This window comes from Equus caballus, chromosome 2, assembly GCF_041296265.1.
Source record: "Equus caballus isolate H_3958 breed thoroughbred chromosome 2, TB-T2T, whole genome shotgun sequence".
Lineage (NCBI taxonomy): Eukaryota > Metazoa > Chordata > Mammalia > Perissodactyla > Equidae > Equus > Equus caballus.
Window position 1 is genome coordinate 31822142 of NC_091685.1, and position 281104 is coordinate 32103245.

The following is a 281104-nucleotide window of genomic DNA, read 5'->3' on the forward strand; positions in this document are numbered from 1 at the left end:
GGCACCATATGGCTCAGTGGGGGCCCTGCAAAAGGCCCCTGGACCTTTGCACGAGTGGGAAGGAGCCCAATAATTACCAAGGTCAAATTTTCTCCTGCCTGGTAGGACAGGGGCTCACTGGGTTTAAATTCTTTCAAAGGACGTAAAGATGTGTCCCTTTCTTGCCCCTGTGCTGTGGGCGGAGGCTGTGTCGTGCTGGGCGCGTGTGAAGCGCAGTTCCCCTCTCTCCGGGCCTCACGAGGTTGGGCCTGGCTCAGGAGTGGAGGCAGCTCCAGGCCACGTCTGTTAGTGGCGGTGGGCGGTCCCCTGCCTCCTGCGTGGGGGGCGGGGAGGAAGGGGGACCAAGTCAGGGCTGAGCCTGGGGGCCTGAGACAGACCCTGAGGCAGCCCTCGGGTTGTGCTCTCTGTGCTGAACGTTCCTCTTGTTCTTCCTGAACCTTCAGTGAAACCTTTTCAAGAGTGACCGTCCGGTGCGTGGCCTGGGCTTTGGGGAATTAAGGGTCTGCTTCCAGAGGGTGAAGAGGCTGCTCGGGCCTGTGTGTGGGGACGGGGCAGCATGGTCTTAGGACTTGAGCCTCTAAAGCGAGGCTGCTGGGGTCAGTCCGGGCTCCACCACTTATTGGTTCTTGCGTAGATTACTTAATCTCTCCTTGCCTCAGTCTTCTCATCTCTAAAATGGAAATAACACTAATACTGCTTCCTTCGTGCGGTTGTGAGGATTAAATGAGGCCATGTACTTAACACATGTAGCATGCTTTCTCTCTCTCTTTTTTTTTTGGATGAGAGGATGGATGAATGGATGGCTCAGTGGATGGATGGATACGTTAATGAATGAACAAATGAATAAAAAGACAGATGATAAATGAAAGGATCAAGGAATGAATGAATAAGTTAATGGATGGGAAAATTAATGGATAGATGGATGGATGGCCCAATGGAGAGTTTAATGGATGCATGGATGGATGGATGGATGGATAAATTAAGGGATGAGTGGATGAGTGGACGTTTGCCACACTCCACGCTAAGCACTTTACATACATCATCTTATTTTAGCCACACAGAAATCCCATGGAAGAAGGAACATTTCTATTTTACAGACAAGGTGTTGAGCTTCAGAGGTAGGAAAAATCACTTCTCCAAGATTATACAACTAGAAAATGCTGGAGTAGGATTCAAACTTAGGTCTGCCTGACTCCAGGCGGTGTCTCCACACGCAGGAGTTTAATGCGCACAGCTGCTGTGGCTCTTTGCGGCAGCTAAAGGAGAACTGGAGTGCATAGGAAGAATCATGGGTTGAAAGGGACGTGACGGCTGGGGCACAAAAAGATGGGGGGCACAGGCGACATGACACTGCCCAGGCCCTTCCCCCAGAGATCTTGGTGGCAGCAGGGGACCCCAGAAGGGGGATCAAAGGAGACCCTCTTTTTGAGGAGGTTGGGGGTGCTGTGAGCATCAGAATGCTGGCTGTTAATGGGAATATAACCCACTGTGGTAAGCAGAATGATGGCCCCCCAGAGATGTGCACGTCCTAATTTCAGAATCTGTGAATGTGTGAGAGTACATGGCAAAGGGGAATTAAGGTCACAGATGGAATTCAGTTGCTAATCAGCTGCCCTTTGAAATAGGGAGATTATGTGAGTGGCCCAATGTAATCAATAAGGTCTTTAAAAGTAGAAGACAGAAGAACAGAGTTAGATGTGGAAGGACAGTTGGAGAGAGACAGCATAGCCGGCTTTGAGGATGGAGGGGCTGTGAGCCAGGTGCTGGCGGCCTTAGGAGCTGGACCAGGCAGCGGAGCAGACCCCCCCGAGAGTCTGCAGACAGAGCAGAGTCCCCCGGACGCCTTGGTTGTAGCCCAGGGGCCCTGCGTTGGACACGAACCCGCACCCTGGTAAGGTAGTAAATGTGTGTAGCTCAGGGTGCTCAATGTCTGGTGCTTTGTTATGGCAGCAACCGGACACTTAGACACCGCAAGTCATGGGAGAGGAGCCTGGGATCCGGGGGTCCAGCAACCCACTCGAGGTTGCACAGCCAGCAGCTCTGACAGCCGGCCTTATTGCTCAGGCGGCTGTGGACGAGGGGTTCGCCTGCCCCGCCCCGCCCGTCCAAGGGCATCTGTGGACTTCTCCCTCCCTCTTCTGAGGGTCCAGCCATCACCTGCTCTTCACGAACGCAGAGATCCTGAGATCTAGAAGGGCAGAGTCCTTAGCGGTGTGATTTTTGTTTCAAACATCCAAATCCGATCCTTAAAACAGTTAAAAGCAGAATTACTCTGGAGGAGTAGAGTTGGGAGGTGAAGCCCGGCCCACAGACCCGCCCTTGACCTCCTGAAGGTCTCCTGGGCACTGCCTTGGGCCCCGGGGCTTCGAGGAGCAGCTTTCTGGGGACACCTTCATTGCTTCACGTTTACCTTACTCCTTAACTTACATGAAAACGTCAGCTGACGCTCATGAACTCACTTGGAGAGCTGGTTGGTAAACACTCGCACACGCTGCACACCACTGGTGGTAGCCGTCTCTGGCTGGTTGTGAGCATTCAGTGATGAGATGTGTGTGCTGGCAGTGCTGTGGGGTGGCGGTCTTCAGCAGCTGCCCCCTCCCCAGGCATCCCCCAGGAAGCTCCCAATCTAGAGGCAAAAGAGCACGCTGGCCAGGTAACTACAACCTCAAGAAAAATTTCCTAGTCCCCCATCTCAACCGTGCTGGCTGCTCCTGAGTTCTTTTTGTTTTCGTTTTTGTTTTGAGGAAGATTGGCCCTGAGCTAACATCTATTGCCAATCTGCCCCCCTTTTGTTGTTCCTCTCCAAAGCCCCAGTGCATAGTTGGGTATCCTAGTTGCAAGTTTTTCTAGTTCTTCTATGTGGGATGCCGCCACAGAATGGCTTGATGAGCGGTGTGTAGGTCCACACCCAGGATCTGAACCAGCGAACCCCAGGCCGCTGAAGCGGAGCACTCGAACTTAACCACTACACTATCGGGCCGGGCCCCCTGAGTTCTTACTATAGAGAAATTCTGGGGCCAACAGCTTGGACCTGAGACATAGTGTTATGAATAAGGCAGGAGTAGGGCGTTTGGAAGGGGTCTCTAGGGCAGCTGATAACAGGTTAACCTTCAGTGCAACCTTCTCTGCTTCCTGCCCCGTCACTGTGTCTCTGGCTCCACGCACACTGGCCTGGACCTCAGCAAGGGGGCGAGCAGGGGCGGCGAATCACGGCTCACCATGCCCCCCAGCCCCAGGATGCTTCCTCTCTGGAGCTCCGCTCTGGGCTGTTACCGGCCCCGGCCTCCAGGGGGCAGCGTGGCTCCATGGACGGAAGGCTGCGCTCAACTTCCGTCCATCCCCGTGCCTTCCAGTGACAGGCGGTGGCAGGGCTGCTCCTGGGGGCAGTAAGGGAGTGACACCTGTGAGCCCCTGCTGTGTGCCAGGCTCTCTGGTGCCGGTTAACTAGTTGACCCTCACGAAGGTCTTGCAAGGTCGAGTCGGTCACACGCTCCCTGCTTGCGTCTCAGGCCATCAGGTACACCTCCCACTGCCGTCCTCATTGCATCCTCCTCAGCCTCCCCCTAACCTGGGGGTCCCTACCCCTCATGCCTTGGATGTTTTAGCTCCTGGCTTCCTGTCACGCCCTCCAACCACTCCAGCATGATCCTTGACGCTTTCCATAACCACACAGGAGGGTGCTCCCAGCACCTGGCCCTTGGGCTCCTCCACCTCGTCTCATGCTGTCCACCCTACCTCCTGTGGTCATTCTCTTGGCCATGACAACAGCAACCCCTCCATCATCTTAATTTTCAGCACCCCAATTTCCAACCACTACCTCCTACCTCTTAGGCCACTTCCTCCAGAATCCTCATTCGGACACCTGCCCTCCCACCCCAGCAGTAGTGCGTTGGTCCTACCCTTTACGTAGTTGTCACCCGTCACACCGCCTGCACTCCGCACCCAGCTCTGCACCCAGGATCTGTTGCTGTCGTCACTCTTGCATTCACTCTCATCAACGTCGTTCCTCTCTGGCTTTATCGTACTCCCCTGGCCGAACCTCAGACTCCCAAAATTATGTCTCTGCCCCTGACTACTCCCCTAACTCCAGACTCACATGTCCAACTGCCCACTTGAGGTTTCAGGGGCATCTCTAATATATGTCCAAAACGGAGCTTGCAGTCTCCCTGACACCCGCTCCTCCTGCAGTCGGCCCACGTCAGTCTGTGGCAGCTCTGTCTTTCCTGGTGCTGAGCCCAGACTCCTGGATCCCCACCTTCTCTCACATGCAGTCCGCCAGCAAACCTCTTGGCTTTGCCTTCACACCACGTCCAGAATCCAGTCCCTTCCCACCACCTCTGCTCCTGCCCCTGCTCCAAGCCACCATCCCCTCCCTCCAGGTTATTACACGGATGTCCTACTGTCTCCCACTTCCACCCTTGCCCCTGTGATGGTTAGTTTTACTGTCAATGGGACTAGGATATAATCCCAGTTATTCACACTCTCAAGAGGTGTTGCCCTGAAGGTATTTTGTGGATGTGGTTGACTCTAAGTAAAGGAGCTTTCCATCCATAATCTGGGTGGGTCTCATCCCATCGGCGAAAGGCCTTGAGAGCAAAACTAAGGTTTTCCTGAGGAAGAAGAAATTCCCTCTCTGGGCTGGACGCGGCCTCAGCGCCTGTCGGGAGTTTCCAGCCCGCCCGCCCGCACTGCAGATTTTGGCTTTGCCAGCCAAATCGCCTAAGCCAATTCCTTGAAATAAATCCCTTAATATGTCTCCTAGTGGTTCTGTTTCTCCGGAGAACCCTGGCTGGTACACCTCCCACCATCACTCAGCAGAGGAGTCAGAGCGATCCTTTTAAAAGTCACATCACGGCACCTGTATTCTCAGTCACTCCGCTGGCTTTCATCTCGTTCAGAGACGAGTTTGAGTCTTTATCACGGCCGAGAGTTTGAGTCTTTATCACGGCCGACAGAGGACCCAGCTCTTCCCACTCTCCTCCCCGTTCTCTCTGCTCCAGCCACCCCTGCTTTCCTGCTGCTCCTTCAACATGCCAGGCGTCCCCCGGCCTTTGCCCCTGCCGTCCCCTCTCCCTGGAAAGTTCTTCCTCTCGCCGGCCGCTCTCTCCCTCCCTCACCCCTTCAGTCAGTTCTGCACTCAGTCTCCTCAGTGAGGTCTTCCCTGACCGCCCTATTTTTGTAAATTGAGGGATAACACAGATACAGTAAAGTGTGTAAAGCACATGAATCTTTACATTGGATTTTTAAAAAATGGCTGTACCTGTAACCGCCACCTGGATCAAGAAGTAGAAAGCTCCCAGCTGCCACGGGGTTCCCCTCTCCACTCCTCGGAAGCACCTCCCCTGCTGAATTCTGTCCGCATTGATTGGTTTGGCTGTTCTTGATCCGTTTACAGTGGGATCTTAGATTATGTGCTCTTCTGTGTCCACTACTCTATTTTAAAACTGCAGCCCCCTTTGAGAACTCCCCAAACTCTTTTCCCCCCAATTTTTTCATGGCTTCATCCCCACCTAACGTATTATTTCTGTTCAACAGCTTAAGTGCCTGTCTGCCCCCCACCGGAACGTGAGCTCCATGTGGACAAGTGTTTCTGTCTGTTTTGGTCATTGCTGTATTCCCAGCACCTGCGAGCTGACCATCACAGGTGGGCAGTCAATAAATATTTGTTCAGTAAATAATAAATCTCCACTTTCTAGCTGATGACCTTGAGGCTCAGAGAGGTGAAGCATGATTTCCCTGTGTCACGCAGCGTTAGTGGCAGAGACAGGATTTGAACCGTCATCTGCCTGAACCCAAAGACCGTGCTCTTGACCCGCTGCGTTAGTGTCTCCATGTTTGAGAGTGTGTCCACCTGTGGAAGGAATGTGAATGGGCACGAGGGTATAGATTCATTCAGAAATATTCTCAAAGTGCCTACTGTGTGCCAGGCACTCATGGCAGCAGCACCGGAGACATGTTAATTAGCAAAGCAGACACATCTGTCTGTTTGTCTGCATGTGCACATGCGTGCCGGCTACAGTGGGAAAATACATGCATGTCTGTGTCTGCATGCTCGTCCACATGTGTATTTGCAGGTGTGTGTCTTCTGTTGTGTATGTGAGTGTAACTCTGTGCCCAAGTGTGTAGGGATGCGAGGCAGCAGAATCTTGGAGCAGACCACCTGGGTTCTAATTCTGGCTCCTGTCCTTCCTAGCTATGTAACTGAGTAAGTTTCTTCAAAATGCCAAACCTCAGTTTTGTTATCTGTAAAATGGGGATAGTGCCAATTGTACTTTCGGGCAGTGCTACTCCAAATGCAGACAGGACTGGTGCCTGTCCTAGAACTGTATGTTTCTGGTCTGTGACAAGATAGGTATAGAAATTTTAGAAACTTTTGTGGCATCATGATGTTGCCATGACATTCAAGTGTGAGCTCAGGGGACTGGTGTCATGTAACAGCGTACGGACAAGTCTGGGTGTTGATTCACAGTCAGACCAGATATTGGATCTGCAAAAGGCTGGAAATTAAAAACAAACCCAGTCTTTCACTACAGATAGTTCGAGAAGTGCGGGTCTAGAGGATTAAGCAGGATGATACATGCAGAGCACTCAGAACCACACCTGACAGGAGAGAGGCATTTGGAGAATGTTCTCTGTTGTCAGGATACGGGGTGAGTGCTTGTATATGTAACTTGATCAGCATGTGGGGTGTGTGTATGCATGAATGTTTGGATGTTTGGGAGTTTATGGCTTTGTGTGTGAATGTGTGTCTATGTGTAGCTGCTGGCAGAAATGAGCACGTATAAATGCGTGGGTGCCCCTGGGTGAGAGGGGTCTTTCTGCATGTGGAGTGTGTAGGGGTGGGCGCTGGGGCAAAGGGATTGGGGCAGGCTCCAGCGAGTTAAGTGGCGGGACCCTCCACCACCAGGGAGGAGGAGGGGCCGGAGCAGCAGCTGAAGTAGTGACAGCATCTCTAGTTTCACCATTGTGCCATCTGGGGGCAGCAGGGGAGGAGGTGCCCACAGTGGGCAGGGGGCTGGTGGCCCCAGGCCTCCTCATGCTGAGCCATCAGGGTTTCTGGGGGAGGGCTGGTCCAGGCAGACACTTTGGTCTGAAGGAATTGGTGGGAGGGTGGGGGGTGGACCATTTCTACAGTCCCACCTGGGGCAGGGCGGGGAGGGGCTCCACAGCCGTGAAGCCAAACCCAGTGAGAGATGATGGGGAACCCCGCCCCCCCGATTCTCTTTTTCTCCTTGATGACATCTTTTGTGGCACTGACAACTCTGTCCCTGTGAAATGACTGAGCCTGTGGATGCCCATATAGAGCCAGGGGTCGGGGCAAAGAGAGGTCTCGGCTGTCCCATGGGTGAGAAAGAAGAGAGAGAAGAAGGTGGAGAGGAAGAAGTGAGGGTTTGGTGAGCGACCTGCGGGGCAGGGACACCTGGGTCAGCGTCCCTGAGCTGGGAGCAGACCCCATGAGATTGTGCTGGATCTTAGAATGGGCAGGAGGGTCTACCAGGAGCCCAGTGTGGGCGGGCACTGGGGCAGGTGATCTAGACTGCTCAGGGGAACTGGGCTAGGACAGACAGAAGCTGTTTTGGGCGATGGGTCAGAGGCCCCAGGCACTCCAAGGAAGGCCTTGAGTTTGCGTGCTGGCCTCTAACTGCTGTGCACCTGGGGCTGGGGTGTGACCCGACTGGCCTCACTGTGGGCTCTCAGAATCTCCTCCGCCCAGCACCCATGAGCAGCTCACAGGAGCTGGCAGCCCTGCCGCTTGGTGTACAAACTGGTATAAGGGGTCATTTGTGATTTTTAATATGGTAGTGATGTTTGCTTCTGAATTACTTACATAGTAATTCACAAAATCTGTTATATCAATGTGGACTTCATACCTTTGTATCTGTTGTCCTCTCTGCCTGGAATACTTTACCCATCCTTAGTTTCCAGGAAAGCTCCCAGTCATACTTGAGAACCCCACTCAGGACCCATAGGGGCTCCCACTCAGGGTTAATCGCACACCCTTCTCAGAAGCTGTGGACATGTGGATTGTTGCACACGTCGCCCTGAGTTGCAATGACCTGAGTACCTGCTGGTCTCCCCTACTGACTGAGGCCTTCTGTGAGCTCAGGTAGGTTTCTGACTGCCACCTTCCCAGTCCCAGCCTCGGGTCTGGCGCTCCAAGGGGCCCAATTCATACGCGGTGAAGTGGTCCAAATGCCCTGGTGAGCTCTCCAGGGCGGGATGCACATGTGAGTGGTTTCTGTCTCCCCATGGTGTCTAACGCAGCACCTTTCATGGAACAAGAATTCAGGGAGTACTTTTGAATGAATGAATAAATGAATGAATAAGTGAGTGAGTGAGTGAATCAACAGACAGCCTCCTGGATCCCATGCCCCTCTGACTTCTCCCCGCTCATGTTTCCAGGCCCAATTTCATCCTCAGCCCCGCTCTACCTCTAACAACCACAGTGTTACCCAAGTGCCATCAACTTCTCCAGGTGTGCTCACTGGTCCCACGAGATGCTCCCTCCCAAGTGGGAAACCCTGCAAAGGATAATACCTTCTTACAGATCCACCTTGCACTTGTAGCATATTTAAGGCTCTGCGGTATCCTAAAGAAATGTGATCAACTGGCCTAAGCCCAGAATTTCCCTAATGTGTTTGACCATGGCACCCTCCCGAAATGCTTTATTTATTTATTTTCTAGCAGAACATCATTTATTTGGCAGACATTTAATGAGAGTCTGCTGTGGGCCAGGCTTGCGCTGGTTGGTGGAGAACACACAGTGTATGGCAGACATGGGCTCAGCAAGATACTAGGAGCCAAGGTTCGTGAGTGCTAAGCACTTTCCATCTCATTTCATCCTCACCTACACTCTAGGAGTTATATATTGTTGCCTCATTTTAAAGACACATGAACATGAGGCTGAGAGCAATTATGTGACCCCTCCAAGGACACATAGCTAACAAATGGCAGAGCTGGGACTCAAACCTGAGGGTTACTGAGAGCAGAGGTCAAACTCTTAAACACGAATGAGTGTTCTTAGAACACTTAGGAGTTACTGCTCGAGTTCAGCACCTCACCCCAGCCCCAACCCAGATCCCAGCCCTAGTCCCAGCTCCATCCTTAGCCAGGAAAACTCCTAGTCATACTTCAGAACCCTACTGAGGACGACTAGGAGCCCCCATTTGTTCCCTGGGGAAACTCAGCAAAAAAAAAAAAAAATACTGTGAGTCCAAGTGATAATTTTTACAATTCACATTTATTTTGGAAAAAAAAGGTTCTGCTAAAAATACTCCTACAAAGGCATTGGAGTAACAGGGTCAGGGGTGCTCATGGACACAGCTGGTAAGATTTCCTTGGTCACAGCAGTGGGGCTCCGGAGGAGCCAGGTCTGACCCACGGCCAGTTGGAACCCCAGCCATGTCACTCCTCAACCCCCAACATTGTCAGGAAAACCCACGTTTCTGACCAGAGGCGTGGTTCTGTGAAACCCCACCAGAACCCCCGGCCCCTGGTTGAGAGCTCTGGTCTGTGGGGTCCAGGCTGAGTGAACACCTGGTGGGGGGCAGTCCAGGCTCCAACTGCACATGGCTCTGACGGCAGGTCCTGGAGGCCATGGTCAGAGAGGGTGTCCAAATGCCCGGAGCGGAGTGCGTCCTGGGGACCTGGGATTTGACTGGCAAAGGGCCTGTCAGTGGAGAGGGGCTGAGTGAGGACCACCGGTAGCAGCATAGCATAGTGATTCCGAGGGCAGAAGCTGGGGTCAGAGACTGGCCAACCGTGTGGCCTGGGAACGCCACCAGGTCGCGTCTCTGAGTTTCCTGGTCTGTGGAGTGGGAATAATTGTGCCTGTCTCGCTGAAGTGCGTGAGGGTTAAGCTAGACACGGTGTATAAAAGTTAAGCATGACACCTGGCACATTGTTGGCACTCAAGACATAGCAGCTATGATTAGGATTTGGGGCTAGGCATGACCAAGCAGAAATTGCTCTTCTCTGCAGTCCAAGAGGCTGATTGTGAGGGAGTGTCCATGCCAGACCTACCCCAGGCCAGCCTCAGGGGCTTGACTTTGTGCCCCCTGCCCACCAGAGTCCCCCTCCATGGAAGAGAAAGCAGCCAGACTTCTCTGAGCAATCCAGAGGCACCTCCCCGGGCTGGCCTCCCAGATCCCCAAGGCAGTGGCCTCAACTGGAAAGGGTAATGGGATCCTTGCAATGGGAGGGGCTGTGTGGCCATGGACTCTGTGTCCCGAGTGTCAGAGAGAAGGCACCTGGCTCTGAGGTTTGCAGCAAGACCCTGGGTTGCCCGGTGTTAAGACTTGGGCCCTGAACAGGAAGGTGGTGTGCCTGGGGGAGATTCCGTGGAGAATCCCTGGCCTGACAGCTCCCTCTCTGGGGGGCTCCACCCCAGAAGAGCCCCTCCCCACACCGAGCCAGCGGGGCCCCTACTTGGCTCCTGAGCTGAGCTGCCTGGCCACCAGCCAGTGGGCGCCGTGGCCTCCAGAAGGCATTGCTTAGCATCCAGCACCGCCCCCCCATCCGCCCCCGGCCACCGGGACAGCCAGGTGTCTCCCAGTCTACCAGGGAGACAAAGTCAGCGTCACACTCAAAAGGAGGGGCTTGGCCCTTGCCAAGGTCCATCTCTGACCCAGATTCAAAGGAGGGAGCTGTTAGGATTTGTTAGCTGTCTCCCTTGCCATCTCTCTCCTTGTTCTCTCTTTGTGCTTTTTCACTGCGAGGGCCATCAGGTTGGGGACCAGAGATGAACAACAGGACTTGATGTCTCAAGAATTAGCAGCATAGACTCATAGGGTGATGGAATCTTAAAAACATGAGAATCTTAGAATGCTGGGGTTTTGCAATCTTAGAATCCTGGAATCTTTTCCCATGGAATGTTAGGATTCTGGACCCTTGTAGCCTCAGCATGGCCCCCAGAGTGTACGTGGTCCTGGCTCTGACCTCCTCCCACCCCCCTCCCATCGTCCCCCTCGAGCAGGGGCTGTCAGACCCTGAGTAGGGACAAGGCCCTTCACTCCCTCTCCTTCCCCCGGGAAAGCCGAGTCTCAGCCTGGGCAGCAGGGGCTGGAGGGGTGCAGATGGAGCTGCAGGTCCAGCCGGGAGCCCCACCCTGCCTTTGGCTGGCCCACTTGGCCAGGTGTTGAGTGAGCAGGCCTGGATAGTAACCTGGGGGTCTTTGGGGTCCCCATAGGGTGGCCCCGGGTGGGCTGCGGGACCCCTCTGAAGGGTTAAGCTCCTGCTGCTTCTTGCTGTATCAGCTTTCCTGAGGCGGGCTGCATGCTGGAAAGCTAAACTCAGACAGACTCTGGGTCTCGGGTCTTTTTAATTTTCCTGAAAGCTTAGCTCAGTCTGAACACATTCTTGAGGGTCAGCCACCACCCCCCCGCCCCCTTCATGGGTCCTAATCCGTGTCTGAGTTTGGGCATCTTATCTGACGATGTCCTGCTTTTCCCTAATCCCTGTCTACACCAGACCCTCCCTCAGCAGCCAGCAGGGCACAGGGCGTCGTGGGCGTGTGGAGAGAGGATTTCAGTGTCTGGAGGAATCTCCTGGAGGAGCTTGTTAACTGGAGGCTCCTGGGCTCGACCTCTGGGATTCTGAGTTAGGGGGTTGGAGTGGAGTCTGGAAACCTGCAAGTGGCATTGTCATAGCCCAGAAGATTCTGATACAGGTGGGTGATGGCAAAAATTTTGAGAAATCCTGGGAGGTGGGAAGGAGGGAGCACGAAATGCAGATGACCTGGGATCCTCTAGGATTCATCTGCTTCCCTACGTGTCAAGTTGGGGTGATAACACCGGTAAGGTCCCCACATGGGGCCTGGCGTAAGCTAAGTGCTCAGTGACTAGTGAAGCCCTGTGGCGTCAACCTCCTAGACCAGCCTCCGACGGGATGTCCCTGAGCCTTCCTGGGTCACAGAACAAAGGCCGAGTCATTTTCTGGGACCAGCACTCTGACCTTGGGTTCCCTGAAGGGGAAGCTGGCCAGCTTTGAGGCCGGTCCCTGTGGCAGGAACCATTTCCCGGGAGGCTGGGTCAAGGCCGGCAGGTGGCGTGCGCATGCGCAGTGTGGCTTCCTAGCTTTCCTCTGGGTCTTCCCCGCACGACCCACGATTGAGAAGGGAGGACCGCAGACCCTTCCAACCTGTCTGGGCGGTCCTTCCAGGGCCAGGGTGACCCAGGTAGAGACGGGCTTCCTGAGCAGTTCGCATGTCACGCGCCCCACCCCCAGCCCCTGCTCACCCCAGCCCTCCGCTCCGTGCCTCCGGGCTCTGCCACGTCCGCCTGCCCGCCTCCCGTGCCGTTACCGCCACTCGCATCTACTCTGGTCTGGTCGTGAGTGGAGGCTCTCAGAGAGGCCTGGAGGGCCCGGTGGTGGAGGGGGGCATCAGCGGAGCGCAGCCGAATTAAGAATCCGGTAGCACAGACTCCAACCCTGCTGTTCCAAGCCGCTGAAATGACTCTTTGGATTATCTGCGTCAGCGAGTGAGGAGGGAAAAGAAAGCAGCAGGGCCTGGCTTCTCCCGGAATAAAGGAGAGCTCTCCAGGGGTCTTCCTCCCTGAGGAGAGAGGGAGCATCATGCCCCCACCTGATGGCTGAACTGCCTCCCCCTTCTAGAACCCGATGTTCCCTCTGCCACTCTTCTGCTCAAGAACCTGCTGTGGCTGGATGATGCATACATCCCAACTGCCTCAACCTCTCCTTAAATCAAGCCCCACCTCCCACCACTCCTCTGGCCCATCCAGACCTGACTCCTCACTGTTGGACCATTCCTGCCTGTGCATCTTTGGTGACACTGTACCTCCCACGTGGAATGACCTGTCTCTCAACTTCCGTCATTTTTAAGACGGCCTCCTCCGTGATGCCCTCCCTGACAATCCTGGCCCATTTGAGCTCTCCCTTCTCTGACTAGCCAGCATCAGACACCAAGTGCTTCATGTCATCCACTTCAGTGTGACGGCGTGGGCACCAGAAGCACGTGAACACAGCCCTGCTCTGCCTGCTCCTGGCTGTGTCATCCTGAACAAGCCACTTCCCCTCCCTGAGCCTCAGTTTCCCCCTTCTCACCGGAGTGTATAAAGTGTTTTGCATGCCTGGCTCACCTAGTCCAAGGCTCTCATTTTACCCAGTGCAGACTGAGGCTCAGGGAGGGGAAATGGCTTGCCCAGATCCATGGCTCAAGTCAGTGATGGGGCAAGGCTGCTGCTGTGGTGGCAGGATGTATTTTCCTTAGCGTCACGCGGCGTCCTGTCCTTTGACTGTGTTTACATTACTTTCCCTGGCAGGAGTCTTCCAGCCGTTGTTACCGTCTTGGAACTACAGGGGCCCAGCAGACAGGCAGGAGTGGCCGAGGGCCCAGCACAGGGTGGGGGGTGGCCAGGGCCTGGGTCTTTCTTGTGCTTCAGCCAGGTGTGAGGAAGAGCTGGACAGGGGTGGGATCCCCCAGTCTTTTGGAGATGAGCCCCTGACTCACCCGAGAGGGGTACTAGGCTAGTGACGGCGCACAAGGGGGCGGCAGAGAGCTGAGCGGTAGCAGCAGCATGGGGACCAACCAGAAAGATGGGGCAAGTCTAGCAGATGCCATCTGAGCAGGAGGCACCTCTGGCTAGTAAACAGCCACTGCCCTGAGTCCCTGAGTGTCCCTGACAGCCGCTGCCACCCTAGCCCCGACTCTGAGGGCTCTTGGTCTATCCCTAAGGCTGTCATCTATTCTGATGGGTCTGCCCACGTCTTGCCAGCTGATGGATATTTTGAATATCATCCCCTGGGAAGAGGCTGGCTGACCATCAACAATAACCCATTTGGGGGGCTTCTGGGGCAGCAGGGGCGGGGGTGATGGCTCGGCTGTTAGCCAGCCTGGCCCTGTGCAGATCTGCTTGTCACACCCTCTCAGAGCAGCTGGCCCCCATTTCCACGGTGCCCTGGCCCACGTTTACAAGGCAGCTTTCCTTCCTTAAGTATCAACTGTGTGCAGAGCAGCCAGAAACTCCTCACATGCTGGGCAGGTGGGGGCTGGCACTGGGGGAGGGTGAGCCAGGAAGGGATTAGTAACCAGGCAGCAGGTGGCTCAGAGCTGTGTGCCTGGGCGAGTGGGCAGCGTCAGTGGAAGGCGCTTGGCAGCATGGCCTGCCACTCCCAGCCTAGAAGCAAGCAAGAGGTGGTGGGGGAGCTGCCCCAGCCACGGGGGGAGGTGAGCATCGCCCCGCAGTCCCGGACGGTCACAGTGACGTCTGTCTGTTTCCCTGAAGTGGAGACATGGAGGGTCGGGCTAGAACCCTCACCCTGAGAAGCAGGCACGTGATAGCCCAGGACCACCGAGGACTCGGACCCTGGAGGGAGGATGGGCAGACGTGCTGGCGAGCAGGCACCAGCCCAGCGGCTTAGGACAGGAAGCCATCTGACAGGAAGCACCAAGTGCCAGCCCCCTGTTGGCCCCCAGAGCAGTGGGGGTTGGGCTGGGGAGACAGAGTTAATCTAAAGAGCATCAGGGCAGCTCCCTCCAGAAGGTGACCTTGTGTGCCGGGACAGCTGCCACTCGTACTGGGCATCTTTAGGGCACAAAGGGCAGCCGGCTGGGCCATGGCTGGCCAGCTTGTGGGAAACCAGCCAGTGCCTTGCCTGTGGCTCGTTCTGCTGTTCCCCCCGGGGGCCCACGCCCCCATCTAATCCTTTCCTTCCCCTTGCATCTCGGGCTCTGGAGAACAGGTGAGTGACAGATGACAGGCTGGTCCATGCTGGATGCTCGCTCTGACCGCGGGCCTTTGGCTGGCCACCTGTGGCCTGAATCTTTCCCATTGGTCAGTGTCCCCTGGACAAAGGGAGAGGTCCCGAGCTGTGGTGTCCCTGGCCCCTCCCTAGCCTCCTCCCTCCACACAAAGAATTCTCACAGTATGTGAGTAGGAGCCCATTTGCTCAGAGAAGGTTAGGGTTGACCAGGATAAGGTGGTCATACCTGTGGCTTCAGGGGTCCGTGGATACTCCGAGACCCTCACACTGCCACTATCACAGCTCACCTAATGCCTGGAGGCCTCTCTCCTGGCCAAGGAGAGCTGAGGGCACCCATCTGCTCCCCGCTCCTGATGCATCCTGCAGAGGCTCACCCTGATTTGCAGGGCATCTGAGTTTGGAGCCACTTTCAACTCACTTCTTTTGTTGCCTGTGCTTTTGACAAACCAGAGCCAGAAAGGCCACATGGACCGGTGATGTCCTTCATGTGTTTTCTCAGCCCTGGGCCTTCTCGAACCCTGAGGAAGGAAGGGTCCCTTAGAAGAGCATCAAGGGTCACTTGACAGGTCCCCAGGGTGCCAGGGCCTCTCTTGGAACTTACAGAGAACAGGGATCATTTTATAACTAAAGCATTTATTTCCATTCAATTCACTAACCGGTTGTTCTGCTCAGGTGCCTGCATTTGCTCACAGGAGAGTCTGTGGGCAGACCCCTTGGCCGATGGTTTTCCCAAGGCCACGACCTTCAGACCTGGGCAAAGTTCTGGTGGAGGGAAGGAGGTGGGAGAGAAATCACACAGTTTCTCCCCAGGGGAGCAAAGCAGCATGCCTGCACGTGTCTGAGGGTGACGCTCTGGTCGGCTGGGTATCACAGTGAATGATCTGGGTCCTGGCCTCTGATGCAGCCTGGTTTAGGCTCCCAGAGCTGAAACTGGGTTCTGGCCATCTGAGGGCACTCAGGAACCTTGGAGGGGCCTATCTGCCTGGAAAGTACTGGACAGACTGGGGCAGAAGGAGAGTGGAGATGTGGGCAAAGACTTCTGGTTCTGCAGCCTCAGAGCCCGCTCGCTTCTCAATCTGTCGCTTTCAGAGAGTCCCGGGGTGGGATGCTCTCCCACCTTGGCCCCCCACCCTCTGCCCCAATCTCGCTCAGTCTCGGAAAGGCCCAGATGGCCCCGTGGCAGTTGGCTTTGGTGAGGCCTGGCAGCAGGTGGGAACTCTACTCGGGGGGGAGGAGGAAAGGGTGTCAATGAAAACCATATAAAAAATCCAGAAATGTGCATATAAAATCTCGCCCTTGGTGTATTGCCTAAGTCAGTAAGCAGAAAGCCCTTCTTCCTGGAGAAGGATCAAGTCCTCAAAAGGGAGGAAAATGTCCAAGTGTCACTTCATTGTCATAAAAAAACCAGCACACACCCCCCCCAAACCAAATCCGCCCCTGACCAAACGCCCCCGAGTCCACCAATCGCTGTAAACAAACCCAGACGCAGGAGCAATCCTCAGTGGCAGTCGTAGCTGACGGCAGTCACTGCAGTCCTCCAGGTGGGGGCTGGCGGGGTGGGCACCCAGCGGGCCGGGGTGGGCGTGGAGCCGCAGACCTGGGGGCGGCCATCCTCAGGAAGGTGACCTTTCTCCCTGACCCAGGAGGACAAAAGCCCCTTTTCAGCCCCATGTGCCGACGGGAGAAACAAGTCTCTTTCATTGGAGTTTCTGAAATATTCTCCAAAGACTGAAAAATTCTTCTGTTTGCCCAGTGGCAGTGGGAACGGGCTTTCCCGGAGTGGTTGTCGGGGTGGCTGCCTGTCCATCGCCTGCCCGTCCGCCCGTCCGCCCGGCTCGTGGCTGTTGAGCCGGGTCTGGAAGAACAGCCTGGGGACAGGAGAGAAGGGTGGCCCGTGTCGCTCCCCTTCACATTTGTTTTCCTGAAAGTGTTTCTAGGCTCTGGCCAGGTCACCTTCCCAGAGGGAGTTGGAGAGAAACTGCTTTTGGTCTCCGATTGGACAAATCGCATGGATCTCCCAAGCCCTTTTTTTCCCCAGGAACAATGATCGCTTTCCTTATTAGAATCCTCTTTAAAAAATATTCCTTGTATTTCCCGCCCCCTCCCAGGATCTATTTTCTTTTGTCCCCATTCCCTTTTTTCCATCATCTGAGTTGCACGTGCTCGTGGTGACGTCTCACGGCCGGGGCGCTGCGTGGTTCTCCCTGTGGTCCGCGGCCTCCCTGCAGGGGCTGGCCTCGCGGTGGACGGAGAGCCAGGGGGCGGGGCGTGGGCGGAGGGGGCGGGGCCTGGAGGAAGAGGTGAGCCGAGGCGGGTGAACGTCAAACCTCCACGGACTGGATCTGGTTCATCTGTGCCCGCATCACCTGGATACTGTTCAGGATTTTTTTCTGGTGGCCGGCCAAGGTGACCCCAACCCGGAGAATGTCCCTTTGGGAGAGAAGCACGTGTGTTAGAGAACTGTGGATAGAGGGGACTGGGGCCAGGCAGAGAGCTGCCTGGGTTTCTGTGGCGGGGGGTTTCCTGCTGGAGAGAGCAAGGGAGGGATGAGGGGCCCCAGTGGCGGCTGGAGCGAGTGACTGAGGTGGAAGGAGCACGTGCCTGGGAGTCCCAGCGCCCAGGTGCACCTGTGTCCTCTGCTACCAAGAAGGAGAGGGAACTCACACTGGCTAAGTACCCACTCGCTCCCTGTCTCCTTTGATCTTCCTACCCACCCGCAGTTCACAGAAGGAAAAACGGGGGCTGAGGGAGGTTCTGTGATTTGCCCAAGGTCACACAGCCAGTAGGTGGCAGGCAGACCTGGGTGTCGATCCAAATGTGACTCCAAAGCTGGCCATCTCACCCCGTGGTCTGCCACATCCCTGCTGGGACCCCGTCACTTCCTCACCCTCCAGAGCCCCTGCCTGGTGCAGTGGGCGGGGAGGGGTGCTAATGGCCGTGGAGGCGGCCGGGCACTTACTCCATCACCATCTGCGACACGACGTCGAAGGAGGTGAAGCCTGCGTTGGCGAAACTCTCCTTGTACTGCCCCATCTTGATGGCCTCCAGCCACTCGGCCACCGTGTTAAAGCTGGTGTAGTCGGGGATCGTGCGGTCCAGCAGTGGCAGGTTGATTCTGGGGGTGGGGTGGGCAACAGAGACAGTCAGGGCACGTGCTGGCATGGGGTGAGGGTAAGCGTGGGCACGGGCACACCTGCGGGCTGCGTGTGTACCTGCATGTGTGTATCCATCTGTGTGAACACAGGTGAGTGTGTGTGTACGTGATTATTTCTGTGTGAGTGCAGGTGTGAGTTTGAACCCATGTAAGTGTACACATGTCTGTGTGTGAATATGAGAGAGTGAGCATGTGTGTGGGACACAAGCTGGGGTGACCCGGGAGGTCTAGGGAGCCTCTGCGGGGCCGTGGAGAGGCTGGCCCCCATGGTGAGGCGGCCACTTCTCCATGCCTCCTGGCTTCAGCAGGGGGCAGTTCAGCTGGGCCAACTGTGCAAATGATTTGCTGTTCCCTCCTCCGTGCCGTTCTCCATCCTTCTCTACCCGGGTTGTGCTACAGGAAGCTGATCCTGTGGACTGCCTCTCAACATCCAGACAAAGCTGGTGGCACTAACGGGAATGACTTCCTGGCTGGCAAGGAGTGAAATGACCCTCATGAGGCTAAAAGCTCAGAGTGAGTTTATCCGGACAGTCAGGAGCAGCTGACGCAGGGTCGTGGTGAGGAGCGACAGGAGAGGCGAACACTGTTGGCCACAAGAACTTGGCAGGTGGAGGACTTGGGTCCAAAGAGTCTCTGGACACAGCCAGCCCCGGACCCTGAGGATAGCTAGCTGGGTGCGCCCCAGAAACCTGTGTGATGGAGGGTCCCTAAGAGTAAGAATATGCAGGGGCAGGAGTGGAGCCCGTGACAGCTGCCCAGACAAGGCGGTGGTGGCTGCAGGCCTATGGGAGCGCGCCCTGGGGGCGCTGGGAGAGGGGAAGCATTAGGATCACTGGAGCTAATGTGAGTTCAGCGGAGCCAGTCTCTGAGGCAGGGACAGTGACCCGAGTGTGGGGCACGTGTGTGTGTGTGGTGAGTATGTTCTGCCGGATGTGTAATGTGTGTGTGCTCACATGCCGATGGGTATGTGTAGGTGTGACAGCCTGAGAATGGATGTGAGTCCATGTGTGCGAGATTGTGTGTGCGTGAGCATAAGCAGGAGCATCTGTGCCTAACTGCGTGTTCACGTACGTGTGCAGGACTGTGTTTGTGTGTGCCTGCATTTGCGTGGCTGTGTTGAGGAGGATGCAGATGCACATCAGAGGGTCCAGCTTTGAGTGTGAGGGTAGCTAGGGAGGAAACAGTGACGAGTAAATCTCGTCACCAGCCGAGATTCTGGTAATTTCTCTTAAACAGTGTCCTCTCTGAGCACGCTTTAGAAGGCGCCTCCTCTGCCACCTATCATGAGCTTCCTTCTCCCCCAGTGGACAGTGTGTGTGCTGCACTCCTCTGCGCCCCCAGGCAGGGCAGACAGTCCGCAAACACCAGTGCTGTCCCTCCCGGATCCCAAGGTGTGGCTGAGAGTGTCTGCTTGGAGCAGGGGGAGCCATGGTGGGAGGGTATTCAGAGAGGGGAAGGGCCGGCTGGGGGGCTGGGGCGGAGCCAGCTGGGGAGGAGGGCCCGGGGCGGGATGGGGCCCTACCCAGAGGAGAGAGGCGCCACGGCTTTGAGGCTGTTGGGGTTGCGGATCGTCTTGTCCAGCGTGTTGACGATCTGGCCGAACTTGGGCCTGTGGTTGCGGTCCTTCTGCCAGCAGTCCAGCATGAGCTGGTGCAGGGCGCTGGGGCAGTCCATGGGCGGCGGCAGCCGATAGTCCTGCTCTATGGCGTTGATGACCTGGGGACCACACAGGGTGCGGTAGGGTTGGGTGGGTGGGGAAGAGCATCTGCCCTCTGGCCTGGCCCATCTTGCTCCCAGTGCGTTGCAGGACAGACCTATTTGGTTGCCATGGCAACTGCCTCCACCTCCCTGAGGCAGCCCCAGGGATGGGCCTTACCTGGGTTCCGACCATCTCTGGCCTCAGTCTGACCTGGCAGCTGGGTGCCTGCCCTCCTCTCACAATCTTGGGAAATCCAGCACCTTGAGGGAGCCTCTGCCTCAGGGCCCACCCGGCTGACCCTCCTGTGGGTAACTCCACCAGCTCTTCCCTCCCTCCCATCTCTGGGCCGCTTCCTGGCTTTGATGGGCCTGAGGACTCCTCTCTCTGGCCCTTGACCGTAGGGTGACCACCCTCTTGATTTCAGTGCTATTTCCTGCTCCAGGTGAGAGAGACCTCCCCTGTGAGGCCCCACAGCACGGCCTCGTACTCTCTTCCCACCGGCCCAGCCTAGCTCCTCTGCCAGGGAAAGGAGCTCAAACACGTCTCTCCAATCTGCCCTGCCACCGGGGCCAGACTCATCTTCTCCAGCTTGAGTGTGGGTCACGCTCCCTGCTCAAGAAGCTTCCTCAAGTCCTCTCTGTTCTGTATTGTTGCAAATCAAAAGTCCTTGGGTTGACTTTTAGTCACCCCATTATTGACCCTCACCAACTCTCCTCTCCACTGCCCCCAAATGTGGCCCCTCATCATCCCACCTCTGGGCCTTTGCACAGGCTGTTCTTTCCACTTGGATGCCCTCACATCTCCATGGCCCACTCCTGTTTGCATCCCACTTGTCCGGTGAAGACTTCCTGGCTGATCTTACCCACACTGCCCCTGCTTCAGCACCTACAGGCTTGACACTGGCCTTCTCCAATTTAGCAACCGATCATGAAAGTTCCTGATAACTACATCTCGTTCCAAGAATGATGGTCTTGTCCTGCAATTAGGTGGTAGACACCTGAGGGGCAAATATGGCCTCATTCAGGGTTGGCCACAACGTGAATGCATCCTGAAGACTTGCTGACCCTCTGGAGAGTCCAGGGTCCCATGCAGACATCTGAATCAGCCACTACCCAGCTGGGAGCTGCCCCAGCCCAGAATCTCAGAGACCCTGGGAGATGGGCAGAAGGCCAGGAACCCTGGATCTTCCCCTCCCATCTCACTGGCCAGAGAGGCTCGGCCTACCCCCTTGGAGACTTACGTCCTGGTTGGTCATGTCCCAGTAGGGCCGCTCCCCGTAGGACATCACCTCCCACATGACGATACCATAGCTCCACACGTCGCTGGCCGAGGTGAACTTTCGGTACTGGATGGCTTCTGGGGCCGTCCAGCGGATGGGGATCTTCCCGCCCTGTGGAACAGAACGAGGAAGCTTGATGGTGGGAGGCTGACCCATCTGACCTCTCCTCTCAATACTTCCGACCCTCTGCCCTGTGCTGTACCATCTCACCGAGTGCCTTATTGTTCCCCAAACTCACTGTGCTGCTTCAGACCCCTGGGCATTTGCACATGCTCTTCCCTCTGCATGAAGAGCCTTTTCCCACTCTGCCATCTGGAAACCTCCTTCTCCTCCTTTAAGTCCCTCTGAAAATCTTTCCTTATGTTCCAAAGAGTTGCCCACTCTCCTAATTCTACAACTGTGCTCCACATCTCTCCATCAAGGAGGCACTTCCCACACAGCAGTACTCAAGTGATTTGCCTACTTGCCCGGCTCTTCTTGTACTATCTTTGAGCCCTTTGAGGGCAGAGACTGTGTCTTATTCCTTTCTGTTTAAAACTCTTCAACATCCCGAACTGCTTTCAGGAGAGAGTCCTGAGCTTGGGCATTCCAGGGTCTCCAAGCTCTGACCACGCCCACCTCTCCAGCATCATTGCTCACCACCTTCCCCCTGACAGCCTGTCTTCCAGACACCCCTTGCCATGAGAACATGGCGTCTGACCAACTTTTACGGGCCCTTCATCACCACCTCTAGCGAGCCTTCCACTTCTCCCCAGGCTGGTGTCCTGACTCACAGGCCTGTCACCCCATGTGTCCCCCACCAGCCCGTGAGCTCCAAGACGGCAGAAACCGCGGTTCCCGTCTCTATGTCTCCAGGCCCGGCACAGGCCTGGCATTGCAGGGAGAGATGGCTCTCTATGCCCTCTTCCCTGGCACCGTGACTCCACTCTTCCCTGCCTGCATCTTACCAGGGCGCTGGTGTAGGTGGGGTCCGAGGTATCGTCCTCCAGAAAGCGTGAGAGCCCAAAGTCAGACACCTTGCAGACCAGGTTGCTGTTGACGAGGATGTTGCGGGCGGCCAGGTCGCGGTGCACGTAGTTCATGTCCGCCAGGTACTTCATGCCGGCCGCGATGCCCCGGAGCATGCCCACCAGCTGGATGACTGTGAACTGCCCGTCGTTTTGCTTTGGGAGGAGTGGAGAAAACACAGAGCAGATGGGAAGTCATGAATCCGAGCTCCGGGTCATCCTCACAGCGAGGAAGCAGAGCAGGACGCTGCCACCCTGGCCTGGGCTCCCGTGGGAAGGACTCAGACGCTGGGGGGCCTCAGAGAGGCCCGGGGAGGTGGGTTTCGGGGTGGTGGGGAGAACACGGTCTTTGGAGCAGACACTGCTGGTCTGACTCTGCTCTGCCCCTCGCTGGCTGTGCAACCTTGGAGAAGTGAACTAACCCCCTGAGTCAGCTCGTCTGTGTGTTGAATCGGGGTAGGTAACACCCACCTCCCGGGGCGGTCTGAGTTAACCAGGAAGGGGCAGGGCAGGCGCCTGGCACATACTAGGTGCTTAATTGGTGACTGGTCTGGTTGCGTGCTTCTGTGCTCTCTGTCTAGCTGGTGGACTGATCTCCTGGGGGTGCCTGGAAACTCTCCTCTGTTGGCCTTGTGCTCTGAACTCCTCCCTCCGGCCTAGACAGCTTTGGAGAGTTCCAGTACCTGGTGAAAACTCCAGACTAGGGGTCAAGAGATCTGGTTCCAGTCCTGGCTCTCCACTTGACCCTCTAGGTAACCCTGGGCAAACTCAACCTCTCTTTGAGCCTCAATTTCCTCTTGTATAGAGGAGAAGTCTGGTTAAGAGTGTAGATGGCAACAGGTTTCAGCTTATACGCCAACTTTAATCAGTGGTTGTGGTTTCCTGGATTAAGAAGGATTCTGAGATTGCTTCTAGGTTTGTTGGGAGAGAGTACTGGGGTTGATTAGCAATGCCTGCCATGATCAGGGAATGGGATGCGGTGGCATGTAAGCCACTCCTGACCCAGATCTTCTCCAAGATCCCTTCAGGCTCTGTCAGGATGAAGCTGTGTCCACCACTCCTTTTCCTGCCCCACCCCTGGGCCCCTGGAGCTCATAGCTTCCCCTACCCTGAGGAAGGAGTCCAGGGAGCCGTTCTCCATGAACTCGGTGATGATCATCACAGGCGTGCTCTTGGTGACAACACCCTCCAGGTGGATGACGTTGGGGTGGTCGAACTGGCCCATGATGGAGGCCTCACTCAGGAAGTCCCGGCGTTGCTTCTCGGTATAGCCCGACTTGAGTGTCTTGATGGCCACAAAGATCTCCCTCTTGCCTGGCAGTTTCAGGTGGCCACTGCAGACCTCGCCAAACTCCCCTGGGGCAGACACACCGAGAGGGGCAGGATGTCACTTGCCAGGTGGAAGTGCCACCTCCCCGTTCCCTGTAACCCCTACTCCTGGGCCTGCAGGAACTTTTTCTCCTCAGTGGTCAACTCATCCTCTCAGACACAGAACCCCTTTGTAGAACGTGGGGGCCCCCAAAAAGTCCCAGCCACCTTCGGGAGTAAGAGTGAATTCTCCATGGCTGTCCCGTGGTATTTGGCTGGGCGTGGGGTGAGGATATAGAGGGACCTGGGGAGATGGAGACAGGGACCTGGGACGAATGGGAAAGACAAACCACTAGAGGAGCCCAGAGAACCGGGTTCCAGACCTAGCTCATTCTCCGACACGATGTGCAAGCTTCTTCCCAGCCCCGTGCCTCAGTTTCCTCATTTGTGGATGAGCTCGTTTTACTGGATGACCTTTGAGGGCCTTTTGACTTTGGGCATTCTGAGCCTTCAGGCCTTGGAGGGTCCTCTGAAGCTCCTGCCCCCCCATCCCACCCTTTGCCCCAGGAGCAAACAACGAGGTGGTCTCCCCTCCCCGTGGCTGAGGCCATGATACCTGGAGGACACCACCGACCTACCTGCTCCGATCACCTGCTCAATTTTGACGCAGGAGATGTCAATTTCCTTGGCAAACTCCCGCACGGCCTCGTTGGGGTCCTCGTAGGTGAAAGGGTCGATGTAGATCTTCATGCCTGGGGTCACTGGGGGACAAGACCACGCTCGTCACATGCACAGACTCAAGATGTGGACCAACGGAAAGGTGAGAGCCAGTCCCTCCAGGGAGGGACATACACTCCCGTGTGGCCCCCGTAGGAACTGGGCAATGCCCTGCAGGTCACATGACCTCTCTGGGCCTTGGTGGGCAGCTAGACACTGAGCTGAATAGAAGGGTGAGGGGAACAGAGAGCTCAGCAAGGACAGCAGATAGGTTCTAGCTCTTGTTCCAACTCTAATTGATTAGTAATGGCTTCCTGGAGCAGCTAAAAGACTGTCATGATTGATAAGCAATGTCTGTTGTGGGTGTGGCCGTAAAAGGATAGGTTTGCCACTCAGTGATGGAGAATGGTGGTGGTTGAGGCGGGGAGGTTGGAAAGTAAAGGAAGAGAAAGTTAAGATGGAAGAGAGAGAACTGGAACGAAGATACAGAAAGAGCAGGTAACAGGCCCTGTTCCTGGCTTTCTGATAAGAGGATCTCCCTGTCTTTCAAGGCCTAACTCAAGCCTCCTCTCCCCTCAGGAGACTTCCTGGCTGCTTCGCCAGGGCCCGAGTACCCGCGGCTCCTGGGCCACATCCCCGGTCCCCTACTAGCCAAGTCTGGATCTCAAATTCCCTGGCGATCGGCATGAGGCTGGACATGGGGCTATTAATTTGATTCCGATATGATGTGGATTTTTATTTTTTGATGCAGAAAGAGAAGGAGGTAACGTGGACGTCAAAGACCCACTTCTGGCCCCAGCACTGAGTCAGCGGAACGCTCTGAAGGAAGGGGAAGATGATCCATCCCACATCCCCCTCCCAGATAACTGGTCTTCTGCCCCCAGACCCTCTGGCCCTCTCCCAGTCCAGGCCTCCCTCGAGCTTCCCCAGCTGCCTGCCCACACTCTCCCGCTGCTCTGGGCGCTGTCACTCAGAGGCAGCAAGTCTAGGAGTTGGGAGCTGGAGTCCCTGGGCCAAGGAAGGCTTGGCTGGTTGGTGAGTGAGGCCATCAACTCTGCTCAGCGGCCCTGACCTTGGATATGTTAATTGACCACTTTCTGTTTCAGACATTCCGGAATCTAGGAGTTGGCCCCTCCACATAGCAGTTGGCAAACCGGCCCACTGCTTGTTTTGTCAATAAAGTTTTATTGGAACACAGCCACACACAGTCCTTTGCCTGTGGCTGCTTTCCCGCTACAGCAACTGAATTGAGTAGTCACGATAGCGACCATATGGCCTGCAAAGTCTAAAATATTCGCTATCTGACCCTTTAAAGGAAAGCTGCTCTAACACCTTAGCTTTATCTTGGACTATCTGTGTGGTGTCTGTCTAGCTCTTTCGGTCAGGGTTTCGTAATTTGGGTCTGCGAACCACTCAGCAGGCCCAGGAAACCTCCTGAAATGGAATGCATTTATTATTATTGCCTTTATAAATGAGAAAAGTAATTCATCCTCCTTATAAATAGTCTAGAAATTATGGAAATAAATATTGTTGAAAGTAAAAGTTCTCCAACATCTATCCCTGAGTATAGATTTTTCTGTCTATATAGAGTATAGTTTTTTTTTTTTGGAGGAAGATTAGCCCTGAGCTAACTGCCGACAATCCTCCTCTTTTTGCTGAGGAAGACTGGCCCTGAGCTAACATCCGTGCCCATCTTCCTCTACTTTATATGTGGGATGCCTACCAAAGCATGGCCTGTCAAGCGGTCTCACGTCCGCACCCGGGGTCCGAACCAGCGAACCCCGGGCCGCCGAAGCGGAACGTGCAAACTTAACTGCTGTGCCACCGGGCCAGCCCCTCTGTCTTATAATTTTACATACACACCTGTGCATATTTGTGTTTCTCTGGCCACAGGAGCCAAAATTTGTCGCAGACTCAGAGGAGCCTGAGACCCGAGGAGCCACATGTTGGATGGTGGGAGCCTGGGAGGAGGGCGTGGGTGCGGGTCTTTTCTGCCTCCCTCCTCCCCTGGCAGGCTGCGTAAAGCTCCTCACACAGTAGACACTCAGTGTCTGTAGAGCTGAGCAGAAGCCGGACGATAGAGAGACTAAGAGTAATAGCAGCTGCCACCCACTTGGCCCTTTGTGCCTGACACCGTGCTAGGCTCTGTGTATGCATTATCTCATCTCCTCTGCTTGACAGCTCCTGGAGGAAGGGATCATTCTCATTGCATGCATGTGGAAACTGTGGCTCAGAGAGGCTAAGTAATCTGCCCAAGGCCACACAGCTAGCAAATGGCACAGCCAGGGTTTGAACCCAGGTCTGTCAGACTTGAGCCAAGGGCCGGTACTCTTGATCCCCATGCTCACTGCCTCCTGGATGAAATCCAGCCAGATCTGGTCCATGCTGCCTCCTCCTCCTGGCGTATTCAGCCCTGACTCCTCCTTCCCCAAGTCAGCCCTCCTTGGAGCGGGGCCCTCAGCTCCCTGGACTGCTCCCTCGCTTGCTGAGAGTCAGTGCTTGGCCTGTGGTTCTGGGCAGCTGACTTTCAGCTTCTCTCCCCGCAGCACGGGGGGGAGCCCTTTCTGCCGGGCTGTTGGGGAGGGAGGACGGGGGCGGGCCAGCTCCGGGAGCTAAGGAGAAGGCGTGCGGGAGCTCAAAGGCTGCTTGGGTGCTGCCAACCGATCAGGTGCCGTCCCCAAGCCTCGGCCAGGAGTGCTGGCCGGGCCGGCTCTCTGTCGCTTACAGGACACAGGCAAGGCCTTCACCTGGCATTCCAGGCTCTCTGTGCCGGCCCCACTCACGGCTCCCTGCTCCTGTACGTGCCAGCAGAAAGGGGCCAGACACACCTCATGAGTTTTTGCCTCTGTGCTTTGCATGTAGTTCCCTCCACCCAGAACAGCCTTCTCATCCTCTTTGTGTCCACATCAAATGCCCCCTCCTCCAGGAAGCCTGCCTGGATCCCTCCAGTACAGGCCCATGTTCTTTCCTCAGGCTCCCGCAGCCCCGTCACCACACTCCCTCCTATGGGCCTGACGTCTCTCTGGCTTTTCTGCCTTATATCAGGGCTCCTGGATATGCATGCCCACAGCCTCCTGCCACCCCTTTCTGGAACACTCTGCTGCCTGTGAGGGCTTCCTTTACCCTCTCTCCCCCACGGAGAAGTGTCTATCTCGTGCACGCTGCATCCCAGGGCCTGGCTCACAGCAGGTGCTCAATAATTGCTTATCGAAAGAATAATCATCACTCATTGAAGGGCCCTCTTTTTCTCCCTCCACCTGTTTGGGGTCAGGAATGCCTTTGAGAATTTGACAAAAACTACAAATCTGCTCTTTGAAAAAGTATTCACACATGTGCACACCCTCCCATACTCGGCATATAATTATGGAGTGTTCACAGGGCCTCGCAGCTCCAGGGGTCTGTGAACCCAGGGCATGGACTCTCGCTCTAGAATGTTTCCTCTGCCGTCATAGGTGAAGGTGGCATGCAGTCGATGCTTAATAACCGCTTATTGAATGTATGGCTCTGAGCGAAGCCGTCTCTGCTTCTGTGACCCTTCGGTTTCACTTTGCCATTAATAACACTATTGGCTCACAATTCAGTGTGGATTCAGAGTATCAGGTACCAAGAACCAGGCTCTGTTCTAGGCACTTCTTATAGGTACCGACCCAATTAATTCTCCTAGCAACCCTACCAGGGAAATGCTATTATTAGGCTGAATCTTATGAAGCTATCGATGTTTGACTGCTTCTGACCTACAAAAATGGCAGTTCATTTGGTCCATCCTAATATTATCCCCATTTTTTGGAGGAGGACGCTGTGCCATAAGAAAGGTTAAGTGACCTGCCCAAGAGGACACGGACACAGCTAATATGTGGCAGAAGTGGGTTTGAATGCAGGTTGTCTGGCTGTAGAGTCTACACTTGGAACCACCAGGCTACCAGTTTCTTCCAGGGGCTTCTCCAACCTGTCTCCTGGAACAGAAGGTGAGCGCCTCGTGGCCTGAGCCTTGCACAGGGTCTGGCTCCCAGGAGGGGCCTTTGTGGAGTGAAGTCGAATGGGGACCTCTGCAGGCTGTTTTCAGAAAATACTGGGCTGGCGTTTGGATGATTTATGGCGGTCGGGGCCACCAGCAGCCGTCCTGAACCCAAATGGGGAAATTCAAGATGAGCACGGAGGAACCAGGCATTCAGAGAGCTGGGTTTGAATTCTGGATCTGCCAGTAATAAGGATCACAAATAAGCTGATTTATGAGTTTGAATTCAGGATCAACCGCTGGATTGCTCCAGCTGTGTGCCCTTGGGTAAGTGACTTAACCTCTCTGTGCCTCACTTTTTTCATCTACAACCTGGAGATAATAAAGAGTACCTACCTTCTAAGGGGACTGCAAAGATTAAGTGAGAATCTTTTTAAAGGGCTTAGCACAGTAGCTGGCAAATAGAAAGCACCGAATAATTATTACCTGTTAACAAAGAGTTGGCTATTATTAAATATTATTATTAGAAAGCACTTTAATATCCATTAATTCATTTAATCCTCACAGCTCTGTGGAAGAAGTATCATTCTGTACTTCCCACGTAAAGATGGCAAGGCTCAGAGAGGTTCAAGGACTTCCCCAAGGTCACCTAGCACGCCAGGGGCGGAGTAGGGATGAGAAACCACGTGGGTCCCTCCGGCTCCACATCCAGCCACCAGAGACCTTGGTGCTCACGCCAAGCACCTGCTAAACGATGGAAAGCACGAGCCCAGGAGGGAGGCTTCGAGCCGACCATACATCACTGCCTCCGCTTCCTCCTCTGTCCTGGCCACAGAGGGCGGCCGGTGCACGCGGGGTCCCGGGGCTGGCAGGGCTTTGCAGAAACCAAGTCCTGCCCAGATGCAAGGAGTGGGAGCTGGAGCTAGAGAGTGTGTTGATCTGTGAACAAGTCCTGGGGTCTATTTTTAAAATAAGTCCCTGCTGTCACCTGTTCCCTTGTTACTGACTCACGCTCCAAATAGCGCCGCTCCCAAACGGCTCCAGGTGACAGAGCGTGCGAGCCTGTCTCATTCCAGGTCAGCGGGGTGTAGACGGCACGGCCTGGCTAAGCGTGTGCTCTGGAGCCAGACACCCTGGGTTCGTACCCCCGGCTCCTGCCCTGAGCAGCTGTGTGACCTCCCTGTGCCTCAGTTTCCTAATACGCAAAGTGGGAAATTATACAAATTAAATGAATAAACACACGTAAAGCATTAAAACAATTCTTGGCGCATAGAACACACTCAGTGTGTTTAGCTGCGTCTACGATCGTGATTTTATTACTTGGGGAGTGTGGGGGGGTGACGGAATTTATGACTTTTCTTTTTACAGGTGATTTTTATTGCTGTGTAGTTCGATTTGTTTTCTTGTGATCCTTCCACTGCTTTGATGTTTAGAAAGCCCTTTTCCATCCTCAGATCAGTTAAATAGTAACTAAACGATCTGGAGATGTTAGTGGTTTAATTATTTTTACATTTATATCTTAAAATGATTTTTAAACCCAAAGTCTCACCCAGAAGCTGCAGAACTCCCGGACTGCTCTTTCCTCAGACCCCACAACCGGCCCTATAGATCCAGTGGCTCTCCTTTCAGAATATGTCAGAATCCCACCACCCCCACCACCCCCACACGGCCGCCCTGGCCCAGCCTCTGTCATCTTGTCCCTGGATTCTTCCCACAGCCGCCTCCCGGGTCTCCTGGCTTCTGTCCTTGCCAGCACACCCAGCCCCTTGCATCCCTTCTCCACACAGCAGCCAGAGAAGTCCTGTCAACAGCGACTCAGAGCACGTCAGACCCTTCTAGAGCTCCCCGCTTGACTCAGAGTAAAAACCAAGGCCCCACAGTGGTTGACAAGATCTGCAAGCTGTGGCCCCCTCAGACCTCCCCCTCCTGCTCCCTCGCTTGGCTCCAGTCACACGGGCCTCCTGGCTCTTCCTGAAACCTGCCAGGCACACTCCAGCCCCAGGGCCTTTGCACTGCCTGTTCCCCCTGCCTGGGATGCTCTTCCCTCAGGTATCTCTACATAAGTTCACTCTCAGCTCCTTTGTGTCTTCAAACAAAACCCTCTCAATGAGGCCAACCCCAATGCCCCTATTTAAAGATGGAAGCCTGATCCCCACAACTCTCAACCCAGTACCTGTTCTACTTTGCCTTTTTCCGTAGCACCTTCATCTTCTACTATATCATACGTTACCCGTTTATTCCATGTATTTTTTAATTTCCTGTCCCCCCCACTAGGATATGAGTCCCCCAAGGCCAGGGGTATTTGGTCTGCTTAGTTGTGTGTCCCCAGCACCTAAAACATACAGAGTAAGCCACAACGCATATGTGACAAGTGAAGGGGCACACTGACGGCCCCCTGACGGGGTGGCCATCTGAGGAGCCCCAGGAGACTCTACTGAGTACAGTTGGAGAACCGCATCAGACCTGTTTGGGACTGCTGTTTGCTGAGTGAGCTGAAGTGAGGACTAAGGTCCTCCCCGCGACTGGTGGTTCTGCCAGGGTCGAGGGACCTGTGCTCTGCTCTTCTCTCCGTGGGGCCCCACCTGCACATGGGCCCCCAGCCCTGGCCTGAGGTAGGATGGTACAGCAGGGGAAATGGAGGCACTAGGTGGGGGGAAGTGGCTGCCCGAGAGGTCACTGGGGAGGGACTGAAGGGGGCATCTCGCCTCCTTTCTCTCCGGTCCTGGGCCAGAGCCTGGGGTCCTCGTCATTCAGCTCATGTGTTTGTTCTGCTAATAAGCATCTAGCGGCTCCTGTGCGCTGGGCAGCAAGCTGTGGGGGAGGCGGTGGTGAGGGGTGGACACCAGACAGTGTCAGCGCTCCAGGCGCACCCACTGCCACGGGGGAGGGACAGCAGCCAGGTTGGGGGGCTGTGCCAGCATAGACGAGTGAAGTGGGCTGGGGCTGGGGAAGGCGTCCCAGGGGTGTTTGTATATGATGAGGCCTGAGAGAGAGGAAGAGTCACACAGGTAAAGGGAAGGGGGAAGTGCTCCCAGTAGAGGGAACAGCATGTGCAAAGGCCCAGAGGTGAGCGCAAGCTTGGCCGTTCAGGGGACGGCGTGACTTTCAGTCTGGCTGCTGCAGTAAAGTAAAGTAAAGTGACAGCAGGCTGGAGAGGCTGCTGGGGAGCTGACAGTGAAAGGCCCAGGGCGCTGGTCCCGCTGGGGTGTACATACTGTGGCCGCTGGTGTAGTGCTGCAGCTTGTCCGTGTATTCCGAGTCAGCACGCTCAAACCCCCGTCTTCTGGAACAAGAGCAAAGGGCTGGAGCCACCTGGAGATGCCCGGGGAGCTGGGAGCCACAGTAGGTGATAGGGAGAGGGTGGGCAGGCCCTCGAAATCACACCCCTGCTAGAGGGCTCCCTGTCTGCCCCTCACCTAGCAGCCTCACCCTTCCTGGCCCACCCATCCCTTCCCGCCTCTCCCACTTCAATCCAGGCTCACTATTTCCCCTGTCCCCTCTCCAGCCACGCCCCCGTCAAAGAGCAAAGTCATCTCCCCTGGCCATGGCCCCCGGCCCCAGAAACCCCAGGGGCTTCGGGCCATCTGACCTTACGAGCCAGTCTGTTCTAAAGTGGGGAACTCTCTAAGGAAGAAGACAGCCTCTCTCTGCATTATGCCCAGCAGAAGCCAGGGGACTGGTCCCGCTCCCGCCTTGGCACGTGCTGTGCGAGCCTCCTGGGGTGCCCCTTCCCCCTCCCCCGCCTGTCTCTGTCCTCTCCGTCTTTCCAGCCGCCTCAGCCAGGGGGCCTGACCCGAGGTCCTCAGCCTCCCATCAGACACTCTGCCTGTGGCCCTATTCATGAATGGCCTCCACTAGTGCAGACAGTGGGGCGAGCTGCACTCCCTCACTGTCATCCCCTGGCGCCCAGCATCCTGCTGTCCTTCCTGCCCACCGTTCTGAGACCTTCCTTCATGCCGGAGTGTTAGTGTCTCAACGGGCCACCTCTTTGAATAGTTTCAAGGGCAACGCCTAACCCCCGGGGATGGACGCTGATGGTGGCCGTTTAGGCAGTGGGAGGCTGCTTGAGGGTGTCCAGGCCTCCCCGAGCCTCTCCCTGCCCCGGGTAGTGATGGGAATGCCTCCTCTGTTCACAGACACTGCTCAGGAATGGCTGCATGGATGGACGGCCCTCTTGGACAGCCAGCCTGGACGGGGCTGGGGAACACCCACCCACCCACCTGTTACACACGATGGCGATGACAACCACGGCAATGAGGAAGACCAGGCCAGCCGCCGAGGAGCCAATGATGAGTGGCAGCTTCTCCTGGATGCTCGTCTGGTACTCAGCTGGGGAGAGAGCACAGCACAGCGTTCTCAGGCCCGTCATCTCCATCGTCAGGCATCAGAACCCACACTCTAATGATGCTGCTCCTCCAAGATGATTAGAGCAGGGAGGGTGCTTAGAGATCAGGTGGTCCCGGACCAGGAGACGCAGCATACGGGCTGCAACCTCCCATGCTCTTGCCCAGGGTAGACATTACTAATCCATCCCAGCACTCCTTCCTGCTGACGTGGCTTCAGAAATCTTCTCAGTCCAGCTGCAAGCGCTGGAGCAACGTACAGATAAAACAGGTTTGTGCTCTCAGACTGAATACAATGCTTTCATTTTATAGATGAGAAAACTTTGGACCCGGGAATGGGAGTGACTTGCTCAGAGTGGCTCGGCAAGTTAGGGCTGAGCCCCCAAGAGTCCTAGGAAAGGAAGCGGCCTGGCTGACAGGATGGCAATGGGGGCGTCCAGAGACTTCCTGAGCCACTGAAACAGCACTTCTATCTACGGCTGTGCAGTTTGCACAGTGCACAAAGGTTGACATCTGGAAGGGAGGTGTCTTTTCTAATTTGCACAAAGCACTTTGCAGGAATGGTGGCCTTTGAGCTGCTCCGTCTGGGGAGTGAGTGCCCTCTGCACGCCGCCTACCTTCCGTCATGGTCTGGAAGTACATCTTGCCGCTGTAGCGCCCGTAGCCCGCCACGGTGCGTGCCCGCACCTGGAAGACATAGATGGCGCCGGCTTTGAGGCCCTGCACGGTGACCGTGTTGGTGGGGCTTTTTATGGCTGTGGCGTTGTACTCACTGAGCTCCTGCCGGGGAACAGAGAAGACAGTTAGCGAGGCTGGTGCCTACAGCAGGCCCAGAGCCCACCGCCCGCTCCTGCCCCTGGGAGCGGGTCTGGCCACTGGATACACGCCTGTGGTTCCCGACCCTTTGCTCCCTTCCCTGCAGGAGAACCACAGCCCACACCTTCCACGTGTGGCTGCGTAACGCTTCCCACTGAAGAAGGCAGAGTACGTTTCTCTGCCTTGCGGATGCTGAATTTGTCCCAGTGACTTGCTTTGGCCGTTGGAATATTCTAGAGGACAAGATGCAGGCAGAGGCTTTTCAAGCGCTTGTTGATTTAGCTTGGCCACTTGTGCGTCTGCTCTCTGCCATGAAGGGGGCTTAACCCGGGTAAACGCTGGTTCCAGAATGAGAAACATGTGGAGACAACCTTGACCTAACTCCTAGGCTGAAACAGGGCCACCTGTTGACCCACAGACACAAACCTACGAGCAAGAAAAATAGCCCCTCGCTGTCGTAGCCATTGGACTCGGGGGCCGGGGGGTGGTGGGTAGCTGTTCCCTCGCGTCCTCTCAGCAGCAGCTGACCTAATGCGTGTGCTGAGTGGTCACCGAGCGCAGACCCCGAGGACCAGACTGCGAGTTCTTGGAGATGGCAGGGAGGGGGCCCAGCTGATCCACTTCTGCGTCCCCCTCCCTGCCCCGTGCCTTGATGGGTTAAGCGGAAGGACCCCCGTTCAGCCTCAGCACACTGGAGAGAGGTGAGCATTGAGGCTCAGAAAGGGAAAATGATGCTCCAAGTAGACCAGCCGGTGGCTGCTTTGGGACTCAAAACCAGGCTCCCACATGGAGCCACCTCTAACGTCCAGCCTTTGAGCACCCAGGACCTAATGTTCCCTCCTTTGAGAGATGCAGAAGGCCAGTCTGGACCTCCTGAGTACTGCACACGGTGACCCGAGGGCCTGCAGAGGACAGAGCCAGGCGCTGCGGGAGGAGCGGAGACGTGGTGGAGTCGGACGCAGAGGGCACCGGCCTAGATGATGCTCATTCAGCATCTGTCAGCTCTCCAGCAAGCCTTCCCCAGATACCCTCTTTGCATGAGGCCCTGGGCTGGGCCCTGGGGACCCACGTGGGCTAAGGCACAGGCCTGGGCCTCAGAGAGCTGAGTACAGAAAAGCAATAGTGTGGCAAGCTTCACCCTTTGAGGATCACGGAGCCCTCTGAGAAGCCGATGAAAAGCTATGACCTCTTAAGCAGAAAAGTGCACACCTGATTGTACAGCCAATGATGGACGTGTCGGGGGTGCACAGAGCCCCTGAGACTCTCTTGAAACAATGTGTGGGCCACGGTCTTCCAGGTCATAACTGTAACTCCAGTGTTCTTACGTAATTGGGCGACTCCATTGCAATGATGTAATTACAATGTTAAGGTGTAGAGGTCAAGATCACAAACTGGAGCCAGACTTTCTGGGTTCAAATCTGGACTCTACTAATTACCTTTGTGACCTTGGGCAAGTTCCTTAACTTCTCTCTCCTCCTTTTCTTCATCTGTAAAATGGGGATAGTACTAACAGCTACTTGAGAGGGCTGTTTAGAGGATAAGATGAATTAATAGGTATAAATGCTTACACTGGTAGGGTAAGCACAATGAGCTGAGGGACATGTGGCCTGGCCTGGGTGGGGGATCTCAGGAACAAACAGAAGTCACCCAGGCAAAGAAGGGGGAGGGCATTCCCGGTGAGCAGCAGCAGGTGCAAAGGCCAGTAGGTGTGGAAGAGCTCAGGACGTAGGGGATGAAGGGGCCGGTCTGGACATGCTACCCTCCTCCCCTCTCCCCACGCCAGGGGGCAGCAGCAGATATCAAGTCTCTTTTCCTGAGTCAGCATCGCCCCCTCCTCCAGGAAGCCTTCCTGACTTCCCAGACATATGTGCCTGCTCTGAGCTGTGGAGCCCTGGCTGTGGGTGCCATAGGAGGGGTTTCCGCTCTGTCCCCTCACCCTGGGCCCAGGCTCGTCTCACCCCCTTCACTGTAAAATCCTGAGGGAAGGGGCCTCACATACAGGGCCTCACACAGAGGCCTTCCCCAGTGCCCACAACGTGAAGGCTGCACTCCTTAGCCTGGCATTCCAGACCCTCCGTGACCCGCCCTTTGCCCCTCTCTCCTGCCACATCCTAGTGTCCCCTAGGCTCCAGCCATCTCCGACTGCTTCCCCTTTCCTGGTGGCGCTGCCAGATGCTCAGTTAAATGTGAACTTCAGATAAACAATGAATAATTTTCTAGCGTAAGTATGTCCCATGCAATCTTGGAGACATACTTATACTAGAAATTTACTTTAAAAAATTCACATGTAACCTGCTGTCCTATATTTTATTTGGCACCCAACCTTCCCCGGACACTCTGAGCCTCTGCATGTGCAGCTGCCCCTGTCTGAAATGCCCTTTCCTCATTCGCCTCCAGTTACCTACTCATCGTTCAAGACTCAGCGCAAGCACCCCCTCAGCTGGCGAGGCTTCCCAGATGCCCCAGCCAGAGATCGCAGGTCCACTGTCTCCTCTCCCACCTACTGTTCTGACAGACACGTGTCTTCTCTCAGGATGGTGGATTCCCTGAGGCAGGGACCTTATCTGGTTCATCTGGGACCCCCAGACTCCACACACAGCACGTGCTCTCTAACTACTCACATAAGCAATGAACCAACTTGGAGCTACGTATTCAAGATCTCCCAGCCCAGGATGCAGCACCAGGGTTGGCCACTAGGTGCCGGCATCCAACATGGGATCCTCCAGGGCTCAGACAGGGATCCACGCCGGCCCGGGTGGGCGCTCCCTTAGGGGGCCGGAAGTTTTAAGTTCCTGATTATACGAGGGAGACGGGAGGAAACCACAGGTGGCACAGGTGCCTCGGGAGAACGAGGAACCAACCTGAATGGATCCCTTCTCCGCAGCCAGGCACAGGACAGAGCGGCGGGCTGGAAGGCGTTTCCAACACCAGTTCTTCCGCGTGCCCGCACTGCGATCTTGGGGAGGACCCTTCACTTCCCCGAGCCCGCGTTTTCTATCCCAGAAAATGGAACGATAAATGCCAAGCTCTCAGGGTTGTAAAGATCAAACGTGATCAGGTAGTGCCCGCCACGCACACTGGGGACGCTCCCCATCCTCTCTCTCTGAAGTTCCATCATCCGAATGAGGAGTAAGCCCCGACGGATTACGGGAAGGAATTTCGTATGAAATCCACGAGTCCTCAGTTTGAGTCCTTACCCAGAATAAAGGGCCAGTGAGGTACTGGCTGCATTTCTTATGCCCTCTCCGCCTTGGTTTTCTCATCTCTAAAGTGGGAAAACACCACATGGACCACACAGGGTGGCTGTGGAGATTCAACAGGAAAAAAACAGGTAAAGCCTTTAGCCTAGACTCTGACACACATCAGGACTCCATGCTGGCTGTCACCGTCATCGTCACTGACACCACGACACAGCAAGCCTTCCCCAGCGTTCACTGAAGGAATGCGAAACTCAGTGACTGAGGGAAGACCCTCTCCACATAGATACCGCTCCACGGACCCGGGCAACCACCCAGAGGCAGCCTGAACCGTCGGAGGTCACCCCTCCTCCCGCAACCTGGGCTCCCTCTGCCTGGAATGTCCTTCCCCTTGGCTTCTGCCAAGTAGAAATTTCTGTTGAATAAAAACATAAATCGATGTGGTCTACAAGGGCCTGTTGGCCACAGGTGGCCTCACAGATGACTCTTCTCCTCGAGCTCTCCGGGAGCCAAAGGGAGCCTGGGCTTGTGTGCCTCGGGGCAGCTGCCAAAGGAGGCCGCCTCCCTGGGGACGCTGGAACCGATGGAAACGGCCAGCCCTGGTGCGGTCAGCGCATCCAGGGGTCTTCCAGCACAGTGGCTGCCGGCTCCGGCTCCGGCTCCGGGCTCCGGGCAGGCTGGGGAATCCCAGTGGAGCTGGGGAAAGGGCAAGCGAGAACCCGCTCCAAAAGAGCCGTTTCTAAAGAAGGAAAGGAGGAGTGGGGAAGATGGGGGGGGGGGGGGGGGAGGCCGCACGGGACCGCAGGCCCAGGGTCTAACTTCTCTGCCTGGAAGATCCTGAGCGTTCGTTAAAGAAATCAATCGCAGGCACCAGGACGATTCCGAAGAGTTAGAGAAGAGCCGGCCGTGGACTCGTCAGAAATAAATCTCCCCGCCTGTGGCCTGGCTTGTCCCCACGGGGGGCTAACTCAGGAAGGGAGGGGTGGCAGCTGGGACGTCCCAGCCTTGCCTAGAGGTCAGGGACAGAAACCACTCCTGCTGCTCCTCCTAGCCCCCTGCTGGCATCTCCTCCAACACCATCATCAACTCCTTTTTCTCTCTCTCCTTCAGTCTTGCCATTCCCCTGGATTTGTTCCTTCCACTTCCGTTTTTCTTCCGCATGCTCTCATCTGTTCTCGGCTACGCCTCCCCACCCCGGCAAGCGCCATGACTACACCTGCAAATCATGCACCCACAGCTGCCCCAGGAAAAGGCCCCACCATCCCCGTCCTCTGAGCTTCAAAATATTGTCTGAATCTGTCAGCTTCTCACCATCTCTACCGCCAGCCCTCCAACTCCAAGCCACCATTGCTTTTCCCTTGGTGTCCCGTGAGAGCCCTGTACAGGGTCTCCCTGTGTCCCTGGGACCCCACTGTAGTCTATTCTCCACATAGCAAGCTACAGAAATCTTTAAAGTAATCTGAGTCAGATCACATCATTCCAGAACCTTCTGATGGCTTCCTATCATACTTTAAATTGAATCCAGACTCCAAAGGCCTGAAAGGCCCACCAAAACCCAGCCCTGCCTCCCTCTCCAAACTCCTCCCCTTCCCATCTCTCCCTTGTTCATGTCACTCTTGCCACACGCACCTTCTTTGTTCCCTGAATGCAGCCAGCACATTCCTGCCCCAGGGCCTTTACACATGCCATTCTTGCTGCCTGGAATGACCATGCTCTCATCACTTGTCTGGTGAACCAGCGTCTTTCAAGGCTTAGCTCAAATGTCACCTGAATGAAGACTTCCTCTCCCCATGCTAGGATTACAGGTCCCTCCTTGGGGCCTCTGTAGGATCTTTGCTGGCCCTTCTGAGGCTTGAATCCCATCTTGTCTAATGGCTATTTGTCTCTGAATCTGTCCTTCTCCCAGGACTGCGAAGTCCACTGTTTCCCCCGCACGAGACCCTCAGCACCCTATCAGCTACCCAGGCTGACTGTGTGGCCTCAGCCAGATGCCTTCCCCTCTCTGGTCCCACAGCTCTCTGTCGGGACACCTCTGAGGTTGGGCCAGAAGCTGCACCCCCTCATGCCTGCCCCTGACCCCTGATCTGTGACCTCTCTTCCAGCGAAGTCCCCAAGGCCCCCGGGCCTGTCTGGTTATTCTCAGTATTCCCGGGACCCAGCTCAGGGCCCATCCCAAAGTTGGTGACAGTGAATGTGGAATGAACCAGTGTCCATCTCCCCGGTGTCAGACGCCAAGCCGCCTCTCTCTCACCCCAGGCCGGGGAGGAGGGGCTGACAGAAGTAGGGCCACCTCCCAGCACAGCCAGGCCTCAGGCCAGCCCCTCTTTCACCATTTGTGCCTAAAACCCTCCATCAGAGCCTGGTCCTGTGCACCTCTTAATGGTCAGCCCAGAAGCATCCCTGGGAGAAGACTGGGAGGCAGGAGAGCCAGGTGGAGAGCACAGGGCCAAATCCTTGCTCTGCCACTTAGCAGCTGGGTGCTCTCGGACAAGTCACATAACTTCTCTGTGCCTCAGTTTCCCCTCCTGTCCAACAGGGTGAATAGAGCTGCTGCGAGGATGAATGAGATACTGGAGCTGATGCACTGAGCACATACTGAGTGCTCATGACATGTGGGCAGGTGGTACCCGTGCTGCCATGGGCCTGCTGGTCCTGCCACCCCGGCCAGGGGCCTGGCAATGCCTGAGCAGCGGCAGAAAGTAGGGCAGCGCTGCCTCCCGGTTCCCGCCTCCGTCAGCCTGCCCAGCCCCTCCCGCCTCGGTAGGAAATGGGTCGTAGGCAGGGCCCGCACTGGGATTCCTCATTTCCGCTCCGGTCTTTGGGGACAGACACTTTCAGTTTCATTTAATGATAAAGCTTCTTAATTAGTTTTTTTTTCCTTTTTGAATTCTGAGTCGCTAAGCCGTCCCTGCCAGAAGGTGCGGGCCTGCTGCCTCCTGCAGGGCCTGGGCTTGCCGGGCCGGGGAGCAGCCGGTCTGGCTATCGGGATGCCCGTGCCTGGCTCCTTCAAGGCCCTCGAGGGCCCGGCGAGGGGTGGAGCTGCTTCCCCTCCATCATACCCAGCTCAGGCCACGCAACACCTCTTGAGCACCTACTGTGCGCCAGGCTGGGGACACGCAGGGATGAGGCAAGGGCTCCACCCTCAAGGAACAGGCCACGGGAAGGGATTCATTCCCTTATTCATTCAACCAGTATTTATCGAGCATCTCCTTGGGGCCAGGCCCAGGGTGCTGGGGGGCAGGTGGAGAGTGGGACAGGTGTGGTCCCTGGCCTCTTGGGACGCACTGCCTAGAGGAGGGGATGAGCAAGGGAACTAACAAGCATAAACCAGCTGGGGAGGCTGGACAGGTGTCTGACAAGCCCCTGAGACCACCAGAGTTTGGCTGACCCGGCAGTGAATAGAGTGGAAGGGCCTGGCTGGGCCTCAGAAGGTGGGGCTCCAGCAGGGCTGGCTCTCAGTGGTTAGGGACAGCCTTTCCATCGATTTCTGGTTCCCAGTGGGCTTGCCCCCAACTAAAGCACTTCCTATAGTCATTTACACCTTAGTCTGAATGGGAGCCCAGTGACACTTTTCCCAGGGGCCTTTGCAGTCTCTGTGGCTGTTTGGTGCCTCAGGGAACAGGTAAGAAAAGTCACCAGTCAAAAGAGAGAGTTTCCCGGGCCTCTGATGTCCAGCCGCTCTGTCCCGCCTGGCCCCTGTTCTGTGCAGGCCTGACACTCAGATGTGCTGCTCCCCTGGCCTCACATGGGGCAGCCCTTGTCCACTGTGCAGCGGGCCAGGCAGAAGAGGGAGGTGCCTGAGGGCCGAGCCTGCGCTGGGCGCCTTCCTCCTTTTCCCCTTGATCTGCATGGCCCCCACACGAGCCACTCTCATTCACCCTTGACACAGGAGGAAACTGAGGCTTGGAGAGGAAGATGCCTGCCCAAGGCCACGTGGTGGTTATGGATGGAGCTGGGATTTCTGACTCCTAGTCCAGTGCTCCTTCCACCACACCAGTGGCTTCCCAGCCTGGGCCCCTGGGTCCCGGTCGTCCCTGAGGCAGGAATAAGTTATAAGCTCAAAGATCAGCCACTCTCCCCACACAGGGCATTCCAGCAGACGAAAACAAGTGTAGCTGAATCAGAGCAACGCGGGCGGAAGCCCCGCGCTCTCAGCCTACACAGAAGCTCTCTGAGCAGCTGCAAATCTCTGCTTCAGAATGGATGAATAACGAATTATTGCTTAATGGATGCAGCTTTTTGGAAAACCTGTTTTTTCAGAACATCAGGTCCACTCAAGTCAAGATGAAGTGGGTCTTCGTGGGGAAAGGGCTGTGACCATTGCATTTTACTGATTGCTGGTCTGATCCCCTAGACCAGAAAAGCAAAACTCAGAGAGGTCAAGGCACCTGCCTGAGGTCTCACAGCCAGGGAGGAGTGGAGCCAGAATGCAAGCCAGGCCGTATGACTCTGAGGCCAGTGCTCTTTCTGCTCCATCAGCGCACTTCATCTTGCAGGTCGGTAGAAGACCAGGCCCCAGGGGGCCCTCAGGGAGGTGGAGGGTGGAGGAGCGCCCGGGAGCACAGGTACCTTCTCATAGTACTGCAGCTCATAATCCAGGATGACGCCATTGGGCTGGTCGGGCTGGGACCACGACAGGGTGATGCTGTCCACGGTGCGGCTCACCTGGTGCATGATGGACACGGCCGACGGAGCTGGAAGAGAGGTCACAGGTCAGGTGTCAGGGGCAGGCATGAGGGGGTGCAGCTTCTGGCCCAACCTCAGAGGTGTCCCGACAGAGAGCTGTGGGACCAGAGAGGGGAAGGCATCTGGCTGAGGCCACACAGTCAGCCTGGGTAGCTGATAGGGTGCTGAGGGTCTCGTGCGGGGGCGACAGGTGCTCTCGTGGGGCAGCTTAGAGAACTGTGGCCATCCCTGGGGAAGCTCAAGCCATCTCAAGCCAAGAGAGAGGCACTGGGCCCTTCTCAGGCCTGGCCCCACATGGGCTGGGTGACAGGTTGTTTGTTCTCTCTTGGAGTTTAGTCTGCTGGACCAGCCATGGCGATGGGGCTCTGGGAGAGGGAAGCAGAGAAGGTGGCGGAGTCACTTATTCCTTCAACAAATTTGCAGTGAGTACCTACTATGTGCCAGGGATTCAGCAGTGAAGAAAACTGACCCCCTAAATTAAAGATACAAAAACAAATCCACAGCCACTATGGAAAACAGTTTGGTGGTTTCTTAAAAAGTTAAACATAGAATTACCGTAAGACCTAGCAATTCAACTGCTACTTATATGCCCCAAAGAACTGAAAACCTGTATTCAAATAAATCCTTGTACACGAATGTTTACAGCAGCACCGCTCACAACCGCCAGAAGGTGGGAACAACCCACGTCCCTCAGCGGATGGATGATAAACAAACTGTGTATACGCATACGAAAGAATCCTATTTATCCATAAAAAAGAATGAAGAACTGACATATGCTACAACGTGGATGAACCTCAAAAATATGCTAAGTGAAGGACAGACACAAAAGGTCACCTATTGCATGACCCCATTTATACGGAATATTCAGAATAAGTAAATGGATAGAGACGATCAGCAGATGGGTGGTGCCGGGGCTGGGGGTAGGGGAATGGGGACCGTCGGGTGTGGGGTTTTCTTCTGGGGTGATGAAAATGTTTCGGCACTAGATAGAGGCAGTAATTGCCCAACAGTGTGAATGCACGAAATGCCACTGAAATTACATGCTAAAATGGGTAATTGTACATTATATGAATTTCCCCTCAATCAATGAATTCCTCCCTCCTCGCCTGTTGCCACTGCCCCATGGAAGGTGACAAGTCAGGGGAGGCTGTGTTTAGTGCTAGAAGGACTCTCAGAAATAACTTAGTGCCATTCTCCCATTTTACAGATGTGTAAACTGAGGACCAGAGAGGGGTTGTGCGCTGCCCAAGACCACACAGCGAGTTCACGGCATGCAGCCCTTTCCGTGAGTCCTGATTTCACAATGCACCCCGGTCTGTATTTTTTGCCTTTTTCTCAATGGAACAAACCTGTGCAAAGTGCCTACTATGTGTCAGACATGGCCTGGGCCCTTTACACACGTATTTCCTGAGCTGACTGTCGGTGGGGGGGGGGGGGGGGGGAGTGTCAGCCTCGCTGTCCAGTGAAGACTCGGAAGCTCGGAGGGGCCAGCAGCTTCCTGAGGCCACACAGCCTGTCAGCAGGGGAGCTGGGGCCTGGGTCCAGGTCTGCCGTGCTCCAGAGCAGTGCTGGGCCCGAGAGCTGGGCCAGCAGGGCGGGACTCCCGACTCGGTCCCTTCCTGTGGTGTGGCTGCAGGGAGCCCCCTTGCCGCTCCGGGCCCAAGGTTTTCCTGGTCCCAGGAGGGGCTGAGGACTGTCGAGGAGGAAGGCAGCAGCGCCTGCAGCCTGTCTTGGCCCCTGGGCAGGGCTGTGACGAGCAGGTGTGCTGTCCTGGCCAGCACAGGGCAGCTGAATGCTGAGGCTCACCTTCTCCTCCGACCAGTCACACTTCACAAAGGCTTTGACCTGTGGACATGGGCGTGGACCGGGGACCTGCAGGGGCTCATGGCGGCTTGAAGCTTGGTGATGATGCACCTGTTTCTGTGCCTTCATCCCCAAGGGTGGAGGGAAACAGTCTGTTGTTCAGAAGACCCGGGCTCTGTTCTCTGGCCTGCTGCTAACCGGCTGTGTGACCTTAGGCAAGCTGCCCCCCTCTCTGGCCTTGGCTCCCTCCTCTGCACCACGGGCGCGGCTGGGAGATCTCTGGGGTCTTGCAGCTCAAGTGCTCCCGGCCTGTGCTTCCCGCGCAGCCCTGGGCCCGAAGCTGGGTCAGCCCAGGGCCAGCGTGGGCCTGACGGCTCTGGGCTTCCCTCCAGCACTCCAGGAGTCATGGAAAATTGGTCTAAGACACCCCAGACGGGTGGCAACCCCCACAAGAAGGACCTGGAGGCTGGTCCAGGCATCCCAGACAAGTCTCTGCTCCTTCTGTTCCCCAAGGAAGTGCTGCCTGGCCCTCAGCTCGGGTCCCAGCCCCATCAGGGCAGCCTCTTGAGAAACCCAGGGACCCGGCTCCCTGCAGTTTCCTCCTTAGTCAAACAGGGAGACTCCGGCTCCCCAGCTCCCTCCCAGGGTGTCGGGAAGACCCAGTCCGAAGGCTGCCCACTGACCACGTGTTGACCACATGCTGGGTACGGGGCTCTGCCCTTGATGTGCATTAACCCACTTGACAGGCACAACCGGTGGGGCAGACATCCTTGGGCCCAGTTTGTAGATGGGGAAGCTGAGAATAGGAATAAAGTGCCTTGCCCGAGGCTACACGGATAGTAAGTGGCAGGACAAAGCAACACAGTTTCACCAGAGGCCTGGGGGCAGGAAGCCACGTTTCTCTTGTTCCATGAAGTCATGTGTATGTGCGTGATAACAACAACAACAACAACAACAACGATAAAGCCACTAACCTACCCCTACTGAGCCCTTATCTGTGTCAAGCATGGTTCTAGGCTCTTTGCCCCTATTAACACAGGCATGACAGAATCCTCGCAACTGCCCTATGGGCTGGGGGCTCTTAACATCCCAGTTTATAGGTGGGGAAACTGAGGCTTGGAGCTGCTCAGTCACCTGCCCAAGGTTGTACAGCAAGGCAGTGGAGGGCTAGGACCTGAGATGGTGGCTCAGGCTCTTTGCCAGCCCAGCACTGGCGACTGCGCGGTGGGCCCGGTTCCAGGTCACTGCGCACCGGGAATGAATGAGGATGTTGCTGGAGCTGAGGGAGGGGTGCTCAGAGCTCGTCTGTAAAATGAGCCCAATGGTGATGTACCTCGGGGCTGTTGTGAGGAACGAATGATGAAATGGCGTCGAGTGCTCGGTGTGGTGCCTGGCCTGTGGTCTGCGCTGCGAGTGTCCACGGGGGTCACTGGGCACCTGCCATTGTGCACTGAGAGCTAACCTGTGTCATGTCGTCTGATCTTCTCAACAACAATGTGGGATTGGGGGGCGGTCCATATCCTCAATTTGCAGATGAGGAAACTGAGGCTCAGAGAGGCACCGTGACTTCCCCAGGGTTGTACAGCTAGTGAGGTGCCGGGCGGGGCCTGCAGCTGAGTCGTCCTGCCCCAGCTATGCCCCTGCTGCCCTCAGAGCCGGTCCTACTTCCTGCCCCTCGTTGCCTGACCTGACTGCAGCCGTGGCCCCAGCCCTCACTCCAACGCCACTTTGGCGTGGAGCTGAGCGCTCCGTTCTCCCTGTCTGCTGGCGGCCCTGCTCCTCCGTGAGGCCCGGGCCGGCCGCCCCTCTCTCTGGCCTGTGCTAGTCGGCTCCCCACTGAAAACAACCAAACAAGTCCCTTCTGGAGTGTCCCAGACCTGGACCAATCTGGGGGATCCTGAGGGGGCTCACCCTTCCTGCTGGCCCAGGAGGTACTCCCACCCCAACTTCTCAGCCAACCCACAGGGCAGTGACCGCTCAGGTCTCTCTGTGTATGTACATGTGTGTTCACATGTGTGCATGTGTGTGTGCACGCACGTGCTCTGAGAAGTCTGCGAGGATGTTTTAAACTCAGCTACCAAGGATTCGGAGAGGATGTCCTCCACCCCAGCCTCCAAGAGTCTGAGGATGATTCTGGTGGGAGGAGCTGGGTGCGGGCATCTCCAGGGCTCCTTGGAACGCTGGGGTCCCTCACCAAGGCGGGGAGGGGTGTGTGCGGGGGGGGGGGGGGGCGTGCTGCCATTGCACATCCCTTGTATCTGTGGCGCATCAGACACGCACCGAGCCCGCAAGGATGGGTAAGGAGTGTTCTCGGTGAGCCGCTGCTGTGTGTGCACTCACACACCTAGGGCTTCCTGCTTAGACGTGCAGAACGCTCAGCTGAGGAAATTCCAACCCAGCCCCAAAAGGCAGTGTAGCCTAGTGGTTGGGAGCCCAGGGACAGACCCGCCTGCAACTCCCCACTCCTCCACTCTCTCATGTCGTGACCTTGAGCAAGTTCTCTTAACCTCTCTGAGCTGCAGTTTCTACACCTGTCAAATGGGGACCCTCCTCTGGCAAGGATGCCATGGGTTTAAAAGAAGAAATGCATGTAAAGGTTTGAGTGCAGTGCCTGGCACTATCGGGACGGAGATATTATTAACACCATTTCGATTCCTTTTTTTTTTTGAGGAAGATTAGCCCTGAGCTAACATCTGCTGCCAATCCTCCTCTTTTTGCTGAGGAAGACTGGCCGTGAGCTAACATCCGTGCCCATCTTCCTCTACTTTATATGTGGGATGCCTGCCACAGCATGGTTTGCCAAGCGGTGCCATGTCCATACCCAGGATCCGAACCGGCGAACCCTGGGCCACTGAAGCGGAACGTGGGAACTTAACCGCTGCACCACCGGGCCAGCCCTCGATTCTTTTTTTTTTTTTTTAATTGAGTTAATGATAGGTTACAATCTTGTGCAATTTCAGTTGTACATTAATGTTTGTCAGTCATGTTGTAGGTGCACCACTTCACCCTTTGTGCCCACCCCCCACCCCACCTTTCCCCTGGTATCCACTAAACTGTTCTTAGTCCATAATTTTAAATTCCTCATATGAGTGGAGTCATACACAGATTATCCTTCTCTCACTCAGCCCTAGATTCTTAATAATAAGAATTAAGTGCCAGGGGCTGGGGGTGGGGGAAATGGGGAGATGCTGTGAGAGGGTACAAACTCCCGGCTATCAGATGGACAAGTTCTGGGATCAACGTACAGTGTGTGACTATAATTAACAATACTGTACTGTGTACGTGAAAGCTGTTCAGAGAGTAGATCTCAAATGTTATCACCGCACATAAGAAGTGGTACTTACATGAGGGGATGGAAGTGTTACCTTATTGTGGGAACCGTCTTGCAATATGTACATGTATGAAAACACCACACTGTCCACCTTAAACTTACATGTTATATGGCAATAATATCTCAATAAAGCTGGAAAACATATTTCAGTTCAGAGTCGCTCTGAGGCCGGCATTGGTGCTGGTGTGACGCTGGGGGCTGGGGCTCGAGGCAGGAACCTCGCCGGCTCCCTGCCTTCCGGGGGCTCCTGGCTAAGGGCAGACAGCATATCTGTCTTGACTCACGGTGCACCTACTCCAGGCTGGAGCTTTTGGGTCGGGGCGTGGCCAAGGTCATCTGGGCCCGAGAAGGGGCATTCCTGCTCCCTTCAAACTTTCCCGGTGATTTCACTTCCAGCAGCGAAGAAAAGCGGCAGAATGTGTCCCTAGAGATCACTGCACTTTTCAGACTTGAGGGGCATAAGGAGAGAACCAGAGACTTGTTAGAACTCACACTGCAGGCGCCACCCAGCAGAGATTCTGATCCAGCAAGTGTGGGGTGCGGCCTGGGGGTCTGCAGTTCTAAAAGCTCCCTCATGATGTCGATGCTGCTGGCGTGTGGACCACACTTTGAGCAGTAGCGGATTCGGGGCCAGAGAAGGGAAGCGACCTGTCCAAGGTCACCCAGCAGGTAGAGGTGGGGCCAGGACTGGGACTGGAGCCCAGCCCAGCCGAGTCCTGGTCTAGAATGTTTTCAGCCATCACGCAGCTTCTCACAGCCGGGCTTCTTCCCAAGACGGCCTCTCACCTGCCCAGGCCAAACGATGCCCCCGGGCGCTCAGGCCCAGAGAGCCCCAAAGCAGTGGTACCCGTAGTTCCAAGAGAGGCGTGGGGACCAGGCTGTCGAAGCAGGTGGGGGCTGGACCTCCAGGCCTAGGAGCGTGCCCTGCTCTGAAGGGACTGGGGAGCCACAGAAGGACAGCAGCAGGGGTGGCAACCTGCTCCTCAACTAAAACACAAGGCTGTCATTCTGACAACCCCTGTATGCCAATGATGCCCAGCAAATAAAGCAAAGGGATGGCCCCCACAGCTAACACCTGTAACACGTCCTTGTTCACTCTGTGCCAGGCACTTTTCCAAACGCTTCACGTCAGTTAGCTCATTTCACCCTCATCAACCCTATGAGGCTCGTGTGACTATTAGACCCATTTTATAGATGAGGCAACAGAGGCACTGAGGTAGGAACTAACTAGCTCAAAGGCACACACAGCAGGCAAGAGCTGGGGTTTGAACCCAGGCCCGCCCAGGTCCACATATCCTTTCCCCTCCGTTGGCTGCGGCAGAGGCAGGCTGACCAGGGAGGTCTGGGAACCAGTGGACCTCAGAGGGCCTCTGAGGACACCCTGGTCCAGCTCCCATCCTGTGCCTGCACAGCTAACTCCCCCCAGTGCTGACTCACTCACCCCCGCCCGCCCGGGCCGCCCGGCTCTGGAGCTCAGCTGTTGACGGAGGCAGGTCCCCCACGGCCATGGGGGTCTGGGCTTGGTGGGCTTAAGCTGGCAGGCTTGGGTTACGGGCAGCTAACCCGGACTCTGATCCCATAAGCCCCGTAACCCTGGGAGTGGCAAGGAGGCGGCATTTGCTGGGAAGATGATCAACCCGGGCCAGTGGGGGCCAAGCAGGGCCGGCCTTTCTCCTGGAATCCGGGGGGATTAACGGCGGAGAAAAGGGAACAGCTGGATGCTCTCCCATCTCTCCTGTTGCCTGCCGCCCACCCTGGGGTGTCAGGTTTCCCTGGAAGCTGGTCTTCAGGGAATTCTGGTATTTTCAATTACCAGCCGGGCGCGCCGGCGGGGATGGGGTCAGTGGTGCCCCGTGACCCCTGCAAGGAGATGGAGCCCCAGGGAGCAAGCACAAAAGAGGCTTGTGGCCGAGAGGGGGAGGGGAGCCGGCCAGGCGGGGCCTGCTTGGCTGGAGCAGGTGGTCCAGGGCCCTGCGACCCCAGTGAGCCCTGGGGGAGCGTCCAGTCCCTTCATTCCTCTGTCTGTCTCCGTCTCCCCCTCGGGGCATGAAGGGGTTGACTGAGGTGGTCTCTGAGGTCCCTCTGGCACGAGGATCCTGTGACGGGCAGGAAGTCAGGAGGCCTGTGACTCTGGCTCCTGCAAGAGGCTGGGGTTTGGGCCCCCACGTCTCTGAGCTCTGAGGAAGGCAGGAGACCCCTCCACTCGCCCTCATCCTTTCACCCGTCAGAAGACCCCCGGGGCATAGAGGCAGTGGGGAGAAGTCTGGGCACTGGGCAGCCTGGGACCCCACCCCAAGCCCGGCCTCTGTGACCCTGCTGCCTCTCTGACAACCTCACTCTGCTGACGGCCCTCAGCGGCTTCCCGCTGCACCCGGAATAAAACCCAGATGCTACACAGGCCCGCCAGGCCCACCTGCCTGGCACCCGCTGCCTCCTTCCACTCGCCCCCTCGCCCCAGCGCCCTCCACACTGGCCGCCTTTCTGCTCCCATCACACTGAGCTCCTTCTCAGGGCCTTGGCCCCGCAGTGCTTCTGCCGGGAAACCTCTTCCCCAAGATCTTCCAGGGCCAGCTCCACCTTTTCACTCGGGTCTCAGCTACACCGCCTCCTCAGAGAAGCCCTCCCTGACCACCCCCACCAGTCATTCGCTATCCCACACCCTCTTTCTTTTCTTTCTAGTGCTAACACTATCTGAGGGCAGTGACCTTGTCTGTCTTATCCAATCTTTTATCCCTAGTGCCTGGAACAGTGTGTGGCTCAGAGTAGACACTTGGTCGATACTTATTGGAGGAAAGAAGGAAGGAAGGAGGGCAGGCTCTCGCCTTTTCTAGCCCCTTCAGGAACCTGGCTGAGTCCACTGATCGTGGGGGCTGGACCCTGGAGCAGCGGCCTCGGGCGTAGCCAGGGGAAGGCAGCTGGCTTGTATGACAGTGCCTAACAACTCCCTCTTCCTCAGACCCCATGTCCACCTGCAATTTGACCCGATGCCATGACATGGGCCTCCTACCGAGCAGCCAGCCGACAACACCTCACCAGTTGTTGACTATTGTGCCCGCGTCCTCCAGGGTCTGTACCATAACAGGACTCCTGGAGCCTCCGATGAGGGCACAGCCCTTTTGAGCGTGCGTCTCCTGAACCTGTACCAACGCACTGAACTCACGACGATCCGGCTACCGTTCTGGGTGAGCTGACCGTAACTCTCACAACAGAATTTCCACAAATAGAACTCTTCCAGAAAACGGGCCTTCGTTTCCTTCCGACTGGACCAGGACTCTCAGAGCGTGGTGTGGGACGGAAAGAGGGAAAGCTGAGAACTGGTGCGAGGGTGACACTTTCTATGAAGAAAAGGTGTTCTGTGGCCAAGAAAGTCCAGACGCACAGAGTTCTAGACCCCTGCTTGTGGGGGCCACGTGCACATCCCTTTCTTCAAGGCTCTGACAGCAGGCGGCCCAGGTCGCCTGGTTTAACCCGGCAGTCCCAGTCTCATCCGGCCGCAGAACCGTTTTCTCACATCATAGTTAGTAATGTCTTTTGGAACTGGATCTGTGGAACATATTTTGGGAAAAAACAAAACAAAATCGGGTCCAGGGGATGTGTTATTTTTTTCCTCGAACCTGAGAAAGTTCCTCTCTAGGGTGTGACGCTGTTCACTCGCTCCTTCACTCTTCTCTTGGTTCAGCGGCAGATTTGGCCGTGTGGTCAGTGGAGCGGGGGTCATGACCTCCATCCTACAGGCGAGGAAAGTGGCGGTGGGCTCCAGTCTCCTGCCCAGGGCGCCTCAGCCCACAGGCGGCAGGAAGGGTCAGGGCCCAGGCTGGCCTGACTTGGCAGCCCAAGCTGCCTTTCGCCGCCCGTGCCCGGTCCAGTGTGGGATTTGGGTGGGCTGAGGCCAGGCCCTGGGCTTGCACTGTGCAGTCATCCGACCGCCCATCCTCGCGGGGGCTGCGAACCCCTTGGTCTCCTTTGCGGCTGCCCGGTGGGACCCAGTCCTACCCCAGCACCTGGACCAGCCAGGTAATGAGAGACAGAGGCTCTAGTCAGGTGGCCCAGGAACCCACCCCAACCCCTCTGTGCCTCAGTTTCTCCTCTGTAGAACAGGGACGACGGCAGGGATGTTGAGAGGTTAAATGAAGACCGGCACGGGAAGCGCCTGGCATAAGACTTGGTCCAGAACCAGGGGTCAGGGATGTCGGCCTTGTAGCCGTCTGCGCCGCAGGCTCGCAAGCAGCTCCTGAGCAGCCAGGCGCTCAGCAAGGGCTTGTGAACGGTGGTGGTGATGGTGACGCAGGGGAGAAGAGGCAGCCCTCAGGGTTCAGGTCCCAGCTCCCTCGGGCCCAGGGGACTGTGCGACCTCAGGCAAGTGACCTCTCCCTCTGAGCCCTCACCTGTAAAACGGGATGTGGCAGACACTACTCACTGCCTAACAAAGATCCATTCTTTTTCAAATTCACCAGATCCTGGTTTTTAGCTAGGTACATTGTGCCCAAATAAAAGACTACATTTCCCCAAACTCTCTGGCAGCTAGAATTGGCCATGTGACAACAGGCTTGCTAACAAGATATGAGCTGAAGTATTCTGTGGGACTTCTAGGACTTAAAAGGGATGGGCCCACCCTTCTCACTCTCCTTCTTCCGTCCTGTTGCCTGGGAAATCGATATGATAGTTGGAGCTCTTGCAGCCATTTTGGCCTGTAAGGACAAGAAGCTGTGTGCTGTGAAGCCCGGATCCCTGATGATTTCACAGAGTTGCCCTAACTCCTATCTTCTCACATCCTTTACACATAAGAAAAATAAACCTCTGTTTTGTCTCAGCCACTATGGTAGACTGGTTGTATTAATCGCCTCTCTGTACCAAAACACTTTGCCCTATAGATTGTTTAATCATCTCTCTCTCTGACTCAGGTGACTTCTCTGACCAGTGGGATATCAGCAAGCAGATCTAAGCAGAGGCTTGAAAAAGCCCCTGCATACATGAATGTGCCGGCCGGCGGCCCTGGTCCCCTGGGATTGCCATGAGGACATGCCCAGAGCAGCCTGCTGGAGGACAAGACCACGCAGCCAAGCTGCTGCCCCGGCCGCCCCACCCAGGGCCACTCCTGACCAGCTGCCAGAGTCAGTTCAAACAGTGCTGAAGCCCTAACAGCAGCCAGAGAGCTGCCGAGTGACCAGAGCAGACCGCGTGCCAACACCAACGCTCCCGCCAAGCCCTGCCCGGCGGACCCAGGGTCTCCCGAGCTGGGAAGCGCTTCCTGCTTTTGGTTTTGTGGCTGGTGGTTAAACAGCATCACCGCAGCGGTGGCTCTCTGTTATGGCTCCTCCTGTTATATCCGCTAAACCCCATGTTAACGGGGGCTCTGGGCCGGCAGTGCCTTCCCTGCAGAACGCCTGGGAGGATCAGAGGGGACCTGCGCGTGGAGGGCTCGTCCAGGGAGAGGAGCGCCCTCTCCCTCTCTCTTTGTTTCCCAGGCACCGGCCTCGCCAGGGGCTCTTTTGGCCCATTTCTCTCTGATCCTCTTGGAAGCCTGGGAGAGAAGGAGGTGAGTCCTTGCTCGCACCAGTTCCAGAGACGAGCCACCGTGTGCCCGCTCCCCGGGAGGGTGGAGGATCAGAAGAGAGCGCGGGTAGCAGAAAAACGGCTTTGGAAAGTTGAAAGTCTTTCCAGGAGAAAGCCACGTCGAGCGGTCTCATGGACAGAGGCTGGGGCACCTGGCCAGGGTGCTGGAGACCTGCCACAGACCCGCTGTGTCATCCTGGGCAGCCACCTGGAGCCTCTCTGGGCCTCAGTTCTTCTCTATAAAAGGGGACGTCTGCCCTGGGTGAACCCCGAGGCCCTGGCAATGCTGATCTGCTTTCATTTGACTTCCGTTGCCTTCCGGGATAGGCAGAATAATGGCCTCCAAAGATGTCCTCGTCCTAATCCTGGACTCTGTGAATATGTTACCTTACGTGGCAAAAGGGACTTTGCAGACGTCATTAAGGTTACGGCCTTGGAGATGGGGAGATTATCCCGGATTATCCAGGTGGACCGAGTCTAATCACTTAAGTCCTTTAAGAGGAGACTCTCTCCCAGCCGAGTCAGAGCCCCAAGGGCCGGGGTGTGAGGAGGACTCCGGCACCATCGCTGCTTCTGAGAGGCAGGGGTCCAAGTGCGAGGAGTGGGCCGGGGCCTCCCGGAGCGAAGGGCAGCTCCCAGTGGACAGTCAGCAAGGACATGGAGCCCTCACTCCTCCAACCACATGGAACCGGATTCTGCTAACACCTGAATGAGCAGGGAAACAGATCGCCCCTAAGCCATCAGCAAGGAACACAGCCCTGCCGACACCTCGCTTCCAGCCTGATGAGATCCAGACTGGACTTCTGACCTCCAGAACTGTAAGGAGAGAACCATGTGTCTTTCTAAGTTGCTGGGCTGGTGGTGTCTTGTAGCAGCCACAGGAACGATCACACTGGCTTTCATTTTAAGCCCAGCCGCCACGTATGGGGCTGGGCACTCTGTCCACATTATTGCAAATGGCAACCATCTGGGAAAGCTGGAAGGACAGATACGTGCCCATTACAAAGGCGCGGACACTGAGGCTCGGAGAAGTGAGTTTCTTAGACAGCCTGGTCACGTGCTTGGAAAGGGCTGGATGGGGGCTGAGTCTGTCAAGCCCAGCATGATGCCTTCTCCCACCCGGCCGACCAGGACATGCCGCGGGGGCACCTTGCGATGGGTCACTCTTCCGTTCAGTCGGGTGTCTGCCCAGCAGGCTGCGTGTGGACGGGTCCATGTGCACAGCCAACCCCCCACTGCAGAAGGCTTGGGTCCAGCCAACATGGCCCCGAGTAGGCAGTGACACAATTATTCAGCTCTGCCCCTGAAGGTCTGGCGACTGCAGGCAAGTCACTTAACTCTCAACGCCTCACTTTCCTTACCTGTAAGATGGGAGACTAACAGCCCCCAGCTCACGGCATGGTTGTGAAGATGCATCGTCAAGGACTTGGAAGGGTGTCTGGCACACGGTCGAGACTGCATAAATGGGAGCCATTGTGACAATGAGTGTGAAGATGGAATGATGGCCTCTTTTTTTTTTTTTCTTTGAGGAAGATTAGCCCTGAGCTAACTGCTGCCAACCCTCCTCTTTTCGCTGAGGAAGACTGGCCCTGAGCTAACATCCATGCCCATCTTCCTCCACTTTATATGTGGGACGCCTGCCACAGCATGGCCTGCCAAACGGTGCCATGTCTGCACTGGGGATCCAAACCGGTGAACCCCTGGCCGCCAAAGTGGAACGTGCACACTTAACCACTGCGCCACCGGGCTGGCCCCAGATTGCCTCTTTTTGAGCGCAGCCTGGGAGGCACCTGGAGGACACCAGCTCAGAGCCTGACGTCAGCCCCCAAGGAGGGAGGGACGGTCCCTGCGGGAAGACGCGGTCAGACGCGGGCTCAGGGACTTGTCGGAGGCTACGGGCCGGTGAGCTGCCAGGCGTGATTCGAAGCCAGGTCTGTTGCCCGATTCCAATCCCTCTGCCCCGCTCCCCCACCTCCGGGGCCGGGCAGAGATGCGGCCGCTCAGAGGTTGCTCGGGGTGGGATGCTGTCCCGGGCAGGAGCGCTGCAGGTGGCCCTGAGGACCAGTCCCCATCACTGACGTGCGGCACATGCCCCAGGTCTGCGCGGCCGGCTCTGCCCTGCTGCTCGGGTCTCAGCTGAAACGCCACCTCCTCAGAGACGCTCTCCTCCAATGCCCACCCCGAGGCCTGCCCTCCCTTCCCCTCCCTCTCGACGCTGTCTTGGCCTTGTGTGCCGAGGCCGAGGACTCTGGACAGCCAGACCGAATCCTGGGTCAGCCCCTTCCCAGCCGAGTGAGCCCGGCCTTTGCTTGGTCTCTCCCAAGGCCTGTTTCCTCGTGCTTAAGTGGGGACACGCAGGCCAGCCCCTTTCCTCCAGGGGCCTGAGAGGACTCTCGAATCCAGGGCAGAAAGGCATTATGGGATGGCGGAGTGTAGCTCGAAGGCGGCGTGACGGCTTTATGAAGTCAGAAGACAGCTCCGGCCCCGGGGACTGCCGAGGGATTGCGAGCAAGGCCCAGTGACTTGCCCCAAAGAAATACTTTTCCCTTTTAAGGCAATGAGCTAGATATTTGTATATTGAATTTTAGGGTCTGATTAAAACCGACCACTGAAAGCATTTGTCTGGAAATTGAGTCCCCAAACTTGCTCTCCAGCCTTGTCGTACTTCTTCACACCCACTTCACTCCACGCTTCTCTGAACTCTCCTGAGAATGTTCACTGAGCTTTCACTGGGGTGCGCCCCCTGTCTAGGTACTGGGAAAACTGCAGTGGGAAAAAGCAGACCATAGTGTACCACCCAGAGCTGATGGTGGGGGAGACAGACAGGAACGAAATGGGGGCATGTGACCAAGTCAGGAAGGTCCATGAAGATGAGTTAAGGTCTGAAGGAAGAGTCGGGGGGAGAAGCATTCCAGGCAGAGGGAACAGCATGTGCAAAGACCCTGTGGCAGAGGAGCCTGGTGCTTAGGAGGAACAGAAAGGAGAACTCTCCCTCCAGCCTGCTCCCGCGCTTCCCTCCTCCACTGGACACCTTTCTCCCTGCACGATTCCATCTCTGCTTGTTAGAAGCCTCTCCATTCTTCAAAGCCAAGCTCAAATGCCTCCTCTTCCAGGAAGCCTTCCGTGGAATGCCTTTCTCCCATTCGCCAGGAGGAAATGATCTCCTCCGCCTATAACCTCACCTCCTGACCCCTCCTTGGGCCTCATTCGTGTCATCTTGTATGTTGACTCTGTCCATGCTCATCTTCCCACGAAGGGCTTAAATCCTCAGTGGCAGGAATTGTGTCTCCTCCAGTGTAGACTTGGAGTCCCACCGTCCTGGGTTTCAATCCTAGTGGAGGCCCCTTAGTAGTGGGACTTTGCATAAACGGCTTGACTTCTCTGGGCCAGTGTTTCCTCATCTGGCAAAGGAGGATACCGTGGCGAGGGTGTGGTGTGGCTGCACAGCCCCAGCTGCTCTGGGCTTGTCCAGGGGCTTGGAACAAAGGGGCGGGGAGCGTGGTTAAGGTCCAGAAAGCTCAGGGCACTGAGACTCACTTGGACCTGAGTTTCCCAAATTTGTCTGATGGTGAGAAACACTTGAGCCACTTGCTAAAAATGCAGATTCCCAGGGCTGATGCCTGGGCTTTGGATTCAGCAGGCCTGGGGTGGGTCGAGGAACCTGTGTCCTGCAAAAGCTCTCCTCTAGTTCTGATGCACAATTTGGTGGGGAAACTGAGGCCCAGAGGGAGGAAGCGACTTTCTCAAGTGTGACAGGTCGGATCCATCATCTCTGCTCTTCCCCTCCTGCTGGTCCAGAGAGAATGAGGGGACATCTGGAACAGACTGAATCCCACCCACATTCTGGAGGCCTGCCCCACACGGACCGCCTGGTGCAGAAGAGCTAAACCCTAGCTGACCCACAGACTAGCGAGTGAGAAGATAAATGCTTAGGGTCGGAGACCACTGACTTTGGGGTGGTTTTGTTACACAGCGGTACTGCAGCCATAACAGACTCATACACTAAGGTCACAGGGCAAATGAATGTCAAAGCTGGGCTTCAGACTGAGCCCTGCCCCTAAGCCAGTGCTGGTTTCTCACTGCTCTGAGTTTCAGCCCTGAGGGCACCCCGGCACCCTCCTCTCCGGAAGCCCCTCCTTTCCACTCCGCCCCATCTCTATTCTCGGGAACGTCCAGCTCGGGACGGGAGGGTTCCGTCCCAGCAGCCCAGACTCTGCTCTGTGCTGTGAAGAGCTGCCCTGAGGAGGCGGTCCATCCTCGGGGCTCCCAGAGGAAGGCAGGGAGGCCCCCACAGCCAGGGAAAGGGCGCCAGGGGCTTGGGAATTTCTAACTTCTCCTGGCTGGGAAGAGTTCCCTCCTTTCCACCCTTGCCGGGAGCCTGGGCGTCCCCAGCGCGGAGCTTTGTCAAGCCGGGGAGACTCCCGGTGGAAGCTTCACCATCTGGTGGGTGTCTCTGCCAACAGCTGCTGGCTTTTGAGGGTTCTCTCAGATTGCCGCCTTGAGTCAGCCCCACCCGGACGCCGGACCCCGGGGCTTAAATGCCCCCACAGCCCTGCTCCAACTGCAGGCACGTGCTCAACACGTACTCAGCCATGGCCACACCGCCACCGTTCCCAAGCAAAACCGCACTCCTTCGCAGACGCCAACGCACCGACGGGCAGAGCCACGTTCAGACACACAGCCTCGTGCTCAACACCCCCTCCACGCCCCTCAGCTTCTGACACACCCATGCTCACGAACACACGTCCAAATAAGCCGCAGGGCCACGGTCACCCAAACACATGCAATGACACACCCACACATTCCCACAAACGCACGCTCACACACGGTGAGACCCACAGTCACACTCAGGGTTCCTCGGATGTACCCTGGATTTTGCCCGAGCACTGGAGTCCATCAGACCCGGTTAATCCTGCCTCTTACCCTTCCTGCTTTGTGACTCAACTTCTCTGAGCATCATCTGTAAAACGGGGACGTGGATGCCTAAGGAGGCCAGGGGGATGCAGTGACATCATGCGTGGGAAGACCCCTCAAACAGGTGGAGCTGGTTGCCCCCTCTCCTTCCATGTCCCTGTGCATGCCCTTCCCCCTTCTCAAATTCCATTTCTTTCTATTGCTCCCTTCAAAATTCTACTGGTCCTTCAAATTGCAGGTCAAATCCTGCCTCCTACAGGAAGTCTTCCTGGCTCTCCACCTCTGGAGCCGCTGAGTGCTTACTGTGCATGCCCCACTAGGTATCAGAAAGATAAGCTGAGCAGCCCGCTCACTTTCCCTCCTGGAGCCTTACCTCTCTTGGCTCTTCCTTAGACAGGGCCCAGACCATGCTCCCGGCAGGGGCTTGGCAAGGGTTGTTGAGTGAATAACTGAGAGGCACATTCACAGTGCCAACCACAAAGTTTTCAACCTGCAGGTACCATAAGTGCTTGAAAATCTCATGTGGCCTTCACTTGGGGGATGAGGCTGGGAAGTGTCTCCTGGACCTGGCCATGTGGCGGTCTCAGGTGATCCTGAGGACAGTGGGCTTGGTGGAGAGAAGTGGCTGGAAGCTCAGTGGGGTGGACTGAAGAGGGAGTGGGGGTGTGTGGGACGGCACTCTTGGTAACTTTTTTGCATGAAGGAAAGCAGGGCAGAAGACGGGGGGCGACGTGGGGTCACCGAAAGGATGATTAGAGGTGACCTTAGGAGAGGAGTCTTGCTGGAGTCAGACTGGAGGGGGCTGCAGGCTCAGAGAGGCACCAGTGGAAACCGCTGGATGTCCACGGGAGTCCGCCTCCCCACCGTCCACTGTGGTAGATGTTCATGTTAGGTCGGGAGAAGGACATCCCCAACCTCCTTTGTGGCTCCGTGAGGCCACGTGACCCAGATCTCTCCAGTGGGACGTGCACAGAAGCGACGGGTGCCACCTCCGCTGGCTCAAACACATCGGTGCCCTGGGTCCTCCCCCTCCCCCTTCCTGCAGGCTGCAGCACCGGCCGGCCTGCGACCCGGCTTCAACCACGCCAACCAGGAGCGTGGAGGGTGGCGGGACACCAGGTCGAAGGAGCCGGGTCCCTGCATCTCCGAGTGGCTCAGAGCTACCCCGCTAACCTGGACTGCTCGTCCTGGACTCTCACGTGAGCGAGAAACGCATTGCTGTGCGCTAAGCCACCCACCCCTGGGCCTTTTTGCTGGAGCAGCTTCCTTTTTACTTTCAAAAATACCTGTTCAATAAGTGACAGCAACGATTATAAAAACCTCTACAGTGGAGAGGGAACACGGACCCTCCCAGGCGCTGGGATCACAGGAACGGCCTCTGCAAAGAGGAAGCCAGTCCACAGACGGAGGGGGCCTTTGACCAGCGCCTGCGGAGGCCCCGTTTGCCACCGCGTGGCGCGCGCCGCCCCAGAGCCTGCATTTGAAGCGCTCACCTGCTTGGTTGGTGGTGATGTTCACGGAAGCGAACTGAGGCGAGAAGGGGCTCTGGTCGGTGACGCCGTTCACGGCCTGGATCTCGAAGGTGTACTGGGTGTGGGCCAGCAGGTCGCTGATGTAAATGCGCGGCTCGGTCAGGCCCAGCTGGCGGGGTGCGTACTGCACGTTGTCCCCACAGCGGGTGCAGGCGCCCCGGCCCGAGCCGCAGCTCTTGCAGATGATGTTGTACACGAGATCCTCGCGGCCTCCCGAGTCGCGGGGCGGGGTCCACTCCAGCATGAGCGAGGTCTCGTTGACACTGGAGATCACGGCCTGGGGTGCGGAGGGAATGGCTGGGGAGGGGGAGAGGTGTCGGTCAGTGGGGGCTGGGGGAGTACGTTCCCCAAGAGACCACTGTGTGCCCACTGCCCTGGCTCCGGCCAGGTCGCCTTCAGATCCTTTCTCTTCTCCACCCCCAGAGAGAAGTTTCTAGAATATTACTCTTATCCTGGTGCACATCTACTTAAACCTTTCTCCCCAGGCTCCCTCCTCCTCAATGTCTGTGACCAATAACTGTCTTTTTGTGCTGGGGATACCCAACAATATCTATTTCCCCTTCTTCCATATAACAGAGCTCAATTTTGTTCAGGGTGGCAGTATGTCCAGCTGAAAAATGATTATTTCCCAGCTTCCTGTGATTAAGTTCTGGCTACTGATATACAGCAGGAGTTGTTGGTTAAGACTTTTTCTTAAAAGGAGACAGCTATAGCATATCCCTATGTCCCTTTCTTTCTTTCTGCTGCCTAGGATGTGTGTGATGGCTGGCACGTCAGCAGCAGTGTTGGACTATGAAGTGACCTGAAGGATAGAAACCACCTGTTACGGAAGGCAGAGCAGAAAGAAAGAGCCAGGTCCCAGAGAACTTCAGGGATTGGTCACACTATCCCAGGACTGCCTGCCTTTGGGATCCTATCGTGTGAGAGAATAAACCCTTATGGTTTAAGCCCCTGGAGTCAGCTCTCTGCTCCCTGCAGCTGAATGCCATTCCTGTCTGCTACAGGGGCTGTAACACTGCCCTCACAGTCACCCCATTCCTGGAGGACCCTGGCCTGTGACTCAGGCAGCGGCTGCCAGGTGAGAACACTGGGCAGCCTTTTCTGCCACAGATACCACCTGTGTTGCCTTTTCTTCTGCCAAGCTTTCCGTTCTCCATCCCTGTGTGAATCAAGTCCTTGACTTTATCTTCCATGTGACTTAGCAGAAGGGGGCAAGGAGCCAGATGCCCGCTCCGTGGTATCTGCACGTCGGCCGCACGACTACCCCAGGATTGTCCTTTTCCAGCTCGTTTTCCATTTCCCCTCCCACCAGGAAACTGGCCGCTTCTCACTCAGGCAAGGCTGGCGATAGCTGGACAGCTGCCCAGCCCTTGCCCTGTGCTTCCCTGCAGGCGGCCTCGGGCCTCGGTCAGGCGCCGGCCGCAGGGGCCTGGACGTACTTGTGCAGGGCATGTCCAGGGGGTCCAGGTCTGCTCGGTAGTAGCCGTTGCGGCAGACGCAGTTGGTGGCCCCTTCGGACGTGGTCCGGCTGTTGATGGGGCAGTGGGCGCAGGCCTCGTCCCCCTGGTTGGCCTTGAAGGTTCCAGATGGGCAACCTGGGAGAGAAGACAAGGGGAGTCATTGGGGAAACCGGAGGAGGACTCAGAGAGGCCACAAGGCACAGAGGGACCACATAGCATCACAGGGGGGACCACACGGCATCAAGGATGGACCACGCAGCCTCACGAAGGGGCCACGCAGCCTCACGGAGGGCCCAGGCAGCATCATGCCTGGGACACCCATCTACTGAAGCTCTTGGGGTCTCCAGGCTCCAGCAAGGCAGTCCTAGCTGTGTCCAGAATGTTCTGGGCTACCTGGTTTCTTGTCTCTGCAGCTGTCTGTGGGTTTGGCTGGGCCCTCGGCGACCCTTCCTGACCTCCCCCAGCCTGGCTGTGCCACCGCTTCTGGGATCCACCCTGACTCAGACTGGAGGCCCAGAGGAGGTCTGGGTCAGCGCCCATGGTGCAGACTTGCTCACCAACAGCTGGCTGGGCTCTGACTCTCCTAACTAGATTCCCGGGTCACAGCTGATCAAGATGATTACATCACAGAAGAAAGATCTAGCACGGAGCTGGGCAGGTAGGGAGGCGATGTGGTGGAACAGGAAAGAATGCCGGCTTCAACTCCCAGCTTGGCATTTTACCAGCTGTGTGGCCCTAGACAAGTGGCTTAGCCATTCTGAGACTCAGTTTCCTAGTTTGTAAAGTTATGATTCTAAGGCCCATTTCTGCAGCCCATGGTGAGCACGTGGCACAGGCACGTAAGGCACAGCAGGCCTTGCACAGTGTCGGAGCCCAGTGACTAGCAGCAGCTGCTATAGCAGAGGTCTGATCAGTTCATTGAAATAAAGGGGGCCTGCAGTACCAGGGACAGCCCGAGAAGGGAGTGTTTGCACTCGAGGCTCTCCCAGGGCCTCTGGCCTTCCTCCCTGCGCCGGGGGATGCTCGGGATTTGGGTTCAGGCCCTGCAGCTCAGGGCACAGGCTTAGGTTCTATAAGAGGTGACCGCTCCTGTGTGGGCCTGTGTGCAAATCCACCCTACGCTTCCTCCTGGCCCTGGGCTGGGAATCCGCAGGCCCGGGGTCTAGGCCCTGCCCCTTTCCTGGCCTCAGTTTTTTCTTCTGCTTACGGGGGTTCATAATCCCAGCTCTGCTGTGGTGCTGCTGGGGGATCTTAGAAAGAGTAAGCGGTAAGGAGGACAGGGAAGAGTTTTGCAAGGGGCAAGTTCCTCCTTGGGATCAGATGCGGTTAAACTGTCCACAGACCAGGGGACCTCACCTGGATCACATTCCATGCCCATGTGCTGTGTGACCTTTTGTAAGCGACCCCACCTCTCTGAGCATCCGTTTCCTCATATGTAAATGGCTAACATAAATCTCCCTAAATCATTTTTCCAGCCCCAGTCTTCCAGCTTATCTTCCAGGTCTTAGCAAACCGCCCTCCCCACCTCCCCCAATCAGCTCGGGCCTCAGAGACCCCGCCTCCTCGGTGCTCACGCACTGGAGTTCAGAGTGCTTTACTCCCCTGCCATCAGTATCCATCAAGGGGTCTCCCGGCATGCTGCAGCCCCCCAGGATTGGAGCCACGTCTGATTCACGGCTGCTCCTCCTGTGCCTGACACAGAACCGGGCACACAGTGGGCGCTCCGTAAACACTTCCTGAAGCTGCCTGCGTAAGTGGAACAAGCATGGGCTTTGGAGAGCTTGCAAGGAGAAAGGCAGTGAAGCACGCTGGTTAGCGTGCAGGCTGCCTGGCAAATCCCAGGTCCACCTGTGCCAGCAGCGTGACCTCGGGCAAGTCACTTAAGCTGTTTCCTCATTTGTAAAACGGGGACAATAGTATCCACTTCCTAGAGCTGTTGTGAGGATTACATTGGTTAATTTTGGCAAAAATGCCTAGAACAATTCCTGGCATTATTACACTGTATCTGGTTCAAATACCAATCTGCTGGGTGACCTCAGACAAGCAGTTCAAACTCTCTGAGCTGCAGTTTTCTCATTGGTAAGAAAGCCTCCACCCCATAAAGTAGCCGTGAGGACTGCCTGCAATGAACGGTGCCTGGCGCAGGGTTGGGGAGGGGTTGCACTTATCATCTCAGGGCTTGCCAGGTAAAGTGAGTGCTCAGCAAACAAGCCAAGGACAACACCCTGGGGATGGGGACGCTAGAAAACAGTCCCCCCTCACCGCCCCCCCGGCCCTGCTGTGCCTGCCTTTTGGAGAGAGCATCCTAATCAACAACCGCCCTGGCTGACGCCGCTGACCAGGCCTGTGGGGTCTCGGAGAAGAGCCACACCAGCCTGTCCACGAAGGGGAAGACAGGACTGTGACACAACCAACCAGGCTTCAGGGACACCAACGAGGATGGCGAGGCCCCTGGGGAGTAACTAGGGCTTCCCCAGTGCAGAGGGGGAAACCAGGGCTCTGAGGGGGTCAACACGAGCCGGCCAACGTTCACTGGGTACTTACTAAGCGCTGGCGCTGTTCCAGGCACTTAACACAGAGCAGCTCCTCCCAGCCTCACCAGCCCAATGCCTCACCCAGCCCGGTGATGCAGGCACCGCTGCCGCCCCCCTTCTCAGATGGGGAAGGAAAGCACAGGAGTGAGTAATTTGCCAAGGATGTGGGCTTACAGCCGCAGAGCTGGGAGTCCATCCCAGGCGGTCTGACTCCAGAGGCCACTGCCCTAACCACCACACCGTGCTGCCTTTAAGTGACTTGCGCTGCGTCAACGGTCCACGAGTGCTGGGCAGGGACTGGCAGCTCCTGCCCTGGGTGCCCATCCCACCCAGGGCTCTCTCGACATCACCGTGCTGGCTCTGGGGCCCCCGCGTCCTCTTGTCCTGCCTCCGTCTCACCTTCCTTTTAGGCACCCACCTTTCCCTGCCAGCTGGCTGAAGGGGCAGCCTCGGCACCTTGGCTCTGTCCAGTCAAGACATGCAGGCTGCAGGCCTGGCTCTGGTCAAGCAGCTGGCCTCTCTGAGCCTCAGTTTCCCCCGCTGTAGAATGGGGGCACAGGGCTCCTGTGAGGGTCTAGGATCAGCCTGACAGATGCCAAAGGGTTATGGCCCCAGACCAGGGTCCCTGGCTCCCTCACGGGTGAAAGGCTGCCCCGCTCGCACGCCTCTTCCATCTGCCAGCGATTCCCTGAGCCCGGCTGGCGGGGGCTGCCCGCTGCCAACCCCTCCATCTGGACCACCTTCCCGGCTGTCCTCTCCCGTCACCACATCCTGGTCAGGCTGCCTCCTCCAGAAGCCTTCCCTCATTAGGGGTGTGCCCCACCCCCCTCGGCCCTCCCACTGGGCCCTCCCACCGGGCCCTCCGTGGTTTCGGCATCTGCCTACACTGTGCTTCATAAAACCTGCTCTTCGGTCCCGGGAGGCGGCATCCTTCTCCCCAATCACCAGGAACCCTCAGCCCCTCCCTCCCCTCACCCCCTGCAGCCAGTCAGTTACCAGGCCTTCCCTCCTCAGCAGTGCCCGTCATGGCTCTTCTCTGCCATCCTCCCACCCCTGCAGGTGTCCAGAAAGCTCTTCCCACCCACTCCTCAGCCTCTCTTGGCCATCTGGCCCCCTCCTGCCCACTTTCCAGAGAGAGCTTTCTAAAGTGCAAACCTTTCCGTGTCACTTAAAAATCCACAGTGGCATAAATGGAATATTATTTGGCCATAAAAAGGAAGGAAGTACTGACACATGTTACGACACGGCCGACCCTTGAAAACGTGCTGAGTGAAAGAAGCCAGACAAAAACGGCGACACAGAGTCTGCTTCCATTTATGTGGAAACGCCCAGCAGAGGCACATCTACAGAGACTGAAAGGAGGGCTGCCGGGGGCTGGGGCGAGCAGGGAATGGGCAGTGACGGCTAACGGGTGATGTGCGTTCTTTCTGAGGCGAAGCGAATGTTCTAAAAGTGGTTGTGGTGATGGTCGCACAATTTTGTGAACATACTAAACATCACTGAATTGTACAATTTAAATAGGTGAATTGCATGATACTTGAATTATATTACAATAAAGCTGCTATTTAAAAAAATCCACAACAGCTCCCCAAACTCCTTAGGACCCCGGGACCCCAGGGCCGGCACCTGCCCATCTCTCAGTGCCCACCACCCCAAGCCTGACGCTCCACAGTCAACCACGCACGGCGCCCGCTGCCAGGCCCACCTGCACACCTCCGGCCTTTGTCCTCCTGCTCTCGTTACCTGGAAGGCCCTCCCTTTGTCATCAGGCGAACTCCTATGCCCCTTTGAGCCTCAGCAAAGGCATCCTCTTCCAGGAAGCCTTCCCTGGGCCCGAGTGCAGGGTGCAAGTGCCTATTTCAATGACTCACTCACGAATCTGTAAGTACTGGCCTGACTGTGAACTCTCAGTACGATGCCGGGTACCAGGTGGGAGACAGGGGGATGAAAGGAGGAGCTGGAGAGCATCCAGTTCAACCACCTTATTGACACTTGAGGAAACTGAGGCCCAGAGAGAGCAGACACACACGGCTCTTTTTATTTTTTTAAGATCGGCACCTGCGCTAACATACATTGCCAATCTTTTTTTTCCTTCTTCTTCTCTCCAAAGCCCCCCAGTACATAGATGTACATTCTAGTTGTAGGTCCTTCTGGTTGTGGCATGTGGGACGCCACCTCAGCATGGCCTGATGAGTGGTGCCATGTCGCGCCAAGGATCCGAACCAGCGAAACCCTGGGCCAAGTGAACAAAACTTCATCACTCGGCCACGGGGCGGCCCCACAGGTGGCTCTTAGTGGCAGAGGCAGATTATTATTATTATTATTATTATTATTTTGAGGAAGATTAGCCCTGAGCTAACATCTGCTGCCAATCCTCCTCTTTTTGCTGAGGAAGACTGGCCCGGAGCTAACATCCATGCCCATCTTCCTCTACTTTATATGTGGGACGCCTACCACAGCATGGCTTGCCAAGCGGTGTCACGTCCGGGATCCGAACCGGTGAATCCCAGGCCTCCGAGAAGCAGAACATGTGCACTTAACCGCTGTGCCACCGGGCCGGCCCTGCAGAGGCAGATTCTGATCCCAGGAGTCCTGAGGGGCTGGGGGGTGTGCTGGGGCCTCAGCTCCCATCGGCCACCACTTTTCCCATGGAGGCAGGTCTAGGGCAGCTGCCCATCCAGAGTGCCCGGCACCCTAGGGGCCACGCTGCCCCCAGCTTCTCAGCGGGCAGGGCACCGGTCCTGCCAGCATCTGAGTCTCATGCAGAAGAGGGAAGAGAACAATGAGACCTGAAGACACAGACTGGGCAGCTGCTCCTCTAGCCGTGGTGTGGGCACAGACAGGCCTCCTGCCCTCTCTGACACTCAGCGTCCTCTGGAAGGAGCTGGTGGCACCTGTGTGGTATAGACACAGTGGGAGCCTCTGAACGGGTCTCCCTGCTCTGCGTCCACCTCCCCACATCTGATGAGAGCGACTCCGACCCACCGCACCTGCTGACTCACCAGCGGCTCCCTGGGGCCCTCACAGCAACTCCGCCACCTCGCCCTGATCCATGGGCCTGCAAGGTTGGCTCTGCAGCCTTCCTGCTGCTTCCGGCCACTCCCCTCGCTCACTGGGCTCCAGCCCATCGGTCGTTGAGAGTGTTCTCACCTCAGGGCCTTGGGCCATGCTGTACCTTCTGCCTGGATGCTGCCCCTGCTCTTCTCATGGCTGATCCTTTTCATCCTTCAGGCCCCAGCTTAAATGTCACCGCCTCCGAGAGGCCCTCCCTGACCACACTGGCTAAAGCAATTCTCTTGTTGCGCTCTGTCTGTCTGTCTCCTTCATCGACCCTCATCACAACCTGTCATTATATTAGAAGAGAGTTTATACACTTGTGTGCCGCACTGGAAGTCCATGGGGAGGGGAAGGGAGCCAGCTTTGTCCGGTTCTCATTGGTTCCCCAGCTCCTGGCAGAGTGGTGGGAACACAGCAGGTGCTCAGTACTTGTTGAATGACTGAATATGCCCCTTACAGGCGTCGTGAGACCCAGACGAGAAAGCGGGTGAGAAGGGGCTCAGCCAAGTGAACGCCAGGTTGGTGCCACAATTATCATCTCGATTTCATCAGGTCACAAGGATGCTCAGATCCCTCTCCACTGCTCATTTGCCCTCCCCAGGGGTCTTCCACTAGGGTGACCAGCTCCTCCTGTTCTCAAACCAGAATTCCCGCCTCCCGGAAACACCCTTGGTCTTGGCCAACCCTCCTGATGCTTCTCCAGCCCCATCTGTCACCTCTGTCTTCTGTTTGCAGCTCCTCAGACGCCCTGGCTGCACACGCACTCGTCCTTTTGCTTGGATGCCCTTCACCCATCATGTTGCCCCGGGGATTGGTGAATCTGACCCGCTCGGCCCCGGGGGCCCGCCCTCCGCACTACTGCAGACACTCAGACCTCCAGTGCAGAGCACCAGACACACGCTCTGTAGGCCCTGGTGTGCTGGTAAATGGCTGGGGAGAAAAAGCCCTGATTTGTTGTTTTTCCCAATTTCTAAGGCTCCCTTATTTCAAGCTACCAATTTGAGATAACTGAACACTGAGTTGGGGAGAAATGAACAAAGCCGGCTTTTGCGAGCCACGCCGGCATGAAGCCGCTGCACCCCACCACTGGATGTGACCCAGATGTGACTTATCTGTGTTCTGCCCGTGGCTCGGTGAACCCTGGCTGGGGCAGGGGCTGGGTCTTTAATCCCCGCATCCCCAGCACCGAGTACAGGGTCTGGCACACAGTAGGTGCTCAGCCAATGCAGTTTGCCGGATGAAGGCAGGTCTGTCTCCCCAACTGGACAGTGAGCAACTCGAGGGCAGGGGCTGAGGGTTTGAGAGGTTATTCACCCAAAGTGCTTAGAACATACAGCAAGTGCCGTATTAATGTTGGCTCTTCGTATGCATCCAGCATGTCAGGACAATAATAATTCCCATTTATTATGTGCTTGCCGGGGCCGGGCCCAGTGCAAGCGATTTACATGGATTCTCTCACTGAATCCTGAAGTGGGTACCACTATCGCCCCCACTTTACAGATGATGAAACTGAGGCCCAGAGGGCATGAAGTGATCCCCCCCACCCCTCCCTGCAAAGGTCACATAGCTACCAAGTGGCAGAGCCGAGGTTTGACTCCAGGCCTTTGCAGTTCCGATGACTGGACACAGAAATCATCAGGTGGCTGAATGTCAGGGCTGGAGACCATCTTGTGGGGCCTACGGAGGGGACAGGGCTGGTCGGGGTCACTCCGCAAGAGAGGCAAAACCTGGGCCCCAACCCCAGGCCTTGGGGCCAGCAGCCAGCCAGCACCTGCCTCCTGCAGACGCCCAGAGCCGGTGGCCAGGCAACCCACGGCAGGATGGCAGCCGGCCTCGAGGGGAGGGAGGATTACAGGGAAACAGATTTTCCTCCTGCCTGCCCCCTGGGCTCCGGGGATAGGTGATAATTGACCGAGCGAGCCCTGAGTCAGGCCAAGGCAGGGCTCCATCTGGGCCTGGCACGGCGGGGCCGCTAATTGGCACCGGGCGATCCTCGAGGCCTCCTTGGCCAGCCTGCTGCTGCTTCCCTGTCTCCTCCCACTGACTCCGGCTTAATCCGCAAACCGACCAGTGCCACGGTGGAGTGGAGGCTCAGCCAGGCCCCGTGTGCCAGGCCCCGGGGGCCGGGAAGGCGCGTCTCTGTCCTCCTGGGGGTCCAGCCGACCCGAGGGCTTGGTCTGTGGCTCTGGGCAGAGGCAGGCTCACCACAGCCTGGCCCCCTCCCGAGGACCTGGGCAGGAGGACTGAGGAAGCAGAGCCCGGGCACGACCTGCACAGCCGGCTGCCAGGGCTGAAGCCACGCCCGCCTCTTGCCAGTAGTGTGATCGCGGGCGAGTTACGTAACTCTCAGTGCCTCAGTTTCCCTGTCTGGATGACGGGGAGAATGGTAACACTGACCTTATATTTGTTGGGAAGATTCCCTGAGTTAACACGGAGAAAGCACTTGCCAGGCTCACGTAAGCGGTATACAGTGTTAGTATTAGAGTCATTCCTTCTCGGCCCGTCACTTGCTACGTGCTCATCCCTGGGGATACAGGGATGAAGAGGTGGTCTCTGCCCTCAGGAGCGCAGCTCCACTTCACTCCACTTGGGGAGTTATGACTTATTCAAGAGGCTTTAGTTAGGCCCCGATGATGGGCCGAGCACTAGGATGTGGGGACAAGGGGCCCAGGCCCTGCCTGTGAGAGGCCATGGCTGAGCAGGGGCTGGCACACTTGGCTTTGACCAGGCCTGACTGCTGGCCACTATGGGCAGCGGGGCCGGGGTGGGGGCCCAGGTTCAGCAGTGCCGGGTGGAAGGGCAGCTGGCTCACCTTCCCGCCTTGGCATCTCGAGGAAGTTCTGGATTTGGGTTGGGAGAGGAGTTGGGATAGAAGAAAGAGTCCTGGGCCCAGAAGGGGGATGCTGAGGCTGGGCTGCCCCTGTGGCCTCGTGGTCTCCCTTGCTCTGTGAGCCCAGGCCACTTCCTGCCCACCCTGGGCACAGCTGGGGCCATCTCTAGGGCCTCTTCCAGCTGTGGGCACACCCACCCACCCCAGGCCCTACGTTCTCCCTGAACTGTGGAAAACCCAATTTGTTTCCAGAGCCTGTGCCGTGCACATGTCAGGGCTGAGCTCGTGGTGAGCTTGTGGCCGAGCAGGCGGGGCTGGGGGTCTCCTGCATGCAAAGTGGTTTTTGCATTTTGCACGCTTCCTGCTTTTGCTGAGCTTGGGCAGGTGGAGTCAGTCCCCGGGGGCCAGGCTGGGCAGGGTGCCGAACCCCCTGTACTGGGCAGAGCCCCGCAGGAAGCAGGCGGTGAGCTTCCGGGCTAGAGGCAGGAGCTGCCGATCTACCCTGCGCCCCCGGGTGAGCTGCGACCTCCCTCTGTCCTGACACCACCCTGCACAGAGGAGGCTCCACGCCCGCTTTAGAGATGAGGAAACTGAGGCTCGCAGAAAGGAAGTGCCTTGTCAAAGTCACTCAGAGGCTTCAGGGCAGAGCCTGAGCCCAGGGTCCATGTTCTTTCTGACACCCACCTCTGAGGCCCCAGTGTCCCAGCTTGATGGAGGTACCCTTCCTCTCTCTTCCACCTCTTCCTCTCCCCTTCTCTCCCGGAGAAGGGGGCCCTGCCTGGCCAGCTTATGTCCAGGGAGCGCCTCAGGGTCATTCCCCTGCTGTGGTAACTCCTCCTGGACCACCCCGGGGGGTGTCATCATGCTGCCCCCCACTCCCCGACACGTCCGACTCCCCCTGCTGGAACCGGCTCTGTGGGTCCCACCTGCAGCTGGCAGGACCACAGAAGTCAGAGGGTAGCGGCAGGGACTGTGTTAACACATGTCCTCTCTCCCTGAGGGTGGACCAGGCCCCCCCAGGCCAGCCTCCACACCAGCCAGCTGCCGAGGCCCTCCTCTGCTCAACGCTCTTCAGTGGCTCCCTCGTGCCTGTCCGAGTCCAGCCTGCTTCAGCCTCCCCTCTGCGGTCCATCTCGCCAGCCTCAGCTCCCCCCGCCCTCCCAGCCACACCCTGGGCTCCATCACAGCAGACAGCTTCCAGCTCCCAACAAGCTATGCTCGGTCTCACCTCCGGGCCTTTGCTCAGGCTGCTCCCTCTGCCTGAGACGCTGTCCCAGCTCCAGCCTGGCTAACTTGTTTTCATCCTTCAAATCTCAGCTCCAGCCCAGACTCCCTTTTGGTCCTACTCCGTGGATGCCACCCCCCACCAGGGCTGGGTTTGGGGCTCTTTCCTGTGCTCCTGAAGCACAGGCACTTTGCCTCTGGCTGCACGATGACACGGTTGCAACTGTCTGCCTCCCACACCAGGCTGCGTGCCGAGGGACAGCAGGGACCCACACTGTCTGGCACCGCTCAGTCCTTGCTTGGCCAAGAGGGGATGGACACAAGGCCTCAGGAAGCGTTTGTTGACTGACTGACTGAGGCTCAAAACGGTGGGATCTTGTGCTTATGCTCACTCAGCTTGTGTGTGGACTGGAGATTTTGTTCTAGGCCTCTGGAGCCCCCAAGACCATGTCAGAGCCCCCAGAGCTGCTCCCTGTGCCCCCATGAGGAGCTCTCAAGGCGTCCTACGTTGGTCTTTCTTGGCATTTGGTTAACATCTGTCTCTCCATCTCCCACCTGCCCAGCGGCAAGCTCCATGAAGGCAGCTACCACACCTGCCCTGTTCACCACCTGGTGCAGAGCAGGCATACGCAGCTGCTCCCGACGGACAGGCTGGGAGGCCTGTGGGGCCCTTGGCCCCAAGGCCGGAGTCATGGAACTCTCACCACTACTGTGTCTCCTGACGTCTCCTCCCCAGTTGTGTGTGTGTGTGTGTGGGGCGGGGGGGAGATCACAGTCTCCTGGGGAGCTGGGTCCTGAACCCCACCACCTACAAAGGTGGGTGAGCCTGTCTCATACCCACCGGCCCTTCCAGGTCCCAGATGCCACGTTAGGCTCCCCATCCCGGCTCTGGCCTGCCTCCCTTCACGCCATCCCCACGGTAGGGGCTGAGAGCTCCCGCCTGCCCAGCAGGCAGCCCCATTCCTCCAATTTCCTCCCAATTAATCAAGCTCTGAACTTTTTAATTATCTGCCCGCAGGGTGACTCCCCACTCTGGTGAAGCAATTAAGGACATTTCCAAGTGCTGTGTGGCTGCCGGCAGGCTGCTCTGACCAGGCCCTGACGGAGGAGGTGAGCAGGGGGAGGGGGTGGTGACAGGAGGGGTGGACAGGAATCCCCCTGGGCCACGGGGCTGCTGGGAGGCTGGGGTCCTGGCCAGGGTCATTCCAGGGATCTGGGGCTACCCTGTCCAGGGTGAGCCCCCGCCCCCCGTTCACTCAACAGCCCTTTCTCCGCAGCCAGAGTCTTCACGGCTTCACAGATTCCAGTTTCCAGGTCCCAGGGGCCGGGTGAGGTGCTTTACAATCTTCCCGTACCCTCACCCTCACCCTGGGAGTAGGAAATAGAATTATCTCTGTTTTACAGATGAGGAAACAGAGGCTCAAGAACGTCAGGCAACTCCAGAGACGCAGCTGGCATTTGAAGGCAGCTCTGAGCCCACATCCACTTCATTCTATTGTCTCTTAAAGGTCAGGATGGCCTGTCAAGTGCCAGGAGCCCCGAGGAGACCTGAAGAACACGGGCTCTCCATGTGCAGGGCGGCGGGCGGGAGAGGGCATTGTAGGCAGAGGGGACCACCTGAGCAAAGGCACGGAGGCGTGAAACGGCACGGTGCGTGCGTGCGTGTGTGGGGAGCTGCGAATAGTTCAGGGTCGCTGAAGCGTGAAGTTCAAGGCTGGGAGAGGCGGGAGATGAGGCTGGAGAGGCCGGCCGGGGTGGGAGGGGGGTCTGAGTCACTGGAAGTCAGGAGAACTTTCAAGATCTTCTGGTCCAAGCTCCTTGTTATAGGACTACAGCTACACAACCCAGACAGGGATACTGACTTGCCTAAAGTCACACAGCAATTAGTGGCTGATAGGGCTGGGGCTGCAGACCAGGAGTTCCGCTGCACAGGTTGGAAGGGAAGAAAGTGGGGGGGGGGGGGGGCAGTGGCAGCTGTCGGATCTCTGTGGAGCTCCCAACTGGCTTCCTGCTTTCACCCCTGTGATCCTAGCTCCCCACTTTCCTCTGGCTGCAGTCTGCTCTTAGCCGTCAGCCAGAGGGAGCCTGCAGAACAGGAATCAGCTGTGTGTGGCTCCTCTGCTCAAAGGCCTTTGACAGCTCCCCCTTCACTTGGAGTAAAAACCAAGAGCCTGCAAAGCCCCCTTTACCCCTCTGGTTAAATTTATCCCTAAGTATTTCATTATTTTTGATATAATTGTATCCTCTTTACCTCTATGAACTTACCTCCTACTACCCTCCTTCTTGCCCACTCCACTCCAGTCCCACTGGCCTCCCAGCTGTCCTGGAGTGCGTCAGGCCTCCTCTAGCCTCAGGGCCTTTGCACGTGCTGTTTCCTCTGCCTGGTTCAAGTCCTACCTCAGCTACCTCTTCACAATGTCCCTCTCTGAGCCTCACATCCCTCATCTATAATTGGGGTTAATGCTGCACACCCCACCTTCCTTCCTAGGCTAACACAGGATCCTAGTGAGAAAATGAGGAACAGACAGCTCCACAAATGCCCTCCCTCCAGCTCGAGGCTATCACTGCAATGGGGCTTGTAAAAATCCTCATTGGGTCCTTGAGAAAACAGGCCCTTTGATGAGTAGTGGGCTCTAGGCTCCCAGACCTTAAGCTGGATCGACACGCCGGGGCCTCCCAGCCTGTAATCCTCAGGACTCACAGATGCTGGAAAAGCGAGTGTTAAATAATAGTCTGGATGTGCCCGAGGGGAAGCCGGATGTGTTTGGAAAGCTTGACACATCTGGCAGGGCCAGGCCTGAGTCCCCCGGCACATCTGGCTGCTGTATGGACAGGTGGTGTCATGGGTCACTGAGGCAGTCCTGGTGCCAGGAGGGGGGGTGATGGCCGGATGGAGCTGGGAGCATCTCCCAGGCTACCCACGGCCATAGTCCCCCTGTGGGTCCCCCTTCAGACCGTCATTGTGCTTTGGAGGCTGTGTTCTGGGAGGCCGACTTCGGACCCAGAGCCTGGGCCGCCAGATTCCAGAACCCCTGCCTCGTTCGGTCGGCGCCAGCTGCCCCTGCTGGGGTTCGAGGAGCCGGGGAAGGGGCTTCCCCTCTCCAGCTGGGGGTGCATTTTCGGGGTCACCTCACGTAGCACTTCCCCTTCTCCGGGATCCAGAAACGTGGTCATCAGCTCCACCTGAAGGAGCCCCCTGGGCTGAGACTGGCCTCCCCACCCCCCACCTGCCCCCAGAAAGCCATGGTCATTAATAAAGGACACAATTAGCTGTCAGCGGAGAACATGTCTGGAATTTTTTACCTGCTTGGTAAGCTCGGTTAAGGCAACAAACCCCCGGACCCCCCGGGAAAGCAGCTGCCACACACCTTTCAGGGGCCCCTCTGCCCGGACCCGGGGCAGGAGGGGCCTGTGACTTTTTCTGTGTCGGTTCCGCAGGCCTGGGCCTGCGCGGGGCAGTTTTTTCCAGGCCAGTGGAGAAAGTGACAGAGTAAGAGAGATTTCCTGGCAGAAGTTGTTTTTTTCAACCCAACAGGCAATACAATTCAATACCATTTTCTCCCCCTTCCTGGGCCGACTTCAGGCTTTCAGAGCTGGAACTCTAGAGAGAAGAGGCAGGCCCATTTCTCACTCTGCACCGGACATTTTACAGCTGGGGAAACTGAGGCCCAGGGCGGGGAAGTGACCTTGTGTGTGACAGAAGGAAATAAACGCACTCTTCTTTTACGTTCTATAGGGTCCCCCGGCTCGCTTAACTGGGAGTAGCCAAAGGCTGGGGGAATGCCTCAAAGTTCCTGACGGTCATTCTCCGCCCACTGACGAATCCTGACTACGCAATGCGCCAGGGCCAGGGGAGGACAGCAGGGAATGGCGAAGACGTGGTGCCCACCCTCATGGAGCTGGGGCCTAGCAAGAGCGACAGAGGGACAGAGCAGCCGAAAAACACAGATACTGTACACAAGAGTGGGGGTCACGGGGGAGACAGCGGGGCTGAGGCGGGGCCACGGGGTCGCCTTGGGGAGCGTCGTCAGGAGAGGCCTTTTTGAAAAGGTGGTATTTAAAAGGCGGTCCCTGGGGACAGGACCATTTGGCCGAGCAGGAACAATATTTGCAAAGGCGGGGAAGGCTTCGCCTCGGTTCCTGCTCAGTGTGTGGGGTAACAGCAGGACATCTCTGGGCCCCTAAAATCCGTTTGGCCCCAGCTGTCTACAATCCCAGACAGACACTCCTGTGCCGGGGAAGTCACTTCCTGCCTGGGCGCCTTTGTCCTGACAATGCCATGAGGTCGAGGTTTGTTACTCCTATTCTGCGGATGAGAAACTGAGGCTCAGAGCAGTACAGCACCTTCTGTGGGGCACACGGACACCGGACTCAGGAGCCCAGGCCGCCAACACCCCTCTCTCTCTGCCCTTCTGGGTGCCTTCCAGAACCACCGCTTCCCCCAGGAACCTGAAAGGTCGAACTGCTGGAGCCCTGGTGGCCTGTGACTTGAATGCTAATGACAATCACACTCAAGAGGTCCTGGCATTTGGCGCCTCAAGGAAAAAGGATTAGGAAATACAAATAGGGAGAGGGGGGCCTGCCCGCCTTCACATCGAGGCTCCTGGGTTGGGGGCCTGCAATCCCTCTCCCTCCTAGGGGTCCAGAAACCATCGCCCTCTTCCTGTCAGCTTCTGGGGAGCAGGAGTGGGCTCAGCTAACCCAAGCCATAAATCAAATGCACAAGATGTGGCTTGGCAGCCATCCCAGTGAAAAAGATCTGGGGGTTTGAGTTGACCACAAGCCAAAAGCTGCTGCAAAAGCCAATGTGGTCTTAGACTGTAGGACCAGAAGCAGAGTGACAGCCCAGCGTGCTCCCTGCCTCCCAGGCAAGGTCCGTTTTGAGCTCCTCATTTTAAGGAGGTCCAATGAGTGACAGCAGACAGGACCTCTCCGGCCTCCAGCTTGTCTTCCATCTGCAGCCAACTCTGGGTGGTGCTGGAGGAGCTCGGCGTGAGGTGTCAGGGACGAACTCTCCTGGGCAGCATTTTCTGTGCACACAGCAGGGTTCCGGAGCCCCACTTGCTCTAGAGCATTCTCTAGTCTGGATCCCCGGGAAGTGTGAAGTCCCTCCTTAATCTTGCTCAGCTTCTGCCTCCACGTCAGAGCCCTGCTGGACACCGAGGCTTTGAGAGCATGGGGGTGGTCTCACGAGGGCCTGCCCCTGACTTGAGTACAGACTTAATTTAAAAAGCCCCATCCAGTTTTTTCTAAGTAATGACTTTGTGCCCAGCTCTGTGTTGGGCACAAGCACAACCTTGTGCCAGCACAAGGCACAGAGTGGAATCAGTCATCGTCCTCGGCCTTGAGGCTGACAGTCTAGAAGGGGAGAGTGAATATGATCAGCGAGGGTATCAAAGAAAGCTTCCCAGAGGGGGGGCCATTTGAACTGGGTATTAAAGGATGAGTAGGAGTCCATCAGGGCCAGAAGAGATGAGGGACATTTCAGGCAGATGAACAGTGTGTGTGAAGGCATGGAGGGGTGAAGGGCAAGGCCGGTGGCTGAAGCGTGGGATGTATGGGGGAAAGGGTGGGACACAAGGCCGGAAAGGTGATCTGGGGTTCCGTCACAATGCACTTTGCGTGCTCAGTGACGGAGTCTGGGGTTTCATCCTCTAAGAGCAGGAAGCTAGGGGTGATCCCGTGTGGGTGCACAGATGGCCGTGGAGCCCCAGTGCCCTCACCCTTTCCTCCCAGCAGCCTGCCAGGCCCGGCCTGCCCTCCCACTCTGGCCTCCACTGGCCCACTCCCGAGTCTGAACTCTTTCCCCTCCTCGCTGTTTCCCCAGTTCTTGAGCCCTTTCTCCCGTGTTGTGACCAGTCCCACCTCTCCCACTGTTACAAATGAACCGAGCTATTAACAGCGGGAGCCGCCATCTCTAACGACTACCTACTGTGTGCCAGGCTGAGGGCTTCATGTAAGTTATTGGGGGGCCGTGCATCACAGTGGTTAGGCCTTGGCCTTGAACCCTATCTCTGCCACTGACCCTGGGCAAGTTATTCAACGTTTCTTTGTGCCTCAGTTTCCCCATCTGGAAAATGGATCTATTAATAGGACTTACCTGGTGAAGATTCAGAGTTAACACCATGGAGTGTGTTAGCTTCCGTCAACAATCCTTGTAGCAATTCTGCCAGGCAGATACTATTGATATTCCCATTTATAGAGGAGACAAGGTTTTGTGAGGCTAAGAAACCCACAGGCAGTTACTGGCGTCAGAGCTGGGAGGGGAGGGGGAGCACTGCATCTCAGGCCAAAGGCGGACAACGAGTCTATCCCATGGCCTCACCTCTTCCAGGCTGGCGCCTGGGCTGGGCCTAGGGACCCAAAGCTCAGTGGGCTCCCAGCCTGGTGCGGCTGATGCCCAAGCAAACAGGCAGCTTCCACAGAGTGTGATCAGCGCCAGGGGACGCGGGGGTAGGAAGGGCGGGCCCTGGGAGCCCAGAGAAGGGGACCTTAACCTGGTTGTTTCCTGGAGGCGATAATACGAGCTGTCTTGAAAGCTCACGAAGAAGGCCAAGACAAAAGAATGAAAGGAAGGGCATGCTAGGCAGAGGGAACAGCTTGTGCAAAGGTGTGGAGAGGAGAAACTGCACAGCGAGGCTGAGGGCCTGCAGCTGGAACCCCCTCTGAGTGCGGGCTTTCAGGATGTGGGGCTGGCTGGACAGGCAGGCGGTGGGGGGCGCAGCAACCAGCCTGCCGCCCAGCACCGGACAATGCGTCAGCGCCTCGGTGCCCACTGTCTGTGGGTCAGATAGCCTGCCTGTGGCACGATGGCCTGTGAGCACACAGGGAATCGGGAAGAAGCCTGCCCAGTCGCTGGAATGGGACACTCCTGGATCATTAAGTGCCCCCGGCAGAGCAGGGACCTCCTCTGCAGGGCTCCTTGGAGTCGAACCGATCCCAAGCTTTCCCAGGGACAGACGGCTTCTTAAAAAGCGACTTTGAAAACACGCCTATTCTGAATCTTACAAAAATCCCACGCCTTCTCAGTTTTAAAGGGTCAAAAGTTGAAAATTATGAGCCAACAGCAAGATCTGCAGAACAAGTGATCTTCGGCCAACGGCTGGGGTACTTCGTGACAAATTGCCCAGACGCGGTCATTTTAGAGCGATCACCTTTAAATGGCACTTCCATCTTCCCCTAAACGTCTCCTTTATTTGAACAGCGTGTTTATGGGGCCCGGGCTGCCGTTCTCAGCTTGTGCTTTGGAGAAGGAAACAGAGAGAGAGAGACAGACAGACATCAAAGCCGAGCATGATGACAAACCTCTAATCTCAGAAACTCTCCTCTTATCTCAGTCCTTATAAAAATGAGGAGGCCCGGCTGTCGCTCAGAGTGGCTCGGAAAGCTCATAAACTTGACAAGCACTTCATTCTGGCACCCACAGGGAAGGACTCTAATCCTTGGGAAAAGTGGCGATGAAGGGTGGGGAGGCAACCTCTGGTGAAGGGCAGCCTGCGGAGAAAGCCCACGCTGTCACCAAGTGAGGGCTTGAGAGCACAGCTTCCTCGCTTACTTTCTCTGACCTCACGGCAACCCTGTTTGAGAGTCTACTTCGTTAAAAGAGAGGCCAGAACTAACATTTTAACATTTGTAATCGTCTGATAAATAGCAGCTCACACTTAGAGCTTACTCTGGGCCAGGCGCTGTTTTAAGTGCCTTACGTGGATTAATTCACGTAATCTCAAATTAGACTATAATTATCCTCATTTACGTGGTGGGTACAGGTACAGAGGGGAAAGTCACTTGTCCAGTATCACTGACTCGGCGAGTGGCCGTGCAGGGATTTAAGCTGCGATGGAAGCCATGTGCTCTGTCTCACTCACAGCTCGCCCATCATTCAGGGGCCAGGCTCCAGGCTGGGGAGGATTAACGCAGCTCTGTTGTCTCCCCTCTTTTCATCACAACATCCTGATGAACTCCTGGCCCTGCTTTACAGCTGAAGAAATAGAGGATCAGAGCGGGTGAGCGGCCTTCAGCCACGCTGGGACCCAGCCCCCAGATCTGACCAGACTGAGAGCCCCCAGGGGCTGGGATCTGCCAGGGTCCCAAGGATCAGAACCTGGTGGCACCGGGCTGCAGGCTTTGTTTGCTCTGCTGGGCTTGGAGCCCTTTTCTGACCCTGAGGGCTCTGGAGCCCGCCCAGATTGGCCTCCTCAGAGAGGCAGTACAGAGCAGTGGTCAGTGCTTGGGCTCAACCCAGCTTCACCACTTCCTAGCTGGGTGACCTTGGGTAAGCCACATGACCTCTCTGTGCCTTTTGTCATCTGCAAAACGGAGGTAATAACGCTTAACGCTATCTCCCTCTAAGGTCGTGGAGAAGATGGTTAACCCACGTGAGGCGCTTAGAACACTGCCAAGCGTGCAGGAAGTGCTCAATGAGTGTTAAATGTTATTACTGTGGTCTCCTCTCCTGGAGGGGCTTACTCTGCACTGGGGACCCTGCTGTCAAACCAGACGGCCTCCTGCCCACCCCTGAAGCCCCGTGCATCACAGAGAGCTGCCCAACCTCCTGCAGCCCCATCCCTGTAGAAAGCAGCGCGCTGGGTTCACATCCCAGCCCTGACTCTTCCGAGCAGAGGCTGAGCACATGAACACCCGCCTTTGAGCCTCTGTTCTATTGTTTGTAAAACAAGGGTAAGAACACCTGTTTTTATTTTATTTTTTTGCTGAGGAAGATTCACCCTGAGCTACCATCTGCACCAATCTTCCTCTATTTCGTACGTGGGACGCTGCCACAGCCTGGCTGACAAGCGGTGTGTGGGTCCACACCGGGATCTGAATCTGCAAACCTGGGCTGCCAAAGTGGAGTGTGCGAACTTAACCACTACACCACAGGGCCGGCCCCAGAACAGCTGTTTTAACGGCACAGCAGTAAGAGCAGGGGCTTAGACTCAGACAGACCTGGGGCTCTACTTCGTGCTCTCCGCGTGACCTTTGGACAGTTGCTTGAACCCCTGGGGCCTCGGTTTCCTCAGCTGTAAGATAGAGACACTCCCTTGTTGGGTATTATCTTGTGAGGACAAAATGCGGTTACAGCTGGACGATGCCAGGTGCCTGCAGGGGCTCATGAAGTGGCTGTAAGTATTACCCATGTCTCCTTGTAGGGATCATTTTTTCAAGAGACTCGAAGCCTTACTATGTGCCAGGCACTGTTCTAGCTGCCAGGGACACAGCAGCAAACAAAACGAGCGAGTTCCCTCCTTCTAGAGCTTATGATCAAATGAGGAAGATAGGCGATGAACAGAAAATAAACACAGGATAATGCGCTGGAGGATACTGGGGGTGGGGGGGGGCGGTCCCGGAGGGCTTCTCTGAGGAGGTGACTCGGGAGCTGAGACCTGAGGGACAAGAAGGAGCTGGCTGTGAGGAGAGCACAGGGAAGAGGATTCAGGCAGAGGGAACAGCACGTGCAAAGGCCCTTCCTCACGAGGGAATAAATAAGCCCAGCGTGTTTGAGGAGCTGCAGGGGCCTGTGGGGCTGGAGAGGGGTGAAGAAGAGTGGGAGACGGGGGCAGAGCGGGAGGAAGGAGCCAGAGCCTCAGGCCCTGTGGGCTCAGAAAGGAGATGCAGGTGGACTGTGAGTGTGATGGGAAGCCACTGGGGGCCTCAGGCAGGGCTGTGAAATGCCCTGTGACGGGAGCAGGTCCCTCTGTCTGCTGAGCAGAGCCCAGACTCATCATGGTCCAGGCAGAGAGGACGGCGGGTGGACCGCACAGGGACTGTGAGAGTGGAGAGAGGGGGTCAGATTTCCCGAGGACCCGTGGGCAGCTTCTTCTGCCCACATGAACATGAGGGGTGACAGGTGAGACTCCATGTTCTGCTTCCGTGAAGCAACAAAAGTGTTTCCTTCAGAGGATTTCACTGTTTCAGCAGTGCCTTCTCCCCAAGGACGCGCAATCAGCGAGCTGGCTGCCCATCGAGAGCCGGTAATGAGGCTTCTGGGACAGGTGCCCAGGGGGCTGGCAGAGCCTCGTCTCCGGGCCCTGTGGAGCCTGTAGCCACGCTGCTCCTTGGCAGACAGCTGAAAGGGAAGAAAGCTGCTCCAGGCAGCTCCTTGCTCCATCTCTAGAGTCCCCCCGGTTGCGCCTCCCCCGAGCCCAGGCATGTGGCTCCCCAAGCCGCCCCAGGGCCCCACCAGACCCCTGCTGGAGGTCTGGGCTCTTGCCCAGCTCCTGGCGTCTGCCCTCTGCCCCCCGCCGTGTCTCCCTCCCTCTGAACTCGGCTCAAGCTGGGAGAGGCCAAGGACGCGTCTGCCGGGGAACCGAGCTGTTACCCTGTCTGGACCCAACGTGCGTCAAAACAGGCTTCCTCCTGGAGAGCGCAGGCCTTCCTCCCCGAGTTAATCTGGCCTCTCAGCCACTGGGCCAGGCAGCGGAGGAGCGGCCCTGGGGCCCACAGGGCACGGGGCTGCCACTCACGTCTCCCACGGCCTTTGACTGCTCCCAACTTCAAGACGGACGCACCTACTCCTGACGCCAGCCTGTGAATCCCAACCTTCCAGAACAACCATGCTTATTGCTTCTGTGTTTCCTGAGGTGGCCACAGCTGTGCCTCACAACGGACCTGTGAGGGGGTGTTATTATGCTGATGAGGAAGGCGAGGCTCAGAGAGGGGAGCGGCTACCTGAGGACACACAGATGGTGGTGGCAGAAGTGGGTCAAGTTCTCTACCTCTGGCTTTGAGCTGAGCATGGTCTCCTTGGCCCCAGGCCCTCTCTGCCACCCAGTTCCCTCCTGCCCTATGAGGACTGAAATGACAGCAGGAGGTTCTGGTGACATCAGAGGAGTAACTGACAAGGCCGTTTATGGGTAGCAACAGACAGGAATGGACAGCAAGGCACGTGTCCTGAGTGAGCTGTAAAATCGACTGCGAGGACATCCACTCAGATATGACACAGCCATCTCAGACGACGTAGGCACTAACACATGCCCTCTGACTACGGATACCATTATCAGAGCCGTCACACTGCTCTCGTGGTTGGTGGTGTACAGATTCACTCATTCATTCGTTTGTTCATTCACTCATTCCACAGACACTGATTCAGAACCTGCCGTGTGGCAGGCACCACTGGGACAGAAAGACGTCAGATACAACCCCTGCCCTTAGTAACTGCCACCCGGTGGTACAGCTCTGTCCTTCCACTCGACAGTGAGCTTCACAGGTGGCTAAGAGAGTGGCCTTGGGAGTCAGACCACGTCTTGGCTGTGTGACCTTGGGAAACTTATTTTACCTCTCTGTGCCTCAGTTTCTCCATATGAGAAATGGGGATAATAGCAATGCTCACCACGTAAGGTCACTGTGGTGGTTAAATGAGTTAACATGTGTAAAGTGCTTAGCTCTGTTCTTTCACGTTTTCAAGGACACATAGGATTTCCCAACCAAGGTCTTACTGTCCTGATGGTCACCACTGGGTTTCATTCCTATCAATTGTGCCCCAGGCTTCCTCCTCTTTTAAGCATCCTGGCAGAGAGTATGCAAAATTCATTTGTCAGGAGATATCTGTTGAGGACGTGTTTACACTTGTGCTTAAAGTGATCACTATTCCTTCAATAAATATTTTCTTGAATGCCAGGCACTGTTCTAGGGGCTTTAGCCACATCATCCTATTTAATCTTCATACCATCCCTATGAGGGTGACACTATTTCCCCTATTTTGCAGAGGAGAAAACAGGCTTAGAGAGACCACATGACTATCCATCCAACCATCCATCCATCCACCCATCCATCCACCCATCCAACCGTTCATGCACCCATCCATCCATCCATCCACCCATCCATCCATCCATCCACCCATCCATCCATGCAACCATCCATCCATCGATCCATCGATCCATCCATCCATCCATCCATCCAACCATCCATCCATCCATCCAACCATCCATCCATCCATCCACCCATCCATCCACGCAACCATCCATCCATCGATCCATCGATCCATCGATCCATCCAACCATCCATCCATCCATCCACCCATCCAACCATTCATCCACCCATCCAACCAACCATCCATCCATCGATCCATCCATCGATCCATCCATCCATCCATCCATCCAACCATCCATCCATCCATCCAACCATCCATCCATCCATCCACCCATCCATCCACGCAACCATCCATCCATCGATCCATCGATCCATCGATCCATCCAACCATCCATCCATCCATCCACCCATCCAACCATTCATCCACCCATCCAACCAACCATCCATCCATCGATCCATCCATCGATCGATCGATCCATCCATCCATCCAAGATTTACTGAGTACCTATCATGAGCCAGGCATGCACTGTGCCAGGGCTAGGTTCAAGTCCCAGGTAGTAACAAATGAGACCCAGTCCCTGCCCTATCACCAACCAATGTTAAATAATGAGCAGTATGATGAGGGCCACAAGTGCAGGAGGGCAGGGTATGATGGGTGAGTTCAATAGGGGCCTAACAGTGCATGTTATTGGGCTTCAGCCCTACTAGGAAAGCCAGCCTAGAAACTTCCTCCTCTACCCCTAAGCCACTTCTCTGAAGTCCCATCTTTGCCCCTTGTCAACACTGCAAACTCCCGTTCACCAGGATCGGTGGCCTCTCCTAAGACACCTTCTGATCATCTTACAGGCCATAGATATCATTCATCCCCAGAGAAGCGAATGTATCTGGACACTATGCTGGACCTCACACTTGTCACTCGTTTGCTGTCTGAGTGCTGACTGCAGTGTTCCCTCCTTTGGGAAGTATTCCTCAACCACCACTCAGCCACCCAAACTAGTCTGCGAATAGTCAGGTTGCTGTCTTCTCCAAGTTCCCACAGGAACTTGTTTCTACGTCCTACGATCTCCCCATATCATCATGATTTCCCCTTTGACTTTCTTCCCCAGTAGACTAGGAGCCTGTAAGCAGGCCGTATTCATCTCTGAATCTAGTACATAGCAGGGAACGTGGTGGGTACTCAATAAAAGTTGGTTTCAGAATAAATGAAGCGGGCGAGAAAACCCGGGTCTGAGTCCTGGCATTGATAATTCTGGCCAACGGCCTTGAGCAAGTCAAGGTTAGGATTTAGACTTGGTATGCAAATAGTTTCGTCTCAGCCTCCAACTCCTATCAATTGTTTGGTAGCTGCCTAGAGTGTTGTGTTGAGAAGGATGCTGAAGTAGCATCTGGGTTTAGTGGGAGGAGCATCATGATGGACTTGCAATGTCTGCTTTGGATTCAGGAGAGGAGCGGGTGGGTGCTCCTCATTTTTGATAGTCTAGGAAAGTCATTTTCCTCTAAGGCTTGGTTTTTCCCATCTGCAAAGTGAGGAGACTAGACTTAATTATCTGACACTCGAGGATCTGTGCCCCACTTCCTCCTCTAGGATGATTTTTCCTTGGGGACGGGAGCCACATGCCAGCCCAGCCCGGGGCCTGGCGCACAGCAGGTGCTGGTGGCATGAACACTCTTATGTTGTCACCATGAGACTCTGTGGGGAGAATAGGACTTATTACTCTAGTTTGATATGAGGAAAGCATGACTGAGAGGGAAGTGAAGATTATGCCCAGAGCCACACAGAGCCTCCACTAGGACCTGGATCCTCTGACTCCTGGGCCAGTGCTCCTGTCCCTAGTTAGCCGCACGAACCTGTCTAAACAAATATTCCCCCTGACGTCAATCAAATAATGTTCCCAGTCACAGCAGCACTGCATTTTGACTCCTCAAAGCATTTTCATATTCATTATTGTGCTTGAGCTTCACAAGGACTCTGGTGAGAGAGGTGACTGTTGTCCTCAGTCGGCAGGTTTGGACACTGACGCTCAGAGAGGGCATGTGATTTGCTGGGGTCACACAGAGCTGGGACTCAAACCCAGGTCTTCTGGTTCCAAACCCCACGCGCTGTCCACCTCACCAGTGTGTTCCCCTGCACGTCCTCTTCCCTCACGACCCCCTCTGCTTTTTCAGGAACAATGAAGGAGCAGAGACATCAAGGGGATGTAACAGGAGCCAAGCTCCCTGCTCCCATGAGCCCAAGCCCCACCTCGGGCCACCTCTTTGAGGGAGCGGCCTTGAAGGGGAGAGATGGGGTCATAAGATCTGAGCGGCGGGGCGCCAGCTGGACCACAGGCCTCCGAGGTCTTCTCCGCGACCCCGGCCTGGGCTCACACCAGCTGGGTAAACAGGAGCTGGCGCCCTCCAAGGACGGGGGCATTCCTGCCCCTCTCACACCGCCTGTCTGTTGCTAAGGATTCTGGGAAGGAGGCGGGGAAAACTAAGGGGAGAAGCTGACCGGACCAGCCACACAGAAGGACTGGTCTGGCACTGCCCCCAGGAAGACAGGGATGACCTGGAAATAGACAGGATATGGCGGTACTGGTCTGGCATCCACCCTCTCCCCTCCCCCCAGCTCCACAGAAGCCTGCTTTCAGCTTATTCTCCACACTCTGCCACTCTGGGCATGTTACTTGGTCTCCTTGACTCAACTTACCCACCTGCAAATGGGCCTGGGGACAAATACTTCAGGACTAGAGAAACTCTTTTTTCTCCCATGTGCACCCTTTCCCGAGACCCCATCTCTCCAGAAGGAGCAGCTTCTAAAAACTTGTGACTCTGTAAACAGGGGATCGTCCCCACCCCATACGGCAGCCGCCCGGACCAGATGGCTGTGTGTGTGGAGTCACGTCAGCGAGCCTCTCACCCCCAACTCTGGAAATGGTCCTGGACAGGGACCGGGGGACACCAGGCCGTGGGAAACCCACTTCCTCTCTTCAGGCCTCAGGTGCTTTCTTCATCACCCCTGTGAGTTGAGGAGAATCAGCCCCTCCTGGGTGGGACATCTTTTGAAGGACTCTGCGCTTTCCCACCTCTGTGCCTTCATTTCCCCAGTGTCCCCCAACGCCACATGTTCAAATCCAGCTCAGAGACCCCCTTTTCTGTAATGCCTCCCCTGGTCTGGCCCCAGCCCCCGAGAACTCTAAGCCTCTCTTTCCACCTCCTGCACCCCCACGGGACTTTGCATCTCCGAGAACAGGAAAAGGGTCCTGAGCTGGCCCCCTCCTGGCACAGCTGGCTCTGACAGGCTGGGCACTGACTTAGCCTCCTCAGTCTCCCCGGTGCCCAGCACAGGGCCTGGAGCACAGCAGACGCCCAATATGGCTTTGTTCACTGGATAGAAGAAATGAGCAAGAGGACCGGTCACAACCCCCGGCGCTGGGTGCAAGCGACAGAAGGCCGGGGGGACGCCACAGCTCTGAAATCCACTCATTTTCTTGACACACACAGAAAAGGTGAGACAAACGTGAGCCCAGGCAGAGAGGACTCAGGCTCCCAACCAGGTGCAGGGCACACAAGGGCCCCTAGAAGGTCAAGTCCAATTAATGGCTGGTCATCAGACCTCAGCTGGTTGCTCCCTGGTTGAGCAGCCACCATGCACTCGCTCCTGCTTGCATGCAAGGACAAAAACTCCCAGTGCAGAATATTCTACGGGTCAACGTACCACGGAGCCACCTCTCGCAAAACCACAGTAATCGTCTTCCTCCACCGTGTTTTCAGATAATGGGAAAACGGGGACAAGAAAGGTGACCTCGACTCCTCGTCTGGTTCATCTTTGCACCCCCAGTGTCTGGTGCAGAGCAGGACTGAACAAGCCGGGGGAATGAGTGGCTGACCCCCCACCCCGGCACGCAAGCTGAGCTCCCAGCACACCGCCCCTTGGACACACACGCTCTGTGGAGTGCAGACGATCAGAAGGCTTCCAGGGGATCAAAAGAGCTCCTCCGGAGAGGCCGGGGCCGCTGGAGAGGCCGCTCTGCGGGCCCCTGGGGCCCCCAGGCCGGTGATTCATGTCTCGCCTGCTTGGGGTGGGAGCGCAAGCCGAGTATGAGCTGAATTCATAAGACCTTCTCTGTTTTATCTCACAGATGTTTCTGGGATGGATGTGTCAAGAAAAAAAAGGCTGAAGTTGAAAAATTCCAACTCAGCACATGTCCTCCAGCCCTCGGAGACGTGACAAGGGATTAAAACGCCTTTTCTCCTCATTTGCCCAACATCTCAGGAGAAAGCTAAATTGCATCCCCGTCAGGGCTGTTCTGGGCACCTGCTGGCAGAGAAGACGACCTCCTCATTAGCCCGGCTTTCCTTTGGAAACAAGCGCACAAAAGTCGCATTCCGGGGACGCGTGTGAGCGCGTGTGGTGTCAGGCACCCCTTGCTGTGTCTCCAGAACCCGTTCCCATACATCATAAAACATGATATATGTTCATAAAACATATATCATATAACTTCTGAGTGCTTCCTATGTGCCAGCCAGGGCGCCAAGGACCTTTCATCTTACCCTTACACATGCTCACACATGCACATGCCTATTTGTGTGCACAGAACGTGTGCGTATGTACACCTGAGCCTCTCTCTCTATATCCATACGCAAACAGATGAACACACGTCCGCGTGTCTCTGTGCAGATAGGTACAGAGACGTGTGTACACGCCCTCATGGGATGTCCTTATTCACAATAGGGACCGTCTATTGAGCTCATTCTGTATAAGATGCTTTACGTTTATTACTATTCTTTATGTTATCACTAATCCTGCAAGGCAAATGGTCTTATCCACATCAGGGGTTGACAAACTACGGCCCACGGGCCGAATTCGGCCAGCCACTTGTCCTGAAAATAAAGTTTTACTGGAACGCAGTCACGTCCATTTATTTACGTCTTGTCTATGGATGCTTTTATGCTACCATGGCAGACTTCAGTTGTACGTTAACTCTCTGCATCTTTACCGTTTGCTGACTGCTAATCTGCATTTTGCACACGAGGAAACTGAGACTCCGATCGGGTATTTAAGCCCAAGGTCATGCACCAGGTGAGTGTTCAGTGAACTGAACATCTGGCCACACACAGATGCTCTCCCGATTCTGGGTGTCTCTGTGGGTGTTAACTGCAGTGCTGCCTACAACCCTGTCACCCGCTGTCCTGTGCTCACACACCTGGGGAAGGTCTGTGGGACCCTCTTTGAATGAGTCTATCAGAAAAAAACATGCAGGTTTTATTTGTTGGGATCAGGGTTGTTATTACCTAGGTCATTCAAATGTAATAATTTCTGTCTACTTAGTCAATCAATCTCTGAGAAAGCTAAGCTGAAATACCTCACTAAGAATGTGGATTTGACAATTTCTTCTTGCAAGCATATTGGTTCTCTTTTTTTTTAAATTTAAGTGTTTTGACACTGTGTTGTGAGCGCATGCAAGTTCAAGATTATTATATCTTCCTGGTGAATTATTCATTTTGCCACTAAGTAACAAGCCTCCCTGTCCCCAGTAACGCTTCTTGTGTTAAAGTCTTTCTACTCCCTAATATTTTTCTTGCTACCGGTTTTATTATAGAGAATATTTGCTGATATACCATTTTCTATCCCTTTACCTATGCCCTTCGTGCATCATTATCTTTTAGACATTATCTGTGTCTCTTGTAAACAGAGCTGAGATTTTTCCCCATCTAAACTAAGAATCTCTGTTTTTTAACACTTGAGTTTAATCCATTTTCATTTATTGTGATTACTAATATATTTGACCTTTTTATACTATCTTATATACTGTGTTTTATTTATCATCCATTTAAAACTTTTTCTCCTTTCTTGCCTTCTGTGGAGTTGACTGAATTTTCTTTATGCCTTTTAATTCCCTCTACTGGTTCAGAAATTATATATTCTAGTCTTTTAAGGCTACACTTACATATTTAACACGCACATTTGTTTTAATGAAGTTGAACGTTAATTGATATCGCCATCTACCTCCCAAACAATCTGAGCATGTTTCAGTTCCAATCTTATTCCTCCTATCTTCCAGTGATCCAAGGAGTTTCCTTTCTTCCAAGCCTGTGTCAACATCACCTCCAGTATTTTTGTGTGTTCAGACGGATGTAGGGAGATGGGGGCGTCCATGTCAGCCCAGCCTACCCAAGTTCCAGAAAGTTCACCCTCTATCTGTGCACATGTGTACTCACCAACCCATATGTGCATAAATGTGTATATGCACAGCTGTGTACTTATATGTGAGTCTAAGTACACCTGCATGCCCCTCTGTGAGGGAGTAGCTGCAGTCATTAACCAAATATTTGTTGTGCCCCTCCCCTTCTATAGAAAGCATGGGCTGGGCCCTCGGAGTCTTAGGTGGGGGTGCCTAACAATTGTGACAATATCTGATAAATGCCCTGACAGAAGTCTGGAAGGCTGGAGGAGAACAGAGGAAGAGTACTTAACCAGGCTGTGTAGTCAAGGAAGGCTTCCTGGAGGAACAAGCACCTGACCTGAATCTTGACAGAGGAACGGACTAAAGCAGAGTGGCCTGGCTAGGGTGGCCCACACTGCGACAATCACTGGGGTTGCATCCTAGCCTGAGGGTTAGAAGCTGTGTGACTCTCAGCAAGTCCCTTAACCTCTCTGATAAAAATCCTTTCACACCTTGAAGAAGTATTGTGACTCCAATGAGAAAACGGGTGTGAATGTGCCCAGCGAGCTGAGAAGGGCTATATCGGGGTCAAGATCTTAAAATCATAGCAATGGGTACAGGCGCCATGTCTTAAGTCCCTACTATGTGTCAGGCACAGTATCGCTAACCTGCCCAGTGTGAAGAGGTGGCACTGGTTCACCCTTACTACCAAAGAGGAACCCAAAGATCAGAGGTGACAAGACTCCCCCAAGGCCATGCAGGGGCAGGACAGGCATGGCCACTCAGGGTTCCGTGTTCCAAGGCCTGCACCTGCTCCTGCCTGGCGCCCTAGCCTGCATTCTCTTGTCCCCACTTTCTGGCTCTCCATCCCTCTCCCCACTCCCTGCTCAAAGAGCCAGGGCCCCCCCCCACCCCCCCCACCATCCTCCTGGACTGCAAGCGTGGAAACCGACGCCATTGGCTGCTCTGTGCGGGGCCTGGGGAAGCCCAATTCCTTCCCGCCCCAGCGCCCCTCCCTCCCGGGGCTCCCTCTGCAGGCTTATGTGGGGCAGAGAATCAGGTTAATGGAATCCTGGCTGCCTCTGGCTAGGGGGGCGAGAGCCCCCTCTGGAATGCATCATGGTCACCCTCTGTTGCCAGCCCAGCCCAGTCCAGCCCCTCCTGAGCCCTTGAGGAGCCCAGGGTGGGGGTGTCACTCCTGCCCGAGGGAGCCCAGGTAGGCGGCTCCTACCCACAGCTACCACGGGGATTTGATTTCAGTGTTCATTTTGGACACTCCCTTTTAAACATCTCCATCAGCGATTCTTGATATCTATGCCAGCGCGGCGTGGTGTAGGCTTGAAGCTCTGGATCTGGAAAGCCCCGGATGCCTGCCCTGCTCTGTCTGACCTTAGGCAAAATGCTCCCTGAACCTCAGTCTCTTCATCTGTAAAGTGGGAATAATGGTGGACTGGCTCGTAAGGGTTGTTGGGGTTAAATGAGATGATTCATGCAAAGGGCCAACCAGGTTGCCTGGCACATAGTAGGAATTCAATAACTATTTGTTGAATAGACAGATGTTACTGTTCTGGAGAGGGTGCAGAGCGCCTACAGATGAGTTTTTGTGCAAAATGCTGCCCTTCGGAGGGGTGGAGTCAGCAGGGGGCAGTCACCCTGTCCCACTTTTGGGTTTCTATCCAGTGCTCTCTTAACCTCACCATAACCCCTCCCAGGGCCTGAACACCTACCATGTGCAAGACACTCTGCGAGGCGCGTTCCAGAAATCACCTCGCTTACTGCCCATCGCCAGCCCTGCGGCCGCCCCGACCCTCGGCGGGACTGCTGCTCTGCCTCGACAGAGTGGACCCACAGAGACACGAGCAGCGCCCACTGAGCTTCTCTGGGGGGCCCTGGGGTCACCGCTTGTCTTGTGATCCCAGGTTCAGATTCTGGGCTTCACACTTTACAGTCCACACTGAGCTCTCTTCACGCACCCAGCTCCCCACCTCCGGGCAACCACACGACGGCCGTTCCACCTCTGAGATGCTGCGCAGTTCCAGGCCTCTGTTTGCCTGCCTGTAAAATGGGGTGGCTGGACTAAATGTTTCCTCACCCTGGGACTGTTGGTATAAAAGGAACAAACATGAGTTGCAAGTCTATGGGGGCCAGGCATGCATGCCCTCCTGGTAACCCTGCAAGGGAGGCGCTGTTATTAGCTCCATGTTACAGATGGGGAAACAGAGGCACATGGGGGTAATGTCACTTGCTCAACTAACTCAGCAATATGAGGCCAGTCTAGGACTTGAGCGCAGGCCCGTCTGGCGCTTTTCCTGGTGCGCACGGCCTCCTGCTCTGAGGAGACAGCTGCAGAGGCTGCAAAGACCTGGCAGGAATCATGCGGGCCCCGTGTGGGTCCCGTTCGGTGCCTGAGCACCACCCCCTGGCCCTGGAGCACGGCGTCGGCCGCCAGCCTCCATGGACAGAGGCTCCGTAGCTAGCACCGCTCAGCACCCATGGAATTCCTGCGAAAGCCCTTTCTCTGTTTTTGGAGCCCAGCCCAGGGTTGGCCCACCAGCCCTGGGAAGGAATTTGTAGCTCCTCATTTCTAAAGCAAGGAAAAGCAAATTGTAAGCTCCAGTCCCACCCCTCCAGTCAAACCCAAGCATTGTCACAAAGTTGCACAGCCATTCACCGCTTACAAATCCCAACCGCCTGAGCCTGGCACTCGAAACCTCCGCCCAGCGCCTCAGCACCCTCCTCCTGCCCCACTTCCATCATCCGGCACCTTCCACGCTGTCCAAGTGAAAGCTTCCTAATGATTCTCCAACGCCACCCACACACAGCCTTTGCTCCTTCTGCTCCCTCTGCCCGCAGTGCCCTCACCACCATCCCTCTAGATCTAAATTCTGCCTACTTCTAAGACCCACCCCCTGCTCCAGGGAGGCCTCCATGATGCCCTGGTCATTTCTCTCCACTCTGACCCCAGCTCTTTGTCTGCTTCCCTAAACAGCCCCACCATTCTGTTTCTTAGGGCAGGGGGTATCTTGGTTCACATCCATCTCCCCAGTACCCAGAATAGGGCCTGGCCCTCAGAAGGGGATCCGAAAATGATGACTGACTGAATGGATGACTGACTGATGGGGGCAGAGTGTTCGGTGAAAATCGGCGTGGTCATCTGTGTACCTGGCAGGCAGGTGAGGGTCAGGGCAGGTGGGGGAAGGCCTTTGGGACTCACGCACCCAGGGCCCCTCACACCCTGGCTGGGAATCTGGGTGGGGCCCACAGAGCCAACTTCCTGCCCCCCACTAGAAGCTGATCCAGCAGGCCCCTAAGACACCAGTAACAAAAGGAGAAATATGCCCCTCTGGATTGTGTTGGGAGTGGGGAGGGGCCGAGGACAGGCCCAGGCAACTTCTCCCGCCTTCCCTGCCAAGACTTGAGGGCCTGGGGGGCTTGCCTGTGGCTCCTGCCCCCCAGCCCTCCCCTGCCTGGCCTGGAGTGGCCCACCGCACGGGCTGCTGGGAAGGGTAATGAGTTAGCCAATGTCACGTGCTTTGCATAGAATCCGGCACAAGCACATAAGATGTTCTTCCAGCTCTCACACGCTCTCGTTCTTGAGTGTGACATTACAGCACCTGGAGGGTGAGACACTCTACGGTTTTTGACTATGACATTCCACTGCCACAGCAGGCTACAGTTCCTCCAAGTGAACATTCTGTGTGTGTGTGTGCGTGCGCGCGTTTACTGTAAGAGGCCACAGTTCCCTGACCGTAACATTCTAAAATTCCTGCTTGTAAAGCTAAACTTTCAATATTCTATGGTTGGAAAATTCCACAATTCTATGATTATGACCTTTTTATGCCTGCAATGTTCAAAAACTGCTGCTTCTCAGTCTGATGTATTTAGACTTCTCAGTGCTTCCATGAGGACACGATTGTAAGGTTCTGTAATTCTGTGATTATAACCTTCGTAGCATTCCTGTAACATTCTGAAATTGTTGGTTGACTGCGGCTTGAACACTGCACGGCTCTGTGGCTGTAACGGGCAGGGACTCTGACATCCGGCGAGCCGGCGATGCGGGTTCTGTGACCTCACGACCTTCCCCCCCGCGGCCAGCCCCTGGCTCTTGGCAGCTCCAGCAGGACTCACAGCTCCCTCAGAAAGGTCTCCTGCTTTCTTCCAGAGTCTGGACCCTCTGGCCTCTTGCTGCCAGAACAAGGATTAGGCCAACTAAATGCTGATCGGTGCAGATGCGGAAGAGGGCCCAGAGCAACGGTGGTGGTGGTGGCGGGGGGGCGGGGGGCAGGGCTTGGCGGGAGGCGGCGGGTCTGGAAGAGCCCTGGATGCTACCCTTGTTGGGAGGGTCATGGAGCAGCCCAGGCGCTGCTGCTGGACGTCCCACCAGGGTCCACGGAGAGGCACGTGCACCCACAGGAGCCCCCAGTCAGAAACCGCCGAGTCCCATGCAGTCCCCCAAATCCTTGCGAGCCGAGGCCCTGATGGCACCCCTGCTCCGGGTGCTGACACAAGACCTAGCACAGCCACGACGCCCAGGAGTGCCTCAGCCCCGATGGAGCGAGCAGGGCTGGGGACGCAGCCCGGCGGAGTCCTCTGTCCCATGAGCTCCTGCTCGGAAGGGTCTGCGTTTGTCTGGGGGTCAGTGTGGCCGCCTCCTCCTTATTCTGAGTATGCGTGAGTGTGTACGTGCACACGCAGGACTCGGGTTCCCAAGTCTGCAGCTCTGCTCTGTCTCTGTGCACGTCCCTTGTGTGTGGGTCTCATGTTAAAGCCCCACAGGACAAGGCCGGGGTCTGGGCACCTTTTGGTTGGTGCTGCTTCCTGGTGGGAGTGGGAGGGGGAGGGTCAGCCGTCGCGTCCAGGGCCAGTCCCTAAGCTGAGAATCCACGCCAGGTCTGCGTGAATCACTCCGCCCCCGGATGTGTGGGTGCCAGGGCTCGGGCTTGGGGCTCCAGAGCTTCATTACAGCCATCACGGTCATCAGCTCCTTTTATTGAGTGCTTACTATGTCCCGGGCACCTTACAAGGGTTTGCTCAATTAAGGCCTCTCAGAGACCCCACCAGGTGAGTGCTACCATTACCCGTTTTCCAGACGAGAAAACGGAGGCATCAAGAGATGCAGCCCAAGATGCAGGTGGACTAGGGGTGGAGCTGCAGTGGAAACCCGGGCTGGATGGACAGCACAGCCACTGTCACGACTGCCATGCTACAGGCCAGGCTGGCGGCCACTGGCCCCTCTGCTGAGAACACGGCTCAGGGAGCACGTCCATCCCTGGCCTGGGGAGAGCGGTGAGTCTCTTCCACCTACTTCTGCAGGCCCCTCGCTGTGGGCCGGGCACCTGGTGGGGTGGGGAGGGGAGGGAGTAGGGGACACAGAGATGCAAGCCATCTACTACGTGGCAGCAAATACAGGCAAGAGAGGCGCAGGGCCCAGGGGACAGCACGTGCTCCGGGGGCGCTAAGCTCCAACTGAGACATTCGTCTGGGGAACCAGGAGGGGTCCTGGAGGTGGCAAGATCTGACCTGGATCTGGGGTAATGCGCAGGGTTGCCTCGGGGCTGGGGAATAGAGAAAGGTGAAGCTTTTTCTCCTTTCATAGGAGTTTTGTGCACCAGTGTGTGTGTGTGTGTGTGTGTGTGTGTGTGTGGCGGGGCTTGGGGGGAGGAGCAGGAACTCTAAATTCCACACTAATTTACTGAGAATTTCAGGAAAAACTGGTTTGGCTTCACTGGACTGAAAACAAGGATCAACTGGGGGTCAAAGGCAGGAGGAGGGGCCGTGGGGCATCCGAGAGAATTCACGTTACTGTGCAGCCCTCCCCGGGTGCAGCCCTGCGTCAGGCAGGGACGCTGAGACGAGCCAGAAGCAGGTCCGGTGTTGGAGGGGCTCACGGGCCCGGGGAAGGCAGTGGGACAGCATCTCTCAAGGTTGGACAAGGCCTGGCCCCTCGGGAAGGGAAGTGTCCTCTCTCCAGACCTCGGGGGCCAGGCTGGGAAACAAGGCTGCCTGCCCGCTGGGAGGGACCCCTGGGAAATCCATGTTGCTTTAGAAGTGGTCAACGCAATTTCGGGGTGGGTATTTTGGATCAGCATTAAAATTGAAACACAGGAATTTTTAATTCTCTCGGAGTTCCTGGACCCCCTGAAAATACATCTGGGATTCCCCCACCCTGGGGTTTGCAGACCCAGTTTGAGAAAGCTTGTGAGATACAGCCCCGAAGCTGCAGCCACAGAGAAACTCCAAACGTATCCAAACTCCAAACTCCAAGGCCGTGGGGAGGGAGGTGCACCCCACCTTTTCTGAAGGGCACGCACCCTACATACATCAGCTCGCTGCTTCCGGAGTCTGGCTGAGCCTGCTCGGCCTCTGCAAGACCACAGCCTTGAGTGAGGCAGCAGCCCCAGCACAGCCTTTCTGCCTCCTGTCTCCTCGCTCCACTTCAATCAGCCCCCGCCAGTAGCCAATCACAGGACCACACCACTCTCCTGCTCAAAACCCTCCATGGCTCCCCAGTGCCCTCAGGGTTACAGCTAAACCCCTCAGCTGGCAGAGAGGGCCTCCTCACTCCTCCAGCCTCAGCCCTTATGCCCTGCCCTCCACTCTTAGCTCCCAGCTAAGACATGGTAGACAAAGGGTCCTGACCCAGCTCTGCCTCTGCCACCAGCCAGCTTCCCTCCGACGATCCTCCTTTGTCTAACTTTCTTGGCAGACGCTTCTCTGGCTCTGGCCAGGGGGCCGGAGTGTTGATTTGTTTTCCACCTGTAGCAGGATCTCGTCCCTGAGGCAGCCAAGTCCTCCCCGAGGGTGCCTGCTTTGCCTTGCAAAACACAGAGGCCTCACCTGGCACCCAGGTGGCCCGAGCACCCAGTTGCCATTCTGACCTCCTGTCCAGATTCGGGTTCTCTGGGCCAGCTGCACGTCCCTTCTCCAAGCCCGCTCAGAGCAGGAAGGGGTTCAGGGAGCATCTTGTTCTCCCCTCCCTGCCTCCTCCAAATTACGGGGGGGACCCAGCAGAAGCCCAGAGAGGCTGGGAGACTTGGAGGCAGTAGCAGAGCCAAGACTGGGACCTGGGCATCCTGGCTCCTGGCTCAGTGCTCTTCTCACCCCAATACAGGCTCCCTCCCAGCCTCCTCCACTCCTGACTGAAGGGTGGCTGTCACAGTGTTTGCATGAGGGGGCTGGGCATGCAGATCACCGCGGAAAAACTGTATCCTTGGTGGGAGGAGGATGCCACACCTAGAGTATCAGCCCCATTTCACAGGAGCTCAGAGAGGCGAAGTGCTTTTCCTAAGGCCACACAGCAAGAAAGTATCAGAACTAGGACACGAATCCAGGTCTTCCTGAACCCAGAGGCCATGTCCAGAAAGTGTGGTCAGTTTACGGGGTCTGCTGGGGACCCAGGCTCGGTCACAGACTGTGCTCCTCACTTATGAATGTTCCGGGAGCAACTGGTGACCTGAGAACACTCCTTTGAGAAGGGGAGGAGAGTGTCGCATCTCAGGGTTCTCTGTCCGCGGGGCCAGGCAGGAGCCAGGCTCTCTGTTACCAGCTCTGCCCAACCTTGGGCTGCCTGACAATGCCCCCGGAACCTGGCTTCAGCTAGCCCACCCTGCCCAGGCCACAGGCGCCCTGGGACAGAATGCTCACGGGGCTGCCATCCTGGGCTGGAGCTGAAAATTAAATTAAAACCACGACAGGGACAGTTAATTAAAGCAGATTAGCGCGAGACTAATTAGGGACACTGACACTGGAACCATCGCACTCCAAGATGTTAATTAGCTGTTCATTAATGTCAGCTCCCTGTTCAAGAGAGAAATATGAACAGCCCTTCTCTGGGGCTTCATTCCGGAGCTGAATAAACAGGGGTGGCTGCCCAGTGGCTGTCCCAGCCCCCACCCATCTTCCCGCCCTCCCTTTGGCCCTGGTATCTGCCCACTCCGTTTGTCTCCCTCCCACATCACTTTCTGAGTATTGGCACTGCCAGCAAGACCCTGGACTCATGGGAAGCAAGAGCTCAGCTGGTGCCCAACACACAGGCTCTGGAAGAACGGTGGCTTGTCGGTTCTGCAAGCTGGCATTGGGCACAGGGAACCCCCTGTCCTTGCCTCATCGTTCTCTCGTCTGGGTTAGGTGAAGGCCATTCTCCCTCTCTCCCTTCCTTCTATTCATTCATTTACCCATCCATTCATCTTTCAGTTCCTCTGGCCAAACATTCTATGCCTCCCATATGCACAAACGTACACACACATTTTGTGTACGATTTCCATCCATCCATCCATCCATTAGTTCATTCAGTCCTCCGTCTGTCCATCCAACTGTCCATCAGTCCATCCATCGAAACATCTCATCATCCTCTATATGCATACATAAAAATCTGGTGTACAATTTCCATCCATCCGTCCATATGAACATCCATCCGTCTGTCCATCCATCCACCCGTCCACCCTTCCATCCATCCATCCAACCGTCCATTCACCAATCTGTCTTTGATCCATCTAGTCATGTATTCAGCATTTTCACCTGTCTATTGATCCTTTTATTGAAACCCACCTACTTCTCCCTCCCCTCCCACACACCCATCCTTCCCTTTGCTGATCCATTCGTCTAGTTGTTCAGCCATCCACTCACTCTATTCACCCACCCATCAACCAGTCTTCCCCCACCAACCCATCCATCCATCCAATGAACCTACCAATCCGTCTGCTGAATCTGCAAACACAGCGGCCGCTCTCCCATCCACTCATCTAAACACTGATTCTCCACCGACCTACCAGACCTCCCACCCACCCACTCCCCTCATACACATCTGCTGAACACCTACCACGTGCCAGGGACTAGGCTAGGCTCTAGGGTAGAGGAGGAATGCAGAAATGAAGAAAAGCTTGGACAGTAGGATCTCTACTCTCACTCCCACTTTACAGATGAGAAAACCAAGATCAAAAGAGGTGAAGCTACTTGCCTAAGGTCATCCATCAAATTATTCATCTATCATTCATTCAATTATTATTGATTGTATTGCCTGCCTATTGCATATGACAGACACAGTTCCTGACTCTAAGAGCATCACGGTCTAGAGCAGAGATTCTCAAGAGAATCTGATGAAAGTTATCACTGTTGTTCCCCAAATGCACATATGCGCGCACAGAAAACACTTTGTGGACAATTTTAGCGAGTTTACAAACCTCCTTAAAGTCTACCCATACCCCTCAGGTCGCGGTCCATGGTGCTGGTTTGGGAGCCGCACAGACAAATAGAACGCCAAGCCCAGTGTTCTACACATTATAATACAAAAGTGAGGATGGGCCCAGGAAGGCTTCCTGGAGGAGGCGACACCCAAGTTGAGTTGTGAAGGACGGGCAGGGTTAGCCGAATGGAGGTTAGCTAACCTCCATCTGCATTTTCTGTTGTGCATGCAAAGCTTAGAGATGGGGCGCAGCTGAGGGTTTTTCTGGGAACTGTGGGGTCGTCTGGCTGGCTGGGGTGTGACCGGATCCTGCTGCATTTGGGGGAGGTGCTGGAGTCAAGACTTGGATCCAGGCCCCCTGCCCAGTTCTTCCTAGGACACAAGGACCTGCTCCTGGCTCTACTTCCGCCCCTGCTCTGGGACTGGCTGGGGTAAGACACGCCTCAGTGCCTTTCAGCTTGGGGCCAGGCCCTGACTGCTGCCAAGCTGTCTCCTGGAGGCCCCTGGGCCTGCTGTCCTCTGCCAGGCAGAGGAGCTCCCTTCCAGGCATGAAGCTCAGCCATGTGGCTCTGTGGGATGGGTCCTCCCTCATTCTAGCCTCCGTCTGAGGTGGGAGTCGGGGAGGAGGGGCGGAGGTCTCGGCAGCCGCTGGCCTGGAGCTGTGCTGGGACCAGCTGAGAGATAGCTGGAGCGGTGAATGGCAGCCTCTCCGGAGGTCAGACCAGGCTCTGGCCCAGAGACTGGTGCATGCCCTGTCCCGTGCTGGTCCCTGTGGGCCAACTCAGCCTTCCCTTCACTCTTGCCCACTCTAGCCTTGCTCCATGGTGGTGGGCACCTGGCTCCAGATCAGTATGCCATCAGGTCAAGGTTACCACTGGTCAGCTTCATTGGAGGCAACTAAACATCCCCAGGGGAGCACAGATTTAGGAGACAAAGACCTGGGTTCAAATCACACCTCTGCCATTTAGGGGTGACCTGACTTGAAGGGAGTGACCTTACGGTTCTGAGCCTCAGCTGTGAAATAGCGACAATGCCTTCTTTTCCTGCCTTTATTTTTAATTTATTTTTAACATTGCTTGGTGGGCCATTTTCCATCCCTTTACTTTTGATCCTTCATCATTTTGCTTTAGATGTATCTTTTTTAAAGAGCAGAAAGCTGGATTTATTCTATTTTTTAACCCTATCTAAGAGTCATTGTCTATTAATAAGGAGATATGGCCTATTCACATTTATTGTAGTACTGTAATTGGTGCATAGTAAATGCCTAACAAAGCATTTGTTATTCTTTCCTCCAGCATCACCCAAGGGCCTTCTCCATTGCTCCTCATCTCTTATTCATTCGCCTTTTCACAAGTGCCCTCTGCTCCCACAAGTACCACTTCTGAGCCTCATATGCTGGGGGATATCTGGCCCTATTGGCACTAGGATTACATTTGCTGAGCAAAAGCAACCCAAGCTTCTGAGTATCTCATAAACCAACTGTCGGCACAGGAAAGACCTTCCAGATCCTCACACCAGGATACTGAGGGTCAAGGTCAGACGTCTTTAGTATAGATGTTGGGGATGAATTGGATCCTCTGTTACCCGATCCAGGGGTTAAAAGAAGCCCCAAAGTGCCACTAACCTAAGGCCCAGGAAAGGGAGCAGAGAAATGGGAACGTGAGAGGAAAAACCCAAGAACCAGAAGAAAGGTCCCTGAAAGCTGGAGGGATGGAGGGGGTTGTGCCAAGAGCTTGGGTTTTGTTACTAAGACAGGCTTCTGAACTCGGCTCTGCTCCAATTTTCTATTCAATTCTGGGCGAGTCATCTCCCCTCTCTGGGCCTCAGGCTCCGCTTCCGAGATAGCAGAAAGCTGGGTTTGGTGACTTGCCAGATTGCACTGTAAAATTCTGTCGATACATCTAGAGAGGCAGTTTAGAGCAATGCTAACGGAAGTCACTGATGATTGTCCCAATAGCTGATCTCCCCTCATTCCTTAATTAATAGCCCCTGACTTTAGTTGGGCACATGGCCTCCTGGAATCAAGTCTACACTTCCTGCCTGTCTTGCAGATAGATAGCATCATGTGATATTATCAAAAATGGTAGGTGCAATTTCTAGGAAGCATCCTTAAAAGAAATGTGCACATCTGTCTTTATCTTTTCCTCTTTCCTGCTGACTGAAATGTGGATGTGATGGCTGGAGCTCTAGCAGCCAACTTAGATCATGAGACCAAGAAACAAGGAGCCTGGGACCTTTGTGATCACAGAACCACCAGACCAGCACTGGAATATTTACCTCTGGACCTAGTTGAGAGAGGAATAAACTCCTACCTTGTTTAAGTCATTGTTAACGGTTTTCTGTCACTCACAATCCAAACCGAGATAGCTGGTTAAAAACGCCTGCCATGGATTCAAACATACCTAGTTTGAATCCTAGCTCTACCACTGACCATCTGAGTGATCTTATGCCTCTGAGTCTCAGTTTCCCCATCTGTGAAATGGCTATAGTAATGCGTACTTCTCAGCATAGATCTAAGGAGGAAATGAAATATAAATTAAAGCTATTGGCATAGTCTCTATTTCATAATTAAGGGCTTGGTAAATAACAGCTGCTGTTGCTATTACCATTATTATTACCGTCAGCTAGTGTCTTCCCCAGGAGCTCCATGAAAGCTCAAAGTCCCGTAGCTCTATTTTAGGGGAATCGTCACCACTTCACACGTGACACTTTGGGGAGGTCCACATACGAATGGTAAGAGCGAGGCGTCGATGCCAGAAAGAGCTGGGTTCAAACCTCCACTTTACCATTTACTAGCTGAGTGATTGTGGTAAGCCTTGCCACCTTTTTGAGCCTGCCTCCTTGTTTCTCATCTTTTCCTGGAGATGGTGACACAAATCACCTTAGGGCTGTGGCGAGGTTTCAACTCTGCCACCTCGGGAAGGGCCGAGGCTGGGGTTCCTGCTGGAGAAGCGGGAGCTGTGGCCGTGGCCTGGGAAGCATCTGTTGAAAGGGGGATCCGTGAACGGTGAGGGTGTGACCGGCCCTGGTCTTGGCTTTCCGGAGAGCACAGTCAGGCCATCACTCGTCTTTTGGCCTAACTGGTCCGGTGGGGGTGGTTAGGATGCAAGGAGAAAAACCAAAGCTCCATTTAAAAAACCCAATCAATTTGCGGCAATTCAAATAAAAGCCATTAGATGCGGCTTCCCCACTGGAGACCCAGGGGCCTCTCCCCACCAGGATCCCAGGAAATTGATTGGCAATTACTGACACTAATGGGGGCTGCAGAGGCCTAGTGATTTCCCCATTATTCTCTGGGGACAGTGATGACACATCAAGATCTGTCAGGTTTTCTGTCCTGGGGCGGTCAAGACCCCAGATCTGGTCAGAGACGGGGCAGCCAGCTGGGGTAGAGCCCCCTGGGGACCCTCACCCCTTTACTTATTTATAGGTTCGTTTGACTCATGGTGAGTTAATGGCCCTACTGGGGCCGTGCAGATGGTGGGTCCTGTGACGGAAGGACGGGTGGGGGACCGGACAGGCTTCCAGGCCTGCCCTTCGACCTGGATCTGGAGTTGCATAAAGGAGGCCTCAGTCCTCACAGGAAGTCAGGGGGCAGAAAGGGAGAGAAAGGGTCGCCAGAGAGGCCAAAATGAGGTTGTGAGAGGCAGCGGCTGGAGACAGGGTTTTGAGACAGAATGAGACAGCACAAAGAACAGCAGAGAGAGGCATCTGCCAGAGACCAAGCTGCGGAACTGCCAAGCTGGCAGGGCCCTAAGCAGTCATCTAGTGCAGACACGCCTTGCTATAGATCCTCGGCAGCTAAGGCTCAGAGAGGGGAAGGCACTGGCCTGAAGTCTCACAGCACAGACTGGGGAAGCTGGGACTAGAACTTGACTAGCTGTCCAGTGAGCTGGGAAGTGAGATTTAGTGTGGGACACGAGGGCCTGGGGTGGGTGGGGGGACATTTATTTTCACTTACTGGGGCCATCTCTGAGCCTGGGGATGGGGACCCCATCTGGTGGGCAGGGAGACACGTAAATAGACAATGATGCTCCAGAGGGACAGCTGCTGTGACCGGGGTGTGGGAGCTCAGGATGGCTGATTATCCCCGTCTTGGGGAGTGGTGGCTAAGGAAGGTTCCTGGAGGAGGTGATGTCAAAACTGAGGCCTGAAGTGGGTGTTAGAGAAATGGTGAGGAGGAGGGCGAGGAAAGAAGGGAATTCTAGGCCAGACAACAGCGTGTGCAAAGGCTCAGAGGTAGGACCAAGCACAACCAGGCCGCAGAGTATGGCTGGAGGCAGACAGGTGCTAAGGGAAGGTGTCTGGGGCCGGACGGTGACCGGCTTGCCTTGTAGGGCGGGGAGGAGTCTGAGGTTTGTCCTGTGCAATCAGGATGTGTCTTAGGGAGACACACAACGTGACCAGATTTCCGCTTTAGAAAGATGGTTCTGCAACCGGCAGAAGGGAACGGACCGAGGGGAAGGGGGAAGGCGGGAAGCAGTTAGGAGGCTGCTGAGAAATCCAGGAGAAAGACGGCGAGGCCTGGACCAGGGCAAGGAGGCAGTGGGGCCTGAAGGTGAGGTGACCACTCAGATATTTAGGAGGGAAAATGGACAGGATTAGGTGTCTGATGCATGACAGGTGTGAGGGTGACGGAGGGCTGGAGGACGACTTGGGGGTGGGAGGAGGAGGCGTGGGGGCTGGCCAGGTGTCCTGGGCTTGAGGGCGGAAGGGACGAGCACAATGACCCTGAAGGCAGATGGACCACCGGCTTTGGGGAAGGGTGAAAGGAGGTGACAGACTGAGGCTCAGAGAGGTTAAGTGTCTTATCCAAGGTCACACAGGCAGGAGGGGCCCAGCTTGATTTAACCCCAAAGCCCACACATTTCCTGCCACTCAAGTTGCCCTTTAGGGGGAAGCCTGAAGGGCTGGGCCCTTCCCGCCCAGCAGTTCCACATCTTATGCCCTGAGCACCTGTCCGTCCTCCCAGCCTCACCCCAGGCAGCTTGGGGCTGGGTTTCTCCCGCTTCACCTGTGAGGTCTGGAGCTGGCAGAACCTCAGGCCGACCCATCCTTGGTTCTGGGTTCTCCGCCCTTCGGCACATGAGCAGTGAGGCTGAGACCACTCCAGTCTGTGGTTTGTGCCCCTGAGAATTCTCAGCAGCCAGGGGGTCTCCCACGCCCAGAGTGCCTGCGGGGGCCAGGCCCACCTTTAACCCGCGGGCTCTGAGCTCTGGCAGAGCGAGGCTGAGGATAGGCACCTGCTGGTTAGGTGCCTCCCCGGCCTGTCAGGGAGCACCTGGCCACAGCACATTCCAAGACCCGAAAATGCAGCTCGGAAGCCAAAGCCCCAGTGTGCGGAGCACAGAGACGGCTGGAGACAAGGCCCCAAGTGAGCGCTCTGAGCTGAAAGGAGCCCGTGGGTGTGTGTGGCCACAGTGTTCTGTACGACCAAAAAGGCAGCAGAGTAGCCCAGCAGCAGCATGGCTTTGAGCCCGGCAGGTGTGGGTTCTGATCCTGGCTGGGATAGTTTCTAGCTGTGTGACCCTGGGAAAGTCACTAAACCTCTCTGTGTCACATTTCATCTGTAAAATGAGGATAATATCAGCCCCTGCCTTTAGGGTGGTTGTGAGGATCCAACGAGTTAACATATGCTGAAAACAAACTACAGACCGAGAATAGTGCACAGCACGACGACGTTGCTAGGCATGATGATGATGACGGTGGCTACATCAAATCCACGTCGTTCTAGTCTGGCCTGGACTGACCCTGTGGAGGGAGCCAGCCTGGTTATATTTAGTCTTGGCTCATCCTCACCCCCGGGGGCTGGCTGTGGCATCGAGCGAGGCTGCCCATCCACCATGGTATCGATCTTCCTGCCTCCCAGGAAGGCACGATGCATTTAGCGCATCAGCCAGCTGCCGGCAGATCGCCCCAGCTGGGGGCCGGCCGGCCTGCTTGCAGCTCCGCAAGTGGGTCAGAGAGTTGCAGGAGAGTAAAACTTCTCAGAGGGGCCCCCAGGACGGTCCGGGGCTTCCGTGGGCAGATGCCCTCATCGGTGCCCTCGCAGGAGCCTTGGACAGAGGTCCTGGTTTGGCACCTGACTCCCCAGGATGACCTTAGGCAAAGCACTCAGCCACCATCAGCCTCGTTACTGTGGTGTTTACACACCTTGTTCCCACCCATCATCCCATTTGATCCTCATAATAAGCCTGGGAGTTGGGCAGAGTACGACTTATAACTCCCACTTTATAGAAGGGGCAACTGAGGCTCAGGAGAGCTGAGCCACGAGCCTGCCCAAGGGCATACTGCAGGTGAGCGGCCCAGCCAGGTGTCGGGTCTGTCTGACCCCGCACCGCAGGCCCCTCCCACACAGGGGCCGTGGGGAGTCACTGGGCAGCAAGAGTTGTGGCCAAGGAGCTGACGGGGCCAGAGAGTGGACAGCAGCACTCTGGTCAGCACCAGGAGAGGCAGCAGGGGCCAGAGGAGAAGGAGCCGGGGGAGCCAAGAGGGCCCCGGTGAGCGTGTGTGCATGTGTGCACGTGTGCGTGTGTGTGCACGTGTCAGAGTGGGAATGGGCACTGCAGGCAGAAGGAATGCGAATCTGAGACATAAGGCGCAGGTGGGCGGACGGGGTAGTTGGGCCAACGACAAAGGGTGGGGGCGGGGACACCAGGATGGCGGTGGGGTACGGAGAGGGCAGGGGCAGGACTGGGCCTGTGACCAGCGAGAGCTCCCGTGGGGGCGGGGGCAAGTCTGGGCACCCCGGTCAAGCAGGGCCTTCGGCCAGCCCACGGCTCCTCCCCGATGACAGCACACGGCAGGGCTGGGTCTCAGTGTCTGGTTGGAGGCGGGCTGGCAGGCGAATGACAGCAGGTCAGCTTCCACCCCAGACAGAGACCCCCAAATCCACACCCAGGAGCTGCAAGGAAAGTGTTAACCAGCCCTGGAGGGGGTGTTCGCTGGCTAAGCCCAGGCGCCTGAGGTGAGAGGGGAGGGGGCCAATCGGGCCTGGGGAAGAGGTGTTATTACCCCATTTTACAGATGGGGGCAAGAGGGGCCCAGGGAGGTTAAGAAATTGGCCTCAGGTCACACAGCCTGCGAGTATAAAGCTGGGTTCTCAACTTTCCCCTGCTGCCAACGCCCACACACCTTCTGCTCGCGAGAACAGCAGATGCCCGGGCAGACTCGGCAGCCTCACGGGCTGAACCCTTGGCCAGAAAACCAGGAGCTCCAGCTCCATGCCGCCCAGGGCTGTGAGCAGGCTTCCGGCCCCAGGCCCCCACGCGGCCTCGGCGACCTGCACCGGGACCTCAGAAACTCTGCAAACCATGAGCAACAGCCTTTGCAAACATAACATAATGGATTCTGGAAGCTTTAAATAGTTTTTGGAGCCGGCACACAGCTTCCAGAACTGACAAATTGCTTCCAAAATGTTCAAATGCCTCTGGAATCTTTGAACAGCCCCCAAACTTGGCCCAAAATCGAGGGCCAAGCAGGGCCTGGGGCCAAGGCGGGGCTCAGGCCACCGGCCAGCCGACCGGCCCACCAACGGGCCCTCCTCCCAACTCAGGCTGGCTGGGCCGCAGCCTGAAGGGGCCTGACCACCCCCCCGGGCTGACTGAGCAGCTTCACAGGGGCCCCGAATGAGCACTGGACTCAGAGGAGGGGGCAAGAATGCTTCATCCGGCCTCCAGCTTGATGGGTGACCTTGGGCAAGTCACTTCTTTCTGGGCCTCAGTTTCCCGATTTACAAAACAGGATTTCCGTGTGAGAGTTTTAGGGTGTGGGTGGGCAGCCCATCTTCGGGATTCAGATCCAGTCCCCCCCCGGGCTGTGGCTGTCCGGGTTCCAGGGGCGGTGGGCGGCGCAGGGCATGGCTCCACTGTGGGAGAGCAGCCCCCAGTCCCCAGGGCTCTGCTGCCCGTGAGGGGCACTCCTTCTTGTCACTCTTCACGGAAGCTGGGTTTAAGCCCCGCCTCCTTGCCCTGGACAAGAGCCTCTCAGGAGAGGCCCCTCTGTGGGGGTCCCACCCGAGTGGCACGGCCCCAGCCCAGGCGCCTTCACGTGTGACCACAGAGGGAGCCGGTTCCAGCCACCCCAGCTGTCTCCACGGCGACGGGCAGGGAGCCGAGCTGGGCTTTTGAAGAACACTCGCAGCAGCGCCAGCGTACCCCCGATGAGCTTTGTGAAGCACGACATCCCAGGCCAGGCCCGCGCCTTGTGAACCACGGCTGCCAGTGGCCTCGGCTGGCCTGGTGAGGACACGGTTTCTGGGCTGCCAGGCTTGGAGCTCCTGCTTCCTCCCAGGATCCTTGGGCCCTAACTCAGGCCCACCCACCCTATCTTGGGAGCTTTTGCGGTAGATGCGCCTCAGCTGGAGCTGGCTTCTTGGCTGTGTGACTTTGAGCAAGGGCATTCACCTCTCTGAGCCTCAGCATCCTCAGCTATAAAGCGGGCAGGAGGGGACCACAATGATGCAATGCAAGGAGGACTGACGGAGAAATGGACAGAAGGGGCAGAGCACAGTACACAGTAGGTGCTGGCTTCCCTCCCCGTGCCCCTTTTCAGCCTTGCCCCTGCAGAGGTGCATAGGGCCACCTCCTCCAGGCAGCGCGGGTCCCCTCCTCCTGCATTAGAGCGCTCGGCACATCGACCTGTAACAGTCTATTTATTTACTCGGTTCCCAGATAAGCTTGAGTAACTGACAATGGGCCTGACTGTCTTCACTGAGCCAAGCTCAAGGCTGGTGCTCAACACGTCCTCGGAAAATGAGTAAGAGCCAGCGAGTAAACACGGCTCCTGAACCTCAGATCTAGGGGTGTGGCCTGGGGAGTGCCAGGGGGCACGTTTGCAGGTGGCAGGAGAGGACAGTTATTCTGGTAACTGACAGGAAGCCCGGATGCCATGTGCGGGGTGCCCCGGGTGTCCCGGTGCCCAGCGGGTGAAGGCTCCTGACATCCCCCTGGAGCTCCCAGTCTGCGGGAGGGAGCAGTTTCAGAGAAGCCGAGTCATCCGCTGTGGTCGTGTGGCTGGTGGACCGCGGTGCCGGCGCCGCGCACTTCATCCTCGAAGATCTGGGCGTGCCCACCTGTCTCCCGAGGCCAGTGGCGCCAGCTGCCGACCCTGCCTCCCAGCTGGCCTCCTGTCACTCTCTCTCTTCTGCCCTCACCACCACCCACCTCAAATGTCTCGAGGTCAACCTCCTGCGGCACAGGCCCCTCACGCCCCCGCAAGGAGCCAGACCCTCCCCTGGAGCAGGCACCGAGATGTCCCCACCGGCAGCCTCCATCTCTGATGCCCGACTTCACTCCCTTCTCTTGATCCCATCCCCAGCGCCTCCCTCCCCTCCTTTCCACCTGCATGTCAGGCTCCAAACTGCCTGAAATGTCGCTCCCAGAATGACCCGCTCCAGCAGGCAGTGCCCCTTAAAGACAAAAGACCCTGTGAGAATCCTGGCCCTGCCACTTACAAGCTGTGTGACCTGTGACAAGTTACTGAACCTCTCTGAGCCTGGATTTCCTCCTCTGGAAAACAGGAGAAGAGGACCTGCTTGACAAATTGTTGTGAGGATGAGGTGAGTCGACGGGTGAAAAGTACTAGGTACCTGGTGGACTTTACTTAAAGAACTATAATGGATTATAATATCAAACCATAACACAAGCATATAATATGCCCGATTATAATACATTACAAATAATCAATTAAAACGGAACTAGATGTCGGCTTCTGGTTAGGGGCTTGTGGGTGATAAAAGAAAAATATACAACACAGATTTAAGTGCCTGAGCCCAGTGAGTGTGGCCTGTAGTCATTCGTTCATCCGTCTGTCTGTTCATCAGTCTGTCTGTCCATCCAACAATGGCCAATCCATCAATCTGGCCGTTCTATCGACACTCATCAAACTCCTGCCGGGTGCAGGGTGCTGGTGAAGCCTCAGATGGGTGAGCAGCAAACTTCACCCCACCCGTGATGAAGACCCATCCTGGCCACAGCTCACGGAGCCCCCGGAATGCCCGCTGGCTCCCAGGCCCCGCTAATCCTCACAGCCGTCAGCACGCCCACTTCACACAGGAGGACACTAAGGCCCAGAGAGGCCGAGGCCAGGATCCAGCCTCTCGGCAGGCCCTTCTTGACCGGGTGCCACATGCTTCTCTCCCACTGGCTGGCCTGGGAAGCGCCCTTGGCCGCGGGATTGAAGTCCCCTCCTGCCTTCACCGGCAACATCATCTCATCGTCTTTTACGAGCCCCTCACTCTCCACAGCCCCCGCTCCCAACTCCCTTCATTCTGAAAGATACCCCCACCTCAGTGGGGTGGGTCTGGCACCTCTGAGCACCAGCCCCGCACCCCCTCCCCACCGGCTTCCAAGGACTCATAATTTCCATCTCCATCCGTTCCTTATTAATTTTCTTACAAAATGTGTTCCATGATTTCACTGACAACACGGCTGCTCACTCCGGGTGGAAGCCTTGCAGAAAATCCCCAGGTGGGCCCGAGGGCCCCCAGGCGGCTCTGGGCCACCCCCTGCCACCTCCTCAACCCCCCAGAGATGCAGCTTCTCTGCTCCCTGCAAGGCTGTCCTCTCTCCTTGGCCAGAGGGACATCTGGGTCAAGGAGGCACTGACCAGCGGTGCCTAAATTTGCTATTTCATCCTCCTGCCAATGTCCAGAGAGGTGGGTGCCATGCCTGCATTTTACAACAAACATCCAGGGGCACAGAGAAGTGAACTCATTGCCCCGGGCCACACAGCTTAGCAGGGCTGGGGCTGAGATCTTAGGACCGGACCTGACTCCACAGGCTTGTTCCCCTCTGCCTCCTGGACACAGTTTTTGCCCCACGCTCCCAGGGCCCAGGAAGGGTTATTTTTAGCTCCTTATCTCACCCAGGCCACCCACGAGGAGGACGGGCCCAGGGTCTGGGGCCATACTGGGAGTGAAAGTGAGGGGGAAGACGACATTCTGGCCTGGACATCCCAAGGGTGGCGGTGCTGATGGGGCTGGCGCTGACTTGCTCTGAGGTCCTGATCACCAGGGCACGAGGGGTCAAACCTGGGTCAAAGGAGAGCCTGAGTTCACCGTGTTCGAGCTGAACTTGGCCCTCAGGGGTTCCTAGGCCGGCAGTGCTCACAGCCAGGATGGCTGGGCTCATTCTCAGACCAAGAACATCAGAGACGAAAGTGGGGTCCTGGGTGATTCTCATCTACACCCGGGGCTAAGAACCACTCATCTGTCCACGTCCCTCATTGTACAGATGGGAAATGGAGGCTCAGAGAGGATACGGAACTCACCCAGGGTCACACAGCAAGTGGTTGTCAAGCTGAGACCAGACCCTGCTTCTTCTGACGACCCAGTTTAAGCCTTGTCACCTCGCCCCAGAGGCAGGGAAGAGGGCATTTCAACAAGAGGCCACTCAGGGTTGCCAGCGGGCTGGGTGGGTTTGGGGAGGAGGACTAGGGGCTACCAGGGCCCCTGCACAAATGTCGACCCTCTTTGGTGTGCCAGGACGTTTGGAAGTCCCCCATGGGAGCTTTCCCAGCCTTGGGGTGGGATGACAGGGCCCAAGTGATACCTCAGGGGAGACGAGGTGACAAGGAATAAGATGGGGTGGGGAGGCAGAGAGCTTGGAAGGACACTCTGCTGCAGCCCGTTGTCACGGGAAGTCCCCAGGCTCCCTGCCCCACGCCCGTCCCAAGAAGCAGAGCTGTCTCAATCTTCCCAGAGAGCTCTGGGAGGCAGAGGGGTCCGGGCCGTCGGAGGCCTCTCGTTTAGCTCCTTCTTTGACTTTTGGGGAGACTGAGGGCCAGAGGGGAGAAGCGACTTGGCCCAGGTCAGGGAGTGAGTTAGCAGGTGCCCGATTTGGGGGGTGGGGGAAGACAGGTGGATCTGTAGCTCCTGGAAGACAGCAAGGAGGAGGCGGCTCAATGGCCAAACGACCAGCTTGTCTCCCCCAACCTCACCCCTGCCACCATGAGGCCCAGGGAACAGAAGAAAGGGCGGAGGACGGGGAAGCCCTGCTGAGTGATACTGGGGGTGTCTTCCTGCCGTGGGACGGCATCGGCTGCAGCTGAGCTCCAGCTCCGGTCTCCTAGGCCTCTTCTCTTTGGCCAGCGCCCAGGTCTGTGGCACAGGAGCCACCCAGTCCAAATCGCTCCGCCAGGACTTCAAGGTCCTGTACCACCTGCCCCCTGTGCTCTCTTTGCTCCTCCTACCCGACCCCAACCATCTCACCCAACACCAGACTGAGCTCTGGGCCACTTCACAGCACACAAAGCACTGTAGTGTCCACGCTGAATTCTCCACCTGGAATGACCTTTGGCCCATCTTCACCTGGCAGACTCCTATTCAGCCTTCAAAGCCCCAAACAAGGTTGGTTTCCTCAGCAAAGCCCTGCCCCACCTTTAAAACTGATTGAAGCTGGCCAGCCCTTCTTGGGCTCACGTGTTATACAGCATGTCCCTCTAACATGACACTTCCCAGGGCAGGGCAGGGGGCTCATATTCTTATTCTCCTCTGTGCCTGGCGCAGAGCAGGTGCACAGCACACGCTGGGTCTTCCCTTGCTACTGGCTCCTCCTTGGTGCCTAACACAGTGCCAGGTACACTCAAAGACCAGGAAGGCTGGGGCCGGCCCCGTGGCGCAGTGATTAAGTGCGCACGTTCCACTTTGGCGGCCCGGGGTTCGCCGGTTCGGATCCCAGGTGTGGACATGGCACCAGTTGGCACGCCATGCTGAGGCAGGCGTCCCACATATAAAGTAGAAAAAGATGGGCACAGATGTTAGCTCAGGGCCAGTCTTCCTCAGCGAAAAGAGGAGGACTGGCAGTAGTTAGCTCAGGGCTAATCTTCCTCAAAAAAAAAAAAAAAAAAAGACCAGGAAGAAGACCTGCTCAATGACAAGAAGCAGCCTGGAGACAGACCTGTGCGACCTGGGAGAAGTCTCCTAACCTTGCTGGGCCTCAGTTTCCTCATCTGCAAAATGGGAGTAACTGAATCTACCTTGCAGAGAAAAGGGGGGATTCAACAAGGCAACCCGGGTTAAGGAGCCTGACACAGAGTAATGCTAAATAAATGAATTTATACATACACATAAAATACTTCATATATATATAATGTGTTATATGTATTATTAAATGCTAATAAGAATGAATAAAGACCCCAGTTCCCTAGAAACTTGTTCTCAGGCACTGATCCCTTGGAAAAACATCTTAGGAGGGTTTCCGTCTGATCTGTAGACATCTCTGCACCCCAGCCTAAGCTCCACTTAATTGTCTTGCTCTGAGGGTGCCGAGTAAATACTCCAGGCCAGCTGGTGCCTGGAAACCGCCAATTGCCGGGGAGCAGCTCGTTAATTTTCCCGTCTCCGTGCACAGACCCTGCAGCTTCTGCAACTCATCTTGGGAAATTGAGTGGAGCGGGTCAGGCCGGGGCCAGGGGTCGCAGGAAGTGGGGCTGGGGGTGCCAGGGGACTTGAAAGGACCTGCAGAGGCACCACTGGGAAGCTGTCCAGGCTGGAGGAAGCGGGCCCGGAGCTGCCGAAAGACAGATGGATCCCAGGCCCGGCCTGGCCCTGCGGCTCTGACGCAGCTTTCAGGTCTGCGCTGGTGGGGAGGAGGCCAGGCCTCAGAGAGAGGCTGGACACGCACCAGCCCTCAGGGTGGCCGGTTCCGGGGCCTGCGGGTGCCCCGCCAACAGAGGAGAGGCAGCGCGGCATGGCAGTGGAGAGCAGGACTCTGGAGCGAGGCTCCTTGGGTTTGAATCCTGGCCCTGCAAATTAGTGACGTGTGCTCTTAACTTTTGTGCCTCAGCTTCCCCCTCCGCGAAATGAGACGGAGAAGAAGGACACCCATGTCGTAGGGGTGCTGTGGGAGTTAAACATGCACGGAAAGCTTAGAACTGTGCCCTGTATGTGGAAACCGCTCAGTGGAGGTTCAAGCTACTATTCTTATCGTTCCTTCTTCCCCATTTGGAAGCATCCCACCTGGAAGTTCTCACCTGCAAATGGTGAGCCTGGACTTGACTCTGTGGTGACACATCAATTTCACCCCACACCCCAGCTCCCAGGAGACTGCCTGCAGCCTCTCTGGACCGGGTGAAGGAGTGTGGTGATGGATTTGTGATGTCTGCCCTGGGCCCGGGAAGGGAAAGTGGCAGCCCACAGCCCTCTCACATGCCTTCACGGGGACATTTCATCTACTCGGCAGGTACTATTGAGCTCCTGCTCTGTGCCGGGACTGGGCGAGGCCCTGGGATACAAACGTGAGCAAAAACAGACATGGTTTCCCACTGGGGCCAAGCGTCCAGTGGGGAGGGCCTTCACCAACTGACCACACAGGTACACGTGTGCTAGAACTGTGACAGGTGCAGGGAAGGGGGGCAGGGCCCTTCCAGCACTAGTTAGCTGTGCGACCTTAGACTGGGCACTCAGCCCGCCTGCGCCTCTGTCCCCTCATCCACTGGGCACAGTGACCCTTTTCCGGCCGGAAGTGCTCAAGTTTCCTGGAATTTGCTTTTCTTTTATGCCCATGGCCTTTGTCTAGAATGTTCTTTCGCGCTGTCCTCTTTTTTTTTTTTGAGGAAGATTAGCCCCAAGCTAACATCTGTTGCCAATCCTCCTCTTTTTGCTGAGGAAGACTGGCCCTGAGCTAACATCCGTGCCCATCTTCCTCCACTTTATATGTGGAATGCCTACCACAGCATGGCGTGCCAAGCAGTGCCAGGATCCGAACTGGCAAACCCCTGAAGCGGAGTGTGTGCACTTAACCACTGTGCCACCAGGCCAGCCTCTCCACTGTCCTCTTTTTTGAGAATAACTATTCATGCCCCAGCACCAGCTCAGACGTTCCTACGTCTCCCTGCAAACAGTCACTCCCGCCTCTGTGCTGCCAGAGAATCTGCAGAGCCCTCCACACTGCAGGGCACTGCCAGCGTGCACACGGGGCTGTCCAGGACATCTGCCCTTCGACTAGGAGCTCCTGGAGGGCACGGCTGTGTCTGCGTCCTCTTCTTCAACTCCCAGCAGTGCTAGAGATTGCCTGGCACATGGCACAGGCTCAGTTCACGGGGGCTGAAGCAGGCAGGGAGCTGGACCAGATGACGTTTTTTTTTTTTTTTTTTTAGATTTTTTTTATTTTTTCCTTTTTCTCCCCAAAGCCCCCCTGGTACATAGTTGTATATTCTTCGTTGTGGGTTCTTCTAGTTGTGGCATGTGGGACGCTGCCTCAGCGTGGTTTGATGAGCAGTGCCATGTCCGCGCCCAGGATTCGAACAAACGAAACACTGGGCTGCCTGCAGCGGAGCGCGCGAACTTAACCACTCGGCCACGGGGCCAGCCCCTGGACCAGATGACTTTTGACCTCTAAGAAGTTGGGCTCCTACTATGCTTAGATCCCACCAGTACGCTCAGGTCAGAAGGCCTTGTGTTGAATGCCGGTTCTGCCACTTCCTAGTCGTGCTTGGCCAAGTTACTGGGCCATTCTGAGCCTTGGCATCTCTGTCCATAAAATGGGGATGCCTCAGAATTATGTGGCACAGAGTCAGAGTCTGAGCATACAGCAGGTGCTCAATAAAAGCCATTTCTCCCCTTTTGTTCCTTCATAAGGTGCCACTCAGGGCCAGCATCTGTGCCCTGCAGTACCCAGAGCAGACACAAGGTCCTGGAAGAAAACACATGGGCAGCTCCAATTCTCAGCTGCAGGGCCCAGAGGACCAAGGAGACAGAGGGGAAGAAAGGAAGGCGGCAGGTCCCTCCAAGTGCCCCCAGCTGGACTGGGCACCCGCAGGCTGATCTGCAAAGAGTGGGACCCATGGCTCACGTGTGCCAGGCCACCCCAGGGTCCTTGGCTCTCTGCACTCCCCCGCCTGGCTGGGAAGCGCCCCGCCCCTCCCTCGAGCGTGGGCGCCTGCCTCTCGGTGCGGTGCGGCAGCCTGAGTGCTGGTAATAAAGACACCTCTGTGTGTCTCTGGGGAAGCGGGGCTGGGGGCGCGGCGAGGGGGGGCCCACAAAGCTCCCGCAGCTGTGTGTTTGCAAACAGGGGAGCTGAGCTGTGCAGAGGGGCTGAAAGCACTAATTGTCTTTAATTAAAGGAGGTTGGAGGCAGCGCAGGCTCTGACAAAAGAGATTTCCAGCCTGTTAGCAGCTTCAGCCTGCGCCAGGGCTGGGCCGCCCAGGCGCGCCCCCAGCTTTGTCCCCGTGGGGCCTGGCCCCGTGGAGGGCACAGCCAACACCTGCCCAGTGGGGATGGGGAGGGGGCCAAGAACACGCAGGAGGACCGTGCTGTGAGAGCTGGGCTCCCAGGGCTGGGAAGACCTCCTGGAGGTGCAGCCTGTCTCTCACGCACTCATTCATTCATTCCTCACCAGCATCACTGGGTGCTCACTATGTGCTGGGCCAGTGGTCAGCACTGGGGACACAGAGATGTAACAGTCCCTGCATTTCAAGAACTTCCCATACCAAGAGGCTGCATGGGACAGTGACTGGGAGCATGGACTCTGACGCCAGCATGCCTGTGTTTGAACCCTGGCTCTGCCCCTTCCCAGCTGTGTGACCTTGAGCAAGTTTCTTCACCTCTCTGTGCCTCAGTTTTCCCATCTGTAGCAGGAGGATGATAAAAACGGCACATCCTTTACAGGCTGTGTGAGGATCCCTGAGTTTTCCTAAAATGTTCGTCGAGTCATTCTACAAACACCAACGGTCAGGATTCACTCCCTCGTTTATCCAGCTCCAGACCTGGTTGGAGTCCCCAGAGGCACTCAGTTGATGGGAAGAGCCCTGGTCTAGGAGGCTGGCTGGGTTCCAGTCCCAGCTCTGCCAGTCACTTGTTGTGTGGCTTCCCGGCCTCAGTTTCCCCACCCCACAACGAGGGTGGGGCAGTGCAGCATGTGAGGGAGGGTTCTGCAGGCACGGATGTCTCACGGCTTCCTCCAGCGCCCTGGGAATCGAGGCTCCTCTGAAAGGCGGCCGAGCCGGGCTCCTGCTCCTGCTGCATACAAATGGCTCAGCCTCCCAGCCAGCAAGGCGGCTCCTTTAGCGCGCTCGTTCTTTTGTCTTCTCTCTCACCAGGCCCACCCTCCCAGGTCCTCAGACACATCTGCAGCCCCCCTTGCAGGCACATATGCACTGGCGATCTCTCTCTCACACACGCATACACAGACATATGCACGCACCTGCCTGAGTCTCGCCCCCACCCCCACCCGATAGAATGAGTCTCCCGGCCCTCCCACCCTCGAAGGCTTGCTGGCCCCTGGGTCCAGGGTGGGCGGGAGGGAGGTGGCTGCTCACGGCCTCTGATCCCCTCCAACCCAGCTGGCTGGGCTGGGTGGTCGCAGGGAGGCGGAGGCGGGGGGGGGGGGGGGGGGGGCAGAGGGCACGAGCGTCCTGGGGCCAGACTTCTCAGGCGGTGGGAGGGGAGGTCGGCTCCTGAAAGGGAGGGCCCACGTCAGGCCACAGGGGAGGGGCAGGTCTGGAATTCCCACCCTGGGGAGCACTGCGGGAGGTTGGGGACGTTTACCCAATGCCCTCTCTGGGCCCACGGCCCCTTGTTCAATCTATTCAAAGGCCCTGATGAGGAGACCAAGGCTCAGTGAGGATGGGTGTGGCTCAGATGGGGTCATGCCAAACCAGGGCACACTCTGGCCCTGCAGAACCCATTTTCTGAAGTTCTTTCAGAAGCAGCAGGCCAGGCTCCCCCGAGGCCAGCAGAGGCCAGATATGACAGGTGGATGATATGGACTCCAGGGATGCGGTGGCTCATCCCCCGCCTGCAGGGGGCGCCAATCTGAGGGATTCTAGCCTTGGCGGGAAGGAAAGGGGCGACCATGAGCGCTCAGATCCCCTAGACTGACAGACAGACTCTGAGCTGGCCAGGCCTTAGGGTGAGTTCCCAGCAGTGGCTCCCGCTGAGGCCCGGCCTCAGCATCACTCAGGACTACGCTCTCCAAAACCTGCCTGGGTGACCTCTTCCCTATGACTCCTGACCCCCAGCCCCTCGGTCTGCCCTCACCCCTGACCTCAGGGGAAACGGGCTGTGATCATGGCTCCACCAGCTCCCTAGAGCCCGAGGGGGTGAAACACCCAGTCGTCCGCCTTCCACTGGGCTGTGGGTCCTCTGAGGGTGGAGCCCGCATCTTCTCTTCTGACCCTGAGCACCCACTGTGTGTCAGGCAGAACACAGGCGCTCTGCCGGCTTTAGCTCATCTGAGCCTCACACAGCTTTTCCAGGCCAACTCTCTTGTCCCCATTTTACAGATGAGAAAACTGACTCAGGAGTGGAGGCACCTGCTCAGGGCACAGAGAGCCTCTGAACTGGGGCTGTGTAAATCGGGACCCTGGGCTGGCTTCCCCCCAGGCCTCCCTTGGACCGGGCATGGGGCCAGGGCTGTTCAGTACCTGTGTACAGCAAACAAACTGCGAGAAGGAGCGTGTGCTCAGCCTGGCCCCACGATTCCCCCAGCTGGCAGGGGAGGAGACTGAGGCAGCCGCCCAGGGATGTGTGCACCCACGCCCCCTCCTAAAGGGGAAGGTGGGACCACTTTTGGGGCCCAGCTTGACCCCTGAGTGTCTGGTTGAGGACCGAGGCTTCCCTCTCCAGCCTACGGCTCACCCAGGGCCCCTGTCGTGTCCAGGCATGGGCGAGTGGTCCCCTTAGGGCCTGAGAGAGAGGGCTGGAGACATCCTGGGGGCGGGGCAGGCACAGAGAAGTGAGGTGGAGACCCCAAGACGACAGACAGTCAGACGGTGCAGCATGACGGGCAGTCAGACGAGGACGAGACCAGAGGCCCAATCAAGGTAGACCCCGAGAGATGCGAAGAAGCAAGAGGGGAACACAGGACAAGGGGACGGAGAGCCAAGGTGGGGGGGGAGAAGGTGAAAGGGGAGGAGGAGTGAAGTTCAGAGAGAGCGGAGGGGCGGGAAGGGTGTGTGCGCAGGGTGGGGAGGGCTGGCAGGGCCAGGGCCAGGCCCAGAGCAGAGCAGGGGGGCTGGAGGGGGAGGTGGGGGGAGGATGAGGTCCCTAGGGGGCTGTCATATGAGCTGCTGTCCTAGCCGGAGGCACCAGCTGTGAGGAAGGGTGTGTGCGTGGGTGAGACCACACGAAAGTGAGTGGGTTTGTGTGTCTACATGTGTGTTTCAGGGTGTGAAAGTGTGTTTTCAGGCCCAGGCAGGTGTGGGAAGCAGACCGGGGTGTCTTTTTTTGTTCTCTTGGATCCACACACCCTTCTCATTTTGTATTCATGAAGAACTGAACTGAAAGATGAAGTCATATTTAATATGGCCTTCAGTGGCAGGATGGGGGTTGGTGCAGATTTGTTCTAAACAAAAGGCCCCAGGTGAGGAAATTGGTCAATTGATCAACTGGTTTTCTCCATCCACCCATCTATCCATCCATTTATCCATTCATCTATCCATGCATCTATCCATCCATCCATCCATCCATTTATCCATCCATCCACCTATCTATCTATCCATCCATCCATCCATCCACCCATGCATCTACCCATCTATCCATCCAACCATCCACCCACCTGCCACTCACTCACCAAGTACCTAATATGTACCAGGCACCATGCTGGGGCAGGAGTACCAAAAACACAAACCCAATAAGCTCCTGTCTGCGGCAGCCTGGAGTAGTTGGAAAAGTCTACGGGGTCCTGAGTTTAAATGCTGGTCCCATAAATTAACATGCTCTGTGAGTCTGGGCAAGCCCCTTTGCCTCTCTGAACCCATTTTCTCACCTGTCACAAGGGGAGGTGATTCCTGTCCCCTGGGGTTAGTGTGGGACTGGAGGAGACAGTGTGTGAGGGCTGGCACGGGTCTCTAAAGTGCAGGCTCAGGCACTGTGGCCTCCAAACCACTACTACGGGCCGGGAACCGCCTTGGGATGCTCTTGACTCTCCAATCCAATGGCCAGGGTGATTCTTACTGAAGATGCTGAGCATGCAGAGGCTGCCAACTCTGCTAGGCCCGGGAGACGGCCACAGCTGTGCAGCCCCGCTAGGGCGCTAGGGTGGGAGGCGGGTCAGCCCTGCCCAGCCCAGGCAGCTGTGGAATGAGGATGGGAATGGGGGAAGGCAGGTGCCCCACCCTGGGAAGCCCCACACCTGCCTACCTCTCAGGAACATTCGGGGCCTCCTCAAGCTATTTCTGCTTGTCCTCCAGGTCTCGGAGTCAGGTGCCCCTTCCTCCAAGAAGCCCTCTGGGACGCCCAGGCTAACTGTAGTCCTACCTGTACCTCCCAGTCCCCACTGTGAGCCCCTGGAGGCAGAGGCCATGTCATTGGGTCCCCCTTTGTGTTCAGGTCCAGCACGAGGTCCAGCATGCTGCAGGCTCCAGCCATTTCCAGGGGCGGCTGGGACATTTGCTGGTCCACAGGCCACGAGTCAGACCATTTTCTGCCTGGTGCTCCTGAGGATGGGGATGAGGCTGCTGCTTTCCCTGAGGACCAAAACTCCACTTCCTCAGACCCTGTATCCCTCCTTGGCGAGGGGGCATTAGGATTCTCCTCACTCGGAAGGTTAGGGGTGGGGTCAGGGTGACACAGGGGTATATGAAGAGGGGATGAGAAATCCCAGCTCTGCCCCGAACCGGCCTGATGTGCTGGGAGCCTCATCTTCCTTAGCTGTAAACCAGGCGGGTAATTTCGTGGTGGTGGGTGGGGAAGGGCAGGGAGGGTCTTGGCCAAAGGAGAGGTTTGTGGTGGGTGGCTCTTTAGACACCATCTCTCAGTGGCTGCCCCTTCCCCCTCCTTGGGATTTTTCCCCCACAGTCATATGCAGTGTTTTGCAAATGAAGCTTCCAGACAATAGCCTGTCCCTGCAACCACGTCAACCCCCCAAAGGCCCTCCGAGGTGGACATTCTGGCCTGTCCCCCCACCGCAGGCAGACCTGGGCTTGGCTGCCAGCTCTGCTCCAGTCTAGCCTTGGGCCTGGACCCTCCAAGGCTCAAATGGGAACCCAATAACCCAACGGGGCCACCACTTCCCCAAGCACCCTGGTAGGCCAGGGGGACCACTCCTTGACAAGGCCTGCCAGCCTCCTCCCCCACTTCTCCCCTCTTCCCCAAGCTGGGCTCTGGGCCGAGCAGGGCCGAGCAGGGGGGCCCTCTACTCTCCGCCAGGACGTGACATTCACCAGCATCACTTCTGGTCCCATCTGCGGAGCGCCCCACCCCCTCGGCAGCTAATCCCCACAAAGCCCAGCGCTGGGCCCCGCATGACAAGCAGGCCCCGCGCTGCCTGCAGCTCCAGCGGGCGTGCTCGGAGGGGCCGAGGCGGGATTCGGCGCGCCTGTCACTCTCTCCATCCGCTCGTCTAATTGGATTCCCAACACGCAGAGGTCAGCAGAAACGCTGGGGAGAGGAGAATCAAAGAGAAGGGGCGTCCGGAGATAAAGAGAGCCATTCTTCCTGGGCCACAAAGACTGCCGCGGAGAGGGGCTGCCCATCTGGAGGGGGACGGCTGGGGGAGCCCGAGGAGGCGGCAGGGGCTGAGGGGCCTGCTTCCTCTGGCCTGGCGCTTCCCCACCTCTGCTCCCACGGTGCCTTGGGCTCGTCCGTCATCCCGCCCACTGTGGGCTCTGGGCATCCTTCAAGGCCTGCCCTCTGACTCCTGCCTGCTCTAGGAAGCCATCCGGGAATGCGGCGGGAAGGCTCAGGGGTCGGCAGGACTGGGTCCCTACCCTGGCTTGCCACCTGTCACCCCTTGAGAGGTGCAGGCAGGTCCTTGCAGTTCTCTGGCCTCAGTTTCCTCTCTGTGGAATGAAGATAACACCAGCTACCACAGAGGGCAGTGGCCAGGGTGAGGTTGAAGAGACATTAGCACAGGGCTCGGGGCACAGGGCTGGCACACAGTAGGACACACAACTGCCTTCCTCCACGTGTGTCCCCTCCCTTCCTCCCAGACGCACCGCTGTGCCTCTGCTGGCCCGTCCAGGACCGGCCCTGCTCTGGGGTACTGTGTAGACACAGCCTCCCCGCACAGGAAGAAGGAGCCAGTGCTGTGTAAACATAACGCCCCAGACAGATGTGAGAGGAATGACAATCTCCGGCCGGCCCGGCTGCACCACCGCCCCGTGCCTCCGAGCGACGAGAACCTGGAGGCTCCGGGCAGTGGAGGGAGATGCCCAAGGCCACCTGGCTGGAGACCAGCAGAGCCCGACCGAGGAAGGTGCCCCCGCCCAGCGCTCTCGCCGCCTCCCCACCCAGGCCCCCATGCTTTCCCGTGAATGATGAGCAGATTCTGCGTGTGCGTGTTGTGCACAGGACCAGCGGGGGAGGTGGGCGGGCACGCTGCCTCGCTGCAAAACGGGCCCTATTTGCTAAGAACGTCGGAACTGCTGACTTTGGTTCATGCAAGAGACATGAAGAGGGCCTCAAAGGGAATCTCTAAGAGACAGAAAATCAATGGCCCTGACATCCTGGCCCCCAGAAAGTGCGTGTGTGTGTGCGCGTGTGTGCCCGCCACACATACACACGCACACACTCTGCTAGTTGATCCCTTGCACACACACACATGCTCACATATATCCATGCTCGAGTTCGTGTACGCCTGGCTTGATATAATGTACACCTGTCCGCCTGAATACCTACACGCAGGCCTGATCTCCTTGTGGGTGGGTGTGCACACACACTCCCAAGGACACTGACAGGGACCCACACATGCAAGGATGGAGGCACACACGTGTTTGGTGTGGCACTCATGTTCCTTTGTATCCCCTGGTCCGACTGATCCAGCACACGCACGAGTATGCTTCTCCCTGCACACACATGTGCACGACACAGGAACACACAATACAAGGGCAGCAATGGCTTACAGCAGGCTCCGGGGTGGCCTGTGCAGGTAAGGTCATGCCCCACACCTGAAATGTATGTACCTGCTCGTATGTCCAGAGCTGTTCCAACCGCACCCATGGGTGTTAGGCCAGTGGGCACACTTGTGCATTCACAGGCACACATACACACTCCCAGCAGGCCCAGCAAGCACTCTCACACCCGCACACGCCTGACGGGGCCGGAACACACGCACACGCATGCGTGCTGGGGGTGCTCTGCACTGATCCAGCACATGCGCGCATGCACATCCCCCCAGGCCTCCAGGGAGCTCCCACAGACAGCTCTGACAACGGGGTGTGGGGGGAGGGCAGCCCATGGCTGGGGTTGCCAGGGATACGGCTGTGGGGCTCCCAAAGCTGCACAGCCTGCCCAGGCAGTGCAACAGGCCAGCGACCACTCTTAGGTCCTTAGAATGTTGCCAGTCAGACAGTGACGCCTTTAAGGGAAGAACCTTGAGTCTGGTTTCCTGGAAGCAGCCAGGGTGACATAAGGCCCTGGGCCCAGAATTCCCTGGGGACATAGGGACACAGGTGGGAAATAGCTCTGACTGGCCCCCAAGCCCTACTCAGCCCTCTCTTCATGCTCCACCGGACAACAGGGGTGATGGGGCCTTACTTGCTGTGTGGCCTGGAGGAAGTCACTTACTCTCTCTGAGCCCCTGTTTCCTCATCTGCAGAAGGGGATGGTAACAGCCCTGAGCATTTATACAGCAAGTTCCAGGCTACGACCAGCAGTGACCACACGCCATGAGCGGGGTGCTGTGTCCGCGCTTCCCTTTCATCATCTCATTGAGTCCTCACGCCTCGCCTGTAACATTCCATTTACTATTACACCCATTTTATTGATGAGGCCATCAAAGCTTCAGGAAGTGAGTCACCCGTCCCGGGTCACATGGTAGTAAATGTCGGAGGCAGTATTTGAACCTGGGCAGCTGGCTCTTACCTACCGGGTGAGACCTTCCTGCTCACGGGCATCTGGGGTGTGACAGGTAATGGGGGGTCTTTATCCCCATGTCACAGGCAGTCATGGCTGACTGTTGGCCTCTCGAGGTTGGCACCGTGAGGACCAAGCAGAGCAGAATCAGAGGCTGTTAGTGCATTAGTGTCATCCACAGAGGGTGACACTGAGCTCCGGGGGGGTGGGGGGGTGCTCCACCAGGGTCCCAGGGCGACGGGGCAGAGGTCAAATCTGGACCCAGGCCCCCCGACTCTGAGCTCCTCCTGTGCTGCCCAATAAAAGCACTGTGTCTGGTTAAGACATGCCATTCCCCCAGCACATACCCGGCGCCCACTGTGTGCCCAGGCTTGCCTGTGACTGGGAGGGCATTACCAACCACCACTCCCCCCGACGTGAACACACTCCTGGAGCTCTGCCGGGGCACGGGGCTGGTGCCCCCCTGAGAAATAACCCTTCCTGGAGCAGGAACACCCCCCTCCCCATCCTTCTTGTGTCTTCTGAGCTCCCTAAACTCCTCGGAGCCTCGCCCAAACCCCGTGAGGCTGGGATGGTCGGCCGCATTTAACAACAAGGAAACTGAGGCTCAGAAAAAGGACCTGACCAAGCAAGACAGCAGCGGGCCAGAGTCTAAACCTGACCAGGAAACTCGGCGTGCTGGACAGTGCCTCTCCCCCTCCTCCAGCTCTGTGTCTGCACAGACCCGGGCAGCCGGTAGGCTCCCCCAAGCTCCTGTGGGGAGATGGGTCCCCCAGCAGGCTCTGGTCTAGGACCCCCAGCAGGCAAGGGAGCAAGGGCTGAAGTTACCTTTGTTCCTGTGAAAACATGAGTAAGACTAAAAGATGCTTTCTGAGGCCTCCAGCTCCAAGAAGGATTTGTGATCTTATGGGAAATGCTGAGTATTAGAATAAGGACCCTCCATCCGTGCCTAGAAACATCTGTCCCAACCACAGACAGACAGACCTGCTGGGCATCTGGCCATGCTGGTCCCTCGGGAGCCCAGCAAGGGCCTTTGTTCGTAACATCCCTCACAGCAGGGTTGGGAGGGTACGGTGCTGAGACGGGGCGGGCGGGCTTTGCAGTAGATACTTACTGAGCACCTTCTATGAGCCAAGCTCTAGCCTAGAAACCGGAGATAGTGGTGGACAAGACGTCTGTCCCCACGTTTCTGAGCTGAACCTACACCCCAGCTGGGGAGACAGGTAGTGATGGAACAAACAGGTGAACCCACAGTCCATCAGATGGCAATAGGGCAATGGAAAGAAGTAAAGTGGGAGGGGGGCTGGGCTGCATGCACGCACACGTGTGTGCATGCATGTGCACCCTTTAAAAAATAGCGTGATGGGGGACCTTGGTGAGAAGGTGGCATTTGGTCAGAGACCTGAAGAGGGTGAGAGAACAATCAACGTGGACAGCTGAAGAAACAACATTCCAGGTAGAAGAACCTGCCAGGGAGGCCCGTGTCTGGAGTGGAGGAGGCAAGGAGGAAACGGGAGATGGGTCAGAGGGGGAGGGGCGGGAGAGATGGGGCAGGGCCTCGTGGGCCACTGTTAGGACCTTGGCTTTTGCTCTGTGTGACATGGGGGGCTTCAGGGGGTTCTGAGCAGAGGAGGGCGTGACCTGACTCAGTTGCAGAGGGGCCTCTACTCAGGGGGAGGACACACTGCAGGGGCAGGGAATGAGCCGGGGAGATGGCCAGTAGGCAGCTGGGTCTGTGCGTCTGGACTTGAGAGAAGAGGTCCTGGCTGGAGAGAAGTCCAGAGAGGGCACGTGAAGCCATCGGCCTGGATGGAATCAGCCACAGAGGGAGAGAGGAGAGGGGTCAAGGGCTCAGCTGACCAGGTGGAGAGGAGGGAGATGAGCAGGAACTGGCCCCAAAGCACCTGGAGAGGCAGGGGGACGCCAGGACAGAGGGTGGCCCCAGAAGACACTGTGGTCATTTGTCAAACGCTGAGGGCAGGTCAGGGAAGTTGGGGCCTGGGAACTGCCCAGTGCATCGGCCATATGGACATCAGTGGTGGCCTTGATTCTGAGCAGTTTTATGGGAATGCTGGGGCAGAGGTCTGAGACGAATGGCTTCAAGAGAGGCCCTGGCACAGAAATCAGAAGCGAGGGGGCCGGGAGGCTCAAAGCCTGGGCGTCAGCACCAGACTGACCCGCTGACCCAGTGCCAGTCCCAGCTCTGACCCTTCCCAGTGGTGAGTCTGGGCAGCTCGCTGCACCTCGCTGATCCTTCATTTCCCCGTCTGAAGAATGCGGTTAATGCCCCTCTTACGTCCTAGGGTTGTTAAGAACCAAATGAGACAAAAATTGTGAGAAAATTCATCATTTTACTAATGATGAAACACTATAAATATGCCAGTGGGAAGAGGATAGATTTTGGATTTCATTTCTGGCTCCACCATCCATTAGCTGTGTGATCTTGGGCTGGTTATTTAACCTCTCTGAGCCTCCACTTCTTCCTCTATAAAACGAGAATAACAGTCATGCCTAACTTGTACGGATTCAGGAAAGTACCATACGCCAAGCCTGGGGCATGAGGCTGGTGTACAGCAGGCACTCAGCTACTGCATGTCACTTCCTCCCAGTGGGGGACAGGGAGCTGGGGGTGGGGGGCCTGACTTTGAGTGCTGGGTCCCCAACAAGTCGTTTCATCTAAGGTCTTTGGGCTCCCTCTTCATAACTGAGAAGCTGGTGATCAGTCACCCAAGGCCCCTTTGTTGGCAGTGGGGGGCAGACAGAGAGGACGAGAGACAAGTGTGTCAGGTTTGGAAGCTGGTGACATAGGAGTGACTGTGCATCAGAGGCCATCTCCTTGGCCTGTGGTTAATGGGGCAGATGGGCTGATGATCAGAAAACAAACCCCTGTGATTGAAACAATGGCACTGGGGCTGGCCAGGTGGCATAGTGGTTAGGTTCGCACATTCCTCTTCGGTGGCCTGGGGTTAGCAGGTTCGGATCCCGGGCATGGACCTAGCACCATTGTCGAGCCACACTGTAGTAGCATCCCACACAAAACAGAGGAAGACTGGCAACAGATGTTAGCTCAGGGCCAATCTTCCTCACACAGACACACAACTAAAAACAAACAAAAACAAAAAACCAATGGCACCATCCAGACTCCACGGGGTCCGCGGAGAAAGAGCAGGGAGGCCTGGTGAAGAGCAAAGAGCCAGAGATACAAGGGCGGGTGGGAGTCCCAGGGCTGCCACGCCCCTCGCGGGGACCCCTGCCACCACTGCCCCCCTGAGCCCAGCCAAGGGCCAGTTCGTCCGCATGGTTGTGGGGGCTGGTTCACACCCCGCCACAGACCCCCCACACTCCTCTCTGGGCCGTGGGGACCCTCCCTGAGGCCGCCCACCTCTTCCCACCCGGGATGGAGACGAAGGTGTCCTGGGCGTTTGGGGGACCCCGGGGGCCTCATCCTGGCAGTGGTGCAGGTCAAGGCGGGGGAGAGGGGAGCTGTGTGACGGGACATCTCAGAGCCGACGAGCGGCTCCAGGGACGGCCAGGAGCACCGGGCTTGGTCGCAGCTCTGCCCGCGGCCTGCAGGGCGGCCCTGGTCCTCCCTGGGCTTTGGGTTCCCTGGTCTCTAGAACAGCGTAATGCCCTTCGCCTTGCTTCTCTCCCTCCACATCACTCAGATCAAAGCATCTCATAGGGTGAGACCAAATGCTACACAAAAGCAGCCTCTAATCTCCTCTGGAACAAGGCAGGGTGTAAGTAAATAAATACTGTGCATATGTAAGACATTATAATTACAAATGGCATTTCCCCCCAAGCTATGGAAAAAACCCCAGCTCGGTGTGGTGTGAAGAATTCTCATTAGGACTCCGGAGCCCCGAGTTCTGATCCCGGCTCTGTACCTGACAAGGTGAACGAACCTAGGCAAGCCCCCCAGCCCCTCCCTGCCCAGAAGCCTTCCTCGGATCGAGGCTGGTTTTAGGGGGGCTTTGTAAGCCCTCCATCCCAGGGAAAGGCAGTTGGGGGTGGGGGCAGGCTTTGCTAGGCAGGTCTCCGTTCAAGCCTCTCACCTGCTGTGTGGCCTTGGGCAACTCCCTTCCCCTCTCTGGGCCTCCGTTCCTCCTCTGAGGTCAAAGTTCCTACATGGAGGCTTGGAGCTGGGAGAGGGAGGCTGAGGACAAAGGGCCCCGGGGAGGGGCTCCCCAGCAGGGTGCGGCTGAGGCCCGAGCGGGCCTGTGGGCCTAAGCCAGCAGCTGCAGAGCAATGAAAATCTCTTAACCACACAGAATTGTTAACGGCTCCCAAATCCTGTTGTACCGCAGGCTTAGAAAGGCTTAAACTGTTAAATGCATAAACTTCCTCAATAAACGGGCGGGCCTCTCTCGCCAGATCCCGAAGCAGCCCAGATGAAAAGGCGCGGCTGGAGGGAGGGAGCTGCCCCAGCTGTTTATGGCTCCGGAGGCAGGCAGCCGCCACCAAACCTGTCCACCCCGTGCCTTTGGGGTCTGACCCGGGTCTGGGGCTGAGAGAGGACAGCGCAGGGGCTCCGGGGTCAGGCGGCCTGGGTTCAAACCCTACCCCTTCCTAACCGTGTCACCTTGGACAAGCTGCTCGCCCTCTCCAAGCCTCAGTTTCCTCTTCTGTTAACAGGAACGAGGATGCCTAACCCCGACGGGAGGCCCGAGGGAGGAGCTGCCCGGTCCACAGGAGGCTCCTGACACAGTGAGCCCCGGGCTCCTGCTACAAAGCCTTTCTGCCACCTCCTCCGAGAAGCAGGGGAAATCAGAAATGGGGGGCACGAGAGCAGACGCCTGCCTCTGCCCCCTCCGAGGCTGTGACTCTGGGCCCGGTCTCCGTCTCCTGATCTGTGGGGGATTCGACAGGGGCCCTGTAGGGAGGGGGCGTTGGGGGAAAGCTGTGTGGGGGGCGGGGGGAATCTTCTCTCTGGCCAGAGGTCAGCCAGGGCCGGGTGGGCCGCCTTCCAGGAGGATCTTTGCTCCCTTGGCACAGAGAGAGGAGGCCCATACCGGTTCCCCACCCAGGAGCCTTCGTGCGGGGACCCAGCTCCATCCTGCCCGATGTCTCTTGATACGAAAGCAACACTTCCTTCAAGGTTCAGCCACGGGCCGCCCTCCTCCCCCTTGAAGCCCTTCTGGTTGCCCCACGAGGGTGGCCCCCTCGTCCTTTGAAGTCACTCAGTCCCGCACGTGAGCCACTCTGTCGGTTATCTGTCAAACCCTTTACCTCCACCATCTCAGGGGCCCCTCGGTAACAGCGGTGGGGATGGGCAGAGTCCTTTCAGGCTTCGGCCCCCTCTGGTTAATAAGTTGTCCCAGCAAGTTGGAGAAAGCTGTGTTCACATTGTGCCTCTGCTACTCACTGGCTGTGTGAGCTTGGACAACTAGCTGACCCTCTCTGGACCTCAATTGCATCATTTGTAAAACAGAGCTAAGCATATCAACAGAAGATTCAACAAGATAACGGAGCCCAGCGCTGGGCACCGGAGGCCCCTTTTGCCCCAGCCCTGGCCCTCTCCAAGCCTCTCAGGACTCCTTGTAGCCTCTGCCTCACTCGGCCCTTTGACAGCGTGGACTTAAAGCCCAGCCCTCTGCCCTTCTCCTGTGGCCAGGAACACGGCTCTTCTACTCTCCCGCCCCCGGATGGCTGAATCTCGTCTGGGGTCAGCAAGAGGCTAGGGTTAAAAAAAATCAGTATCATTTCTGAACATCTTTTTTCTGGACTAATTCCTGCCCTCAGTTCCTCCCATTCTCCGAAGCCCTGAGAAAATGGCTCCTCCTCCAGGAAGCCTCCCCAGCTCTCCCTGGATTCCCTGCTAAGTGCCCCAAGGCTGTAGCCATGGCTGGGCTGTCTCCCCCACCCCAGACTGGAGGACAAGAAGGGCCATCCTCATCTCTGCAGTTCCCACGCCTGGCCCAGGGACGGCTGCATAGTCGGTGCCTGGGGAGTGTTATTTGCGTGAAAAATGATGGAGCTGTTACGAGGTTCTGGAGCCAAAAGTATCTAATATCTCCTGCCTAGACGCAGGAAGAAATACTAAGATCCATCCCATGTCCTGACATCTAGATCCTTCCAATCAACCGACTCGGAGACGACAGAGGGCCGGAGCAAGCCTCCCACGCTTCTCAGGAGCACCCACCCTGCTGCCTCTGGGCCTTTGCACCTCCTCCTTGTCCGGCTAGCTCCTGCTCCTCACTCAGCTCCACCTGAACAGCTCCTCTCCCAGGAAGCCTTCCTCTGACCACCAAAGCCCTGGCTGACACTCCCCTGGATGGGCTGGGTGCTTTGTCCACCTTCCCTGTCCGCAGATCCGCAGACATGTCTGTCAACATCTCTAGACTGGGTGGTCCCTGAGGGTGGGGGCCATGACTGATCTTTCCAAGGACCCCAATGTGTGGCACATAACGGGCACTCGATATGTGTTAGTGTCCCCGTCCTCTATGAAGACATCGCCGACCCCTCTAAGCAGCAAAAAAATCAGAAGCTGGTGTTCAGAGGATGTCTGATGGCTGGCTGGCTGGATGGACGGACAGGTGGACCAATGGATGGACAGATGGATGGACAGTTGTGAACAAGCACAGATGCTTTGAGACCATATAAGAAAGGAGACGTGGGGGACTGGGGTACTTCCAATTTTTAAGAACAAAGACCTGAATAGCCTGAGTGCCTTGGCCGGGGTCCCCATCCGATGCCCCTCCCAAAAAGCTGGCCTGCATGGTCTCAGCCCAGGCCTGAGCTTGGGGGTCTGCAGAAAGTGCCTAGCACCCCGCCCCCCTCAGCTGGGCATCTCCACCCTGTTCTTAAAGAGAAGCAGCAGAACTTTCTGTTTCCGTGTGGGGGTCTGGGCCTCGCCTCCCACCCAGCATTCCAACGCGCACACCCTCCCCCAGCACAGCTCTGCCAGCTGGCGGCCTCTCTCCTCCTGCCCCGGAGACTGACCGCACCCCACCCCCGCAGACTTGCCAGACACATCTGGGCCACTGGTCCAGCCTCTGTGGGAAGGGCTGGAGCCGAGAGCCGGGCGGGAAAGAGGCCGCCCCGAGGGTGGCCCAGGATCCCACTCTGAGGGTCCAGAGAGGACTCCCGGCCCCTCCCTCCCTTGGCTGGGGAAACACAAGATTCTGGGAGAAAAACAGAAAATAAAGTCACAGGCATAAGATCCCAGGCTGGTGAGCACGCCGGGAAAAAGGCCCGCGAAGGCTGCGGCCAGGAGGGTACCTCAGCCCAGCCTTTCTGGAGCTCCTTCGGCAAAGCGTGTCAAAAGCTCTAAAAAAAGTACACACCCTTTGACCCCACAATTCCACACCCGGAGACGTATCCTATGCAAATACTAGCAGCGGGCCAAACGACAGAGCGACCATGGGGCCCATCCCAGCTTCAGGATCATGGTTAAGAACGAAAACTGCGCCCCGTGAGCAGTGTTCATGTCCATCAACAGAGGATTGGTAAATAAACGATGCGAGCTCCACCTACGGAGTCTGAGAGGCTCCCAGAATGATGCTGTAGATCTAACATGACGTGGAAAAACGTCCACAAAATACGAATTAGTCAAAATCCCTCGTGTATTTTTATCAGGAGTCTATTTTTTCTTTAAAAAAAATCAATACGTGTAAAAACTCATAAGTACACCTAGAAGGATCCACCCCAGTCTGTTAACAGTGGTTCTTTCTGGGTGATTTTAATTTTCTCCTTTTTGCTTCTCAGTAATGTCTAAAGATCCTACAAATAAGCTGCATTGCTTTCGTGATAAGGAAGTTATTTTTTCCTCAAAACAAAATGCTCATCAGGGAAAAAAACATTCACAGGCAAAAGACGGTGTTGGTAAAAGTCCTGATTCTTGTTTTTATAACACTTTTCTAGGTATTTTCTCATTGACTCTGCACAGCAGCCCTCCTATTTATTCTGTTTTACAGATGAGAAAATAAAGGCTGGGAGAGGGTCAGCTGCTCGCCCAAGGTCACACAGCTAGTGAGAGGCAGAGCTGGGGTTGGAAACCAGGTCTCCAAGGTCAAGGAGAGGCCATGGGTGGGGGAGAGAGCGGGGCCGGGGGCTGCCAAGTGGGGCAGGGCGGGGGAGAGGCTGGGAGGAGAAGCCCGGCAGCTGGGAGCTGGGAAGTCTGAGTTGCAGCCAGGGCAGCAACGTGTGCATGCGTGCAACCGCCCCCTCCCGCTGGCCCGCAGCCCCTCTCGCTGTCCAAGCCGAATATTAAAAATCCCATGATGCCCCGATGGGACCACAGCAGCCACACCCCCTGTGGAGCCGCCTCCTGGTCCGTCGGGGCGGGGGGGGGGGGGGGGGGGGGGGGGGGGGGGGGGGGGGGGGGCGGCGTCTGGCAGCAGGAGAGAGGACGGTAGGGCCCCCAACAGTGGCTGGTGGAGTGGGGGCTCCCGATGGACAGGGACAAGTGGGGGCTGAGGTAGGAAAGAGAAACCAAGGGAAATAGGGATACAGAGACAAACTTGGAGACACCGAGGCAGGACACACACATAATCAAACCCATAAACATCTGGGAAACAGACTCGGGGTCTTGGGTGGGAGCAGCTGCTGCAGGGCAGGGATTCCAGGGCCACCATCCCGTCACCTCCAGCGGATCCACTGCGGGCAAGGCCAAGCAGGGATTGTGATCTTGAGGAGGCTGGGGCCCGGAGGATGGCGGGGAGAGTTCTTCTGAAGGAAGTCCCAGGAGTGCCCCACCTGGCAGGCGTATGTGGGGGCGCCATAAACTGAGCAGATGAACAGAGAGGGACAGCCGTGCCTAAGCCCCTGCACCCAGTAGGGCACACGACACCCACAGACATGCCCCATCCCGTCAGACCTTAGGCCTTTATTCATGTGGCTCCACGACCTACAATGCCCTCCCCTCTTCACCCATCCAGATCCTACTTACTCTTCAAGGCCAAATTCAAATGCCACCTCTTCCCTGAAGCCTTCCTAGACTCCCAGTCAGAAAAGATGCCATCTTCCTCATATTCTCAACGTGCTTTGTCTGGATAGACTTCATGCTCTGCCTTGTTCCCAGGGTGTCTGAGTCCCCGGCTCGCCTAGGAGCCACTTCAGGCCAAACCCTGAGTCTCAGGTGCTCTCCTCCAGCTTTCCCAGGGCGGCCCCTGTCAGCTGAAAGGACACCTCTTCCAAGAGCCTTCCCTGAACCACCTGGCTGAAGCAGGTCCTCCCTTTGACCTCTACTCTTGCCCTCAATTTTCCTTTTTTTTTTTTTGAGGAAGATTAGCCCTGAGCTAACTGCTGCCAATCCTCCTCTTTTTGCTGAGGAAGACTGGCCCTGAGCTCACATCCATGCCCATCCTCCTCTACTTTATATGTGGGATGCCTACCACAGCATGGCTTGCCAAGCGGTGCCATGTCTACACCCGGGATCCAAACCGGCAAACCCCGGGCCGCTGGAGTGGAACATGCGCACTTAACCACTGCGCCACTGGGCCGGCCCCTGTTGCCCTTGGTTTTCTTTCCTTTTACTCATCACAGTCTGTAACTATTTTACTTATTTGTTAATTTACTTTTTTCCCTCCATCTTTCCCGTATCCACCCACCCAGACTAAAACCTCTGGGAGGGCAGTGAACGTGTCCGTCTTGTTCACTTCTGTGTCCTGCAGCACCGGTATGTGCCTGACTCATAGAAGGTACTCAGTAAGTGTCTGTTGGAGGGCTAAGGGGCATACAGAGGGTACTCGATGCATGCTTGTTAACATGAACGGTGGACTGGCTTCCCCAGGCCCCTCCCGCCCCGCTGTGCCCTGCACACAGCAGACACCCGAGGAAGTCGGTCAGATCGAGTACATTTAACCTGTAGTTTCGTGAACCACCCAGTGCACTGGGACCCCCCACCCACCACTGCCCACCCCTGGGATGGCTCCCATTCCCACGAGGACTTGCCTCCCCATCCGCCGAGAAGACTTTCTCCAGCCTTCTGTTCTCTAGTGTGTACTAACAGAGCCATGGAGTTTCCCTATCAAATTATGTTTCCATATTAAATGGATCTTTCCAAACCCCACCCACCCAGAGATTCTGCTAACGTCCCCTCCCATCCCCTTAGGGTGGATGCTCCCTGGGGTGGCCGCAGGGCTGGGCCTGTGGTCATTGTCTGGCCTTGATTCCTGCTCCGTCTGGCCAAGGATGTGGTATCGCATCGTGTGTCTGAGCTAATGGTCCTGTTACAAAAGCATCAGCCCTGCTTGCTTAAAAATGCTGACTCTTGGCCCCACTTTAGAGCCACATAACCAGACCTGGGGGAGGGGCTCATGCCAGACCCAGGAATCTGCGTCTTAGCAACCTTCCCAGCGGATTCGGAGGCACAGTCAGGGCTGAGAACCCCTGAGCGAGAGGGGGAGAAAGCACTGTGCCAAGCACTCAGATGTGAGCTGCAATCACCATTCCCACACGTTCTGGGCCGGCCCGCGGGACTTGGGCTGGAGCAGCCCCACATCTGGGTGGCTGCTGCACAGGCCACAGCAGCAGCTGGTGTCCTTCTGGCTCCCGGAGCTCATTAATCACACCTTAACTGGCCCCCACTCGCACCCAGCGGCCGGCTGGGCTGGGCCTGAGCCTGGGGAAGCTGTAGATCTGGGGGGGTGGGGGGAAGAGGGGAGTGGCGGGGAGCCAGTGCTGGAAACTCTGTCCTAGCATTACCTCGAGCCCCACCATTTGCAAGGAGAAGCTGGACTCCAATAACTTGCCTGTGACGGGCAACCTCTGCTATGGCCCCCGTGACCCCCACCCCCCCTCATTCACAGCCTGTGCACCTCACTGCCCTGGAGTGCAGGCTGAATTTGGTGACTCACTTTTCATGTAGAGAATACAGCAGAAGTGATAAGACCTCATTTCTGAGATGAGGTTATAGAAAGACGGTGGCTTCCATCTTGGGTGCTCTCTCACGCTCTCTCGGATCGCTTACTCTGGGGAAGCCACTGCACACATGAGAGGCCATGTGGCGAGGGACCGAGGCCCGCAAACAACCGCGAGAGCGAGCGTGGAAGCAGATCCCTCCCGACTCGGGCCTTCAGATGAAACTGCAGCCCCCAGCCGCCAGCCTGTCTGCAACCTCAGGGGAGACCTGGAGCCTGGGGTGCCCACACCTGGACGCCTGACCCTCAGGCCCTGAGAGATAATAAACGTTTGTTGTTTTAAGCTGCTAAATTTTGGGGTGACTTGTTATGCAGCAAGAGAGAAATAATACACCTCCTCATCTCATTCCAGCAACAATTCTTCCTACAGCCCCCCGAGCCCTTAGCCACAGGCACATAAAGTTTACGGGTCCCCCGAAAGGGCCACACTCATTCACGGCCCCAGGTCTTTTTTCATGCCTATCCATCCTCCAGAAGGCCTGGCCACCTAGTCAACACATCCATCTCCCAAGACTCGGCTCCAGTGTCACCTCCTCTGTGAAGCCCTCCCTCTTTTTCTGTGCCCACTGCAGCCTGAGCAGCTCCTGCTAAAGCAAGTCTGACACATTCCCTGCTTGTTCATTTAGTCATCAGCTCCTCGAGGGCAGGGCCACAGCTGGATTCTTCTCTGTCTTACCTGATGCTCACTCAGCACAAGGTTTGACACACAGCAGGCGCAGGGAAGGTTTGATGAGTGAATAAACAATGAGCAGTGAGTGAGTGATTCTGCCCCCATGGCCTGCCATCTCCCAAGGCTGTGCACGTTCACACTTGAGTACAGAAAACCCAATCTGTTCTCTCCCACAACAAACCAGCCTTTTCTCCCAGCTTCCCAGTGCTTGTCCAGGACCATCATCTCCCCGAAAGCTGGAATTCCCCGTCCGTCGGATTCCCCCACCTCCCCCTTCCAACCGGTCTCCACGTCTCGTCCGACTCACTGCCAAGACGCCCCATGGTTCCGCCCCTCCTCTTCTCAGGCACCCTGGACGCCCAGTCAAACCAGCCAGCATCTCTGAGATCACGGCAACAGCTTCCCTACAGGCTGCTGCTCCCGTCCCGTGCACCCCCCTTATCCTTCCAGAGACCTTTAGATGCTGCCTCAGAGCACGGAGGAGGAGCCACAGAGACGGTGGCTGTGACAGCACTTTACCAAGACAAGGGTCACTGCAATCGCCCCAGGCTGAACTTCCACTGGCTCTCCAGGGCCCCCAGGACAGGGTCCAAACTCTTAGCCTGGCATTTGAAGCACCCAGGATCCGAGTCCAACGGAGAAGGCAAGAGGAAGTGGCACAGAGAGGTTCAAATCTCCTATACCTCCAGCATCACCATCACAGCTCACTCCATGGAGCACCTGCGGCAGGCTGGGCTTTGCATACATCATCTCACTTAGTTAACGTTTATTAAGCTCTTACTGTGTACCAGAAACCAGTATAAATGCTTTACAGGTCTTAAGTTCTTGAATCCTCACAAACGCCCTATGAAAGAAGGTTTCACACTCGGCCCAGGACAGACAGCTGATAACCGCAGGGCTGGGATTCAAACCTAGGTCTGTCTGCCTTCACAGCCTCCTCAGCACCACGAGTACCTCCTACAAACTCATGTTTGCAAACCACCCTCATGGTTCTTTGCCATAATCAAGCACTACCTGTACTATTGCTTAGTCAATATTTTTCCTTAAATGAACTCAAGTGGCACAATGGTTAAGAGGGTGGCTTAGAATCACAGGACCCGGGTAAGACGCCTGTATGAGCTCTCGGGGCCTCAACCTCTTCATAGAAAATGGCACTTCCCCTCACAGGGTTCTCGTGAGGATGAAATGAATTACAGCTATCAGCACACAGTGAGAGTGTTGTCAGGACACCTGGCTCACAGTAGGGCTGCCGTTCCCCATCTCTCTGAACCGGAAGGAACCGTGTGACTTGCTTTGGCCAGTGAAATGGGCAGCAGGGTGGTGTGTGGGCCATTCCCGGCGGAGCTGTGGAGAGCGCACGGCCCGCCACACTCTCCCCCACCTCTCCCGAAGATCCCAGCATCCCAGGCTCCTCCGCGGCTCCTCCACCCGCCTGGCTCCCAGAGGGAGGAGTCCCAAGCTGACCCACGATGGACGCGGAACACGGAGCGAGACATAAACTCCTCCTGTTCTGTCACTTCACCCCAGCCTGGCCTATACTTACCAATGTTATTTACTATGACATGAATTTCCTTACAAAGGAAACCGTATCCCTTTTGTAAACAAAGACATACAGTACCGCTTGCCATCGTTAATATTCATACAATAATTAAAAGGAGAAATGTTTATCCTCATGCCGACTAAAATCATCTTCATCTCCTCTGTAGAACGCACACGTACCACCATCCAAGAAGCGCTCTTCAAACGCCTTCCTCTGAGAAGCAGAACCACGGCTGCGGCTTTGCAAACCCTGTCCACACACTGCCACGTGGTCAACTCCAGGCCACCGCCCTCGCCAGCCTGCGCTCCCAGCTGCCAGGCCCGAGTCTGCAGCCAACACCCACTCCACGCCCTTCCAGGGCACCTGCCCCGCTGGGGTCCTTACCTCGGCAGACGGTACCATTCTCCACGGCCTCGAAGCCCGCTTTGCACATGCAGCGCCCGATGGGCACCAGCCACTCGCCGTCCCCGTTACAGTAGAGCTTGATGGGCACGTCCACCTCCTCGGCATTGGCGATGCAGCTGCCCCGGGCGGCCACCAGCGACGTGCTCTCAGCCCCCGACAGCGTCTCCTGGAAGATGGCGCCATTCTGGATGATGCGGGGGCACTTGCGGTAGAAGACGCGCACGGCGATGAGGGACATGCAGCCGCCGTAGTCCTGGAAGGCCAGGTAGAAGCCGCTGCGGGACACGGGCCCAAAGCTCCGCACCTCGGTGTTGATCTTCATGACCCGGCCACCCAGATCCACCTGGGAGAAGCTCTCATCGGCCGCGATGGTGTCCACCTTCACCCACGGATTCTCCATCCAGTTGGGGAAGGTCTTGGTGGCCGAGTCGAAGTCGGCCTCATAGTAATAGAGGTTGAAGGTCTCCTTGCAGGAGCCGGGCACGCTGGGGATGCTGCTGCAGTCGCGCACCGAGAACTTCATCTCCACGTGGATGCGGTGGGCGCCGCGGCGCCGGATGAACTTGGTCCGTAGCCAGTTGTTCTGGCTCGACTCAAACACATTGCACACCTGGTACGTGCGGATCGTGTTCATGTTCTCATCGTAGCCGCTCACCTCTTCCCACTGTGGGCGAAATGCTAGTCAGGTGAGGGAGGTAGGGGCTCAGCCCCAGGGAATGCCCTAAGAGGGGAGAGACAGACCCTGCCTTAGGGAATCCTCCAGTCTGATGGTGGACGACAGGACTCCTAGCATCAGGGGCCTCCCAGTCTAATGGGGGAGGCACAGACTCTACCTCAGGGATCTTCCAGTCTGATAAAGAAGACATGATCCCTACCATCAGCGAACTCCCAAGCTGAGCGGGAGACATGGCCTCGGCCCTGAGGAACGCTCCCATCTGTGAGGGGGACACGCCGATCTGCTGGGAAGGGCGCACACCTGCTCTTGGTACCCCCCTAGTCAGTACGGGAGATGTGACCCCTCCCCCGGGGTTCACTAATCTGATAAAGGAGACAAGGCCCCTGCTCCTGGGAAGCTCCCACCTGGAAGGGAAAAGATGGAGCGGCCCGCCCCGAGCCAGTTCCCTCTCTGAGAGCAGACACAGCCTTGTGCTTGGGGAGCTGCCAGTCTGATGGGGAGGGCGAGATTCTGCCTGCTGGGGGCTCCAAGTCTGACCAGGGAGATAGAGCCCTCGCTGCTGGGGAGTCCCAGTCCGATGGAAAAAGAGCCCTCACCCCAGGGACGGGGAGACAGGGCCCTTCCCCGGGCTCCAGCTCTGCTCTGGAGCCTGAAGTGGCCAGCTGGTGTGTGGAGGGAGACCTCCCATTCTTCCTGCTGGGGGCAGGTGCTTCTGTGCCCTCCCCGGACCCAGCCTGGGCTCTCAGCGCCCAGCTGAGTGCTCCCCAGCCCCCTGCTAGAGGGGCCGGGCCGGCTGGGGAAAGTGGGGAGTAGAGGGGTCCCGGGCCCATGTTCTCTCCTCACAGGCCCAGCTCACTCGCACCGCTATTCCGTTCACACTCTTATGCCTTCCTTGAGTACCCCCTCGACTTCTCAGTCCATCCTTCTGGGATCTCTTCCCGCAGGTTCTCCCTCCAGCGGCAGCGTCTGCCTTCAGCGACCCTCCCTTGGGTGTTGGGCGCGATCTGCCTGGGTGAGAGCTGGGCCCTCCAGCCCTCCTGGCTTGCTCTCCCCAGGGGGACTGAACGCTCGCTGAGGGGAGCGACTGCTCCCGCCTTCTCCTGTGTCTCCTTGTGGGGCTGGCTTCACCTGGGGTGGACCCAAAAAGGCGAGACCCCAAAGAGCCCCAACAGCGGAGCGCCGCCTCCCACCCATGTGGGGCCAGGGGCGGGGCTGGGACAGGCTCTCATTTCCTTGTCATAATTAGCACACGTGGTACACATGGCTATCCCCATTTTACAAATGACGGAGTAGAGACCAGAGAATTGAGACCACTTGGCCCAAGTCACACAGACTCAGACGCATTCACGTGCTTGCCCAGGCTGCCTCGACGCACGAGGACCCAACAGTGCGCCAGGAGTCCTGGGTCTTGTCCCAGCTCTGCAAACTTGAGGTGTGGCCTTCGGCAAGTCACCTCCCCTCTCTGGGCCTCTATTTCCCCAGCTGCCAAATGTGACTGTTGGTGAGGGAGGCAGGTGATGGGAGAGGTGTCACCCCCAAGTGGGCATTCTTTGTCCCTTTGCCTCTTTCATATTCCCTGGGCCAAGTCTGCGCAGGGCGGAGCAGTGGCTGCTGGGCTGGGGAGGGACGATGCTGTGAAAGGCGTGCGTGGGGAAGGCCGAGCTGGAGCCTGCTGGCCCGGCCTCTACTTCAATGGCGGCTCTGAAACTCCCTACATTGCATTTAATTTTTTTTTTTTGGTGGCACCATGTGACAAAGTCAGCCCCTTGTTACAACCACTGCTCTTCTTCAGAACTTAATTAGAGCACTTAATTAGAGCACTCTGCCTTTCTCCCCTCTCTCTAATTAACATGCAAAGGCCCTGCAGCCTGAACACCCCAAATAATTGCGTCCGGGGGCCCTGCAGCCCGGCCTGGCCTCATTACCGGCAGGGTGGGGCTGTGGGCCCAGCCGCCTGCGCAGATGGAAAATTGGTGACAAGAAAGAGCCACAGAAAGAGGCCTGACCCTGGGCCCTGCCTATTGAGAGCGAGGCCTGAGGGGGGTGGCGGGGGGGGGGGGGCTGCTCCTGGGGCAGCAGCTGAGTCCCAGCAGAGGAGCTGGAATGGGGGGAGGGGAAGGCCGGGCTGTGGGAGCCCAGGGCCCTCCCCAGAGACGAGGGAGATGAGGAAGGAATGATATTAAAGCCGATGACGGTGACGATGGTGACAGATGTTAGAGCTACGTGTTATTGGGAGCCCATTCTACACCAGGCACGGTGCTAGACACATTTCAGGAAAACCTCACAACGGTCCTGTGAGGAAGACATTATCATCACCATTTTACAGATGAGGAAACTGAAGCTCAGACAGGTTAAGGAACTGACCCCAGATCACACAGCTGTGAGTGGCAAAACTGCGGCAGAAGTTCAGGAGTATCTGACTCCACAGCCCATGTGTAAGCACTGCGCTGGGTGTCAGATGGGCTCAGACCACTGGACCCAAGGAAGCGGGATGATAAGAGCTCAGGCAGGCAGAGCCTTGGGTGATGGGGGACCCAGAAAGAACGCCCAGGAAACTCGGTCACAGCCCTGGACACAAACCTGAGCCCCATCACTTACCAGCTGTAGGGCTCCTGGTAGGTGGCTACAGCTCTCTGAGCCTCAGTTTCCTCACCTATAAAACGGAGGTGATTCCTCCCCATGGGACTGGAGAGGATGTGTGTAAGGTGCTTGATACAGTATCTGGCACACAGTGGGTGCTCGGGAAGTGACAGTCCACTTCCCTCATCTGTAAAATGGGGGTAGTGCCAGCACCTACTTCTCAGCCTCACCCTGAGGATTCCATGGGGGAGCTAAATGCATCCAGCATGTTGTCATGGTAACTGGCGCTCCATCAACGGTAGGGGACCAGGCAGGTGGGGCAATGAGAGGCCGCGCCCTGGGCCCTGAAAAGGGAAAAGGGCTGGAACGTGAGGGAGCATCCAGGCCCCGCAGCAGAACCCGAGGTATCCTGGGGGACCAGGCAGGGTTTGGGGACCACTGACTCACCCCTGATGGAGGATGCACGATCCAGCCCAGCTCCGCCGTGGCAGTGGTGGAGTCCATCAGCGTTTCTGCGGGGAGAGCAAAGAGTCACGCAGGCCCTCCTGCCAAGAGCTGTCAATCACCCCAAGACCCCACCCCTCGAGGGTCTTCTTTACAGAGCGCCACCTACTTCCATGGCTCCAAACAAATCTGGCTCTAATTCTATAGATCAACCTCCCTTTAGGTCCTGCCCCCGCTCCATAACCCTACCCACTCCCACGCTCCAGCCAATTGTCTGGCTCCGTTCCTCCAGGGCCCAATTCCATCCCTTCTACATATGGCCACGCCCAACCTCTCGACCAATCATGTCCCACCAACCTAGGTACCGCCCCCTTCCCTCCCTTTCTGATCTGGAAGGGTCTTAACCTGGGTTTCCAGGGTGGGCTTCAGAGAGTCCACAAGGAAACCCTCGAAATGTTGTCAAACCGAGGGCGCCTGTGTGCTTTTTCGCTTGCATCAAATTTTCAAAAACTGGAACATGGGCCTTAGAGGGGCTGCCCTTGTGTCCCAGCTGAGCCCCATCAGTTCCCCAGCTCAGCCCTCTGGCCCACACTTCCTGTCAGGGATACCCTCCCCTCTTCTCTGGGGACTGGAGTCCTCCCTCGAGTCCCCATCCCGGGGCCCCTTCCCCCAGGGCTTGACCAACTCCGCCCCTAGGACGGCCCTGGGGGTGGAGATGTGTTGAGGGCCAGCACTGTGCCCAGTGGGGCCAGTTCGTCACCTGCCCTCCGGGAACTCAAGAGACTCAGATCAGCTTCTGAACCAGCCAGGGCCCCACTTGCCTCCCTTCATTCCAGCAGCCGGAGGGAAGGAGACCACAGGGTCAGAGAGACCCCTATTCATCCCAGATCAGGCTCAGGACCCGCCATCCCTTCCCTGCCACAGGGGCTTCAAACCACTTCGAACTGAATTGCAAGGCACTGAGCAGATTTAAATTGGCCTCTTGTGCGCATTCATTCAACAAATACATCCTGATGCCCATTAGGTACCAGGCGCTGTGCTGGGTACCCTAAGACAGATAAGGGAGAACACCAAGACCCTATGCTGGAGCGGTTCATAGTCTGGTGTGGAAATGAGGTGTGCATACAAATAGCTACGAGAGAGTAGGCAGAGAGACCTAGAAAGTCAGAGCTGACCCTTCCACACCACCTAGCTCAGGGAGGGTGGATGAGAGGCAGGCTTGCTGCCATCCTCCAATTCTGTGCCAGGGCAGACATCGCCAATCAATCCCCACACTCTGTGGCACATGATGCTTCTCCCACGGCACTCCAGGTGACCGAGACCCACCTTTTCAGATGCTATCGCTGGTCAGCCCAACTGCCTCCTTTTGGAGACAGGGTAACTGAGGCACAGAGAGGAGAAGAGACTTCCTAAAGATCACAGAGGAGTTGGTGGCAGAGTGGGTGGTGCAGGTATTCTGCCTCTGACCCTGTAAATTTCTAGACACTTAGCCTGGGCTGGATGAACTAGGGCAAGGAGCGTGGGGGCAGGGTGCCCCGTCTCCAGGCCACTGTGAAGGTGGAAATGGGAGTAACAAGGTCTTGAACTGGGGCAGGGGCGGTGTGGATCGGAGGGCGGGGATGGGAGGAAGCACTTAGCCGGAGGTGACCCCCGTCAGACCCGCGAGCTGACAAGAGAGGATGCAGCAGCGTCCCCATGACCGCCTGTGGCTCGTGTTTGCGGTCACTGTGTCCCTTTGCGTTGGGGGCTGGAGATGGGGGTGGGGGTGCCAGGGACAGTGGAGTCCAGTGCCAAGGGCGTCTTTTTAATGGCAAATTGGAGGGAAGTTCTATTGCGCTTCTTTGGAGCTGAAAAAAGGGTTCCTTTTCACACTCCGAATGCTACAGATTCTTCTTCCTGGAGAGAACAAGGGCTGAACTTTTAACCTGTTTTCTCTCATCGGCCTCAGCCAGAGACGCGCCAGGCCGGGCTCTCTGCCTGGGCCCGAGGAACAGCTGCTGGGAGCTGTGTCGAACAAGGAAGAGGAGAGACTCTGCTTGGGACGAGAACGGGGTCGGGCGGGGGAGGCAAGCCCGCCAAGCAGGTGGCCCCACCCCTTGGCTGGATTCCTGGGCTGACCCAGAGGCCAAGCTCTAGAGGATTCCACGGCCCAGAGGAGGGGCCATGAACTGACATCCTCATTGTATGGTGGAAACTTCGGCCCAGGGAGGGCAAATGACTTGCCAAAAGTCACACACTGAAAGGGGTGCTCGGACCCTGGGGCCCCACTGCCCCCTCTGCCTCCCACCACACCTGGAACCAGCAAGGGGAGGATCTCAAAGGACTGGAGGTGGGTGGGCTGGCCGGTTCAGACAGGAATGGGCTAAGGGGGAGTGTGCAGTGGGTGCATCTTCTTGGAGGATGCAAGAAGGCGGGCGCCCGCCGTGTTCCCTTCCTGCCACGGCAGTCCCGGGCTCTGCCTGGAAGCTGTTGCCCTCAGGGCTGTGGCGGGAGGGGACACACGGGTGCACTCCCCCCACTTGCCCGGGCCTTTTGCTTTTCAATGACGACATGTCCCTCCACCCCCTGCAGAAAAGGCAGTGAGCAGAGCAGATAACTAGGGGTCAGGAGGTCAGAGACTTCGCTTCTAACCCCCGCTCAGCCACCTACTTGCTTTGTAACCTTGGACTTGTAACCTTTCTCAGCCTCGGTTTCCTCACCTGGCAAACATCCATGAGACCTTCCGAGTGTGGACAGGAGGACTCAGTATGACGGGAAGTGTGTTAGCTTGGAGCCCAGAACAAGCAGCTCGTCAGTGAGCGACTGCTACTGACCCTGAACACACGCATCTCCTCTGAGCTCATCAGGTGGCCCCAGAAGGGCAGGCGGGTCCAAGAGGCTCCCGCTCAGGCTGCCTGGCTCCCCGCTCCCCCCTAGACCATGTCTGCCAACGACGACAAACGTCAGCCTCTCGCTTGAGAGCCGCAGTTTCTGGGGAGGCGGCCCTCTTGGATGCCCTGCGTTGCCTCTTTGTTCCTCTCAAACCAAGCACAAGAGTCAAACTCAGTTCCCGGGGGGAGTCTGGAGTTGGCAGTTCTTGCCTCAGGACCCCAGGGGGGTTCAGGAAGCCAAGCCCTATTTCTACCACCGGCACTTCCTTCCTTCTCCTCATCACCCCCAGACACCTCCCCTCTAATCCCACACATCTATGAAGGGAGGGAAGTCATGTCCCCTGAGACAGAGACCCTGACTATTGGGAGCCAGATACCCTCACAGACATTCTCACAACAATGCCAAGAGATAGTTGATACTGTCCTGTTTCACAGACGGGAAAACCGAGTCTTCCAAAGGCTCAGGGCCTCGCCGGAGCTCACACGTCTACTCCATCCACAAGCTGTGCTCCAGCTGCGCAGACAGTGTGCTGCCCTCTCTCGCCCCTGCACCTCACGCATACTGTTCCCTCTCCGCACCATCTTTGCCTGCCCGAATTCTCATCTGGGAAGTCTCAACCCAGGTCACCTCCTCTTGGAAGTCCTCCTGAATCCCCACCACCCCCGCAGCTCTGCAGCTGCTGGCGTTTCCAGAAGTCCCAGCACTTGCAGACATCCTGGGCAGGTGCTGCCCGCCTGCCATCCTGTTCCAATGGTCTATGGTCTCCTGAAGGGTGGGTGCTGGGTCCTGGTTCTAGAGCCCCCAAGACTAGCACAGGGCTTGGCACATAGTAGGTCTTCAGCCAACGGCTGACATTCCCCCTAAACTGTAGGACTTGAGCACATGCTAGGGTTCCGTTCCATCGGGACAACATTCACGACTTCAGCCATTTCCCCCTACAACCTGTACTGTTATTTAGTTACTATTTTTCTTCCACTTGACTCTTTTTTTCTTAAGTGCATTTTAAAGAGGAAGAAGGAATCATTATTATAAATGGAAAACCAATATCCGTTGCCATAAAAAGAAGGAAAATAACCCAAGACTATTACAATGAAAAATGTTTGTCCCCAAACTACCTAACATTGTTCCACTTCCCACACTTTGGGGACCACTAGGCTCCATCAGGCTGTCTCTCGAGGGCTGGAAATGCCCCCATCCCCATCCCCACTGTGACAATGACAACCCCTCACGCAGGGGAAGCTGTTTCCTATGTACACAGATAATTAATCGCCGCACGACGTGGCAAAGACGGCAGCAGGGATGTGCACGGGGCACCGTGGGCTACGGGACTGAGTGTGAAAGAAAGGAGGAAATGCCCGGTTTAGGGTGGGCTTCCTGGAGGAAGTGACACTTGAATAGGGGCTTAAAGTTAGAAGGGAGTCGGGAGAGGCCGAGTGAGAAGGCCATGCTGGGCAGAGAGGACAGAGAGGCAAAGGCAAGATGAACAATAGCATGGCTGGTGGGGATGAATGGTGGGTGCGGCGCGGGGGGCAGACAGGGAGGGGTGAGAGCTGAGGGTCGAACCTGGAGAGCTGGAGCAGGGGCTGCCCAGTAAAGGTCAGCAGCTCTCCGAGGCCCCCTTGCTGGACCACGTCCCCCTGCCTGCATCCTCGCCAGCCTCCCTGGTGCCACCCTCCACTCCGCCTGACACTGCCCTTCTCCTGCCTTGGGGCACTCCCACCCCAGCTGGCCCTACGGAAATGTCCAGTTCCCGATCCCCAGGGGTCGATGAGGAAACTGAGGCTGTGTGGACATATTCTTAGCATCCGAGCAAAGGCTGGGACCTCTGGCCACCAGGCTAGCGTGCCTTCCTTGGTGGGAAAACAGGGCTTGGCGATGGGGGCCATTTTGGCTGTAGCCCCTCTGCGACCGCACCCCCTCTCCTTCCTGGAGACTGCACAGAAGAAAGCAATCAGGAGGCCCTGATTGCACGGGCCGGGGAGGCCCTCGGGCCCCTCCGGCTATGTGTGAACGAGCAGTGTGCATTTCAGAAATATTTGAGCTCAAAGAGGAGACACACTGAAGTCGTTAGCGTTGGGCCGACAGGCGGGTGGCTGCTCGGAGCCCTGGAGGACGCTCCCACCACCCCGTTTTCAGGCTGGGACGGGTGCTTGCCCTCTGCTGCCCGATCCACCCCTGTTCAGCTGTCTGCCTGGCTCTCGGGCCATAATTCTCTCAGGCCACAGACACTGTTCATCTGCCCTAATGACAGCGCGTGACAGTTCCAAAGACATGTGGAGGAGCCTTCATTAAGCACCTACTGTGTGCCAGGCATTGCGCTGGGCACTTAAATACCGTTGCAACCCCGTGACAACCTGTGGGGTACACACGAGCAGCCCCATTTTACAGATGAGGAAACTGAGGCCAGAGAGGTGGAACGACCTACACGAGGGCACACAGGCAGGGCTGGGATTGAGCCCACATCTGTCTCACTCCACATCTGTGTTATCATTAAGATGCCGCAGTTACAGGCTTAAAAAACAGACAATGCAGCACAAAACAAAAAACTCATTGGGGCTTTTTGCGTGTGTTTATTCTCTCCCTCTGTGTGGGCCTGCATGAGGGCAGGAAGGGAGGGGAGGAGGCCACAAACTGTCCAGGCTAGAACTCGGCCCTGACACTCTCTAGTGTGTGGCTGCAGGCAGGCCTGTGTGCCTCTCTGGGCCTCAGTTTCCCCATCTGTAAAATGGGTTGTGTGAGAATTCAGTGACGTCATGTAGGTGAGTCCTGCTGATGTGACATCTCCCGGGTCCTCGTTCAGCTCTGTGTCTGACTCGCTCGCTGCTGTGCCCCCAGCACCGGGCACTGTTCTGGTGCACAGCAGATGTGTCAACCTCCACGCGGCCGCAGGGGGATGTTTCTAAAGCCCACGTCTGATCACGTCTTAACTGAGCTGAATGCCCTCCAGCGCTCCCCCTGCCAGCAGGACAAAGTCCTAGCTCCCCAACGATGCATTCAAGGCCCCTGCCAACCGGGCCAGTGAGTGACCTGCCAGCCGCACGCTCCCACGTCCCTGGTGTCCAGCATCCTGAATTTCCTTCTGCTTGCAGAAGGCACTATGTTTCCTGGGGCCTCAGTGACTTGACCATCCCAGATTTTTCTCCCTGGAATGCCTGGCCCTCCCAGCTTTGTCAGCCTGGCTAACTTCTCTCCCAAAACTTAGCTCAAAGGCACCTTCTTCCTGGCAGCTGTGCCTGAATTCTCCTGGGTTAAGTTACGAGATCACAGTCAGTCAACGAACATCTACTCTGCCTGATTGTGCCGGGCCCCTGTGCTGGGCACTGGGGACGCAGAAACAGATCGTAGGTCCTTCCCTCAGGCAGCTTTGAAACGAGAGCCCGAGACGTGAACTTTCCACAGGGAGACGCAGAGCGAGACGGCGGGTCCGGGCCGGGAGCCAGGGAAGCCGGAGGAAGAAGGGATTAGCGTTGACCAGGAGATTAGCAAAGGCGTCTCAGAGGAGATGGCGTTTGAGCTGGGAGAAGAGGGGAAGGGCCCGCCACGTGGAGGGCACAGCAGAGTCAAAGGCACGGAGGGAGGAAGTGCAGGGCGAGGCTGGGCCGTCGTGAGCGCGATGACTGGTTCTCAGCGGTGGGCTCTGGGCTAAGCGTTTAGCCCTCATTACTTCATTTCATTGAAATATTTGTAAAGCAGGCACTTTAGTATCTCCCGTTACAGATGGAAAACTAGTTAGGGGAGGCCGTTCAAGGTTTCCATGGCCAGAAAGTGGTGGGGCTGCGTCTGCCTTATACCTAAGCCGGTGTTCCCAGCCACTGCACCACGCTGCAATTTCTGGCCCACAAAGTGGGAGCAAAATGCTTTGTGGGAGGATATGGCAGCTCAGGATGGGGCCGGACTACGGAGGGCCTCGAATGTGGGGCTAAGGAGTGTGGATTGTCCCATAGGCAATGGGGAGCTATCAAGGATTCCTGAGGAGGGTAGTGACGTGCTCTGTCCTGAGCACATGGACAGGAGAACACTGTCTATCGTGAAGATGGATGGACACACAGTAGCTGTTGCCCCAGGGTCTTTGCTCCAGATCAGCCAGCAGCCCGTAACCCAGGCAGCGAGTCGGCCTGGCCTGTGACCCAAGCAGCAGAGGCCACTGTGGACCCTTTCCAGCAGCTCCGGTTGCTCCCTGTCTGGGGCTAAAGGGCTGAGATGGCTCAAACACAGGCCTATTTCCCGGACCACAGCCTGCGAGGTGCCAGCTGCAGCCTGGAGGCCCGGCCGGCGGCCTATCACGGGCTGGGGGTCGGAGCATTCCTTCCACGGTCCACACAGGAAACTCCAAGAGGAGGCGACAGTCAGGAGTCAGGAGGTAAAGCTCAAGACCATCAATAAGCTGGGCGACTTGGAAAAGTCACTTCACCTCCCTGAGCCTCCGTTTCCTCATCTGTAAAATGGGGACCACAAGATCCTCGCTTTGTGGACCTCACAGGGTGGCTGTAAGGATCCGAGGCGGCAGTGGGCGCAGAGGCTGGACCCCAGGAGGTGCAGCGAGCATCGCTAACACTGCGGGGGCCGACGGTGGGCAGGCACGTCAACATCCCAGGGCAACCTGATGGGGAAACCGAAGCTCGGGGACACCAAAGTTTCCCCCAAGGCCAAATGGCTGCTAGGCGACACAGCAGGATCTGACCCGCTTGGTCTGAGCCCAGAAACCGCTACGCTAGGTTATGCTGATTCACAAAACGGCGGGGAACACATCACAGCTTTCACGTCCATGCCCACGCCCACGGCGCCTGAGTGGGTGGCTCCATACACCCTGCAAGGCTGTCACTATTATCCCCATTGTACAGATGGGGAAACCGAGCCCAGAAAGGCTAAGAGACCTACCCAAAGTCACACAGCCAGAAAGAAGCAGAGCTGGGTTTGAACCCAGATCAGCCCGACTGGGTTTCCTAGGCTTCTCCTCTGGAAACCAGATGAGGATCAGGCGGCTAAGAGGGCCTGGGGGTCACCGGCCCAAAGCAAGGCGGCGGGGGGTGGCGATGCCAGAGCAGCCCCGGGCCAGCTCGGGGCAGGCTGTGGATTTTCCAAAGTGAAACCTGCCAACAGGCAGCGCGTTGTTTTTCCAGCTCGGCCCCTGCTCCGCCCTCGGGCGCGCGGAGAGGAGACTCAGCTAATGCAAAATCCTTCTGTCCCAGGACCCGCAGCGCACGCCCCTTCTTGTCCTCCCTCCGCTGCCTCGGTGGCCTGCCTGCAGCCTGCGCGTGTTTTCTCGGGCCGGGGCGGAGGAGTCCCCGCGACGCCGGGTCCTCCGCTCTGTCCCCCGCCTGCCCACCGCTGGCCTGGGCTTCCGCCAGCGCCGGCCGCCCGGCTGAAACCCAATCCTCCGGGCCAGCCGGGCCGCTCGCTAACAGCGGGCCGCATTGTGCAGCCAGGGCTCTGGGAGAGTTTGGATTCGCTGCTTGGGGACCCACTTAACCTCCGCAAAGGACAGGATGATGGATGGGGGTCTGGGAAGGGGTTGCTGGGGGTGGGGTGGGCGGTAAATGAATACCAGGGCTTGCTGGGGAAGGAAGGAAGGGAGGTGAGGATGGGAACAGCCCTGAACATGTCAGAGCTCCATTAGTCCTCACGATAACCCTGAAGGACGCCCGGCACTGGTCCCATTTTATACACAAGGAAACTGAAGCTCAGAGAGGTTAGGTGACTTGGCTAAGGTCGCACAGCAAGTCAGAAATTGAACCCAGGCCCAGTGCCCTCAAGTGTTCCCAACACTCCAGGCTGCCCCTCACAGTCAGCCTTTGCCTGTGACTTTTAATCCTTAAAGGCCTTTTACTTTGCTGAATCCACAGAACCTTCCAACCCATGAAGTAGGGAATAAAAACACGAGAGCAGCTGGCATTACTGAGCGCCTACTGCATTCCAGGCACTGTACTGAGCACCTACTGTGTGCCAGGCACTGTACTCAGTACCTACTGCGTGCCAGGCACTGAGCTGAGCTGTCCAGAGATCCTAGCAGTGAGCTGATGGGGTGGGAACAATCGTCACAGCCATCTGCCAGAAGAGAAGCAGAAACTCAGAGAGGTGGTCACCTGGCAAGACGTGGCAGAGTCAGGACCCCCCTCGGGCTGGCTAATGGAGGCCAGGGGCCTGGGCACCCCAGTTGCTCATGGCAGCACCCCTTCTGAGCGGTTGCTAAGTATCTGGCATCTCGCCTCTGCCCGCTGGACCAGAGCTCGCGCTCTGCAGTGCGGCACTCAAGGCATTGCTCCTTCTCCTGCAGGATCGCTTGCCCTGCTGCCTGCCTGGGACGCTCCAACACATCCGTCAAGACCCATCTCAGATGTCACCTCCTCTGAGAAGCCTTCCCGACAACCCCTGCCCCGGGGCTCCCAGAGCACTGTGTGTATCTCCCGTTGTGACTCTGCCCCACGCGCCCTGCGGGCAGGTCTGAGTCTGGTTTGCTGTGGTACCCTCAGGCTCTCTGTTAAACTGCCCGCCCCCACGTCCCACTCTCAGCCTACTCAGGAATCCAACGCCCCTTCCCATCTACACCATCAGTCTGGGGGTCTGGGATTTCCCTCCAGGAGATATGGTCACTGGTATCAAGACGGCGCCACACACTATGTAATTCCAAGTGCTCACTCAGCGCCAGCCGCCGCACTGGGCTGTCACATCTATTACCTCCCTTGATGCTCACAACACCCTATGAGATAGAATTATTATTATCTCTGTTTACCCATCTGCCCATTTTTCATCTATCCATTCATCCATCCACTTTCTCACTTACCCCATCCCTCTGTCTACCATTCCACTCGCCCAATAACCTACCACCCATTCATCCACCCACCCACCCATCTATCTAGTGTCCCACTTAGCTATCCATTCACCATTCACACATTTCCCCACTAAACCAACTTCTCTTCCTTCCTCTCTTCCTATAGGTGGAGGTATAAAAGGAGCTTCAGAGAGGTTAAGCAACCTGCCCAACATCACACAGCTAGTAAGGGGCAGATCCAGGAGTTAAACCGGGTACTCTTTTAACCATGCTGCTAGGTGGTCTCCCACTTTCTCGCTTTATTTTTAACGGTCCTGTTGCATTCAGGTTTAATACTGTAAGTCACCTCAAATCCTTTTGGATGTGAGTGGAGTGTTAATTACAAATCAATAAGACGCAGGCCACTGTAAGTCGAGGCTGGGGTCTGTCAGGTTGGAGTCAATTAGCAAGCCTGCTGCAGGACCTGCTGGGACTGGATCTATTTGCCTAATTGGCACAGGTTTCTCCCAGCGAAGGACAATTAACTCAAATCCCAGAATCCAGACCACCCCTCTGCTTCCGGGCAAGATGTCAGGCATTTAGCCACATGAAATTTTACTGTTCACTCATTCACCCATTGACCCACACACCCACTCATCATCTACCTTTCCACCCACCCAATCCTTGCAATCATCCATGAACTATCCCGCTGTCCACTCAGCCACCCTCCTACCTGTTTACCCACCTGCATGCCTTTCTATTCACTCATCCTTCCATCCAGCCATCCCCTTGTTCACTTACCCAACAATCCAGCCACCCATCCATCGACCCACTCATCCACTCCCATACCCTTCCATCCATTGAACCACCCAATCCAAGCTACTATTTATGAAATCATTCTGCTTACTTGCCATCCACTCACCCATTTGCCCACCCATCCATCTACCCTCTCACTTACCCCATCCATCTATCATTCCACTTACCCAATAATCCACCACCCATTTGCTCTCCCATACATCTAGCATCCCACTTAGGTATCCATCCATCCATCCATCCATCCATCCATCCATCCATCCATCTTCCCACTGAATCAACCTCCCTCCCTCCCTCCCTCCCTCCCTTTCTCTCTTTTATCTGTCCACCTGACCATTCATTTTACCTGTCCATCTATTCACACCACTCAGTTGTACATCTAAAAATCTGCTACCCATCTATCCACTCCTCCTATCCAGCCAGGCTATGTTTATTGAATCCCTACTACGTGCCAGGCCCATGCTAGGTACCAAAGAATCAAAAACAGACAGTCACCGACTTCAAGAAATGTGCTGATTTGGGACAAACTCTAAACGCTCAGTGGCCCCTCCTCCCCCAGTTCCCAAGGACTTTCCAGGTCCCCCATTCCACCCTTGCGTTTGGCCCCTTGCTCAGGCTGGCATCCCAGCCTCTGTGCTCCTGCCCCTGGATCTGGTTTCCCTCTGCCCATTTCACAGGGGCCCCTCTGGGCCTGAAGACCTGGCTTCCCCCATCGGATCCAGCACGGATACGGCTGAGGCCCGTCCCACTCCACAGAGGACCCAGTGAGGAACCTGAGCCCAGATTCAGCCTCTCCCCCACTGTGGTCCCTGCTGCACAGTCTGGAAGGGGGATCCCAGGCATAAACAGACATAACCCCATGGTAGAGGGGGGACCCAAACTCCACCTGGAGTCAAAGGAGACTTCCCAAACGAGTGACACCTGACCTGAACCCCAAATACTGAGTAGGAGACAGCCAGGCTTGGGGGAGGGAAATGGGAAGGAGAGAAGGAGAGAGGGTAGTGCAGGCGAACGAAGAGCTTGTGCAAAGGCTGGGAGGAGAGAATAACCATGGCCCCCGCAGGGAGCTCCACAAGGGAGAAACCAGGCCCAGGAGAGAGAACTTCCAGACACCACAAGGAGCCTTGAATGCCAGGCTGAAGGGCTAAGACAATCCAAAGGGCAGCAGGGAGCCATCGAAGTGGGGTGGCCTGATTCAGCTATCACTGCATTCTCTTGTGTAACTGATCCATTTTACAGATGAAGAAATTGCAGCCTTGGGACCAGAGAGGTCAGGGAGCTGCCCCAGGCCACACAGCGGTCAGGAGCAGAGCAGAGATTCCACTCCAGGTCTGATGGCTCCAAAGCCTGAGCAGCTGCTGCCTCGGAGGAGCCGTTTCCAGAATACCCGCACCCCTCCCACATTGACACTCCCCTCCAGCTCTGCCTCTGTAGCCCTTGGCTGCCTGGGCCCAGGGACAGAACCCCCAGCGCGCCATCTCTGCTCAGCAAGACTCCACCTGCTCCCCCTCCCTCACTGGCTCGCTTGCCAACCACGCCTGGCATCTCACGCGCTTAAGCAGACCCAACTCTGCTTGGCTGTTTGCTCACGTGCTGATGTTCACAGGAGGGTCACCCAGCAATTTCCCATTGTCGCCTTCACGATCAAAGCCACCATGTCGTCATCGTCAGCTACCGTTCACTCCCCAACGCCCCTGACACCCTGCGAGGTGACGCCAAAGAGCCTGGCCTGATGGCTTCCGGCACGAGCTCTGGGGCTCGTGACGTGGCCAGCACGGAAGGGTTAATGACAGCAGGACGGGCCTGAGAAGGAACAGGACTTGAAGGGAAGGGGGTCCTGAGGGTGGAGGAGACACCGGGGAAGGGGCACCCTGAGCCCGAGGCCCGGAGGAGGAGACCGGCCAGGAGGGGAGCACCCCACCCCCACAGCAGCATTTCCATCGTCATGGTGACCACTGACTGGAGGCCAGGACCCTGCGGTGCAGCGGACATCCGGGACGGCATCTGAGTTCATCTAAGCCTGATTTCAAGGCATGTGTCATTGTCCCCACTTTGCAGATAGTCAAACTGAGGCTCAGCGAGGACGAGTTAGCGGGCCAAGATGTCCTGCAAGTTGGTGGGGAAAGCGGACCTTGCTTTCTGGGCTGTGAGACCCAAACTCCTCTCGTGACCCCAAGGAGCCCTTTGGGAGTCCAGTCTCAGGTGAGGGCTGAAGCAGGTGGTGGGGTCGGGAAGGGGCTTCCAGGCCTGAAGGTGGCAGTACGGAATCGGCGAGCAGGAATGGTCTGAGCCGGAGGTGGGAGGCTGTTGCCAGGAAGGAGTGGCCAGGGGACAAGGCCACCTGACCACCCGTCCAGTTCTCTTCCCGCCATAACCTGTGATGCCTTTGCAGCGTGAGGAGTGTCAGGAGGAGGGTGGTGTCCGCTCTAGGAGGTCCACAAGGTGGGCTGGCACAGTCCCCTCACAATGGGCTTTCCTGGGCTTCTGAGGGGTGGGCGTGGGGGCGCAGAGACTTCTTGCCCGTGCAAGAGACCATTCCATGAATCACGGAAGGCTTCCAAGGGGAGGTGGGCTACAATCCTGGGGGGCAGGGCCCCCTTCCTCACCTGTGGCTTTACAGGCCTCCAGGCCAGTGCTGCCCTGGGACACTGACCAGGTGCTGACGGGCCAGGCAGAGATGCCTCCATCACGTGTGCTGAGAGGACCATCCAGACCAGCCTGACAGTCAAGGTCCTTGTGTGGGCTGGCCCCAGCCTCTGATCCCCACTCACTTCCCCTCTGTACGGGCCAGTCTGCTCACTGTTGAGCGCATGCCTTCTTGTCTCCCACTGCCGAGCCTTTGCTCCTGGTCTCACCCTTGCCTGGAACACCCTCTCTGTGAAGATGGGGGCACTGGGGGCAGGCAGGCAGGCAGATTGAGGCCCAGGGCAGGAAAGAAGGGCTGCTTAAATAGACGTGCCAGCTTCTCCTCTCACCCCCTTCCCAAGTCACTTCCTCTGCCCAGGATGCCCACCTTCTTCACCCGGGAAATTCCTCTTTACCTTTTAAGACTTAGCTCAGCATCTCTTCTTCCAGGAAGCTTTCTTTGACCACCATCCCCTCTTTCCTCGCTTGGTTAGATGCCCCTTCTCTGGGCCACACCCCTCCAGAGTGTGTCTATGCTGTTTCCCAGCCTGGTGTTTGGATGGGGGCTGGGGTCCTGGAATGCTGGCTGCTGAGCAGAACACAGAGGCCCTTGGTGTCCAGTGTGACCAGGAGCCAGCTCTCCTCAGACACGAAGAGAGGCCATGTCAGACGGCGAGCAGTTGGTCCATGTCAAGCCCACGAACACGACGGGGCTGGGCCGACCTCAGAGCTGGACCGAGGAGCAGCCTTCCCAAGGTGCTGGCTGTGACACTCGGCTGATCCACCCGGGAGACCACAGGCACACGGGGCACGGTCTGGCCCAGCTCCCTGCCCTGATCAGCCCTCCACTCTCCAGGCCCACATGTGGGCTCCTCCTCGCCAGGAACCCTGTGGTGGTGGCGGCGGCAGCGGCGGCCTGGGGCGGCCCTGGCAGACCTGCTGACGCTGGGAGCAGGCTCAGGAATTCCTGCTCTAATTGAGAAATTGGATCTGGAACCTCAAGCATCCCGCCACACTGGCGTGCACCCGCGGGGATGGATGCTTCTCTGACGGGGTTAAGGTGTGTGGTGGGTGGTCCTGTCCCCTTATGCCGACCAGGGCTTCCCTTCAGGCCCTCTGCTCCCCACCTCCACCCCTGGTCTGCAGCCCCAGAGACCTCATCTGGGAACTGAGAGCCCTTAACAAGACTCGCTCACAAGCACAGATGCCAAGCTCTTGGCACAGGCCTGGCACAGCCAGCGTAGCTCAGGAGAGGGTAGTACCACCATCTCTGTCACTCCCCTCATCACCCAGAGGCCAACGGGACTGACAACAGCCCCCAGGGAAATCTCCGGGGTGTGGTGGGAGGCACAGCTGCCCCTGAACAGGGATAACAATCATAATCCTGACTTCCAGCGATTGAGTACCTACTATGTGCCAGGCACTGTGCGAACTACTTTTCCGGTGATGCCATTTGGTCCTTATTTAACAGATGAGGAAACTGAGGCTCAGAGAAGGGCAGTGACTTGCCCGGGGTCACCAGGGAGTTGGTGGCAGCACGGGGATTCCGAGCGCCATCTGGGGCTTCCCGCTGTCTCCCAGCAAAGCTCAGAAAGTCCCCCGTGCTAGGCCTGGCAGGGAGCGTTAACTTGGCCTTATTTAAAGTTGCAATTATCTGTCCCATTTCCCACTGGTTATGGCTGAGCTCTCCGGGGAGGCGGGGAGACCCTAATGGAGCATGCCACGAACAGGGAGTTCCCAAGGAATCGTTCCTGAGCCTGTGACTGCATGAGCCCGGAGGACATGCGCTCCCCCCACCCCTGTGCCTGGGCCTCTCTCCCCTCTGTCCCTGCCCTGGGGAGCTGACCGGGCCAGCGGGGGGGCTGGGAGGGGCTTCCCCTGGCTGGGAAGGCTCCTTGTCAGTCTTGCAGAGGCCCCTGAAGGGGTCACACCATGAGCTGAGGTGTGAAGATAGCGCTTGACCATGTAGAGATGGGAAGGCTGAGGCAGCCGGGGGGATTGGTCCAAGGTCCCAGGGGGAGGCCGCAGTGTGTGGGGCCTGCAACTCAGAGTGACACAGACCTAGAGATGGGCCCCCGAAAGCTCGTGGGGAGGTGGAACGATGGAACTGAGGAAGGGCCCCAGGGATGGAACAGAGTACGGTACTCACAGCCATGGGTTTGGGGTTTTCAGTGGGCAGGTGCCTCCTGGAGGCCTTGTGAGGTGACAGAGGACAAAGGGAGCCCCATCCTACAGAGGAACAGCCTCAGAGAAGGTCTGGGACAAGGCCGCATGTTGCCGCCTGGACACAGAATTATCGAGACATATGCCCACTCCCCTCTCCACTCCTCCGATTCCCACACACTCCCTGACCAAGGCCCCGCCTGGAACAGACCAGCAAGGGCGACACCCGAGCAGGCAGTTCTGGTCCCCGCCATCGAGCAGGAGCACACGCTGGGTGCCAGGATGAGAGGCAGGAGAGTGGCAGCCCGGTGGTGCCACCCAGGGGTCGGGTCCAAACGCCGGAGAAGCAGCGTAGCCCGGGGAACTGAGCGCGTGGGCTCAGCAGTCAGATGCACATTTGTCCCCACTTCCTAACCCCGTGACCTCAGGCAAGCAACTTCCTTCCCATTCTGAGCTGCGGAAAGGGAACGACAGTGGAACCCGCCTTGCAGGTGGTTATGACAATGAGATCATGCATGGAAAGCACTTAGCCTGGGGTCTGGCTATAGTAAGTGCTCAGGAAAATACTGACTGTCGTGATTACAACTCAGATTTCTACACGACCTGGCACAAAGCAGTCACTCAATAAATGGAAGTTATAACATTGCTAATTATTATCGACATCAGCCAGGCGCCTCTGGTCAAGGCTAAGGCAGACCCTAGCTCTGCCATCTGTGGTGGACAGACTAATGGCCCCCCAAAGAGGTCCACATCCTAGTCCCCAGAGCCTGTGAATGTTACCTTACTTGGCAAAAGGGACTTTGCAGTTGAGATTAAGTTAAGGATTTTGAGATGGAAATTAGCCTGGATTATCCAAGGGGGGCTAATGACATCACAAGGGTCCTTAAAGAGAGGCAGGAGGCAAGTCAGAGAGGAGATGCGAGGACAGGAGCAGAGGGTGCCGGGATGGAGTTTGAAGCTGGAGGGAGGGGCCACAGCCCCGGATGCAGGCGGCCTCTAGATGCTGGAGGGGGCAAGGGGACAGGTTCTCCGCTGCAGCCTCTGGAGAGAGCACAGCCCCACGGATACCTCAACTTCAGCCCAGTGAAACCCACTTCAGATGTCTGACCTCCAGAACGGTAAGATGGAAAATTTGTGTTGTTTTAAGCCACCAAGCTGCGCCTGTTGGTTACAGCAGCAATAAGAAACTAATACACGGTCCTTAACAGAGAAAATGGTCGCCTCCTGCACCCCAGCCACGGCTCCATCCTCAAGAACCCCACACACTCACTCCCATGGCTGGGAAAAAGCCCACCCCCTGCTCGGAGAGGACCGTGGGGGAGGCTGAGAGCCCTCCCCTCCAGGATTTCCCGTCCTGCCCACTGGTGTGCACTTCCAGGAGAGGCTGGGGGTTGTGGGAGGACAATGCTGACCCCATGTCACTGGGCACCCATGGGCCCAGCAACCGTCTCTGTTCTGGACAGATGGGAGAGCAGGATGGGCGTGGTCTACTCTCGGGGTTACCCTCTATCTGGTGCTCACCATATGCCAAGCCCTGCCCAGCACCCGATCTTCCCCAAACCTGGGAACTATTATCAGCCTCATTTTGCAGATGGAGAAACTGAGGCTCAGAGAAGTGAAACAACTTTCCCAAGGCCATCCAGCAGAATGTGGTCTGGTCTCTGCTTGCACAGGCCCAGGCATGGGCAGCTCTGGCCCTCCCTGGACACCCTGTCCACTCCCAGGCCACTCATTTCCTGACAGCCCTCCGGGCAGGGGACCTCTGCTGCAGGCGGGGCTGTGGAAACCGGGGCTACTCCTGCCCGAGCACTCTCTGGGCCTCGGGGGTAGAAATTGTGCCCCCTTGTCTGCCTCACAGAGGTCTGCACAGTAGCTGAGGTCACAGGTGCAGGGAGACCCTTCGGAGAGCCGGACCCCCCGGGGGAGGAAGAGCTGCTCTGAGAATCACGGAACCAGCACTCCTGGACGGATGCCAGCCCTTCCTCAGGGCGAGCAGCCTGCAGCCTGTGTGACGTCCTCTCCCGCACGGCCTCATGCAGGCTTCCTACAGCTAGCCATCACATTCCCATTCCTCAGAAAGTAACGATAATGAGGACAATGATAATCATGGCCATTCGTGGAGCCTCTAGCCACGCCAGGCCCCAAGATAAGAGCTTACTGATGCCCTCTCCTTCCGTCCTCTCACATAGCCCCTAGGAGGAAACTCCTAAACCAGCCTCCTTTCTAACTAGCACGCTGGAGCTCAGAAGCCCACTCAGGCACCCCTCCCTCCCACGGCCTCTGCGAATATCCTCACTGTACAGAGGAGGTCACGGGCCCAGAGACGTTCCTGGCTTGCTCAAGGCCCAGCGTCTCAGTGTGGGGCTGGGCTGGGAACCTGCATCTCCAGGCCCCGAGATGAGTCTGCCTTCCTCTCGGCCACAGCACATCCTTGGTGTGACATCCTCTGGAGACGGAGGTCCAGCTGAGGGCCCTGGGGACAGGCGGGTCCAGCGTCTGCCCAGCGGGGTGGCGTATGGCTCTAAATCCATCTCCTCCTGCCTCCAGTGGGACCCAAGACCCTGGACCCCAGCAGCTGGGAGCTGGGAAGTCGGAATCACGGGTCCCCAGTGGCTCTTGCTGCCCTCAGGGACACTGCCTGCACCCTGGACCCTCCCAGGAGACGTTCGCCTCAGATGACTTCCTGGTGGCGTCGGTGCCAGGCTGGGAGGAGGGAGGCGGGGCATCTCTGCCACAGCAGGCCTCAGAGCCCCGCTCGGAATCCCAATCGAGCTATTTTTAACGTGCTTTAATTTTCATTTTCTTTTATTGGAAAACACAGATGGTGACTCGCTGCCCCTCACACACACTGAGCGAGGCGCCGACAGGAGAGATGCGCAGCAGACACATGGACGGCCCTCCCACGCCCGGGGAGCCGGAGCCAGCAACCGAGTCCCGCGGCCGCTCCGGGTCTCGGCCTCCCCAGCTGTAAAATGGGGATGGCTGAGGAGGCCCCCAGAGCCCCCGCCAGCCCCTCAGTCTATGAGGGTCTCGGCTGGACGAGGGGGGAGGCGAAGTGGACGCGGGTAGCAAAGGGCACCCAGTGTCAAGGGCACCGTTGTCAGGGAAAGAGAGACATGGCGGGGGGGGACACAGTAACACTGCCAGCCCCATTTGGAGGGCTTCCTATCCCCATTTTACAGATGGGGAAACTGAGGCCCAGGCAATGGAGAGCCCTGCCCAAGAGCCCAGCGCCGGCCGGACCCAGGTCTGCGTGAGCACATCTGCGGTTCTCATTCTTGCCCTTCTCCAAACTGCTCCCGGCCAGATGCTCTGTTATTTATTTTTCTCATTATAAAAGCAATACATGCTCATTAAAGACAATTTGGAAATGTAGGAAAGTCAGAAGGAAATGTAAAGTACAAAACAATAATCATCTCCCCGCGTCGTCCCTTCACGACCACAGCCAACATTTTGGCTTGTTCTTTCCATTCTTTTTCTCTTCGCATAATTTGTGATGCTTTCCACATCCTTTGGTGGCAGCAGCTGGCTGAGCATCACAATGGACTCGGGTGCCTTTTAAAAACACCAGTCCTGGCTGTCCTTTACCCCAAAAGACAGAAAGAATTAGAATCTTGGGAGCGGGTGGGCAATTGGCGGCTGTGAATCCATATTTTCAACAAGTTTCCCAGGTGTTCCTGAGGCAGCCAGCTGGACTGTCCCACAGACCTGCACTTGGCAAGACCACGGTCTGAGCTGTGTGGCCCTGGGTGAGTGAATTCACGTCTTGGAGCTGCAGTTTCCCCATCTGGAAAAATGGGGCCCTCCTTTGCAGGGCCGTGGAGAGGATGAGAGAAAAAGGCCAAACAGGAGCTTATATCCACCTGAGACATTGCCACCCTCCCAATGCTGTCATCATAACTGTCCCAAAGCCACCATCTAACAGTCCTAAGGCCACTTTCCTGGGGTGCAGCTGGTATGGTGGAGAGGCCCCCGGAGGAGAGAAAAATGGACTACAACAGGGGGAAGCGACCACCGCAGGCCATGGGGTGTGCCCAGCTGGCCTGGCCTCCACTTGCCTCCTCTCCCCAGTTGCATCAGCCCCCTGCACATGATGGCACATGGAGCCACAGGACTCACTGTCCTTCCTGGGAACAGGACGGCAGGAGGCAGAGTCTTAGGGGCTCAGGCTTTGGGAAGGACAGGAAGCTGCTTCCTGAGGCCAGGGGGGAGCCACCTGGAGCCAGGGAAGGGGAGCACAGATGGCGCAGGAGGTGCTCTGAGGAGCAAAACCAACGGAGATGTCGATTAAGGCCCTGCCTCTGCCTCCCCAGAGCGTCCCCTTCCACAACACAACTCAGACCCCCTCACTGAAGGATTGTCACTGGCTCCCCACTACCCACAGGTGAAGGTGCAAAGGAGCCTGGTGGTCACGTCCATCAACACCGACATGTGCCGGGCTCCAGGAATGAACCTCCTGCCATTCCCCTGCCCGCTCCCGCCCGCCCCTCCTACTCCGTACACCAGGCACTCCGTCCTTAAAAACCAGGTCACCACTGCCGCGCCTGGAGCTGACCTTAGCCAAAAGTCTCCCCCAGGCCACCCTACATGCCAAAATTCTGCTTGGCCTTCAGGGCCTGGCTCAATGGTCCTCCTCCTGGGCTCCCTCAGCCCCTCTTTCTGAGTGCCCCACCCCCACCAAACTGTGGGGTCTGGGAGGGCAGGGCTGGTCCAATTTCACCGTCTAAATAAACTAAGCATGAGCTTCTCCAAGTCTCAGTTTCCCTGGCTGTAAAGGTGCGTCCTGTTACCTGCCCCACCTGCCTCAGAGGTTCGGCATCTGCAGCACTTAGAGGAAGTGGATGCATTTTGAAAACTGTAAAGGGCACCGACCTTAGTTGATGGGCAGAGAGAGTGTTGCATGGGTGAGATTTGGGCAGGCCCTTGAGGTCCCCCCCCACACCCAGGCCTGCTGTTGGCTGTGCCCAAAGTCTGGCTTTGCAGGCCGCAGGCTGTGGGGAGAGGGCCCCTCCAGACATGCTACTGTCATCAAGGAAGGTGAGCTGCTACTCGCCCCTGTGCGAACACCAGTCCCCACACCTCCTCTGAAGCTGTCCCAGAACACAAGGGGGCAGGGGTGGGGGAAACTGCCTTGATTCTCTGCCCAAAGGCTCAGAGACACCTAGTAAGGTAGCCCGAGGCACAGCCACGGAGGGCCGGTTATTATGGACGTGGCCGTGGGCTGAGCTCCTTAAAAATGACAGCAGCAGACTCAGGCACAGCACTTCACAGTTTGCAAGGCACTTTCCCCTTCACCGTCTCAGGCTTTTCTTACAACCCTACGACGTGGACATTCATTCATTCATCAGACCTTCGCTGAGCCTCGTGCTGGGGGAATGCAGACGATGGGGCGGGGCAGGGGCCGGGAGGGCGAGGGGCAGACTGACCACCATTAAGCGCAATACGGGGTAACAGGTGCCACCATCGAGGGGTGCATGGGGGCACACAGGAGACAGGCAAGCCATGGCATGCTCACCTCGCAGGTGAGATAACTGTGGCTCAGTGAGGCCAAGGGCTTCGCTCAAGGCAGTGGTGACGAGGAGCTGGGCTGTGCTCTCTCAGGATGCCTCGGGGCAGGTGGAGAAATGACCCAGGAAAATAACTAGGGAAAGCATTTTCCAAGCAGAGGAAAGAGCAAGTGCAAAGGCCCTGAGGAGGGCGTCTTAGTGATTGGATTCGATGGTCTGGTGTGTTACTAGTAGTGAGCATGATGGTGCCTGCTGTGTGGACGTCCCGGAGCCCCATGCATGAGGCAGTGCCCGCGCAAATGAGTGCCAGCTGTCCCTGGACACCCAGACCTGTGGGGGCCTAGATCCAAGGACTGCCTGGTGCCCTGGTGAGGTGCCACCCGTCTCCCTGCCCTCATCCAGCTGCTTGGAGCCCCTCCTGGGAGGAACCGCCTCCCCGCCGTGTCCCTTCGCACGGTGCTCCCTGACCTCCTGCCTTCCCAGCTTGGGGTCCTGGACACCTGGCAGGGTGCTTTCAAGCTGTCCGGGGCCATCCCCCAGTTTTGGGGATCCCCATATCTAAAAAATAATAGCTTACACACAGTGAGCACAGTCTGATTTTTCATAACATTAGGATCCCCGTTACACAGATGCGAAAACTGAGGCTTAGAGAGATGACAAAATTGGCTCGGGGTGCCCCAGCTGGTCGGGGAAGAGCAAGGATGTGGATTCCTACCTGACTCCAGGCCCCAGAGTCTGCTCTTAGCTTCCTTTCTAGAATGCCCTCAGCTCTCTCCCATCCGGTCAACCCTCCCATCCTTCAAGGACCACTGCCTTCGGGAGACTCCTTGCCTGATTGACCTCAGTGCTCCCTGGAGCCTGTCTGCACCTGTGTCACCCCGTGAGCTGGTGCCCATGGGTCAGCAGGGGCTCCCAGGGAGGGTGGGGGCTCCCGGAGGGCAGGGCTCCAGCAGAGAGAGAGGGACCCAAGCTCCGAGCACCCCCAGGCCCCCGGCAGGAGCAGCCCACCGATCACACGAGCCTGGAGAAGGCCCTCCTCTCGCCCTCTGACATCACCCCGCGGTTACTCTGAGTCCTAACAAAATAGATTTTAAGTGAAAAAAGTATATGCTTATTATGAGGCACTGAAACAATTTAGAAGGGTATAAAGTGAAAAGTTAATGCTGTTTCCCCAGAGCCAGTCATAATTAGACAGCGTTTAGACGTTTCACTGTGCATAAAATAGAGAGAGAGAGGCACCAATGCATATTCATCCCTTTGAAAGTCACAAACGCAACCGCACTCCACATATCGTTTCTAACCTGCTTTTGACGTACCATAGACATCTTCTGACCCTGGTACAGAAGGTTCTAGCACATTCTTTCTACTGGAGGCTTGATAATCTAGTCTGGGGACAGCCTCCTCATGCCTAAGATTCTTGTATGTAGCCCCTCTCTACTCACCCCTCAGGGTGTCTGGAGGAGAAACTGAGGCAACAGGTGCCAGGTTTGCGGCCTGGCCCAGGGTTGCGCCACCTGCAGGGGCCAGCTGGGTTCCCTGGCGGAAGTGGGGTCGGAGCATGTCCGTGGCTGGAGAACATCCTCCTGCTCCCCCCATCTTCCCACAGGCCTGTCTCCCCTCCTGTCAGCCCCTCCCCGCCCTGCCCACTTCCCCCACACCTCATAAATCTGCTAGCCCAGCCGGGCCGCCCTCCTTAGACGCCCAGATAAAGCCACACGCTGGCAAAGGGAAGGAGGCCTGGGTCCCTGGGCGCTGACGCGGCTGGGCCTTTCCCCGGGGGTCTGGGGGTCAGTCTGGCTGAAGGCTCCCTGTGCACATCTCCGGGGCCCCTTCCAGTCCAGCCGCCCGGCTGAGCCCCCTGCCTCCCCTCCAGACCTTCCTGCCGCCCATCCATCCCAAAACCGCAGCCGCGCAGACCTTTCCTGAACACCCCTTTTATCATGTCACTCCCTGCTCGTGGCCTGCTGGTGGCTCCCCAGCGCCTGTGGGAGAAAGCGCAAACCTCTTCCCCCGGAATTCCTGAGGCAGCCCAGCCGCCCCCTCCAGTCCATGTCCCCCCCCCACCCCCCAGCCCCCGAGCCTCCGCTGCACTGGCTCCTCTCCCTGCGGTTTCCACCTCCCCACTTTGGCTGAGTCCCCGTAGTGAACACCGTGTGCCCAGAGACAATGTGGGCTGCACCCCCGGCAGTGTGACCCTGGGCCCATCACTTCCACTCTCGGAGCCCTGTCTTCTCGTCTGACAAAGAACCACCTGTCCAGAGCCGTCCTGAAGACCACATGGGATGAGCTTTGCCCATTGCAGGCCCAGAGCCTGGCCCTTCATAAGGACTAAGTAAGTGTTAGTCTCCCTCCTGCCTTTTCTGTGCCTAATAACAATAACAATAATAATAATGATAGCAGCAAACGCACATAGTGCTTGTGCTGGCTCAGCTGGAAGCATTTACATGTATTACCTTATTTCATCTTCTAAATACTCCTAGGAGACGGGCAGCGTATTGTCCCCATTTTACAGATGGGGAAACTGAGGCACAGAGCAGTGACGTCATTGCCAGGGTCATGTGACCAGCCAAGGGCAGAATGAAGATTTGAACTGATGCACCTAGCGCCCCCAGGAAGCTTTCTTGAGACCAGGGAGAGGTCTATCCTCTCTGTCCTGCTCATCCTCTAATAACACGGATTCCGAGGTGCCCTGAGGGCACCGGGCCTGGGGATGGGGGAGGACAGACCCCTGGGACAGACGGGCCTTCCTTTCCACAGACCACAGCTTGGCTGAAGGTGGCCTCCTACACATTCACTTTGGGGACCCCCTCCCTGCATCCACCTAAAAGTAATTCCTGATCTTTGTTTAAAAAAAAAAACTATAAAAGGGAGTGAAAATGAACTTGGGGAAGGCAGGTCAGTGCAGTCAAGGAGAACGGAGCTTTCAGGGTCCCAGTGCCTCAGACAAGTCCCTCCTGCTCGCTGGACCTGTGTCCTCACGGGGACCCGATGCTGCATTCTAGAACACTATTCCGTAAGAACGCTCCCCCTTTGGAGTTCTCTTCAATCCCCTGATCCCTCAAAGAGGAAGTCTCCACTGGGGCCGCGAGGCTTCAACACCTCTTGGAACACGCTGGAGAGAGCGGGCGAGCCTCAGGCCGCCTCTGGGGCTCACCCCTTCTCCCCTGACCACCCCTCCCCTGTGGACCTCCGGCCGCCACCCTAGTGCCTGTGGGGGCCTCTGGCTCTCACATGCAGCAAATGGGAGGTGAAGGGAAGCCACTCCCCGCGGGCAGCCTTGGCCAGGGAGGGCGGTGGAGATTCTGGGGTCAGCCCCACGGCCCCACGCCACGCCCTGGTGAGATGGTGCCCACAGCAGTGACCGGCTCCGTGACACGCCCTGGCATTGCCTTTGCTGCTCCCCTGGCCCTCTGGGCCCCCAGCCTCTGTGTCAGCCCCTCCTTTCGGCGGGAGGGAGCCCCGTCGAGAGAGCGAGCGGCAGCTGGAGCTGGACAGAGCGCGGCCGGGCCCCGGGTCTGCTGTCCTACAGCCAGTTACCTCGTTTGTGTCGAGAGAGACTGGCGTTTTATTTACGGCGGGCATGTGGACCTTCCTTCCTAATACATTTACTCCAGTAAATAGAAAAGTGAGTCATTTCAGGAAGAACAGCGAGAACACGGCTCCAACAGTGGAAATTGAGGCTGACAATGGGGAACCACAGGACCAACGCTCCTTCAAGCCCGAGCTTTCTGGTTGGGCTTGGGGACATTCCTATTATCTTTGTGGGTTGAAAGAGCTTCTGGCTGTCCCGTCTCTCTCCCAGGGTGGCCACAGTGGGTGCAGCATCTGTGGGGTGCCCCATGGGGAGTGCACAGAACGCCCTGGCAGGCACGGTGCTCAGGCCCGGGACTTGGGGTCCTGCAGTGGCCTGGAACCCCACGCCCCGCGCCCACCCTACTCGGTGTCATAGGCTCATGTAAGGGTGAAGCCAGGGTTGGGGAGCAGGCCCAAGGTCCTTCCCCTCGTCTCCCCAATCCCAGCACCCTCTGGGCTCGAGGCAGAGGTTTCGGGAAGGCCCCCTCCGCACATCTGGAGCTCATTATGCCGAGGAGCTGGAGAGGCTGAGGATATAAATGGGTCCAGCAAGGGTTTAGATAAATACAGGGACGAGAGATCCGCGCCAGGTTACGGAGGGGAAGTGAAAGGATGTTCGAGGAAGATCCTTAACCTTGTCAAGCTCCCCGACAAACTGTCCCCCGGGGGCCGTCGACTCAGCAGCCTCCTCTCCTGCCCCCCCAACGGGCAGCCCGAGTGCGGCCAGAGCAGGGCCAGCTCCCTGTCAGGACGCCGAGGTTTTGCCAGGGGCCGATCCTTCTGCCTGCTTGGCCATCCCCTCCCCTTTCGCTCGGCTCAGGGGAATTCTCCGGCCGCCCAGGTTGGGTGTGGACGGACTGACTTGTATGTCTGCCGAACCCACCACCCTCGGCCACGAGAGCACACTGGAGGGCCCAGGGGGTAGTAATTATATGACAGCAAAGAACATCGACCATTTATCGAGCGTCCCTCATGGGCCACGTGTTTCATATGCATTTATGCATCGACTCATTTAATCCCCACAACGGAATGGTGAGGCAGGTCCCCTGATCATTCCCACTTTTCAGGAACCTGAAGCTCAGAGAGGTGAAGCCACCTGCCCAGGGTCACACAGTCAGGAAATAGGGGAGCCAGGATGCAAATCCAGGGCTGCCGGACTTGGGAGCTCACGCTCTTTCTTCCGCACCAGGATGCCTCACCCAGCAGGTGAAAAAAGATGGTTGACTGGAAGAATGCATGGGAAACGAAATGTCAGCCTGGATCCGACCCCATCAGGCCCTTGTCAGAGGCTCTTATGGGAAAGGGGGTTTTATTTCCCCTGCATGTCCCGTCTACACAGTAGGAGTGCCGCGCAGTGCTTTTCTGTCTACACAAGTCATCCAGACGGTCGTAAATCACATCTGAAGGGAGCCGCAGACGTTACGAAGAACACGCATCACACTGCAGACTCACAAGGAGCCTGCAGAGTAGGTTTCATTTGACAGATGAGGAAACTGAGGCGAAGAGAGGAGAAAGGACCCACCCGGGGCCACGAGAGCCAGTGATCAGCCAGGGCCCAAAGCCTTGCAGGGCCACGGCCGGATTTGGGGAGAAGCTGGCCCCAACCTGGGGCCTTGGTTTCCTCCTCTCTATGATGGGGACGATGACCCCAATATTCTCCTCCTCGCTGGAGCCCCATGTCCCTCCAGGACGAGGAGGGGCCCCCCCAGCTCGGTGACTCAGCGACACGAGCTCCTGCCTCTGTGCAGCAGGTCAACCCCACCTCGTGCATCCTCCCAGGCAAGTGTCCTCGAGCTCGTCCATCCTCACTTTCTATACGGGGACAGCAAGGCTCGGAGGGGCCAAGCACCTGCTGAAGACCCAGGATCTGAACCCAGGTCAGCTCACATCTCTGCGAGGCAGAGGCGTGGAACCTTCTGGAAAGGTGTGGAGGCAGGGAAGATGGGCACCGAAGGGCAGGCTGCAATGAGACCTGGGGGAGAATGTGAGGAAGTCAGCTCAGTGGTGGACAAAATGCTGACGCGGGCCTGGGCCTCGGGGTGAGGGCCTTCCTGTGTTGCAGGGATCATCAGAGACACGGGGGATCACGTTACAGCCCCGGGACACTTCCGGGCAGGTGAGCACACCTCAGCACTCCTGCCGCCTGGTGCCTATCAGCCCTGAGTGCAGGAAGCAGACGGTGTGGGCTGCAGGTGCGAGCTTGGCCCCATCTGCCCTGGCGGCTCACAGGCTCACCTGCTGTGTGACCTTGGGCACATCCCATCCTTCTCTGGGCTTCAGCTTCCCCATTTGGCATGTGAGGAGCTTGGACTTGGATGAGACCAGAGGTCCTCAAACTTCAGTTATTCCTAGATTGTTTTTAGGACATTGGCCATATCCATGTGACCACCTGAACTACACTTTATTTTTAAATTGACTCCCTTATTTCTACTGAAAGAAATTCATTAGCAAAGGAAAACTCAGGTTGCCACTGTAACTAGAAGGAAGCCAGCACCGATTCCTGGAACCAGTAGTGTGCAGAGGTGCTTAAGAACATGGGCTCTGGAGCCAGCTGCCTGGGTTCATAATCCTTGCTCTGACACTCACGAACTGTGCGACCTCGGGCAAGTGACTTAACCTCTCTGTGCCTCAGCTTACTCATCTGCTAGATGAAGATAATAATAGTGCGTATCTCATAAAGTTATTATAAGGATGAAAGGAGTCAATATTTGCAAAGCACCGGCATTTGGTAAGTGCTGCGACGTGTTTGCTGAATAAAAATACATAAACAACTATGCAAAAGGAAAGCAAGATGATGCCCAGGCATTCCAGCTCCCTAATAGGGTCTGAGCCCGAGGCCTGTTTTTTCCCTACTGAAAAGGGAGATTAGGGGCTGTCAGAGAGGTGTTAGAGACATGTTGGCAGGAAACAGAGACTTTCTCGTGAGTAATCAGCAGGCCCAGAGGAGGGGAAGGGGCCGTCCTGCCCCGTGACTCAGTGTTATTTAATGCCATTTCCGTGTCCCCCCCGAGTCTGCTCTGTCCAACACCCTGGTAAACACGGGACTAAAGCACGTCCGACGTCTGACTCTGATGACCCGGGACTCCAGGAAGAGACGAGAGCAAAGCTCTGATGCCACAGAACGGTCTGGGCCAGGCACCCCCTGGACCCCACATCCCTTCGTTCTCCTGCCCCTTGTCTGCTGAAACCCTCCTACGCCACAGCCACCGCGTGCCCTGGATCGTCTCGGCCAGCCCCTAGTTAAACCGTCCGCTGCACGTCCTCTCACGGGGAGGCGGGACAGGGCACAAGTTAAGAGCAAGGATTCTGCGCTTCACACCCCATGGCTGATCTGCCTGGAGCGCGTCAGTCACATCCCTGCCCCGTTCCATTTCCTCATCTGCCGCACAGGGACAAAACCGCCTCCCTCAGAGCGGCGGGGGAGGCTAAGGGCTTGGCACAGCTCAGGGCACACGGCGCTCAAGAACCTCACGTTGTTGTTGTTAGCAATAAACCCCAAGTGCGAGAAAAAGGTCCCTTGTCAAAGCACGTGTCTGGATCGCAGTCATTGTGGCCCTTCGTGCATTCGCTCCTCACGCCCATCCTTCTGTCTGTCCGTCCTCTGACCAGCTGACTCCTCTCAGCCCCGCAGCCGCCAGTGTAGGGCTAGAACCCAGTGGAGACCCAGCTGAGTGAATGTTTGCTGAGTGAATGACTGAAGTAATGTCTCCCCAGAGGCTGGGGAGGAGGTGGTGTCCTTCCCTCTCCATCCTGGGCCCACACCCTCAGCTTCCTTTCCTTTTCCTTCTAAGAGGAACCAGAAGGGACGGCTTTCCTCGGCGGGAGCTGACGTCAGACAACCAGAAAAACACCTTCTGTCGTCACCTGTGGAACTGAACACACGGTTTGAACCCCTCTCTTCACCAGGCCTCTGCTGGGTGTTTACGAGGGGCCCAGCCCTGGGCTAGGCAGCGTGAGGGACAGGGTTCCAACAGAAACACGAGTCCCAGGCCCCGCCTTCTGTTCCTCTTTCTCCAGGGCACGAGCATGTGCTGGCATCAAACTCCCAAAGTACAAAGGACCAGGCTGGCCCTGAAGACAGGAGCTCACAGACAACGGGCTCCATGACATGCATAGCCTAGCTTGTTAGTTTCCGTCAAATAATACACACTCTGCCACTTCTAGAAGAATCGGAAGGAAGTTTATAATTTAAAAAACATACATATGTGACATGTGAATGACATTTATATAAAAAGAGCATGCAGAAAGCCCTGAGAGGTAAGAGAAAGAGAACCGTTCCATAAATCTGGGATGAGATAATGACTATAATCATGAAAGTGTTTGCTGCTTTGAGCTTCCCAGCAGCCTAAGTGAGAAAGAAAGCAGGTTGAGAGGGGAAGATGAGGGAAATAAGAACAACAGTCAAAACTTATGGAGTGCTTACTCTGTGCAAGGTATTAAGAGCTTTATCTGTAGAAACACACTGAATATTCACAGCAACCCCCTGAAATAGATAAGATTATCTGCTCCATTTAACAGATGGGGAAACTGAGGCAAGAGAGGACAAGTCACAGCTCAGTGGCTAGCTTTGCCACCACACTCTTCTGCCAGGCCCCTTACTGGTGCCTTCTCATTGGCTTTGCATAACTCTCCCAGGTGAGCTGTGTTACTATCCTCATTCACTAAAAGACGTAACAGAAGCACAGAGAGGCCAAGTGACTTGCCCAAAGTTACACAGCATGTCAGTGGCAGAGGGGGCCTGCCCAACCTTCCTGCCTGCTGGCAGGCTGGCTCAGCGCCACAGCACGATGGGTTCTGGAGCTCATGCCACCAACAAAAGGAAGCAGAGTTCATTTCAGGAGACGAGACAGGTCACACCTGAGTCCCCTAAAGGCAGTGGAATCCCTGCTGGCAGACGGCCCTGATGACTGCGGGTCTGGCAATGCCAGCTCACAGGCTGCGTGCCATGCTGAGGTGTCTGCTTTGCCCCCAGGGGGGTGCGTCATCTCAGAGCCCCTGCCCCCTGCCCATGGCCGTGTGAAGGCATGGGCAGACGGGACTTGGGGGACCCCAAACCCCTCTCATTTTCCCTCCCAGGATGACAAAGAGGCCCGGGAACAGCCTGGTTGGTCCAGAGTCAACAGACCTTGACTGAGTCTGACCTCGGCCCGCTCCACCGGCGGCAGCAACGTCAAGGACTGAGTAACGCAACTCAGTGAAAGCACTTAGCACGCTGTCGGGCACACAGATAACGCTTCATCAATTCTAGCTATTATTGCTACAATTAACCTGGCCCGGGCCTATCTGTGGGCCACGGCCGCTCTGACCATGATGGACAGACACGAGCCTGCTTTACGGGGCCTAGGTCCAGTGACCAAGGTTGGAGCCAAAGGCAGTTCTCTCCCGTCCACCTGGATTTCTGGTATGAGGCAGCTGGTGCAGAAACCCGAGTTCCAGTCCGGGGCCTGCGTCTGACTGGTTGTGTGATGTGGGGCCGGCCAACCTCCTCCGGGCCTCAGTTTCCCCCTTCCACAAAATAAGAGGCTCAGATTGAGGGACTCGCCCACTCTGTCTGTCACTTCATCCTTTATTTCTTCCGACTTGGCAACATCCCCGAGGAGGCAGGCAGGCCGGTCCCCACCTGCTTCCAGAAATGAGGAGAGCGAGGCTGAGAAGAGAAGGGATCCACACCCGAGGCTGCCGTGGATCCGAAGGGCGCGGTGGGAGGTGTGGACACGGCCCCAGAGCTGGGCTTGCTTCCCGGCTCCTGCACGCCCTAGCTCGAAGGTCACCTTCCCGCCCCGCCTTCTCCACCCCGAAAGGTGGGAGTGAGACCCCCCATGCAGGGGGCGGTGTGGGTGAGGAGCATGGCCAGAGGGCCGAGCACGGAGCACGGAGCACGGCCCACCATAGGTGGTCCATCAGGCCAGTTTCACCATCTCATCTCCCCCCTGCAGAAAACTCTGGAATGGCTTCCTGTTGCTCCAAGGATGAGAGCGCGCAGGGCGGGGCTGGACCAGGATCCCACAGGCCTCCCCACTCAGCCCACCCCCTCCCCCTCCCAGTCCCAGCCACTCTGGGTCCTTTCAGCTCCAGGAATCCACGCTCCTGATGGGTGTCTGCCCAGGCTGTTCCCCCTGCGTGGTGCACCCTGCCTTCCCTGTGAGCCAGGTCAGCTCTCGCTCATCTTTCAGGTGGCACTCGTGCACCACTTCCTCCAGGAAGCCTTCCCTGGCCTCCCTACCAGATCCAATCCCCCCTTACAGCCTCTTTTGGAGGAGTGGTCCCAGATGCAGTGGCCCATGTCTGGGAGGTTCTTTGATGACTGTCTGCTCTGCCACCGGGCTCTCGCGTGGTCTTCCCACTGCTGCCCCCGGCCCCCGGCCTGGCCTGGCCCACAGCAGGTGCTCACACACGACGGATCCTGAGCAGAGCAGAGCTGATCTCTCGGTGGTTGGCGGTCTTTCCCACCAGGCCTTGGTGGCTTATAGAGAAGTTAAACTGATCGTGTTCTGTCCCCACTTTGCAGGCTGATGGCAGGGGTCAAGGGCAGGGCGTGGGCAGACAGACTTTGAAAGATAAGCTGCAGGTTGTCATAGGAGCCAGATGACACACCAGTCCCATCAGTGCGAAGACACCAGACCCTCTGTGTTCACGGCTACTGACCCACATGAGGCCCAACCTGACTGCCACTGCTGCGCACCCACTGTGTGCCAGGGCCCTGCACAGACCATGATTACCCATTAAATTCTCCCAACCCTGTGACGTAAGGATTGTCACGCTCTCTTAGAGAAGAAGGAAACTGAGGCTCAGAGAGGTGAAGTCACTGGCTCAGAGCCACATATTAGAAAGTGGAGAGGGGTGTTCAGATTAACTGAGAAATAACACGTACACAGTAAAGCCACAGATCTTTGGCGCACAGCTCAATGAATTTCTCAAATGTGTACACCGGTGCGGCTACCACGCAGAAAGTTCCCCGTGTCCCGTCCTCGTCAATAACCCCCCACACACGCAATCACTAGCCTGACTTCCACCATCATTGATTACTTTCACCTGCCTTGGAAGTTCCTATAAATGGAATCACTCAGTATGGTTCTTTGGTGTCTGGCCCGTCTTGCTCAGCGTAACGACTGTGAGATTTATCCATCACGCTGCGTGGTATCCGCATTTGTTCTTTTTTATGGCTGCATCGTAGTCCACTGTGTGAATACGCCACCCTTTATTTCCCGAGTCTTTGTTGATGGGCATTCGGGTCTTTTCCAGCTGGGGCTGTTATGAGCAAAGCGTCCACGAACCTTGCAGTCTAGCACCTAGCCGGCGCTCACGTGCCCTCATGTCATCGACGTTTATGCTAAGCAGGAGATGGACGGTTGGGCATGGGGTAGGCACACATCTAGCTTTATTGGAAACCACGGAACTGTTTTCCAAAGGGGTTCTATGGCTGGTTTTATTCACAGCATTGCCCCAATCTGTTTCTTCAGGAAATCATGATGTGGGGTGATTTTAATATTTTGGATAAAGGTGATTTATTGTGTTAACAATGAAATGAGATTTGATTCTTAATACTACTGGGTGATTTCCATTAGAAACACATTCACAGATCAATTATCACTCTCTGTCAGGCCTCCCATGTGCGGTTCAGGGGTTCAGATAAATGAACCCCTTTATTTCACAGCTCCGTTAACGGCTGCCCTGGACACCAGGTCAGGCTTCCTGACGCAGAGCCTGGGGGCTGCAGGCCAGAAGCGGATGAGATGACCACTTGTGGAGGGGTGGGAAGAGCCCACTACACGCCAGGTACCATCCTCACAGCTCTTTCTCATCTCCTTTGACCCTCCCAACCGTGTGAGAAGCAGTCATGACTACCCCCTTTTTTTTTTTTGAGGAAGATTAGCCCTGAGCTAACTGCTGCCAATCCTCCTCTTTTTGCCGAGCAAGACTGGCCCTGAGCTAACATCCGTGCCCATCTCCTCTACTTTATACTTGGGACGCCTACCACAGCATGGCTTGACAAGCAGTGCCATGTCCGCACCTTGGATCCGAACCAGCGATCGCCGGGCCACCAAAGCGGAACGTGCGAACTCAACTGCTGTGCCCCCGGGCGGGCCCCATGACTACCTCATTTTACAGAGGAAGAAACTGAGGCTCAGAGAGGTGAAGTGCCTTGGCCTGGGTCCCACAGGAAGTGAGTCTCTGGAAGGGGAGGCCTCCTGGTACTGGGGGTTGGCAGCCCATCAGGACGTTCCTGAGCCCTGGGTCAATGTGACTGTTGACAGCCAATGCACTCGCAAGAGTATGATGCCTAGTACACAGTCTGTGCTCAATAAATGCCTGTTGGTAACTGAGTGACCAAATGAGCGTAGCTGATGTCAAAGTGGGAACAGAACAAGGACCCCTGGGTGAACCCGGGGGTTGAACTTCTCTGCCCAGAAAGATGACATGAAAGCCCTTGGAATAGAGAGTCCATGAACCCCATTCCCCTTCTGATCCGGGGTGGCCTAGGAGCCAGGATCACTGCTCGGAGCTCCCGCTCCCAGCTTCACCCCTCACCCCTTCTACCGGCATTTCCTCCATTGCTCCCCACTGGCCCTGTGCCCACCCCAGATGAGAAGTCTGCCTCGTTCTGGGCGTCCTCCTCCATCCGCCGGCGGTCTCACGTCACAGAATGTGACTGCCATGAACCCAGACTTTGCAAGGCCTTTACAGGGCTGGGCTCCAACGGGCCAGGAGGGTGATGTGCAGGGCCCTCAGGGCAGGGGACCTGGGTCAGGCCCTGGCTTGGCCCCCGCCCACCCACTCAAAAGAGGCCCAGACCGGGTTCAAATCCCGACTCAACCACTTCCCCGCTGAGGGCAGGTGCCTTCACCACACTGAGCTTCACGGCTCGTCTCTAAAACCGGAAGAACAGAGACCCCCGGGAGACGGGCCCGGACGGCAGGCAGCCAGCGCACGGCGCACCTGACGCTCTCCGGCAGGGTGACTGCTCTCGCGGCTCCGGTCCTCACGGTCATCACACGGAGCCAGAGGCAACGGGAGAAACCGGCCGAGCTCCCTCGCTGGGAAGAAAACCAGGCTGTCCGAGTGAAGACATCCTGCTCCCAAGGCTCTTAGATTTCCTTCCAGATCTCCAGACAGGAGGAACAGATGGCCCCACAGTCCACTCACTCACTCAACAAGTATTTAAGTGCCTACTGTGTGCCAGGAGCTATTCTAAGTGTCAGGCAAAGAGCATCTAACAGGTAACTAGTTGGTCTCCTCCGGGCTGGGGCCAGGGGGCCCCCTTATCTCCCTAGGAGAGACAAGCCGGCTTGGGATTAGATAAGAGGGAGCCTGGGGGGCGCGGCTGGGGCAGAGCAGCCAGCTATGGGAGGGGGGACACAGCCCGCTCCAGGAACGCGGTTTTCAGGCGTTTTACTGAGAAGGAGGATAAAGTGGAGGGGACGGAGTCTCGAGGTGTCAGGTTAGGGAGACAAGTCCCAGCAGCCCCAGGGTGAGAGGAGAGGCCTCCCATGCGGCCGCCAGGGGAGAGCCTGCGGAGGCGAGGGGATGGAGTAACGGGATTGGGGGGTCTCCAAAGTCAGCCCCCCCCCGTCCACCTTTAGGCCACACCCGTGGGTCCACATGCACCCTAGTTGGCCAGGCCACTGTCGCTGGGGAGGAGGAGCCCGTGGAAGCTGGGACCGCCCCCTCCGCCGCTCAAGGGAGGCTTGGGGCTCGGGGAACAGAGGTGGGCAGAGGGGAGCAGGGTGCTCGGGCCCAGGTACCGATCCCGCCTCAACTAAGGCAGCCTGGGCGATGGCAGGGGCAGCTCACACTTGCCGGGCAAAAGTGAGTCCAAGGCCGCCCATGACTAAGGGCGGAGGAGTTGGCCCTGCTGGGTGCTTCTTGGGCTGAGGGACACCGGGCTCTGGAGGAGAAGGCAGGGTGGGGAAGGGCATCCAGGCAGAGGGAACAGCAGTAGCCAGGACCCGGGACTATGAAAGGGTAGGGTGAGTGCTGGGAATGGCAGGACACTGAGGGTGGCAGGACACACGGCTGGGGTGAGATGAGTGGGTCTCAACTGGGCACCGTGACCCCTGCTGCCAGTTAGCATTTAGAAATGTGTGGAGGCAGGTCTGGTGGTCACGATGACAACTGAGACTTGTGACCGCTCTTGCTCACTGCTGCCACCGCAGTGGTGCCACCTGCAACCCGCCAGACAGCAGGACCCCAGGGCCATGGGTCCAACCCTTTGAGGACTGTCAGGGCAGGACGACCACGGGAGGCGCCGCCACAGGCTGGAGCCTCGGGTAGTAAGCGTCTTGCAAGGAGCAGGACAATCCCACAAAAGGAAGAGCTGTCCTGACCAAAACATGAACAGCGACCTTGTTTAAAAAGAACAGATTAGACCAATCGTGACACTCACCCCGCAAAAGAAGGACAACACCCAATGACCACAGTCGAAGAGAATGTCGGTGAGGCCAATGATGGGGACGTCCCCCAGATGGAAAGGGCCTGACCACGTTGGTACCACTGAAAAAGATCTCAGGGTCATTGGGGACCACAAGCTGAGTACAAGGAAGCAACAAAAGGCTCAGGCAAATCGTTTGGGCCTGAAGCTTCAAAAACAGGGTTTATTTAGCTAATCCCTCCCAGGCCCCCTGCCTCAGCGCCTGGTTTCTCTAAGGATTTATTTTGTGAAAATGTCTCTCTCAACAAGTAAGTTATCCTGCCCTGAGCCGACGAGGGAATTCTTCTCTGCGCTCAAAACCACAAACCCTGGGCAGCGCAGCGCAGCTTTCTGCAGCGTCAGGTTATGAATCACTCATCAAATCTGAGCTGATTCCAGGCCGGGCGTGGGGGCGGGGAGCCTTGTTCCCAGCCCCGGGGTTGCTGTGCTAGCTCGGGCCAGTTTCTCCTGACTCCGACTCCCCAGGGGTGATCCGCTGGGGACACCAGAAATGCCCAGGCTGGCGTAGGTCTGATCTACTGTGCCAGGCCCTCCAGGTGGATGAGCTCCTCGAGGCCTCAGGACAGCCAGGGGAGCTCAGGCTGGTAAGCCCATCTCAGAGACGAGGCTCAGGGTGAAAAGCAAAGTGGCAGAACTAAGGCCAGAAGCCATAGGGGTCCAAGCTCTGAGCGGCTTTAGTAAGCCAACCAAGACTCCCCAGAATGCTTGCTCACTGCCGATGCCCCAGGGGTGCCATCCCCAACCTGTGGGACTACAGGACGCCAAGGCCACTGGTCCAACCTTTCAAGGAATGTGGGGGCACCTCGGCCCCAGGGGTTCCTCCATCACAGCTTGCGAACACCTCTCCTCTCTGCCAACCTCAAGGCCCAGCTCGAGTCTCATCCCTGCTGGAAACCTCTGCAGCAGAGCCCGGGCGCACAGTAGGTCCTCAGTAGACATTCGTCGAATGCAAGGAATAAACGATCAAAATGACCACCAACAGCATTCGAGCTGCGTAAGTGGCTACTGAAGGACTAAACGAGTGGCTGGCTGGGTGCGGTGCGGTCCTGGAACAGGAAGGCACGAGGGACGCATATGTGGACGTGAACCCCGCTTCTGCCACTTACCAGGTGGGCGACTTCAGGGAAACCGCTTCGGTTCCATGAGCCTTGGTTTTCGCATCTATGAGATGGGGACCGTGGCGGTACTGTCCACGGGGAGCTGTCATGAAGATGCAACAGGATAAGGCACGCGCAGAGCCTGGCACAGCACCCGGCACCCGGGCTCAGAGACGGGAACTGTCACCCCAACGACCATCATCACCCTTTACGACTGGTCCTCGACGGCTTCGGACCAAGCACACCTGAGGTTTCCCGGCATCGGAAAGACCATCAACGCAGACACGCACACGGCCAGGCCTATTCAGGGACAAGAAAACGGCAAAGGAAAGAGAGAAAGGGAAGCGAGGACCAGACCCCCAAGCGAATAAAGCCGTGTGTGCTTCTGTGCAGACCACCCCCAAAGAGGGGGCCGGCCAGGAGGGACCCCCAAGAATCCTTCTGGCCCCAAAGTGGGGATTTCTCAACTCTGAGATGAGCTGGTGTTTGTCACCTTCCAGCGGATTGATCGGGTCCCGCCTCAAGGCAGAGCATGACCCTGAAGGCCTCTGCCAGGCGGGGCCGATGACAGAGCCACCTTCTTCTGGCCGAGACCCCGCTCCAGTCCCTTCCAGGGTCCACCTAGTTTTTGAGGCATCACACAGCCTGTGCATTATCATCACTTCCTCCCACTTCCAAGGTCTTGAGGGGGTGTCACGCTGAGTTGTAAAAGCTTCTAGGATAGGAGAGGAAGTTATTTTTGTGGGCAGACAGTGTATTCATTCATGCCCTCATTCATAAAACAGCGGTGAGAGCCCGCTGGTGACAGACCCTGTGCTAGGCACTGGCAGCCCAAGAACGACTAAGATCAGACAGTCTCTCCATTCCCGTCTAGTGGGGAGGCCGATGCTGACAAGATTAGCCACACCCTGGTGTTAGAAGGTCATCGATAAAAGACTTGTAGATAAAGGGCTGAGGGTGGGTACAGAGCAGGATATACTAAGGAGGGAACATTTGAGTTGGGCCTTGAAGGATGACTAGGAGTTCGCCAGACAGAGACAGGAGAGAAGGGCATTCATTCTAGGCAGCAGCTATGGCTTGAACAAAGGTCTGGGGGCACAAGAGTTTATGACATAAGTGTATGAAACCTGGAACTTATGGATGAGAAGGACAGGGACAGGCAGGGAGGTCAGCAGGGGCCAGGTCACCACCACCTGGGCTAGTAAACCAGGGAAGCGGTTTGATTTGGATTTTTTAGATAATAAGGAGCCCAAGGTCTGAGCAGGGCAGTAACACGGTCTGAGCTGCAGTTCTGAAGACTCAGTGGCAATGGTTCGTGGGGTCCAGGAGAGGAAGGGTGAGGCCTTGAGGGCAGGTGGTGGTGGCAAGGATGGAAAGTCAAGGAGGAGTGGGATCAGCCAGGGAGAGACAGAGGCGCAGATGAGACGCACGTGCTGGCTCTGGCCCAGGGCCTCTGCCCCGAGATCCACCAGGCAGCCGGATTAGGAGACGGGAGCACTGGGTGACGCCCAGGACTCCTAGTTGGGCCGATGGCTGGATTCAAAGATGCCAGAGGCCCCTGGGGGCATCCCACGTACTTGGCTGTGTCTTCCCTTCGGAATCTGCCCAGAGAGCCATTGCCAAGGTGGCAGCCCAGATTTCTGAGCCAACCAGCCTCCCCCAGCCTCCCCTCCCCTCCAGCTCTGATGGGGGACGGGGAGAGGGGCAGGCCGGGCCCTGCGTCTCCATCAACGAAGTTCCATTATCCTCCGGGGCCGGGGACCCCCTGCCGCCGCCCCACAGCGCGCTGGGAAGAAAAGCTCCTCTCTGACAAGAAAGCCGCGTTCCAGACCGGGCCTGGGGTCTGGACAGCGCCTTTATCCACAGTGACCCTGCACAGTGTCAGCGGCACAAATGCAGCGGGCTGCAGGGTCTGCCCCCACCCCCAGAGGGTCTGGTGCTGAAGCTGCGAAAGGGCCTCCCCCTGGGGCCTATGGGAACCAGACTGCGGCCTGCGGGCCCCATTGATGCTCCCAGGCCCCTCCCCGCCCCCTGAGGAATCGTGCTCTGGCCCGGATGGTGACCAAGGCGGGTTTGTGGGGTGGGGGCAGCTAAACAGAGCCCCTTCTTATGCACTGGAAGGAAGTCTTTGTCCGGCCTCCAGAATTATTTGGGAGGAGAGCTGAAGGGGAAAGGCTTTTGTGCCTCTGAGCCCAGCCCCTGGGCCTCATCCCTACACCAGCCACGCAAGAGGGGCCTCCTGGTCTCCAACATTCCCCCCGACCCGCCTGCTCGCTCCTCACTCAAGCCCCCTCCAGGGTCAGTCTTGCCAAGGAGGAAAAGGGAGGCCTCACCTGACCAGCCTCCTGCAGACACCTGTCTGCACGTACCTTTAGAGGCGGCGGGGTGGCGCCCTCCCTTCCACATGCCGTCCCCCACCCCCTTAGGGCAACAATAATGATGACCAACTACTATTATCTTTATTGAGTACTTTCTCTGTGCCAGGCACGGTGCTATGTGCCTCTTTGTGCTATATGATCATCCTCATTTTACTGATGGGGAACTGAGGCTCAGAGAGGGAAAGCAGCCTATCTAAGGTCACAGAGCGTGGAAGTGGCTGAGGCAGGATTTGAACACAAGTCCGTCAGATTCCCGTGTCCACACTCTTAACCACCACACAAGACCCCGTCTGCTAAGGAGGGGCGAATAGGCGGGGGGTTCTCTTCTAAGTCCAGTGGCCTTGTCCACTCCCAGCCCTCAGGCAGACTGACTTCCAAAGACACGAATCCTTAGGCTGTCCTGGGGTGGGAGGGGCAACAAACTCCCATAATTTCAGCCAAATGAGTCCAGTTAAATTGAAGATTTTCCAGTCACGTAGAACCGAGAGCGGGGCTCTCCCCAGGGCCCTCGGATCAGACCCCTGCGAAGTGGAGGGAGAGTCACCGTTCAGGGAGGTCCCGGGAGCCAGAGAGGCCGCCCTCAGCCGCTCCCCCTGCTCAGGCCCCGGGGGAAGCCCGCCCTCCTTTTCCAAAGGGAAACTCACTGCGGACTTCGGAGTTCCCGGCTTCCCTGGTTCTTGCCAGCGGCCTCCGGAGGACCCTCCGGAGGACGCTGCAACCCTGGGCCCAGGCCGGAGGGGCAGAGTGGGTTCAAAGCCCCGCTAGGCAGGCTCGGCGAGCGCTCCCCTCTCGGAGCCTCAGTTTCTCCATCTGAAGACTGGGGAGCCCTGCGGCTGCTCCCGAGCCCCCTGAGAGAGACATCAGCCCACAGCCCCACCCCAGGCTGGCCTCCAAGTGGGGCCCAGGGCGGAGCTCTGTCCTCTGGCTCAGGCCCTCCTGATGGGGGTGGTCTCCTGGCTGTAGTTGTGTCTTTAGAAGCCAGAAGTCCAAGTCCAGAGTCCCAGGTCCACTCCTGCCCCATCCCCGCGAGTCCCAGCAACCCGATGTAGCAGCGATGAGCACGGGCTTTGGAGTCAGAAGATGGGAGTTCGAATCCCAGCTCTGCCAGTGACTGGCTGTTACAGAATCCCCCCCGAGATTCAGTTTTCTCACCTCGAAAACAGGTAATAATAGTCCTGCCTCACAGCGGCAGATTCCACAAGGCAAGGTAATTAGCGCAGAGGAAGCATACGCCAGTTACCACGGCGCGAGCCTGCTCTGTAAAGTCAACACTGTGCTCACGGTTTTTGCCGTTCACATCGTTACTCATCACCATGTCACCTTGACAAGTCCTCGGTCCTCTCCGGGTCCTGGTCGCCCCGTCTGAGTATGAAGGGGCTGACTAGACAGGCAGCTGAGGGAGGGCGACGCACAGAGAACCCAGACAGTCCTGGGTTTGAATCTGAGCAAAACCCGCCTTGGGCAAATCCTTTCCCCTCTCTGAGCCTTGGTTTCCTCCTCTGTATCATGGGCCTCATTCTCCATCTGTATTCAGCTGACATTGGCTGTTGAGCATGTCACGTGCCAGGTCCTGGGGCAGATGCTGCTGGTAAACAGATGAAGAGGGCACAGTCCTACCTCCAGGTGGTGGGTCACAGTGACACCCCCTCCCAGGAGGGGCCACTGAGACAGTGCCTGAGAACAGGCCTCAGGAACTGCACAGAGCTGCACTGTCAACTGCTATTAAGGGTCCCCAGAGGGCCTCCAACTGCAAATCAGAAAATAAAGGAGGGGGTCCCTAAATATTCACCTGCCACACAAGAATAAGAACCCTCTAGCAGAGGCACAAAAGGCAGTTTTAACATCTAGTCCTGCCTCTGTGTGTGTGTGTGTGTGTGTGTGTGTGCGCGGCGCGCGCGAGCACGCAGGCGCTGGGGGGCATGGAACCAATGAGGTCATGTGGAATCAGACTATTTTGTTTTAACACAGCATTTTAAAAATACTCTTAATGATATGAAGATGGAAAGATTTTCTCCAAAGTTAAAGAGAACTGTTAGAGCCGCCCTCTGCCCCGCCCCCCAGGCGCTCCCCCAGATCCTCCTGCCCCCCACCTCCAGGCATCAGCCCCCCACCTTCCCCATGCCCCCTCACCTCTCCCAGGCCCCCGCAGCTCTTCGCTCCCACTCCTGGGAGCCAACTGGCCCACACATCTGGGCAGAAGGGAGCCAGAATTCGCGCGCCCCACCCTCTTTGGAAAGAGCCCTTTCCAAATGGGTTCTGATTTCATCCTCACAGCAACATTGGGAGGCAGACCTTACGATCCCCACTGCACAGATGGGGAAGCTCATCACCCCTGGAGCTCAGAGAGTCTGTGTCCTCAGCCTGAGGTCACACAGCCTGCAAATGGTCTAGGGCCCTGCAGCCCAGTCCTTTCCTCTAGAGGGCGCTGTGTCCCGGGGCCGCTGCTGCCGGGCTCCGCAGGTTCCGACCCCCAAGCGTGAACCCTAGGATGCTGGACCGAGGAGCAGGCAAATTCCCCCAGAGTGTGGACTGGGTCAGGGTACAGCCTGGATAAAGGTGTTCCCAGCCCTGGCTTCTGTGCCCCGCCCTCTACACACTGATGCTGATCATTCACTGAGCACTTAGGATGTGTCACAACCTAATAAGGCGAGGACGATTATTATCCCCATTTGCAGATAAGGAAACTGGGGCTCTGAGACGGCAAGCAAGCTGTCCCCGGTCATGCCTAGAAAAAGCCGGCACCTGGACTCGAACCTGTTGGTGTTGTCGTGGAGCCCCTCGGCCAGCTGCCTCGCACTGCAGCCCCAGCCCCGCTTTATTCAACCACCTAGGGCCCAACACACGTCTCTTGTTTAACCCAGACTTCTTACTGAGCCTCTGACCTCCCTAAGGATGGCGAAAAGGCTTAGTCCTCTCTGTACCCCTCTAAGGACCCCGGCACACAGCAGGTGCTTAATGTGTGCAGATCCAAGGGTGCTGGCCATGAGGTTAGGCTGGCCAGGGCATAGAAGGTGCCAAGTCTCATCCTCCTGTCCCACAGAGAGATGAACCACGGCCCAAAGACGGAAAGGACTTGTGCACAGTCACCCAGCGAGTCCTGACTAGGTTGGACCTGGAAGCAGGCCAGGCCCTTGCCCGCCCCTCTGCCCTCCAGACCCCCCAGAACGGCTAGCACATGCTGGAGTCGCCAACGCAGCTGCCAAGGTATCGCAGTGTCAATCAATTATTAATTTATGTTAGAAACGAAAAGACAGATGCTTCCACATCACAAACGCAGAGAGGGCCTCGCAGGGTGGGAGGGGGGGCAAAGGGCCAGGGTGAGAAGACGCTCACGGTGCCTCCTCGCCCCTTCTCCTTCCCCCCAAATCGAATGAAGCACAGCAGGGAGAAGCCCAGGGCCGTCTGTCAGCGGGTTCCCAGCCTGCCACCTCAGCCCCCTGAACTCTGAGGAGCCTCATCTCTGTCCCCCGCTTTGCTCGTGTCCCCAGTCTATTGCCCGCACAGCTGTCAGATCCTGTCACTTCCTCAAAACCCTCACTACTCCCATCTCACACCAGGTGAAGCCAAGTCCTGCCTGACTGAGGCCCCCTGCCCTCTGATGGCACCTCCTCCCACTCTCCCCTCGCCCTCCTGCTCCAGCCACACTGGCCTCCTCGCACGTTCCTGCCTCAGGGCCTTTGCTCTGACTGTCTCCTCGCCTGGTACACCCTCCCCCAGGTTTCCACAGGGCTCCCTCTCTCTCTTCCTTCGGGCCTCTGCTCAAACACGGCCTCCTCTGAAAGGCCCCTCCTGGCCCCTCTCCTCCGGCCCGCCCCCTCATCGCCCTTCCTCTGCTCTATTTTTCTTCTCAGCACTGTCACCACCTGACTGGCTCACCAGACGTCAGTCCTAGTCTTGCCCACTAGAAGGAAAGCTCCACTGTAACCCGTTCACAGTCGCATGGGTGGCAAGAGGCTTAGGTGTCAAAGGCACCAGGCTGCAGACCCCCAGGGGCCAGGGACCCCCGGCACCACCCAGCTGAACACCAGAGAGAAGGAGGGGAAGGGTCAGCCGACTTGATGCCCCCGGATCTGAATGTACATCTGCCCCCACTTACCCACCCTCCCGGCCACTCCGCCTCGCTGAGTATCAGAAGCCTCCTCGTCCGTCCAGAAGAGCAGTCCCGGCGTGCCCTCCTCCCAGGGGCTGTGCTCATCCGGTGCGTGAGCTCCCGAAGGCCAGGCCCACCATGCCTGACTCACTTCGGCTCCCCCACCCCCACCGGGGGCCTGGCCCGGTGCCAAGCCCCTGCAGACTTCAATACCAGGCTGTTCAATTAAGGGAGATGACGGATGTCACAGCACTCTGCCAACTGTCACCCAGAAGAACAAACAGAAGCGTACCCTCCTTTTGCGTATCCTGAGAACTGTTTGTTCGCTCATTCATTCATTCATTGCTCCAAGCAATACCCATTTATTGAGCACCTACTACGGGCCAGGCACCGTTCCAGGCCCAGGGAATCTAGTGATGGAGCAGCTCAGTCACGGCCCCTGCTCTCGTGGAGTTTATGGTCTGGCAGGAGAGAGAGAGAGAGATGGTCAAAGATTCAACACCAATTATTTTTAAATTATGACTTTGACAAATGCTGCAAAAGATCAGCCTGTGGAGCTGTCGGTAGCTCAGGGAAAACCTTAAAACTGGAAAATGGGGGCCAGCCTGGTGGCGCAGCGGTTAAGTTTGCACATTCCGATTTGGAGGCCCCGGGTTCGCTGGTTCAGATCCCGGGTGCAGACATGGCACTGCTTGGCACGCCATGCTGTGGTAGGCGTCCCACATATAAAGTAGAGGAAGATGGGCATGGATGTTAGCTCAGGGCCAGCCTTCCTCAGCAAAAAGAGGAGGATTGGTGGTGGATGTTAGCTCAGGGCTAATCTTCCTCAAAAAAAAAAAAAAAAAAAGTGGAAAATGGGTGAGAGTTATCCAGGTGATGACTGAGGGGAACAGTGTTCCAGGTAGTTGGATCAGCCAGTGCAAAGCCCCAGTGATTGGAGGAAGCATAGGGAGTGTAAGGGATTGAATGGGCAGAGCAGCTGAAACTGCGAGACTGAGGTGGGTGATGGACGTGAGTCATCTCCACCATCACTGGGCCTTGGGACCGGTGGGTCCTTATCCCGGGAGCAAGAGGAAGTCATAGAGATGTTTTAGAGAAACAACATGATTAGATGCAAAATCCAGTCCCAGGTCACGTTCTCCTAATATTGGTCCACGTGTCTCTCTGTCCCCGTGCGGCCAGAGTTGGCTCAAGTCTCTCAAATTGGAGAATTTAAAGGCACAAGGTCCTCTCCTCCCAGCATCTCATGCCCAGGTGAGAACGTCCACCACCCTCAGGACTGAGCATCCCAAAGGTGTCTAGGTGCCCGCTGACTGAGGTCTGCCCGCTGGCCGAGGTCTGCTCAACAGCACAGTTGTCACAGAGAATGAAAACCTGCCCAGAAATCCAGGAAACTCGGCACGGCTCCCCCTGTGATCCTAACTGGGAGGCATTACCCCGAGTGAGCAGATTATCAGGATGTGTAATTTCTGGAATAAACACAGCTGTGTTTGTTTCTCCGAGCGGCGCTCCAGACAGCAGCAGCCTGGCCCGCCGCGTGCAGCTGGAGCCTCGCACCTTGGGACGGATGCCGTCGGGCAGCAGAGAAAACGCCCCCCCGAAGGCCACCAGCGGCTGCCATCCAGGCAGATCTGTCTGGAGGCTGATTCAGGGCCCCTCGAGAAGCGGGCAGACAGAGTACAGAGGTGCCACACTCCTGGGAGGGGAAGCGACCGTCGAGAACCCTCCAGGTCTCTTCCCTTCAGGATGAGGGTCGGTCACAATCCGCAGAACAATCTAGGGCAGTTAGCCTAGGAGGTCCATGTGGAAGAACCCTGAGAAGGTCAGAGTCCAGCCTCGGGGCTTTCCAGACAGGGCAAGTGAGGTCCAGGGAAGGGAACGGGAAGAACACGGCAGGGGACACCATACACACAGCCTCCGCTCTGTGCCAGGCCCAGAAACAGTCCCAGAAACGGCTCAGCTCTGTAGCCGCCGTGCAGCCATGCAGCCTGCAGTCAATCCCAGCTCCATCGCCCAGGAAGCCTGTGACCATGGGCAAGTCACATGTCATCTCTGTGAGCCTCGGTTTCCTCCTCTGTAAAGTGGGTATAATCATTCCTATTCTGCGGGGCTGTCCTGAGGATGAAGCAGGATTCTGCATGTAGAGGGCTCTTTGCTGTGTCTGGCACATTGTAAGGAGCCCACGAATGATGGCTACTCCTCACTCATTCATTCATTTGTTATTACTGAGCACCTGCTCCGTCCCAGGCACCATGCCGGACACTTGCAAACTAGAGACAAAAGTCCCTGCTGTTATGAAGCTTACCTTCTTACGGGGAGAAAGACGATGACAAAATGCTGCTTTACTTTTGGCATCATTATTATTCCCATTTTACAGAACGGTAAACTGAAGATCAGATGGTTAAGTAAATTTTAAAATTTCCATTATTTATTTTATCCTATCTCATTCTCAAAAGGGCAGAGGCAGATGTTAAATAATTTATCCAAGTCTCTACAGCTAGAAAAGGGAGCCACTGACTTTGAAGGTCTTATCTCCCTCAGAAAGAGTTTCAGTGGTTACAGACATAGCCCCAAGTTCCAGGCTTGCAACTGGCTGTGTGTGACCTCAGGCCGGTGCTGCCCCTTTCTGGGTCTCAGTTTCCCCATATGTCCAGCTCTGATATTTTGCATTCTGGGATGGTCCCCAGGGTGCTGCTTGGGTTGTCTGGGTTCTGTGGAAGAGCTGAGCCCCAGCAGGGTGCCCACAGCCTTTCCCTGGCACCGAGGGGTGAAGAGGTAGGGTAGGACCAGACGCTGAGGAGCCCTCTGGGAGCTGGAAGGCTTTGGGGGGGCAGAGAAGGGGCCAGGAAGCTGCCCTCCCCCGACATGTTCACCCTCCCATAGTCCCCAGCATTCTGGCCCACCTCCCAGCATGTCTGTTACATCCTGGTCCCTCCCTTGGCCAGAGGAGCAGGCTGGGCAGGACTAGCTTGCACCCGGGGTCTGGCTTAATCGAGGCCAGACCCATGCAGCCCCTCCTGGCTGCAGCCTGCCTCTCCCTGCTCTGGATGCCCCCCGACGCCACCCTCCACGGCCATCTTCCTGAGCGCCTCCCTGCCTCTGGTTTCTTCCTTGGCTCCCTACTGCCTCCAGCATCAAGGCCAAACGCCGAAGGCTGTCCCTCAAGGCCTCTGGTACGCGGCTCAGCCTCCTCCGCCAGCCTCTTCTCCCATTTCTCTCCTTCGCACACTTTCATTCACTGTGGCTTCTACAAACCTGCCCCTTTCCGGCCTCTAGGCCTTTGCTCAGGCTGCTGGCTCTGCTAAGAAGGCCCTTCATTCCTTTCACGGTGTGTCACTACCCAGCCAGATACGCCTTTCCTGCCAGCCCAGGCTCGAACTCTTTCCCCTTGCTCTCAACATATTCCATCTTACACACAAGTATGTATTAATCACATCACTGAACATCTCTGAACCTGCTTTTTTTATCTGCAAAACAAGTGTTAGTAACTATTATGCAGGGTTGTCGAGGGGAATAAACGAGAACATGTCAGAAAAGCAGCTAGTATGGTGCCTAGCACTTAATAGGGTCTTAATAGTGGGAGGCTGCTATGAGGACGATGCTGATGATGGAAGAGGAAGAGAAGAGAAAGAGAAAGGAAGGAAGAGATGGAAAAGGAAGGAGACCTTGCCTCCCCCTCTCCAGGGATATAACTCTGAAATTATGACGTCAATTCTGTTTAACTCCTCTCTGTTTCCCCAGCATCCTGGAAGCTTTCATAAATGATTGTTGAATGGATATTCAGATGAATGAGTGGGTGGATGGATGAATGGATGGATGGATGGAAGGACAGAGGGTGAGATTATGGGAAGGAAGGAAGGATGTATGGACAGTTGAATGGAAACAGTTAAGTCTGGAGGAGACTGAGCGTGCTATCCCAGAAGCCTAGCAGCGTAGCATCCCACTGGCAGCTGAGGCTTCTGGGACCAGATGCCAAATCTGTTTCCCCTGGCACCAAGCTCCCGTGCTCCTGGCCAGCATCAGTCTGCTCTCAAGGTTGAGTGAGTGGAAGCTCGGGGCAGCTGATGCCCAGGGGAGTTCCAGTTCTTCCCCCACCTGTCACCAGCCTCCGAGAGCACCGGCCTCTGACAGCAGGGACGTGTCTCCAAAAGTGCGAGCCAAGTCAATGGGAAAATAGGATTTACTTTACAGAAATTCACTTTGGGGGCCAACTTCTCCGGAAGTCCCCAGTGCAGAAACTTTGGCAAATCCACAGTCAAAGGCTTAGAAGGTTTCTCCAAACCTGGGGAGTATGCTGTTTGCCAGCTCTTTCTAAGCCCAGAAACTGGAGAATAAGGAAATATCACAGTCCAGATACCAAAGGGAATCTGAGGGGGAGAAATGCACTCTGGTTTTTGGTGTTTGTTCATTCTTCCATCTATTTATCCACCCAACTATCTAAAACATGCAATCATCCTGCCATTATCCATCTATTTATCTATCCATCCATCCATCCAACCATCCAACTGCCATCAACCTGCCCATCATTCACGCAACCATCCAATCCATGCAATTATCATCCATCCAGCCACTCATCCATCCAACCATCAATCACTCCAGCACCCATCCAACCACTCAGCTGCCACCCACCTATCCAACTGTACCCTATCCAGCCAGTATGGTTGAGGATCTCCCATTATGGGTGGGGGAAACCAGACATGATGACACAGTGCACAGTATGGCCTAACCTGGGCAACATAAAAGAGGTACATACAAGGTGCCACCAAGAACACAGAGACCAACAAGGACAGGAGGTTCAACCCTGCACACAGAAGGGGGAGGGACCAGAGAGAGAGGACATGGCAGTCTTCAAACAGGAGGAGACGCAAGCTTGGTCTTAATAAGCAGCAGCAGGAAACAGCCAGAGAGAGAAAGTGAGAAGGGTACCCAGGCAACGTGAAACAGCATGGTGGATTCCAGAAGCCCAAAGGCCTGAGTCCTCATTGCCTCTTGGTTAACTGCGGACCCTGGGCCAGTTCCCAGTTTTCCCAAGTCCACCAGCCTCGACTCCCAGAGAGAAAGGCCCTTGTCTGACTCCATCAGGGAGCGAAGCTGCCATCTGCTGCCCTGGATTGTCCTCTGGTGGCTACAACAGGGGTGAACCCAGAGGGGAGAAAAGTGGGCCCCCAGAGTTTGGTGGGACAGGCCTTGCTGCCAAGCAGACCGGCTGTAGGTCCCAAGCTCACATGTGGCTGTGAGTTACTTAACCTCTGAGTATTTCTTCCGTCTTCCGAAAAGAAGCAGCCACTGAGAGTCCCCTCGCAGGCCCTGGTGAGGACTGGATGAGGTCATACGGGGGAGAACTTGGTCGGCTGTAGGTAACACGGGCTGTTCTTCCCAATCGCTGGCAGTATTCAAGTCCTGCGGTGTGCCAGGCACAGGACTCGAACAGTCTGCCTGTCTCTGAAGTCCAGGATCTTCCCCCATGTCTCCTGCCTCCTCTCTGTCCCTGGACCCAGGCCAAGGGGACATCGGAACCCTTTCAACTCCAGAAGGGGCCGCTCAGAAGGGAGGGCTGAGCTTTGCTGGCATGGCGGGGCTTCCGGGCCGGCTCGGGGACACCCAGCGTCAGGGTCTCCTTGGCAGCTCGGGGGCCTTTCGACTGTGCTCCCCAGAGCTGCAGGAGCTGCCATCTGAGGCCACGGGAAGTGACAGCTGACGCTGATGGGGACAGGCAAGGGGACGTGCCGGCCGGGGCCCTGACTCGAACAGACTCCCTGGGCCACGGCGTTTCGCGGGTTCCAGAAGGGCCCTGCGGGCTCTGGCTGAGGCTGTTCCCAGGCTCTGCCTCCCCCAGAGAGGCGGAGAAGCCCCATTCAGGCGGGACGCATCCCACTGTGCACTAAGCCGCTTTCTCCCCACTTACACGTTTCAGATGCTTTTTGTCCTTCCGGCTTCCCATGGACTCAGGCCAAGTGACAAGTTGGTGCTGTGGACATATGTCGTCGCCATAATGGGAATGTTGACCCCACGCTCTCTCCCTGCTGAGGCCAGGCAGCTTGCACCCCGCCCCAGCGCTTGGCATGCCCTGTTCTCAGCCACACAGGCCTCTTTCCAGCTCCCCCAGTACGATACACACTTGCAAGCCTCCTATTCGATCTTCGCAGATGGCGGCCCGTTGCTGGGAATGCCTGCCTCGCCGGTTCTTCGCCGGGCTCCTCCTTAAGAATCCTCTTAGAAGCCGCCTCTTCCAGGAAGCCTTTCCTAACCCCGCTTGACAGTGGAGGAAACTGAGGCTCAAAGAGGTAAGTGGAAAGGGCCAGGGTCATCCTGTTTTAAGTGTCAGAGCAAGAGGTCCCACGGCATGGCCCGACTCTAGGACTCCGTGCTTTCCACCCCACCGACTCTGCCCTCAAAAGAGAAACCAAAGGAAGCCTTGCTCTCTGCTTTCAGACATGGTAGACGCCTGCAAGAAGGAGCTGATGCTGCTGGATTGTTCTAGAAGGCAGAAACAGGAACCACGGAGGGAAGTTACAGAAAAAGAGACTCCCCATTTCAAGGTTAGAAGACATTTCTCACACCCTCACTGCCTGCGAGCTGTGTGACCATGGGTAAGTCACTTCAGCTCTCTGAACCTCACTTCTCCATCTGTAGCATGGTAGTAACGAGACCCTTGCTATTTCTCTCCCCCAAACACGTAAACTAGAGCTTGTAAACTGCCAGCCAGGGAGCCAAATCCAGCCTGTAAACATGGTTTGGTTTGGCCAGGACTATATTTTAGAACAAACTGAACAAACATTTAAAAATCAGTTTTTGGGGGGGCTGGCCCTGTGGCCGAGTGGTTAAGTTCGCGCACTCTGCTTCGGCGGCCCAGGGTTTCACCGGTTGGGATCCTGGGTGCAGACCTAGCACCACTCATCAAGTCTGCTAAGGTGGCGTCCCACATGCCACAACTAGAAGGACCCACAACTAGAATATACAACTATGTACTAGGGGGCTTTGGGAGAAAAAGGGAAAAAAAAGAGAGAAGATTGGCAACAGATGTTAGCTCAGGGCCAATCTTTAAAAATAAATACATAAATAAATAAATAAAAATAAAAAATAAATAAAACTCAGTTTTTCCCTAAACATCAGTACTTTACCCATCAGAGGATCTGGTAAAATAGGACACTGATCCTGGCAACACGGTCAGAAGTGGGTGGGTAGCGCCCGCCTTCTTAAGACAGGACCCGTGCTCTCCCAGGGGCACTGCTGTCTGTCTAACACCCAGCTCACCTCACTCACAACTGGGTCCAGCGTGAGAGTCTGGGGTCTCTGGCCAGGAGCCCTGTGACTTACTCTCTACATGACACTGGCCTTAATTCCTTGATCAGTCAGCAAGGGGAGCCCCATTTCTTGCTCAATGATTTAACACATAAAATTTGACTCTGCCTCGCCCGTTGTCTGCAACGTCTCTTTGGAGGTGATGCTCAGAGCTCAGTGGCCCCCACCCACCCACTTCACCATTTTCACACATTTCCACGTGCTCTGGGCCAACCTGTGGTCCAAACTCAGAACTGAGAGCAGCTGACCAACGCCTTTAGATTTTTAGTTTCCTCCAACGCTTCCCTACTCCCATGGTGGCCCCTGGCCACGATGGGAGTGACAAACCACAGCCACACTGTCACAGGTTCTTTTCTAGTTGAAAGAAGAACACAGTGGCTCCTGGCACAGCCTTCTGATGTGGCTGAAATCATGATCCCCGATTTGCCGATAGAGAAACTGAGGCCCAGAGGCATGACATGACCTGCCCCAGGGTACAGGGGCACCATGGACCCCCCTCCTCCAAATTCACTCCTACCAGCCCAGGGCCGCCTCCCCTGGCTTCAAGCCTCATGCCAGGTCTTGAATAGCTGTGACTCTGGGCTGCTGTTTTTCATTAATTTGTAGGTTCCTTTACTGCACAAACATCTATTTAGCGTCTATCAAGAGGGAGTCTTGTGCCAGGGATGGTTATAAGCGGAGAGTCCCGCCCTCTCTGGGGAGACAGATAACACCGGAAGCCAATGCTGGGAGGTAAGTGCTGGGGGTGGGGCGGGACAGAAGGGAGAGAGTAAGGTGTCTGGCTTCCTGTTACCCACACCTGCATGGACAGTAAACTGCTTGTGGCAGACAGTCTCCAAATACGGCCACGGACACAGCCTGCCAGGCTAAACGCAGCACTAACCTCCCATTCAGCATCGTCTAAATCTAAGACCAACCTGGACCACAGGTTGGCCCAGAGCACGCGGAGACGTGCGCAAACGAAGCGGGTGGGAAGTGGGGACCCAGACCTCTGAGATCACCCCAGAGACAGGTTCAAGACGATGGGCAACGCATAGCCAAATGTTTGGTGTTAAATCATTGAGCAAGAAGCGAGGCTTCCCTTTAACGACTAAACAGAAAAGCAAGCCCAGGGGATTTTCCCTGACCTTGAACCTATAAGGAAGCCCGGATGAATCTGAGCCGGCTTTGTGACTTGCTTTGGCTGCAGAGGTGATGTTTTGCGACAACAGAGCCTCAAGAAGGCTTGCAGCCTCTGCTTCACCCTCTTGGGAGCCGCCTGCCACGCAGAAAAGCTCCGTCTAGACTACCGACTGGTGAGAGAGGGGCCCAGGTTCCAGACATCCCTGCCAGGGCCTCAAAGATGAATGTGAGGCCACGATGGACCTGCCAGCACAACCTAGCTGAGTTCAAACTCATGAGTGATCCCGGCGGGCACCACACGGAGCAGAATAAAGGCCCAGCTGAACCCCAGCCATTGTTGTTTTAAGCCAAGATGTTTTGGGGTGGCTTGTTAGGCAGCGATGGATAACAGATACACTTTCGAGGGGTGGAGCCTGGACGTTTTATAGCTCTGCCCTCCCCTGCCTGGACCCTGGCCTTGGGCACTGAGTCCTGGAGCTGGAAGGGGCCTCCACAATCACGGAGTCCCAGCCCCTCACTTTATAGACGAGGCCGCTGAGGCCCAGGGAGGAGAAGCAACTTACTCCAGGTCACACCAAGGGACGGGCAGATCCAGGAGGCCAACTCGAAGTCGACAGAGGCCGGCAAGGAATGCAAACGTGGGACTCAAGCTGGTGGCGAGTTACCCCCAGTGCCCACGTCTTCTGTCTGAAGAGGCAGCCACCATCCGGCTCCAGCCAACTGTGGCCATGTGGGAACGTGGGCCCAGCGAAGCCAGATTGTCTGACTTTTCACAGAAGCCAGAAACAGGATTTCTCTGGAAAATCTCTTGAGTTTTAAATGTTGGCTGAAAATGCAAATTAGAATGACAAGCTCTGGGCCATTGGGACTGGCCTTGGGCTTCGAGCTTGGTTTGGCCACTGACCTTGGACGAGCGGCGTGATGCCCCCCCAGGCCTCAGTTTCCTCATCTCTAAAGTGGCCCCGCGGCTTCTGCCCACTTACGGAGCTGCTGAGAAAACCGGATGAGCTAATGGATTTGGAAGCACAGGCTACAAACAGCCCTGTGACTGTTCCACGGCCTCAGTTCTCCACGGAGGCGCCCCGTACAACGTAACGACTTAACACCCGATTTGTCTAAGTTAGAACAACATTATTCTGACCATTATGACAGAGATTGCATTTTTATGGCAGGTTTGTGAGTTCCAGAACCCTCCCGCTCGCATTATCTCAGGATGTTGATGGAGTCAGAGGCTGGACGGCTGCCTTGGAGACCCTGCCAGAGCCGGGCCCTTCCTCTGAGCTGGGAGGCACATTCCAGAAGTGGCTCGAGTGGCAGTGAAGAGCATGAGCTCCGGAGCCCCCCAGACCTGGGTTTGAATCCCTGTGTCCCACTCTCAGGTGGTGTCCCCGAGCTAGTCACTCTCTGAGCTGCGGCGTCCACATCCGTAAAATGGGCTAATAACGAAACCGTGTGGTGGGGCCGTCGGAGAGACTGCAGGAGATGACACAGACAGTGCTCTCAGCGGAGCCGCTGGCACGGGAATGGGCGGCTATTGTCATCAGCACGGCATGGAGGTCGGTGCCGGGCAGGCACAGGGCCAAGAAGGAGGCACAGCCACAGAAGATCCTGCCCCTTTCCTGGGATCAGGAGGCCAAACTGGGGTGGAGGGGACGGGGGCGGACAGGGGGCAAGGGGCCTTTGAGGAAAACCTGGATGGGAACCAGAGAGGCAGGCCGGAGGGCCGCCCAGCCACCCACGAGAGTCAGACAGACTCCGAGCTTAACTCTATCTTCGGCTTTTCCCTGCGGTCGAGTGAAGAGGGGCTGGTGGGGAGCCGGAGGCAGAGTCCCCCCAGTAAAATGGGACCCATGTCCCCTACTCTGAATCCAGTTTTCCCATCGGTATCGAGCAATAACAGCCACAGTTAATATTCACTGCGTGCTTATCACACGTGAGGCATGCACTTGGTCAGTCAGCTTCATGGATGAACACATTCATTCCCCACAACCACCCCAAGAGCTAGGAACTATGAGCATCCTCATTTTAGAGAGGAGGGAACGAGGGCTCAGAGAGGTTAAGTAACCGGCCAGATGACACACAGTAAAGGACGGTCTGACTCCAAACACCCTTCTTGTAACCCCCAGGCTTTGCTGCTGCTCGTTGAACAAGAGAAAAAGTGGTCAGCGCTAGGCGAAAGGGCTAAGGACCAAGTCTGGCAAGGAGTGAGGGTGCTGACAGTTCACAGTAATGACAACTAATGAACAGCAGGTCGAGCCGCAGGTCAGGCTGTTCTGCTGGGCACCGTATACAGGATCCCACTGAATCCTCACCAGGAGCCTCCGACAGGCAGCACCTCCAGTTTACAGATTAGGAGACTGAGGCTCAGAGAGGGCATCACCTGCTCAAGGCCACAAAGCAGATAAGGTCTCCTCCCCCAGGGGCTGCAGCAGGGCAACAGATGGCGCCATGGAGCTTGCCTCACAGAGCCCAGGCTAAGGTGGGCTAGGCAAGTCCCCCAGGTGACACAGGGGCTCCAGAGAGACAGGTGTCCCCTCTCCCACTCTTCGCAAGGAAGCCGCTTTAAAAGGCCCTAAAACGCTTTCAAGGCAGCCTTATCAGCCTGAGCTGATCCCAATCAAGAAGCTTCCAGGTGCTGTCGCGATCAACGGCCCGCCCCACCCTGGGCTGTGCAAACATTCTCTCCCGCCCTGCCCTCCCCCAGCCCAGCCCGCCTGTTCACCAGCGGGAGGCAGCCTGGCGGTGCGCACGAACTCTGACTGATGTCACTTCATTTCAGTCTTTTCCAGTTTCCCGCTGAGGTTTCTCTTCCTCTTTCCCAGGAGTCCCATGTTTTATCTTGGGTCACTGGGAGGCATATCTGCCTGCCGGATGCAAAGACCCGGGCAGTGTGTTAAAAATACGGATCCCGCAGCCTCGTTCCTGACCTACCAAATCTCCAGCCAAGTCAGGCAAGCAGGCCAGGCCACGAGATGGGATGGACCTTGGTCGGAGGGGTGGGCCAGGCCCACCTCCGCCAGGAGGCCGCCCGGATCTCACCCCTCCACCCTCAGAGGGAGCACACTCCCCTGCCTTGCTCAGCCCAGCCAGCTCCACCTGCCCCTTCCTGGAGGGGTCTCTCTGCGTGCAGGGGTCCGACCTCCAGTGTAAACTCATAGGTGAGCTCTGGGCAGGCAGAGCTGACCAGCTGCCGGGCCCTGCTGAGAGCCCTGCACCGCTGCCCAGAGAACCCGTCCCGACTGTGGCTGGGAGGCTGATGCAAAGGGGGCCAGAGGCAGGAAAGACACCCGTCCTGAGGGGCACAGGGGCCAGAGCAGGGCAGAAAGGCTGGCAGAGGGGCCAACCGAGGGCTCCAGAGACGGGGAAGCAAGTCCCCACCGTGTGCCTGCATGCAGGCTCCTCGTCACAACTGTTTTGAGAATCTTCTGAAAGCTAAGGCCCCTCTTCCCAGGAAAATCCATATTAACGTCCAACATTCTATTATAATTTCAGGGTGATCACACACGCCCAGAACTAAGGAGGCCCGGGGACCGCAGCTGAGAGCCCCCTAGTGTAAGAGCCCGAGTATTTGCCCCCATGGGGCCCTGGAGAAGGAGGCAGAGACAGCGTCCTGGGTCCGCCACGCTGGCAGGGTTGCCGTCCCAAGGCGCGGGGAAGCTGGGAGCCTGTGCCATGGTTTGGAGGAGACACTGAGGGCTGATCCGTTGCCTGGACAATCCAAATGCCAAAACGGGGGCCACTAGGACACAGCCATCACTGACCACACCCACGGGTGCTCCGAAGAAGGGGACCGCGGAGGAGCCTAGAACAGCGTCTAATGCACACGGCCGTGCGCCTGACACTTTACGGGGGGAAGTCCAGGGAGCCCACGCTCCTCGCCCAGGGCACACGGCGTGCGGCGCTGGGACTGGAACCTGGTCTGACGGCCCTGGAGGCTGTGCCTTTTTCTGCCCCACACGCCTGTGAAGGCGGCTGGCCTTGTTCCCACCAAAGCCGGAATCCCTTCTCCCACCCAGCGTCTGACGTGCAGTGGGTACCCGGTGACTCTTTTAAAATATATGCACGGATGGAGGAATGAATGAATAAGTCGACTTGCTTTTGAATTCTACACCATTTGGGTTTTAAATCTAAGCCCTGATTTCCCGGCTAAGACGGATACATGAAAGCAGCTTCCTTTAAAAATGAGAAGCAGAAGAAACAAACATGAAAGGAAAACCAATTCCAAATTAATCCCACTCAAGGTCGCTGGGTCTTAGATAGGTAATGCCCAAGAAGTGGGCCCGGCAGAGGGCTGGGACGGGGGTGGGAGAGACAAGAAGTGAATGGGGGCGGGCAGGCAGGCTCCCCCCATAAAGAAGGGGACTTGTCGAGTGCTTGGCTGCTGCTGGTCCATCTGAACCCCTAGCTCTGGCTGAACTGCTCTGGTCATTGCCTTCCTACATCCTGGACCCCTGCTCACACTAGCCCCTGGCTTCTCCCCAGGCAGAGCTCCTTCATCTCCTGGGCCAGAGGACTCTCTCCTCCATCTCTGCATCATTCTCCTGATACTTACCGCTTAACGCAGTATACTACATTCATTCGTTCGTTCGCTCGACATTCATTCATTCAACGTTCCTTAGCTGACTGTGTCATTCAGTTACTGGGCGTCCCCGTGAGTGGGCTCAGCTCCAGGCACCGGGGACGCCGTGACAAACATGGCAGACAGAAACCTCCTCCCTCCCTCCCAGAGTTTACAGGCTAGAGGGCGAGGTGGGCACTGAAAAAGGAGGCCAGCACATTTCAGGCGACGCCGGGCGTTACGAAGCAAAACAAAGCAGGCGGGAGCGAGAGCGGCCGCACTGGGTCTATTTTAGATGAGGCAATCAGGGAAGGCCTCTGGGGAGGCGGCATCTGGACGGAGCTCTTTTCACCACTACTGTGGACACAAAAGTGAGCCAGATGAGGTCCCTCAGGGAGCTCACAGTCTAGCAGAGAACAGAGAAGCTGGTCTTTTCTAGACTGGGCAAGACGGGGTCTGGCTCATCTAAACATTCCGCACACTAGAAGTCAGTGATCTTTCCAGAGACAAATCTGGCCAGCTCCCTCAGTGGCTCAAGAACCTTCACTGGCTCCCCACTGCCCTCAGCATCAAGTTCAAACTTCCCAGCCTTCCATCCTAGCCCTTCAGGGCCTGCCCTGCGCTCCATTCTCAGCCTCATCCCCCACTGCTGCCCTCGGCACCCATCCCCCTCAGATACACCTAAGGCGGTGCCTCTGTGTCCTTACACATGCCCCTTCTTTTTCCAGGCAAAATCCTCCTCACCCTCTGAGTCCCAAAGTCAGCCTTAACTTTTCAGAACACAGCTCGTGAGTGTGACAGGTGGCTGAGAGTTTCATTGCAGGGAGAATGGGTAATGAGAAAATGAGGCAAAGAATAAAGCCATGAAGACGAAACAACTCTCTTGCAGCCTAAGCCGCCTCTGCTGCCCCAGGTGGGTCCCAGCTTCCTCCTGGTGGTACTCTGGGACACACTTCCCACATCAGATCTTGCCACCTGTTTTCCCTATCGGCGTGTCCCCCGTCGCCCTGCCCACCCCAGGGCCCAGCACCACGCCAGCCAGAGAGGAAGCTCCATAAATATTTGGAGATCAAACGCAGAAACGCTCAAAGGAGACCGGTTTTCTCTAGACTTGCACCTCTGGATTCCATCTAGTGGCTGGTCTGTCCCTGGCCTCTTCCCCTGTTGGGCGTGTTCCCTCTCTAAGCGCCCACTCCAGATGCTCGACCTGTGTTTCCCTCGGGGGTCTCACGGTTTAGGGGCGCTACGAAGCTCGTCATCCTATGCCAGGCTTCCCCCCGCCACCCCCAATATATACACCCACTCTCTCCTCTCCCACGTTCCAAAGGCTGGGACTTCCCAGGGCCTCAATGCTCAGGACAGCCTTGTTACTGCAGAGTATGAGGCGGGGGAGGGGCGAGGCGTGGTGGCCGCCCGTCTCTGGGTACGGGGAGCCCCAGGAGCTGGCCTCCACCCCTCCAAGGTTCAGACTTGTTTCCACAGACCGTGCGGCTCCTGGAAGGATCCTGTCTCTTCTGGGATGTGCTACAAGCAGCCCTGCCCAGTCCATCTTCCGCCCCCTAAAGGCCATACACAGTTCCTTGAAGTGGACTTCTCTCACCCCTTTCTGGTCTGCATTTCAGAACCCCCCGGTGAGACAGGCAGGACAGCCTTATGTTCACCCTCTTTTGACGGATGAGGAAACCGAGACCCAGAAAAGGGAAGGAGGGTGCGTGTGACGGAATCCCAAGAGAGAAATTAGACCATTCACACCGGAGAAACTGAGGCCCCTCTAGGAAGGGAGCTGGCCCAGGGTCCCAGCGTAAGTTAGAAGCAAGGCCCCTGAGCTCCACCTCACGCTGTCTCCCCATCCACTTGGCCAGCTCCCTGTAACCCCTGACGGACCAGATCCTCAGTGTCCAGGGCACACTGAAGCAAGGTTTGGGGTGCCCAGTGCACCCCCCCCCCCGCCCCCAGTGGCTGCCCAAGTGGTCATCTCCTCCTGTGACATCAGCAGCTGATGAGCCCTGTGTCCAGGGCCCAGCGTCCAGTCTGGCCAAAGCCCACCAGATTGCAACCATCCCCTGCCAGGGCCATGGGCGGACAGACAAGGCCCTTCTATCTGCCCCACGGTAATTAGAAACACACCCAGCCCTCTTCCAATGAAAGAGGGGCCAATTGTCTTCCCCTCCAGCCGCTGACAGCAACCTAAAAAGCAATATTTATGCCAAGCTCCCCATAATACTGTAAACATCGCAATGCATAGCGGGCCAACGCGTGAGTCATTTCCCCAAAGCCGGAGTTATTAAGTGGTACCTCAGCCCTATTCCAGGGAGCTCTCGCCAGCAGCCAGGCCCCGGGGCTGCCCTCCACACCCACGGCCCGTGGCACCACCGGTGCCCCAGCGGCCCCACTCCGGGAAACCACAGGCAGCCGCCAAACCCGCCAGGAGCCGGAGGACAGCTGCCTCGGTGCCAGAAACTGTGGCTGCCATCCAGCGACACCCCTCCACCCGCTGATCCACAGTTCCTACAGTGCTCATTCCTGAGAGAGAAACTGAAGTTATAGCACGGGGTCCCCCACCGTGCCATTCCCAGGGGCTGCGGCCCCCATGCCTGGTCTGATCGGTTTGTTTGTTTGTTTGTTTGTTTTGAGCTGCAAGAGGGAATGGGGCTTCCCACCACCCCAACGCAGCCCGAGATAGGGGTACACATGCTTCACCCCTCAGCCTGGAGTGGCAGAATCCTGGAAGGGGTCCCCCTGTTTAGGGCCCTGTTTAGGGACAAGAAGATCCAGCAAAATGAACAGAACATAGGCTTCAGAGACCTCAGACCCGGCTTCTATTTTTATCACCCGATGGCCTTGCAGGAGACACTGACTTTTCTGGGCCCCGGTTTCCCCATCTATTAAGAGGAAGTAGGAATCGTACCCACCTGGCTTCCATGGGAGACTGATTTTGGGGAATCCAACAAAATCGTGGGTGGGAAAGCATTTCATAAAGCCTAAAGTACCTTGTCAACTGTGCAGCACGTTGTAAAGCACAGAGAGCTGCGTAGAGCGCAAACTACTTCATAAACTGTAAAGTGTTCTGAAAACTGTAAAGTGCAGTAAACACGAGAACCATTATTCATATTCATTTCTTGCCCTGCAAGCTCGGCCATTTCTGGTGGACACACCCAGACCCCACTAACTTTCCCAGAGCAAGCTGGCTCGGGAGACCTGGCAGCCACCCCGTCTCCGTGGGGTTCCGGAGGGACCAACACGCGAGGCCACGGAGAGAGGGCCCAGAGACCCTGGCCAAAGCCAACACATGGCAAGAGCATCTGGTCTGGCCCTGGCGGCAGCTGGAGAGTTCCCGGGGCTCCGGCGGCCACGCTGAGCTCTGCCGCCAGAGGGGCGGTGGCCGGCAGGGGTGCCCGGAGACTCCGCGCAGCGGAGAGATGCCCACCGACCCATCCCCCCTAGTCCTCTCGGGGAGGGGACCCCATTGTACGCCGCAGGCGATGGGCAGGCACCGGCGCGGGGGGCTGGCGCGCTCACTTCCACTCTGCCAGTCCCCGCTCTTCGGGGCGCCGACCCCTTCCCGGGGGCGCGGACCGGGAGCCCCCACCCGGCCGGCGCGGTGCCTCCCTCCCGCTGCTCCCTGCCAAACTTTCCAGCCCCGACTGCGGCCGGGCCCCCCGGCCGGCGCCCCTCCACTCGGCGCCGCGCAAGGCCCAGCCGCGCGAAGGGGGTGCCCGGGCCCAGGCGGCGAGCGCGCGTGGGCAGCCCCCGGCCCTGGGCGGCGCTCGCCGGGCTGGCTACAAAGCCTCGGCAAGATGGTCCCTCGCCTCCTCCTGGCACAGTCAATCAGCGTCCGCCGCTCCCCGGGCGCCCGCGGGGCCCGCGCCCCCCGCCGCGGCCGGACACACCTCCCCGCGGCCACCTGCGCCCGGCGCGAGCCCCCGGGCAAACTTTGCGGGCCGCGGGGCGGAGGTGGGCGCCGCCGGCCGCCGCGCCCGGCCGCTCCCCGCCCCCATCGCCGCCCGCCCGCTCACCTTCCACGGCGGCGAGCAGCGGCAGCAGCAGCAGCGCGGCCCCCAGCCTCCGCAGGGCCATGGCTGCGCTTCCCGGGGCCTCGGGCCGCGGCGCCGCGGGGGCCCGGGCGGCCCGGGCGGGAGCGCGCGCCCCGGGCTCGGGGGGCCGGGGGGAGCGGCGAGGCGCGGCGCACACACAGCCGCCGCCACCGCGCAGCCAGCAGAATGAGCCATCCAGCCCGGGCAGAACGGGGACCCGGGCTCCGCCAGCGCCGGGCACGGCCCACCTGAGCCACGGGAGCGGGGGGAGCCCGGCCGGGCCGCCGCCCCCCGCGTGCGCCCGGGACCCCGGCGGGCCGCGCGCGCCCCCAGAGCCCCAGCCCCCCGCTTCCGCAGGGCCACCCGGGGGCCACGCGGGCGCCGGAGCGCGGAACCCACGCGCGCCCCGGGCGACGGAGCCCCAGGTCTCCCCCCGCGCAGCAGTGGTCTCTCCCGGCGCTGTGGCTCCTCCAGATAAAGCAGCGATTTCAGCCCAAATGTTTCTGAATTTTTATTGAATGCTGCAAAGCCGGAGAGCGTCTGGCGCGGCTGACAGGGGCAGGGAGCGGGGACCCGGGGGGAGGACTGGGAAGGGGCTGCCCAAAGCGGGGGGCTGGCCTTACCTGTCAGGGCCGGGAGTGCCACCCCCTCGCCTCAGCCCTGCCACCCGGGTCCCTGCGGCTCCGAAAGGGACCGAACTGCAATGAATGAAAAAAAAAGGCGGGGGTGGGGGGGGGGGGGGAAGATGGGAACAAAACGGGCGGCTTTCCCAGGCGCTGGGGCTGGGCTGGGGCCTCCGCCTGGGAGAGCGGGCCTTGGCGCGGGCACGAGGGCCTGGGGGGGGTCACTCCGGTGGAGGTGGGCCGGGCCCTGGCAGGCAGACCCCGGGCCTACCCTCCTTGCCTTGTTCTGAGCGAGCCCACCAGCCCCTCCCTGCGCAGCCTTCTAACTGTACGTTGTATTTCCTCTCTGTTCATCTTGTTCCCCATGCAGTTTGGGGGTGGCGCAGGCCAATGGGGGGCATCTGAGGAAGCCCCTTCCCCCCCTTGGAATGGACCTGTCTGTGCAGCCATGGTTTTGTGCATGGCTGTCCCTTCCGGGCAGACGCTACCCCTCGTTCCATCCCTGTGGGCCCAGCCCTGCTCTGACGGCCTTCATCACCATCATCATTAACAGGCTTCGCTGAGGCCGGATGGTGGGCGGGCTGCAGGGGGCCTTCGGGACTGACCCGGCCAGCCAGGGCCCTTGGCCTTTAGAAGCCATACTGCTGACAAACAAGACTTAGCCAGAAGCTTCTTGCTCTGTGGAGTGGGTGTAAGAGCCCAGTGGAGGTACAGATAGTTTAAATTCAGCCTATGCCACCAAGACCTCTCCTGTCCCTTTGTCCCACGAATGACCAAAATGTCCCAGCAGTCCCCTCCCTTCAGGGCCCACCCTACCGTCCATACCAAGAAAAGGGCACCACAGGCTCTGAAACCCCCAACTAAGGTTTGGAAAATTGGGTCATCTTTTGAAGCTTGAAGATTCCAGCTGAAATGGGTGTCATCCTGGAAAGCCACCAGGAGGAAGTGGGCCTAGGAAGCTGGGAGAGACTGCCTGGAAAGCAGAAGTGAGCAGAGAGAAAGGAAATGGGGTGAGGCGGATGGGAGATTTTCCCCCTCTTGAGCCTCCAGACTCCTTGACCCGGTCAACATCCGCTGGGGTGGGGCTGGCCTTTATTTCCAGTCCCTGCTTGTCAGACTCTCCAGGGAACCCAGGGTTTGAGAACCCCTGAGCTTGGCCCGTCCTGGGGCAAGACTCCCTTTCCTGGACAGAGCGGCCACAGGCCATTGCCCTCACCAGTGCCAACATCCAGGTGCCCCGCCCCTTCCCAATTCAAGATGGGTTTCTTGAGCGCCTGTTATGCACTGGGTAGATTTAGTTCTTTGGACCAGTTTCTATGCCCCAGGCCCTTGTCACCATCACCCGCCCCAGCTGCACCTACCTCCCTTTTTGACTCAAAATAGCAACAGCAGTGGCATTGATTAAGGATCTGGTACCAGCACTAGGCTGACCTTGGTTTGTGCCTTGTTCCCCTCAGTCTTTCAACCCTATGAGGGAGGTGCTGACCTTTTCAGATGACGAAACTGAGGACCAGATGAGTAATTTGCCCAAGGTCACACAGCACACAGCAGTCAGAGCCAGGAATCAACCCCAGGCCTGTCCAACCCCAGCGCCAATTCCCCTTGTGCCTTTCCTAGACGCATAGAGCTCAGGGAGTCATTTGTCAAACTTCCCACATCCCATTTCACAGATAAGAAAACCGAGGCCAAAAGAAGGAAGCAACACCCTCAACGTTATGTAACTAAATAGACATCAGTCCAGGGCCTTTAACTGGCTGAAAAGAAGAGTAGTGATAACAATAGAGTAAGGCCCCTTCTCTCCCGTCTTTTTCTCCCCAAACGTGAATTTGTGCCCCATTTGGGATCCCAAGGGATGGCTGGGTTTTGTAGTCTGGCCAGGCCCGTCCTCACTGGTCTCTGTGGCAGTGCCTTTGTCCCAGCTGTGTGCTCCACCTGGTTGCCCTCTCCACTCTAATGTCTTGGATTGCCCCCCCCCAACTCCATCCCCCCCCCCAAGAGCTTTAATTGACTTTGGTCTCACCCCTGCCTCAGACCATTTGCACCTATTATCTGTTTCCTGAAAGATGGTCAGTCCGTGTTTGTTTGTTTCTAATTTGCATCTTATCTCTACACCCCTGCAGACTGTGAGCGGCCTGACGGGACACCGCTCGACCCCTGGGGCAGGCGGCCCCAGAGAGCATCTGACCCCGTCCCCTCCTCAGTGGAGGAAGAGGCGCCTTAAGCTTCATTTGTCTAATGACAACAGCTCCTCGCATTTGCCATCACGCTGTAACAGTTTACAAAGCAGCGTTCACACCCGTCAGCTCCACGATGCTCACACAGCCAGCCCATCCTGCCAGGCGGCCAGCAGCAGCGGGAGCTCCTTCTTTCGGAAGGGGAAATCGGGGCTCAGAGAGGGAAAAAAGGACTTGCCCAAGGACACACACAGCAGGTTTTAGGGAGGTGCAGCTGGAACTAGGCTTCAGTGACCTGATTGGTCCAAGTCTCTTTCAATCACATTTGATTAACAAACATTAAGTGGGCACTTCCCACATGCCAGACCCTGGGGAGGCAGAGACACAGCCACGGACCTGCCCAACAAGGCCCTGCTCTTCCAGAACCTGTGTTCTGCTGTAAGACCTCTATATGGACGAGATAATTAAGACACTGGTGAATGCAAGGAAGACAGTGCGCAGGGTGATGGCACAGTGGGTGACTGAGGGGAGGGGCTTCCAGCCAGGGGATCAGAGAAGGCCTCTTTGAAGGGGGAACGTGACAGCTGAAAGCTGAACAATGAGGAGTCCGCCACACAAGATTGCCGAAAGAGTTCCAGACGGAAGGAAGGAACAGCAGATGCAAAGGCCCTGAGGTGGGAATGCGCTGGGTACCCTGGAGGAGTAGGAGCTGAGGGGTGGCGAGCACCTGGAGTGTGGAGATCAGGTCGTAGAGGAGGAAGATGGATTGTATTTTGAGCACAATGGGGAGCCATGGAGGATCGTAAGTAGAGAATGAATTGATCTGAGGGAGGGGAGGCAGCGTGAGCTTGGTTTAGCAGGGCCTGGGGGCAGCCTGGGTACTAACCTGCCACCATCCTCCTGGCCTATGGGGCTGGCCTGGCCTCTATACCCCTAGACTGAGACTCCAGGGTATGTCCCAGCCCTCTCTTAACTCACTGTGTGACCTTAGGCAGGGCACTCACCCTCTCTGGGCCCCACTTGCCACGAATGCAAAATGAGGGCCCCAGCCAAGGTGGTTTCTCTGAGGCCACTTTGAGACCTGACTCACTCATTGTGGTGGATTCAGTGGGGACAGCAGGACCTGTATCCTCATCTCAGCCATATCAAGGGATGCCAATGAGTTCGGGACCCCCTCGGCCTTTCCTGAGGCCTTCCTCCTGGCGGGGGGTGGGGGGGGGAGATGCTTGTGTTATGCTGAGTGACAGAGCCTGGAGGCCACCTCGCAGTGTGCCTGGGTCTCCGACCCCATCCCAGTGCCCCTTCCCTGCCCAGTGCGGGACTGATGGGGGCACACGGCCAGCTGTGGATCAGATCACACCTGGAGCCAGTGCCAGGCCAGGGGCAGTTTCTCAGTAGAGACCTGGCTCAGGTCTCGTTCTGCCACGGGTTTGCTGTGTGTTCTCAGATAGGCCCCTTCCCCTCTCTGGGCCTGCACTGGAATGAAGCTCATGGACCAAGCACCATATACAAGCCCCAGAGGGAACTTTTGATTTTCTAATAGCTGCATTAAAAAAGTAAAAAGAAACAGGTGAAGTTAATTTTAATATGTTTATTTATTTAACCCAATATATCCAAAATGCCATTGTTTCAACAGGTAATTAATGAACTACTTTACGTTCTTTTCTCATACTAAGTCTTTGAAACCTGGTGTGTATTTTATATTTCAGCATTTCTCAGTTCGCACCAGCCACACTGCAAGCGCTCGGTAGCCGCGTGTGGCTGGTGGCTGGTGGTTACCATACTCAACGGCGTCGATGTAGACACTGACGGCAATAATTACTCTATGGAGTACAAAGTGCTCTTTGACAGAGGTTATCCAAACCCTCCAGGGGCCCAGAGGAGGAAGTCACCACCTCTGCCTGGAGAAGGAGGGAAGGCTCCCTGGAGGAGGGGACAGTTGAAAGCTTCAAAAAAAATTTTGACAGTTAATATCTTTCCTCCTTCTTTTAAGAAAACTTTTTTCTACCTCATGATAAAAGTGGCACCCGCTCATTGTTGCAAATTAAGAACAGATAGAAGAGTTAAGGAGGAAACTAAAACCACCCATCATTTCCCCAGCCTGAGAGCCACTGCTCACGTTCTGATCCACTTCCTTCCAGGCGTTTTTCTAGGCACAGTGTTTTGCACATAGCTATAGTTTTGCCGTATGCACCCTGCTGCGTCCTACTTTTTCCCGCCTAGCACCGCGGAGCGAGCATTTCCCTGGGGACGTTGAAACTCAGGCGACAGCATTGCTATTGGCTGTGTAGTATTCCAGGAAAGGGACGGCCATAAGATCTGCGACTCCTCCCTGCCTCCCCACTGCTCGGCTTTGCATGCCCTCTGAGCACAGAGGCTGCAGGGGTCGTGGAGAGGAGCGACCAGGAGGGACCCCGAAAGCCAGGCCGGGCCATACGCTGCACTGCCAGCCCTGGGCCTTTGTGCCTCGGAGCTGCAGGCTGGGCTGGGCTGCGGCCGCGAGCAGCCCGTCTCCCCGCTGCCACCTGGTGGCCCTGGCTGGGAACGCGCCCTCCGGGAGCACCCTCGCAGCCACCGTGGCCCCAGGCAGCAGGTGCCGCCGCCCTGGGTTCCCACTTTTGACCCCTGGGTCTCCACCCCGCCCGGTGACCAGCCCTCAGGGGCGGAGGTCATCTGAGCTTTTATTCTTGAGAAGAGCTTCTCTCCTGCTCTAATGCTGAAGGGTTGCAGCTTTGGGAGAGAGAATGCCTGGGTTTGAATTCAGCTCCACCTCCTAGGAGCCCCGGGACTGTGGGCCAGCCCCTCCACTTACTGTGCCTCAGTTTCCTCTTCTGTAGCATGGGCTAATCATGGTGTCCATCCCCTAGCGTTGGGAGGCTGAAATGTGGTAATACGTGCAATGCTGAGCAGGGAGACCGGTCCACAGTCGAGAGCTTGATGTTTTTCATTGTTTGACGTCAGAGGGAAACTAAATGCAGAATAGAGGGGATGGATCTTATTTAGTCTCATCCTCTGTCTCTAGTTCTCTGCTCTTAACCCTCCAGCCCCTGGAGAGTTTTCCTGAAGTTCTAAAGCTCTAGTTGAGCCATTTTCCTGCTCAAAATTCTTCAACGGCTCCCCATCGCTCCCTGCAATGAACAGAAACTCCCTAGCCTGGCATTCACGGCCCCTCAGGAATGGTACCCAGCCCACCTGCCCAGTCTCGTCTCCCACCGTTCACCTCCGGGTCCCCTCTGCTGCAGCCAGACTGTTGTCCTTAGCACTCCAGGAGCCTCCTCCATCCCCCGACCCCAGCTCTCCTCATGCCCAGCCTCGACCTGGACCACATCCTCGTCCTGCCTTCCAGAACATCACTCACCCTCCAAAGACCGCCTCTCGGACCACCTCCTCCAGGAGTCCTGCCGTTGATCAACTCCCCCTTTTAAAGCTCCCCAGCATGCTCACGGCACCCCCTCACCCCCACCCCCGCCCCCCGCCATTTCCTTCAACTTGTATTCTTGCAAAGCAGCCTCGCGGAGTAGAAAGAGCCTGGGCTCTGGGGTGACGGGGGTGTGTGTGCAGATGCTGTGTGATCTTGAGCAGGACGGTACTCAAGCTCTTGAAGCCTCAGTTTCTCTGTCTGTAACATGGGCCTGGTCCTTACAGGTGTGTTATGAGTGTAGAACCAGAGGTCACACACAAGGCGCCTGCCTGCCCCTTAGACACGGGTGCGATGTCAGCATCCTTTCCCCCTGCCAGTTCATGCCCTCTGGATGGAAGCCCCTCTGGGCACACTGCATCCTGTTCACTCTGGATCCCAGAGGGCCTGGCACATGGGCACCGAGGGATCGCTTCCTGTAGTGAATGGAAGCTTCTCTCCCATCAGCAAAAAGAACTTTCTTGGCACTGGAAGCGGGTGGTAAAATGCTACCCATATCCTTGAGCCATGGGAATTACCACTTGGAGCCAATCAGTCATTTCCTCCTGCGAGCTGGGGGGGCCTGGATGGTCCAGCTCATCGGGGAGGGTGCCGGTAGGGGTGGGTGGGAGTCTGGCTTGCAGTGGGCAGCCTGTCTCCACAGCCTGTTCCCATCCATCATCGGCTTTGATCCTCACAGCAATCTCGGGAGCCTGGCAGCCCTCTCACTTTACCAGGGGAGGAAACAGCAGCCAGGAACGGAAGGGACTTGGCTAAGGTCACTCGACAGACTCACCAACACTGGGCTGGGAGCCAGGTCTCCCGATCCCCAGATGCTGGTCCTTTGAAGCGTGTCGTTGTCATCTGGTCCGGATTAAACGTAAGGAGACCTGAGTTCAAATCCCGCCGCCGCTGTTTACTTTCTGCACAGCTTTGGGTTGCGTCACTTCTGGAGCCTCAGTTTCCTTGTGGCCGAGGGGTGGTGCCCTGTTGTGAGATGAAAGGAGCCAGGAGATGGGAAACGCCTCTGTAAACTGTGGGGTGCCGTGTGCAGGTAAAAGGTTGTTACTGGCGCGCACCGACCCTGATAGGGGATGCTTTGATCTTTGCGCCGCGTGGCCCTACACAGGGTTTTATGGCGGCTTCCTGGGCCAGCCGTTTCCCAGCTCGCCTCCCTCTCGCAGTTTGAAAGAGCTGTTTCGGTGGGTGCCTGGCAACGAGGTGCCGCAGGGTGGGGCTGCTGGCTGGGGGGCTGGGTGTGGAGGCTCTGAGGGCCAGGGGAGCTGCCCCGATCCGGGAACGATCAGAAAAGACCCAGGCTGGAGCGGGCTGGGGTTGGGGAAACACGGAAGGGTGAGGCCTTCCTGAAGGACCCTTGTACACGAAAAGAGGAAGTCCTCAAGCCAGGAGTAGCTGAGCTGTCTGAGAAGATCTGGGATAACAGTGCCCCCACAGGGCAGAGATAACAACTGGTTCACACTGAAACAGGACCAGGCACAAGGAGGTATTAGCCAAAGGGGTGAGTGGATGGAAGGATGGATGGATGGGTGCAGAGGACAGACGATGAGGACAAACAGGCTTCCAGGAGGTGGTGACGTATGAGCTGTGGCAATTCTCTGGATTGCAAGAAATTGACTCAGGAGTTTTGGGAAGGACACATCTGCAATCAAAAACAGGAATTGCTACCCTGTGATCAGGACTTAATGGGACCCAGCAAAAGCCTCAGGAGGCCTGAACCTAATTTGTGCTTATTCAGAATCTAGGGCCTTTCTAACCATTGAGATAATGACAGCAGTACCCATAGCTGCCGGGGGCCGTGTGAACGTTTTGCAGATGGTGTCTCATTCACCCCTCAACAGATTCCCTCAGGATGCTTCTTGAGGCTTCCCTGCCCTTGCTCCTCTCTCTCTCTGCAGGCCGTTCCCCTCTGCACCCACCCCGACTGCCTGACTCCGGGCCTCTCCCAAGAGGTGGGATTGGCCCAGCCTGGACGTGAGCCCAGTGTGGGCGGAGCGTTCAGGCCACCACAAGGGCCCCTGGGTCTCGCTGGAGAGGGAACAGCCCTGCCCAGGGTCTCGTGGTGGGTGGGGGCCGTGTCAGGACTAGAACTCAGATCTCCTGGTGCCTTTCTCTCTTTGCGCCAGGAGGGGAGCAGGCACCTGGGGCCCAGGAGAGGTTCTGAGAAGAGGCGAGGAGGACGGGCTTCGAGGTTGTGGGCCCAAACTTCTCAACCTTCCCCGACTTCGCCTGGATGGACTCTCTTCCTGAGAAGTGGGCTCGAAACGTTGTGCCTCAGTCCAAGCCTTTGATGTTGATGATGAAGGAATCCTAGAAGTTTTAAATCCAGAAAAACCTGGCATTGACTTCTCCACTCCTCTCATTTTATAAATGAAGAAACTGAGTCTCAGAGAAGGAAAGTGACTAAATCAAGGTCACACAGCAAGTTCGTAGGCAATGGTGGTGAGATGTTCCCTGGGTTATGGGGTGGAATTGGTAATTGGCCTCAGACTTCCAGCTTCGGGGCTGGGACAAGGAGCTCAGGGGGCGTCCAAGGAGCCCAGCAGGGTGGTTCTCATCTTTCTAGGACCATCTTGAAGGTTGGGCAGAGTTTGGCACGGTAAAAGCATTGGAAAGCAGCCAGCTTGTCAATTCCACCTATTAGCTAGCAGTCTATTATTTTCCTCTGGGATTAATTTTTAAATGCGAATGGTATGTTTTATCACACATTTGCACATTTAACATCCACCGATGGCCGATCTCTGAGCAGGGGCCAGGCCTTCCTCCCTGCAGTGGCTCCAGGGCCCCACGCGGCCCCAGGGGAACACAGGAACGAGGGATGCAGGGCTGCAGGTTCAAACCTCTTGCGGCTGAATTCTGATTCTGCGCCATGCCCAAGATCTATGTGGGAGGGGCGAGCAGTGGCAGTGGCACCAGGGGACAATGGTTGAAAATCGAGAGCTGGTTCTCCTTGCTGGGACATTTTCCTCCACTTAATTAATATCACAAAGGGAAGCCGGTCTGCACTGGATTGTGGGGATTATGCAAATGAGGCCATAGAAAGGGAGATTTCCCAGCTCCTGGTTGTTCCGGCTGCAGTTAAGGCCAGTCCAGAAAATACCCACCAAGGCCGCAACCTCGACTAAGGCCGTGGGGGAGGCGCCCGGAGGGACCCTGACTCGACAGGGCCCGGCCTGAGGCCAGAGCTTGCAGAGGGAAGCCGGGGGAGGGGGTGGGTTTTCCCAGCACAAAGGAGCTCAGAGGGGTCGCTGCCCGGGAACTGGGCCGTAAAACCCAGAGCTTAGTTCTTCCTCTCCAAGAAGACAGAGGCTTAGGAGGAAGGGCGAGCCCTTTGGAGTCAGAACTGGGTTCGAATCCCTGCGCTGCTGCTTGCTGGCCGTGTGACCCTGGGTGAGTCATTTCACTCCTTGGTCTCCTCGCCTGTGAAATGGGAGGCAGCGACAGCCCCCTGGAGCCGAGGCGAGGATGGGATGAGGTCAAGGCCTCCAGATGCCTGGCGAGGCTGATAATGCTGGTTCTGCCTCCTCTTCCACCTGCTGCATGCGGAATGAATATAACTGTAATTCATGTAATGTCATAATGTGAGTAATATAAATAATAATATCGGGGCCGACCCAGTGGCCGAGTGGCACTCCGTTCCAGCTGCCCAGGGTTTTGCTGGTTCGGATCCTGGGCGCTGACACGGCACTGCTCGTCAGGCCATGCTGAGGCGGCATCCCACATGCTGCAACTAGAAGGACCCACAACCAAAAAAAAAATACAGAACTATGAACCGGGGGACTTTGGGGAGAAAAAAGGGAAAATAAAATCTTTAAAGAATAACATATAATATAATAATGTAACATTAAACTATGTGACTATACACACTATATATATAATATAACAGTGAAAAATGACGTAACAGCAAACAGTTCCTACGAGGGCTGGAGACTGCTCTCTGCTCTTTACGTACAGGAGCTCATTTGAAGCCCACGACAACCCTATGAGGTAAGTAATAATACCCCCATTTTGTGGATGAGGAAACTGAGGGAGATTAAGAAACTTGCTGAAGTTTGCACAGCTGGTGAGTGCACGGACTGGGCGTCCTGATACGGCGTCCCCGGGAGTGTGTGTACAGCAGGGACGCATCTCTTGCGCCCCCACCTCTGAGCAGAGCCTGGCTGGTCAGGGGCCCTCATCACCAGCTGTGTAGATGCCACAGAAGGGCCTGACAGCCATCAGGTTTGACCCGCCTGTTTTACAGTTGGGAAACTGAGGCCCAAAGAGGGAGAGTCATCTGCCCGAGGCAGTAGACAAGGTCATCAGCAGGTCTCTGGCCTCCCAGCCCGGAGCTTTCTTCCCTCCCTGCCCCCATGCACCACCGGGGAATCGATTTCTGAACCACCAGCTGCCTCATGGGCTGAAAATGTTTGCTGAGCTTGAGTCACGAGCTCTGAGCGAGACCCCAGGGTGGCGGCAGGCGCAAGAGCCAAACAGCCGTCACACCCGTCTGACCACAGAGAGAGGCCCAGACAGAGAGGGGAGCTCTGGGTCAGGTTCCGGGGACAAGGGGGTGGGCTATGGCGGAGGGAATGAGCAGCCCCTGGTCCCTGTCCCCCAGGAGCTCAGTCTGGCCGGGCAGGCGGACCGCGACGGGAACCAGCACCACAAGGGCTTTATCAAGAGCTCGTGTGTAGCGTCGTGCACTGTGCCATTCTCTCCCTCAATCTTCATGACAAGCACTGGCTGGTATAATAATAATATATAAGATAGTGTTGTTGTTGTTGTTGTTGTTGTCGTTAGTGCCGTTGAGTCGATTCTGACTCCTAGCGCCTGTGCACAGCAGAGCGGAACCCTGCCTGGTCCTCCTGGGCCGTCCTCTCACCTCCCAGTGCTGTATCAGATGATGCTCCGCTGCTATTCCTAGTGTCTTCATGGCTAATTTTTCCAGAAGTGGGTGGCCGGGTCCTTCTTTCTAGTCTCCTTCTGTCTAGTCTGGAAGCTCCGCTGAAACCTGTCCCCCGTGGATGACCCTGCTGGTATTTGAAATACTGGTGGCATAGCTTTCAGCTATAAGATGATGTAACAATAATGCTATAACGTCACCTGTAGAACAGTGTCACCCGTGTAATAATTTCATTTATACAATATCACAGCCATTTTACAGATAAGGGCATTGAGGCTCAGAGAGACTGCATAACTTGCCCAAGGTCACACAGCACTGCAGCAGGTGAGGGAGGCAATATTCACACCCAGTTCTGCAGGTCCCTGGGCCTGTGCTCTATTACTACTCGGTCCGATATGGTGACCACAGGCCGCATGTGGCTACTGTGCACTTGAAACGTGGCTAGTATGCATCGAGATCTGCCATTAATGTAAAATACACACCGAATTTCAAAGGTTTAGTAAGGAAAAAAAGAATGTAAGATATCTCATTAATAGTTTTTAAAAAAATATTACTGGGGCCGGCCTGGTGGCACAGTGGTTAAGTTTGCACATCCTGCTTTGGCGGCCCGGGGTTCGCCGGTTCGGATCCCGGGTGCGGACATGGCACCGCTTGGCAAGCCATGCTGTGGTAGGCATCCCACGTGTAAAGTGGAGGAAGATGGGCATGGACGTGAGCTCAGGGCCAGTCTTCCTCAGCAAAAAGAAGAGGATTGGCAGCAGTTAGCTCAGGGCTAATCTTCCTTAAATAAATAAATAAATAAAATAAAATATTAGTGACACGTTGAAATAATATTCGAGATAATATTATTGGGTTAAATATGGGTTAAATAAAATGTTATTAGAATTAATTTCACCCATTTACTTTTACTTTTTTTAACCAGAAAATTTAAAATTACACGTGCGGCTTGCGTTAGATTCTGATTTGACAGTCGCTCCAAACCTGCTCTGTCCGATAGAACTTCCTGCAACGGTAAAAATGTTCCCTTCTGCATGTCCAGCGTGGTAGCCGTGAGCCATATGTGGCGATTGAGAGCTTGAAATATGACTATTGGGACTGAGAAAATAGTTTTTAATTTTATTTCATTGTAATTAATTTATGTTTGAATTTAAGTACCTACATGCAGCTAGCAGCTACCATATTGACAGCACAGCTCCGGACAATTACTCTTTCCTGCCCCGTGATGACAAATAAGGTCCACAGTGTGTTAGCATCCTGATAGATGTGCTTCTACTGGGGATGGAGGCGCTGGGAGGGGCGCAGTGGATGTGACTGTCTTCATTGTAGTTGTGGAAAGGGAGACTCAGAGAGGTTTAGAGATTGCCAAGGGCACACAGCTTGGAGGCGGTCAAGTCAGATAGGCTTGGCTCCAAGCCCCAGCCTTGTCCTCGAGGTCTGCCCCCTCCTTTGCGGGGGGATCTGTCTCCAAGGAGTCCCTCCAAGGCTAACACTGGCTTGCACCCCCCCACCCCCACCGAGAGCCCACCCGACTCCCATCGCCCTGCTGGAAACCCCCAGATGTGGTCACTTGCATGGTCTGTCCTGAGGGACTGCCCACACCTGTGGCAGGTCTCGCTCTGTCGCTCCTTCCCCACCCGCATCCCTCAGCACTTCATGCTCCAACCGCAGCTTCTCTGTGCCAGCCACACCCTGTCTCGTCCCCTCCCTCCCATCCTGTCCCCCCTCTGCCCTTGTGGGTGGCCTGCTTGATTTCTACAGCGTCTCAGACATCCCCCGTTACTTCAGAATGCAGAACTGGGGCTCCCGACTCCTGTGGGAGCAATACCAGAAGCAGCCCGACTCGCTGCTGTTCTGCCAGGCTGCCACCACCGTCTCTGTGCCTCTGGGTAAGCCACTTCTCTCTGAGCCTCAGTTTCCTCAGATGTAAAGTGGAAATAATGCTACCGCTGGGTTCTTATGAACATTAAATGCAAACAGGGATGCAAAGAACCCTGGTAACTATAAAATAAAATACAAACATGGGAAATAATTATGGCACCCACTATGAGTGCTTATTTACCAGGTCCTCAGCTAAGCATTTTCACGCTGCAGTGATGTGAAAATACGCCCCCAAATTCTTAGATCCTCCTCGCTACAGGAGGTGGAGCCTAATTCCCTCCCTTTGAGGGTGGTCTGGACTCAGTGACTAGCTTCTAACTAATAGAATAAAGCAGAGGTGAGGATAGTGACCTTGGAGACAGGGTCGTGAAAAGGCACTGTGGCTTCCTCCTCTTGCTCCCTCTTAGACTGCTCGTTTGGGGGAAATTAGCTGCCATGTCTTCAGGACACTCAGGCACACAGCGGGAGGCCCAGGGGTGAGGAACAAAGGCATCCTACAAGTAGTCAGTGAGGAACTGAGGCTCCTGCCACAGCCCAGTGAGGGAGCCATCAGGGAAGCGGGTCCCCCAGCCCCAGCCAACCCTTCAGGTGAGCGCAGCCCCTGCAGACATTCTGACCGTAGCCTGGTGACAGACCCTGAGGCAGAGCCACCCATCGAAGCCACTCCCGAATTCCTGACCCACAGAAACTGGGAAATAATAGCTGTTGTTTTAAGCCATAAAGTTTCGGGGCTAATTTGTTACACACTAATAGACAACTAAAACACATGCATCATCTCATTAACTCTCATAACATAATGATGTAGATACTGTGATCATGGCCCATTTTAAAGATGAGAAAACCAAGGCTCAGAGAGGAGGAGACCACTGCCTGGGGCCACTCAGTAAGGACGTGGTGGACTCGGGCCCTCAGCCCTGGTCCATTTGGATTAGAAGCTGGTGTGCGTGGAGCCGTGTGCCAGCGTCTCCTCCGGGGGCTCAATGACTGTGCACAGGTCTGTCTGGGCTCCGCTGTGAGCCACGTGCCCCCAAGAGCAGGAGCTGTAAACTACACGTCTGGAACTAATTCCCACGCCTAGCAGCCAGTAGGTGCTCATTAAACACAAGTTCGAATGAGACACGTGGTGTTTAATGATGGGTGGTCCCTCGGGCAAACCCTTCCAAACCCTCGTGGGGTCCAGGGCAACACGCAAATGTGTTCCTCATACCATATAGCTGGATATTTAAAAGTTATGAATCAAACTAATCAACAGTAAATGAGTTATGATAAATATACCCTCATTATAACACAGGATAAAATATGTGTAAAGCTATGGTTTTTATGATGGAAAGTCAGCAAAGTATCAAAGACAACGAATCTAATTATTATTGCACAGGCCTGGGTCGCATCTTGATGGCTGATGGGGTTTGAATGGGTGATGAAATAAACAAGAACATGATTAATAAATGAGTCTCTGTTTATTCTATCAATTTTGTGTTTCTTGCCTTTATTCCAGCAAAATCAGTAATTGTGTTGTTATCATCAAGATTTTCATATCATTTCTGTCCCGTTGATAGTAATGTGAAATTAGACAACTTTTCTCAAGTTATTGTATTTCTTAGATAGTTCTTAATTAATTTCAATCGGAAAACACTTGCTCTGTTGAGGATGAGGCAAGAAATTGTCAATATTCTTAAAGCAATGTTTAGGTTAGGAAACGAGCCATCAATCTTGCATAGCAAGCTTAAGTGTCGTAACAGGGTTTCAGATGATAAATTATGATTAGTGCAGAAAATACTGCAAACTATTGGAGTTCTTCATGTAAATCCTATCACGTATGTCTTGGTTTTTACTGTTACTCAAACTGCCCTCTAGACCCCACGTTCATGTAAGCAACTGATGCCATGCCTTAAACATGTGAGACAGGGACCCACATATCTGCACACTTAAGAGTAATACGAATTGTTTAATATTGCAAAATGTCCCTCCGCGGTCCCGTGCACCTCTCGCGGATGCCACGCCCTTTTCTGAGCAACTCTGGAATCACAAATTGGAACATGAAGAGAAGCAAGCACACGGATGCTCAGGACTCCTGGGAATTTACTGCATTTGTGCTGTCTAAGAGGAAGGATTTAATAAGTTAATTAATTTGTCTTTTCTCTTACCTAGGAGCAAAGGCTTTTCTTATGCTGTTCCAAGCAGCATCCATCGGCAAGGTCAGTGGCCATACAACCCACAAACATTTGGACGCAGCCATGCTTTGCGTCAAGCACACAGAGCACCAGATGAGCAGAAGCCTTTCCTTTCTCCTCCTGGGGGCCTGAAGCGTGTTAGTCGCGAGAGTGGATGTTGATGGCGATGGGATGTGCTGGGCCAAGTGGCAGAGGCTCCCCGTGTTCCTGAATCAGTTGTCTGTGCTTGTGATGGGTGGGTTTCTGTGCTACTCATGTGTGGTCTGGTGGATTGTGGCTGGGGCATGAGCTAGCTATGCAGAAACCCAGAGTAAGAGTTTAAAAGCTTTCATCACGGCAGTATAGCATTGCTGTTACAGCCAAACTCATGTTCATTTTTCCAGTCATTCATCTTTTTACAATTATTTTATAAAATGTTCTAAGACAAATGTAATATGTTTCTCTTGTTTCCTGCGCAATTTCAGTACCACTGCTATATGAAGCATTGACTGTCATTTCAAAATAGCACTTTATATATTGGCATCTCTATCATTCCAAGTTATATAACTTTTTTTTTTATTGTGGTAAAAAAATGTGTAACATAAAATTGACCATCTTAACCTTTTTTTTTTTTGAGGAAGATTAGCCCTGAGCTAACATCTGCCACCAATCCTCCTCTTTTTGCTGAGGAAGACTGGCCCTGAGCTCACATCCATGCCCATCTTCCTCTACTTTGTATGTGGGACGCCTGCCACAGCATGGCTTGATGAGCGGTGTGTAGGTTCGCACCCAGGATCAGAACCAGAGAACCCCAGGCCACCAAAGTGGAATGTGTGCACTTAACCACTGCGCCATTAGACCAGCCCCATCTTAACCATTTTTCAATGCACACTTCAATAGTTCAATTGTGTTAAGTATATTCACAGTGTCACGAAACAAATCTCTGGCAATGTTTCATCTTGCAAAGTGGAAACTCTATACCCTTTAAAAACCAGCTCCCCTTCCCACCCTCACGCCAGCCCCTGGCAACCACCATCCTACTTTCTGTTTTTATGAATTTGAATACTTTAGATAGCTTACTAGTAATTCATTTTTATTCTCTTTTATAAAAGTATCGGTCTGCGACAGATTGGAAATTTAAAAAGCAAAATGGTCCTGTGCAACAGACAATTTCAGAAGCACAGCCCACAAAGTGCAGGGCCCAGGACAGGGCCCCTCTGGCACAGGTGGGTGTAGAGGCATTTCCGATTCACTTTGCCGGGCCTCAGTTTCTCCAAGTGCAGAAGGGGGTGATTGAGTAGCAATGCCCTGAAGAACTTGCAGCCACATCACCCCGGGTGCCCTGGTCATTGGAATTCCCCGAGGCAGGAACTGGCTGTCCGGCTGGGCAGCCACCCTCTGTCCCCTCCTGGTGGGCCCTGCTCCAAGTCCCATTTCATGCACCGAGGACTCCTTTGTCTCCACTGACACCTGGTTTCCTGCCTCTGCAGCCACAGAAGGGCCTTCTCATGGATGACACACACGGGCAACTTCCACTGCTCACGTCCTGCCCAAAGGTTCGTGGCATTTCCCCACCAGATCCACCTTCCTCTTGGGTTGACGGTCACTCCTGTTTGCCATGACTCACACTAGGAATGAAAGCTGACTCTAACGAGGATGCAATCAAGGAGGGGCCCCACATTGCAGAATTTGGGGGATGAAAGGGACTGGACTCTACTTTTTCTCTTATTTCACAGGTAATACACAATCACTGCAGAACAACCCCCAAAAGACAACATACATATGTATTTTTAAAAATCACCCATGACTCCAGCGCCCAGTGATAATCACCTTTAACAGTTTAGTGAATATTTTGCCTATTTTTTAACACACATTTTAAAACAACAACATTAGCAGGAATGTGCCACTTGTATTGTTTATAATCTGCTTTTCCCATTCAACAATTTCTCTACCTCTCTGTACGTACTACGGTATCATCAGCTGGGGTGGCTGCAGAGTATTCCATGGGGTTTGTGTTTGGCAGTTGACGGGACCAACGTCCTTTGGTTGGACACTTATTCTCTCTTTCTCTCTTTCTCGATTTCTCCCTCTCTATTATAAACAATAAACAGTGATCCTGGGGGCCGGCCCCGTGGCTGAGTGGTTAGGTTTGCGCGCTCCACTTCATCGGCCAAGGGTTTTGCCGGTTCGGATCCTGGGCGCGGACCCATGGCACCGCTTATCAGGCTGTGCTGAGGCGGCATCCCACGTGCCACAGCTAGAAGGACCCACAACTAAGAATATATATGTATACAACTATGTACCGGGGGGCTTTGGGGAGAAAAAGGAAAAATAAAATCTTTTAAAAACAAACAAACAACAAAAAAACCGATCCTGAAGTCAATTTTTTCATTATTTCTTTATGAAATCCCAGAAGTGGAGTTTCTAGGCCAAAGGATGTGCATACCGTATTTAAGAGACTTTGGCTACAGGATTTGACGTCACTGACTAATGCTGCCGTGAACAGGATCAAAGGCGTGCATTTCTGCTCATGCCTGCCAACACTGGCTGTTATCGCTTTTCGTTTTGAAAGCCATAGAAACGTGCACAGAGGTGACGGGCTTCTGCCCCAGGAAAGTTAGGGAAGGACGAGGGTGGAAAGCAGGTTTTCTGATGCCCAAGTGAGGAGGTTTCCCCGTGATTCTCGGGCCCCTTGAGTTGACAGAGGGAGATACAAGGCGATGAATCGAGAATGGAAAATGCCCCCCTGTGTTCCTTGTCATTATGTGACGTTGGATGAGTAACTCTTCCTGTCTGAGCCTCAGTTTCCCCACTTGTAAAACGAGGAGGCTGCATGAGTCGATTGCTCCGGTCTTTCTCAGCTCTAAGATCAAGGCTACCCCCCTACCCCGTTTACAAGTTCTTCCCCAGTTCTAATAGCTAGAATGAAAAATCTCACATGCGCACAGTCCTTTACAGTTTACAAACCGTTTCTGTGAAATAGAGGAGAGTATTGTCGTTAGTGTCATCTCACAAACAAGCGAGCAGAGGCTCAGGGAGTTCGAGTGGCTTCACCTGTGAGAATCGCCACAATGCCAGGCAAATCCCCCAGCCGTCCTCCAGAACACCTCCTAACAGGACAGCCGCCTCCCAGCTCGTCCCACAGAGAAACTCTGGACCCAGCAGTCTCTATCCGCCTGGCACAGGCTATTCACGCGGCTACATGCTGCGTGATTCACGCACTGAGCGCCTACTCTGTGCCAGGCTGAGCCAGGGCGGGGGATGCGGAGACGAGCAAGGAGCTTGCAGTGTGGGGGAGATACATACACAGACCCTTTCAACAGCGGGCGAGAGGTACTCTGAAAGAGGGCAGTGTGAGCGCGGTGGGAGCGCAGGGGGCCTGAGCCCAGATCAGCACAGGCTCCTGGAGGAAGCGATGCCTGACTCTCACCTTGAAGAGGGGTAGGTGGCAGCTGGGTGAAGAAGGACAGAGGGGGTGTTTGGGGCAGAGATCTGGGGACGACAGAGGGAACAGCACCTCCGGGAACTCCAAAAAGACCTTGGGGCTTGGACTCCATCCAGCAGACGGAGAAAATGTAAACTTATTTATTTATTAATTCATTCAAAGTAACAATAATAAACCCGTTACACAGTGAAATAAATATCTTTTTATGAAAGATGTGTATTTTCCAAAATAAAAGTATTTAGCGGGCAGAGTGGCATTGTTTTACGTTTTTTGCAGGTCTCTTTCATGTCTGGCTTATTATCGTGATGAAATTTTGACCTCGCAAACTGCCCGAAAGTGTCTTGGGGATCCCGGAGCACGTTCTGAGGAGGAGGGATTGGGTGAGGGGGTCCTGGAGGCAGAGAGGCCGGCGAGGAGGCAGTTCTCACGTCCCATCCCCTCATAGGAGCTGAGGCAGAGGGGAGACTGGGGGCCTCAAGGAGGGGCGGGGTTGGGAGATGCTAGGGGGCCTGGGAGGGGGCCTGGGAGGGCGCCTGGGGCACGATTTTGACTGGGGGGCTGGGAAGCAGGCTCAGGCTCCAGCTTAGGTGCCGGGGTGCTGGCTGCCGAGCTGGGGCCCTGGTGGAGGAGCAGGTTTGGGGAGGAGATGATAAATCATGCTTGGAACTTGTTGAGTTTAGAGTGTCTGTGAACGCCCATGTGCAGGGCCCAGAGATGGGCGCCTGGCCATAAAGAGGATGAGTCTGTGTGGGTGGGACAGTGTCGCTGAGGACAGAACTGCCAGGACCAGGGAGGAGGGTCCCCAAGCTGGGGGACACCTACTGCTGTTGTGAGACCTACAGGGGGACGGGAAGGGGTGTGTGGTCTGGAAGCTGCGCACCAGCCAGGCAAGGGGCGGACGTGAGGGCCTGTCTCCTCCCGGCCTTGCTGAGCAGACACTCGTCATGCAAGCCAGCTCCGAGAAGGAGCAGCCAAGGAGAGGCTTAGCAGGACTCAGCCCAGAGGGGAACTGGGGACACAGGAGGAGGGGTGGCTGGAGGCCCAGGAACTGGGCCAGGTTCTGGGGGTACGCAGTGTGCCCAGCTAGGGGTGGGGGAAATTCAGGGGAGGAGCATGTTCAGGGGCTTCAGTGGAAAAGGGGCCACAGGGGGTTCTCATCTTTGAATCTCGTGTGGTTTGAGAATCCGGATACCCTGCCAGTGGAGGCAGGCGCTGGGCCAGGCGACCCCAATGTGGGCCTTCCAGCATCGAGCAGTGGGCCTGACCTCAGCCCTGCGCTCTGGTTCTGTTCCGTGAGGTCTCGCACGCTTGATCTGGTTGTAAGAATGCCGGTCCCAGGCTGCCCTGGTCCTTCCTCAGGCCGTGGGGTGACCTCTGCTCGTGTACTGGCCCCCGTCAGCCTGGCTGGATCCAGGCCCTCACATGATGTCATCGGTCCCCCATCTCTTGCCTCTATTTTCCTCTCCAAGGGCTTTATCCCCAAACATTCTCTCCCCATGTGTTGGCAAGATGGCTCCTTGCAGAGTAAGCCCAGGAAAAAGAGGGCTCCCTTTTCTCAATATTCCCCCACAAAATTCCTGGATAGACTCTCGTTGGCCTGACAGGAGTCACACGCCCATTTCTGAACCAGTCATCGTGGCCACTGGAGAATGGACTGTGCCACTCGGCCAGGATTAAGACGTGGGCCCCCTCTTGGAACGGGAAGTGGGGTGGGTGGGGGCAGCAACATCAGCCCCCCTAAATTGCATAGACAGCAAGTGAGGACGGGAGGTCCCCAAAGGAAAACCAGGAGGCTGCTGCCGGGAGAAGGGGCTGGACCTTGAGGAGGTGACAGCCATTCCCACTGGGCTGACGTTCCCGGGGCTGAGGGCCTGCGTGCCTGGAAGTAATGCGTGTCCCCCCTTCCCCTGACCTGCAGTATACAGCCGGGGTACCCACACACCACTTGGGGATCAGTCCGGCTTGGCCCCCCGCCCCCTGTTTGTGTGACCTTGAGTGAGTCATTTCCCCTCTCTGAGCCTCCGTTTCCTCCTCTGTAAAATGGAGCGAGTCTTTACAAGAGGAGAGGGCACAGCGAGGAGGCCGCGTGAGGACGGAGGCAAAGGCGGGAGCCCCGGGGGCTGGGAGAGGTGAGCAAGGATGCTGCCGAGAGTCTTCCGAGGGACCACGGCCTGCCACCCTTTCCCCTCAGACTGCTGGCCTCCAGAGCTGTGAGAGGACAAATTTCTGTTGTTTGAAGTCACCCAGTTTGTGGCATTTTGTCGCAGCAGCCCTAGGAGACGAATGTATCATCCGAAATGATTTCATTTATTCATGTGTTTATTCTCCATCCTTCTCCCCAAGGGATCGGCTCCATGAGGCCAGGGACCGTCTGTCTTTGTCACTGCTGTGTTCCGAGTGTCTGGAACAGTACCTGTTGTGTAGTAGGTGTTCCCGACATATTTGGTCGAGTCAAAGAATGGGCGAATGCATATTCTCGAAGGACCTTTTCTCAGACCGGCCCAAGCCTGCTGCTCTAGCCAGGCCCTGCTCAGGCCCCTCCACCCCACCGCCTAGACAGTTTGTTACTGACAAATTGCTCCGGTGCAGACCACGTCCCCGTCCCCAGAGATACGCACCCAGACAGGCTACCGCGACAGGGGAAGTGTAGCCCATTGGTGATGAGCTTGGAGGCCTGGTGACCCCAGACCGGGTTTAAATCCTGTCCCTGGCTTGCCCTACAGCATACAGGACTCGGTCAAGTCCTTCATCTCTCAGTTTTCTCCTTTGGAAAATGGGGAGAGGATCCCCATCCTTCCAGTGCCTGGAACACAGTAGGTGCTCAAGAAACAGGAGCTGTAGTCAACTCTCCTTGGATGTCCTACCTTCCCCACGAGGCTGGCCTGAGTCCCTGCCTCCTGCAGGAAGCCCTCCCAGACCACCCCTGCCCCGGCCCCGGCTCTCCCAGCTCAGACCTCTGAACGGCTGCTCCCTTGCGGCTCGGCACAGCCTGCCTGGGATCATTAATGCTCTTTCGGTGCATATGTGGCCGTCTCCCCGGCTGCCTCAGCCGTTGGCCATGTTTTAATGAGGATTCCTCTTTGTGAATAAAGAAGCAAGCCTTTGATCTCCCTTCTGGCACTGGCTGTCTCTGATAGCCTGCACTGAGCACCTGCTGAGAGCCGGGCGGGGGTTCAAGGCTGGCCTCTGCTTCCGCTCGCTGTTGGACCCTTGGCAGGTGGCCTTCCTTCTCCCAGCCTCAGTTTCCCCATAACTCGAAAGGGCCCATGCAGAGCAGACATTCTGTTGTATGTAAATTAGCCAATCCATGAATTCAGCAAAATGCCACCTTAGCCCCAGTTTCTTTTGGCACGTCCCCTTCTTAAATTTCAGCTACAAATCAGCTATTCCCCCCAGCTCACTGATGAGGAACAGCGGGGCCAGAGAGCTAACGCGGCTTGTCCAAGGTATGGGACAGAGGCGGGACTGGATCCCAGGTCGCCTGACTCCTGGTCTGGCTTATTCCCATGACCCCAAGGCCAAGGTTGCTGGGAATGCTGTGGTCAGCCGCTGACACTTGGGGTGTCAGGACCTGCAGGCCCACTCTGCCCCGGGAGGGGGCCGTCTGCGAGCCTGGGCAGAGGTCAGGCTGGGACATTGAGTGGGGTCGCTGGGGGCTAAGGCTGGGGAGTTTTGTTAGGGGGGTCTGGAAGGGACAGTAGGATGTAGAGAAGGGCCCACTTTCAAAGGTGGACGCAGTCGTCACATAACTCCTCCAGTCACCCAGCGGCTCTGCTTCTTGGGGACAGGAACGTTTGTGGGGCCGTGTGCTTCGTTGGCCCCAGCTTTGTGCATAAAGGAAGAGGCTCAGGGAGGAGACAAGTGTAGTCTGGGGCTGGTGACAGGGCTGGAACTGGCCCCAAACCACGACCTTGCACCGACCTCACCCCCATGGCCCAGAGGGGGACAGGATCAGTGGGGAAGCTCCCAGGAGGCCCAGACCCAGAGGGACACACAGCCAGGTGTCTGGGGAAAGTGTTTTGTGGCCTGCGGGGGCGGCGGGGGACAGCAACGGAGAGAGGAGAGGCAGAGTGTGAGAGGATAAAAAGAGACATGAAGAGAGAAACAGAGAGAGCAAGCAGGGAGAGATAGAAAGGAAGGAAGGAGGGTAGGTGGAGGAGAGAGACAAGGGGGAACATGGCCTCACCTCCGTTTTCTGAGCTGAGCCCATTTCCAGATCTACGGAATGGAAGGGGAGGGACGGCTTCCTCAGCTGGTTGACAGGAGTGTAAGAGCACTGGCCACCTGACCCCGTGGGGCTCCTTGCTGGGCAAGGCGTGGAGGGAGGCTGGTGGGGTTCAGGGCTGGAGCCCCTCAAGGGACCGGAGGCCTGGGTTGTGCTCAGGAGCTGGGCGATCTTCAAGGAGGCACAGACCCTTTCCTGAGCCTCAGTTTAGGCATCTGTAGCACGGTCAGAGTTGGGCCCCGTGTGTGTGTGTGCGTGCGTGCACGTGCGCACGTGTATAAGAGACAGCACCTAGGCTCTGACATTCTGGATTCCACTACTCCTGGGCTCTGGGCCTCACGTGGGAGGGGGTCAGCTGGTCCGCAGTCCCCTCCTTGGAAGAGATGCAGCCAGGGCCCCAGCTGCCTCCCACTGCTCATCCCAGCGCCTCCCTCCCTCTGGCTCCCGGCTCCCTCCTCACTGCCAGACAAACTCCAACACGGAAAAAATGAGTGTTTGGGGCCAGTCATTAATGGACGGAAACTCACTGTTTCCTTCTCTTCCTGTTCTGGGATCCATCCTGCTCTTGGCCATTTAATACCAACAGTGGCTGCCATTATTGGGCGCCTACTGTGTGCCTGGCCTGGAGCTAAAGTCTTCAATAAATCATGTCATCAAACTCTCAGGATGACCCTCTGTAACAGATGCCCACTTTACACACGAGGAAAGTGGGGCTCCGTGGGGCGAAGTGACCAGCCTGAGGACGGAAGCCAGAGATGGCAGAGCTGAGCCTGGGACGCGAGTCTGGCTGGGTCTAAGGCCAGGGCTCTCCCCACATCACCCCAACTCTGGCACTGCAGGGCGCTGAGGTCCTGGTTGGCTACTACCCTTACATAAGTCACCTCCCTACTCTGAGCCTCAGTTTCTTCATCAACAAAATGGGACAAATAATACGTGTCCACTCTCCATAACTAATAATAGCTCACCTTTGGCGCACTTAACATGACCTTGCACCATTCTAAGCAAGAATGATAACGATTTAGTTAACTTAATGGTTGCAACAACCCCCCCTCCCCTGCCTCCTTGGTGGTGATTAATCTCATCCCCATTTTACAGGCGAGGGTCCCAAGCACAGCTGTTAGCTTGCCCAGGTTGCACGTGGGGCCACACAGCCGGGGACCAGGAGGCAGGCTAAAGCCGGGACCTCATCAGGTCTGCGACCTTGGGCAAGTCACAGCCTGCCTCTGGGCCTCAGTTTCCCCATATGTCCAAGGGTTGCAGTACCAAGCAGGTGTTTGTAGAGCCACACCTCAGTGCCATGAATGAACGAAGTCATATTCAGCCCCGAGCTAAGATGCCGCCTCTGCCACGTCGCAGCCGCGACCGGCGACTTGGGGCAAGTGACTTGGCCTTGCGGCGCTTGGAGAAAGGGGTGCGCGTCCAGGGCCCCGCCGAGGGAGGGCCTTGGGTCCCAGCCCCCTTTCCTGTCCCCGCCCACCGGCGCAGGGGTGTGGGAAGGGAAGCCGGGGGCAGGGGGATTAGCCCCGGGTCCCCCCGGGGCGCGCTTTTCACCGCGGCCTCCGGGATCAGCCCTGCCCCTCCAGGCCCCGGGCGGCCTGTGTTTGCCGAGGGGATCGCGCCGGCAGCTTTCATGAGCGCAGCCCGGCCTGCTCCCCGCCGCCGGCCCCGAGCAGATGGGCCGCAGTGGGAGCCCCGGCGGCCCTAAGCGGATCGGCGCCTTTCTTCCCACCCTTTGTGCGGCTCCCCGCGGCCGCCTGCGCCCAGACCACAAAGGCCGCTTGTTCGGCCGCCTCTGGGGGCGCAGGGGTCACGGCTGACAGCGGCGCCCTTGGAGACGGCGGCACCCCGTGTGAGCAGCAGCGCCCGAGCACCCGGCTCCAGGGAGGACCCGAGGGCCTCGCTCCACCCCAGGTCGCAGGAGGCAGTCTGCATGGAGGGGCTCCATGCGGGAGGAGGGGGCCTGCCCTTCCACCCCCCCAACCCTGGGCTCAGAGACCGGTAGGACTCAGCCAAGTCACACAGCAAGTTAGTGGCCGATCAGCGTTGGCTCCCAGGGCCCCTAGCACCCAGCCGGGCTCCCTGCCATCTTGAAAATGTGGTCTCCCTTTCCTGCTGGCTTATTCCTCATGTCTGTGGGGCTCAGAAGAATCTGAGACAAGGAAGGTCGGGCCGCAGAAACTGGAGGGACTTGGCAAGCTGGAGCCTTGAGCCCCAGAAACAGCCCCAGGAGGGGCATCTGATGACACTGTCTGGGGCCGAGGTCCAAGCGAGAGGTGGCAGCTGAGGAGAGGAAGGGACAGGAATTACCTACCCTGTGAGTTTATTAAAAAATTGTTGACTGAGTGCCTGCTCTCCGGTGGGTGCTGAGGAAACAGAGAAACGCGATCAGGTTCCATCCTCGGGGGTCCTCAGTGTGCTGGGGTGGGGGACGGATTTGTAGGGAGCAAGCCCTGGACCAGGAGTTCTCAGCCTCGGTGCTACTGACATGTGGAGGCTGTCCTGCGCCCCGTAGGATGTCTGACAGCATCCTGGGCCTCTCCCCACTGGATCTCAGTAGCACCCCCTGACTCCCCCAGCTATGACAAACAAAAATGTCTCCAGACATTGCCAAATGTCCCCCGAGGTGGGGAGGGGGGGTGGTCAAAATCTCCTCGGTTGAGAACCGTTGGTCTAGTTGGTAACCCTGGCCATGCGTCTGTGCACTCATTCAACACGTGTTTCTTGAGCTCCGAGTGTGTGCTGGAGCTCTTCCAGGGCCTGGGGGTACAGCCGTGGAGTGACGGGTGTCAAATTCATACCTATTGCATTTGCCTCCTGGAGGACAGAGTGAAATATTCTATGCAGGGCTGAAATGGGGGCCAGGGGTACCCACAGGCTCCTGGAGGAGGTACCATTTAGCCAAGCTTGGAAGAATCAATAGGAGGTACTGGAACAAAGTGGGAAAGAGGACCTCCCAGGCTGAACAGGGAGGGATGGCCATTCCGGGTTTGGTCCCCAGAGGTTCACGGAGGGCGTGCAGGGGCATCTCTGGGGATACAGACGGACTAAGACAGGCCTCTTCCCGCATGCGGAGGGTTCAGGGTGCGCAAACGTCTCTGCCCTGTCTGGAGGTTGCAGAGGGATCAGAAAGAGCTTCCCAGAGAAGGGGAGACAGGAGCCCAGTCTTGAGGCTGAGCGGGCAGGAGCTGGGCAGGCAGGGGAGGGAGGGAGCAGCCCCTGCACAGGCTGCAGAGCGGGAGAGAGCCCGAGGGTTTGCATGAACTGCAAGGAGGTTTTTGGGACAGGAGCACAGCATTCTGACAGCAGAGGGAGGAGGACGAGGCTGGAGCGGGAGGCGGGGGAGAGGGACTCGGCTAAAAAGTCTGGACTTGATCCTGGAGGCGCTGGGGAGCCACAGAGGGTGTTTGAGCAGGGGAGTGTTTTATTTTAGAAAATTCGCTATGGCTGCTTTGAGGAGACTGGATCTGAGAGGAGTGGGACAAGAGGCAGGGGACGGCTGCAGAAGTTCAGGAGTGAGATCAGGACGGCAGTGGGCCTGGAGTGGAGGCGACAGATCCCGGACCCTTAGGATACGGGCTTGAGTGTGGGGCTGAGAGAGCTGGGGGCGGCATCTGGGTGGATTGCGGGTGCCTGGCAGTGCAGCCCCGAAACGACTCACCAGATTAGAAACAGCGGGTCACAGAGCGAGTGGAGAAGGATATGCCTGTGAATCTCAGAACACAAATTATTTTTGAAACTTCGCTCTCCTGCATCATCTTTAAATATTAACAACCGACACTTTTTAAGAGCTTAATGCTGTGCCAGGCCGTGTTCTAAGTGCATTAACTTCCTGTGCATTAACTTGCTAAGTCCTCACAACAACCTTATAAGGAGGCATTTTTTATCATCTCCATTTTGCAGAGAAAAACACTGAGGCACAGAGAGAGTAAGTAACTTGTCCAAGGTTACCCAGCCAGCAAGCGGCTGAGCCAGGATTTGAACTCGGGCAGTCTGGTTCCAGAGGCTGTGCTGTCTGCTGTTAGACTGCCAAAATGTAGAGTTTGTTTAAGCCTGCTATTGGTACAGTTCTAGAACCTTAATATAAAAGTGGAAAAGCAATGGAATTCCGTCTTCTGGTTGTTGCGGAGCGATGTAAACTGGAAAACCGCCTTCTGGAGTCTCAGGGAAACCCTGCATCTTGGCAGTGACTACCGCCACCTGGTGGCAGTGTACCCACAGCAAAGGCCGAGCCCAGTGTCTTTGGGCGTCGAATCTATGAAACCCCGGGCCAGAGTGATGAGGGCTTGCTAAGGTAGAAACGACTGTTGTGAAAGTAAGTCCTCTGTGGGGCAGGAAAAGGAGTCGAGGCTCCCAGTGCCCAGGGCGCATGCTGAGTGCTCTGAGGGGCTGTGACTGTGGGGGCTCAGGATGGGGTTGCCAGGCCCCGTGCACACTCCCGCACCAGTTCCCTAGACGACCGGCATTAGGCATTTCTGAAACAGCTGGTGGGAGCTAGGGGTGGGGTGGGTATTGCTCTGCAAACATGGGTCTGTACCCATGACCCCGACCTTCTAATCCCAGGGCTTAACTGACTTCATTAACTGCAGGGGGCTTGATGGAGACCCCCCAAATCATTCTCTGTCAACCCACATTCATAGAAGTCCCATTCCTGAGGGCTGTGCAGGAAAACCTCCTGCCTGGAGCCAGCGGACTGGAGGTGGTGACCCCTGGATGTGAACCCTCGGCACGCTGGTGACAGGGTGGGATGGGCCCCACCCCCTCGCCTGCCCCAAGGGCAGCGAGGGAGAAACTGGGTGAAAGCAGAGCATGCTGGGTAGCCCGGCCCGGAGCTGAGCGGTCCAGCCTCCCCCACCCCCGTGGTTGCCATGACAACCGAGTGGGGGAGGCAGGAGGAGAGGAGAGACCACTTGCCCCTCAGACAATGGGAAACTATTCCAGGTCACCCTTGTCCTTGTCCTGAGGGGCTGGGGGCCCCCAGGAGTTCTGGGCTCTTCGCACCCTGCAGTATCAGGATTTGGGGGAGCAGTCTTCAGCTCAGGCCAGGCCTGGGGAACCAAGAGTGGGGGGTCACAGACAGGATCCCCCTCCCCCGGAAAATCTCCACCCTACCAGAGCCTCCTCCTTCCTGGGCTCCTCCATCTCCCAATGTAGGCTAATTCCAGATGAAGTCCGGTTCCCATTCTGAGCGCCCCCTCCGCTGCAGAACTTGACCTTGTGGTGGGAGGTGAATGCCGGCGCAGGGAGGAGGTGCGGCCGCTTTGGGGATAAGCCAAATATTTTATGAGTAATTTAATATCTGGAGCGCGAACCACTGAGCAGAGAACCCGTCAGCTGCCCGAAGCAAGGATCTGGTCTGGTCCTCACGATGCAGTGGAGAGGATGGGGCACCAACAGGGACAACCAGGGGCTGCAGGGAAGTTAACCCTTTAAGGGCCCTGAGAGGGAGCCGGGAGGGGGCCGCGCAGGTGTACCTGCCACGCAGCGGATGCTGTGCTCTGCACGTTAGGTGGCGTGAGCACTTGAACTTGGGAGGGAAAGGCTTTGAGGCACCCCGATGTGAGTTTGGCTCCTGCTAAGTGTGTGACCCCGGGCTAGTGACTCCACCTGTCTGAGGCTCAGTGTTCTTATCTGTACAATGGGGATGATAATAAGGGCACCTACGTCACCAATAAGAATCTGGTGACAGTCAACACAAAGAATTTAGTGTGGCGCCCGGGACACAGCAGGTGCTCAATAAAGGGACCTGCCCTCTGGCCCCGATGCGGTGTGAACCCAGCAACAGCCCTTCAAAGCTCCCAGCATCCTTCGTAGAGGTCTCCCCGCTGCCTAGCCGATGTCCTGGACCCTCCCCTCCAGCCCTGGAGGGCGCCTGGTGGGCTTTTGTCACATTCTGTGTAAGCCACAGTGTGTCTCCTCCTGCCACCTGCTTGAGCACCCCCTCGAGGTTTCTGGGAAGGGGTCCTGTCCAGCCTGGTGGCATGCAAGGGGCATGGGCCCTGGACTCAGACAGACCTGGGTCAGAATCCCAACTCAGCCACATTCTAGCTGTGTGACGGAGGCAAGCATTTTCCCTCTCTGGGCCTTCATTTCCTCATCTGCAAAATATGATTAATGAGATACCTTCCTCACAAGGACGCTGTTACAGTGAACGAGGATCATGCTGCAAAGGAGCTAGCACAGAGCCTGGTACTCAGTAGGTGCTCATTAAATGATTCTTTATCATTGATGCTTCAAGAGAGTGGCTTAGGTGCCACCCTGTCTTAGTCCGTGTCCCAGCTCTGCCACGTACCAGCTGTGAGGGCTTGGCCAAGTTACTTTACCTCCCTGTACCTCAGTTTCCACATCCGTGAAATGGGCATAATAATGGTAGCTGCCTCGTGGGGATCAGACGAGTTAAGACGCAGAAAGTGATGGAACAGCACCTGGAACAGAGGAGGAGCTCAGTCAACGGTAGCTGCTCTAATTCTCTTCTTCTGAGGTTAAGAGGCGTTTTGTGAAAAGGTGTCTTAACTCCCCTCCCCTGCCCTCATCCCGCCATTCCTGGCTCTGGGAGGCAGGTCACCAGGCCACCTTTGGCTGGGGCCTGGGGTTGTAGCACGGTGAGCTCACTCCCCACTCTGGGTTTATCTTTCAACCCGGCTGGGGGACTCCAACTCGTTGGTGAACTCATTTGTTAATCATTAAACCACCCTTTTTGGACAGCCTGGTTCCAACCATCGATCACTTCCTGGAAGAAATTTAATGTGCCTGAGCTGAGGTGACCCAGAGGTCATCTGGTTTAGCCTCCTCGTTTTACACAAAGGGAAACTGAGGCTCAAGAGGGGAAGGGTGGTTCCCAAAGTCATACAGCAAGTGGATGTTCAGGCAGAACTCGAACCCGGGTCTCCTGGCTCCCAGTCCAGTGCTCCCCCTCCACAGCAGGCTGCCCCGGGGGCCTGGCCATAACTCACGCCCCCTCCCACCGATGAGCAGTGGAGGCCCAGAGATGTGAGGGGACTGGCCCACAGCCCCACAGCCCACGCGAGGGGCCCGATTCAAAACCTGAGCAAGCTCTGTGCCTCGTCCATCGGGGGAGCAGGACCTGGGCAGGCCGGTCCTTGGCCTCATCTCAGTGCCCCAGAAGGAAGAGCCCGACAGGCCAGGGGTAAGACCCCCATCTTACAGATGAGGAAACCGAGTCCCAGAGAGTAGAGTCACTTACCCGAGTGAGGCGATGACTCTGGGACCACTGCTCCTGGACTTACTCTGCCCCATTAGCTATTTTAACGTCATTGCGCTGGGTCTCCAAGGCCCGACTGGCTTGGGTCCAATTAAAAGGACATGCATTGAGCACCTGGGTATACAAATTGGGCAACTCGATTCCCCACGGTGTCTGCGTTTCTCTTTCCTGGCTGCGTTGAGCACCTACCTGTGTGGCACCACCCTGGGTACCTTACAAACGTTACCTTTATCTTCTTCATAGCCCACAGCCCATGGACCATTGTCCCTATTGTATAGATGAGGAAACAGCTCAAAGGGGAGTGGTGACTCCAGGTCACACAGCCCCCCACCCGACGGAGGGCAGACGTCCCCGCTGGGGCGGGGCCCGGCGAGGCTGACTTCTATGTACTGTCTTGAATCACATTCGCTGACGTGGTCCAAACAAGGTCTGCAGACAGCTCTCCAACGAGGGCCCAGCTGTCTGTCTCATGGACTCCGTTGCCCGCAGGGAGGGCTGTCCGGGAGGTGCCAGCCCGGGAACGAGAGCCCGCACCGCAGCGCAGCCATGCACCCCAGCCAGACCCAGGCCGGAAGGCGAAAGGGAAGTTTCTTCCAAGGTGAGCACAGGGCTTTTCAGCTTGCAAAGCTTTTTCTCCTCTTGTACATCATCCGAACCTCACCACAACCACGAGTCTTGTTATGCAGATGAGGATGCTCACCATCTGTTGAGGACCTACCACGTGTCAGGTGTGGCGTGCGGTTCTTTACAATAACCACTCTTGATTGTGTGCCTACTAGGCGCCAGGCAGGCGCTTTACATACACCGGCTCATTTACGGCTCAAACCAAAGTTGGGTCCATCTTACAGCCAATGGAACAGACGCTCAGGGTTGAGGTGACGTCCTTGCCCCGGGTCACCCAGCTAGAATGTGGCAAAGCCACAATGAACCTGGCGGGGCTCTTGTGAGAAGCCAGTGAGAACGCGCACAAAGCATGGGGCCCGTGCCTGGCGCCAGGTAGGTTCTCCGAACGGCGTATTTCCTTCTTTTGTCCTCTTTCTGCCGTCGGCTTGTTTACATTCTCCCTGTGCCCCAGAAGCCGTAATTGCTTATAGGGACAAATATGTGATGTGATGGCGTGGATGAGAAGAATCTGCGAAAGACACAAGGAAAAAGAGGAGGGGGAGGCAGAAAGATCTAGAACCGACGTGAGGAAGGAGGAAATACGCCCCCAGCAGACTGGCTGCTGGCGCCTCTTTCTGGAGATCTGGGGTCTCCGTCCTCTACTGCGACCCTGGGGAAGAGCCCGTCTCCTTGTGTCTGAATGGGGACCGTGCCCACGTCGGGGGGTTCTGTGAGGATTAAATGGTTACTGTCTGTACCACCCGCACAGTCACGATCTCGGTCAAGGTTCTCCCTGCCAGCCTGCCTCTGTCTCCCCTGGAAGTGCTGAGCCTTCTGGTGGGAATTGTCCCGAGGGCCTAGGAGACATGGTTACATTCCCTCTCTACGCAGGACGTAATTTGACATTCCTTCTGGCTTGCCTTTGTTCCTTCCACTCAGTAACTATTTTCTGAGCATATATCACTATATCTGTTTCTAGGCCCTGGACTCTCTGGAGTAAGAAAGACTCATCTATCAGTTGATTGACTAACACACCCATGAGTTCATTCATTCATTTGATAAACATGAGTCTTCTGGGCTCTCTGGGCTGTGAAGTGTCAGTTTCTGGCCTCCTTCGTTCCCTGCTGGGTCCCGGGTGTGTTCTGTATAAGTGAGGATGCTGGGTGAGTGAGGATGACGGGGGACTTGCCCACTGTGTCCTCCTTGGCTGTCCGTGTCACAAGCTCCCCGCGATTCCTGATCAGTAGGCTTGGGGTGGGCCTGAGAATCTGTTTCGGTCACAAGTGAGTCTAATGCAGTTGATCTAGTTCAACCCCCTCCTTCTGTGGGGAAATTTGAGGCTCAGAGAGGGGCAGCGAATTGTCTGAGGTCACACAGTAAGTAGGTTCCAAGGCCAGCCTAGAACTGGGAGCTTTTGACTTGCCGTCCAGGGTACTTCCTGCTCTCTGCCAGGTCCCCTCCCTGTGGGTGTCCCTCCCTGGGTGGGCCCTGCTGGATTTCTTGAACAAACATTCCCTTTTCTCCAGGATCTGGTCAACAGCATGCCTCCTGGCTACGTGCAAAAATAAACGCAGCTCGCCGCTTGCTCTGAGAGGAGGGCATGTGTCTGCGCGTGTGTTAGGTACGGGGTTAAGGCAGGGCACCTGGTGCCCCGCTGTCAGCAGGAGACCAGAAAGATGAGGACTTAGAGGAGAAATGGGAGTGAGACCCACAGTGCTCAGAGCAAGGGGTGCTCCGCGTCGGGGAAACGGACTGTCCCCACTTCGTCCTTCCTCCATCTGCCCATCAACTCCCTCACCATGGCCGTCAGAACACAGTCACAACAACCACCACGGCAGCAATAACAGTAAGAGACTCGTCACCGAGTGCGGGCCCCTGTGCTGCCCGCGGACGAGAGAATTCCAGCTCACGGCACGTCCACATGCTGAGCTAGGGCTCCTGACCCTCGCCGCTTGAAGGGTCCTGGGCTCAGCAGCACCGACTGCCCCCCAGCAAGACCCCAGGTGGGTGTTGTGCACATTAAATTTGAGGAGCCCTGCTCCATCACAGCACCCCAATTCCGATAACAGCCCACCATCGATAACTGTAGCTCGCGTTTGTGGAGAACATTCTGTGTGCTGGGGGGCTTCCCACGGTGAATCGCATTTAACCCTCATCAGCTTGCTGGGGTGGGTACGATTATCACTCCCATGTTACAGATGAGGAAATGGTAACTCAGAGAGGTTAAGTGATTAGCCCAAGAACACACAGCCTGTAAGTGGCAGAGGTGGGGTTTGGATACAGCCTCTCTGGGACCACTGTCCCTCTCATTCCTGAGCCCCCAGGCTTTCTTCCCTTGCTGCATTTCTCGTCTCCTGTGGGTTTCAACAGACAAGAGGTCTGTTTCTCATTTTTCCCTTGACCCCATAAAGCCACTGGACGCCTGAGGGTGGAGGCTGGGCAACTTCTAGTCACAGCGTCCATGCCATCACTCAGCCCTTTCACGGGGGCCAGGGGGCCACCTGCGGTGGAACCCCCTGGGGCGTTTGAGGAAAGTGCAGATTCTTGGGTCCCCCCGCCGATCCTACAGGTCAGAACCTCTGGGATGGGGCCCAGGCACCGCAAGTTTTCAGGCGACTTCTTTGCCCACTAAAATTGGGGACCCAGCACCTGAGATCACTCAGGGCAGGGACTGCAAGGCCCATTTTACAGTCAAGGGCAATGAGGCCCAGAGAGTTTTTCACTCGCTGTCCTGAGACTGGAAGCTGGCAGCCTCGCTTAACGGACGGGGCATCTGGCTTGGGGATCAGGCAGCTCTGGGTTCAAATTCCTGCTCCTCTCCTTCCAAGGCTGGAGCCAGACCTGGGTTTAGAGCAGGGCGGCAGGTCCAGCCCACAGACTTTGTGCAGCTTGCTAGCTAAGATTGCTTTTTACGGGGCCGGCCCCGTGGCCGAGTGGCTTTTTTTTTTTTTTATTCTTCTCCCCAAAGCCCCCCAGTACATAGTTGTAGATTCTGGTTGTGAGTGCCTCTGGTTGTGCTATGTGGGACGCTGCCTCATCGTGGCCTGATGAGCAGTGCCATGTCCGCGCCCAGGATTCGAACCGGCAAAACCCTGGGCCACTGAAGCGGAGCACATGAACTTAACCACTCAGCTACCACAGGGACTAGAGCAGCCATTCTCAAATGGTGGCTGCATCAGAACCACCTGGAGGGCCAGTGATTGCTGGGCCCCACCCCAGAGTTTCTGCTTCAGCCAGTCTGGGGCGGGGCCTGAGAACCTGCATTTCTGACAAGCTCCCAGGTGGTGCCGATGCTGGAGCCACACCCTGAGGACCCTGGTTTAGAGGGACTTGGGTCTTCAGAGCTGGCCCGCAGCCCCACCTGGAAGCCCATAGCCCACCCAGGAGGTGGGACGGGCTTGAGGAGAAGAGAGAGGAGAGGGAGGGGCTCCCATGGTTGGGTCCCATCTCATCCGCCCGCCCACCAGCCCCTCTTCCAGGCCGTTCTTCTCCTGGTGTCTGCTCCCCCCTGGTGGCAGCAAGCCTGGAGCTGGCCTGGCATGTTCAACCTTAATAGCCCATCTCTCCATCTGGAAACACATTTCAAAGTTTGCATGTCCTTTCCCCTGGAGAATTCACTTCTAGGAATTTAATCCAAGAAAAGCATCGAGGATGCGTACCAGGACGCATTATTTGTAAGAGTAAAACAGGAGACCGGGGCGGTCATTTGACACAGCTGGTAAGGAGCCTGGGCAGGATTTGAAGTTGGGTCTCTCCGACTCAAGAGCCAGTACCCCCGGCTGCCACACCACACAGCCCCCCAGGGGTCCCCCACCTGCCATAACAGAGCAGCAAGGAGAGCATCAACAACAGAGCTGGGCTGCCTCCCGCTGAATCCCTGTTCTATTACTTACTAGTTGTGTGATGTCGGACAGGTCACTAACTGCTCTGGGACTCTGTTCCCTTCTGGAAAATGGAACGTGAGTTCACTGAGGGCTCAGCACCATGCCCTGTGCGGGCCGTTATCATTATCACCCAGGAAGCCCCTACCTTCCTTCTTCTTTGCCGTTTCCCCTCCTTTCCTCTTCTTAACTGGCTCAGAGCACTGCGGGTCACCGGGAGGGGCAGGCGGGTCAGGATCCCCTGGGGTGGAGGCGGAGAAGCCCGGGCGGGGCACTGTGGCCAGGAGGCAGCAGACATTCAGTGGGGCCGCCCACACTGCTCCCACCACTGCCCCTGCCCACAGGCTGGACCCCTGCAGTCTGGGTAATAGGGCGCAGAGCTTAACGCAGGATCCCTGGGCGAAGCAGGCCTGGGTCTAAACCCTAGATCTCCCGTGTGACGGGGGCAAGGAACACCCCCTCCCCAAGCCTCAGTATTCTCATCTGTGGAATGGGAGCAAGAGGATTAGAGCAGCCGTTCTTGGAGTGTGGTCCTCCAGGCGGCATCACGCGGGAGCCCTTCGGAAACTCGAATCTTGGCGAGCCCTCCTGGTGATGCTCATGAAGGCTGAGAACCACGGGACTCGGACATCTCCCCCACAGGCTTGTCGTGACTCATAAAGGAGAGAGCACACGCCGGGCGTTTAGATCCACGATCGCGAGCTGGGGTTATTGTTATAGCCCGCTCCTTCTTGGCCTCGGCTGACCGGGCCGGGAGGATCCTCGCTCCAGGTCCCCTCTTCTGGGAACTGGAATTGGAGATATTGGTCTCATGTCCCTTTCACGAGGGGAGGGGCTAACTTGGTGGCCAAGGCTGGTGCTGCTGGCATCCGTCCTCCTCCACCTGCCTTAACCATTGAGGCCAATCTGCAGAGAGAGGCTCAGAGTGGGAGGTGTCGGAGGGACACGCCCCTGGCCTGGGGGCGTCCCTGTCCACTGAACTGGGCTGTCCCACCTGCTCCTGGGTCCTGAAGGACACCTCTGGGCTCGCCTGATGAGTCCTTCCTTTTCTCCTAAGTTGGTTTGAGGAGGTTTCTGTCACTTGCAACTAAAAGGGCTCTGAGTCAGGGTCAAGGTGGGTGTACGAAGGTCAAGGGTCACGGCCCTGAGGGGAAGCACTTCCCTTCCTCCCCCTGCCCAGCCGCTAGCCCAGCCAGGAGATCTGGATTTCAACCCCGTCCCCATCCACACAAGGAAGGGCGAAGGGGAAAAGGAGACGTCTGGGCAGTTATGGGTAGGCGAGGTCTGGAGACCCATCTGAGGTCACTTCTGGGCTCTCCGTTGTTCTTGGTCCTGGTTCCTGTGATGACACCTCGTCCGTGTCCCCAGAGAGCTGTGGAGGTGACCCCTCCCCACCGGGTGGAAAAGAGCAATAAAGGTGAAGGGTTTAGATACACCTGTGTTTGTGCCAAGCAAGGGGTGCTTGAGTGTAACGGGCTGAACGTGCAGAGAAACCCCGGAAGCTGGGTGGGGAGGGCAGGAGAGGGGCACTGCTCAGTGTCCTGCCAGGCGTCTGGTGGGGCAAAGGCGGCAGGCTCAGCAAGTCAGGGTGGGGGGGCCTTGCAGCAAGGCGGGGTGTTCTGCATGTGCTCGACACGAGCAGCCAGATCTGCTCTGGTGTGCAATGTAGCTCTGTTTGGACAGACCCACCTGCAGAGGCTCGAGAACGTGGACTCCTGAGGTCCCATGGGTTCAGGTAAGAGGCTGGAGGACCATGGAGGGGGGCTGCAGAAGAGAATTCCAGCAGGTGAGGGGGGCGGCAAGGAGGTGGTATGTCTACACGTTTAGCAAGAGCTTTGAGACAAACAGAAGCAGGCTCCAGTCTGGGCTGTGCACCTGTCAGCTGTGTGGCCCTGGGCAAATCACTTGCTTTCTCTGAGCCTCAGATTCTTACTTGTAAAATGGGGATAATACTATGTACCTCCTAGGGTTTGCGGTGGGGATTGAGTGAGCTGACGTTCCTAAAGCACTGGGTGCACAGTAAATCACTGCGGTGTGGTTGTTATGATTCTAACTGCTATTACTACACTCACAGGGCAGGCAGGCAGTTTATACTAAAGGAGTCAAGCAGCAAAAAGAAGGCTGAGTCCTTGGAGAAAAGGCTCGACGCCCTGTCGGAAAGTCTGAAGGTGGGGCAGGTCAAAGGCCAGGCCTGAGACCCAGAAGATGAGTCAGAAGCTCGCCCAGTGAATGGGGTCCTGAGAAACACTGCAGCCAAACAGGAGGCCCGACTGGTGCCTTGACCCTGTGTGACCGGCCAGCGCGCCGCAAACCCCGCCCACCTCGGGCCAGGATTGGTCGACGGCCTCGGCGGAGAAGGGCTGGTAGGAGGGGCTGCAGAGGGCAGGTGCGGCGCGGGGACTCCGGGCGGGTCCTGAGCGTGTGGTCTTGGCCAATCAGGCAACGGGTCTTTATTGAGCGGCTGCTGTGCATCTGGGGCTCTGCGGGGTTCAGAGACGGGCAGGGTGAGGCGTGCACAGCCTAGCTGTGAGGTCAGAGGAGCGAGAGCTGGGAGGGCTGGAGTTGTGCGGCTTCAGCCGGAGGGCTGGCTTGAAGGAGGTTTGAAAGGACGGTTAGATAGGCGTAGGGAGCAGGGAGAAAGAACAGCGAGAGGCAAGAAAGCACGGGCTTGCCTAGAAGACAGAAAGGGCCCGGTTGGTCTGGGCGGAGATGTTCTTCATCCAGGAGAGGAGGGAGTGACACTGGGAGGCCGATCCGTAGAGAACCTTGATGGCCAGGCTTATGGGCTGGGACTATATCCCCTGGGCAGTGGGGAGCCACAGAAGGTTATTGAGCAGAGGAGTGACATTTATTCTAACTGGATGGCTGAGCTTGTGCCAGGCTGGGAAGACATTGGAAGGGGAGCATGTGGGGAGAATGAAAAGGGGAAGGGTCTTGGTTCCAAGGTCAACCAAGGCGGACCCCTGGGTCTCTGGGGTTGGGGTATGTGATGTTACAAGCAGAAAACCCCGTTAGGGGCTGGTGTAGACATGTTGTCTTGAAAGAGGTCTCAGGTCATCAGTGGGCAGACCTGCCCTTGAATCCCAGCTCTGCTGTGGGATCAAGGACAACCCCCTTGTCCCTTGATCGTCAGTTTTCTCCCCTTTAAAGTGGGTAGGATGCCACCCATCGCCAAAGATGAGTGTGGGGACTAGTGAGAGAATGAGGAAAGGGGCTGGCCCCGTGCTGGGAGCGTAGTGGGTGCTTGATAGATGGTGTTCCCTCCCCGTCTCCCACTGTGTGGCTGTCGCAGAGCTGGACGCAGAGTCTGATCTTCCAGGCACCTCCAATTAGAGAGAGTTTCTGTTTTCAGAAGTCATTCATTCATTCATTCATTCATTCATTCATTCATTGTTTAGTCATTCAACCAGCATTCAAACAGCATTTCTGAGCACCTACTGTGTTGACACAGAAGCTGGGACACGGTTGAATTAGACCACTGTCCCTTGGCCTTAAGGAGTTTATTTGCTCATTCATTCGGCAACATCTGTGGCGCCCTACTGGACGCTTTGCTGGGCGGGGGGTGGTGTTGGGGATAAAGTGAGCATTGCTGGCGGCAGAGGGAGTGGGGAGGGGACCAGTCAGCCCCATGGGTCACGCCTCTCTGTCCGGGAAGAGCAGGAACCCAGAGAAGATGCTGTTGGCCCCTTCCATGCCCAGCAGGGAGTTCCGGTCGGTGGCCTGCAGGAAGACGGTCTCCTCCAGCTCCAGCTTGAGGACTATGCCACCCGTGGTGACCTGGAAGGTGTTGTGGACAAAGTCGCAGAAGGTGACCACCTTCTGGATGCGCTCCCGGCCGCGCATGAGGTTCACGCACAGGTTCCCCCGCGAGCTGGCGTGGTAGGCAAAGTAGTAGAGGCCGGGCACCTTGCAGGTGAACTTGCCGCTGCGAGGCTGGTAGTTGTCATTCACGTTGGTGATCAGGTGGTCGAAGCGGATGACCTGGTCCTTCCGCAGGGGGATGTTGACGGTCCGCATGGCTGAGAAGCCAATCTTTTGTGTGGTCTTGTAGTCTCCTGATTCTCCCTTGGGGCCACGGGCTCCTGGGGGCCCTGGGGCACCTTTGGGGCCAGCGGGGCCCTTGGGGCCCACTTTTCCTGGGTTCCCAGGAATCCCTGGCTCCCCCTTCTCTCCGAAGTTGCCACGGTGTGCAGCTAGCCCCGGCAGCCCTGGAAAAGCAGAGACAAGAGAAAGGAGGAGGTCAGAGGTCACTGACAGCCCAAGGAAGAAGCCCCAGGCTGGGGGACGGGGGGCCTGGCTGTGTGACCTTGGGCAGGTCCCTGTTCCTCTATGGGCCTCAGCTTCCCATCTGTGAAAAAGAGCAGGGGGTCAGAGAGGGCCTCTGAGTCTCCTTCCAGCCCAGCTTTCTGAGTCTGTGATGTGCTTGACAGCAGAGGGGACCGACCCGTGGGGTGGGGAGCAGTGTCTTCCTAAGGAGGGTGCTGGGCTTGCCCTCCTCACAAGCTCGTACAGGCGCCCTTGTCTGGGTCTAAGCCTGGAGCTGATTACGAATGCTTGGCATGCTTGTCTCTCTCTCTGCTCCCTCTCCCATGGCAGACATCCTTAATCTATCAGGGCCTTTCTTGCTGGCCCTGGAAGTGGGCCTCAGGCGCCTTCTCACTCCACTGCTCCAAGCGGCCACCTCCCCTTGGTCTGTCACAACATGAGAGAGACCCTCTTTCCCAGCAGAGTGGCAGAGTATAGTGGTGAGAGTGCAGGCCCTGCGGACAGACAAGTGTGCTTCTCAAGTCACGTCTGCCACTATTAGTTGTGTCACCTTGATGGAGTCACACTCTCGAGGCTCAGCTTCCTCATCTGTGAAATGAGGGTGATGCTATTTTGTGGGACCGTGAGGATTAAACGAGATGAAGCGAGGAGAGTGGCTGGCTGCAGTGAAATGAATGAGTGACCTGCGTTCTGCCCAAGCGCTTTCGAGGTGGGAAGTCCCATTTGAACCCTGTGACAGTCCCGCAAAGGCACCATCGCCTCTGTGAGCAAGCAGCAGTTCAGAGAGGGGAAGCCGCTTGCCTGGAGCTGACCCAGGACCGCCTGGCCGCAGGGGAGCTCCGTCTCTATCTGGGTTTAGTTGTAAGAGAGCCATGGTCTGGTCTTAGCCTCAACATCTACTGGGCTCCCTTGGGCAAGTCAGTAGCCTTTCTGGCCATCAGTTTTCCCATCTGTAAAATGGGGATTAGAGTTCCCTCCTTGCAAACTTATTGCAAATTTATGGCGAGGGCTCAGCAAGCTGGTGGATTGGCAGGTGCTTTTTTGACCTCAAAGGCAGGCAGCTGTGACCTGGGAGGCAAGAAAGGGGCCTTGTTGAGTGACAGGCTTGTGTCCCCAAAGCCCGCAGTACCTTTCTCTCCCTTAGTCCCCGGGGTCCCGGGTTTGCCGTCAGTGCCCGGTGACCCAGGGATGCCGGGAATTCCAGGAATGCCCTGGGACGCGGGGCAGCTGCTCTGGGCCCGGGAGACGTCGAGTGGACCCAGGAGCAGCAGTGGCAGCAGCGCCAGGATGCCGCCCATGGTCAGGGTCTTCATCGCCGCACCGTCTCAGCTGCTTCCTGTGGGGGGACAAGCAGGTGGGCTGGGTTACTCCTATGGGGACTCCTCACGCTTGTTCATTCCTTCCTCAGTTCATGTGGCGGCTGAGTGTGTCTCAGCCACAGAGCCTGCATGGCCCCTGCCTTCTGAGGCTGGCAGTTCAGGGGGAGACAGACGATGAACAGGCCAACCCACAAGTAAATAGGAAGCGTTAGAGACCGTGACGGGTGCTCCAACAGGATGCAAGGGGGCCTGGGGGGAGAGTCGTGGGCTGGGGCAGGAGGGGGCTGGTTTTGTGAGGGAAGTCCTCCCGCCAGGAAAGTTTGCTGGCTGGGGACGGTGTCTCTGAGATGTGAGGGTTAGGCTGAGAACTGAAGGTTCAGAAAGGGCTGGGGCAAGAATGTTCCGGGAGAAACGGACAGCAGGGGCAAAGGCCCAGTGGTAGAACAGGGCCTGGAGTGTGGAGGACCAGCAGCGAGGCCAGTGTGGCCAGAGGGGGCAAAGAGACAGGAGGTCAGGGCCTTGATGGCCGTGGTGGCGGGTTTTGGGTTTTACTGCAGGTGTTCTCATTCATTAGGGCTTCAGAAGTCAGGGTGCCTCGGCTGCCTCCACAGCGGGCCACTGTACATCCGCAGGGCAGCCCTGCATGGAGGAAGCTATTATTTCTACACCGAAGAGGAGACTGAGGCTCAGAGAGGCCCAGCCACTTTCTCAGGGTCACACAGGAAGGACTGCAGCCAGGACTTGAACCCAGGCCTGTCTGGCACTGAAGCCAGTGTCCCTGCCAAGCACACCAGGCCATCTCTTCTGGCGGAATATTCTCAGGTCCCTCCAAAGGCTGTGGGCCTGGTGAGAGGGCAGTGCTGGCCCCTTCTTAATCCCAGAGGACCAGGAAGAAGCCCTGGGCTGTCTTGACCTGGTCAGCAGGGCCAGTGCCCCATGGCACTAATTCTCAGGACAGAAGGGACCTTAAAATTCATTTAGTCCAAACTTAGCCTATTTTTTTCTTTAATCAAGGTGACATTCACGTAACATAAATTTAACCATTTTAAAGCAACATCTCGTGGCATTTAGCACGTTCATAATGCTGTGCAACCACCACTTCTGTCTGGTTCCAAAACATTTTCGTCATCCCAAACTAAAGCTCTGTGCTCACTAAGCAGTTACACCTCAGTCCCACTTCCCTCCTCGGCCCGCGGCAACCGCTAACCTGCCTTCTGACTCTACGGATTTTCCTGTTCTGGACCTTTCGTGTAAATGGAGTCACAATACGTGGCCTTTTGTGTCTGGCTTCCTTCATCTAGCATCGTGCTTCTGAGGTCCGTCTACGTTGTAGCACGTGTCAGCACTTCATCCCTTTTTATGGCTGAGTAATATTCCACCGTAGGGACACTTTCCGGTCTGTGTCTCCATTCATTGTGGATGGGCTTTTGGAAGTCTCCGTTTTTGGCTCTTGTGAGTAGCGCTGCTGTGAGCATTCCTGTCCGAGGATTCGTCTGAATCCCTGTGTTGGATTCTTTTGGCTATGTACCTCGGGATGGAATTGCTGGGTCTTATGGTCATTCTGTGTTGAACTTTTTGAGGAACCCTCAGTCTACTGTTAAGCCTCCTCAATAATATCTCTGCCGAGGGTTCTTCCATCCGTGGCTTGCACCATCTCGGTGATGGGCAGCTCATTACCTACCGAGGCAGCCCCCTCCACCTTTGCCCAGATCCAAATTCTCCCCATCCTTCAAGGCTCAGGTCAAAGGCTTTCTCCTCCAGGAAGCCTTCCCCCATAGCCCCTCAGCCCACAGAGGCTGAGCTGTTTCCTGCTTTTAAAATGGGAGAGCAGAGTGGTCCCTGCCCGTCTCCCAGGGGAGCTGAGGATCCAGGGGAGGCCACGGCTAGGAAAGAATTGTGCAGTTCAAGCTCTTGTTCAGCCTCGTTGCTGCTGCTGTCTGATCCTCACAGCACTCTTGATGATGGGGAAACTGAGGCTCAAGCATTAGAAAGCAACCTGCCCAAAGTCCCCCAGCAAGTTGGTTAACGGCACAACCGTGGCCAAACCCCTCTCTCTGCCTCGTGCCGGCTGAGCCGACCTGGAATGTGGCAGTGGACGCCTTCCTGCACCCAGAGAACCTGCTGATTATGGGCTCGTGAGCTCAGGAAGTCGGCCTCAGCCCCTCAGTCTAGTCCTGACCATTCATTGCCCAGACCCCTGAGTTACGCCAGAGCCCGTGCTGGGAGCCAAGGAAGGCAGGCTGCAAAAGCGGGTGAGGCCAGGGCTTCGAGTGACCGGCTCAGGCTCTGTCGTGCTCTGTAGAGAGGGCGGCTCAGGGAGATGATCCTGCTTCCCTTTGAGGAAGCACCAGTTCCCACTCTTGCTGGAGGTTTTACGAAATGACAATTTGACAACTTTCATAATCCGTGCATTGGGCACTTTGCAGGTGCCAGGCTCTGTGCCAAACGCTTTCATGCCGTTATCTTATTTACTTAGGTGCTTACAACAGCTCCCTGAGAGAGCACCCCGCTTTGTCATTTTATAGGAAGGAAACTGGGCATGAGAGAGGGCGAGGGCCTCAATCACGGTCACACAGCCCCCATGCGGCTTGGATTCAAACCCCGTCCCACTGGATCTGGAAATTCACGGGGTGTGGCATGGAGGCCCCTCCACCTGGTGGTTAAAACAGGGGCTTTGGAGCCAGACAGCCTGCGAGGAGCTCCCGCACAGGCTGCGCGTAGAGCAGGGCCGGCGCTCCCTGAGCCTGTTTCCTTCCTGTTCCGGCTCCTGTTTTAGGCAGCAGCCCCCGGTGCTGAGCGGCCCGGAGGGTCATGAGGAAACAACGCTGCCAGGGTCCCGATCAGGCCTCTGCCACTTCTTAGCTAAGGCCTTGGGCAAGTCACTTCTCCTCTCTTGGCCAGTGTCCCCCTCTATAAAATGGGGATAAGGCGAATCTCTAGCTCACACAGTTCCAGGAGGATGGATGAGTTAGGGCTTACGACAGAGCCTGGCACGTCGGAAGTGTTTGATGGGTGTGAGCTGTTTTTTTATTATCACCATCATCCAAGAATCTCCAAGTTTCGGGACCTGACGGGAGATGGTTGGAAAAGTGGAAAGGATCCGGTCCTTTGTGAGATTGGGCTCAGGGAGACGGAGTCTGAGGCAGGGCAGCCCAGGGGTGGTGCGCTCTAACCAGCTCCAGGGCCTTCTTGGGGAAGCGGGAGGTGGGGGGAGCGGGGGGAGCTGGGGGGAGATAGGGGGAGCGGGAAGGTCTGGATTCTGGCCCATTTCAGGGGCCACCAAGTCTGAGACTTGGGCGAGGACTCAACCTCATCAGGTCTGACAGCCCTATGCCTTCACCCTCCATCACCCTGTCCGCCTTGCTCCTCACGTTTTTCTCCACATTACTGACCCATCCATCCCCTTCCAGCCCCAGCAGTGCCTTTTCCCCTGACTTAGATTCAGGCCAACTTGACCTTGAACTCCCCCTCTGCTGCCACCTTGCTGCGTGACCTCAGGTAAGTGTCTTAACCTCTCTGAGCCTCTTTGGCAAGTTGATTTCTACCTGTCAGGGCTGCCAGAAGAGTAAATGAGATAGAGCCTAAAAGGAATGAGGTCCCTAGTGCATGCCTGATCCCACCTCTCCTTTGCAAACATTATCGAGTTCCCTCAGGACCAATAACTAGTTACAACTCCACCCGCAAGTCAAATTATTTTCTTGAAAGAGTCAAGCTGCGCTTTCTCAGCAGACTGCGAGGAAATAAGAGAAGGCAGGTGTCGGAGAAGTGCCAGGTGGCGGGGCCTGGGTTCTAACTTCACCTCTGCCTCTGGCATTTCTTGCATCAGGCAGTGTGCTGAGCCCTGGCTGAGCCCGATGTCCTTGAGGGCTCGCGGCAGCCCTGAAAGGTTCCGTTATCCCCAAAGAAAGTCTAGGTTCAGAGAGGTTACGTGACTTGCCCCAGATCACCAGCACCTAAGAGACAAAAGCAGGACTCAGCTTCAGTCTCAATGACCCCAAAGCCCTTACGCTGGTGGCTCACGTTTTAGGCTGCCTCCCCATCCCCTGGGGCCCCGGGTGACAGCAGACCCACAAGCTCCCCCAGAGGGAGTCTGACTCCCAGGGTCTGGGCCCAGGAACCCTCGCTGTTAAAGCCCCAGGGGGCTCTGAGGCAGCGGCTGCAAAGCCTGCACTTTGGGAAGCACCGCCCTCCGCCTTGTTGGTCCTGCAGCCAGCCCCCCCGCACCGAGCCCACCTTCACCTGGGAGCCGGTGTCCTGGGATGCCGCGGGCCGGGCAGCAGTGCGACCTGGAGCCAGAGCCTGCTGCTCTCCGTCCAAAGCGGAAGTCCCATTCCCCAGAGGCAGGAGGGGCCTTCCCCTGGCGGCCCCCTTCCAGGCCCAGCCGGCTGGCCCCCCTCCCTGTCACCCCACTCTCACCCCCCGCCCCCCCGCTGCCCTCAGACAGTTTCAGGTCCCGTTTCTGCAATCTGGAGGGGTTTACTGTAAAGAGGGTGGGTGGGCATGAGTTGGGTTTCGCTGGCTCAGCAGCTGTGGGGAGAACAGGCTGTCCTGGGAGGTGTCCACAGCCGGGGGCGAACTGCCAAGGGCCCGCCCTCGTGATTTTCCACAGAGGGCAGGGGTGTCCCTCAACGAAATGAGAACGTGGCCTGCCTGGTGCCTCAGGGCCGGACTTGGGGTCGGATCTGTATTCGGGCTCTGCCACTTTTCAGCCAAGGCAGCTGAGGAAGCCCCAGTGGCCCCTGCTTATGACGGGACGCTCACTGCACCTGCTCTGCAGGTGGTACAGGGCACCTGGGGCTCGGCTGGGACAGCGGAGGAGAAGGAGGAGGGAAACCTGTGAAGTGCGGTGCACACGTCAATTGTTCACATCCTGCCACATCCCAGGCTTCCCCTTTCTGGGCTCGTCTCTTCTGCTTTCTTCTCATTTTGGCACCCCTGCTCTTTGCCTGCTCTCGGAAAATAATCTAATCATGAAAAATGCGTTTAAATGTGGTCATTATTTATTTATGCCCCTTCCTCTGCTCCCAGCAGGGCCTGAAGCTGATGGCGATAATAGGCACCGGCAGGACCCATTGCTCGTTGATCCTGGAGTCGCACCAAGTCAGGGCTTAGAGGTCTACGGCCCCACTCTGCTCACTTTACATATGGGGAAACTGAGGCCAAGAGGGGAGCGAGTCAAGTCTCTGTGCGCTGGGGCCTGGAGAGAGCCGCAGCGAGTCAGCCGTGCTTCGGCGCAGGGAGCGGCCCTTCCACCGGGGAGGCTGGCGTTAATGACACGCGGTTTCGCGGCTTCTGTGATAAACGGCACAATGGAGTGGCTGCTGGAGCCCACAGCTCCCGCAAGAGGCCGATGCAGGATTCGGACCAGGCCCCGGCCCCCTGGCAGAGGCTGCGGCCGAGACCCCGGGACCCCCTCTCAGGAGTCATGGGCAGGCGCCGGGAGCAGCCGTGGGTCAGGAAAACCCTCTGACCTCTGTGCTTGGAGATGGAAAAGCGTTGGGCGTGCAGATGCTGCCTGATGGGAATGAGGTGTTGCCTGCAGCGGGGAAGGGGAGGAAGGGGCGAGCTTGACAAAACCAAAGGGTCTCTGGGCTCAGCCGACTGTAGACCCAAGGGACCCAGGCCGGGGGAGGAGAAGGCAAGGCTCTGAGAAGGTCCAGGGGTCCGTCTGAGGGTCCCTGAGGCCGTGTGGACCCGGGCCTCTCATTCCTCGGTGGCCATGGCAATGGGACAGATGGGCTTGACCTCAGGGTGGGAGCAGTGCGAGGCTGAGAACAGGAAGCACGGAGAGGGGGTGAGACCACTGGCTTAGGAATCAGCCCCATCCTGAGTTTGAAGCCCAGCTCTGCCTCTCTCGAGCTATGTGGCCTCAGGCATGTGTACTGACCTCAGTGTCCTCGTACATGAATTGGGGGCTTGGGCACCCCCCTCCTGGGGTTGTCGTGGGGCTGGTGAGGGAGCCCTGCACGTCCAGGGAGGGCCTGGCTAAGTGCCGGCTCTCGGTGGGCGCCCAACACAAGCCTGGGAACAGTATTATTTCTAAGAAGAGGGGACAGGATCCTTGGCCTGGATTAGGATCAGGAGTGGGGGGTCTCTGGGTCTTGGTCCATGAATGGGAGCCAGCTGGTCTCTGCACCATGAGATTGCTGACTTGCATCCCTGACAGAGAGGGGACGACACTACAAACAGTAGAAAAGAGACACAGAACCCTCCACAGCCCGCGGTCTGAGAGAGTCCTTGCAGCTTGCGGGGTCCCATTCTGGTTCCCGTTCCACACCCCTCCCCTTCTTGCCTACCCCCCTTAAAAACCCTTGCCCGGCTCCCCTCAGCCCAGAGACAAGCTGGCATTTTCAAAGGCCCGTCTCTCCTGACGAAGAGAGAACAACAAGGAAACAATTATGGAAAATAAACATGGTATAAAAATTGTCGTTTCCGAAGCACAGGTTTCTGAGCTGACCCTGCGGCCGACATAAGTGGGCTATTGATTTTTAAACAACGGAGAAATGGGAAGAAGCATGTAGCACTTGGGGCATCGCCCGGAACACGGCAGAGTGTCGATGGAGGGAGAGCTGTGAGCGGACTGGCCCCGTGACCCTGGCCCCGGCCCTGCCAGGGGCCCGAGAGCCATGCCCTTGCTCTGTTCTCGCCCTTGGTGAGTGTGCGTGAGTGTGAGTGTGAGTGTCTTTCTCTCTCCCTCCCTCCCTTCTGACACATGCCCTTGCTATGAGACAAGCATCAAAGCGGCCCCACCCTCAAGGATGCTCAGAGGCCTGTGGGGGAGGCAGACCTATAAGGAAATAAGTGCTCCAAAGGCGGTTGGTGGACTACGTACATTGGATTTACCAGGCCAACCGCCCACTCACCTCCTGTGCCGTCCTCCCCAAACCTTCATGAGACAGCCTTGGGTCCAGAACTCTGTCTTTTGTTTTGTAAATAGATGTGCAGAGAACTTTGTTGTACCACCAGATTTGGGAACCTGGGCTCTAAAGGGTCACGAGTTTATGGTCCAAGTCTGTGGAGGGCTCTGTGGGGACACAAAGGGGAGAACCAGGGAAGGATTCATGGAGGAGGCGATCTTTGTGTTGAATCCTGACAGTTGAGTGTGTATCTGGGTGGATGGAGGATTTGTGGGAGTGGGAAAGGGGGGTCCACAGGATGAAGGAACCTCACGGGCAGAGCTGCTCTGACAGCCCGCCCACCTTGGTTGGCTGGTGCCTCTGTGAGCTCCGTGGGGCCTTGTGGAACCAAAGTGAGACCCCAGCCAGGCCAGGGCAGCTTCTCCCAGGCCTGAGGGAGCCTGGGGTCTCACTGGGCCCCGTGGTGGGACCTGCCGTCTGCACAGGAAAGTTACACTTTTTATCTTTTTGAACCTGAACCGTCAATCGCTTCTCGTGGCTGTCACAGCAAAAGTGCTGCAGCTCCTAGCGAGCCTCCTGGTCCCCCAGCAAGGATCGGGGCAGCCGGGCCAAACTGTCAGGCCCCTCACAGTGAAACCCTGACAGCAGGGAGGTGGCGGGTGTCAGATGGTGAATCAGGCATCCAGGAGACAGACTCTCTCGTCCAGTCCTGCCCATCCCCGAGCGTGGCTGTAAGTATTAAAGGACTTGAGAGACGGGCCGGCACAATGCCTGGTGCATAGTAAGTGCTCAATGAGTGGTAGCTATTATGATTTTCTTTATTCACTCATTCCTTTATTCTGCTTTTAGTCATTCATTTACTCCCTGATTCTTTCATGCATTCACCCTAGTTCGCTCATTAATTTGACACAAATCCTTGGCGCATCTGGTCTGTATCTACCCTGGGCACACCTGAGCCCAAACCTCTCCCGTGACAGGCGCTCCTGAAATTCAACATAGCTCAACACGGGTCTGGGAATTCAAATGCACTCCCGTCTACCTGTGGGCATGGGTCCCTGTACTGGTGGCAGTGCCCCTTTCACACCAGTGACGGCAGATGACCCCTCGGCACCCTCTCGCAGCCTTCAGCCACACTTGAGCATCTCTCTCCCAAACAGCCAAGTGGTGCTGGGTGTCTCCACATTGCACCCACCCTGACTGAGCCCCAGGTAGGTGCCCCGTCTGGGTTTGGAGCCCACCGACACCTGCGGCAGGTGCGAAGCCGATGAAGACACCTGCTTCTTCAAGGAGCTGGCAGCGAGGAATCTGAGCATGTGGATTTATTGATTTAATTATTTATTTCTATATCTCCCCGCCTCTTCCAAGACTCGGAAAAGACTAATGACAGTACCAGAAGGTATTGGTTAAGTGTCAAAGCAGTGCCTCCTGAAGGAGCTCAGAGGAGGGAGAGAATTCGTGGGGCAAGTGGAGTCAAGGCGGGCTTCCCGGAGGAGGAGTCCATCAGGTGGGGAGAATGCCTTGAGCAAGGACGCAGAGGCTGGCTGGTGTGGCCGGCAGGTGGGTTCATGCAGGGAAAATGAGGGAGCTGGGGCAGCCCGGGGGCCGGCGTAGGCCCTAGTCGGGGAAGAGCAGGAAGCCGGAGAAGACGCTGTCGGAGCCCCTGGTGCCCACCATGCCGTTGTAGTCGTTGACCGCCAGCCACACCTCCTCGCCCACCTGCAGCTGCAGCAGCACGCCGCCTGAGCTGACCTGCTTGCTGTTGGACATGTGGTCGCAGAAGGCGGTCACCTTGGCGCCGTTGCGGTACAGCTGCACGCACAGGTTGGCTGTCTGCGACGTGTGGTGGGCAAAGTAGTAGATGCCAGGGACCCTGCAGGTGAACTTGCCCGTGCTCGTGTCATAATGCCCCTGCGGGTTGGTGACGACCGTGTTGAACTTCACCAGGCTGTTGGCGGCCGGGTACTGGTCTGTCTGCCGTGTGACCGTGAACACCGACTGGTGCTTCTGCTTGTATCTGCCCTCCTCGCCCGGCTCCCCACGGGGGCCCACGAGGCCGGGAAGGCCTGCCATCCCAGAGGTTCCCATGGGGCCGTTTTTCCCAGGGTGGCCAGGTGTGCCGGGTTCTCCCTTCTGACCCTTGGGTCCTTGAGTCCCAGGGACAGCTGGGATCCCTGGGGAGAGAGCAGGTGAGAGGGAAGTGATGGGCAGGCCCAGGGGAGAGGGGGCCTGAGGCTGTCCTCGTGGGGACACACCATGGGGGTCTGGTCTCTGGAACTTCCTTCCCCACGTGGCCTGTCCACCTGGAGCAGTGCGCAGGGAAGAGGGGACAGAGACCCTGGCTCAGGTCCCGCCTCCCCATGCACTTGCCCTCTGACCTTGGCCAAGGCACCTCTCTGTCTCTCGGCCTCAGTTTCCACATTCATGATGGAGAGGGTAGGACCAGCCGGCTCAGGAGGTGTCAGACCTGGGCGGGATCTCAGACAGCGTGTCAGAGACCATGACTGTCAGCCCACAGACAGCATGTGGCCTCAGATTCCTTCCACTTGGCCTGCACGATGTTTTTTTACTTTTTCTTTATGGCCCAACATTAACAGATTCAGACCTCACCTGAAAGTCTACGGTCTTAGTTTCTCTGGACAGAATTCAGGAGATGGGTCAAAGGCGGATTTCCTGGGAAGCTCAGGAAACTTAAGCTTTGGGCCCTATTAACTTGCTTTGACCCCTTCAAGGCTCTTTGCCTAATTGTATATTTCTAATTTTTTTTCAACATTTTATGTTGAAATAGTTCTAGATTAATGGGAAGTGGCAAAAAAAAAAAAAAAAAAAAAAGGACAAGAAGGTCCCATGTACCTTCCACCTAGTTTTCCCAATGGTACGTGTTGCCTAATTGAAGCTCAGTGTCAGACCCAGGAAACAGACCTGCGTGTAACACACAGAGCTCCAGCTTGACACGCGCTGGTGGTGTGTGCACACAGTTCTAATACGATTGTGTCGCTTGTGCAGACTTGTATAATTACTCCCCTGCAATCCATGTATCCATAATTTTGTGTGATTTTTCTTAAAGCGGGCTCTCAACGTTTGCTAAGTTCAGAGCCCCATGAAACCTGTATCCATGCCTGAGATGGAAGCATCCCGGGCCAGCTCAGCACATGGGAAGCACCGGATGAAGCCAGAGAGAAGCCACCGCTTCAGGGGGCTGCTCCCGCCAGCTGCCCTGGCCCCACTCAGCCCACTTCAGCCCCTCATGAGAGCTGGCCTCGTTCCACTTCCTCATGTTACAGATATGGAAACTGAGGCCAGACTTGCCCAAGGCCCTGATTATCTGAGCCTCTGTGAGATTCTTTTTCTCCCCCCGTCCAAACCATGCTCATCTTTTAGGGTCTGGCTCTAGTCTCCTCTTCCAGGAAGCCCTCTCTGACCACCCTGGGACCGTCATGGCCACTTCCTCCTCTGAATTCCTTAGGGGTGGGTGTCTGTGCAGACCTGTTTGTGACAGATCCTCTGTGGCTTGTGAGCCTTTTAGCTTCCAGAGTTAGGAGTCGGGCATCAGGACCCAGAAGATCTAGGCTTCAGCTGTGTGACTCTGGGCAGGTGACCTCCCCTCCCTGAGCCTCTGTTTGTGTAGCTGAGATAAGGGGTCCCACAGAGCCACTGGAAGAGTGGGGTGGGAGAATGCATGTGCCAGGCACCTCATAGGAAGTGCTCAGAATGTCAGGTCCCTCTGATGCCTGTCAGATGCTAGGCGGGGCTGTGTCTCATCCTTTGGGATGTCTTTCTGCAGCCAACTGGGCACAGCAGGACCCGGTGTTGGGAGGGGGCTTGAGAGGCAGTGTAGGGTAGTGGTTAAGGGCGTGGCCTTTGGAGTTGGACAGGATCCCACTGTGTGACTTGGGACAAGTTGCTCAATCTCTCTGAACCTCAGCTTTGACATCTGTAAAATGGGAGTAAGTGACTTCTTAAAAAGGATTTTGGCCTCAGTTTTCTCATTTATAAAATAGAGTTCACAATCTAATCTGCCCCATGAGATAAATATATGCAGAGCGTTTGGAACTGTGCCTGGCACACCGTGGGAGCTCAAAAATCAGTGGCCATCAGCCACCTGGGCCAGCGAGACGGCCAGAGGCAGCTGGAAGTACAGAGTCCCAAAAAATGTCAGACCTGGGGGCCTCATTCGGCTCACCCCCAAATTGAAGACTTCTGGAATGTTGGTAAAATTCCACTCCATTGCTGGGAGGGAAGGCGACAGTGGGGAAATTCCTAAGGACACTCCCCTAGCCTGGCATCCTCAGCCCGCTGCCTCTACCACCCCCGTCACCTCTGCCCACCCCACCCAGCCTCACCCACGCCCACTCCAGACACAGTCTGCCTCCCGAACACGCACCTGCTCACAGTCAATGGACCCCCCAGACTTGCGCTCTCGCCCAACACAGCCACCCATTCATGTCCTCGGCCCCCTCTGCTCACGCTGGGGCTTGCCCGGGGCTCTGCAGCTCCAGGGTCTCTGCCTTCGATCCTGACTTCTCACTGCCACCCCGCCAACCACCAGAGTCCTAGGCAGGCAGGTGAGCACGATCTCTGATAATAACCACGGCAGCCTGCACGCACCCGGGACCTACCATGTGCTCAGAACTACTCTGTGTTTAAAGGTGTTTCGTCATCCCAGCACCGCTGTGCAGTAGGGATGCCATCTCCCCATTTTACAGATGAGGAAACTGAGGCCTTGCGAATTGGGAAGTGGGAAGTGGTGGGGCTGAGATTTGGACCCTGGGCGTCTGGGTGCTGTCTGTTCACGGTGGGGGCCCACCTCCCCCAGGGGTCCAGGCTGCAGGGCAAGCAGTGGAGGGCTGTGAGGAGACAGAAGCCGAGTGTGGCAGAGTTTGCCGGGTCCTCACGTGGGTCATCTCCCGGGACGCTCCTTATTCTCTCCCTATTATCAGATGAGGAAACTGAGGAGCCAGGAGGTGACCTGGGGAGGCCTGGGCCCTGGGGAGGGAGGGACTGCACTTGTGGCGAGAGTTGGACTCTGCCCTGAGGGCGGGTGTGGCAGGAGGGACTGCACTTCTTGCCATCAAATTGCTGTCCTTGGTCCCCCAGGTCAGCCCCAGATGGACACTCCGACCCCTGCCCCCTCAAGCCCTCGGGGTCCCCTCCCTGCCAGGCCAGCAGACTCACCTGGCTCACCCTTGGGCCCCGGCAGCCCGTCGTGGCCATCCTTCCCTGGGGTCCCAGGCATGCCCGGCATCCCAGGGATCCCGTAGCAGTCTGTGCTGGCCTGGCCCCCAAGTGGCAGTGCCAGCAGGAGCAGCAGCAGATGTAGGCCCAGGGGGAGCCGGGAGCTGGACCCCACGTCCATCCTGGGGAAGGAGGTGGATGAGGAGAGAGCTGGGCTGACTACCCAGCCCCTCATCTGCCCTTCTGGCCCCCTCACTCCCCAGGGCTGGTCTTCAGCCAGCAGGAGCCTTCCTCCCTCCCCAGGCCCCACACCCCTCGGGACCACAGGATGGATGGAGAATGGGCCTCTCCTTCAAGCCCAGGCCCCCCGCTCAGCAGGGAGAGGGACCCTCCTTTCCCCCACACATCCAGCTGTCCTGGGGCCCTGTCTCAGGAAGGCAGCAGGGGGAAAACTGCCATTTGGCCTCACCTGGGTAGGGTCCTGGCCTCACCTGGGGGTGGGAGGTTCCTGGTCCGGTCCTAGAGATGTCCTCAGGTCTGCTTCCCGTCTCCCAGGCAGGAGGACACCGAGCCAGAGCGGAGGCTGCACGGAGGGCCCAGAGCTGGCTGGGCGGCCCCCTCCCCTCCTGCGCCCTCCCCCCAGTCCCACATCCCCTTTCCCGTAATTTTTTCTGACTTGACACTTTTTTTGGGTGAAGAGCCAGGCTGACCACAGTGACGCCCCTGTGTGACCTGCGCCCCCACCCCCGGGTCATGAGTGTGTGAAATAGGGAAATGTCCGCTGCCCCGGATCTGGGGAGGGCGTATGTTCACCAGCCCCCTGGCTACTTCCCCTGGGGTCGGGTTCAGCCCGTCTACTGTCCATCTGCGTTTGTGGGCACCCGCTGACCCTGAGCTCAATCGTTTCACAACATTCCCCAGAAGGAAGTTAAAATCCTCTCTTTCTAGATGAGGAAACTGAGGCTCAGGCGGGGGGAAAGGCCCTGCCCCAGGTCACACAGTGAGTGGTTCTTGGGATCCAAAGCCTTATTCTGACCCCTCTGCTTAGCTGCCCCCAGAAACAAGCCTCAGATGCACTTGTCAAGTGGCAGGCTTTATTCTAGAAACTTCTGTAGGCCCCATCCCATTTGTTGCACTTGGGGGTGGATACCCAGGATGGGCAAGCTTTGATAGCAGGCAGCCTGCTGTGTGGACAGGCTGCTCTGGCTACAGAGTCAGGGGCCTTGGGGTCTCCTTCCAGCCCTCCACTCCCTTGCCCTGAGGCCTTCAGCAAACCGCTGGCCACCCAAGGCCTCAGTCTTCCCATCTGTATACCCGGGGGGTGGGGGGCAAGCTTTGCATGTTGGCGCCTCTTCCTCTGCTGGGGCCCCTGGTTTCCCTTGTTGATCCCCCCTTCCCTGCAGGCACCCCCTCCCTCCCCTCCATCCCCAGTGCTCCTGCCTCTGGTCTTGGAGCCCATTATAGCTGGTGAGCGGTGGCCAACTGGGGCCAGGCTGGCAGAGCTGAAAGAGGCCCCTCTTCTCTTCCTCTTCTCCTCATATGGGATTCCAGGGAGAAAGGGGGTGTCAAGCAGGAGACGGTTCCCATCCCAACCCCGCTCCTGCCACCTCTGTCCCTCGGGGTGAGCGGCTTGACCTCCTCTGTAAACGGGGGTTCCAGCAGCTCCCATGTGTGATGGGGTAAAGGACTCAGCACACATGATGCTGGGCCTGTGCTAGGCATGGGGAGGAGTTCAGAGCTCAGTCTCTGCCTCACGTAGGACCCTTGGGGCCTCGGTCTCCCTGTCTGCACCTCCACCCTTGGCACAGGCTGCAGAGTGTGGGACCAGAGCGAGGACGTGAACGCACGTGGCCCTGGGAGTCCCCGGTAGGTGGAGGGCTGGGAAGAGGAGAGTGACGGGCACAGCATTTTTTTGAGGGGGCACCCAGCCACAGGGCACCCGGGGCTCCCATCTTCTGTTCTAGAGGCGTTTGCTCCCGGGCCGGCTTGTCCAGCAGGTGGCAGCCTCGGCCCGCGCTCAGCCCTCCCCTGCCCCGCCCGCCCACCCAGCTCCTTCCATCCTCCCAAAGGGACCAGGGATTTGCCGGCACAGGGGTGGGTATGAGTGGAACTGAGGGGAAGGGGCAGCCAGACACTCTCCCCCCGTTTCTACAGCCTGGCCTCTCCTGCCAGGCTCTCCCCCTGACGTTCTCTTTGAGTCCCATTGCAATGAAAGGAGCCCCCCGCTTTGGGATCAGGCAGACGCGGGTTGAATCCAGGTCCCGCCACGTTCTGGCATCGCGACCTCGGGTAGATGTCTCCTCCTCGAGCCTCAGTGTCTTCCTCCGTTTTCCCGGGGTAAACGCATCCCCAGCCGCCAGCATCCAGCTCTGAGCAGGTGCTCGGAGCCCTGGTTCCTTCCCCGTCTGTGGGGTGCATGCTGGGCGGGCGGGGGAGAGCTGGGCAGGTGGAGACCCCAAGAGGGCCGAGGGCCAGGAGGAGGCCAGCCCTGCCCGGGGGCGCAGTGGGGTCACGCTCTTCTCCCCGACCCCCAAAGGCTGCTGACGGGCCGGGCAGGGCGGCCCCAGGAGAGGGTCCTGAGGGTGTGTTGAAGGCGGGGGTGTGCACGTGGGCTCCGAGGCTGTGTGTGTGTCTGTTCGCGGATGGGAGACATGGTCCCTGTGTCCCGAGGACGGCCCTGAGGGAGTGTGAGCGTGCACGGTCAGTGTGCAAGGGCGAATTTCCAAGGCAGGTGCGTGTTGGACGGAGAGCAGGTGGCGCACACCTGCCTGCAGGACATGTGGCTGGGACGGGCGTCTCAAGGTGCGTGTGTGAGAGAGTACCTCTGATGGTTGCCAGGGGGCATTTGGGCAGCTGAAGTGTCCGCGAGTGTGCCTGTGGGTTTGAAGGTGTGCCTGGTGTGTGTGAGCAGGGGTGTGTACAGGCGTGTCTAAGGGAGTGGGCGTGTGCCGATGGAGGGGGTCACTGTGCCCCTGTTTCGGTGGGGGGTGGACGAGTGTTGGTCCAGGAATGTGGGTCCACGTGCATCTCGAGGGAGGTGTGAGTGTGTGTGTGGTGTACATGTGCACAACTCTGTGTGTGTTCGTGCGTGCGTGTGTGTAGCACAAAGATAAAGCCAGCTTCCTCTGGGAACACATGGAGGCCGCTGGACACTTTCAGGACTGAGCACCCGGCCTCCTTGTTTTCCTCGCCTACAAACGACGTAGCAGGCTTCTCACTTCCTAGCGGCTCCTGGACGGGCTAAATGGGACCCTGGGAACTCACCGGGAACATTCTAGACCCTCCCAGCCCCCAGCCCAGGCGAGAGGCCCAGCAGGCAGCAGCCCCTCTGCCTGCTTGGGTGGAAGCCCAGGGCTGGAATCAGGAGACCTGGCTTTGGGGAGGACAGCTGGATGCCCTTGGGCCGATTGCTGCCCCTCTCTGAGCCCTGCCCCTGCCTTTCTGGTTCAGGGCTGGAAAGCCCGGGTGTCATCGGTCAGGCGTGTGGCTGTGGAGGCTGGCGAGGGCAGCACGTAAACGCACAGGCTTGGGCATCCACAAGACTTGGAGTCAGATCCCAGCTCCGCCCCTTAAACACTGACCTTGGGCTTTGGGTCCGCCCCAAACCCTCAGCCTCAGTGTCATCATCTGTAAAATGGGGTCAAGGTACCCGCCTCAAAGCTCGACGGTACAGATTAAGCAAAATGGAATAAGAGCTAAAACTTACACAGCCCCGACTGTGAACCAGGTGCTGCTCTGCGGTCTTCGTACATTAAGCCGTTTAATCCTCCTAACAGCCCTTCGAGGCAGGTGCCATCATTGGTCCCACTCTACAGGTGGGGAAACTGAGGCACCGTAGTCACGTGACATGCGCGTGATGGGACAGCTGGTAAACGGTGGCCCGGGATTTGAACCCAGGCCAACGAGGCTCCGGGGAGCTGCTAAATTCCTACTGTAAAGTACTACAGCTGGGCCGGCCTTGTCAGCGCTCAGGACTTGTTGTCACCTCCGAACGCCCAGGGCAGTAACGGAACCTCAAGACCAGCAGACACGGACGCAGGACTTTATTCCGGGAAGAGTTCTAAGACACGGATCTCCCTTCAGGCATCTAAAGCAGCAGCACCCACACCTTACAGAGCACAGCATAGACACCAGAGAGGTGGCGTGAGTGGGCCAGGGTCACACAGCAGGAAGCGGGTGAGGCCAGGGCGGGGAGGGGTCCTTCCTGGGCTCAGGTGGACGGGAAGATGAGGAAGCCGCTGAAGACGCTGTCCGCCTCGGAGCCCTGGTAAATCCGGCCACGTTCTTTTTCAATCCGGACCTTGTCCCCTCGGTCTAGCTGGAGCACGGTGCCCCCGGACACCACCTGGAAGATGCCCCTGCTGTTGGTGTCGCAGAAGCCCAAGGAGTGCCGGACCTGGTCCCTCCTCAAGGACACGATGGACAGGCAGACGTCCCACTTGGACACCACCTGGAAGGTGAAGTAGTAGTAACCCGGGACGGAGCAGACGAAGTGGCTCGTTCTGCTGTCGTACGAGCCCTCCTGGTTGGTGATGACCTCGTCGAAGATGACCATGTTGCTGTCCAGCGGCGCGTTCCGCCTCACGGCCGAGAAGGCCGGCCGTGGCTGGTCCTTCAAGTTTCCTGGGTTTCCCTTGATGCCCTTCAATCCTGGGGCACCAGGGACCCCCGGGGGACCACTGGGCCCTGGGTAGCCCATGTTGCCAGGACTTCCAGGGACCCCAGGCTCCCCCTGGTCTCCTTTAAGGCCTCGGATGCCTGTCTGGATGCCGGGGGCCCCTGTGGGGAGAAAGGCCAGATGGAGAGTAACAGTCTGGTGTCCGCCAGTCCTCAGAGACAGCCGGGACCCCAGACTGCTGTGGGATAGAGGATGGGGGAGTGCCTGAGCTTTCAAGACATTGATTCTGACCGGCTGTGTGACCTTGGGAAAGTGTCCCAACCTCTCTGAGCCTCAGCTGCTTTATCTATAAAATGGAGAGAAGTGTGAATGGGCACTTGGGAAGGTGTCAGGTTCTGGGAAAAACAGGACACTGGCTCCTCTGCTGTGCTCCTGCCCATGGCCGTGCCCTCCTCACCCTGCCAGCCCACTGATCCTGACTTCTTCAGGTGCCAGGACTCCTCGTAGGACACCCAGATGCAAACTGTTGGGAGTGTCTCTGCAGATCTTCCCGGCCTGCCATGGACTAGGAGACTCGGGGGCATTAAGTGAGAGCTTCCCTTCTCACACTGGCCCTGTCCTCCTCCCTTTTCCTTCATCCTCAGCCTTTTTTCTAGAATATGAGAGTTTCTGAAACCTCAAGGTGGAAAGGGGATCAGGGACACAGTTGGGGGCCGGGGGCTGGAAGGAAGCAAAAAGGCTAGTTGCCATTAATCGACCCCTCTCTATGTGCCAAGAGGGTTATTTCTTCATTTTACAGATGAGGAAACAGTCTCAGAGAGGGTCAGTAACTTGCTCGAGGTCACACAGCAATTCAAGGGCTCCTGAGTCTAACGCCTAGGGCATTGATCTTTCCGGTAACTGAACAATGACCAAAGACTAGGCACTGCTTTGGGACCTTTCATATTCTTTGCTGCGGAGATCCATTCTCCAGAGGAGGACGATGTGGCCAAAGGAAGAGGACGACCCAGGCATGAGGAGGGTATGGAGAAGGCGCCTGGGGACGCGGCTCAGGGAGAAGGCTGGTACCCTCAGCTCCTGGGACCAAGTGCAGATTGGAGGGGCTTCACGAGGGGGACCAGGTGGACTCCTGCTTCTTGGTGCCACCCCCAGGTCTCCACCTTGGAGGCCAGGACAGGCCAAGGGATGAGGGGCTGGGGTCCAGGGGGGAGGTGCCTACCTGGCTCTCCTCGCTCCCCCTTGGGGCCTGGCCGCCCGGGTCGGCCTGGTATTCCGGGGGCCCCATCCTTCCCGTTCAGAGCTCGGCACACGTCCTGGGTCCCCGTGGAGGCCAGGGATACGGCCAGCACGCCGACCATCAGCCAGCCCCAGGGGGCTTCCATGATGCCACTGTGGAGACACGGGGCAGGGCCCCGGCAGGCTGACATCACGCGCTCGTGCACACCCAACTTACGCACTTGAATCCCCCCCGACGATGACATAAACACACCCCCCACCTCCAATGCACACACCGCCCCTCAAGGACCTTCGACGTCCACCCTGCACCCAGCTCCAGGGGCCCCCCACGCACAGAACCACAAGCTCACACAGAGGCACACGCGCCACTGAGCGCACGCAGAGAGTTACACACTCAGAGACGCACAAGCACAACCTCTCACCCCACACCCACGCAACACGGTAAGAGAACTCGGAAGTCCACTGCGCACTCCTGGACACACAAACGGCCACCCAAACAGACGCCATCGCTCACTCGCCTGGACGCGCACGTTCAGACCCTCCTACAGAGGATCAATTCCATTGAGCAAATATTTATTGAGCGCCTGCTCCTTATTTAATTAACCCAGATGGCAGAGCTGTGCGTGCACGCAGCAATTCACAAACACCTGACACAACACATCTGCTCGCTCCTCTGCACACTCGGCCCGTTTCAGCACCCGCTGGAGGACAGACGGCTGACTGTCACCCACTGTGCCCTCTGAGGAGCTGCTTAACTGGGCTCCGACACTCCCAGCCTGTTTTCAGCTTCTTGTGTTTTGGGGACCAGGACCCAGGAACTCTGGTTAGAGCCGATGGGTCCATGGAAACACCTCCTACCCTCCCCCAGGCCCAAGGCGTCCAGGGCCTCCACTCACTCATTCTGGGTCCTGGATCGGTGTCCCCCACCCGCCACCCGGCAACCCTTTCCCGGCCCAGGACTAGCCAGCTGTACTCTTCCTCGCCCTGCCTCTGTTGTCAGCCTCCGAGGCCAGTTCAGGTTCCTAACTTCACAGCCCCCTCCCTCTCAGGCCCTGGACTCACCTGCCGGGTTGTCAACTCGACTGGGTGTCCTGCCCTCCGCCCGGGGAGCCCTGTGGGACACCCAGCAGGGGCGGTGCTGAACTGTCGCCAACTTTCACATCCCTTCCCACTTCCTCTTCTCCTTCTCTGGGCCCCCCCACCCCCCGCCCCCGGCATTGCCCCAGGGGCCAGAGGCCCGCCAGGGACATTTTGAGCAAACCTCAGCAAGACTGGGACATCGGACATCCTGCCCCAGCTACAGCTGTGGGGGGCGGGGATGGCATGGGGGGCGGGGACGGCACGGTGGGCGTCAGCGAGGCAGGGGGTGGTGAGAACCAGAGGCGCACGGACCATGGTGGGGGCAGATCTTTCTCAAAATGGGTAACTTGTAAGACTTTGTTCTGATTGTGAAAGCAACACGTACTCACGGTCAAAACCTTGGGAAGCACAGAGAAGGACAGTGCGGTGGTAACGAGGAGCTTGGTAATCAGCTTCCCAGAACGGCCACTTCCTAGTTGCGTGTCCTTAGGAAGATTCTTAACCTGCTGGGGCCTCAGTTTCCCTATTCATAAATTGGGAACAGTAGCTTCTACCTCATTTGATTATTGTCAAGTTTTAATGAGATAATATACATATGAAACCCTTGGCACACGATGAATGCTTAAAAATTAGCTTTTGTCAACATTTGTTTAAAAAGTGACAATAGCCCGTGAATTCTACCATCCAGAGAATTGCTGTTAGCGTTTGCACGGATCATGTGGCCTTGCTCACTCTCACTGACGGGGTGCTCTCTACCTGTCAGCACTGCTCCCGTCATCATTGCCAGCTTGGATCCCGAGACAGCTTTTCTTCAGATTGAGTGACTCTCTCTCTCCCAGGCTGGAAACCAATATGTTCAAGCCTGGGCTGACCACGTCTTTCTGCTGCTTCTCATGACCATGTTTTTTTCCTGAGAATTTTGCCAGAGAGAGGAGGAGAGGAAGAGGAGGAGGAAAAAGGAGGGTGGTTGTACATGGGCGGATGAAGACGGTCTGGGGCCAGGCTCTGCAGGCCTTCGGGACTCCTTTTGCAGTTGCATCTTGTGTGGCATCCGATATGTACACCAGACACAAATGAGGATGCTCCAGTGCAAGAGCCGGGCCCAGAGCTCCTCCTCCCAGCCCCTCGCAGTCCCCAGGATTCAGGACGTTGGGAGAGCTGGAATCTCTGTGTGACCTTGGGCAAGCCAATCATGTCTCTGGACCTCAGTTTCCCTATCTGTAAGTTAAGGACGATACGGCCTCCTCAGTGGGCTGCTGAGGGTACGCATTTCTGAGGAAGTTTATACTGTCAAACACCACATTAAAATAATTCACCATTATGAACAATATCTGTGTAAACTTGGGCAAGTTGCCTAACCTCTCTGAGCCTCATTTTCTCCAGCTATCAAGATGAGGGTGTGGTGGGAGGCAGGAAGCTTGCCCCAAACGGTCTGTAACGTCCCTTCCAGCGTCCATCTTCTTTGCATTGTGTCCGCCTCGCTGCCCTGTAAGAGGAGTTAGAAATATCTCGTCAGAGCCAGAACAGTCAGCCTGGTTGCTCCCATTTTACAGATGAAGAAACTAAAGACGACAGACAGAAAGACTTGCCCAAGGTCACGCAGAAAACGGCAGAGGAAATCCAAATACTGTGAACGGCTTCTCAAAGTATAGTTTTCGAAATATTAGAAGCACAATTTTTATAGAAATATATAGTGAGCAGACATCAATATATTTTTGTAGCTTATTCATGAAGGACCCAACGGGATGACAAAGCTAGTTCAAGGAAGGATATGAGAAAAAAATATTTATGTATTCCTATACATGGAGAGAGAAGAGAGAGATTGGATAAAAACAAAAACAATAACAAAAAAAAAGAATTCTGGAATATTCATAAGAATGCTAAGTTAGCTACAAAACTGTTCAATGTGCTATAGGGCAATAAAGTCATAACGTTGGGGTTATCTTCTCTATTGGAAGAAATCATTTGCATCTCTACCAGACAAAAATAATTTGCAACTTATCAGTTTTCTACCAGCTACCAGCTGTCTTTACAGAGCCCGGGCCCTGATCAATAGTCAACAATAAGTCAAGCAAAGTGACATTGCCCTGGAGTGTCAGGTGACCCTTCCGAGGGCTTGTTAGACACTGTTCTAATTTGACTTTGAAAGGACACGGTTATCTGTCTACCTTATTTCCACGAGTCGGATGATTTCACTTATCAGGCTGTGGTAAGACCACAGACACTTTGCGAGGAATAAAGCCATCAATAGTAATGAACAGATCATGAGTGTGAAAAGTCAGGGGTCAGGGTGGCCTGTGAATGGCACACACCACGGACACCTTCAACCCGAGGGCGTGGGTGACGGTGGTCTTCCTTTTCTGCAAAGCTCAGATCCTGGAGGGGAGGCCACAGAGGCCGGGGTGAGAGGAGACCCACTGGCATGCTCATAACGTCGTGGTCCACCAGGCCCAGCCCCAGAGCGTAGTCAGGCGTCTAACGAATAACAAGAAAATAATCTCTCTCTTTTTGTTTTTGTTTTTTTTTTGAGGAAGATTAGCCCTGAGCTAACTGCTGCCAATCCTCCTCTTTCTGCTGAGGAAGACTGGCCCTGAGCTAACATCTATGTCCATCTTCCTCTACTTTATATGTGGGACACCTACCACAGCATGGCTTGCCAAGCGGTGCCATGTCCACACCCGGGATCCGAACTGGTGAACCCTGGGCCACCGAAGTGTACGAACTTAACCGCTGCACCACTGGGCTGGCCTCGAAAATAATCTTTAAATGACTCAAATTCTTTGTGGTGGAGCCACATCTCACCCAAGAGTTGGGTTCCAAAATCAGCATATTAGGCAAAAATCGTAAGTGGTCAATATTACCATTGGAGAAGTCTTAGGAGAGCAGCGTGTCGGGGACCAGATAACATTTCACAACAGTCCTGTGCGGTCAGTTTGAGTTTGACTTTAGAACAGATTTCTCTGCCTTTAGCTGAGCACCTGTTGGCTAATGTATAGCCCCCTCTCCCAAAGGAATTGAGTCTTTGAAGACTGGAGTCACAGTGGGGCGGTGGTTAGAGCAGGAGAGGCTCACGGGATCTGAGGCCGGCTTGGGGACAGCAGGTCCACTCAGGCCGCCTCATCCACGCTCCGTCCAGAAAGGGGCTCCCTGAGGGTCTACAGTGATGGCGGCACCGCCACCTTCTTTAAGCTGGTATTTTTGGCTCTTTCTTTCTCTGAATCTTTTAAGGCAAAATGCAGATAGGCAGACGTTGTATAATGTGACTCTGGAGTTCTTGTATATATTTTTTCATTTAAAACAATTGAGGTATAATTTACATACAGTAAAATGAGCAGATCTTAAGCGCACTGTTAATGGCTTTCCACGTGCACCAATACACCCTTTACCACCACCCAGAGAGAGCAGAACGCATGCAGAGCATTCCCATCACCCAGCGAGCTGCCTCCTTCCCTGCAGAATCCCCAGTACCCCCAGGGGACCAGCGTCCTGGCTTCCGTCAGTGTCGGTTCCTTCCACCTGTTCCTGAACTTCACGGGCGCAGAATCGTGCACTCTGTGCTCTTTCATTTCACACGCTCGTGAGGTTCATCCGGGTTGTTGCGGTGTCTGTTGCGTTTCTGTCGCTGAGTGTGTCCCACTGTGTCGTCTACCACACTGTGTCTGGCCTTTCTCTGAGTGGTGGGCATTTTTGGTCACGATGAATAAAGCTGCTACGAAAGTTCTCGTTCACGTCCTGCGCCCTGTGCCGCCCTGTGACGGACACGCTCCTCCTCTGCTGTGCCGTCTGGACGCCATGAAGGGGGCAGCATTTGCGCCCATAGCCGTTCCTCTCCCACCCGCTGCCACACGCCTCTCTCCATCAAACAGCAAACCTCCGGGCCCCTGCCCAACCACGTTTTCTGCCTCTCCCGGCTCTTTATTATGGAGATTGTCTTCATCACGTCTTTCTGGCTAAATCCTTCCCCTCCTCCTGGGCCTTTGGGTCTCTTCTCTTGTTCCCCATCCCACCCCCCCAATCAGATCAGGGTACTGCTGGGGGCAGTTGGGAATTGGGGAGGGAGCTGTCGAAGCCTGTCACACGTCTTCAGTGCACATTCTTTATTCTTTGCCTCTCTCTGCAGATAAAAGCGCTTCTGGGGATTTTTTATGAAAAACGGAGGGGATGGTAAACAGCAAATAATTTGGCATGCAGATGGAGTGGCGTGGGTTCAAATTCAGCGTCTGCCTCCTTTTTGCTTTGTGCTCCTGCACCAGCGAACTCCTGTGTCTGGGGAGGACCATCAACCCCCGGGACTGGCGAGGCTTCCACAGGACTGTGGCTTGTCCCTGGCACCTGGTGGGCACAGAGCAAAAGGCCCGTCTCCTCCGTCTTCCCCCGCCTGTCACTTCGGGGACCAGCGCAAGTGACCACTTGAGAAGTTTGGGAAAGAAAATGGAAAAGGAAGATGAAACAAGGCAAAAGTGATTTCTTTGGGGGAGAGTGAAGAAAAATAAGAAGAAAACGAGCCCCCACTAGCTGCCGGCCCCAGCTGGAGACCACCAGCCTCCCGGGGGCCCAGAGGTTAGCAGCCAAGCCTGCGAGGGCCAGTGGACGACTCTGGGAGAAGCTCCCAGCACCCAGGTCTAGCCGGAAAGGCGCTAATGGAAGCCACCAGGCGCGCCGGCAGATGAGATGTAAAAAGATTAAGAGGATTAGGAGAGAGTCTGGCAAACAAACAGAGACGGCTGGGGAGCCAGCAGGGCAGCAGCACCTCTGCCTTGTGGGGGCTGGGCCTTGGGTGCCGAGGGCTGCCAGGCCCCCGAAGCCAGGGAATGTGGCACCCGGAAGGCTGGGATAATGCCAGCTCCCAAGGAGCTCGAATAGATGCAAGGGTCGCAGGAGCATGGCCAGGGCAAAGCCCCCGAGCAGAAATGATTTCCCTCACCTGCCCATGGTGGGCCTGAAAGGCCACCTTTACCCAGTCGTTCCATGGGTGAGCATTGCCCTCCCTGGGATGTCTTAAAACTGAAGATGCATCTTGGTGCGTTTGCCAGATGGGGGTGGGCGCTCCCTGGTGAGCCCTACCACTAGGCTTCGTAGTAGGGCTTAACACACCATCTCATTTCGTCATCACAACCCCAAGGAGGCAGCACTGTGATGAACCCCTTTCACAGATGAGTCAACGGATGCTCAGAGAGGGTAAGTGACTCGCACAAGGTCACATAGCCAGTAAGTAGTAGAGTTATTTCCACCCCATCAGGTAGCTTTCTGAAGATGTTTCATTGGCATCCTACAGATCGGGGGTCTGAAACAGGAACTCTGAAAGGGAGAGGAGAATGGAGGAGATGAAAGTATCGGTTATGGGGACTGTGAAGGCAGCATTAGCCAGCTCACAAATGGTCTCCCCTGTGCCAAGCTTGTTACATACCTCATCTCACGCCATTGACACAGTGTCCTCACAGGGCTATATTTTGGTTCATTTTCAAAGATGAAGAAACTGAGCCTCAGAGAGGTGCAGTGACTTGCTCACGGGTCCAGGGTTGCCAGATTTAACAAATAAAAATACAGGATGCCCAGTTCAATTTGAATTTCAGATAAACCGTAGGACACACGGGATAGAATTATACTAAAGAAATTATTCATCCTATATTTTATCTGGCAACCTACTGGGGTCACGCAGCCGGTGAGTGGTGGTTCCCCATGTCCCTGGCTCACTGGAAAGCCTGTCCTGATAGAGAGGGTGGGCTGAAGGGGACACTCCCCCCTGCCTCCCTGGGGAAGATGAGCCTCAGTGCCCCCCAGGCCGTGATCACCGCTCCTGTGGGCCAGCCGACCACCCCAGCCGAGTTCCCCCACCGTGGCCCCCACGTCACCGCCATGGCAGGCTGCCCCTGGGGGACCTCTTCCTGCCCCGGACTCTCATCAGGAAAGGCCACTGTGGGCTGCAGGACGGCAACTTGGGTTCCCTTCCCAGCTCTGCCGGGTGTCCTCGGATGAACCACCCCTCCGGGCCTCAGTTTCCCCATCTGTGAAGAGGGGGGAGTTGAGCGGAAGCAGCAGTTGCCGTGGGTCGGAGTCTGCTGGGGGAGCAGGCGAGGATACTTCGCTCGAGCTGCGCCCCCTCCTGTGGTGGGGTCGCTGGGGGCCCAGGGTCGTGCGAGGAGGCAGCCCGGCACCGTTCTGGGGCTCTGAGACAAACCGAGGGTCCTTCCAACCTTGACACATTGGCTGGGCCCGCCCCGGACGTTTGGATGTGAGCTTTTTGCATCTGACAAGTGGGGAGCAGGTGCTGAGGGTCTAGAAATGCCTGGATGGAGGAGGAGAAGGGGCAAGTCCAGGTTTGTGGGGTGGGCGTCAGGGGGAGGTCAGTAAATCTCCCCTGGGGCTGAGACCATTTCCAACCCGGGAATTCAGAACTAGTTCTTACATCTGAGTAGAGATTTAGGTTTTTCACCTGGTTCCCGGCCAGGGGACTGGTGAGACAACTGCTGTCATCCCCAGTGAACGGATGGGACGACTGAGGCTCAGAGAGAGCAGCCTGTTCCTGGCGTCACACAGCAGACCTGGTCCAGTCTCCCTTCTCTGTGGTGGGGACTCCGCCCACCACCCCGGCCCTGGGGTGGTCCTGGAAGGTGTCCGGGATTGCGATGTCCTGTCCCAGCCCCTTCCCTTCGCAGGCTCCTGGGTTCCCTGCGTTGCTCTTTTCACTGTGATGTTCTGAGCTCCCTCTGTGTCCCGCCAGCAGCTCACGGGTCCCACACCCCCTGACCATGGGTCCCATCACCCCTTCTCTTTCCCTTGAGCCGGGGCAATGCCCAGGGGCACACAGCCAGCGGAGGGGGCAGAGCCGGGATGTGGGCGCGGGTCCGCAGCGCTCCAGCTTGCTCTCATTTTCCGCCCAAGGAGCCGCTCCGACAGCTGCTCCTGCCATCTTTCCTCCCCCCTCCCCAGACCTCTGCTGATTACAAATAAACACTCGGGCTACGCGGGAGAGTAATTAACTCTCCAATGTGGGGAGAACTAATCAGCCTGGAGTTGGCTGCAGGTGGGAAGAGCGAAGGCTTTGCCTAAGTAACATGCAAATAACCCCCGTGGTATGCAAACCAGCCCCTCTGGGCTCCTGGGAAGGGCTGTCAGAGCCACTAGGCTGGCTGTGAGGAGGGACAGGCCCTGGGACGGTGGCCCTGCTGCAGGGGGCCTGGTGCCTCAGGTTCGGGGGGTGCTGGAGGGGTCAGAGTAGGCGTGGGGGGGCTCACCTTCGGGGCTCCCCAGCGCACCTGTGATCCTTGTGTCTGGAGCGCTGGGGGGAGGCAGAGGGAGAAACAGGCTCGGGGCTGCGGGGGACTGGCTTCAAATCTGAACACCACTGGCCCTTAGCTATGTGACCCTGGACAAGTCACTTCCACCTTCCTGAGCCTCAGTTTTCTTCTTGGAAGATGGGGATAATAGTACCTACTTTTCAGGTCTGTCCTGGAGACAGTGCAAAGAGAGCTGGACGGAACAGCAAGTGCCCAGCCTGGTCCGGCACTAGGTGTTGCGTGAAGGGACGCTGGACAGGAAGCCTCAGGACGTGCTGGAGCTTCCCACGGGGGCCATGTGCTGCCTAGTCAAGCCAGCCCCTGGGGCCCGTCCTCACCCGGTCTGCCTTTCGGGGTGCAGTTGACCTCCTGACTAGAAGGGTTCCGGGAGCGGCCTCCTGTTCCCAGGCACGTTCTCTCTCCCGCTGCCTTGGCTGAAATCTGGCCCCAGACCAGGGTAAGGAGAGCGGGGCTCCCAGGGAGCAAAGTTGAGAGAGGCACTCCCTCTGGGAGCGTGCAAGTGCAGACTCGACCCCGAGAGGGAGCAGCTCCCTCAAATTTTGCACGCCCTGGGCACCCCACTCACCTAGCCCTTGTCCAGGCCCTGCTGAAACTCGACTATGGTCGAGTCACCTCTCAGGTTAAGCTCTGTCCTCAGAAGTGCAGGGATGTGGGGCCCAGAGAGGGGCATGAGGCACTTTTCTGAGTGATGGAAATATTTTATATCTTGGCTGGGGTGTTAGTTACACAGGTGTAGACATTTGTCAAAACGCAGCCAGTGGTACACTTAAGTTATATGCATTTTGCGGTAGATACATTTTACCTCTATAAAACATAATTTAAAAATAAAATAAAAGGTAGGCATCTTCTGGGAGAGATCAGCCACTAATGTACAATGATGATGATGATCAAAGTGGTCATCCAATTTCTGCTTGTATACTTCCTGTGATGGGGAGCTCACTACCTGTGGAGCCAGGCCATCACTCGTTGGACAGTGGAACTGTAGTTTGAACCCGGATCTGACTCCAGAGTCCAAGGCCTTGGCCTCTACTCTACTGACTCTCCCAGGATTGTGTGTGCTCAGGAATTGTCACAAGCGTTAAGTGAGGTGTGATTATGTAAAATGTTTGTCCCATGTGGTAGAAATATTAAGAGCTCCTGTGCATCTGGAAACACAGGAGACTTGCACTCCCCCATCCCAGCATTTGCGGCGGGGGGGGGGGGGGCCGGGGACCAGTTCTGTGCACAGAAGTGACATTGCTGCTGCAAACCCTTGAGCACGCCCTTGTCCTGCCGCTGCTGCTGTGACGTCCTCCTGCGGTGGGGAAGCCACAGGATCCAGACGCGGGCCTGGCTCGCTGAGTGTGTGTGCGGAGGACCCCTGTCCCGGAGCGTCATCTGGACCGCCAGGCTTTGCAGGAGTGATGGGTAAACCTGGGTGGTGTCAGCCACTGAGATGTGTGTTGTTCCTACAGCATGACTGACTTATTGTGACCGATACAGCACAGCATGGGCCCCACACAGAATGGCGAGATGTGGACATGGTGCCGACGTCGTCGTAGTGTTATTCACCCTCCTCCTCCTCTTCATTTTCAGGGCTGTCGTGGTCACTAACACCGTCACAAAACCCTGCAGGCTGCAGGCGGCACCGCGCCCAGCGGATCCCAGCTGAGCTGTCCAGGGTCCTGCCCTCGGCCGAGCTCTCCACCGCTGCCCAGGCTTCTGTCAGCTCTGTGCCATCCGGGCTGGGCACCCCGGATTCCAAAATGAAAGCCACCCAGACCCACCTTCGGAGAGCTTGCATTCTGCTGGGGGCAGAGACAGAAATAACGTCCAAAGTGAGCAGGTCAAGGAGAGCCAGAGACACATAGAAACCAGAGGAGGGAGCTCCCAGGGGCTCAGAGGAGCGCCACCCCCGTGCAGGAATCTTGGGAGACTTCTTGGAGGAGCAAGGGAAGGTGGCAGCGGTGACTCCCCACCTCAGTGCTCACAGGCTGTCATCACGACTCAGGTCTGAGTCCCAGCCTCTCTACTTCCCTCTGTGTAACGCAGAGCAGGCGACTTCTCTTCTAAAGCCCTGGTTTTCTCGTTTGTAAATTGGGGACAATAAAAGGACATCTTCGTAGTGTTGTTGTGAGAATTGAACAAGTTAGCCCCTGTAAAGTGCTTCTCTCAGTCCCTGGCATGTAGTAATCGCTCAATAAACAGCTGTTGCTGTGACCTCATTCGGCCTTGCAACAACCCTGCAAGAGAATAGAAATAATTAGTGTTAACTCCACTTACAGAGGAGAAAAATGGAGGCTCAGAAAGGGCAAGTGACTTGCCTAAACACACACAGCTAAGAAGTGGTTGAGCTTGGACTGGACGCAGGGCCTGACTTTCGCCAGAGCCTGTCTGGGGTTAGGATTTGTGTCCTCAGCTCTTGGGCCTGCCTGCTTCCTCTGGCCTGACCACACCTCCCACCCTTTCGATGCCTGGCCTTTGAGATCCCACTATCTTTTTTATTTTGGTAAAATATAATAACAAAGATTTTACCATTTTAACCATTTTTAAGTGTACAGTTCACGGCGTCAAGTACATTTACATCGTTGTGCAACCATCACCACCATCCGCCTCCAGAACTCTTTCCATCTTCCCAAACTGAAGCTCTGTTCCCATTAGACCGTAACTCTGCGTTCCCCTCTTCCTGTCCTTGGCAATTGCTATTTTCTGTTCCGTCTCTGTGAATCTAGCCACTCTAGGTCCCTCATACGCGTGGAATCATGCAGTATTTGTTCTTTCGTCACTGGCATGTTTCGCTTGGCCCAATGTCCTCCAGCTTCCTCCATTTCTAGTGTGTGTCAGGATTTCCTTCCTTGTTAAAGGTGAATAATATTCCATTGTATGTATGGTCCACATTTCGTGTATCCGGTCACCCATCTGTGGACGCTTGGGTTACTTCCATGTTGTGGCTATTGTGGTTAATGCTGCCACGAACGTGGTGTACAAATTTCTGATAGTGTCCCTGCCTTCATGACACCCCACTACTGCCTCCACCCCAGGGGCCACTCCAGGGGCTTTGCCAGGATCCACCGTTCCCAATGATCCAGGAACCGGACCCCCAGCCAGCCCACGGACCGCTGGCTGTCTTGCTGCCCCGTCAGCTCCCTGCCTTTGCTGTCACAGTTGCCCCGCCTGGCGTGTCCTTCCGCACCATCTCCAGAGTCCAAATTCCCCCGTTCCCTGAGGCTCGTCTTAAAAGCACCCCCCTCTGGGAAGCCTTCTCTGCCCTCTGACACCCTCTCCTGCCCTCCGGTCCTGACCCTTGTCCATCCCTCGCTTAGGTCTCCAATGACCTTAAACCTCAGCGTACTGTTACCCTTACCTGGTCTCACCTCCCCGTGCCCTCCAGAAAAGGGAATTTCCTTCAGAATATTGTTGAGATGATTGCCCCCTGAAGAGAATAAAACACAAGAGTCCTCCCCCAGAACTTTCCAGCTCAGGTGACCAAAGACTCTGGTTTAAGGCACTGGTGTGACAAATGAGGGGTCACGTGGCTTCCCGAGTCTCGCCACACTCGGGACTGTTTGAGCTAGAAAAGGCAGTGGAACCAACAGGTAAGTGGCCCTTGTCTGAGCGGCACTCAGAGCCGGACAAGCCCTGGGAGGAGGAGGGGGAGGCCCTGGGGAGCAGGGAGGCGGGGGGAGGAAAGGGTGGGCGAGAGAGGAGGAGGGCTGAGTGCCCGTGTCCGCCACTCACGTCGTTGGGTGGGGTTCAGTTCACTTCTTTGGATTGAGTTCAGCTAGCTGCGTTGGGTGGGGTTCAGTTCGTGTCATTGGGTGGGGTTCAGTTCACTTCGTTGGATTGAGGTCAGCTCGCTGCGTTGGGTGGGGTTCGAGGCCCGGCCGGACCCCAGGAGCTTCTCTGGGAGAACATGCAGTTGAAAATGGGCGTGCAGGCCCAGCCAGCTCCCTCCCGCCTGTTATCTTGTCCTTCCCAAGAGGACGAACGGGGCAGGGCGGGGATGAGGGGCAGGGACCGTGGGCTCCCCCTCCCCCTGTGGGCCCCAATCCCCAGGTAAGAGGCCGCTTGCCCTTCCGCGATGCCTGGAGTGGACGGTCCTTGGGACTGCTCCCAAGGCGGGTCGAGAAGGGTCATGATGGACACTGAATTCCTCACTTGCTGGAGAACCTCCTAGACAACCCTGCCCCTCCAGGCTGGGTGACACGAGGCAGGTTCCCTTACTCTCGCTCCTCTGTACCTCGGTGCGTCGCTCTGTAACGTGGGGAGAGTAATGTGAGCCGCTACACACACCTTCCGTGAGATGGACGGAATCAACACGAGCAGCCTTCTCTGGGACCCCCACTTGATTTCTCCCACCTCCTGGCTCCAGACAGATGGGCAGTTGCTGGGGGACCTGGCAGGAGGTGGCACGAACAGGGGTAGGGGCTGGTGCACGAGCCTTCTCCCTTCGTTCCCACCATCACTGGCAGGAGCCGAGGCTATAGGGGGCTTCTGGAGGCTGCCTCACCCTGGTGGGGAGGAGAGGGAGCCAAGCTCCTAGGTTGGCCTCTGGGGACAGCCTGGGGTGTGGCATCCAAGCTGCTGTTAGAGCCAGGCTGGGGCACCAGCTCTGCCCAGACGCCCCATGAGGGCCCCGGCTTGGGAGCCCGGAGCTCGGTGCTCGGCCCAGCTCTGTCTGTGCTGCCCCAGCCCTCTCCGTTCCGTCTCAGGGTGTCAGTGTCTCTAATGTGCGCCATCCCACCTACCTCGTGGGGCTGGGGGCAGACGCCACGGGATGATGCTCGTGAAGGAGCGGCCCCAGAGCCAGGTGGGTCTCAGGGCATCAGAGTCCCACCAGTGGGTGACATGCTCGGGTCCCCGCAGACGTGCAGCAGGAGGCAGAACAGGGTCTGAACTTAGGGACGTTTATGAGCCGAGAGAAGGCTGGCTGGGCGTCCTCTGTTCCCTCTGCAGCCGCGTGAGGCCTTGAGTGAGTGACGCCTCCTCGGAGCCTCAGTTTCCCGACGAGACTGGCAACGGCAGTTAGCTAAACTGCAGGCAGGCAGGTCTTTATTCTCTAATTATATGTAAATGTGCACAACTTCTCTGCCTGGTGGATTTGTCATTCCCAGTTTGCAGATAAGAAAACTGGGAGCTCCAAGAGGTGATGCCACTTGCCCCAGGCCACACACTGAGAGAGCGGAGCTTCAAACTGAGCTTCCGCCTATAAAGCTGTGCAGCCTTGAGGGAGCACCTGTGCCTCTCTGAGCTTTAGTTTCCCCCTCTGTAAAGCACAGTGCAGCCTCTCCTGTGCAGGTGCTAACCAATGGCAGGCAGCAAAACTCGGAGGCCCGACTGAGGTGTGAACCAGGGGCTGCAAGACCCCTTGGCCCTGCCTGTGCTCCAGGCTGCCTCCATCCCCGAGAAGTGGGACCCGGGGATCGCCCAGAGCGCTGGCCGCCTGGCTGGGACCTTCCCAGGCCTTCATCTGAGCCTCCGGATTCCTTGAAGGCCTCCGCCTGAGTTCGTTGGCCTGCTGCCTGGTTTTACGCAGCCCAGGCCTCCGCCCGGGGCTGGTTTCGAGGATGCGCTGGCCTCGCTGGCAGCTCCATTCCCAGAGCCCCGGGGCCTGGGGGTCTCCCGTGGCGCGAGGTGGCCGTGCCCTCCTACGGCTGTCAGCACCTCGAAGGGCTGACTGGGGGCGCCATTCCCGAGCACCCTCGCTGCTTCTTGGCAGGATGGGGTGGCCAGGTTATTTTTGTGATAAAAGTTTAATAAATTGAAAGGCACGGTTTTCATTCTGCGGGTAATTAACTGCCCCCGCTGCGCTCCCTCCTAATTGTCTCCCTCACTCCAGACGGGCGGAGATCAATAGGAAGCGGCCGCTGCACGGTGAAAGTCACAATTAATTAATTGTCGGGCGTGTGTGTGTCTCCATCTCTGTCACATCAAAGGGCCCTGGGCGGCAGCTGCCCACAATCCTGGCTCTGCTGGGCCAGCCCAGCCCCAAGCCCCCAGGTGCACGTGACCACCAGCCTCCCTGCCTCTCCCTCGGGTAATGGGAAGCTCCTGGAGAAGGGGTCCCCTGAGACCCCAGGCTCAGGAGCCTTCTTTGACAACATTTTCCTGCCACCCCACCCCAGCGCAGTCTCTGCTGCATCTCTGCCCCTGTGCTCGTGTCCTGGTCCCCCTGCCCCGTCCTTGCCTGTCCCATCACTTCTCCTGCCTGCCGTCTAAGCCCAGAGCTTTCCAGGCTGGAAGTTTGGCCTTATCTGGAGTAGTGGTGTCCTCTGGTGGCGGGGGTGGGTATTGACTGGGAGAGGGACCGAGCTGGGATGCTGGGAGGGTGCTGCATTCTTACCTGGGTGGTGGTTTCACCGGTGAACACCTACGGAACAAGCCACTTTGCTGTACACTTAAGACTAGTGCAAACAGGAGACACACACAGACCGATGCCCCTCCCCATCCAGAATAACAACTCACGCTTATGTGCCAGGCATTGAGATATCCGAGTGACAGGGAGCACAGCTGGTGAGCCTTGAAACCACACGCCCTGCTTAACTTCTCTTTCCTAACCTTCACCACCAGCCTCGGAGATAGGCAAAAACATCCCTGTTTTACAGATGGGGAAACGGAGCCACAGAGAGGGGTTGGGAGGGAACTGAGGCGAGCGGGGGGAGAGCAGGATGGAGGGGAAGGAGGGCAGGAGAGGGGAGGACTGCGTGCATCCGGGGCTTGTGTGTGCCAGGCACAGCCGGGGCCTCCCGTCCGTCCACCGATACTCGGAGGCAGAGCCACACGTCCGTTTACAGACGGGGACGCTGAGGCTCGAGAGGTGGGTCCCCTGCCTGAGGTCACAGGGCCTGGGAATGATAACCCGGGTCGGGAAACTGGGCTGTCTCGTTCCAACGTCTCTCTGAGGGTGACACACGGAGGAGGGGGGGCAGGATAGAGAGAAGGGAGAGTGAGGGGCCCTGAGGTGGGTGAGCCAATCCGGGAATACCAGCAAGGGGTGAGCATGAAAGAGGTGGTGTAAAGATGCGCACATGGGTGAATGCACACAAGCAGGCATGCAGGCACACACATACCTGCACACATATACAAGCACACACAGACGCACGCACACGGATGTGTGCAGACAGGCACACCTGCACTTGCACACACATACAAGCACACACAGATCACACACACGGATGCATGCAGACAGGCACACATGCACCTGCACACACAAAAGCACACACATAAGCACACACAGATGCACACACACAGGCACACCCGCACCTGCACACACACATAAGCACGCACGCATATGCACACACACCAATGCTTTGGCTCTGCTCCGCCCTTTCTAGCGGGGATTCCTGCTGCCTCTCTGGGGCCAGTGAGCCCAGCTTTCTCTCATCTCTAGAGAGGCCGAGGACAGGTGGCCCCAAGGCTGCTGTGGCCGCACACTGCCCAGCACACAGAGGGCTTGGCCTTCCTCCTCCACCTCAGCCGGGCAGGGGACATGGGGCTCCCAGCCGCCCAGCCCCCTGTCCGAGACCCGCAGCTCTGCAGGTGAAGGTGGCTTTGGGGGGCTCAGACTCCGCTGGCCCGGACTCTGGGGACCCTGGGCCAGAGTCCTTTCTCTCCCACCCCCCAGCGGACTCAGTGCCGCCCCGGAGCTCAGGGGCTGACAAATATTGTAAGAGCGTCCTCGCTGGCGGGGACAGGGGCGCCTGTCCTTCTGTCGGCTGTTTCTCGGGGAGAACACAGCAGCCAGTCCAGCCTCCCACTCGCGCTGGTCGTCAGGGGAGGCCACCTCCGTGATCCCATTGCCGTCACCGCCTGTCATGGAGCCTTTGAAGTGACGCCTGATTTTACAGTCTGTCTGAAGTCGCTCGCTGTTTATGCAGCAGCTGGTCCAGCAAGTCCACCCGCCGGGGCTTTCCGTGACGGTGCCAGCCGCCAGGGACTCGGGGAGGCAGCCGCGGGGTCTCCGGGGGGGTAGTGAGAGGCAGCCGAGATGCCACTTCAGTCCTCAGGGTCTGCTAAACCTAGTTTGCTTATTTTTTGTTTAAAAGGACAAAAAAAAAAAAAAGAGTTTCCAAGAACCCCAATGTACAATTCTCTTCAAAGAAAAAGGAATAAAGATTTGGGAGAAAAAAAAACGGGGGCCAAAGGTAAAGCTTTTCAATTTCTTTGAACGTTTTTCCTGCTGCGGCAGCTGCGTGGGGGAAGGCGCAGGGCCGGGATCCTCTCACGGATGCCAGTGTTCCGTGTGACCTTGGGCAAGTCACTTCTCTCTGCCGTCAGCTCTCCGCTGAGGGTTTGACCAGGTCTGCCCCATTCCACATTCGGGGACCTTCTCACAGACTGTTTGTTTCCCTGAGACTCACTGCCCTGGGCCACCTCCCCCTTCTCTGTGTCAAAGTCTTCCTCAGCCCGGGAAGTCAGAGAGAGAGGTGAAGGGGCCTCTGGGGACCAGCCGAGCAGGATGATCCCTCAGACGTGAGTGCATCAAAGCTCCATTTTGAGGATGTTACAGCTGGAGATCAGGGGGGTTAAGTGACTTGTCCAATGTCACACAGCGAGGGAGTCCATGGGAGAAGCAGGACTGAATGTGTCTTAATAGCTCCCCAGCCAGGGGCTTTTTATCCTGCCTCATTAAGCTGCCGGAGGAAGTTCCCAGAGAGCAGGGGCCACACTAGTGTGACTTACACTTTTCAACGGAGGCTCTTGAGAGTGCAGTTTAAGGCTGAGGCTCTCGGGTCAGGCAGAACTTGGGCCTGGATCTGCCATGCTGTTCATGTGACCTTAGGCAACTGATTTCCCATCTCTGAGCCTCAGTTGCTCTAACTGCAAGATGGGGCTATTCCTCATGCCCTCTTTATGCGTAGCTGTGAGGACAAGGGACAGGATGCACAGGAGGTGACCAGCACGGTGCATGGCAAGCATGAGCTCTCCCTGAAGGCTGGCAGCCACCCCTGCGAGCCTTTAGCCTGGGGCTGGGGCCGCGTCTGTTCTCCTCGTCCAGCACTTGCAGAAGGAGGGCACACGGGGCCAGTCTCCGGGGCCTGGCTGTCACGTCCGCCTCTCGCGCCACGCCCACTCCCCCAGAGCCCGTTCCCGGGAGAGACAGGCAGCCCCACAGGCCGTGCAGGAACTGTCAACTGCATCTCGCTGAGGGGCCTCTGCTGACACTGATGAGACCCCAGCGGGTGGGGCAGGCCAGGAGCCACCCAGGGCCCGGCCTCACTCCCCCTGGGCCCGGCCTCCCTTGGCCTCCCTGTCACAGCTCTGGCTGCAGCCCCGGGAGGTGACCCTGAAGGTGGCCTGGGGCTGGGGAGCTGTCAGTCTGGGCACCAACCTTAAATGGAGCTGGTGGGTGGGCAGCTGGGGGGGCTCAGCTCCAGGCAACGGGTACAGAGGGCAGGTGCCTGGCGGATGTGGTCTCAGGGCTCAGATACCGGATGAACCAGGTTGGAATCCTGACCCGGATGCCACAGCTCACCCGCTGGGTGACCTGGGGCAAGTCAAGTGGCCTCTCTGCTCAGGTTCTTCAATTGAAAACGGGGCTGGGGTGAGTACTCTCCCCTCAGGGCTGCTGGGGACACTGGGACAATGCCAGTGCCTGACACACACAGTGGGAACACAGCAAGTGGGAGATGCTGTGAATCTTGTCACGCTCTTGCCCTCACGGTGGGGCATGGGATTCATTCATTCGTTCACTCATTCACTGTTCAATAAGGCTTTATTGCATGCTTGCTACAATTTGCCAGCCCAGTTCCAGGCGCTGGGGAGACATCGGTGAACATAGAAAAGACCTCTGCCCTTGTGGAGTTGATATTCTAGTGGGAGCGGGAATGGGAAACTAGAAGCCCAGAAAGGACAAAGGACCAGGCTGGGCAGCAGCAGGAAGTGGAGGAAAGAACACAGAAGACCTGTGCAAATCCTGGCCAGCCACTAACTTGCTGTGTGACCTTGCACAGAGCACTTCCCTCTCTGGGCTTTAGTTTCTACATTTGCAAAATGGGACTAATTACCCAGCCTTGCGTTACCAAGAGATGAGTCTCCAACAAGAGAGATTTGAGAAGTCACTCGGAGGATAGGGTTCCTCTCCCCGCACAGCGTCCCTCCCCCGAGACTCGGGGCCAAGCAGCTGGCAGAGAAGAGGTGGCACCACCTGTGGCAATTCTCTCAGCCTGGACACCCCAGCCTGGAGTACCCCGAAGCACAAGCCTGCAGATGGCTGCTCCACCTTTTGAAGTCTGGCCCTCAGTGGGGGCAGGAGTTCTGCACGTCTCCCCCAGCCCTAGACCCTCCAGACTAGGACCCCCTCCTTGAAATCCTGTTTCTTCTAGTGCCCCCAGGGTAGGATTCTGGGGATCTAGGCAACCTTGCTGCTAGAGAAGGCCACTGACATTCATTCATTCATCACCAATCTGTTTGTCAGTCAACAAACACTCATCCAGCATTTACCATGTGGCAACCCCATGTTAAGCACAAGAGATCAGGGATGTGTCAATTTCTTTAGCAATTAAGCACTTCTGAGGTTCCGGGCTCTGTGCCTGGCACTGGGGACAAAGTGATAATTGATTTATTCAATGTTTAGCATCACCTGCCGTGGGCCCTGTGCTGAGTGCCAAACAAATATTGAGGCCCTACTCTGTGCCAAGCGCTCTGCCAGGTCCAGGGAACAAAGACCCCCAGGATCCCTGAGCACCACCTCCGAGCCGGGCACCGCGAGGGCCCAGGAGAGCGGCGGCCGGTGTTTTGTATGCGGATGTGAAACCAGCTTCTCCCTGTGGCTAATGAGTCACCCGGCTTCACAAGAGAAGCACGAACAGGCCCCCATGTCCATGAATTTGCTAATTGAGCTCCTCGAACTCAGACATTAACCTGCATTACCATAAATACGGAGGGAACAGCCGTTCTCAGCTGATGCTCCGTGGTAATGGAGAAAATCGGTCGAGGAATGAAACTGAAATGGAATCATAAAACCTTATTTTCATCATTAATTTGAGCCTAGTCTCCCCCAAATGCCTTTCACTAAATCTTTCTACACCACGCCGGGGCTGGGGAGAGGAGGAGGGGCTGAAGGCGGGGAGAGGCTCTGCCCTGGAGGCTGGGGGTCACACTGGGCTGGAGGGGCTGCCTGCTGGGCTTCACTGGGGGCAGCCAGCCCTGGTCCACGGCACAGAGAGGTGCTTTTGAGATGAGTGAACCCAGCTCCACAGGCAGGGAGAAATGGGGGTGGGGAGTAACAAGCTAGACAGACAGATGGGAAGGCAGGACTGACCGACCGCCAGGTAGATAGAGTGAAACACACAGACAAACTCAAAGACAGGTGGGCAGCCAGCTGACCAATAAGAGAATAGTTAACAGACAGACAGACTGACAGACAGTTGTGATGACGGACTACAGGTGGACTGAGAGATGGGAGGCCAGTCTGACCATTGGGAGGACAGACAGACTTAATGGGAAAACAGAGAGGAAGACCAACAGATAGACAGACTGACAGACAGATGGACAGCCAGTCTGACCCACAAGACGCCTGACAACCAACAGGCAGACTGACAGAATCACAGGCAGACAGACGGGCACAGTGACAGTCCAGGAAGTAGATTGACAGAGAGGCAGGCAGCCAGTCTGCCCATTGAGAGGACAGATGGACGGATGGACTGACGGACAGCAGGGAGTGGAGGCTGCAGTGGGGCAGTGGATGGGGTTGCTGACCCTCCCTAGATGGGCGTGGGGGGAGGGGCAGGGGGAGGAGGAGGCCCGTGGACGCCTTCGCATCGCGTGTCAAGCCCCTTGCGTGAGGGAGTCTGGCGTGCGGGGTGCTCCCCTGGGCCCAGGCTTCCCGGCCTCTTCCCCTCCTTCTCCTCCTCACAGACATGTGCCTCATCTGGCACGCAAGGCAAGGAGGCTCAGAGCCACTGATGATGTCTGCTCCGCAGTCGGGGAGTAGGGGCAGCACCTGGACCCTGCATGGGACCCAGCGAAGGGTCCTCACCCTGGGGACATGAGGGGTTGGGAAGCCGTGGAGGCAGCCTTCTGGTCTGCTGCCCCTCTGCCATGTTGGCCCCCTCTGACTCTGGCCACAACTCTGTTTGACAGGTTCTGTTATTACCTCCATTTAACGGAGTGGAAAACTGGGGCTCAGAGAGGGTAAATGCTCAGGTCAAGGACTCTCAGCATGAGGGTGGCTGGAGCTACCTTATTCTGGGAGACAGGCACCCTACAGGAAGCCCATGTATGCTCTGCTGCTCTGCAGTTGCAAGGCCCAATGCGCTTGTGGGCAGTGAGTCTGCCGGACCCTGGGGTTTGCCATAGGAATCCTACTAGCCCTCAGATGGAGACCACCTCGTCCAGCGTCAGCTCTTTCGGTGATCAGGATGCTCCGTCTGAGGGACTGCCATCTGTCTCTGTTAGTTGCAACGTTAGGTGGGGTGAGTCCCCAATAACTGGGGCCCTGGTCAGACTGAGTCCCTGTGGCTTCCCCCCAACCCCCGAGAATGTGGCTGGTGGGGAGAAACTCGGGGCTTTCCTAAGGAGTGCCCTGCTCCTCCATGAATGGGCCTCAACTCCCACCACCTCAGTTTTCATCCATTTCTCTTTTGGGTCATCAAGCACTCAGGACAAGAAATGCTTCCATTTATCAATATAACGATAGTAGTAGACGTGTGGTAATGGCCACTTACGGAGTGTTAACCAAGAGAAGACAAACTGTGTTCCAAGCCATGGATGTGTTAACTCACACCTCGGGGTCACTCTGTGAGGACAGCGTCTTCCCCATGTTGCTGGAGGGACATCAAAGTGCACGTGGTTTCTCTAAAGTCCCGTAGTAAGAGGCAGAACCAGGACCTAGACTCCGGTCTGAGGCAGAGCCTGGGCTTTTCCTGCTGCCCCAGGCTGTCTTGGAGATGCAGCTGGAGCTTGGTGGGGCTTCTGAGAGCCGTGGCTGGACCATGGCGAGCACGGGAGGAGGGGAAGGTGGTGGCAGATGGTGGGGCTGGGCGGGTCAGAGAACCCGCAGAGCTGTGAGGCAGGTGGCCCTGGTGACTTCCAGGCAGCTTCCTCCACCGCCCTGGGCTGCTGCAGGTGAGAAACACTGTCCCATCGCTCATGAAAGAAACATCAGTGTTAATCGGATCAGGGCCCACACCCTGGGCTGGGCACTTCATCCATTTTTAATTTATTTCTTCCTTGAAACTCAACCCATGGGGGAGGGAGCTGAGAGAAGGCTGTGGGAGGACACGGGGGAGAGGGTGGGCATGCTACACCTTCTGTGTTGGCTCGAGGGGCCGTGGTAGCACAGAAGTTAACAGCTCAGGTTTGGAATCACATACCTGGGCGTGATTTCAGCTCAGTTACTTACTGGCCAAGTGACCTTGAACAAGTCACTGCCCCTCTCTGAGCCTCAGTTTCCTCTTCTGCAACATGTGGCTAATGATATCTATGTTCATGGGTTGTAGTAGCATAACTCCAATAGGAGTCCGACAAGTGGCAGCTGCTGTCCTAAGGGCTGGGCTGCCCTCAAGAGGACCCTAGAACCATGGAATGTTTTGTCTTTCTCCCTGCCTGGAAGCTCATCTCTTCCTACGGCAAAATGATCCCTCACTGGCGGAACTCTGACTATAAGAAGGGTTTCTAGGGTAGAGTTGATGTCTGTCTTTCTGAAGCCTCCACTGTCTGACTCTGAGAAGAAAATCCCAAGTCCCTTTCCTGGGACACCCCTTCCAGGACCTGAAGACAATGGTGGGTGATGCTCCTCCATCCTCACCAGGGTCTTTGCACTGTCTCCCCTTGCCATGGCTTCAAGACCCCCTCCGCGCTGGCATCCTCCCCTGGAAATACTCAAGGCCCCCCAGAACCGGGGCTGCATCAGCCTCACCCAGCCCCTGAGAAGCTCCATAAAGGAGTGTTCAGGCAAGAAGAGAGGCAAGAGCTGTAGACATGACAGTCCAGCATGGAGCATGGAGGGAAAAGCACCCACCCTGACCATCACCCTGTGCTTCTAATAATCCAGCCTCAGGTCCTCCCAAAGTCCAGAGGTGGCCCCAGCCCAGGTCCTGGAGGCAGGGGCCTGCAGGCGCGGCGTCAGCACCACGGACAGCTCCGCAGCGCCACTGGGCTGCTCGCGTGTCCCACCTGGTTTGAGGCTCAGGGGAGACCTGAGAAGGTGATGGTCCTCAGACAGTTGGTTACAGGCTGTCAGACCAGGCCGTCTGGTGACAGGGTGGAAGTGATGGATAGCTGCTGGACGAATGATTGATTGAATGTCTTGGTTTCAGCCAGGACAAGAGTTAGGGGAAAGCATGGAGCAAAAAGTTCAGAAAATTAGGAGACCTCGGGGAAAGGAATTTGGACCTGAAGTTGGAGGCAAGCATCTTGTCTGAGCCTCACTTTTCCCAGCTGTGAAAGGGTGGGAAGAAGGACGGAAATAGAGAGGGCTTTGTGCATAATCCTTTGGACACTTGGCCTTTCTTGAGGGTACAGCCAGGAGTGTCTACCTGGACTGGGAGGGAGGGATGCTGGGAGAATCTCAGGGGAGGAGCCAAACACATGTGTTAAGCAGGATTCTGGGACTCTCTGTGCATGTGCAACTGGACATTCCATGTCCAGGATGTCCCTGTGAGGATCCTTACACTGAGGCAGAAGGATTCCTATTCTGAGCATCTCGACAGACATGCAATTCTGTGAGAAGAGAAGAGACTGGGGGAGGGAGGGGATCAGAGGTGACCATCTGGGTTTGGCATGCGTGCACACACACATGCACACACGTTCCTACCTCCCTCTCCACACAGGCACACCACTGATACACTGGGACACATTGGCCCGCGGCACAGTCGAGGAAATGCATATACACCACACACACACATGCAATCACATACCTACACCAATCACAGACATGTGTGTGTTTTACATATTTTAGTCACTGGGTTCTACACACAAAGGTACGTCCACCAACCTCAGCTGCCCCCACCTCCAGGGCATATACTCACCCACCTCAGTCATGCTCACAGAGACACACATGTACAATCAGGCAGCAGCAGTCACACACACACTTGGAGATAATGCCACACATACCCTTTTGCATAGTCACATGCTACCACATGCACAAAAATGTCCACACAAGCCCTCACAGTCATCCACTTACACGGAAGCACAAGTCCGTGGCACGGGCCCCTCTGCCCCACCACTCGCCCTCTTTGGCCGTTGGGCCCCAGTTGCTTTCCCCAAGGAGAAAGCGCAGAGGACAGAATCGGGTGTGATCTGCTGGCTGGCCGGGTGATTCCGAGCTTAGGAGAGGGCCCGCATCCTTACACACCCCTCCAGCACACCCCACCACTGCCCTCCCCAAGGAGTCAGGCTGACCCGGGTTTGAACCCTGTTCCCCACTCACCAGTTGTGTAACATAACCCCCCGGTGCCTTGGTTTCCTTACTGATGAAAAGGGGATGGTAATAGTACTGTTCTCTCTAGGCTGCTGTGGGGAGAGGAAGGCGTAATGCATGGAAAGCACTTGTCACTGTGTCTGGCACATGATAAAAGTGTGGTAAATAGTGACTCATTATTGTTAATAACAATAAGCCACCCGCATAGGCTCTCATCAGATGCCATACAGACAGCCTTCTCTTACAGCCCTTTTCACTCGAGCGCGTAGGGGAGAATAATTGCCTTTAGCATCCAAAGAGGATGTCAGCATTGGGAGGGAGGGGGACGCACCTGGGCTCCCTCACCACCTGGCCCCAGCCCTTGGGTCACCTTGGCCATGCCTCCACTTGAACTTCTTGGCTTCCTTCACCTGAATCTGCATCACCTCTACCCCTGCCCCTGCCCCCTGCCCAGCCAAGCCCCCCCTCCCCGGCTCCCTTCTTCTTCCCTTGGGCTCCTGACACCTCGAACCAGGAAAGTGGCTTTCTAGATTATTTTGGTTTATTTTACCTTTGATGCTGGACCCCTCGTTTTTGGTATTCAGCGAGAAACTCTTCACTAATCTCCCCGCTCTAAATGCTCATCACATTTCTCTTAAAGCCACAGGAGCTCCCCCCTTTCCCATCTTTTATTCATCACCTTCCACCAGCCCCAACACAGGAGACATGGAAATGCAAACCCTCCAAGGACTGTGAATTTCACGCCAGCAGCTGACCGTTCCCCAGCCACCTACGGTGGGGGAAATGGAGGTGTCCTAATGAGGTGGCTAGTCATCGGGGATGGAATGTGAGAGGTGGTGGCCCACAGGCCTTGGGCATCTCACCCTGGGTGGAGTGGGAGATAGAGGAACAAGAGTGAGGGGGCTCCCCTGGGGGCCAGGATTCTAGACTACTGGGGCTTCCCACCTCTTCCTACTTCCAAAGCCTCATTCATATTCACCGACAGCCTCACCCTTACACCATCCCAGAGACACTCAGCCACACTCCTCCAATTATGGTGACCAACACCAGACACTGTCCCTGTGTCCTACCCTCATATCATCCTCTAATCCTCATGACAAGCCTGTGCCTTGTGTATAAGTATTGACCCCATGTTACAGGTGATGAAATGAGGCTCAAAGAGGTAAAGTGATGTGTTCAAGGTCACACAGAAGGGAAGGATGAAGAACTGACCCCGAGACAGGGCTGATACCAGGGCCCCACGAAGGGCTATTTGTGCCTTTATCACTCACTGAGTTCTTACCACGAGCCAGCCCTGGCTGGGCACTGGGGTTCTCTGGCTAAATAGGGACAGTTGTGGCCTTAATCAGTCCACGGTGAAGGTGGGGGATCTATCACAGTGCAATATTAGTGCTGTAACGGGGGAGCCTGGGGGTCTGCGGGCTCTCAGAGAAGGAGGCATCCAGTCCTCAATTAGGGGAGGTGCCAGAGGCTGAGAGCCGCAGTAGGAGCAGCAGTTAGCGAGGGGGAGGAGGAGGAAGAAAGTCCCTCTAGTGGAAAACACACATGGCACCGCCATGGAGAGAGTCAGGAGTGTTTTCTCATGGCCTGCAGGCATTTTTTGTGACTAGAAGGTCCTCTGTGAGTTTGCTGGGGTGTAAGGACAGGGGGTGAGGTGAGAGGTGTGGGTGGGGCCGGATTAGAAAGGTTCACTTGGTGCCTTGGACCGCTTCTTCCCACACTTCCTCCACCCCCGAGTCATACTGTCTGTTCTCCTTCCCAGAGAGCCTCTCACAGGGGAGCCGGTTTTACCCACATGTGGGCACAGAGAGCTCTTCTTCCAACAGGCTTCTTATTTGCCCAGGGGAGTCCCAAGAAAGCAAGGCTTACTCCAAAGAGGTGAGATCCTGGTGGCAAAAACTCAGGTATTGGTTCTGATTAAAGGGTAAGGTGCTCCTCGGCCTGAGCATTTCCTTTTTCTTTTCTTTTCTGGTTTTTTTTTTTTTTTTTTTTTTTTTTTTGCGAGGAGGATTGACCCTGAGCTAACATCTGTGCCAATCTTCCTCTATTTCGCAAGTGGGTGCCTCCACAGCATGGCTTGATGAGCAGTGTGTCAGTTCATGCCCGGGATCTGAACCCGTGAACCCCAGGCTGCCAAAGTGGAGCACATGAACTTAACCACTATGCCACCGGGCTGGCCCCCTGAGGATTTCCTTTTGCTTCCCAAATCACTCCTCTGGGGAGTTCATTTCTCTTCTGCAGGCGGTGCCTGAAAGGGCACCCATGAGCCAGGAGGTGGAACAGGGTCCAAAGCTGCTTTGGGGAGCCTTCCTTTAAAGACAAACTGTGAGAAGTTAGGTGACCTGGGTTCAGACCCAGACTATGCCTCTGATGCTGTGTGAACTCGGGCAAGTCCTTTTCCCTCTCTGAGTAAGGCTGGATTTCTTTATTTAAGAAACAAGGAGGGTGTAGAGAACAAACAGTCTGATTCTGTTCAAGTACTCTAATTCCATAATAAGAGCAAAGGGACTTGTTCTAACATTCTATGATCCTGTCATTTGGCTTCTCTGTTTTCTCCAGCCTGTGAGCATCTTGAGGGCAAAGTTTATCTTATTTAATCCAGAGCTCATGGAGCCAAGCACAGGGCCTGTCACAGAAGAGGTGCTCAGTAAATATACATCCATTCATTCAACAAATATCTTTTAGGTACAAATGAGGGCCATCAGTGTGCTGCATGCTGGGGATGAAGCACTGAGGAAATTCAATGCAGTACCTGCTTTTTTAGAGCATAACAAATGATGGGGGCAGAACAAAAATAAGTAAATAAACAATGAAAGGGAGAACTTCAACTCGTTGTAAGTGCTATAAATACAACATTGGGTACCATGGTACAAAGTGGCTCAGGAGGGAGTCCTCTCTGGGGCGGTCATACTTGGCTGGAACCTTCAGCAGCCATGGAAG

The 281104-nt window shown here is 56.6% G+C and overlaps 4 protein-coding genes and 1 long non-coding RNA gene across 16 annotated transcripts; 1 reads left to right on the top strand and 4 right to left on the bottom strand.

Moving 5' to 3' along the window:
- Positions 1–15998: 15998 nt before the first annotated feature.
- EPHB2 (EPH receptor B2) lies at positions 15999–197205 on the bottom strand. Of its 6 annotated transcripts, none has more exons than XM_070251468.1 (16): positions 197101–197205; positions 137171–137235; positions 133447–134131; positions 59455–59610; positions 57977–58312; positions 40766–40890; positions 32801–32963; positions 32061–32169; positions 31056–31120; positions 23807–23929; positions 22969–23216; positions 21801–22016; positions 20815–20964; positions 19398–19591; positions 17681–17836; positions 15999–17151 (listed from the first exon to the last, which is right to left on the bottom strand). In XM_070251468.1, the coding sequence occupies exons 2-16, from the start codon at positions 137225–137227 to the stop codon at positions 17043–17045; spliced, it is 2892 nt and encodes a 963-aa protein (XP_070107569.1). In that variant the 5' UTR covers positions 137228–137235; positions 197101–197205; the 3' UTR covers positions 15999–17042. The 6 variants fall into 6 exon arrangements, with proteins under 6 accessions (XP_070107569.1, XP_070107563.1, XP_070107589.1 ...); XM_070251462.1 differs by having other exon boundaries at positions 31056–31123; positions 197101–197174; XM_070251488.1 differs by lacking the exon at positions 197101–197205 and adding an exon at positions 196460–196663 and having other exon boundaries at positions 32801–32870.
- A 37235-nt stretch (positions 197206–234440) lies between these two features.
- Positions 234441–241091, bottom strand: C1QB (complement C1q B chain). Of its 3 annotated transcripts, XM_070251506.1 has the most exons (4): positions 240800–241015; positions 240360–240513; positions 236371–236577; positions 234441–235183 (listed from the first exon to the last, which is right to left on the bottom strand). In XM_070251506.1, the coding sequence occupies exons 3-4, from the start codon at positions 236552–236554 to the stop codon at positions 234609–234611; spliced, it is 759 nt and encodes a 252-aa protein (XP_070107607.1). In that variant the 5' UTR covers positions 236555–236577; positions 240360–240513; positions 240800–241015; the 3' UTR covers positions 234441–234608. The 3 variants fall into 3 exon arrangements, with proteins under 3 accessions (XP_070107607.1, XP_001501545.2, XP_005607425.2); XM_001501495.5 differs by lacking the exon at positions 240360–240513 and having other exon boundaries at positions 240800–241091; XM_005607368.4 differs by lacking the exon at positions 240360–240513 and having other exon boundaries at positions 240794–241082.
- Positions 241092–244735: 3644 nt separating this feature from the next.
- C1QC (complement C1q C chain) lies at positions 244736–249452 on the bottom strand. 2 transcript variants are annotated; one of them, XM_001504258.6, is made up of 3 exons: positions 249059–249452; positions 248590–248771; positions 244736–245588 (listed from the first exon to the last, which is right to left on the bottom strand). In XM_001504258.6, the coding sequence occupies exons 2-3, from the start codon at positions 248768–248770 to the stop codon at positions 245032–245034; spliced, it is 738 nt and encodes a 245-aa protein (XP_001504308.1). In that variant the 5' UTR covers position 248771; positions 249059–249452; the 3' UTR covers positions 244736–245031. The 2 variants fall into 2 exon arrangements, with proteins under 2 accessions (XP_001504308.1, XP_005607426.1); XM_005607369.4 differs by having other exon boundaries at positions 249081–249226.
- On the top strand, positions 247665–264925 carry LOC138920797 (uncharacterized). Its single transcript, XR_011432602.1, has 2 exons — positions 247665–247979; positions 264397–264925. It is a non-coding gene; the product is annotated as an uncharacterized lncRNA (long non-coding RNA).
- Positions 252618–255733, bottom strand: C1QA (complement C1q A chain). 4 transcript variants are annotated; one of them, XM_001504261.5, is made up of 3 exons: positions 255506–255733; positions 254427–254596; positions 252618–253368 (listed from the first exon to the last, which is right to left on the bottom strand). In XM_001504261.5, the coding sequence occupies exons 2-3, from the start codon at positions 254587–254589 to the stop codon at positions 252800–252802; spliced, it is 732 nt and encodes a 243-aa protein (XP_001504311.1). In that variant the 5' UTR covers positions 254590–254596; positions 255506–255733; the 3' UTR covers positions 252618–252799. The 4 variants fall into 4 exon arrangements, with proteins under 4 accessions (XP_001504311.1, XP_070107654.1, XP_070107644.1 ...); XM_070251553.1 differs by having other exon boundaries at positions 255432–255507; XM_070251543.1 differs by having other exon boundaries at positions 255408–255507.
- Positions 264926–281104: the final 16179 nt, after the last annotated feature.

What these genes read in the sequence shown, in the direction of transcription:
- C1QA (XM_001504261.5), bottom strand. Translation starts at nt 254,589, where the DNA reads ATGGAAGCCCCCTGGGGCTGGCTGATGGTCGGCGTGCTGGCCGTATCC. An exon ending in GGGGGAGCGAGGAGAGCCAG is followed by an intron (nt 253,369 to 254,426) that starts GTAGGCACCTCC and finishes TTCTCCCCACAG; the next exon opens with GGGCCCCCGGCATCCAGACA.
- C1QC (XM_001504258.6), bottom strand. Translation starts at nt 248,770, where the DNA reads ATGGACGTGGGGTCCAGCTCCCGGCTCCCCCTGGGCCTACATCTGCTG. An exon ending in GGGGCCCAAGGGTGAGCCAG is followed by an intron (nt 245,589 to 248,589) that starts GTGAGTCTGCTG and finishes CTCTCTCCCCAG; the next exon opens with GGATCCCAGCTGTCCCTGGG.
- EPHB2 (XM_070251455.1), bottom strand. Translation starts at nt 196,520, where the DNA reads ATGGCCCTGCGGAGGCTGGGGGCCGCGCTGCTGCTGCTGCCGCTGCTC. An exon ending in GAATGGTACCGTCTGCCGAG is followed by an intron (nt 59,611 to 133,446) that starts GTAAGGACCCCA and finishes CTTCTCTCCCAG; the next exon opens with GTTGCCCATCTGGAACCTTC. An exon ending in ATCGCCATCGTGTGTAACAG is followed by an intron (nt 31,124 to 32,060) that starts GTGGGTGGGTGG and finishes CTCTTGTTCCAG; the next exon opens with AAGACGGGGGTTTGAGCGTG.
- C1QB (XM_001501495.5), bottom strand. Translation starts at nt 236,554, where the DNA reads ATGAAGACCCTGACCATGGGCGGCATCCTGGCGCTGCTGCCACTGCTG. An exon ending in GGGGACTAAGGGAGAGAAAG is followed by an intron (nt 235,184 to 236,370) that starts GTACTGCGGGCT and finishes CTGCTTTTCCAG; the next exon opens with GGCTGCCGGGGCTAGCTGCA.